Source organism: Drosophila arizonae, chromosome 3, assembly GCF_054131065.1.
Source record: "Drosophila arizonae isolate 15081-1271.41 chromosome 3, UAZ_ARI_1.0, whole genome shotgun sequence".
Classification (NCBI taxonomy): Eukaryota; Metazoa; Arthropoda; class Insecta; order Diptera; family Drosophilidae; genus Drosophila; species Drosophila arizonae.
This window is the reverse complement of record NC_142923.1, coordinates 7,515,141-7,786,252: the sequence shown is the minus strand read 5'-3', so window position 1 is coordinate 7,786,252 and position 271,112 is coordinate 7,515,141. Positions and strand designations below refer to the sequence as shown.

Below are 271,112 nucleotides of genomic sequence, written 5' to 3'. Positions count from 1 at the left end.
TTTTCACTATTTTCAGTATCTTCAAGCTAGAAAAGTTTCTTTCTTTCTTTGCCCTTTTGTTTCGACTTTTCTTGCCTTATGCTCTCCCAAATAGTCCCATGTTTAGGCTCTTCAAGTTCGTTAATTAAATGGTCGTTGCAATTGACAGACTTGGCTTTACGCAATTGCTTGCAAAGCTCACAGCGAATTCGCCTTGTGGCTCTGTCAGTGCCGCATCTTCGGCTGCAGCTGGCATTGGCCCATCAAATTGACAGTTGCAGTTTCTGTTCGATTGGGTGCTAACCGAGGCCGGGCTGCCACAATTAAATGGCAAACGAATTACTTTTTACTATTAATTTGAGTACTTCAATGAAATTAAATTGCTGCCATAAAATATTGCAAAATATTTGCATTGATTTTACACTTCATTGGTCAGGGCAGAGGCCACGAAACATTCGCTTTCCAAATTTTGGGCGAGCCTGCGAGATTTCAGTTTAAACAAGCTGAACGCGCAAATTACCATAAATTTACTGATATAGTGGTAAACGAGTCTGTTTCATTTAATGAGCCAGGGTGCGAGACAGAGAGAGAGAGAGAGAGAGAGAAGGAGAGAGCATAAGAGCTGCCAGATAATTTGAGTATATGATTGCATTTCAGTGCATTTCTGCTCCATCAATTGGAAAACAATTTTCGTAATTATGAAAAAACATAAAAAATTAATAAACAAAAAAAAAAAAAAAGATACTACAAATTATATATAATTAAACGATATATAGTCGTATATGGACTGTTATAAAAAGTGCGAGCCAAACTTAATATGAGGTTTGTACTTTGTTGTATTTTGATACTCATTCAGCAAAGGGAAATGAGTATATTGGATTGTTGCCATTTTGAAATTTTTAACGTTCTCTCGAATTATACGGTGGTACGATCCGCCCACTAGGGGCTCGGCATATCGCAAAAGTTATAGTTGTTGAAGTGTTGAAGCATTGTGGCAAGTCGTCAAAGAGATCTAGCAGCCGTGAATGAGTATTCGGCAGTCGATAATGCCCGACTGCTACAGTCTTACTTATTGTCGTCATTTTTGCTGTTTTGTATTTACATAATACAAATTGCTTTTGTGGATTTATTGTGCGCTTAAGTAGCGAATTTTTAGCCTGATTTCAATTATAAATAATCGGTTTAGTATTTTCCCATTTTTTGTTCTATTTTTTTAATATTTATTGGGTATTTGTTCAGCTAAGCGTTATAAATTGAACTAAATGAAAAATATGTAAAATATTAAATATTTATTTATTTATTTATTAGATTGTTGCCAGCGCCTTGGGCAGTTGCTGCGTGTGCCAAGCCTTGTGCAAATATTTTTAGACTCTTTGTTTAACAGAAGGTTAGTCGACTTGCTTTAAAGGTCTACTACATAAATCTGTTTACAAGTCAAGACTGTCACTCATATACACTGCCAAAAAAAACTACGACTATTATACTATTTAGTTCATAATAATTTATCAACTGTTCTTCCACACTAAAAACCTCATTTGTTTTAATGAGCAGAGTTTTTTTTTTTTGTTTTTGTTTAGAGCATTTTGCATCTAACTCAATTTAATCAACTGCAGCTTGTTGGCTTGACTTGGCTTACACAGCTCCATTTTGCTTGCAGAGTCCGCCGGCAGTTGTCCAGTTGTTATACAAACAAATGCAATTTTCATGCTCCACAGATGCACGTGGAGCACTCGTATTTTGTGCGCATGAGAAGTTTATTTGGTTTCCCGTTTTCGTTGCGTTTGCGTTTTAGTTTTTCTCCCTTTTCATTTTCATTTTCAATTTTTATTTATTTTATTTATTTATTTTGTTGTTGCCAAAGGCAGTAAAGAAAATGCGCATCAAATGTATATTCTCTGTTGTGCGTACCCTGCAGAGATAAGGCAGTGGAGTTGCTTTGACTCTGCAAACAAAATTACTAAAGTAAAATCTGTGGAAGTTTGTGGCCAGTTCATCATGCCATTTGCTGGCTCTGTAGGGTATACGCCTGGGCCGAGCATGCTCTACTTATGCATTTTTATTTGCTTTGTTTCGTGTGGGCTGTGCGCTGTGCATTTTGTGTTTGCTTGGTTGTCTCTGCTGTGGATAAGTGCAGCTAGCCATACATGTGTGTGCACCTATACTTATATATGTACACTGAGAGAAAAAAAAAGAAGAAATATGATTATTTTTATTAATATTTTTATTTAATTCGTGCATCATTTGAACTTTATTTTACTTGATTTAATGAGAATATCTTTCTCGACGTAGACTCCTGCGTATACTTGATGTGCAGCTAACGTATACGTAATATTCGTATACTCAACGTTCGATTTAACAAGAATGTTTTTCTTAAAGTTGACTTCTGCGTATACTTGATTTTCAGCTAACGTATGCGCAATATTCTCGCAGTGCACTTATTCGTATACTCAGCGGTAAACAACTGCAAATTGTTGTCTCCTCTCTGGCCTTCGCCCACTTCAACGAGAATGGAGCTTGTAAATATAACTACATACAAATATTTAATGCGCCATGTATAAAACCCTAATATTGGCCGGATCAGCTAAGGTATGAGATTTTACGCTTTTGCTCATTTTATTCCGGTTCCTATTACTGTTGTTGTTGTTGTTGGTGTTGCAGCTTGTGTGTTGCGGCAGCGATTTGTGGTTTGTTGAAAATGTTTTGTTATCGGTTGGCCGTTTTAATTGATTTTCCATGTGCGCTCGAATATATGTATGTAATTTTTTTTTAATGAGCTGCAATTAATTGCATGTTTATCAAATGCAAATTAGAAATCAACAAATGCGCATTTTAAATGCAAATACAAATATTTTGATTTAAATTAGGCCAAACAGTCCAAACACTACGGACTACGGCCCAATCAACCTAGTGAAGAACAAACACTCATAAAATCTAGGCCAAAGCAGCAGCGGCCCAATAAACCACGTCAAAATCAAGTCAAAGCCTAGACAAACACACTTGTTAGCTTATCATGTTACCCATGTTAAGCGTATTAATGACAGAGACAACTCAGAGGCCCGAGCTGAAACGAGGACGACCACAAGGGCGAGATGCCGTCACACGTCTGCCCAGGCCAACAACAACAATAGCAACAACAACAGCAAAGGGCGTCAAGGCGGCTGGCAGCTAGGCAAACAAAAACACAAGACCCAGAAATATTAATAGCCAGATACTAGAAAAGCAACGGCAAAGCAAAGCATAAAAAAGAACCGTTAAAGCAGGGCAGACAACTACGAAAAGTAAATGCCCTTAAGGCTAGGGGATTTAGGGATGAGAAGATGCTGAGATCAAATGAAGCTATAAGTATTTGTTTATCCAAAAAGTATTTCAAATATTAACTGCATTTTGTTATCGCCTTTAATAGCAGCTATATGGATTATAATGTTAGGCTATATGGATTATAATGTTTTATAACAGAATCATTTCTACGGGATGCACTCTTATATGTTCGGGAGAAATTAGAGATGGATGAACTTCTATTTTTCTTGCAGAGAATTCAATTATTCATTTATTTATTTATTTATCTTTTAATTTTATTTATTTACTTTTTATTCATTATTTTATTGTCATTAAATATAAACGTTTTTACATTGTTCAATTAAGAGTATAGGATACAATAGTCGTTTTCTACTTAAGTATAATCAAATACTCATAGGTACGATGGGAAAAATGGTTAATAATATATTAATATTACATTATTAATATATTATTATAATATATATTATTAAAATTTCTTTTTTGTTATTTTTTTATAATTTTAATTTTTATTTTGTATATGTGTATTATTTTGAATATGCAATATTTATTATTAATAAGCATTGCATCCATGCCACTCAAAGTTGGTATTTAACAAAATAATTGATGAAATTTGATAGATTATTTAAACTATTATAATTGTTGCTGGCAATCAAAAAGGTTGTAATAGGAAAAAAAAAATCAACTATCACTGGGAAACATGTAAATCGTCTAAAGCATTTATTTAAAAGCCTAAAGATTTTAAACATTTTATTTATTTATTTATTTTTTTTTTTTTACAAATAAAAAAGTTTGTTTCTACAATTCCCCAATTTTCCACCTTTTTCTTATTTCAATATGATATATTTCTCCAATCAAATAAATATTCATATGTATTCTGAGAGATAATCTGTATTATATACATAAATGTATTGACAATACAATGCAATACGAATATTCATTCATTCATTCCTCAGTCTCATTTGCAGTAACAAAATCAGAATTCCTTTTGTTAGAGCATAAGAAGAACGAAATGCAAACAACTGATCCAACGGGTTTAAGTGCGACGTGGAAAAGGTTAAAAGCTCTTGGAAAAGTGGATGGGGAGTTACAGCTACAGCTTAGCTGAAACTTGACATTCATCGGGGTGTGGAGTGTGTTTGCATGTATACGGGCATATACATGTGTGTCTCTGTGCATGTGTGTGTGTGTGTGTGTGTGTGTGTGTTTGGTAATATCTGTGCAAGTTAATCTTCACCTCAAAATTGTGTACATCTGTCACACAAGTGGTTCCGCTATATATGTCAATGGCGTGTGGGTGTGACTCTGTGTGAGTTTGTGTGTGTGTGTGTGTGTGTGTTAAGACGATGCTCAGCATTAGCTGAGCGAGTCTGCGGTTGTGTGAGACTTTAAATCTCGACTATGTGGCTGGAGCAGTTGGTAATTATTTATGTGGTGGCATTGTGGGGTAGCGACAGTTATATAACTGTCTTTGGCTCTGGCCAAAGGCAGAATTCAAGCTGCTGTGTCTTACAAATATATTCTATATCCATATCTCCATTTTACAATTCCAGGTCGTCTATTCGCGACGCTAGACGCGAGAAGAGACTCGCCGTCCTTTATGTCTGGCAATTTGTTAAGTTCGTGTTCGAAGCGTTTAACTCATTTGTTTTTTAGGGTCTATCACATGGTTGGCCGCATAAATTCCTGCTACGCATGGGGCGTGGCAATTTGTCATGTTAAGCGCTGAATACAACAAACGGCGTATTGACATATTGCCGGACGTATTTAAATGGATCCTGTTCGGACTCTCGATTGGCCACCAAGTGACCGCGCCATAAAAATAATCAACATAAATTGTGTGGGGCGAAACTAGCTATGCCGTGTGGAGGCGGGGCTGAGGCAGCTGAATGCCTCATTCACAGAAACAATAACCATAAAAATAATAAAGCAAAACAATGACTGAATATTTATGGGCAATGCAAAGCAAAAAGCATAAATAAAAAGTAAAAAATAAGAGATTGTTACGCGCCCAAATGACTGTGAAAAAACAATAACAACAATAGCAGCAGCAACAACAATGCGAAAAGGGACCAGCGTCCCCCTCCCCCCGACAGCTATGTGTGCAGCTGCGTCTGGCAGTGTAAGCAAATCAACAGCCAACAACTGCAAACAGAGCAAAAGCCAAATGCTGTACAGGGAATTGGTATAGGCCGGAAAAACACTCGCACATACATACAAAGGCAGATCACACAGACGGAGCACACCCACTTCAAATTACACACGCATCGTTGCTTTTAACGCCCGCTACCTAGAAAAGTTGTCCCAGTTTCGAGCAGATCTTCAGCCTTGTTCACATTTTGGCGTATTTGTGCCAGCCGTGTTGCCGTACCCTATCATAGCCCTATCTATTGGTTTTTATTAGCCCAATATACCCTACAGGGGAGTGGGTATAGTCGACTGAGCAAAGAGAATAACAAATAAATAAAAAATTATTTGAAAGGCTAAAAACAAAAATAAAAAATAAAATAAAATAATAAAAGCTATGAAAGCAAATGTAAGAGAAATGGGAGAAAATGATCAAAGCAAAGAAATGAAAATTCAAGATATAAATATAATAATATAAAAGAAGAGAAATAACGGAGATCAGAGGAAAAACAAAACAGGAAAGACGAAAAGACAACAGATAAAAAATTTTAAAAAATTTGAAAAAATTAAGGAAATGATAAATAAAATTGAATTCAAGAAAAGATATGAGAGGAAATAAGAAAGGAATAATATAATACAATAAAAAGGGAAAAAATTTAAGGATAAGGCAACAAAAAAGAAGAGAAAATAATAAAAGATAGTTAATGAAAATATATAAATAATAAATTAAAAAAAAAAAAATATATATATATATATATATAGAGTAAAGAAGAGAAAACGAAATAAGAGATAGGAAAAAGTAAAGTTAATAAGAGAAGAAAATAAGCATATAAGAATAGAAGTGGAGAGAATGAAATAAATGAAAATAAGTAATATATAAGAAATAAACAGCAGAAATTAAAGAGAGGATACAAGAAGAGAATAGAAGAAAAGAGACGAGAGAAAAGAGCATTCCACCTCCCGTGTCTTTAAATACACTCAAAATAATATTCCTTAAGTCGCCAAACAACAAAAGTCGATTAGCTGTTGCATACTTTTGGCAGCCACGATTCACTGCGTGTGTGTGTGTGTGTGTTGGAGTGTGCGTAAGTATGTGTGTCTGCGCGTGCACCAAGGAAATTATAGAGCAAGAAAAAAAAGGAAATAAATAAATATGCAAATGTAGTTGTTGCTGTTAATGTTTGTTGTATGCTTGTTGCCTGCTGCGGCTTTAGATTCGGCTGATGCTGAGGCTGAGACTGCTGGGGCGACCCGCCCACTTAAGATATTTCCGTTTGCGGTTTTTATTTTGATTTCATTTTTTTTTATATATATTTATTCTTTCAGCTTTTCTTTTTTTTTTTTTTTGTAAGCCTGCCTAAAAGTTTCTTTATGTAAATAAGAATTTTATTTTTATGTTAGCGCGCGCCTCAAGTTGTAAAATTGTTTGTTGTTGCAGCTACTTCGGCATCATCTTCTCTCGGCTTGTTTTATTACCAAGCGCCTTAATTTAGTAGTTTGCGCCGAAGTGGCCCAGTTGCTGGCAAGTAACTGTACTTCTGGGAGTTGGCCACATAGAGCCCATGGCTCATCGTCTACCTCGTCCGCTTCTCGAGTGTTGTTGCTGCTGTGCTGCTATAACTGCTCTGTTGACTGATGCCACTCCTTTCATATTTTTTCGCTTTTTTTTTCCGCAACTTTTTTTTTATTTGCATTTTTTATGCGAGTGAGCTGTCTTATGGCTGGCGAAATGAATCGAAAATAGAAAGTTTTCATGAATGAAACAGTTAAAATCGTGTAGCGAGTAGCTGAAATCAGCTGAAGGTCTCTGCTTCTTTTGCGAAATAAGTACAAACAGTAAAGAATTAAGAAGACGATTTTTGTTTATGTATTAATTTACTATTTTGAAGTATAAAGACATGATAAAAGTATCTGTTAAGAGAATACTTCGATAAAGTTTTCGAAATGACTCAAGCATTTCAACTTTGCTATGCTTTGTGGCAATAATTCCCATCAGCATGAACGGAAATATCGTGCTCGATTTAGTAATCACTTCGTTCTGTGTCTATTCAATATATTAGGGCGCACATTAAGGCAGATCTACTATTTCGTGACTATGATAAGGCTGTCACGAATGTCTGGCGTATTTATGCAACATTTTCATACCTCAAGTTGCGTTTTATATATTCTATCATTAAATATATTTATTTTTTGCATTATTTCGCTTTCATATGCCATTCACAATGGCCGCCACCCAAATAATTATGGCACCTAATGGCAGCTGATTTCATTCCCATCACACGTAGCTGGCCGTCTCATAGATTTCGATTTACATACGATACGTGTAATTCTCACACGCGAGCGCATAAAATTTTGTTGCCTACGAAGTTTGGGTTGTGCTTGGTAAATCGATACGCAAGGGTACAATTCACAGACACACACGCATGTGTGTGTAGGTGTAATCACGAATGGGATGCAATCAAAGCCAAGTAGTAAGCGGGAAACAGAAACGGCAATTGGCACTTCATCACTTAAGCACCTGAGAAAAGCATTTTTCACTTTCAATTTCAGCGGCGGCGTGCCATAAAATCAAGCAAAATGCTGATGGCACACACAGACAAACAGACACACACGCACACACAAACACGTACACACCCATAGGCAACACCAATTCACTCACTGTTTTCAGTTGTGCCTGTCAATCGAGCAGCTGTTGTGCAATTTACACGCACAGCTTCAAATTGACAGCCGGAAGACAGCAACAACAACAACAGCAACAACAACAAATTTTTGTGCTCCACTTTTTTTTTCATTTTTGCTAGGCTCTGCTTGTACGTGTGCACTTTGAGCGCAATCATAAAAAACAATTGAAATGTAAAATATAACATTCGTTTTGTATAGTATTTTGTTGTTGTTGTTGTTGTGCTTGTCCTGTGTCACCTGCTAGCGGCACGCACATACACAAATACACTCACACTTGTTGTTGTTGTCATGCTTTTAGCAATTGCGCGCTGATTGCGTATACGCCGCGTTATCCAAATGCACACGCAGCAATTTCTATTGTAAATTGTGAGCATTTCTCACAAGTAAAACCAGCACTCACACGTTAAGCCACTTGTGTGTATGTGTGTGTGTGTGCAGTTGCCTTACTCGCTTGGGCCCAAAGGCTCCTGGCAAACAAATTTTCAGAACTTGCCTCGCCATCCTTTCTCGCCGATTTCTTTTCTTTACCATTTTCCTTTTTCCTTTTATTTTTTTTTCTTTTTTTTGGGCAAGGATTTTGTCTGTTTGGCGCCTGAAGCGTCTGTGGAGACGTTGCTGCGACATGTTGTCAATAAATTGACAGCAATTGAAGGTTTATAAAACACTTTTGAGCCCGTGAGCTGCCAGTCTGCAGTTGCGTCTGGACCCAAGTCTCACACAGTCTCTCCTCTCGCTCTCTCTCACTCTCACGCTCTTCGTGTGTGCGGCAAATATTTGAGAAACCCAAAAGCAATAAATTTTATGGTAAAAATGATTTTGTGCACCTTGCCCGGAGTTACCTCCATTTGTTATGCTCTAACTGGCGTTAGGTATTCTAATTTTGCCACGAAGCGTGTAGTGAGGTTGTGGAAGTGTAAGTCTTTAAAGGAAGAGTATTCTAGTGGCCTTCAATGAGATTAGCAGAAGTGAACGGGAACTATATATAGCATATCAATAATATAAAAATAAATATATATTTTAATTTCTTTTTACAGCTTTGTCCGTAAATTGTAAATTATATTTATTTATATAAAAGTTCTGGTACACACATTGTTTCAGCATTTAATTTAAGCTGCATAAGCTAAAGCCCCAAATAAAGAAAAGAATTCTTTTGTGTTTTCAGCTCAATTTCTCACATTTTCTCTTGGGTAAATTCAGGCACATGAGGTGAGAGTTTGTTAAAGTGAAAGTTCATAAAATCTTTATTGTTTTCTTTTCTGTTATATACGTGTAAGACGAGAATATGTAAAACAACGAGTGAACTTTTAAACTTTTTTTTTTTTAAGAAAAAAAACACAAAAGTGAAGAAAAATATAAATTTAAAAATAAAAAATATTCGGAAAATTTTCTAAAGGCATATCCATGTCAAATTTTAGTTTAATGCGAATTTTCATATAATACATTTATTAAGAAACTTGTGAAAAATGCAGTTCATAAACAACAAAAATCTAAGTTCATTCTCTAGAGCATTCAATTTTAGATAAGTTTCCTGCGTTACTTCCTTATTCCTCTTTTTTTTATGACTCCGAAGCCCACTTTATGCGCTGCGATAAACTTAAATTGATGGGCGATGCTGGCAAGCATTTAAAGTCTTTAAGCAAGTGTCGCTTGTGTGATTCAATTTTCTCCTAAAGCGTGCCAATTTCGGGCTTGTCCTGTGGTTCAGTTACCAAATATTGCGAAACTCTTTGTTGTACTTGGTGCTGCCTTGCCTGTGAAACCAATTTCACAAAAATTAGTCTCCTGCTCGAAATTAAAGCGCATTTCTCTGCAGAAATCAAAGCGACACACCCAAGCATCCGCTGTAGCTATAGCCGCTCCCGTCGCTCTCCCTTCTATCCACCATCCACTTGCTGCGCTGCTACTTCCTCTACAGCCAGCCGGCTTCTAATAAGTTCCTACGAAATTAACATGTCACCGCCGAGAGACATTAATGTCGAGCAGCTAGCGTGAAGGCTGTGTGCGTGTGTGTGTCTGTGTATATGTGTGTTTCAGAGGAGGTTTGGTGTGTGGAACACATGTGGATTTCATTGCCTTAACATTCGAGTCGCTGTTAACGAACAGGGGAGTGGAACTGCTGTTGCCCCTGTTAGGGGAACTGCTCGGATCTGTTCTCCTGCCTGAAATTTTCCTGGGGTAAGCGAATGTTATTTGGATCGTGAGAGAGTGGCATGTTAACTAACAGTTCATGCTGACTCCATTAAATAGGAGTGAGCTGCCTTTAAACCAAAAAATTACGTCAGATAAACATTTGATTATTGAGGTATTCATATTCATACATATATTCATATTCATATTCAGTTACATATTCATACATATATTCATATTCATATTCATATTCAGATACATATTCATATTTATATTCATGTTCATATTCAGATACATATTCATATTCATACATATCTTCATATTCATATTCAGTTACATATTCATACATATATTCATATTCATATTCATAGGCAGATACAGAGCAGAGGGAGAGGCAGGGCAGAGGCAGAGACATATGCAGAGGCAGAGGGAGAAAAGAGAGGGAGAGGCAGAGGCAGAAAAGAGAGGGGGAGCAGAGGCAGAGGCAGAGGCACAGGAACACAGGCAGAGGCAGAGGCAGAGCAGAGGAGAGGCAGAGGCAGAGGCAGAGGCAGGGCAGAGGCAGAGGCGAGGCAGAGTCAGAGGCAGATTCAATTCATAGGCAAGGCAGAGCATAGGCAAGGCAGATCATAGGCATATTCAGAGCAGATGTCATAGGCATAGCATATCATATTCTATTCATTATTCATATTCATATTCATTATTTCATATTCATATTCTATCAATTCATATTCATATTCAATATTCATATTCATATTCATATTCCTTTCATTTATATCATTATTCATATCCATATTCCTATTCATATTCTATTTCATATTCATATTCATATTCATATTCATATTCATCAGGCAGAATACCTTTTAACTGATGAAAATATTCTCAAATGATTTCTCAATCCCCTTGCAGGCTCTTGAAGACTTCATTTAATTGCTAAATTTCATCAATGATAATAATGAATTTCTCTTATAAGTTTGAAACGTAAGCCATTAAATATGACTTTATCATTAAGTTAATTGCAAATTTTCGAATCAATCAATCCTGCATTCAGCTATGAGCTACAATATCTGCTTGGCAACAACCACAATATTTGTTCATTGAAATCGTATGCCACACTCATGCACACATCATTAAATCCTCGAAGCCCGGAACTTTCGACAATCGTAATTAATTTTGCATATGCGAAAAAACTTTTGCATCTGCTGTACACTTTTAGGGAGTCACGCAACAACATTACAGACAATTATCGCTCGGCAAACTCCACAAACAAAATAATTAAGATATGTAAGATGTGAACGACTTGAAGATATGCTGTAGAAGTCTGATTGTAGATAATTGTGGGAAATATATTATATTTGTTTTAGTCTTAGCTCTGATTCTTTAAAGTTTTTCTGAAATTGAGATGCTAAAAAATATATATGTATATTTCTCTCTTTTTTTTTATACCCTGAACCCATTTTCAATGGGAAATCAGGGTATAATGGTTTTGTTGAAATGTATGTAACAGGGAGAAGGAGGCGTGGCAGACCCCACAAAGTATATATATTCTTGATCAGGGCGACGAGCTGAGTTGATTTGGCCCTGTCCGTCTGTCTGTCCGTCTGTCCGTCTGTCCGTCCGTCCGTCTGTCCGTCTGTCCGTATGTATGAACGCGTCGATTTCAGAAGATATAAGAGCTAGAGACTTCAAATTTTTTTTAAAATGTCCGTAATTACAGCGCGCATATCAAGTTTATCATTAAAAATCGATAACTCAACCCGACCTTTTTTTATCGATAAAAAACCTTATCGAAACCCAGTTATAAAATTATATATTCTACACCTTTATTGCTAGAGTCTCCAAATTTTTAATGTATGCTTATATGGAATTTATACAATTTCGGTTTTTGTCAAAATTAACCCCCCACCTCTAAATTCACCCCCTCACCCTCACTTTTGTAAAAAGCGTATTTCAAATACTAGAGACATGTGCTTTGGCAATTACATGCATATTCATGTTATAATCATAATCTAAAAGTTTCATGAAGATCGTACGTCCACAAAAAAAGTTATTAAGCAATTAAGTTCTCATAGTAAGCGCACACTACAGCCCATGCGTGTTTATGCGTGGGTGCTTGTGTGTGCATGTGTTTGTGTATGTGTTTGTGTATGTGTGTGTGTATGTGTGTGTGTGTGTATGCGTTTGTGTGTGTATGCGTGTGTGTGTGTATGTGTGTCTGTATGCGTGTGTGTGTATGTGTGCCTGTGTGTGCGTACGTGCCTGTGTGTGTGTGTGTGCGTGTTTCTTCTGTAAGCTGAAAGACGCGAAAAATTATTGAAATATCTATTGCTCTAAGGGTTCAGGGGATCTCGTAGTCGAGCAGTCTCGACTAGAGCTTTCTTACTTGTTTTATTTTATTTTTTTTTAATTAATTCACAAATAGTTTGCTTTCCTTCCCGACTTATATTTTTGGTAATTTAAAACTCAGCGCATTGTTCAATATCTGGCCTATAAACTATGCAAAGCGAATGGGCAACTGGGCCATGTTTGCTTTTGTGCTTAAATAAGGTGTTAATGAACTACTAAATTATGCAATCGTGTGTTGAAATTCGTCTTATATTTGATATAAATGTGGTTGATAAATCTATTCCAAAAAGTTGTTGCCCAGCTCAAATTGGCTTTGGCTAATTCCCTAGAGGCAGCCAACTGTCAAGGCAACAACAATAGCGCCTAATGCATTGCGAACTAATCTTAGCCATTTCAATGCTCTATTTGCATGTCCAACTTGTGTGTGTGCCGTTGTATTTGTGTTTGTGTGTGGGGCATACTCGTATGCTCTATATAGTACATTTATGTTGGTCTACTGCACGACACGCTTTAGTTTGTTATATTTGCTAAATGCTTGCTAACAACACACACACACTTACACATATACAGACGCACACACACATACAAACACAAATTGCAGACTCAGCGTGGTACAATTACAGGCATTTCATGAGTTGTAGGTAGAGCGGGCGTGGCGTGGCGTCTGTGGGGGCATACATTTAAACTGCCACGCCCATGAAAGGCGATTTGCATGAATATTATTGGGCGCCAAAACATCAAGCTAATTGGATGCGTTCAACAAAACGTTTTCAACCTAATTTCGCCAAAACTGAAGTTTGCACATTTCCATAGCATACTTTTCAGCGTTCACTATGAAGCCTTAAAATATTTTTGTATTGGGGACTTTTTGAGCTGTAATTCTATAGAGTTATGATGTACTATAAACATATAGCAATTTAACTGAAATTTATGAAAAGTGGAAAAAGTTAGATTGATATAATTCAAATATTTTATAAATATTTTTATTTTTATTTTTATTTATTTTTATTTTTGAATTTGACTACAGAAAACTTTCGTTTGTATATTCTTGTATAGCAGCTTAAAAAATATTGTTTATATAATTAAATTAACTAAAATTTATATGCTTTTGGCATTTCTTGTTTCGTCTGAGATATGTAGAGCGCTTTAGGCACTTAGAACGGGGCTCTACATTTAGTAGGGGCAGCCCAGGTTTGTAGCTTGTTGGCAAAGCCGAATCAGCGCCAATGTAATGGCAGCGTTTTGGGCCAAATTGCCAAATGGTCTGTGAGTGTGTGTGTATGTGTGTATGTGTGTGGAGGAGTGTATGTCTCTCTCTCACTCTTTATCTCTCCTGCTCCCTTCTCCCCGTACTCCCTCGCTCACTCTCCCTCTCCCTCTTTTTGGCCGCAGTCCTTTGCTGGCGTTACGTGCTTTTTGTTTGTTGTTTTGTTATTTTGTTGTCTGGCTCCACTTGTTTGTCATTTGTTTGCAGATTTCTGTGTAGATTCTGCGGCTGCTTTGGCGCTTGTTTAGTTTATTTATTGTTGGCATTGTCATTTGTTGTTGTCGCAGCGAGGCTGTGTCAAGGTGCGCCACAGGAGAATCATAATTTTTTTTTTTTCGTTCTTCTGCTCCTTTTGCAGGCTCGCCTTTAAGCTTGAGTAATGCTTTTTGCGGCCTTGCAACTGGCAACGGCTCAGCTTATTTTTTATTCTCTCTCTCTCTTTTTTTGTCAACATTGTAAATAATGAAGACTTTAAGCTGTGTGAAATTAGCGCACGTTTTTATGCTCTGTGTGTGCGTGAATGGGCGTGTGTGTGTGTGTGTGTGTGTTTGCGTCTTGTTGGCATAATGAACTTAATTCGGTTAAATAATCTTTGGGAGCAGCTGCGAGTTTCGCTTATTTTGGTAATTCATATAATTTGATTAACATTTGAAGGCTTAAGCAAGCTTAAGAAAAAACACACACACAGACACACACACACACACACAGAAATCTGTGATTATGTTGACACTTTTCTGAAGACATTAATTTTGCATATGTACGTATGTATATACATATATGATTTGGATGCGGATGTAAGTGCTTAATTACATTTCCGACAGATTGTTGGCAAAGTAAATTACATTAAGGTGTGTGCATAATTTTTGTTTGTTTGTGGCATTAACTGTGCAGCTGATGCTTGGCTAACTTTTGTAATTTATTTCTTTATTTTTCGAACACGTACATTATTTTTGTGGCCTTAAATTGGACTTGATTGATGACAGTTCCTGCTTGTATTGGATTTAATATATATATTTTTTTTATAATATGTACATTTATTTCCACACTTAAGCTAGGCAGTTTCATGTTCGCGCGTTGCTTTGAGTAATTGGAGTTGCACTGAGCTGAGTCAAGTTAGCTTTAGTTTTCCTTCAAACTGTCAACCATGATTATAATATCATATAACCTATATTTTATGATAGGTCCAGTCAGTTGATTGATGAGACTCTTATCAGTCTCTTGGGTTCACTCCAGTTGAGCTGGCTCTCTCACTTGTGTACTAAATATATACATTCCACTTGTGGCGTTTCGTTTGTATATTATATATTATTTTTGATGCTATTTTTACCTTTCCTTTATTCAATTTAACCCATTTCCATTTTCTGTATTATCCACTCAGATATGTGACTTTATGAAGCCGTCTGCCCGAGCCACTTGCTCATCTCGTTTGACTGTTTAGGTCAAGATTTTAACCGCAAAACAAAAGCACTTGACCCGATTTGTTGGCAGGCTTGTCGCTTTGAACTTAAACCAGCATAATGACTATTTCAATATTTCTCTCCCTCTCTCTCTCTGTGTGTGTGTGCTGCCCTATCTCTTTCAAGTTTCTGTAGCGCATTCCAAGTGCATTTTTCACACTCAATTGCTGAGCTTTTCCTCTACATTTTCAGTTGCTAATTTTTTTTTAGTATATTTGATTTCTTTGCTTTTTATTTTGATTTCCATTTTAGGTCTTGACACGCGCTGCCTATTACTTCTTGTTGTTGTGGGATTTTGTGAAAAAAATGTAATTTTGTCTGCGCCAGAGTCGTAAACATATTTGAGATTTCGTTGCTGTCGCTGCTCTGCGGTTAGTGTGTAGCCTAGACAGCAACTCTTCTAGCACTACCCCCAATACCGGCCCGCACCCCCCACCCCCCATCCCAGTCAACTTGTCTGCCTGTTATTTCTGGCAAAGTCCTTGGCTGAGGCTGATGTCGTTGTTGTCGCTTTTCCCATGTCGACGTTTATTTATGCAAATTTAATTTCCATACTAAACGCTCAGTGTGTACATGTGCATGTGCGTGTGTGTGTGTATGTGTGAGTGTGTGTGTTGGTGTTGGCTTGTGGTGTGCGTCTGAATGTTACGAAAATTCACTTAGCTGCGCCCAGTTGCCTGGATTTTACTTACTCTTTGTTGCTGCCCCTTCACTGGGTGGCTGTAATTTTTCTCCTTTGCTCTCTTTATTGCTTTTTATCAGACCTGATAAGTGAGTGGCTCATTCCGGCTGCTACTATCTTTGGCCTCATCCACTTTCCTCTCGCAATTCTATTATGCTGCGGCGTTAAAAATGTTTGCCTGCTAATAGAAAATGCTGCCGCTTTTCCTTTTTCCTCCACTCTATTTCTTTTTTGCTCCTCTTCCTTTTCGTTTTGTCTTGTGTCGCGCACTTCATTTGCATGCGTCGGGCATGGGGACCAATGTCCTTAATTAAGTAGCATAAAACAAGGCAGCGCAGGCTCTGGAATTTCGCTCTTAAGCTCCTTGTCATATGTGCTCGACTGAGCCATTCGCATCAGAAGCTAATCTCAAATTTCTGCCGTTTTGCTCATTTCTCTTTCATAATTTTTTGCTGCTCACCCTGCACTATTTCCCATTAGCGATTCCTCTTTTAGCCAGAAATCAGTTTATTTCGTTTTTCGCTGATTTTTTTTTTTTTTTTTTTTTTTTTTTTTTTTTTTATGGAAATGGCACCCTGGGCAGATAAAACATTTTCCCCCACCTCAGTCACTCTCTCCATATATTTTTTCTCTGCTATGCGCCTTGAATTATTGGCAAGCATACAAAAGAGCTTGGCACTCAAACATTTTCCAAAAAATGAAGAAGAAGAAAATAACCCCCACTCGAACAGCCAACCACCTACATACGTATTTCTATTGACCAGGCAAACTTTTCGTGTGGCCCATTTTGTGGTGCGCCCAAATGTTTCGGCATGGTTAGTTCCATCATTTCGAATCGAACTTAAAAAAAAAAAAAAAAAGAAGACTGGAACCAAAACAAATATGTATAAGCTGAAAAAAACCCATCTCAATCGAGTGTGTTTTCAAAAGCTGCTTGTCATCAATTTCAAACACATTTCCCCTTGTTCCTCTCATTTTTTTCTCGCACAACTTTTCGAACGTGTGCATGAAAGTATTCAACGCAACACACAAATGTATAAATTGTTTTCAATATGAGATCTTTCAGTTTTCAGTTTTCAGTTTTGGCTGCGAACATGAACTGTAAGGCTCTTAACATGGATTCTGTTGCAACTCCTTTTGCCCGAAAATAAAGAAAAATGCGCAAATTTAATTTTTGTTAGACATTTTTGGGAATCGAGTTGGTAAGTGTGTCATATGTTTATATGATTGATTCGATGCTGGAAAAACGCGAAATATTTTAATAATATACATATATTTATGAAAAATAAAAATTACATACATCAAATTTTAATAAAACAACTAATTTGTGATACTTGATTAAAGTAGACCTTAAGCAAGGTAGGGATTAATATGAATACAATTTTTACATGCAATACAGTCCGTATTTGTCAAAAAAAAAAAAAAAATTATAATAATAAAATAAAATAAATAAATAAATAAAATAAATAAAAAAAAAAAAATAAAATTAAAAATTATAAGTATAGTTAAATTAATAATATATACATTTTTGTATATAGAAATATTGTTATCGGAAATATATTAACATTTATTTGCTGACTAAATTATTTTAAATTCATATTAATAGGAACTAACATAAATTTTACTTGTCGATTATTATTATAGCATTTATTTTTATATTTTAAGAGAATAATCTAATAATAATAATTTATTTTTATTTATCAAATCTGACTCGTATTGATATAATTTATATATAATTAACAAAGTATAAAATAATAATATAATTGAGTTAACAGATCCGCAAAAAATATTGAGATCAAATTACAGTATTATTTATAGTTAATCAGCTGAGCAGTTTATTAATAAGAATTTTAGAGATGACTTTAAGAAACCTAAAACATCATCAAATGTTTGCCAAGCACATAAATTTATGTGCGCAGCGCCGCAATGGGCTCTGATTACACTGACAAACTTCAGGCACTGTAATAATTCACAAAGACTAATGAGCTCTTGGCCAACAGACGGCAGCCAGCAGACATGTGTGGGACATTGAACTTGGTCCGTTTTTGGACTCGAAGTTCAAGCGACAGTCGCGACACACACACACACACGTACACACAGAGATACATATGAAAGATGTGCTTAGCGTCCTGTTTGTGGGGCGCGCAGCATGGGACTTTAAACACATATCCTGCAACAAATTTGAGAGTTTCGCTTTAAGCTGGCAGGCGGTCCGAATTGGCCAAATAAAAATCAAAATAAAAACGAAAAACGAAACAAACACAAACTATGCTATGGACCAAAAAGAAAAAAGGAAATATATAAATAAAAAAGGGCAAAAATAAATATAATAAAAGAGAGGAGCAACATCTGTGCGAGCATTTAGACAGCGGGTGTCCTTGTGTTCCTGCGTTGGCTCTTGCGAAAAGTTATCAATGCGCCATTTTTGCTGCTTGAATTAATTTTCGAGTGCAGGCGACGGCGGCGGGGACGAAACGGAAGTGATGCCATAGCGCACAGCAAACCGGAAGCAGCCATTGAAGCTCCTGTTTGGCCCGCGTGAAAAGAGCTTGGCTAAAAGGATTCCGCCACAATTTGTTTGATGTTTGCTACGTGTTTTCAAATAATTCCACAGTTTTATGCTGCTTGCTGTTTGCTGCTGCTCCTGCTGCTCCTGCTGTTGCTGTTTGCTGTTTGCTGCTGCTGCTGTTGCTGCTGTTGCTATTGCTGTTGCTGCTTTTTGTGCGCTCTGCCGGGCGACAGTTGGTGGCCAAAGTGTGGCAAGTGCTGTGCACATTTCCAAGGCGAAATTGTTGAATGTTTTTGGCCCTCAAACGCTTCTTTATGCAGGCTGCGTGTGGAGCGAGTGATAAGAAATTGCCAAGGCAGCATGAAGCCTGTCTATGGCAATGGCATCTATTCAGCTAACCATAGCAAACTATATTTTCAAGCATTTCCTTTCGCAATACTAAATCAATCTGGTAACACTTTTGAACCACGGTAAATGTGCTGCCTGAATAAATTATCACAACATTTAGGCTGCTGTTGAAGTGCAGGAAAAAATGTTAAAATATTCAGTAGATAAATAAAAATAAATAGAACGGCCATAGGCAGGCAACGTCTGACTAGCAGATGCCCTGAATGCTTGTTGATTATTCTGAAATTATTATTATCTCATTATGAAATTCGTTTGATGGCAGTGCCAATTCATGGGAAACAAACTGAGAGCTATCCATTTATTATTTATAGTTGACTATGATATGCAAATCAACTCTAATAAAATGTTAAAGCAACTGAATTATTGCATTCTATTTAAGAGATTCGCAGTTGCTCAAAAATTCATTTGAAATTGAAACATCAAACTAGTTGATCAGAGAATAGAAGCTGCAGCTCTATGCAGGCTATACAAGATCTATGCTTCAATAATTCATATTATGCCCATATCATGTATTGTATATAAAATTAATTTATTTATTTATTTAGTCAATCGCTCATCGTAAAAATAAATAAATACATTTAAAATTCAAATCGCTCATCTCATTTTCTTTTAGCTTATCGCATTTCAAATTATCCCCTTTAAGTTTTACGGCAATTTAGCTCTCTTTGAAAATTTGATTAAAATATTAATCAAACTGCAAATTTATGCATGCTTTAAATTTCTATACAATCCGCTCCCGAAGCGCGCGTGCAATTGAAAAACTTTTGCTCAAACACATTTCGACACCTACTTCGGGCCTTAAAGTTTTATTGCATATTTAAATTTGGTTGGCAAACATTTAGCTAAGGCAATTGCAAAGCAAAAATTAAAACTAAACAGACGAGCTGAAAAAAAAAGATGAAGACGAAAAAGTGCGCTGGAGAGAGATAAAGAGCGAAAGAGATAGAGTGAGAGAGAGAGAGAGAGAGAGGGAGGGGGAAAAAAATACATAAAGTATAACTTTGCACAGTTCGCACTTGCGGCTAATAAATGGTGTGAAATTTCCATAAAATGAAAGTAAACGTAAAAAGCAGCTCCCACACACACACACACATACACACATACACATACCAGCTCACATAAACTTCCTGTGTGCGTGTGCGTGTGTGTGTACGCCGGAAATAGGAAGTAGTAAAATCTCTAATAGGAAAAGAAGGCGAGGTACGGGCAGCCACACAAAACTAATTTCCCCAAGGCGCTGCAGCTATAACAACAACAACAACAAGTCTCCTGAGAAGGAGAGACATAAAGATAAACTGAAAAAAAGACAGAGAGGGAGCGACGAAGAGAGAGTGAATACAACTGACCGACAGTCAGACGCACAATAAATTTAGCAGGCAGCATTAGCAACTTGTTACAGAAGGCAGAGGCTGAGCAGGAGGCGGGGGAGGACTCGATAGGGATTTGCTTCCTCTCTCTGTATTTCTTCCCCTCTCTCCCTCTCCCCCTCTCTCTCTCTCTCTCTCTCTGTTCCTCTCTGTTGAAGGACATCACTTTTGAACGTCTATCAGAGCTTTATATATGGGCGTTAACAAGGGCCATTGTAATCAGCCGAGTCCTTTCGAAAGATTTAATAGTTTTTTACTATAAGTGGCACGTGAATTTAGGCTTGGGATGAAGTTTATTGAACTCGTTAAAAATTAATTAATCGTGCCTGCTCTTCTTACAGGAAAGAGACTGAGAGAGAGAGAGAGAGAGAGAGAGAGAGAGAGAGAGAGAGAGAGAGAGAGAGAGAGAGAGAGAGAGAGAAAGAGCTATATATATAGAGGGTGAGGCTTGTAATAGTTGTATAAGAAATTGATGAAATAGTGCGGAATTTAATTTTAACTGGGGGAAGTGGGAAGAGAAAGGGTGTGAGCGAGAGAGAGGGACAGCATGAGGAGAGTGACTGCTCAGTTATTATGTGATAACTTGCTGACATCTGAAATCATTTAAAAAGATAGTTTAGCAGGCAGATGTGCGACATTAATGTCTATACACTGAAAAATTAATTGGCTTACATAATTCCAAAATCGTATAGAAACCAAGATATATATGTCGGAGAATGACTGTAGATATCGATTGGTAATATCGATAGCTATATGCTGTGAGTGGCAATCAGGATTACTAAACTGTCCGATTGCTGAGTGTAGTCCGTGTCACGTAGTGTTATGAGGTGGCAACATATAGTATGGCCAGATTGTTAAGAGATGTCTCGGGGAGATGACTTGTATTTTGAAGATATGAACACACGTACACGGAATTCACGTAGCTCCAGCGTTAATAAGAAATAGTTAACTACGAACATGATAACGAAGACCCGACATCAGAAGTGGGATCGGCACCACCTCCTACGTTCTCGGAGGAGCAGTGGCGTACGAATTTTGGACCTACAAAACCGAAATTTGATGGAATTTGTCAAGGCTACCAATACATACGTGAAGTGAGCAGCAGAAACGTGACGTCATTCTACGAAAATTTAACGCTGACGTGGCAGACGTTGATGCTGAAAATTGATGTCCGACTGTAGCTGAAATATGTGTGGTAGATGAATCGAAGATAAGTATACTGATCCGAGGTGAGAGCTTTCCAATTATCTTTGATTCTGGTGTATTAGTCCTTAGCTAAAGATAGCTTTGCATATGAAACAAGTGACAGTGCTCGGTCGAGACTGCTCGACTGCTTGATGCCCTTGGCTCCTTGGGCTGTTGTTCTGGTTATTCTGCGCATTTTTGTGTACACATACGGTGGCGCATGCACCCGCTCTGCTGGCTGCGCTGCGTTGAGACCGGTGTTGTGGGAGTTTGTTTGTTGGATGGTTTCTCTTGTGGTGAGACTGCCATAGATATGTGTTGCTGAGGCATCAGAGATGAGACTGCCATAGATATGTGTTGCTGAGGCATCAGAGATGAGACTGCCATAAAAATGTGTTGCTGAGGCATCAGAGATGAGACTGCCATAGATATGTGTTGCTGAGGCATCAGAGATGAGACTGCCATAAAAATGTGTTGCTGAGGCATCAGAGATGCGACTGCCAAAAAATTGTGTTGCTGAGGCATCAGAGAGGTGAATGCCAAAAAGTTGGATCTCTAGACTGTTGTGATATGTTGTGTTGGATGGCATGGGACCTGAATGTCTTCAGTAGTAGAATATTGTGAAATAAATTTGTTCTGAGTTAAGATATTTGAAAAGAAAATAACACGAGGACGTGTTGTTGTCAGTATGGCCGTGTCGGAGAATGACTGTAGATATCGATTGGTAATATCGATAGCTATATGCTGTGAGTGGCAATCAGGATTACTAAACTGTCCGATTGCTGAGTGTAGTCCGTGTCACGTAGTGTTATGAGGTGGCAACATATAGTATGGCCAGATTGTTAAGAGATGTCTCGGGGAGATGACTTGTATTTTGAAGATATGAACACACGTACACGGAATTCACGTAGCTCCAGCGTTAATAAGAAATAGTTAACTACGAACATGATAACGAAGACCCGACATATATTTAAAAAAAAAATAAATTAAATTAAATAAATAGAATTTAATTTAACATATTCTACTATAGTTATCATTCAAACTTTACTTAGTTTACAGAGTCATCAAAATAAAACTTCCTTCATGGTTTCATCTCAAAAATGGTATCTTCAATGCCCCAACCGCGCTTCTGATGAAGATTAAGTTCATTATCCCGGTGGTTGGCGCATACGCCAACTGCCATTATAAGTTACATTAATATCTGTTTCGCTAAAATTACTGCGGCGCTTACGCAATAAATCAAACTAATTTGTCAAAAGGAAGGAGGGGGGGGGGGGGGGGGGGGGTAAGAAGATGAAGCGGATCTCTGCCCACGCATCTTCACTAAGATTCACTTAATTTGGCGGGCTGTGTGCTACTTTTTATAAGAAGTTGAATAATTTTTGATATGCCCACAAGGTGTTTATTAGCAACACGGGAATAATGTGCGTATAAGTAATATTATACAGCAGCGAGCTACTTTTGTTGCTGTTGATGTTGTTGTTGTTTTTGTTGTTGTTGTTGCCCGCAGACATAACTCATACGATGCGTTCTGCGGTGGCAGAAACACTCTGAGCCTCTTAAGAGGCCACTAAAAGCCAAAAGTCATAAAAGCAACAAAAATGTAAGAGAAATAAGTGAAAATGCTGCCGAGTGGCAGAGCAGACAAATGAAATAAACTACAGACGGAGCACAGGACGAATGAAAGAAGCAAAGAAAAAAATAAAAATAAATGAAAGAAAAAAAAGTAAAGGAAATGAAATGCGCAAAGGTGCGCTGCAGCTCAAGAGCGTTCGAGCTGAGTGGCAGCCCGCTGAAAGATTGTGTGGAATGAGCCGGCTCTACGTAAAGCAACAATTATGGCTAAGAGGCTGGCAAGGCAACCACCAAGACGTCAATGCAGACAGCCGACAGCCGTCGGCCGACAGCCGACAGACGTCGTCAATGGGCTTTAATAGCCACACTTAGCCGGGCTAAAACGAGCAGCGGCTCGGCGCCACCAGCCTCAGCTTTAACAGCCAAGTGACGAATTCTAGCTAATTTATATACGTATATATTTATATAAGAATAACAGCATACAGACATACATACATGAGGCAGTGTACTTTAACATATATTAATGGCATTCCCTTACGCCTTACATTTTTTTATGCCTTGACATTTGTTTGTTTGTTTTCCTGTGTGTGTGCGAACTTTGCCGTGCGTGAAACAAGTCACGCGACAGAGTCAAAAAATAACACATATAGCAATCACAAACCTTACTCCAAGGGGCATGGTATGTGTATGTGTGTATGTGTATAAATATGTTTGTTTGCATGCCATTGCATTGCTTATTGTGATGTGTTAATTAAGCACAGTGCAAAAGCTATCAAAGGAATTTTTAAGGTCTGATTAGTGCTGAGAGTAATACATACATGTTACATATGTGTGAGTTGATCACCTTCACTTTTAATTAGAAAATTTTTAATTGTGTGCTGTCTGACTCTATTTACAGACATTGGATTCTAGACAGTCCATATTCTGCGTCATATTCTCTTCGTCTACTAAAATTATTGAGGATCTTTCTGCAGAGCTTGTATATGCATCTTACTCTCACTAAGCTCAGCAACAGTTGTTATTGTTATTTCTTCCTCTTTGCTGTACTAAGCAGAGATGAGCAGAGAGCAATTAATATTCAAGCTCTCTCTTGTAGCAGTCTCTCACTACGCTCAGCAACAGTTGTTATTGTCTCTTTCTTCCTCTCTCCTCCAAAGCGGCAATAAGAAGCAAGCACTTAAAATGCAAGCTCACTCACTCTCACCACAAAGGGCAATTACAGCAGCATTGAACTGAGTTAACAGACTGTAAACAGCAATGAGAGAGGATGAGCAATAATGAAAGCATACTCTGCTATTAATTTATCAGTTAATAATTATACAGCTTCATTACAGCTCTCCCAGCTGCAGCCGTGGCAATCACAACAACATTGACCAGATATAGGAAACTGTAAACAACAAAGGGAGCGAGAAAGAGCAACAACTAAAAGTCCTTTCTGTTAGTTTTAAAATATGTTATCATATCACTACACGCATAGGACAAATACATATGCATGTACACTGTGTATACATATATAGTATTTAAATATATTTTTTAAATTTTATGTGGATAATATAAAATAAAATAAATATGTTTTGATTTTTTCTAACTAAAATTAAATAATAAAATAATATTAAAAATGTTTATAACATTATACGTAAGTTTTTCTTTTTCGTCTTTCATATTTACTGCTCATAAAACTTGCTCGAATTTATTTTCTCACAAGACCCAAATTGTACTAAATTAATCAGCATATTTTCGTCCAGCCAACTCAAGAATTCTTAGAGCTTATTTTTATCTATTCACTCACAGAACTCGCCTCTCTGCCCTACTTCCACTCTGTTCAAGTAAATTCCGTAAAACAATTCAAGTTCAGACTCTTTATGATTTGATTAAAGAAAAGAGCAGAGATTTCAGACAGTTTTACAACTAAATAAAATATTCTTTATGCAAAGAATTCTATTAAAAATAAACTGTTCTCGCATAGTCTACAAGCCGTGCTAATTGGGCTGCTCGCACAGAAGACTCTATAATAGTAAATTCATAAAAGTTGTTTGCCTGAAACGTAATTCGAAAGGCTTTTGACCAGGCACACGCATGTTTATTCACAAATACACATAACTGTGTAAAACTTTGCCTTCTATATGTATAAATATAATTTTTTTTTTTTTTTTTTTTTTGTATTTCCTTTTTTTCTCGAATTTGCATAACAAACTTGCTGTGCTGTGCTGTGTGAGTTGAACAAGTTCCATTAGCAGCTCAACGCACTTGAAGTAAACATTTTAATGGTAATTTTCACATCAACAGCCTCGGAGTGAGCCTCAGTTGAATTATCCTGTGAGTTATTATAATACAAAATGGGTATAGCAACAGCAACAGCAACATCAACAGAAGCGACAACAGCAACAACAAAAGCAACAACAACAATGGCCAACTAATCTCGGCTACAACAACAAACACATGTCAGTGGCACAGATTGAACTGATTTCACAACGAGGACCTCAACATAATGCATATAGAGCATATTTACAGAATATCTATATGAACAAGCACACAGGCACACACACACACACATATAGATATGTATGTATGTAAATATGTCTACAAAATACATGTATGCAAAATATTGTTTACAGCTAGTGTTTAGAAAAGAGGGAATATGCCTTTCTATGGTAAGGCTCTCTCAGTGTGCGTGTGTGTTTGTGTGAGTGTGTGCGTTGGCTCGTCACATGTGCACTTGAGCTCTTGAGAAATTAATTTCAAGTGGAAATATTATAACAGATGCAAAAGCAAACAAATAAACAAAATACGTGAGAGATGCCAACAGAAAACAGACGACAGCTGTAAATTTTGATAAGCCCCAGGACAAGCAGCAGAAGCCCTTGACTGACGTGGACCTCAGGCTGATGTCAACGAGTGTGAATTTAAATGTATGCGTATGCGTGTGTGTGTATGTGCATGTGTGTGAATGCAGCATATGCAGGCTAGAGAAAAGCTACAAAGTGAAATATAAAAGCTGCATTGGCTGCTTCAAATTATTCTTGACATCGCTTTTCCAATGCAATTTATTCGATATTTACGAGCGATAAGTCGAGATTTCTTTTCGATTAGTGTTGTTGGGAAACTTAATATATGGATTGATAACAGACTGTATTGTATATATTTCAAATATGCGTGGGAGAACAGAGGAATGATGTGTTGAGTAGGCACAATACGATCGAGAATTGAGTTTATTTATTGGATGTAAATTGTAGAATAAAATTAATAAAATATTGATAAAATATTAAAAAAATTAAAACTATCGGAATTTAATTTACTTTATATATATATATATATATATATATATATATATATATATATATATTTGTTTGTTTTTCTTCTATTTTTCAGTTATATATTTTGTTTAATTTATTTAATTTACTGTTTGTATATTTCTTATAATTTGATTTTTATAATTTATTTGTAGTTCTTAATTATACAATTTTGTATATTTCACTTAATTTTTATTTAATTTATTTATTTTTTTTTTCCATTAAAAATATATATGTATATACTATTTTTATTATTATTATTACAATACATATTTGTTATATAGTAATAATATAGTGTATATACATACACATATACATATGTATATATTATTATTAAACAATATTATTATATAGTAAATAATTAAAATTTATTTTATTTTATTTTTTATGTCTAACAATATTTTATTTGTTTATTTATTTATTTTTTATTTTTTAGAATTTCATATTCTATTTTTTATAATAATTTAAGTTTTAATTAATTTAGGGTATCATCAACAGACCAATAAAAAATATTTTCGATGAGCTGAAATAAAAAATAGTCTTACAGGATTCTTACAAGATTCTATAGAAATGACTCTAACGACTCACTTCGCAATTCTGCTCCATGGAATAAAGTTTTTATGACTTCTTCACGAAAATGTTCTATCACTTTTTCAATTACCATTCCCAATTATATAATTATGCATAGATCTCGCTGCCCCACAGTCTTCACGGCCCAGTGCAAACCATTTTAAAGTCTCGTTTTGTTCAACCAATTAAATGCTCTCCCTTTTAGCCATATTGAATTCAGGAATTGCTTTCAACTAAAGTTCTTTTTAGCGGCGACCGCGTTTCGAAATAATCCGATTGGCGCCATGAAGCCAAATACAATAAAAACCGAAATGAAATGAAAAGACAAGACAAACGCACTTTTCCAACAATGTCAAAGGTCATAGAATTTGCTTAGTCTAATGCGTAAAATTAATGAAATTATTTTTGAACTCACTTTACAAATTGCCGCGGCACAACAACAACAACAGTAACAGCAAAATATTGGCCACAATGTTTTGCCGGGCCAAGTCAAGCAAGACCAAACAGCAAATGCCAACCAAGTATCGAGTATCGCAAAGTATCGAGTAGTGTTGTGTGTGTGTGTGTGCGTGTGTATCTTATGTAACGGGCAGTGAGTATTGAGCAGCCAAGTCGACGGCAATACAATGCTCAGCGAAGCGTTTATATATATTTCATTTACCATGAGGCACTTACGTATTGCTAGCAATTTTTCTGCATCGAGTGAAATTGAAGTTGTTTTTTTTTTTCCTTCTGTTTTGCCTTCCTGCGCTGGGCCGGCGTCTCCACTGCGGGTTATGCCCGCTATCAATATCCTGGAAAGGAAGCGAGAGCCAATCAACAAGAAATACATTTGCTCACTTTCGCCTTTGCGCTTTTTATGAAATCTCGCATGCCTCATTTCATGGGCATAAAAAACAGTGGAGTGTGGCGATGGAAGAGGGGGGAGGGGGTATCGTTGCGGGCGAACTGCTACGCCCACATTTTTGCTCATTTCCCTTTATGCCATGACAATATTCATATTAGCGGCCAAATTTACGCCCACTTTGCTGGGCGTGGCCCGTCGATCCCCTAACAATTGTGATTTGCCTGTCCATTGGGCCATGATGATTTCCAATCTGCATTTGCCAGCTTTTGATGTGAGCCGACTCGCTGTCTGTTTGTCTGTCTGAATGTCTGGCTGTCTCTTTGTCTGTCTGTCTGACTGTTTGTTTATTTCGAGTTGAAGCTTCCGAAATGAATTTGTAATACGGCAATCGCAGTATTATTTATAACGCATTTGTGCTGATGCTTTTTTTTTCTTTTTGTATTTATAGCATTTTGCCGAGATTTATTTTTATTGCCAAGTTATTACGCATATCGATATGGTAATAAATTTTCTCGTCGCCCTCCCCTAGCGCCATCTGCCACAAAATGCTGCAAAGCGCTGGCAAGGCGAGTCTCTAGTGAAAGCAAATCTTAAGCACTGCACTCACTGCCTCACCACACGCTCCTCAGTTCTCGGCTCGACTCTCACTCACACAAGACGCACGGCTCACAGGGCTCACAATTTTTCTTCAAGTGGATTAAATTTTCGGCATCTTTATATATTGTTGCTTGCATTCGAATACCCTGGAATTGATGTGGGTCCGTGTGGTGGGAATTTGGCAAATTTATTTGGTTGTCTTGGAGCGTTAGTTTATCTGGCGATGGGAGCGAGGGTTTTTTGTAGATTAGTAGAGACGTTCCCATAAAAATTCATCAATTATTAGGAAAGTCTGCAAGTCTATTAACGGTCACACATAATATATATTAAATTGCAATATAAGCATATTCAGATAGTTTACTTATTTATTGAGAGTTTCTCAATGTACACAGAACAGTGTTTTTTCCAACATTCTGAGAAAAACACAGAGAGCTACGTCGGTTGCGTATATATAGCGTAAAGAATAAAAAATTATATGTTAAGTTAATTTTTTATATGTAAATTTCTTAATATAATTTTTAGTTATTCTTAATTTAATTTAATCTATTAAAAAAGAAATATCTATATATAAAAAAGAAATATCTATATTTAATTTTATATATTAAATAAATTAAATTATAAATATAAGAATTATATTTAGTTTCAGTTTTACGCAGGTATTTTTTTTCCAGGGTATCACTCCAGTCTAGTTGCCACACCCACTTGTAACATGTTATTTTTGTGATGTTTTATTATTTATATATTCATTTTTCGTTTTGGGCAAAATTTGATTCTTTTGCCAAGTTTTAAGCAATGGCAATGGCAATGCTCTTTGAGCCATTTTGTTGCCAATTCAGCAAGCTCTTGAAGCAAATTTCTGCAATTGGCCATGTTATTGCGTTTGGTTTGTTGCTTGACTTTCGCCTATGTCAAGTCGTTGAACTTCCAGTTGATTTTCTTTGTTTATTTTTGCCTCTTATTTTGCTTTCTTTTGTTTTTGTATTCATAACTTAAATCATATGAAAATCTGTTTCCTTGTTGAGTTTGTGCATTTACTTGACATTTGCTATCGAAATAAATAATTGAAATTTGCATTTGCATTCTTTCTCAGCGGCATCTTGGCTAAAATCTCTGCTCTGCTAAATTAAATAAATAACTAAACAAACGACAAAGGAATTATGGACAATTTCAACATAAATTGCAAATACATGTATTGGTCACTTTAATGGCAATTAATTTCATGAGCTGATGCAATGGTTGACAACTCGTTTAGGCTCAGCTGCCAAAGGCCGGCTGCCAGCTGCCAGCTTTTATTTAATTTACACCATAAATCATGAGCTCTATTACAGCCATCTCTCGCTCTCTATCTATCTCTCTCTCACTCTAACTGTAGTAAGCCGTATGTATATAAATAATAATCATACAAAAGAAGCATGAACAAAGATTATGCGATTAAAATTGAGTGCATTAAATTTAATTCATGGAAAAGGCAAACACAATAACTTTCTGTGATATCAATAACAAGTTTTTGAAATGTTGTTACTTAAATAAATAAATATATATAGCATATCTATTTTTATATTTTAGTTTAGTTTTTAAATACATAAATATTTTGTATTTATTTCCACAAACTTTTTTTATGGATTATACAAACTATGATAAAATATATGAAGCATATACATATATATTTTTATTATTACATAAATATTTTTATTAAACATTTATTTTTTTAGTTCGTATTTATAAAAAAAAAAGTATTTATAAATTTATATACTTATATATTTTTATATATTTAATTTTTTTTTTAATTTTAAATTTGTATTTCCGAAGTAACAAGCTATAATAATTAATATAATATATAATATAATAATTTTTTTACCTTTTTGACAGCTCCTCGATTATTATTGGTAATTTCTAAGAAAAAATGTAATTAATTTGTATCACACATATTAAAATGGCTGATATATTTGATTTATAAATAACTAGCTGGCCCGGCAAACGTTGCATTGCCCTCTATATTATTTCTAGGTAAAAAATTGTTGAAAGCTATGTTGTTCAGGCTGGGATACACTGATAAATTTATTAATCGGATTTTCATTCAAGCACCTTGTTGTAAACGACATTCTTCGTTTTTTGGTCGGGTGCAAGAACAAATAATGCGGATCGTTTGCCAACACGTGAGCATGCCACGTACAATTGACCATGAGAAAAACACGCATTTTCTAGATTGAGGCCACAAATAGTCAAAGATTGGCCCTGTGACTTGTTGATCGTCATGGCGAAGGCAAGACGAAGCGGGAATTGAATTCGTTTAAATTCAAAGGGCATATCTGTTGAGCTCATCGGAACCCTAGGAATAAGAACTTCCTCATCTTTAAATTTTCCTTTGAGTATCAACGCGTGAATCACATTGCTCATCAGTTTTCTTATCACCAAACGCGTTCCATTGCACAGTTTTGGTTGGTTTAAATTTCTAAGCATGCAAATCATGGAGAATTGCTCTTTTCATAGCTGTGTTCATTTCTTGACGCCGGTCAAGTTGTTCTTCCATATTGCCCATGAAGTATATTTGCAAGAATTTTTGCTGTGCATCTTCAATAGGTTGCAATGATCCAATGCGATGGCAAATCTGGCCTTGAATCTTTAAATTCAAAGCCATAGTTATAGTTATATTTACAAACACTATTTACAGAAATCTAACAAACTACATTATTCAAAATTTTTTTTTGGCAGTCATAGAAAATAAAATTTTTAACGTAAATTACCTTAAATATCCGTCTCCAATATTTTCCGCCCCAAATTATGTCATTTGGAAACAGGCATTGTATTTTTGAGTGTTCGCTAGAAAATGTCGTGATTCTAGTGTTTCGCCATAAAGCAGGGAACGCAATGGCTATGGTGAGCGCTAATGGCAATGTCACTTTACCACTAAGGCAGCACAAACCGGGCGTTTCACCAGCAAACTTCAATGCGCCACAATGCTAGCAAACAACGTCCATTGGACCAATGCAAACTAAACGATTCAAGCTGTAATCAATGGTGCAATCATATCGAAACGCTGCTCGATTCAAATCAATCCTTGAACCATTTCTTATTGCCATTTCACGGGCTGCCTCTCTTTGAGAAGCACGAATTAAGGCCCTTCTTCCCTGGGTACTAACGCGGAGCCTTTCTCGGGCGATTTCTCGCTCTTCGTCAGATAATTGACTCGCGCTATTCCGTTGCCTAATTGCATTATGGGTCCGCCGGGAAAGATTAGATCTTCTAGGACGCGGCATTTTTATTAATAGTAATACTGCCCTCGCACAAAACCATATAAAACAATCGAGAAATATAAATATAAATAATTTACACAAATTTATGTTTGAGACAAACAAATACCTGAACTTTCGAGATATTTAGCTTTTGTAAAAGTCCAAAAATACAATTTTTAATAATTAACTTTTTTTTTTAATTTCGAATTTTGAATTTTTTATTTATTTTTGATTGTTAGGTTTTAATCTTTTGATTTTTTTTTTAATTTTTGCAGATTTTTGATTTGAAATATTTATAAAGTTTAAAAGTCCGAAAATATAAAAAGCCAAAAATACACTTTTTAATAATTACCTTTTTTTTTTTTAATTTCGAATTTTTAATTTTTTATTTATTTTTTGAACAGTCAGGTTTTAATCTTTTGATTTTTTGCAGATTTTTGATTTGAAATATTTTTCCTTTTGATTTGAAAATTTTTTTTTTTTTTTTTTTTTTTTTTTTTTTTTTTTTTTTTTTGAATAGTCAGGTCTGCTCGAGGTCAGGAGACCGTAGACTGACTGACTACATTTGTTTATTTACTTCTACACTATTGTCAAAACTGTCACTGTTACCAAGCCTACTGGGTATAAAAAAAATTTGAACATTTGGGGAAAAAAACCGCGTTTTTCAAGTATTCGGCAAATTTTTTCAGTATTTTTAAGACCCTATACTAAACTCGTTGCGGAGACAAATCCAACAAATCAAAAACCATGAAAATTGGTTCAGCCCAAATCAAGTTATAAGCAGTCTTCACTTTTACACAACTTTCTTTTATATATATAGATATATTTTAATTAATTTTTCTTTACGACATCCAAAGCAAAGCAAATCAAAAATATTCCCAGTCGATTGTTTCTCCTTTTGTCGCTTTGCAATAAATTGCCATTAGTGCAAATAGTGACTGAAAGCGCATCAAACGTAAAATTCAATTTGAAATGAGTCTGTTTAATATGTGCACAGGTATTCCGGCTATTGACTTTTTTTTTAGCGCTCTTTTATTACAGCTCTTCGGTTCATAGCAATCTGTGTTTGCTCCCGGGCAAAAATTTCCTATGCACTGAGTGCTTGATGATGATTGATTTCGCTTGATGTTTGCAATTGACTCATAATTAAAATGGCAATCGTGATGGAATAAGTCAACAGTGAAATATCATAGGCTGCCAGAATGTAATTATCAGAAACAGCATCACGTTTGCCTGGTCTGCCAATATTAACAGAATCGAGACTTGGAGGAGCAGGACACTGGCCAGGGCTGTCTAATTAATTTGATTGCAAGCACCTGCGTGGGCAATAATTGGCTCTATTACAATTCCAATGATTGTTGAGGGTGGGCAGCAGCACGCAGGGAGCGCAGCAAACTCTTGACCTTTAGGACAATGGCCGTGGAGCTAAACTAAATTTCAATTAGGCAACTGTGTGGAGCGCAGTGAATATATAGTGTGTCCAATGAATGTCCTGTTCATTGCGGTCATATATTTGAATTAGTTTGCCGCAGAATGAGAATATATGATATTAATGGATAATTATGCTAACAAGTCAATGAGCTAAGCAAAGGTAAAGGCAAAACGCAAACACAAAAGGCGCAACAGTGCAGCTAAATCAGTTTAATTATAAAAGATTAACTGGCTAATAGAGAGAGGCAAAAGAAGAGCAAGCGAGCCACAGAGACCGAGAGAGGCAGAGAGAGGATGTGTCTGTCGGAGGGCTTTGGTATACCATTAATTGAAATTCCACACGAGCTCAATACAAATCCAATAACACGATTGCAACAACAGCAAATGGCAACTTGATTAGAACTAATCCCCAATGATTAACGAAAATGCGCGTGAAAGTGTTGTCGGCTCTCTCGATTTATTCCCACAGCCTAAGGGCATATAATTCAATGCGGCTTAGTTAATGCCAGCTGTTGTTATTGTGTAGGAAGTGTTCTCTTTCGCTGCGTGTGTGTGTGCGTATGTGTGTGTGTGTGTGCGTGCGGAATTCAATAAAAATTCTAATGGCTTTCTGATGATAATCTCATGGCTGCAAAATCAAACAGCAAACGTTGCCCCGGACAATATTTGCACTTCGACTATGCTTAGAGTTTGGGCCTTGGGGCCTTGTTGCCGAGACTCGATTCATTCCTGTTTTTCTGCTGTTTGGCATACACTAATACTTACAGAGAAAGGGTGCTTCAGGTTTGTTGATAAGATGAGATGCTAGGGTGATTCCCTACTTGAAATAAAAGCCTTGCTGGGTATGATTGGAATTCATATAAATCGTATCTGCTGTAAACCATATATACTCTATATATACTTTAATCTATACAAATTTTAAGGCATTTACTTAATCAAGTGTACTTTTTAGCACCTTACCAACTTCATTTTGCTGGAAAAGAATATTTTTAAATTTGGAGCTCTATCAGTTGCAATATATTTGCCCAAAAGAGTATCAAGTCTTCATCATAAATCCGAGCTGGTTTTTTTTTTTTTTTTTTTTTTTTTTTTTTCTTCTCTAAATATTTGCAACGCTCCATGCTGTCAACTAGACAAGGACTTCGATTGAATTCCTTTATCGCTTCGACTTGCTTTGTTGTCAGGCTTGTCTGACTGTTAGTCTCTCAGTCTAACTACCTCTGCCTCTCTCCATCTCTCGCTATCGCGCTATCTCGCTTTCTCTCGATCTCCCTCTCTCAGTCGGACCTTTTGGGCGTGCGTTTTCTTGACTTTTGTGACTTCAACTTCACGCTTCGTTAGCTGTAAATTCCAGGCAAGCAGAACATACGTTCTCTCGCTCGCTCACCTTTAACACCCGAACCCGCAGCCGCTCCTCTCACTCCCCCCATTCGCTCTGTCAGGTCCTACATATTTGTTAATACCTATGTATATGGCTTGGCCGACTGCTAAATTCGATTGGCTTTCATCCTATTTGCCGCATTTGCTGCTTGGTTAGATTTTTTCATTTTCCTTGCAATTCGCTCTCTGTGTGTTTTTTTTTTTGTGATTCTCTTAAGTCTCTCTCTCGCTCTCCGACTGTTTTTTTTTTTTTTTTTTTTTTTTTTTTTTTTTTTTTTTTTTTTTTTGTCTTCGTTCTCTGTGTAATTCGCACATTGACATTTTGATTGGCATTGACAACACACTTTTGCCGGTAGAAATTGACTTTCATATTGGCTTATTCAGCTACTACGACAAAATTTAAATAAACCACGAACAGCTTCTTGCATTGCTCTATTTATTCTAGACCCACGGCGTATGCGCAATTTTAATTCGTCTCTGCGCCTGACTATGCCAGATATAACGAATATGTCCGCTGGTTATAGACGTCTGCTTGGCTCGCCTTTTCGCTTACTTAAATTAAAACTGTTGCCAGTAAGAATCATGAAGTGAGATTAATGGACAGATGGCGTAAATAGAGTGTGATTTTACACTTTAAATATAAAAATATATATATAAATAATATTTAATATACATCAAATATAAAAATATATATATAAATAATATTTAATATACATCAAGTGAAGCGTCTGCTACATCCTGCACCTTGAACAGTCTGTTAAAAATGGGATTTTGTATCCCATTAAATATTTTCCAATATAGAACAAAACTGCAACTTATTTATATATTGTCCATGTTTGGGATTAAAATTTATATAAATTGAAATTGGTATCCAAATATTTTAAAAATTAAAGTTGTGTAAAACTAAAATTTTGATTTGAAACCTTAATCTCCTAAGATATAACAGATATAATTCAATAAGTGAGCATTAGACAGCTTGAATAACCTAAACAAGACTCCCATATTTTCAGTAAAATAAAACAGATAGTCGATTTAAATTATTTATAAATTTAAAAATGATAAGTATTATTGTACATATATGATTTATTCTTTATCTTTAACAACATTCCCTTTCCTAATATCATTTTCACATCTTCTTCTTCAATTAGGTATCTCAGTTCCGCACTTGACCCTTCTAACTTTCGACTCAATCACCGCAGTGTCTTGCCGCAAACAGAACTCTCAGAGCACAGTTAGTGCTAAGCGCTTAGGAAGTCCACCAAAAAGTCGTTAAACTTGAACTTTCAACTACTTTGGGCTGGGCTGGAGATCAACTCTAATGTGTGTCGGCAACAGCATTCAATTTTCATTTTGTGTGAGCAAACAACAAACCAAAAAGACACACACGCACACGCACACACACACATACACATGCGTTGAGTGCAAAACAGCCAAACAAATTAGCGGGAAAACTTTGGCGTGCAATTAAAAAATAGCTAGTAAACGCTTTTGGGCGGAAACTAAAGCCGAAAACTGCGAATCAGCAGCCGGCCGCGACTTAACCATCAGCAGCTGAGCCACTCTCATATTCAATTTGGCGGCTGCGTTTAATTTTAATGAGAGCCAATTAAAAGCAACGCCAGCTATTAGCGCTTACTTCTGCCACGCCTCACGCGCCATGCCCAACGACCAGTGCCACCCCTTGCGAAAATGTGCACACGCATACACAAAATAAATTGTCGTGTGGTTCCCAACAGACACACACACACACACACACACACACGCACACAGCAATCTTAAGCGGTTAGCGGCTGCCGCTTCTCTAATTGCGTTGCGAAACTACAAATTTTCAAATACTTTCAACTCTCCTTTGGCTTGGGAAGAGCGCGGAGCGTTCTGCCCGAATGGGGCGAGATAAAAACGAAAAGAAATTGAAGAACGGGTAGACAGTTGGCTTAAGTCAAAGCACGCCAAAAGCATCAAAGGAAGTGAAGCAAACGAAAACACAGAAAACAGACATGGAGACAGACACAGATGAGTATGTGAGAGACAGACAGAGACAGAGGCGGATACTCTCCCTCTCTCTTTTCTTTTTTAATGTAATAATCTCACCTGCATTGCTCGCAAAATATAAGACAAAAGGAAGTTTTCGTTTGTGGCTTGAAGACCCTTTGCATTATAAATTTTCAGCATATTGCTTGTGGGCTACACTTTAATTTAACAGCCAGTTTAACATGAGTTTTAAATATATTTTGTTGCAGCAATTTTCAGGCAAGTTTTTCAGCTGCTTTTCTAGATTTGATCTAAATCAAGTGCAAAAATTCTATAAACTGTGTTACAGATATTATCTGTTCTAGTTTTTTTTTCTTGTTAGAGCTAACAGTCAGTTTAACTGGAAATCTCTGTAATGAATTTCGCTCTCGTATCAAATTAAATTATTCCTTATGTTAGAGTTGAGTTGATGCAGACAACTTCTATATAAATTTGACTTACTGTTAATACTTGCTGCATCAGATACTTTTGCATGTTAAGTTATGGTTTGTTAACTGTACTGCAATCGAAAAGCTACTTTAACAGGAGCTTTTACAATTTCGATCCGATGTACTGCAATCTAAAAGCTACTTTAACAGGAGCTTTTACAATTTCGATCCGATGTACTGCAGTCTAAAAGCTACTTTAGCAGGAGCTTTTACAATTACGATCCTTAAAGCGATTCTGACTTTATTACTTCGTGCTTATATATGAAATATTTATATATCAAGTGAAAAGCTTTGGTATACCAATCCTACAACTTATCTATTCTAGTCAAAAATGACAGCAACATTAGCTTTTAGTTAAGCTAAGCATTTTTTTAAAAGAAGTATTCTTTTTACTTAATTTTTCTTCAAGAACTTTTCTATTTTAGTTTCTATTGACCTACATATTTTATCTATATATCTTCTAGATATACCTTAAAGTATGGTTCAAGTTGTTCCGCTTATTGTCGTTTGTGAATTTTCTCTTTCACTCAAGTTAATTTTTGCAAGTGCAAGAAAATTGCATTCAAACCACTTCACAGAATGCCAGCTTAAGTTTGGAAATTGTTTGCCTACTTGAGTCTCATATGTGCATGTGGTTAGATTTTGAACTGCAAGTGAGCAAAAAGAAATGTTAATTTCTATACATATATATATATATACATATACAAAGCTATATGTATGTACATTTCGAAGCAGTAAATGCGCTTCTTATGGCTATGAAAATGTTGACTTTATGCCTTCACTTTCGCCTTAAGCCAGAGCAAATGAAAAACTTTATTTATTTATTAAATTTATACAAAAACAGAGAAAACGAATTTTTATTTTGAATTAGAAAGAAATTATTTTATATCAATGAGAAAGGATATAGAAAATATTATATTCAAGTGAAGTCAGTTTTCCATTGCAATGGAGAAGACTCGCTTCACTTGAATTTCTTTGAAGCTCAAATCACCTGTTAAATAGTGAATGCTGCTCTTGGTTTAACATCCCCCTGGCACTTTTGCATATCCAGTCTGGCTGAGCAGCTGCTCTTGCAGCTCTCGCTCCAGGCGTGGCACATTTAAATTTCCGAATCGAAAATGGGAGCAGGCAGCTGGACAGACAGGGCAGACAGAAGGTATCGAGGGTAACCTAACCAAATAGACAGCTGTTACAATATTATTGACTCATATCGCATGCGTGGCACCAACACACACACACACACACTTGCACTCGAGCAGCTGTTTACATTAGCTTCCTCTCGTTTTTTGGCTCCTTTCACTTCCTTTGATTTGGCAGGCTGTTGGCACTTTTTGAATACGTTGAACTTGGCATAAAATTAAGTGCTCCATTTTAATTGAATTCAAGTGGGGTTTCGGTTTCCAGCTGAGCTTCCCTCCTGGCCCACCTCCCCACATCCCCTGACAATCTGATGCCAATAGAAGGTTGGAGTCTGTGCCATATGCTTGCAATGGGGAGCATGGCCTACCTTAGACTCTGTCCTCAGATAGCAACTCAAAGCAATCAGCGTCTGTCATCGGGCACGTTTTCCTTTCGAGTTGCCTTTTCCTCAAGTGACAGCTGCTGCCGATTTCCGAGGCAATTGTGGCACCTGTTCATGCCGAGGGTCGCCTTCTCGCTTCATTTTGAAATTTCTATTAACGCAGGCTTTTGCTCCATGCATTATTCAAAGCTCTCTAAAAAACTTCAAGCTTTTCATTTATCAAGCAACTTCTCCTGAACAAATTGTACCACTAATTGCTATATATTTCACTCAAGTGAAAAACCAAACTCCCAACAAACTTTCGTTCGCATTTTTAGCTGGAAAATTTATTAAAAAGAAAAAAAAAAAGGAGAAAACGGAAAATATTCTCGCCCACAGCTAAATATGTGGAAAATTTTTGTTCAAGTTGGGCGTTCGATGTGCACAGTGCGTGACATGTCGCCGAAAGTTCGGCGAGTTGCCACAAGCCCACCCACCCCAAAAGCCGCACCGCATAACCGTTAACGCCTTGACACTTGTGGGTTGAAGCTCAAACTGTCAGATAACGATGACGTTGCCAATAAAGCCGGGGCTTCTGCTGATGTTTAAAATGCCGTTTACGGCATTTCGTCGTGGGTATGGGTGAAATTGGATTTAAGCGACAATTGACAACAGGCATGAGCAGCATAGGTTCGAGTGCTCAAAACTTGCGAAAGTTGTCAATCAGAGAGCAAGTCTAACAGTCTAAGTCTAACGGCAACAGCAACAGCAACAATGCCGGCGACAGCAACAACATCATAAACATGCGAATACATCCACAGCCACGCCCATTTTGCTGTTGACATTCAAGATAATGATGTCAAGCGTGCTGTACTTAACAAACGCCACTTAAACGTACCACTAGCCGCACCACCCACACCCGCTCACCCACTCACCCGCTCACCCACTCACATCAGCACTCTGTCAGTCATTGAATGTGAATAGCTTCAATGTCAGCCGCAAGTCTTCCTCCTTTTCGCGTTCAGCATTTCTCGCATTTCATTCGCGTCAAAGCAAAATTTGAGCTTTTAATGATGCTGAAAATTTAGCGCTCCAAAGTATTGCCAAAGTTGCGAATCACTGAACGGTAATTAAATGTGACAATCTGATATGATTCACTTATCTATTTCGGGATCAAAAGTAACAGCGATTAAAATTGATGCACAGCGCGTGCTCTGAGTTAGCAAAAATCTAGTTCACTTGGAGATTGCTGAGCGTTTAGCTGAAGAAGATTTATGACATTTATGAGTTCTTGAGTGAATAAAAACTATCGATATTAATAGTAAGTTGTTGTGTTTCGATTATATTAATATCTATTTAGATTATATTTATATTATATGTATTTATTGATAGAGTTGTTAATGAATAGAGTTCTGCTTTCGACTTATATGGCTAATTATAGTTAGACTAATAAGCTATTAATAGTTAATTCACTAAATTTATTTGTTAAGTTATATAAATATCTATCGAACATATATATATTTTTTAGCTATAGCACAATTGTTATTATATATGCACATTTAGCATTATATATAATTCTGATGGCTTTTTTAAATTTATTTAACAAACACAAATTTAAAAAAAAAATATAATAATAATAGTAATAATAATAATAATATAAAATATTTTCTAAAATCTCTGAAAACTGCTTTGGTTAATTATCAATATATATTATTGAGAGGTAACTCGCAATGAGCATTATATATGTATAAATATATAAATATATACACAATAATTTGTTATCAATTATTATGATTTTGAATTTATATATTTTTCGATTCATTAAGTTAACTATCAACAAAATCAATCGATACTTTTATTTTCGGTTTGGGCAGAATGAAACAAAAGTCTGAAATACCACGAAGATTCAGTAGCTAATTCTGGTTTTCAATTAAAATAAAATTTGTATTTCGCTCAGTCCTCTCGGTGCATTCAAACATTTCGTTTCGGGCTTAAATGCCTTGATTTATGCAGCCAAAAATGTTGCCAAAAATTTGCAAATCGGAAACGCAGCAGATTTCTAAAAAATGTTTACACATGCATAAAGTGCTCGGCAAATTGTTGCATTTATATACACACATACACGCATATACTCAAACCCACCGTACAGTAGCACAGATACGTATTGATATCCTTAAAAAGTTTTGACCACAGCAAAAGGTAAGGCATAAAAAAAAATGTACAAATAAAGGGCGTACAGGAAATACAACAAACTGAAATTTCCCGGAAGCTAATTTTTGTGTGGTTAATAATAATTTCGTTGTTGTTGTTGTGCCTGCTATACATACACACACGCGCTTACAAAACAAAAACTGAATTAAGCGCATACAGCGAAAAAAAAAAAAGGAAAAGGAACAAAAACAAAAAATAACAAAATGAATTTTATTAAAAAAGTTTTCGTTGATGTTTTTCCTGTGTTGCAAAATGTGTTTTTATTTGAATGTGAGTGAGTGCCTGTGAGTGTGGGTGTGAGTGTGAGTGAGTGCATGTGTGTGTGTGTGTGTGTGTCTGGATGTCTGCGCTCTGCTCTGGCATTGAGAAATATGTCAAAAAGCAGGCAGGCAATTTGCATTTGTCGTGTATTTTCTCCACATGTCTGTATGTGTGTGTGTGTGTGTGAGTGGGAACAAACTAACACCTGTCCATGTCAACTGTTGACGTTGCGCAATACTGAATTCTAAAATATATTTGGGTATAACATTTTGCATGTGCCTGTGTCAGCACACACACACACTCATCAAATATAATTAAAAATAACAAAAGACTAGAGAGAGAGAGAGAGAGATAGAGAGAGAGAGAGAGAGAGACAGGGAGAGAGATGAAGCTGGAGCAGACACGTTCAATTGTGCCCATTGAAACAGCTGCATGCGAAATTTTGGAGCACAGATTTCTTGCATATTTTGCACAGACATTTTTTGAGGCCCTGCGCCTTGCATGCAATTATTCTAAACGATTATTTTGCAAATGCAAACAATTCACAAAAATAATTGCTTTATTATTGTGGCCCAACTACAAATGCTTAACATTCGGTTTTTCTCCGGCTCCGGCTCCGGCTCCAGCGTAGACCTTGGCTAATTGGCAACATCAGCAGCAGCTGGCAAAACTTAAATTTCAGATGCATTTATGAGTGCAGACAGACCAGTTGAGACTGCAGCTATAGTTCTGTAATGCATTTAAACAGCAGTCAAATGAGGTTTGTACCGTATGAAATAGTGTAGAAAGAGACGAAGCTGCAATTTAATAAAAATATTGGTAGATATCGATTTGACTTTATTATTTTCAAATATATAGTGCAGATTGAGATCATTATAAAGTGTCGATTTATACTTTGCTTCAGCTATCAGAATTAAATATCAAATATGTTTGCAAAAAAATTTTTCTAAAGGGTAAATTTAAGGCTGCGAAAATTTAAAACATGTACGAAATCGAGTAAATCTAAATCTAATATCAAATATTTGTATTGCACGCAATTTAATTACATTTCATATTTTCATTCAGTCTTTAAATTCATCCACAGTTCACAAATAGCTGCTGAACGTTTCTCTATAAATACAGATAAGCATCGATAAACAAGTAAGAAGGCTCCAGTCGAGACTGCCCGACTAGGAGATACCCTGAACCCTCTAAGCTGATATTCTACTCATTTTGCACTTATATGCACACACGCATCCACACGCACGTATATCACGCGCTCTGCTGACTGCGCAGTTAGCAGCGACTGCGCTTGGGCTGCGCTGCAGTCTGGGCAATACTATAAGAATTTAATTGTTTAATAGTTTCTTTTGTAGATGGACTATCTTTATGAAACGTTCAGAACGTGAGCATATAGTTAAAATGTGTGTACATTCCAAAGCCCAAGTCTCTAGTACTAGAAATGCGTTTTTTACAAAATTGATGACAAAGGAGATGTGGTATCCAAAATCTGTAAATTAGAAAATTGTTGTATCCATTAAAAGTGTCCAAAGTAAGCTTAAAAGACAATGCCGATTTTTTGATAATTCTCGATAAAAAAAAAGTTATCGGATGAGTTATCGATAAACGTGTACTGCGTATGATTCACACTAGTATGCATGCCGAATTTCAGCTCTCTAGCTCTTATAACTTCTGAGATCGACGCACTCATACGGACGGATGGGCGGATGGACAGACGGACAGGGCTATATCGACTCAGCTCGTCGTGCTGATTAAGAATATATATACTTTATGGAGTCTGCGATGATTCCCTCTGCTCGCTACATACTTTTTCAGAAAACCATTATACCCTGATTTCTCATTTTCAATGGGTTCAGGGTATAAAAACCAGCCAGCAATGCTTTAGCGAGTTTGATTGTGATTGGAGAGAATTTTATTTTATTTTCTTTTTTCCGCTCTGGATTTTCTCGTATTTTTGGTTGAGTCAAATGAAGCAGTAGGTGTTTTGTGCATGTATTGGTATGTATGCGGGAGAACACATCGAAAGCATACTCGAATTGAGTGTGTGCATGTGTTTGTGTCTGTGAATGTGAATGTGCTTAAGTGTAATTACTGAGTTCTATTATACGCTCGTTCATTATATCTCGCCCGAAATGATGTTCGTTGAAAGAGCGTCAAACCGATAGTTCGACTCAAGGCGATCCACCGCACTCCAAAACGAAAAGAACCGAAGGCTCCTGCTCAGAGCGACAGCGACTGAGTAAGATTTTTTTTTCGGATAGTCTACAGCTGAGCTGAAAGATTAAAACAGTCTATAAATAGTCAAAGTCTGAGCTAGACTTTAGTAAAGTTCCTATATATAAACGTTTTTTTTTTTTTTTTTTTTTTTTTTTTTTTTTTCTTTTTTAAATTAATTTATTTTATTTTATTTTATTTATTTTTTGTGTTCTTTACGATATTGAATTTAATTTTTAAATTATTTCACTTTGACAAATTGTTTTTTTTTTAAGCCTCTTTAATGATCGACTGCGAGACGAAATTCATATTACATATCAACTTTTAACATGCACTGATTGTTTTATTTTTTAAATATCTATATCACTATACTTATTTGACGTAATGGTAAATTTTCTAAAGTCTTCAGTAGCTGTTGAACTGTAAAAATAGGATTTAGTAAAGCTCTTATAGGATATATTAAAATTCGATCTTAGATTAATTCAACTTTTCGCAAGCCAAATCTCAACATTTAATGCATAATTATTTTCCATTCGATATGTTGACTGTAATTCAAGAATCAATATGCTTTTTGAGGGGAATTTCAGGCAACCGCTGGACGACTTTGGCCAGTAGCAGCTGAAGCTGAAGTTGATATGTAGTTTTTTGGCAAAAAATCAAGTATACGCCCCGTAATGCGGTTGAGCTTTATCTGACATGTTCGCCGGCTTTGTTTCATAGCCAGCCAAATATCGAATGACAGTCAACTGCAAAAATTTACGCTTCATTTGAAGCTGAGCCCGTCGTGGTCGTTGTCGTCCGTCTGCACTGTCTGCTCTGTCCGCTTTGTCGTCTGTCAGCCAACCAGAGGCAAGCCAGCAACTGCTGCTGACGCTGACGCTGGCGCTGGTAACATGAGCACACGTAAACGACAGTTGAATGGATCTCATCTCAATGACCCAACTACAAACAGTCACTCACTCATTAGATAACGCCCATCGGAGCAATAGACCCGAGCGAGCAGCTAACCAGACTTTTTGCCCCGACATGGCCTGGCCTGGCCTGGGCCTGGGCTTGGCCTGGGCTTGGCCTGGGTTCGCACTCAGTTTGATTTTCTATTGTGTGTTTTGGGAATTTTCGGCGCTGGCTATTTCGTCACTTAAGAGGCGACCCAGGCGAAATTGTTTTTGCATAAAGGGCCCGAAATTGCTTACCAAAGAGCCGTAAGGCCCTGCTCGCCCGATGGCCAACAAAGGTTAGCCTATTTCGGTAGCCATGTGCGGAGGGGCTATTGTCCCACAGTCTCACGATTATGGGCTGTCATTGTTTAGAATGGGTTTCAAATTGGTTACAGATTAACCCAATTGGCTACCGAATTGCCGTTAAAGCAGTCTTTCCGCTTTAAGCAGCTATGCTGCTCAGTGAAAGTGGCTTAGGGACTTTTCCTAGAATGGGAAGCCCTAGAGAAAATCCGTGGAACTTCAAAGTGCCTCCGAGCCGAAAGGTGAATGACACTCAGGGACAACTACAGCCGTCGGCAGGCAACTCTAAAGATAATTAAATATTTATATGCAAGCAATAAGGTTGTTGAATTACATTTATCAAAGCAGACAGATCAAAGGCTTTTCATATTTCATATTAAGAAATTTGCAAATCTCAATTTAAATCGCACGACTGCTTGGCTCCTGCTCCTGCTGCTGCTGCTGCAGCGTATGGCTCCGCCTCCTGCTGACTGCAGCGTCCGACAATTTGCAGCTACTTGCAGCTGGCCATTGCCTGTGCATCTAATGAGATTATAGAATTATGTATTCATAGAGCAAAAATGATGTCAGACGTTGCTCTAGACATGCGCCTGGGCTGGCGGGCGGACGGGCAGAGGGCCGGCATCGGCTATGGCAAATAATAAGAATAAAGTGAGCAGAAGACAAACGCAAATTGCATACAAATGCAGGAGGAGGCGGCAACGGCGGCGGCAGCAGCAGGGCCAACAACTGCTGCCCGGGCCCAACTTTGAACTGTCCACGTTCAAATCGTGGCATCTTAGCGCAGTGCTTAGTTTAATGTATTTCCCCAGTAGTCTGAGTGACCCCCATGGATAGCGACACGCCCGCATGCTCTATCTCTCTCTCTCTCTCTCTCTCTCTCTCTCTCTCTCTCTCTGTGTCTCCCTCTCTCTCTCTCTCTTTCTCTTCTGCTGTCTAGGTCCGTGGACCAGGTCGTGTTCCTGGTCCTGAGCCAGGTCCATCCTTTGGCAGCTTACTTCCGTCACATCGCAGCCGTTTTATTTGCAAATATTTCGCCATGGCAACGTCTGCCTGCACTTTGTATATCTATTTCCATTCCTATTTGCTTTTTTGTTCCATTTCTCTGCTGCTTCGCTCCCTTTTTCGGGCTACTGATAGTCGCGCAGGCAGCGCAGCCAGCGTCACTCCCGCTGCGTGCTTAACTGTTGCAGCAACAAAGCAATAACGGGGCCAAGCTGATAAATGCAGAGGGCGCACAGTTGATGCCATCACCTTAAAGTACTACAGGAAACTTTCCATAAAATAAGAGATGAAAATATTATTCAAAACAAACCGGAGCGAAAAGTGGATTAAAACGTTTTACCTGATCGAAGTTGATATAAATGTCACCAAATCCCATTTTCAGCACAAGTGAAAATATATATCAAACAATAATATATAGAAAACATAATAAAATGTTTCCTGCTATATTTTTGTTTATTTCTGTTAGTCTTGCAATGATTATATTTTTCTTTAAATTCTATACCCATTGAAATGGGAAAAAGGGTATTCGAATTTCTTAAAATATATGTAAAAAGCATAAGAAATTGTTACAGATCCAGAATATATATTCTTGATCTGGACAATCGTCTTCTATCTCAGATCCTATAAGAGCTTTAAGTATTGTAGATCTCTATAGAGTACGCGTAGAGCAAGTTTGATTCAAGTTATCCATAATTCACCCCGTTTTAATATTATCGAAACAAAAACTTATCGAACTTTCAAGTTTATAGCTACATCTCAAACGACTTTAGACCTTTATTCTCAGTTCTGTTAAGTCCTGAATACCTGATACAAGTTTCACCTAATGCTTCAAATTGCAAGTCAGTTCCAAATATAGAAAATATTTGGATGTATAATAACAGTAATAAAATATTTAGATGATATTCTAAAACTATGGAAAATAATACAAAAGTTATTTAACAAAAGCAAAAGCATATTCAAATCCTGGTATTTTTTCTCCGCATTCATATTATCCCTGAACTCTGTAAACATCAGTTTCATTTTTTTGGTTTCGATGGTATCGCCAAGTCGGTCATACCCGGCATATCCTCCTTATTTTTACGTAAAAATTTCATAATATTTTAAGGTCAATTTCTCTTGGTTTATTTATTATAGCGCAAGTCTGCTGTATGCACCCCGCTGTGGCCTTCAATCAAACTTAATTAAGCCAAGTCTATGCGCGACCTACTTGCGGGCCAACTCTAAGTCATTGGCTTTTAAGATGGATCAATTTTTTCTTACTTTTTGGGCATTCTCTCTCGCAAACTTTTGCCCATAAATTTTAAGTGGCGCGTCGTGAAAATGATTTCAACTCTTTAGTCGAGGCTTTAGTGCCCTTCTCGATGGCCGAGCCATGAATTACGATACTTTGCTCCTTTTTTCAATTTTTTTTTTTTTTTTTTTTTTTTTTTTTTTTTGGCGCAGTCCCTTTAAAGTTGGCGGCATCATAAGTTTTGTGTTAGTTTTCGGCTTTGAACGCGAGACAAAGCGAGCCAAGTTGAGTTTACTTAAAGGCACCTTTTAGCTCTGATTGCCAAACTAGCTGGACTTAGCTCCTATAAGATGCTTAGTTTGATAAACATACAAAGTTTTAATTGAATTTTTCGTTTGCCTTAATTATACTTCTTATATTTCGCTCTATTTTTTGTTTCTTTTTTGGCTCAGCCTAAACAAACTTTTGTAGCGCAATTTCCAAGCCTATATAAATAACAACTCAATCTTGCGCTCTCTCTCTTTTTGTCTCTCACTCCCTTATCCCTCCTTTTGTTTTCTCCCTCACACTTTCACTTGTGAACTATTATTGAACGTTTGCCAGTTAGTAAATTAGAATATTATAAATTTTGGCACGCGGCCGCAGCCCTTACATAATTAAATTATGCGCCCCTCATGAATATTTCATGCAAAAGCTTTTAAACGCCTCTTTATTTATGTATTTGGCGTACAAACATTGCCCCCAAAATTTCGCTTAAATTTGCGCACCCCAAAACAAGAGAAGCGAAAAAATTAATGTTTTGTTATTGAAAGCGCCAAGAAAGTATTCCATTTTAAGTGCCGCCTCCTGCTGCTGCCCCTGCTCCCACTGCTGCTTCCTGCTTCTCTTTCCACTTCTGACACTCCACCCCACTCACTTAACACTTTCAAAGTGTTTCTTCTCGGGCATTTTAATTAAATTTGCCTTCGCGCACCAGAATACGAAAACGAGATAGCAAAAATAAAAAAATAAAACCAATTGAGAAAAGAATCACAAATTCTATGAAATTACATTTTCGCTAATTGGCAGCAGCCAAATTTTCGCAGCAACAATTCAAAGTTGCGTTTGGCTCTGTCATAGATTTTCAATTGCCAACCGAATGGGACGCATTGGGTTTGCGGCCAGCGCCGCCTCCTGCTGCTCTGCTGCTCTGCGGCTCTCGTTTAGATAGCTGCATACAAAATTGATAAACAAACGAACGCTGAGCGGAGTGTGTGCAAACGGCAAACACATATTGTGGGCATGGTTATGTGTTGTTCGTTTCCATCGTGACACGAAACACTCGCATCGCATTATATAATTTTGGCATTATGCATTTGCTAGGGACAAGGACCATTGATAAGATGATTAACAACACAAAATAGCGGCAGACACGGGAATTGTAGGAGTAGAGTTTTAGTCAGTTTTAGGTCAGTTCTTAATGCATGTTTAGTTGAAAGATTTTACAAAGTACATATACTAAATAGAAAACGAAAATGCTAAATATAATTAAAGAGGAGATGGAATCCCGCAAGTCTTAGACAAATTTCCAAATGACTGAAGCACAATTTGTGCTGTGCGACTTATTCAGTCTTCTAAACAAAAGACAAATATGTGACACGTTATGCAACACAATCAAACACAATGCTAAGCACGAGGTAAGCCGAGCTGATAGATTCGAATACAACTTAAAGTGATATAAGGCAATCAAACTCAACGAACGCAGAACCCAACACAGCTCAACACAACTCAACATAAAGTAACATTACTTAATGCCTTTGCATGCAACCCAGGCATGAACTTGTAGGAACATAACCGAACATAACCGAAGCTTCGTAGTTGAGTTAGAACGCTCAGTGTTTGACTTAATAAGTCAGTTGCTATGCCTAATGCCGAATGAGAGAGAGAGAGACAGAGAAAGAGAGAGAGAGAGAGTGAGAGAGAGAGAGAAAGAAAGAGAGAGACAGAGAGAGTGAAAGAGCGAGACCATTCATATCAATTACAAATATTTTATGTGCATTGCTATCGTTCCTCATTCCGTGGGATTAAAATATTGAGAACAACGACTTTCTAATTGTTGATTATTGAGATGTTTATTAATAACTTTAATATAATATGTATGAAATAAATATAATAAATATATAAATATTTCAATTTCAGCTTCAATTCATTTCACTCTTTGTTATAGCTACAGATTTTTGTAAATGGTACAATAATTTAAGAGTTTAGGCTAATAAATAGGCCTTTTCTGCTAAGATATTTATTTACATACATGACATATGGCATATGCGATAACATAATTATATATATATATATATATATATATATATATATATATATAATTATGTTATCGCATATGCCATATGTCACAATAATAATATTTATAATAAAAATGTATTTAAGTACTACATGTTGATTATTGAGTTTTTTACTTATAATCATACCACAGAACAACTTTCACTTCATATAACATTCAACTTTCCGGCAACAATTTAATCTATGCCTCGCATCGACTCATGTCTACTTTAGTTTTCGTGTTTGGCTTTGTGCCTAACACGCTCACATCTCTACACACACACACGTACACACGCACACATACACACAGTCACATGCATATGCATGTACACACTTCCGCTCACACACTCGCACACTCACATCTATTTGCATCTGTTTGTAGCCCGTGTAGGCGCGCTCGTGCTTAAAAAAATGCCCGCAAGCCCATATTGATAGCATTTCCCAGGCGGTAAGTCGGCATCGAGCAGGTTTTTGAGGGGGTACAGCGCCATCTATTGCTCCAATTACAGCAGAGACATGACAGGAAAAAACAAAAAAATAGCAACAACAAAAACTCAAATACTCGCGATATGTGGCCATTTAGGGACATGCAATGCAATGCTCTGGCTAGCTGAAGCTGCTCTGCATACGCGTCTGTCCGGAATTTAAGTTCGGCTTCTGCTCGCCGCTCAAATACACAAAAAGGACATATCCATTGCGTTGCGGTTGTCTCTGGGAGTGTGTATGTGTGTGTGTGTGTGTGTGTCAAGCCTAATAGAATTTGATTCTTAAAGTTTACGAAATGCAGTGAGAAAATTCAAAATATTTAGCTTCTGTATGAAGCGAAATATTCGAATTAAATACTATAAATACTAGAGTAAACCATTTAGTACTCAAAAAAAAAAAAAAAAAAAAAAAAAAAAAAAAAAAAAGAATTGTAGATGATCGAAAAAATATAATCGCTGCTGCTAGAGTAATATACGTATCAAAACTAGCAATTTTCAAGCTAAATGCATTTGATTTTAATTATTTTAGCTGCTTAATTTAGTCTTGATGTACTCTTAGAAGAGTACAAGTTTTCGTGCTCTTATGATTTTATTTTCATTTTATTATTCATATTTTATTGTTTACGTTGCATGTGTACAAAAGAAAAAAGTATATAAAAAATAAATATTTTAAAAGTGGATTGTAGCTGACATAAAAATAAAACCAACAATATAAGCAATCATGGAGATAAGCATCAGATAATGAGCAATGTAAATTTCTTAGATAACAAACAGTTTGGCATGACAGGAAGTAGCTTACGATTCTCATTTTAAGAATTGCAAACTAGAATTTGAAGCAATAAAATAAATTTAATTGTTGGCATCTAATTGTCTTCATAAAATAACTGTGCTATTGGATCATTAAAAGAGGATGGGCCTTGGAGGGTGAGAGCTTTAAACAGTATGTAAGATTTTAATTTATTTATATTTTTTATTTTTTTTTTATTTTATATAAAATAATGAAAATAAATCGTTAAATTTATTGTTTAATTATAAAAAAAATCCAACTCCGGTATTGCCCATCTTAAATAATTTTATTTTATTTTAATATATTATAATCATAATTCACCTTCCATTTCCTATTTATAAATATATATTTTAGCATTAATTTTTAACGAAAGGGATTAGTCAGCTTTATTTTTTTAATATATAAAAACCGAACATAATTTGGCCAATTTCACAACCGCACACAAATTCTGTTTTTTTTTTTTTTTTTTTTTTTTTTTGGTGCCAGCTAGTTTGCGGGCAATCGAAGCGCTTTGGTTAATTACAAAACATAAAGCGCAGAGTTGGGCATTGAGTGCAGCAGACAGGCAAAGAAAAATAAAGCTGCACAAAAACTATTGCCTATTTATTAGGGCGGACAGCGGCACGTGTCTGTATGTGTGTGCGTGTGCTTCAGATTGTGAGTGTGCATGTGGCATTCAAATTTATTCAAAACAATTTTATTCAAATCGCAAAAAACTAATTCGGGGCACGTACGGGCAACAACAACAAAAACCCAAAAACACAAACAACTACAGACGTTTGCTAATAAAAGGCAATCTCCCACACACACACACACAGACATGCACAAACAGAGAGCACACACATGCTATGCTAGTAAATTCATATGTATCTATGTATGTATGAGTATGCCAGTATGTGTATTCTCGCGTGTATTTGCTTTTGCATTTGTATTTGTTGTTAGTTTTTGCCAACGCTTCACAATAGTTTTAGCCCACCATCTCGCACAGTTAACGGGAATATATTTTGTGTACTGCCCAGCAAATTATGCCATTTCGCATATGTATGGCTGTTCCTGTGTGCGCGTGTGTGTGTGTGTGTGTGTGTGTGTGTGTGTGTGTGTGTGTGTGTGTGTGTGCATTGATTGTATTGGGGTTTTGTATGTGCCAGCATAGCGGCAGACTTCTCTTGTAATTATGTCTAATTTTATTGCACAGCCAGCCCCATTCCCCCACAACAGCGTGTGGCTATCAGTGGACGGTCCATGAGTGGCGGTCATTTTATGATTGTGATACCCTGTAGAGATAGAGTGATGAGAAATGATGGTTATGTGATATGATAAACACTTGAAAAACAATCGATTCAAATATACGAATACGAGAAACTATAACTGAATACTTCATAATAGGGAGTAAATGTCTGAAACTATTCAAATATTTCTACCCCCCAGTCAAGTCAGCTGAGGTCATCTATCAGTGCCACATATGTAGGGTATCTTTGGGTCAATCACACGCACATCTTCATTAATGTTGTTGTCGCATTGATTTTTGTTTCTGCTAATTGTTGTTTGCTCATAAACTATATTGATTTTATGCCTCTGTGGTCATTGCTGTAGCTGTTAATTAATTGTTTTAGGGCCTTGAACTATGTACGCAATCTGATGATTGGATTCGATTGCAATATGTTATTCTGTTTTCTGAAATTATATTGTCAAGGTTGGAAATGTTTACTAAGTGAGTTTGCTTCGAAATTGTCTTCTGATGTTGTGCAAAAACTGTAGGAGATTGAGTGGGAGGGAGGGAGAGAAACGCAAAAAAGGGCAGAAAAAATAGAGGAAAAGTGGGAAGGAAAAAGGCATTAAAACATAGCCAAGAAAAAGAAATGGAAGAGAGAGAGACTGAGAAAAATAGATGAAGACCGAGAAAAGCATGATGATATATGTAGGGAGAAAGACAGAAAAAGAGAGAGAGAGAGAGAAAGAGAAAGAGAGAGAGTGAGATGTAAAGGGAAGAAGAGCCAAAGAGAGAGAGAGAGAGAGAGAGAGAGAGAGTCAAAAAGAGATAATTAAAGAAGGAGAGAGAGTAAGAAAGAGAAAAAGAGAAGCACATATATAGATTCATATAGCGATTTATATAGCGAGAGAGATGGCAATATATAATATATATAATAGATAACGAAAAGAAGAAATAGTCAAACCAAAATAAATCATTTTAGTATTATATTCAGTCAATCGACCATTAGTGCTTGTTTCCCTCTCTCTCTCCCTCACTCTCACTCCAGCTACACTGCGCGCTAATAAAGGCAAAGTATTCAAATAATTGAACATTGTTTTCAACAACCTAAACAACGGAGCTACAAAATGTAATTCCGACTAAGTCAGTTGTGAATGTTAAATATTTAGCGAATTCATTTGAAATTTAGACAAGTGTTTTATTGTTTACCTGATTTGCTCCAATTAAACCCTGTCCAATTGCTGGCCTTTATTTCCATATTCGGTGAATGGCTTCAATTACATGTACATTTTTGACATCGATTTAGCATGCTCATAAATTCGGCAATGAACAAAAACAATCAGACTATTTTGGTACCATGTTTGTTTATTTTCATAACAAATTTCAATTAGCTTTTAGTTTTACTTTTGCTGTGTGCTTTTATTATTTTTTAATTAAATTTACCATTGAAATGATTTGACATTCCAGTCCCTTTCATTGGGTATTACCTTTGGCCGGGTCGGAGCATATTGACAATGAGCTAGGAATGTGGAAGGGCATAAAAAGGTGGGAGGGCATAATATCAAGTATACGCATGTGGAAATGCCGAGAGAAAATAAAAGACGGCACAGCACACTCATAAATTGCAATAGTGTGCGAGCGTGTTGGCATTTAGGTGCACGTTAACAAGCCAAGAGCCGTGTATAATATTTTCTAATTTCTCAATTTCCCGCACATTGACATCCGAAACTAATAAAAATAAATCGCACTTTGATATCCGCTTTTGCCACTGCATTTTGCTATATATATTGTTTTGTTCTCTGCACTCTCCCTCTCTCTTTCCTTTTTCAATAATCGCCAAACACACACACACACATATACACATATTAAGACAGCTATAACGGGGCTGTCATAGCCTGCTGCCCGGCCACAATTTTTATATCATTTTTAGTATCTTTTTTTCATGGTTTTTGCCACACTTTTTGGCCTGGCGAGTTAGCGCCAACAATAAATAAATGCGCGCACAATTTCACCGACCTAGCACACACACACACACACACAGTCGTAGGGCATCGGAAATTTATAGATCTGGCCGGATGTGCGTCGCTCTGGTGACATACACAGATACCAGCAATAGAACCAGCCATGAGATACGAACAGCGAACAGAAACTTATAACTGTGTGCGTGTGCGTGTGTGTTGGTGTTGCTGTTGGTGTGTGTGTGCGCGTGTCTATTACAAATACAAATAACAACAAAATGACCAACTAAATAAATAGTTTTTGTTACCACACACACTCACACGTACATTCACACACACACACACACACACAGGCTGAGTTAGAGACAGACAGGAATTGGCCTGCGATGCGAAATTCAGTTTTATGGGCGAGCAAATGGAAAACCCTATACTCAATGGGCTTCAAATGATTGTGTGTGTGTGTGTGTGTAGGGGTGTGTCTGTCTATGTGTATGTGCATCGAAAACTTTGGCCAGCTGACAGCAAAGCTGCTAAACTTTAAGTGAATGAGTGAAAGTCATTTAATTAGAGCGGAAAAACTATTGCTTCAGAGTTTGCGGAAGAAATGTGAAATGCTAAAATAATTATCAAAGCTTATGAATTAGTAAATTAGATTGTGGCTCAACTTTGGGGATACTTTAAGGGAAGCATAAATGAACCGTAAAGTCAAAATAAGAGAGCTAAACTATACTGCCGGAATCGTAAGGTCGAAAATGTAATGCAAAAAATAAATTAAAATGAAAATATTCAAATTAAAAATTAAAAATTTTAAAATTCATAAAGAAATTTTAACTTAAAATTCTAGTTTGTAAATTGAACAAAAAAAACTATACTGAAGAATTGAAAACTAAAGTAAATAAATGTAAAAATTTTCTATAATAAAAGAGCATAAACAAAAGCTTAGATTGAAATTAAAATAAAATAAATTAGAAAATTAAAGCAAACAATTTGCTAAATAAAATAAATTAAATAAATAATATTATAATTATGGAAATATTTAATATGAATATTACAAAATAAAAAAAATTAATTAAAAATTAAATAATATTAAAGAAAATTTAGAAAATTAGAGGTTGATATACTTAGAGTTAAAATGAAATTAAATTAAACTAAATAATTTGATATACAGATTAGTACTTAAACTTACCATTTCATCCATGCACTTCGTTAAAACTAATCGTTCTTTAATTGCTATATAACTCGTAAGCGGAATACCCTAAATGTGACAGTTGTCCAACACCGGTAATGGCCCAGCTTTATGGCTTTGCTAATCAATTATACCTATTGATTTCAAATGACAGAAAACAATTACGGTTTTATTACAGATGCCATTATTGGAATACATAAATACTTGGTAATTAAACACTAAAGACTTTAGCAGTTTTCTACGCTAACAATTTGTTTTATATACCACAATTACTTAGCTAACTGTGGTGACATCTGTGGTCTTAAATTCAGCAAAGATACATACATAGGTTTGTATGTACAATATATATAGATACAGAGGAATGCCTCAACATCTCTTAACGTTTCATTTGTACATGTGATTTATTTCAAGCTACTCATTTTACATACCCTATCAATGGGTATTATAGACTAGATATAAACAGAGTAACGTCAAAGATGCTTTCAATGAATGACAATATTGGCAGTTCAGATAATTTAATTATCTATTTGATTTTTAATTTATCACTTACAGTTTTATGTTATCATAACTTTCCAACTTTTACTTTGACATATTTTCGTCTCTAGTTTTGGAGATTTCAGTAAATACATTCAGGTTGTGAAGCGATGTTTAGAATGTAAAAATACTTTTAAAAAATTTTAATTTGAAAAAAAAATTTTTTTTGTTTTTGTTTTGTTTGTTATTATTATTTCATATATGTTTATATTTTGAAATATTTTTAATTATTCTACATGTTCAGGAAGTCGAATTTGTTATTTGAACAGTTGAAGTTTTTTGAAAGCTGAAAATAGTAATAGCTCGTTGAAGCACACTTCCAATTAATAGATTCTTTGATTTTTATTTAAACAAAAAAAAAAAAAAATAATTAATATCATATATTTTTTTTTCTCTGTAAATATTTAATTTCAAATAAGCTTGATATAAAACTGCAAACATTTCTCCAACAACTGTAAGTGCATTACATTTTCGGCTTCTCATAAAAATAAAATCTTATTTTTCTGCCCTGTTCCTACTCACTTGGCGCTGGCACACTCAGCTGTCCCGCTCTAACCCCTTGGCCTTTACATGCCCACTCGAAATAGAGACAGCGTTGATGCTGCCTCTGCTGCTGCTGCTGTTGCTGTTAGCTGGGTGCATCGTAAATCCTGGCAAAAATATATTTCACATACAATACAATATATACTTATAGAGAAACGTGAAGCACATAGACACACACACACACATAAACTCACACACAGATAAAGAAATGCAAGATGGGTCAAGCAAGCGTATTATTGCTTCAGTTTTTAGGTCGCAGCACAATAAAATAGCTCAACTTGATGATAGAGCAAAACTGTTTTCTGTGTATGTGTGTGTGTGTGTGTGTGTGTGAATGTGTGTGTGTGTGTGTTTATGTGCTGCATTAGATTGAGCTGAGAGAGTAGCTCAGCATCCTTCTACTCATGCAACAAAGCTGCTTATCGTTTAACGCTCAGTGTAATGCGTTTAAACTTGATGATTGATTCAGGAAGCTGATGCTGCCGCCCCCCAAATCCCTACTCAAGACTCCAATGCAACTAAGTGCAGAGTGTTAACTAATGGGTGTGTGTGTGCGTGTCTGTGTGAGTTTGTGTGTTTGTTTCTTGGTCAAAAACTTTAATGGGCACTACTACTACTATTACTATTGTTGCTCCTGCTACTCCTGCTGCTCCTGCTGCTCCTGCTACTTCTGCTGCTAGATCCTGGGCCTGTGGCTATGGCTCGTCGCCATTGTTCGTTCGTTTTATGTTGTTGCCTGCGTTTTATTGACTCCGATGGTGGCAACGATGGCTGCCATTGTGTCCTAAACTAAAACAAAGTACCGTTAGAAGCGTTTTATACCACATACACAAATATATATATATATATATATATATATACATATGTATATGTATGGGTCATACTCTATATACGTGTTAGTGTGCGGGTATGTGGGTTATGGCTCGTTATGTGCGTGCGTGTTACTGCGCAAAGATGGCTCATAAATTTCGCGCATTTTCGCCTTCAATTTTTGTTCCTTTTTTGGGGCATTTTTTATTATTTCTATTTTAGATGCACTGGTAATTTAGCTAGTTAGAGTATATTCGCTTTAACATACACCTGAGTAGCAAGTGAGTAATTTCAGGTTCTTTGGGAATAAACAAAAAAATAAAAATTAAAATAAACAAAAAAACAAAACAAAACAAAACAAAAATTTTAAAAATAAAGGGTAACTATCTGAATTTAATTTTTTTTTAAATGTTTTTATGTGTTTTTTTTTTTTTTTTTTTTTTTAATCTTAATTATTTTTTGTGATTAAATGTAGAATATTTAAAATTCATTAAAATCAAAGAAAATTAACAGAAAAAAAAAAACATACAATGTTCATACTCTGTATTATAGTAATTCTATAGACACAGTACCAGGCAAAGAAGAGTACTTGGCCTTTACTAAAAATATTTTTCTTAGCTCTTAGTTAGTCTACGTACGTACGTATATCCAAAAAAAAAAAAAAAAAGAAAAAATAAAAAATAAAAAAAAAATAAAAAAAATAAAAAAAATCTTGTAAACTCAAAACTCTAATAAATTCCAATTAATATTTATAGCTTTACGCAAAGATTTTCTGTAGGCCAACTCAGCTGAGCTCTGAGCTCCATCTAAATGTTGGTTTATTTTCCATACAAGCAACCAGTTTTCCTTTATACACTCGCCTAACTATCAACACAAAATTGTTCTATTCGTCACAGGCATTTTTTGTTTGTTTTATTTTCATTGGATATATTGCACAATTATTTCTCGACTGCGCAAAAAGTTTTTGTGTTTCGGCATCTTTTTTATTCCCTCTTTTTTTTTTTGCTTCTAAATTTAATGACTTTGCTAGCACTTGGCTAGTAAATCAAATTGTTACAGTCATTTGGTGTGTATTTCTTTTACATGGCTATCGCTTGATTTAATTATATGTGCGCAACTGCCATTTGAAATGTGTAACGGAAGCGATTGCCTTCGAGAGCTAAAAAAAAACAGCGTCGCTCTCAATATTTATGGGTGCTAATTAGACCTGAAAGAGGCAGGCAGGCAGGCGTGCAGGCAGACGGTCTCCACATGAGAGGCACCACAAAATCAAATTGAAAATGCCGCACACCAAGAAGCAACAGAATCAACTTTACGCGATTGCCACAGGAAATCAAAGGAAACGAACTGGAAGACGGTCTGGCAATTCTGGCGGCTGGAAGCTGGGGATGAAGCTAAAGCTGATGCTGCCAGGAAGGCAGAAGTGAGCTTCCGCAGTGCAGGCGAAATGGTAAGCTGAACGCGCTCTGTATTGAACCGCAAGCAAATTTATTTTTATCACAAATGCATATAGACATGCGGCAAGCCAAAAAAGTGTATCTCTGTGCATATGAAGTCTGTGGATGCCAAGTGGAAATGTAGCTGAAATGCATGCAAATACATCTTTTTCTCTCTCTTTCAGATGGTTGTTCTCAATTACATAACCACAAAAAAAAAAAAAAAAAAATAAAATAAAATAAAATAAAAGAATAAGAAAAATCCATGTAGAAGCCAGTGATGAATTGTTGGGGAAAATTAAACTGAATTGGACTATATTTGCTATTAGCTGTATGTAATATATTTTATTTAAAGTAAAGAAATATATTACGTATACGTAATACAGTTTTTGTATGATTGAATACAATTTAAAATATCTTTATTGAAATATCGTAAAACAATATTTTAATTATTCTTATATTATAAATATTTTTTTTTTTTTTACTTTTAATATTTGTATTAGGATTTTTGCAAATTTATAAAATTACATCGTAGTGTAAAAAAGTATTTTCTGATATATTTTCACCCACAAGTGCTAAACAAATGTTATGTATAGAAAATATTTTACAAGAGAAGAATGTTAAAAACATTGTCAAAATATGCTAGAAATATTTTGCAACACGAATTCGTAACTTTTCCATATTTTTATAAAATATTTTGTATTTAACATTTCTTATTTCATATTTTTGCCAGCCATTGATATTGAGCGATATTTGGTGTTGTTTGAGCTTGCGGAATTGTTTTTTAATATGCTCGCATATTCCATCGTATACACTGTATATTTCATGGCATTTTCACAAGGCAAAGAATTCAGGAACGTTTTATTGTATGCAAAGAATTTACGATCCGCACGACAGTTGAACAGTTTTGCATGCACTCAACTTATGCAGCGACTCCAACTGCATTGACCACGGCTGCGTCAACTGCAGATGCAACTGCCACTGCAACTGAATACTGTTATTGCAGATGTAAGGCATGTTTCGCTTTTGCAGCCCTCTCAGCCCATCCATGTGTCAGCCGCCGCACCTTGGTATGCGCTCCCAGTCCTTAAAGCTGACCACAGTGCACACGCGTAGGCTTATCCCGGGCCATGGATGCTGCGCTACGGCTGCACTTCAATTTTCACGTTTTCACATTTTTATAACAGTACTTTTTGTGTTTGCTGCTGCAACCCTTTTTACGTTGGATTTTATTTTATTTGGATTTTACTCAACGTAAAGGGTGCGAATGGTTGGTGCAGGAGGAGGGGCAGGAGCAGAACGAGGTGTGGTTCAGGTGGCCTTAACACTTGTTTAAAAATTTGTTATTGGGTTTCTTTATTCGTGTGGCTTATTTGTTGTTGGAGTCCGGCCATGGTGTACCATGGAGGTCAGCTCCCGGATATGGGGAGCTGTTGTCACTTTGCATTGGCTTTATCGGATTCCACGTAATATCGCTGACAAATTGAATACAATTGCGTTTAAGCTGAAAAGCTCATTAATGAAATTGGATAACGGCATTGTGCCAATCGGAAATTAAGGTCGCAAAATTAATTTCAAGCTGCATATGCAGAATATATTTTCAAAATTATTGCAGCGCCACAATGAGAGATACTCAGTGAAAGTGGGCAGGCAAATGATATTGACATGTGTCGGATAAATAAAGATAAAGATTGAGGTATTTTAAAGCTTCCTTCTTGTAAACGATAACTATCGCTTAGTACGATAGACTACAGAAATCACAAAATTGAAGCTAACAGCTTGAAGAATTTTTATATATTTATTATCAATTACTTTCCTTATTTATATTTCATTTCTATAATTAGCATTATATGCCCAATCTTATTAATTAATGGGTAATATTCTGAATTGGCTGCCTACAAATGCCTAGCGGGCTTCGGCTGATATGTTAAGCTGTTCAGCATTCTATGAGATTAAATAATATCTGTTTATCTTTTCCTTAAATCAGAAATCAGCTTCAACAGCAAAAAAAAAAAAAAAAAAAAAAAAAAAAAAAATATCAATAATGATAATAATCATAATTTTTATGAATATTGCTGAGGAATAAACTGTATAAAATTTACTAAATATATATACTAAAATGTATATGAATAAGTCGAAAAAAGTCTTTCTTCTTATGCCTCGTGAATGCATGAACAGATAATGATAGTGTCCATATTTTCATCTGGTATTTATGTATTTATAATGCAACGTGCTTGACTCTACAATTTTCTAGCTGCCTGAATTAGCTTAGTTAAGCTTTTGCTTGCCAGCTTGGGCGAAGTGCCTCACATGAGCCAAGAGCTGCAGATGAGTTAGAGCAGACACAACAAAAACTTCAACAGCAACTAAATTAAGTTAATTACAAGCAAATGAAATATGAGAAAAGTTTGCATTGAAATGTTGCAAAATGCTTTCAAGCCAAGTTGAACATGGGCCAGGACGACCGCTGAATGCCCCGCGCGCCCGCACCAGATTCCCTTGTTTAGTCTAGCTGTCAACAGTAGACGTTGGCATTGCTGTTGCTGTTGCTGTTGCTGTTGCCGTTTGTGTTGTTGTTGTGGGTGTTGTTGCCCCGCCTGCGGACATGTTGCATAATATTTGCGTATTAAATTGTTGAGAGCCGCACACGTTTTACACTTCAGCAACATTTCCGCCTGTTAAATGTTTGGTCATTACAATGGCATAAAATCATTTTGTTGCTGAATTTTAAATGCCAACAGGGACCGCTGCCGAGCCACCCAAACCCAAACCCACCCAACCAACCAACTAACCAGCAGACCAACGAACCACCCAACATGGACACAGAACAGCTGCGCGTAATTTTAATGAGAATATTCATTGGAGCCACAATTGAGACAACCGAAAGTGGAGTCACGTGGAATATGCCTCCCAACCCACCTCCTTCCCCTCCTACACCTTGCCACGCCCACACTTGTACAGTGGCTGCGCAGAGTTAGTAAAAGATTGGCCACAGCTCTTCCGGCTATCGCAGCATCCAGCGGCAGCAACAGCACTTAATGTAATGTAATTTTATGCTGTCGGTTAATTATTCAGCGAATTTTCCCTGGGACCAATATTGTAGGCGGTTTCGACTGTAATTTGATGTCAAAATGCGTGAGTTCAAATAAAATATTATATACAAATATACATATATGTATATGTAAACATTCATTTATATATTTTATATAGACTTTGAGAATATTTAATATTTAACTTAAGTGGGCATTAAGTGTGAATTAAATGCATTCCATCATGGCTGAAAACAAGCATAAAAATTTATATTGACAATTTCAGAACTCAGAGTATGACTATTTTGTAATGGTATGAGGAAATATATAGGTATTAGAGCCATACGTGTGAGGGATATATCATGAATGTAAAGTGTCTGACGAGACACTTCAGGTGTCCTGAATAAGGACTAAAGTCACGTTGCATAGGAGCTGCTTAGGCGACTTTTTATTCATTTTTTATTTGCACGTGTTGAGCGGGCTAAAAAATAATTGTTATAAATTGATCAAAAATGATAAATACTTTAATAAAATATTTAAATAGAATGAATAAAATATATATAGTCTAATGATAGTTTCATGCCTGGTCTTCCTTCAATATTTCAGTTAATGTGCTGCAAAATAATTTGCAAATTATGATTACTTAAATTATAAATTATTCAACAATCGAGTAATATAAATCATAGAGGTATTAGAACTAGAAAATATGCAAATACTTACTTTATTCAGCTGATATAAAGCAGAAACATACAGCTCGCCATAAAATCACAAAATATATACACACATATGTGTATATGTAAATATATATGTAAATGAAACCATACGGCTATCTAAAACTAATATACAAAAATTTGTGTTTTGTTGATATTAAAACAGATGAACAAAACAAACCAAAAAAAAAAAATAAAAATAAAAATAAAAATAAATAAATAAATAAGGAAACTAAAAAAAAAAGAAAAAAAAAATAACGAATATATATATAATAACTTATATAACAAATAATTTATTAATATAAATATTTTTCCTATATTCATTATATATTGTATATGTATACAAAATGTTTAGATATACATATGTACATATACAATATATAAATTGATTTATATTTAACATATTTGTACATATACATACATGTCACATAGATATACATAAATAAATACTCACAGCTATATATTTATTTATTTATTGAATTTAATTTAAATAATTGCTGCTCGAAATTTTCTGTTTTTGATGTAGCGAAGACATTTGAAGTTTGGCAACATTAAATCCCTAAATTTGGCCAATTTTCCAGAGTCACACTCAGCTCATATTCACAGTCTTTGTGCTTTGATTTCACATTTCAGATTTCCATGTGTGTGTGTGTGTGTGAGCGTGTTTTGTGTGGGTAATTTGATTTCTTATATGCTTCTCATGCTGTGCGGAAATATAAATTCATTTTAAATAAACTCACGCACACAGTCAGACGCACACTCTTGATAACGTGTGCTCTTACAAGTATCATTTCAAATTAAAATTTTGTGATTACGTAAAAATGCAATTATTTTCAATATCTGCTTGTAAAGGTCTGAGTGAGACGTCGAGGTAAGATATTAATTATGCAACATATAAATTGATTTCTGCTTTGTCATTAAACCACACAAAAGAGAGGACAGAGAAAAAAGTCGGGCAATAAAATGCGAACTAAGCCGGCTAGAAACTTTTGTGGAACTGCAGAGCGAACGTTGCTGCTAGGGCCATAATTTAAAGCAGCGCTTGAGCATGGCAGGTGCGTGGACTGCGGGACAGTGGCTGCCACGCCCACACTGCGGCTGGCAGTACTGCTGCTGCTGCTGCTGCTGCCGCTGCTGCTCCTCCTCCTGCTGCTGCAAAATTAAAAGCAAATTTCCGACACTCGAAGAGCGACCTCATCCGCTGCTGCTTGGCTGGCTTGGTTGTCCTGGCAGCTTTACGAGCCGGCTTTAAAATCACGTTAATGATATTTACAGCGGCGGTCGTGAGTACTGAGCTGCAAATTCGAAACTGGAGCAAGTGCCGGAGCTGGTGTGAAACGGCTGCTGCTGCTGCTGCTGCTGCTGGCTGCCTTTGACCAGCGCTTGGCCAAGGTCTCTTTGCCAATGGTGTTAACTGTGTGAATTTTGCGTTGCCAGCGCAAGTCATTTACATAACAAAGTTGCGCCACGCCCACACAGCAGACAGCATACAGCTACCCGGCTACCCAATCCGGCATCTGCTGCTGGTATTTACAACATTTAAATTAGACATTAAATTTGAAAGATGGGCTGCCGAACAACTTTTGCCCCGGCCAGGTAGACTTTGCCTTCTGCCCATTTCCTTTTTTATGAGTGCTTAGCAGACGGTTGTTGTTGTTGTTTTTCGTTCTTCTGTTGTTGCAGATTATTTGGGGCGTATGGAACTGGCCTTGATTTACTTATTTACTTTATTTTTATGGCACTTAAATGCCAGTTGGCATTGTTGTGTGTAATTTGGCTTTGTGTTTGTGACTTTTTTTTTTTTTTTTTGTCGTTGTGCTGCTCGATTAGCAGCTGATAAGCGTAATTGTTCCTGCGCGCCATTTAGTAGGTACTTTTATTTGTTCTAGCTGTTGTTGTTGTTAACGGCCTTGCTGGCCAGTTCATATATTGGCTTATTGACAAACATTATGTGGGTTAAGCTCTGGCTGTTCCTCTGCCATTTGAGCCCATCTGAGCTGAGCTCTGCTTTCAGATTTACGACTATTGCAAGGGCAATAGCTGTTCACATATATTTATTTTTAAATAATGCTTCTTCTTTGGCGGTAATCTTGAAAATTAATAGACATTAACGACGAGTCAAGTTCATTTTCAGCTAAGATTTTAACTGTAGAGTAGAAGAAATGGTTCTCCTTAAAATCTTGAGCTGTTGGGGAGTTTCTCTTCAAACAGAACTATAGCTTGTATATACATATATCTTACTTAGTTAAGCGCACTTATAAATTTTTACCGTTCCCTTCATTATTATGAGCTGAATTTGCAAATCTGGTGACCAAAGTCCAATTCATCAAAATGTAATTAAGCGACATGGTTACACAATAAATTTCGCTAAATAAACTCTAATTAATGCCAAGATATCTGCAAAGGTTCTCTCAACAATGCCCTCAACGACTCGCTCACACTTCATCATTTTACAGAGATATGCTCTCAGCTCAGCTACTACACTCTGGGTCGACTCTCATCATCATTGGATCGATTTGCTTAACATTTGCTTGGGTGCGCAGCACCTGCTGCGCTCTCTTTTGGTTTGCTTAGCCACCTACTGGCAGCTAAATGGCCACCTCAAACAGATTTTGTGGTAGAAAATATGCCTACTTATGGCCATTAGGACTAAAAGCTCAGTCAAATACAACGAGACGAGAGCTCGAAATTAATTTTCATACAAAATGTATAACGCCATGGCTGAGTGCTGACTGGGGAGGGAGAAGGGAAATGTTCAAAGAATGGCCCACACAGTGCCAACGATAAATAAAACAACAACGTGCCACAATATGCCGCAACAACAACAACAACAACAACAACTGACAAAAAACACACAGCATAACAACAATGAAATCAGCACATTTGGTTTTAACGACTATGTGAGGTTGTTTTTTTGCCTTCTCTTCCTCTTTCTCGTTGCCATCTTCCATCTCTACTCACGCTCTTTAAGAAGATGCTACAGTTCCCTTTCCGTTGTTGTTGTTGCTTTTTAATGTGCATTTGGGCTGCCGTTGGCGCCAGCGTCGCCATTTGAACATTTCAACATTACAAACGTCACGCAAACATTGGGAATGAGACAAACTTTTTTTTTTTCAGTATGAGATTTTAATGGAACTGAGTATGAAAAGTTTGATGAATTCTTTGAGAGTTTTGCTAATGTATGGGAAGTCAAGGGAAACTAAATAAATGAAGATGAGTGGGGAAGAGGTAAATATTTTTAAACAATAATTTATATACATGGTATATTTTTATACCCCTCTTCATTTTTGCTTGTTTATTTTTTACCGGCTTTAATATACATATATAAACACAATATCTTAATTGTTGTTGAGTTTTTAACATGCTTTAATATTAATACAATATTTAAAAAATATTAAAAAATAAATAAATAAATAAAATAGTAAAAAAAAAAAACCTTTTACAATTGCCTTTACTTTTCCAACATTTATAGTTATATTAATATTAAAAAATTTTCAACGATTTGTCGCCTCTACTCGATTTACTAAACTTTTTTAATCCAAGAATTGTTTAATATTTGTTTTTAAATATTTTTTATTTAGTATATATTTTGTATCATTTATTGTTTATTATTTATTATTTATATATTTTATATATTTAGTATTTAATATTTTTTATTTAGTATATATTTTCTATTGTTTATTATTTAATCTTTGTTATTTAATATTTCTTATTTTATTTATTCCAGAAATTTCTAAGGCCGCCGCACCTATTCCCGGCTTGATTAGATTCTTGTTTGTCTATGAATTCCAAGAATTCAAGAAGTTTATTGTAAGGCTTCCTAATTAATCAGAGAATGTCTTTGTTTATTATTATTTCTTATTTATTATTTCCACATTCATTTACATTAAATTATAGCGCAGCTACACGTCGCCAATACCCGTTCTGCTGAAATTTCGGTTGCCCTTTTCTGCGTTTTTGTCTGTGAATTTGAGCAGCTGATTTTGTGTCTGCAAACAGATGAGGCCAACATCATTTCATATCCGTTGTGGCAGCCGACAACAGAAGCAACGACAGCTCCAGCTCCTTCCCCTGCCCCAGCTCCAGCCGAAGCCCAACACAAACGCAAGCTCAACGAGCTGAATTGTTATTATGCAAACAAATTACATGGCCGGGAATTATGGGCTGCAGCCTCGTTAACCGTCTTTGCTTCCGCTTTTGTTAGTAGTTTTATGCCAGTTATTATTTGGCAATTTCGACTAGTGTTGAGCACATGCGAAATGTTTCGCCTTGTTTACAGCTACTCGTAATTAAAATATCCAATTAGGCAAAGTCGCTGCTAAGCTGAGGGGGCGGGCTCTGCATATATGTGTGTGTGTGTTGTGTGTGTGGAATGCTGCTTCATCTGCATATGCTGCTGGATTTTTGGGAAATTTTATGATCTGCTCATATAACTAATGACCAGACCACACACAGCAAATGAGAGAGGGAGAGAGAGAGAGAGAGAGAGAGTAGGAGAGCACCATTATGCGCCTTGCAACATAAATTCCCTTTTGGGAAAAATTAATAAAAATGATTGCAGGCCGGACCGCCGTCTCGTTGAGACGAGAGCCACAATGAATGAATGGCGCATGCCAGCTGTTGGCAAAACATGTTTTTGATTGCCAACAACAACAACAACAACAAGTTGGGGAACAAGTAAAACAACAACAACATGCGCCACAATAACAACGCCAAACAGTGTCCAAGCCTTGGGTAGTTACTCCAAACAGAAAAAGAAGAAGCAGCACATATGAAGTTGTCAATAAAATCAGAACGACTTCTAGATACCCTAAGCAAGCGAAGAGGGAGCAGCGAGGAGATTTCAGAAACATTGCTGTATGAGCAGACAGATAAATACTCTAGCAATAATTTTAAATATTTAATGAAAGAAGTTTATCAGGCAGGTACAAGGAAAAACACCACTTTGACCTGCTATATTTCATCTATATTATTAACCCACTCAGCATACCCCTTAGCCCATGCACAGTTAGTACAGGTCATGGTAAATCTAAAAAAAAGAGGAGGAAACAAAATGCCTTTCATCAGCGTGTGCATAACAAGCGAGCGGCTGGGCTGACTGGGTAACTGGAAAACACTTGGGTGCTATACGTCGCTCACTCACAGCTCACAGCTCTTCAGCTCTTCAGCTCCATGGCTCTTCAGCTCTTCAGCTGTTCAGCTGTTCAGCTCATGATGACGATGACGAGATGGCTCCAGTTGTTGGTTCGCTTGCAGCCCATTTGGCTGTGTCCTGCCACGTCCTTCGCTGTCACGCCACAGCAACATGACAAACAGCGCGCAAAATGTGATGGAGAAAAAAAAAACAAGCAGAGAGTAGAAGAAGAAACAAACAAAAAACAAAATGTGAACAGCAAATTGCATTTGTAACTGAGGCAAATGAACATTTTGGAGCTGCCGCCAAATACACAAATGTTTGCTGCACACCGAAATCTGTTAGATTTTAGCGCTGTCTTTCCCCCGCCCCGCTGGCCGTGTCTGCTCTTATAAGCACTTCACATCTAATCAATTATGCTATCTGCACATTTGCCACGGCCTGCCCTCGCTCTCGTAGACGTTTCTTGGGGGCGTTTGGCTGGCAAAAAGCTGCCACACCAATGGCCACATAACATTTAAAAATGCATGAAGGCTTTAAGGGCCAACAAAATGGAGGGCTCGAACGTGGAATATGGCCAGCCGAAATGTAACTGTTACAGATAGCGCTAAGCAACAGCCAAAAATGAAAGAGAAAAGAGGAGAGTAGAGAGAGAAAGAGAAGAGAGCAGAAGGGCGCAGCAACTGCAGCAGCTCTGATTCAGTACCAGTATCAGTCGTTCTGCTTTTTCTTTTCTTGTTGCTGGTGTGCTAATTCCGTTAGCAATTTCGTTAGCCAGCATAAAAGAATAACAAAAACAAGTTCAAGCGCTGACCTTGGGTCTGAGAAACTATGAAATACCCAGCACCATTGTATGAAACAGAAAACTGTCTGGAGTTACTTTGAAATGCCCTGAAGGCATATCAAGAGCTATGAAAGGTTTCAGTTTGACAATTTATGTAGAAAATTCCTGGATATTTACAGAGAAGACAATATAACCTCCCTTTCCTTGAGAGTCACAGCTCTTCACTTTATTTTTATCAATTGTTGTTCTCTTTTATTTTGTTCTAATTTGAATAAATTTGCATTTACTAAGACTTAGGCCGATTTATTAATGTTTTATTTATTTACCTATTACTTGATTTAGTAGTAACTGTTATCGAATTGAATTTTGGCATTTAGCTAAAAGTAATTTTCTTCTTTTTTTTTTTTTTAATTAATAGGCTGATGAAATACAGTTATTATCTTTTTAGTCATTTTCCTTATTGTATAGATTTATATAAAATTTGTATTTTTGTTTACATTGTTATGTATATATTTATTTTCCATAAAACTATCCTATTTGTCAATGAAATAAAGTTGTATGCATGTATTTAGCATTTTTATTAGAAAGAGTATTTAATAAAATAATTATTTTAATTTATCAATCATGTATTCATGCTTCTGCGGGAAATAAGTATATGAATATGAGTAGTAATACACTAAAAAAAAAAAAAACAAAAAAAACAAAAAAAAATTAAATAAAAGGCGACAATGTGAAAAAAAAAAACTTAAAATATAAACAAATAGCAAAAATTAAAAACAATTTCTTGTATTTACTGATTTTTTTTTTTTTTTTTTTTTTTTTTTTTTTTTTTTTTTGATCGGAAATTATTGTAGGTATATAATAAACTTGAATAGCCTGAAAAGTAAAATATAATTTTGCATGTCAATAAAAATTAAGTAAATCAAGTAAATATTTAAATTAAATGAATATTTGTGCCTATGCATAAAAATCGAAAATTGTAATTTAAAAACTCAGGGTTTACTCAGAGAGAACATGTTAGTCATGCTAGTCATACCTAATGATAATGACCTAGAGGCAAGCCTATAAGAAATTGATTATCATAAAAAACTGCGATATATTCATATATATGTATAAATACATAATTTGCCTATTGTTGTACATTCATTATTATGTGCGTCCAACTTAAATTTTTAAAAAAACCTATATGCATAAATGATATTGCCTATGGTAATTTTACATTGATTATTTGCACATACATTCATGACTTTGCCTTCACTTGAATTGCAACACAGCATTTGCAAATCAATGTTCAAATAATAAAATTAGTATTGTGAATATTTACTATTGACATAATGAGAAGAGAAACATAAATAAATAAACGCTAATGTGCTTATCGTGTTACAGTTAAAACATTGTGTTCATATTTGTTTTACGCTACGATTTATTATTGGAATTGAATTTAAAAGCACTGAAAATAAATTGAGTAAATAATATTAAAAAAATATTTAATGCAATTGAATTGAAGTGATTTTTTTGGAACACAGGAAATTGAATGAGACAATGCAGACAGACAAGCTGTCTGATTAGGCATTCATACCCCTTGCTTTGGAGTGAATGGTCTTTAGCCGAATGCCATGCATATAGTAAAGCAAATCTCGTTGGGCAATGAAAAACGAGGCGAAACTGCTTAACGGTTATAGCTGCTGCCAGCAAGAAAGCGAACAAAATGCCCAAAACAAATTATAGTAGTGTGAGTGTGTTGGTTCCTTTCCTTTCCTTTCCTTTCCTCAATTTTTTTGTAATTTTTTTTTTTTTTTTTTTTTTTTTTTTTTTTGGCTTGCGGGTATGCGGGCAGCATGGAGTAGAGTGTGGTACATCGCAACAGATTAACTTGCTTTTGCCGGGCTTAAGTACAGCGCAAACAACGACAGATAAGCTGAGAGACTGCTGTGGCAGAGGCGAGAGCGGGGCTGGGGCGTGGCTGGTGCGACATGTAGAGGCACAAACACTGCGAACTGCCCCAAAAGTGGAGGCCACACACAAAAGCTACGTTAATTGCATTGAGGGTACACACAGCCACCCACACGGTGTCCTGGCGCTACCCCTACCCCCTTCAATACTCGCTTTAAATAAAACAGAAAGCATACGCACTCGTCTCGCTATATGTGGGGATTTTCTTGTATTTATTTACATTAATTGGATTTCAATGTGTTTGCCACACGTTGCAGCCACGTTGGGGCACACTACAGTCCAATATAGCTGGTCAAAAAAGCCCGGAGTGTATAGAAGAAGCGGGGGAGGGGGAGGGGGAGCGAGAGAGAACTGGTTGGCAATTGGAATTTACCCCCAGTTTGCGATGCTGGTAAATGGCAAAGGAACAATTTTGTAATTTAACATTTACATTACGAATGAATTTTCCCGTTTAACAAGCGACTCTTTGAGTTGGAGCACACACACACACACATATATACACACAGTGTGGGACAGCAGCAGCAGCGGCACACAGCGGCCTCGTTTATCAAAGGACCCCATAAATTTATTTAAATTTTACGTTATTTGCATATAGTTTGTTAAGCACTGAAGACATTTTCATTTGTACTGTCAAAAGTTTTCTTGAATGTACACACACACACACACAGGCATATATAAGCATACAGATATATATGTATATTCATTGAATGAATGTATATAGGTATTTATATTATTTACATATAGATACGTATATGCTGATGATGTATGATGTATGTATAAAACTCTCTCTCTCTCTCTCTTGCTCTCTCTCTCTCTCTCTCTCTCTCTCTCTCTCTCTCTCTCTCTCTCTCTCCTGCTCTGCTGCTCTCACTCCATTCTAAGCACTCTGTTGACTAAAAATGCCATAAATTGAGCTGGCATATAGTAATCTGAAAAGGAATTAATTTATATAAGGAATAAATATGTCTTGACAGACTGATTCGTAAGTGAGGCCAACTCAAAAACCAAACATAAATTAAGTTTTCTCTATGCTCTTCAACATTTTAATTCTGTCAAATCTACCTATACATATTATATAAATTTTCGGTACTCTCGCTACATACTTCAGCCATAATAAGCTGAGTATGCGGCAACAAAAGAATATCCCAGTTCGCTACCTCAGAGGTTCTGCCTAACGAGTTAGCACTTGGATAATGACTGAAGACTGAGGAGCCACCAACACTCTGCCTGGCCTCAGAGATAAGCCATTGGCTCTGCTGAACTTTGCTCATACGTCCATCGTCTACGAACTATGATTGCATTATGTCTCATCTAAAAATAAGTGCATATAGTTTAAAAATATAAAATATGTAAAATTTGAAGAATTTGAAAAAATTAAAAAAAAAATCTAAACTAAAACTAGCTCTAAAGGTGTAGGAGATATAATTAAATAACTAGCTTACGATAAGGTTTTTAATCGATAACAAAATATCGGGAGTAGTTATTTAGTAGATATTTAAAGAAAAGCTCGATATGCGCGTGATATACACGGACAAAGGAAAAACATTTCAAGTCTCTAGCTCTTATATCTTCTGAGATCGACGCGTTCAAATATATATATATATGAATCCTTACTGTGTAACATAAACAACAACTAAAGTGATTTATTCCTGCCATCAAAAATTCTACAAAATAAATGAAGTTGCTTTTGTTTGAACTACAACAGCAATGCATTTTACTTAGCATTTTATTATTAACTGAATTTTTTTCAACCACATCAATATGACTTTCCATTTAAAAATAAGTTCTCTCTCTCTCTCTCTCCCTCTCGCTCCCATGGCCAAATTGTAATTGGTCCAGGCGGTTTTCTGGCTCACTGAGTTCTGCATTCAATTAAAGCGTATAAGAAAAGAATATTATTAATTTAAGCTTCAATATGATTACTATAACTGGAATTTTCGAAATTCTAGTAGAAATTTCTATTTAAGGATTTGCTTCTATCGAATTGTTCGCACGGACACAGTAAAAGTTGTTAAATATTTATTTTAGCTTTAGAGTATTTGAAGTCGAACTCCGAGTGCCACAGGTCGAAAGAGGCTTTGTTTATTTTGACTAGCTTTTACTTCTCGACTTTGTCTTCCTCTTCTGCTCTCGACTTTTTTCCCTGGAATATTTTCGTTTAAGCAAGCTGCAAAAACCTGCAGCCAGAGGCCAGAGGACTTATTTAGAGAAAACCATGCACTGTAAATCCAGAAATTGTTAACAAAACAAGCAGCAAATCATTTAAAGCACTTGGAATGTGGGCGGCGCTACACAACAACAACAAAAGGGGCGTGGCAGTGCGAACTATATGGTTGTAGTCAATGGATCGCCCTACACAGCAGGCCCAGCAGGGCCGTAAAAATCGTTTATTTTTCCTGGTATCTTTCGAAAATTGCCCAACACTGAAAATTGCATTTTGAAGGTATGCAATAAAAGGCTATGCATATATTTTGTTCTTTTTTTTCATTTTCTTGCTGCCAGACAATGGGGTTCGCCATTGAGGCACAAAATAAGATTATTAACGTTGTTAAATCGAACGAGAAGCGGAAGCCAAGAAGCAACAGGAGAAGCGAGCAACGAGTGCGAACTCCAGCCTGGCCGATTGGAAGAGTCTGGCCAGGGCTTGCTTTGTGGCGGACCCTGAGCAAATGCGGAAACTGTAAACTAACAGCAAACGAAAAAAAAAGCCAAAAAAAAAAAAAAAAAAAAATGAAATTGTTGCTTAGAGCACCCAAACGGGCAACAATAAGACTAACAACAACACCAAATAACGGCAACAAGAACAACAACATATACGTACTGCAAGCCAAAATGGGAAAATGGCAAGGGGCAAACAATTTAAGAAAACCATTTGTTGACAAAGCCTTGAAGCTGAAAGCCAACAAAAAATAGAAAGGGAGAGAGAGACCGTGAGAGAGAGGGCGAGAGAGAGAGAGAGAGAGGGGATACATGTGTTATGCTTGAACAGGCGAAGATTTGATACGCTTTCAAATAGAGCCTAATGGATTTTTCTATTTCTAGAGTTTTTGTGTATTTGGTTCTTTTAGAGAGAAATGTATTTAGAGAGGACTGGGTATAGTTGAGGATTTTGTACGCTTTCGAATAAAAACTAATGGATTCTATATTTCTAGCGTCTTTGCATTTTCAAGAAATAAAAGTAAAGACAGCAAATAGACTTGAGCTGGCTACTTTGCAACTCTAGGGTTAATTAACTTAATTTCTTATAAAAATCTTAGTATGGTCACGAAACTTAATAAAGTTTATAGATTTGATAGCTGAGCAAAGATACGAAAATATGTTGGAAAATTAAAGTCAATATTGTAATATCAATTGCGTACTTTTATCTATAGAAAGCCCCGTTATATGTATAAAAAAAAAAAAAAAACAAAATAATAATAAACTAAAAAAAACTGTATATAGCTATATATATTATTGAGACTGACAAACTATCTATAAGGACTGCACTGGTTGAAATCATCAAGATTGACCAAAAGCTCTTGCTTGCTGTGAAAATACGGAAAGTATTTGAAATTATATGGGACACACCACAAAATTTGATATATATAACTCATTTTAATACCAAAATCAAAGCTCATCATCTTCACTTTCTGCCATCAGACGCTGAACTTTTTTTTTTTTAATTTAAGAAAATCAATATATTCTAATGTTTGGCTTTCATTATGGCGTCTGCTTTGCTAAACATTCTTTCCAATTCAATGGATATGTCTGCGACACACAAATATTTGTTTACTCAACGAGCAAGACAATTTTGAAAATTTATTGAGTCAACAACTCAATTGGCGAAATATAATATAACAATGAAACTAAAATCATTTATATAAATGAACAAAAAATATGAAATACTAGAAATGATATGTCTGACATAAAAAAGTATCGAAAATTATCTTCAAGCATAAGAGATTTAACTAAGTGAAACATTAAAGAAAAATTGTGTAAAATTTAAATAGAGTCTTTCATCTAATCAGAGATACATCTGGATGGCATGTAAAACTCACAGTCATACAGATCGCAAAATTAAAGCATATGATGAGCCATTGGGAAAGATCTAAGGCTAACAGAGGGACAACTCACTTTTTTGGAGATTCTGTGACCTTATTTTCAGCAGAATTGATATACCCTTAAAGACAGTGTATTTCAAATGAATATGCTCTGTAGGCACTGCAGGAATTGTAGTGAGTGCAGGGACAATAACAACAAACCCAACAACAACAACAACAGCCTTAGGCGAACAACATTTTAAGCCGTCTTCTTGGCCTGGCCAACTGATAACTTCCGGCTGCTAGCAGAGAGATACAAAAGCAGAGAGAGAGAGAGAGAGAGAGAGAGAGAGAGAGAGAGAGAGAGAGAGAGAGAGCAGCAGGAGACAGGCATCATAAACAGCCACTTGGCACAATGGAGTTAAGCTTTGCTGTTTCCCTTGCTAAAAATTTTTTTTTTTGTTTTCTTTTGTTTTTTGTTTTTTTTTTTAATTTTTTAATTTTTTTGTTGTTTTTCTGCTGCTGCGGAACAAGTACTTGACTTGATCTTTCACAAGGGCTGCAGACATGATAGATGAACCCCGCCAACGAGCTGGCTCAACCTGATGATGCCAGCATCCTGCCGCAGCCCTGTCACTGTCTCTCTCTCCCTCGCTATATATTGTCGCCATATATGCGGCATATGTTGTCTTAGCTGAGCCATCATGTAACGCTAAATCTTTAGGTTTTACGCTCAATATGCTGCCCGCTCTACCACACTCCACTCCCCGCTCTCCACCCACCACTCTCCGTCTTCATCTTTCGCTTTATTGTTCGACACTGACAGGGTTCATTTGTTACTGTCCGCCAGTGCAGTTGACTGCGGTCCAGGCTGTGGCCTGCTCCCAAGCTAAGTCGTAGTACAAGAATGTGTCTATATATATATATATGTGTGTGTGTGTGTGTGTGTGTGTGTGTGTGTCTGGATATGTGTAAGCAGCGGATACTCATCATCGGCTTAGCAGATCCCCAGAGAGCTGCATTTTGCTGCATGTTGCGGCTGCTTAATTAAATTTTGCTATTAGTTATAATCTGGATGCTAAGTGGACACATAATGTGCACTGATATGGTGGTCTCAAAACTCTGAAGACTTTAAAGATATTAGATATAAACATACATACATAATAGGATATTCCTTAAACATTCACAAATTTGCAAGACTTAAAATTTTATTATGCTCATAAATGTGGAATAAGTAATGCCAGATAACAAGCGTTTCTCTCTCTTTTCGGGCATTAGCAAAATAAAATAAATAATAGACAATCAGAGAACGTAAACAAAAATCAAATATGAAAAGGATGCTGGGCAGCACTTAAACAAGCGGAAACCAAACAATAACAAAAATGCTGCACAAATCTAATGTCAGCTGAGCAAAAAGGGAACACCTTTAGCCAGCTGATGGCAGCCCGAAACAACAGAAGTGAAAGCCGGAAAAATTAAACACCAAAATGCAGAAAAAAAAAGAAAAGCATGGAAAAAACCGATTACAGGGAATACAAAATAAGCCAAGAATTGTGGATAAGTTCTTGTTGGAAAAGCACGACTTTAAAATACTCTATGAATATTATTGATAACTGAGTAAGATCACATTTTTACTTGAAGCTAAATTCATAAAGTAAAATATTCTGCAAGAAAATAAAAATAAGTAGATTTACATAACTGCTTGGATTCGGAAGATATATCCTTAAAATAGTCCGGAGTTCTCAGTTCTTCATTCATAGTTCTTAATTTTAAGTTGGTTTTAAGTATATATTAAGTCTAATAACTAATAAATAAATAAAATAAAATTGATATAAAATTAAAAATAAATATGCATATTATATTATATATAATAATTCATTAAAAATCCTTTTTATCCAAGCTCTGTCAGCAATAGTAAACAAAATAATTTATAAAATGGCAACTTCTTGAATATTCCCAACTCAGCTCAATTCAACTCAGTCAGCTCAGCTTGATCAAGGGCAAATCGGTTTAGAGCCAACAGTTCTTATGTACAGTACATCATGTCCTGTAGCAACCCATATACCCGCTTCAACTATTTGCGTTGGCTTCCGAGGTATACAAATAGCATTGAGACGGAACAAGCTGAGCGCTGGGCAAGTTGTAAAAAGAAAGCGTGGAATAAATAAATAAAATCAGATTTTGTTTCGGGGGATTTTTGTCGGCCTTTCCCACCCCCCACACACACACCTACCCAGCCAGGCCGTAGCCAGACCCCATTCATGACCCCCGCCACGGCCACACAGGTGCAAATGAAATGCAGCGAAGCGAAACTCAAACAATAAATGGCTTAGATAATGCCCCAAAATATTCAATTAGTTTATGGCCATGTTTTACGTTGGGTTGGAGCCGCCAGCCCAAACTTTGTTGCCCAACCTCGAGAGCAGCAACATAATCATCCGAAATGAGATGAGTTTCGGCACGTTTGCCTTCAGTTATTATTATTTTATTTTATATTTTCTTTTTATTCCAACTCCCTCCCTCTCCCTCCCACTCCCACTCCCACTCTCCCTCTCTCTTTCTTCTTGTTTTTCGTGTGTTTTTCACATTTTTCACGTGCCACCAGCCCTTTTAATGGGCAGCCGGAAGGCAACCGTAAAAAGTGTGCATTAAAATATTTTTATTGCGTGCACAGCAGCAAAGACGAACGAAATTCTAGGACTCTAGGATTAAAGTGCGTAGCTGCAAAAATTGAAAATAGGCATTAGATAATGAAGCCGGGCATCAACATGAGCTTTAACAGCTAATAAAAACGTAGCTTTTAGGTAATGAGGGCAACGCAGGGCCAAATACTAGTTATGTACGCCAGCTGGTAATAAATGCGCCTTTGACATTCAAATTATATGCAGGCAGGATCAGCACAGCCAGCACTATAAATGTAAATGTCACATTAACACTAAGCTGGCATGCATTTACAAGCAAAGTTCATAAAATTAGACTACATTTAACGGTTTGATGCAGATGTGGAGGAGAACAAAAACTGAATTTAATTTCTATGTTGGAAACCTTATTAATTTTGTATAATTTATGTAAAAAATAATTATACGGTGAATAAGAGTTTTATATGAAAAATATGTATATTAATACATAATATTAATAAGTAAATAATAATTGCTTAAAATACTGTCCGAAATCTATTTAACTACCTTAATAAAATTTGATTTATTTTAAAATTCATTTGAATTTGTAGTTGCTTTTTACTGACTTTAATTTGAATTAGTATTCTTTTTTATTAGTATTAGTATTATGTGTTTTATTATTTTATTTTATTTTATTTTTTATATACATTTTTAAAACACTTCCCAAATAATCACCACTAATTCTCAAAGCATTTCAAATAGCCTTAATTCCTTAATTTTGCTCAGCTTCTACTGCTCCCTTTACCTACTCAATCGTAGCTTAGCCTCATATCTCATATATTATTGACTTTTCTGGAGTGGGCACATCAAAAAATAAAATCGCATTAGATCCCGTTAGTCTTAGATTCTGTTTTAGGATGACTCCTTAGGCTGATGAGTGTAAAACATCCATCAGAGGCTGCCAGAGTTTTATTTGTAAACTCTGTTTGATTTATCAATAATTTTTGGTGAGCGTCTTGTAGTCGAGTCCTGTATGTAAAAAGGTCAAGTTCTTAGCCAAACGCTTTAGAAAGATTCATGGCTATATAAACGGAATAGTCAAAAAAATTAAACAAGAAAATTTAAGTTAGAAATTAAATTCAATAAACAAGTCATAAATATATAGAGAAATTCTACATTCCAGATACTGTATGAGCAGACTTATTTAATAGAGAATTCTCAATTCTCTAGCTATACTACATAACTTATATATAGGTATATCCCGCTTAAAACTTTTCAATCAACCTATCTGAAACACGATACCATTATCTATGTATATGCGATGTTCAATGGCATCTGATATGCATCTCACTCGACCCTATCAATTCCACATGGATTCCAACCAAACCCGACAGAACGCCTCGGATTGGCTGCTCGCTCTGAGACGCTCATTATTAACGCATTGCGTTTGCCTTACATACGGGACAAATTGCATTAGGCTCTAAGGACATTTTGGCAAGGCTCTGACAAATTAATGCACATTTGCGACAACATCTTCAATTCAAATCACGTGACATGTCACATTCGATGTTGCTGTTGCTGTTGCTGTTGTTGTTGCTTTTGCTCTTGTAGTTCTTGGAGTGCCATTGAAAATCAAGAAGCAGCTCATTTGCTGCATCCACTGATGCTCTAGTCTTCCATGTGCCAGCACACTCATATGCCCATCATCAACGTCATCATCATCAGCATCAGCATCAGCATCATGCTCATCATCATCGTTCTCAGCATTATTGCTTGTTGTTGTGCTTTGTCTCTCGCCCTGGCCCCCAAATGTCTCGCTGCCAGTCCTGGCTGGCTGGCGATGTCGCAAATGCGCAACAATTCGTTCAAGTGTAAATAAAGCATAGAGCCGAGTCTGAAATCATGTCTGGGAGATAGCGATGAAGATAGACTCTCCAGCTCTTCGCCTCTTTAGCTGTACACCTCTGTCTATGCCTTGGCGTCTGTGGCGCTAAAATGACAAAACACCTGCACCTGGGCGTGGAGACGAAGGGACGTGCCGCTGTCTGTCTGTGTGTGTGCGTGTGTGTGTGTGTGTGTGTGTGTGTGTGTGTGTGTGTGGGGCGGGTTATCTTTTGTCATTTTTTATAGCAAGTGGCAGGTGGCGCCTCACGTCTCCCCCCTCACTCCCCACGCACTGCACCTGGCCGCACCTGCCCGCCCGCAGCTGCATTGTCTTTGCACTGTTTGTCGCGCACGTGCTCTAACTGTAACTGTTAATATATTTGCCATTGGCCCAAGTGGCTACAGTCACGGCGCGACAGCCAAAAAAATATATAAATGCTGCCCGACTTGCCATACTCTGCATAGGAGGTGATAACTATGAATGTACATAAAGGAATAAATATCTAGTATCTCTCTATTGTCTCGCTTTTGCATACTGATTATCTAACCATCTATCTGGTATGGCCTTAAAATTTAAGACTTTATTTGTTTAATTATTTTAAAATTTATTTATAAATTATATAATCATTTTTAATTAAAATAACAAAAAAGTAAAAGAATTATCATTTTTTATTTTTATTTTAAGTTTTATAAGAATAATATGCATATAATTAATACAATGTTTTTACTTTTTTATTATTATTATTTAAAATTTATTAAAATATATATATTCATTTTTTTTTTAATATTTTAAATTATAAAATGACTAAGAAAGTTTATTAATTTAAATTACCCCAATAGTTTAAAAGTTTCTAATAACATGTATCATTTATTGATATTTTATTTGCTTTTAAAACAATCAGCAATGTTTTAACAAAATTTATTAAATATTAATTTAGAAAATAAAACTTAAAAATTAAAAAAAATTTTTAAAATTAAATTTGGTTTATAATTTAAAATGATTAAACTCTAATAATAAAATATTAAAATTTCATTTGAGGTTTACATTATACTACTATATAATATATTAATTATTACAAAGGATATATTATACAATTCAATGCCAGGCCTGAGGGATCATCATGAGATCATCTCAAGTCGCGGTATCCCACAGTCGAGCTTTCCCCTGCAGCAGCTACCGTAACTTGTTTTTGTCTAGCGCTCGTAGTGTGGCGCCAGCATCCAGCGCTGCGTTGTCAACTGCTGTCTGCCTCTCGCATAGTCGGTGGCAGCCTGGGCAGGGTGTAGGCCAACGTGTTGCCACGGCGCTGAGATAATAAGTCTGGCGTAAATTAGTTTGCCATTTTGAGTTATGAATGCGCATTTCAACGGACTTTATGAGTGTGTGCGTGGGCGTTGCTGCAGTGTGCACTGGATCACAATGGATTAAAACTTGGCTGCGTATTACTTACGACCAACTCGCATCGCTGACAAACTTCGAGTGTTACAGATTGCCCGCACCCCGAGGCAGCAGCAGCAACAGCAGCGAAAGCTCTTGGCAATATGTTGAAATTTACGCGTCTGCTGTGGATTTGGTTTGCTCAAATCGGATGTAAGCACGCCTGATGTATACTGCCTGCTTAACACAGTAAGCTACTTAGGCGTTATTGTGAATGCTGAATTAATATAGCAAAGGGACATTAAGTAGAGAGCTCAATGTAGTCGCTATGGGAAATGATCTAAAGTCATATGCCCATATACTTAAATCGTAAATTTCCTAGAAATTTAGATAAGATTACGTTTATACTGGAAGGCAGTATTATATCTATGCTGCATATCTATGCGAATGATATATTGATTCAATTGGGCTCTACATTCCAAGCTAATTTTCAATCAATATATGTTTATATACATCAAATCATGATAGACATCAAAGTCACTGGAGCCAAGTAACCTTTAATTGCACTTAAACAGCTAAAATAAGAGCGTAAAGATATAAAAATATTTTTATACAATAAATAAAACATGCCATAGTACCTTTGTGTTCTGTTTTCGTGAGTGAAATCAGTTAAAAAATCTATAACTCATAATTAAAATAATAAGAAAATCCAATACTACAATATTTATAAAATAAAAATAATGATAATTTAATAAATAATAATTTAAATTAATAGAATAAAAACGAAATAAATATTTTGATTTACTAAAAAATATACATCATATAGCAAGCTTATTTTTCAAGGATATAAATTATTTAAATGCATTTTTATTTACCTCAGAGCTTCATAATTTAAATACACTTTTTGCTTTATAATTTAAAAATGCGGAAACCCCCATGCTATTAAAAACTAAAAATAAAATAAAAACTACTATGTATGTATGTAAACTTTTTAAAACTGCAAAAAGTTAACTGGTTTGAAAAAATTGTATTTTTGGTATATTTATTTATTTTAAGAATTCATCATTTTATTGCACTTTATGCATCCCAACTGAATTATGAAAATATATTTCAATTGCTTTTGAGCATTATAAAAAAGAATTGAATTCGACTAAGATTTATATTTTGCATTTATTTAATTAGTTTCTAAACGCCCCAAACTGCAAGACAAAAGCACATCAAACTAATTAGGTTAATTAAATGTAGCTGAGTGAGCCATAAGATTTTGTTTTATTGATTGCATTCAATTTGCTAAAGATTAATGTGTGCGCAAATCAACATGAATTTATTTAAATGCTTGAACTAAACAGCTTATTTGCTTCAGCAAATTAAACTAGAGCTAAACTAAGGCAAGAGGCAACCACAAAGCTGACCCAGACACACACGAAGACAGAATAATTAAACATATGATTGTTGGACAAGACTAATATGCCCAATCATAAAACTAATCTACATGAAAAAGGCTCATTAAAATAACGCATACGCCTCGTTGGCCGCTGTCAACAAGCCAACCAATGACGATAACAACAGCAAGCAGAAGAATATGCCGAAGTATAGCATATCTGACAAATGTGCATGTGGACTGATAAATGTAGTTGACTCCTAAATGTGTGTTGTGTCGACTGCCAGCTTGAATTAAAGATGAATGGAAAGTCGTGGAGCTGTAAACATGTGGCTTTAATAACGCCACATGAATCATTTATGCTATGCTAAATCCAAATACCAACAGCAGCAGCACCAGCAACGTCGAAGGTGCCAAGCATATTAAGTAATACGCAGCACGCTTCGAAATCCAGCCGCTACTTTAAGGACGAGGCACTAACCTACTACAACAAGCGACGGCTTAATAACAACAACACAACCAAACAAAAAAATGACACAAAAAAGAACGACGAAAAACTGTGTCAGTCGAAATGTCCATACAGAGAGAGAGAGAAAGAGCGCATTCGAGAGAGAGAGAGAGGGAGAGAGTGGATCATGCGCACTACTCAATGGCATCCACAAACAATTCGAACTGCCTAACATTGACCAAGAAATCAAGCAGACGCCATGCAACATGAAACATGCCACAGCCAGAGGACAGCCAGCAGCAGCATCCCGTCTTCAGTTGAACGGCATAGCTGTTACTGTGCACAACACACACACAACCTGGCTCGCGCCCCACGTTCTTTGCCCCAAACACTTTCGTCAGAATACCAAAACGCGTAGATTCTGCATGTGCCCCATACACCGGCTGCACTTTATCGTAATCAAAATCAAAATCAAATCAAATTTTAATGCTCAATCAGGCGCGGCTAATTGCTGATCAAGCAGCATCAAAATCGAAATCGTTGGAATAAGAAAATAAATAGAATTAAATTTGTGTTCGTTGCGGCAGCTTGTGAAGTGGAAATTTAGTCTGGCTCAACAAAAATTTTGCTGGCCGAACTTGTTGCCAGATATATATTCATTTGAGCTGTCAGCAGGTGCAGCCTCCACAACCTAGGACATCAATTAGCACTCGGCTTGTGGCTGAGCAAAAGGCTAAAAAGTATAGGAACCAAAATCTAGGCAACAAATTGCAAAGTGAGAGAAAAATAAAAAAATATATATATATGAAATGATGTAAAGTGAAAAATTAAAGAAAAACATAAAATAAAGCATACAAAAGAAAAAGAAAAATAAATAAAAACTGCAAAATTTTAAAATAAAATTATAAACAATTTTATTGAATTTTATGACAAAATGTAATAAAAAAATAATAATTATAATACAATTTCATTTAAATGACAAAAATGCATTAAATGTATACAAATTTAAATAAAACAATATACTCTATAAATTTAACGTTTAATTAGTTATAAAAAAAAAATAAATAATAAAAACAGCTTCCAATTACAATAAAAAATCAAAATTCATATTTAATGTGCGCTAAAAAATTATCTCAAAGCAAAAATTTGAAAAATTGAAAAAATTCAATTAGAATTGCAAGCAAGTGAAGCAAATTAATCAAATTATAAGCCACATATGCTACATATATATACATATAGCTATTCATATACATGAATACAAATATTAAAAAATATATGCTCTAAAGGACTTGTAACATAATCAAATTATTTGCTTCTCTGACCTAATTGCCAAAAAAAAAAAAACAAAAAGATAATTAAATAAAAATCTTAATAAAATGTAAATACATTTCATATAACAAATTGTACATTCAAATAAATATATATTTATACATGCATGTGTTTTTCATATAAATTTCAAATATTTTCAAATCGATGGCATAAGTGTGTGTTCAAGTGTTGTTAGCTGCACACATCTAACGCATGTGCGCGTGAGTGTGTGTGTGTGTGTGTAAGTGTATTGCCAATAATTGAGCATGCATTTAAATAAAAGTCATATATACAAATAAATGATATATTAACGTAAATATTATGGAAAAAATGCGCTCTTGAATAATTGAAGCTCATAAAACATTTATAGCTGCAACACGTTTCAAAGAGGAATACAACAAATGAAATGTCATATGAAGTTCATGTGTTTCTTTGTGTGTGTGTGTGTGCTGCTAAATGCTTTAATTAAAAGTCAGCCATAACAAAAAAAAAAAAAAAAAAAAAATTAAAATAAAATAAACGGATCATTTGTGGATTATCAGTGGAAAACAGAACTGTAGCTGTGCATCAAATACGGGTAGGTTTATTGCACTTTATTAATATTATTTTTACATTTTTTCAATCAATTTAATATACCAAGAAGAGCTGCCGGCTTTGACAGTGTTGAAGCTTAAAATTATCTCTTTTTATTACGAGTGCAGTGTAAATTTAATAGTAATGAATCATTTTGATTCATTTGATAAATATTTGTATAAATGAACATGGGCAGATGTTCTGAATGCTAATATGTAATTGCTTTACTTATAATAATATATTGAACTTATGCTTGGAAAAGTTACATTACATTTTATGTTCACCTATTTCTTTATCGATAGAGAACCCAAGCGGTTGGGCTCTCGAGTTTTGCAATACATTTGGAACATGGAGATAAAAATTAGCTGATCGCAATGATTTAAATACTTCTCTTTAACAAGTTTGCAATATATTTTAGATTGAAAAAGGAGAAAAAAAAAAAAAAAAACAGCTATTTTATTTTATTTTTTTATTTAAATTCTTGTAATTTCGGTTTACTTTTACTTTTTATAATTATATGCAAAACTAAAGAATTTCAAAATTACTTTTAAAAAAAGCTTTCCGTATTTAATTTGAAATTTTATATGCTGAAGTGCTAAAACTTTTGATTATTGAAATTCAAGCACTTATTATTTTTTTTTTTTTTTTGCAAAATGATGTATATGCATAAATAAATATTTATATTTCTTAATTAAAATAAAGTGTTGTAGGTTTTTGTCTTAGACTCTTTGCTGGAGACCTTAAACCTAACAAGATTCAACTATACCAATACTTTATATACTTATTGGAATTTCATAAGAATAATCTTTGAACAGTTTCGAGCTGTTATTCTATATAAATATTCATATATACTCGTACTCAACAAGTTGAATCTCCGAATCCGAATCTCTTTGCTGCTATGCAAAAAACAATTAATAAATTAATAATTGTGCATAATAATGGACCTGGTTAATAGCAAATGAATTTACGTTTAAACGCATATTAAATTATTCAATAGCAAAATATTTGAACGTTATATTGTGCGTAAGAACTGAAAGAAATGTACGCAGTTTCTGAAAATGTTCAAATGTTAATTAATTGTTTTGCCTGTTTCCTCGAATCTAATTAAGAGTGTTCCCTATGCTCTATGCACAAAGAAAAAGGAGAGAAATAGAGAGAGAGAAAGAGGGAGAGACAGAGAGAGTTTTTCCGCATAAATTATTCATTGTTTGCTTAATGAGTTCGGCGTGTGCTAGACCACGTTGGGGCAGGCCAACAACAGCTAAAAATGCTTTTTATGCTCCTGCTTGAGCACACACACAAGAAAAAAAAAAAAAAAATGAAATTAATTGATTTCTAATAAAAAGCAAAAAACACAAAGTTGCAGAAACTCAGCGAAGCTACATAGAAATAATGTAGGGAAAACATATTTGACAACTTTTTGTTTGACCTCACTTTTTTTTTTTTTTTTTTCGTCTCAGCACTTTGGCCCCCGAAATTTGCTGGCTAGTGTTGATTTTGAGACAATGTCAGCAATGTCTTTGTTGTTATTGCATGTAATTAAATTTGCTGGCGGGAGTTGTCCGGACAACGAGATAGAGCTAAACAGGGCTATAATTAATTTAAATTAAGCATAAACTGTTTTGATATATAATACCAAAAACCCCGACCCCAAAAGCAAAGCAAAGCTAATGCCTTTAGCCGTCGGCTATTTTGTTTTATATTACGTTCCTTTCTCCCATTTTTTGCTCTTTTTTTCATTTTTGTTAGCACCATGCGGCGTATGCGTAATGTGTAATTGCCTGCGCTTGCCCTGAAGCAAATGCTCATTTACATTAATTGCTGTCATGACTGCGTCGAGTAACGGAACCCAAAGGAAAATTCATCACAAACTCTCGTCAACTACTATTTACAAAGTAAGCATCAATGCGATTCGCTGTCCTCCGTGCTGAATCCGAGCAGTTGATAGATCGACTTGGGAGCGACACTGAATTGGATTTGTGCAGTAGCAGGAGCAGCAGCAGCTGCACCAGAATTTCGATTTTATGGACTTGCAAATTATTTGCATAATGCAAATTAAATGCCTCAGCTTTTACGACATGTAGTATATGGAGACATATGCATATATAGTTTAGATATATATATTTATTGATTTCTAGACGTGCGCACTGATTGACATTGATGTATTGCCATGTGATGCATGTGATATATAATATTTATGATTGGCATGCGTACAGATAGCTACTCGAGCCGTGAGAGGCCCACTTTACAGCTCGTGTGCGTTGTGCACAAGTTTCGCCAGCTGGCAAATGTGCTCAGTTGATAAATCATAAAAAAGATTATGATTATTGCCGGGCTACGGGCGCCGTGTGCTGTGCACGCGCTGTTAATGTTCGCTGCTCGCAGTTTTCTCTTATTTTTTACATTTAGCCCAGTTAAATAAATTTGTTGGCCCGGCTTAGACCGATGCTGGCCGCAACGCAAATGCCAACGTGCTCGAGTGCTTGACAAATATGACGAGGCGTGGCTGGGGCATGCCGGAGGTAAGCCATGCAAGAGCAAATCCCACAGACGGCAGCTGCTACGTTCGACTGCCAGCTGCTACGGCAGCCGGGCCATAGCCATTACGTGGGCACCACAGCTATCTGTGGTTGGCTCTCCCTCTATCTCTGTGTGTGTGTGTGGGTGTGGGTGTTTTTGTGCATAGCCTCCGCTGTGTGCATTTGCCTTGGCGTAAGCTGAAACCGAACGACGTAAACAATTTGTAAGTCATGTGTAAACATCATAAGTTACGCGCATTTTCTGTTCAAATTATAAGCACTTAATGTCCCAACAGGGACGCTCAGACCGAGCTCGAGGGTGGTAGCCGTGTTACGCGGCGTATACGCAATGTGCAAATGTTACGCATACGCCACGTAGCCGCGTAGTCGTGCTGTCGTAAAATGAAACAAAGATAGACCAGCTGCTAATGCTGTCTGCCGTCTCTAGTTCATTCTGTTGTCGTTCTGGTTATTGTTGTTGTTGTTGTTGTTGCTCGACTCCGTCTCTGTGGCAGTAGTCGCTGCTTGTTAGTTAAACAGCAGCCAAGTAATTAGATTTTTCCACATGAAGGCAACAGCACAGACTATATACAGAGTGAAGGAGGGAGACAGAGCAGCGGGCGTGCAAATAGTTTCAAGTGTAAACAAAGAGCTGGCTTAACACGCCCCGGCCACACCCACCTGGCAGCCGCTACCAGCTACCGCCCATACAATTCAATTAAAAAGCAAACTCGCTGCGAAAACTTAATGCGTTTCATGCGTGAGGGGCAAGCAAATGGATTAGTGCTGTAGTTGCTGCGACCTGGACACACTTATCCACCCACCCACACACACACACACGCGCATTCGCAGCCACATGCACATCCACTTGCTTTGTCTTGACTGTTCGGACCACTAGTCATAAAGTTAAGCCATATGCCGACTGCCGCCAAACCGGCAAAACGCGCTTTGGGCCATTTTTGTTCGCTCTTTGCGCTGCCAGTCAGGCCGCCTGCCAAAGTTATGGCTTATATGTCCATTGTAGACGCCGAAATGTATGCAACTTTTCTTGTTGCTGTTGTTGTTGCAACGCCCATGTCGCTACAGTTACGTGAGGGCCAAAAGTTGCCAGGTGAAAAATTAATGTCAGCTGGCGGAACCGTGACTAAAAGCAGGTGTATTGGCTTGAGATGATGTGCATATAGAGAGTTGCTCTTATTTACAGTTGAAATGGCTGAAAGAAGATGCAAAGTGGAAAAATTAAAAATCTTTTTATAAATAAATTGATTTAAGTTGCATAATCCTTAGCTTAAGTTTTATATTCCCATAATAATAATAATTTTAACAAATATTTTTTCTAATTCTAACAAATAATAAAATTGCTAAGAAAAATGCATCTATACTTAATAAATTTGTAAAAGGCTTGGACAATCGAAATGATATATAGGAAAAGAGAGACAAGAGCTCATAAGAGAAAAAAGATGAAAATCTTGTATATTAATTAATAATTTATATAATATTAATAAAAAACATTGATTTAAAAAAAAATAATAATAAGTAAATAAAAAAAATAAAAATAAATAAAAATAAAAAAATTAATGAATAAAAATTTGGAAAAATTTAAAGCGTTTAAAATAAGTATATAATGGGAATTTACTTTATTGCTAAATAGAAAATAAAAAAATAAATAAATAAATAGGAATACACGACCTCTTTATTTCTTTTATTTTCTTTGCCTTTTCTTTTTTTTTTATTAATAATATATTATTATTTTTTTTATTTAAAAATAAAGTATATTTCTATTCTCTACTTCTTCGAAACATCTGTAAGTATTATAATAATAATATTAATTTGGCATACAAAAAGAAAGCAAACATATACTAAACTTAAAGATTGTAAAAATTACATGAAATTAAAAAAAAAAAAATTAAATTTATTTTGTATTCATATTAAATTATAAAATGTGAATACAAACTAACATATTATTTGCCTTCGCCTCAAACATATTAATCTTCACATCTGCTTTTATCAGGGCATTACGCCGTTGTTTACTGCCCATTTCTGCCTCATACATATATTTATTCAAGGTTTGTCAGACTTGAGCTACAAAAACGGTTGCGACTTTTGAAACACATTATCATTAGCTGTTGCTGCATGATATCAAAGTTCAACATTCGCAGGCTCAAGTCGAATGAAACAAAATAAATATTTTATGATTCTGCATGCAGAGTAACAACTACTTGTTCATGGAAATTTTCATTTCCATTATATATGTTATAAACATTTTTTTTGGAAATGTTAATATATACATGTGTGCAACATGCGAGTGAAATAGAAAACTGAAATAACCTGAGGCAAGAAATGCAAAAATTTTAAAGTCCACTTTATGCATATTTTAAATAATGTGCACATGCACAAAACTTTTTGCTAACAATGTGTGTGTGTGTGTGTGTGTGCGTGTGTAGGTAGGTAAAGCGATGTCGCCTTTGTGTTTGGCCTGTGGACTGTAGCAGCCCAAACCAAAACCAAAATATGCTGCACTCTACTCCTGGTGCTACTCCAGCTCCTGCTGCAGCTTCTGTTACTGCTTCTGTGTGTGCGCTGAGCAGATAAAACAGCTGCATATAAATCATGTCATAGCCAAGATAAAGAGTGCAAATAGCCAGGCAAAAAAAAAAAAAAGAACACGAAGGAGTAAAAGAAGAAACAGAAGAAGAAGAGGCCAACGAAAATGCAGACTTCCACTTGAAGTGCAATGGCAAAGGCGAGGCTTAACCCAGTCAGAGAGAGGGAGAGAGAGAGAGAGATAGAATGAGGCAGACAGTCTCTCATTGATTTAGTCAGCTTACTTTTGTAATGGATGAGTGCATAAATAAATATAATTGAATTAAATTATAAAATAAATATTAGTTCAGCACTCAAATGTAACTTTAAATAGCTAATAAATCATTCAGCAATAAACTAATACTATAAAGAGCTAATGAATTAAATATAAACTCAGCATTAAAATAATACCATAAATAGCTAATGTAGGAAAATTTGTGCTAGTTTTATTATTGCAAATAAAATTACTTGCAAAGCTCTATCAAAATTCTATAGATTGTCGCAATCAGTTTCCATCTCTCTTTCTCTCTCTCTCTCTCTCTCTCTCTCTCTCCCACTCTCCTTATACATATACATGTATATATAAATCGCACACCCGTGGCATAATTACAAGCTAAGAAGCATTGCTCAACTGTCGAGACTTTTCCTTTTTCATGGGCCCAAAGTTTACACAATCACGGACTTTGCACAATAAGCGACTCTTTGCTCCCAGGGCAACGTGCTCAAGAATTTCACGCTAATCCCCAAGTAATTGTACGCTTTAGTAACTAGACTGTCAATTTATGGACTTGTACGTCTTTCCACACCTGTCACAGTTAGTTGGGAGTATCGTTTGCCCTTCTTATAACCATTACCTTTGATTTTTGCACGATTTCTTATATTTCGCAATCGATAAGCAACCTTTTGCTTATGGCATACCCTGTGCTGTGTCGACGTTGGGCGTGGAAGGCAGCTTAAGAAGAAGATTTCATGCAACGATGTGGCAAATAAAGTAAATCATAAACAGAACAATAAATATAAATTTGTATAAAAAAAAAGTAATAAAAAAAAAAGTTTATAAAAATAATAAAAATTAAAAATAAATCAAATAATTTTTGTGTAAAAAATATATAAAATAAAAAAAAAAAATAATAAGCAAACCAAAAAAAAGTTTATAAAAATTAATAAAATAAAATAAATAAGAAAAATATGAACAAATAAAAATATTAAATAAAATAAATAATCGATATACATATATCGATTTTTGGTAACTTTCTAATATGAAAAATTTTAGGATTTTTGGCTAAGCTCTACAAAAGTTGAGTTAAAATTGCATACTTACTTAAAGACTTTTGTGTCTTTGTCTTTCTTTCTCATTTTGTCTCTTTTCAAAATGCAGGGCACGCTCAGATCGATAACTTCGATTATATTTCGATGCTTCATTCTGCTTACAGCAATTTTAATCTTAGATCTACTTAGATCTGTTTCAAATTCTTGGCTAATTAAAGGCAACTTGATTTATGCTCTCTTTTCTTCTTCATTAAAACAATGAAATAAGTTTTTATTCCCAATCATCCATAGGGTAGCTTCTAGCCCAGCTTCACTCTCACATCTTATCAATCCACTTTACTCTGACTCTTTTTTTTTTTTTTTTTTTTGGCTTCGAAGTTAGCAGGACACGCAGTTGGCACGTCGCAAAACTTTCCCCACTTCAATTTTTATTATGCGATTTTATTTATTTTGATTTTACCCCAGAGAAAGTTCACCGTTAGTCAGCGGCAATGCCAAATGCCAAACACCATTATAGACAGCCATGTCGAATGATGTTAACGGCCAAGGGCTTAAACGTTAAGTACATAAGCTTACGGTCTAATAACTTGGCTCAGTCCGCTGCCGTAGTTGGCAACGCTTTAAGCCAAGCTACGAAACTTTTCCACTGCTGGCCACCTTTTGCACAGCTCAAGCGAAGTCTTTGCAGGTGCTTAATTAATACGTAACTTCGATCTCTTGGCATTATTATGCGCCTGTGGCCGCTGTCCATATGGAATTTTAATTTGTTGCAGCCAAAGCAGAAATAAGGAAAATTCAATTATTTTCTGCTCTTTCACCTACCCGACGATAGCTGACCTGGCTGCCTGGCTACGTGGCTGCCTGGCTGGCCCGACTGGGCACTCTGCTGTAGTCGAATGTCGTGCGCTTCCGGCAGCGCATCGATGGTCATAAATTTTTAAATAACAGAAATTACAATTACTCGGCACCCAATGGCGCCAAATGGGCGAAAAATGCATAATGAAAGCAATCCATATTAAAACATAAATCACGCTCTGCGCCCTGAGTCTGTGTCCTTCTGACACACACACACACTCAGACGATATCTGTGCATGGGAACAATAATAACATGTCCAGCTGTCAGTCAGCACACACCCGCAGCCTGCGTCACGCCAAATAATTAATTGGCTGCATTATGGAGCCTGCAGCGGACACAGGCCCGACTCGGCCCAACTTGGGCCCGCCATCTGGGTAAACATTTTAAGTGCGTCCACCTGTCAATGGCAGCTCAAAAAAAAAAAAAAGAACCTACAAAAGTTCCATTTCCACTTCCACTTCCAGTTTCAGTTTCAGTTTCAGCTGCTCCACTCCACGCCGGTCCATTATGGGTCGCATAATTTTCAGCTTGTTGTGGCCGCCCAATTGACGTTCATTAACAGCGCGTAATTGCGGCCAAGTGGTTTCTGAAGTGCTCGCCGCGTGGTGCCTCTCAAATGGATCGCCCGCAACTGGCGCCCATTCACATGCAGCTCATGTCCGCTTCATCTTTTTCACGGCCCCATTGGGAAGTCAATTTAATTTTCATCAAATACACAGCGCAAAATAAAATCTTATTGATTTTTATGTCAGTCTGTACAAATCATCTAAGTTGCGAAAAATAATGCTAAAAAATATATATAATATATTAATGGTATCTAATGATAATATATTCGAAATCTTTAAACGAAATTAAATTTTTTTTATTTAAGTTTTGAAATCGTTTATCTCTTTATCTCACATATTTGAACAGCGATCTTGAAGTTTTCACTATTTTCTTTATCTGTACAATGAATAGTTAGTTAATAATAACTTCGTTATTGAGTAATTTTTTTTTTCATAACTAGAAATATCCTTAGTTACTTTCGTCTACTCATTTCATTATGGCTATGCAGCAAGCTGTAAATTAACTTTACTTTCTTATTGGCAAAAAGTTTTTATTGAATCTGGCAGGGGCAAAGTTGCCAGAGGCAACTTGGACATAACTCTTGGCCAGAGCAAGAGCTCGGATATTAGCCCTGCAGCAGGAGCACAGATGCTGTCATTGTCGCTGCGCGCTGTTGTCCTTGTTTTTTTATAAGCTACGCTGCATGTTATCAGCTAAGAATATTCATGGACATGACTATGATTTTAACACACACACATAGAGACACAGACACATACAGTCACATAAACAAATACGTCTAAGACCGGCGCCGCCTCACAGCAGGTCCTGGCGCTAGCTGGTAAAAAAACAAAAGCTGCAATGCTATGCAAATCCTGGCGAGCCGAGTATAGCAACATGAAGCTCTCAACACGACAGCAGATGCCTGGTGATGAAAGCACTTGCTAGCGCCGTCATCGACATGCCCCAGCTGGCCAATGTCCTGCGTTGTCCCTACGACTGCACCCTGCAATCGCTATCCCTGCTCCTCTTCCCGCTCCTGCTCCTGCTCCTGCTCCTGCTCCTGCTCCTGCTCCTGCAATGTATGGCCCATGCAGTAGCTATGGATTTAAGCACATAATCAGGCGATTTGCAGGCATTATGACCGGTCAGCTGGATGGCCGCCCAGTTGTCCTTTAGAAGAAACAGTCACTAAGCTGATGTCTATGCTGCATCCTCTCCACTGCCTCCTGCAAGTAGCTTTTCTCAGCAGTGGCTGCAGCTGAGCAACCGAGCAGACAAATAGATGAAGTTTTTAGTTGTTCGCCTCTTTATTTTTTCTTGTCTTGACTGTGAAAGCCAAACAAATTGACGCTGGCGTGGCTCACGCCGCAAACTAACGCTTTGCTTTTGAGTGATATTTTGTCTAGGGCTGAGAGGCATTTAATATCCCGAGTTGGTTTAGGGCTTAGGTGTTTAATGCGGCAAGAGGCTAGCAAATAATCTCAAAACGATGGAGCCCATCATGAATCATACTTGAAGGATCATAGTTGCCACAATGACTGAGGGTATTTCGGTTAAGTGGAAACTAAATTTTTCGGTAGCTATACAAAGTAAAAATGTATAAGCAATCAGCATCGCTTTTAATAATAATAATAATAATAATAATTTTTTTTTTTTTTGAGCCCATAATTACAATCATGAAGATTTTAAATAATTTATAATAATATTAATTAAATACAAAGGAATCAAAAGAATAGCAATATATAAAACTTATAGAAGTTAAACAAAGACTTTGATTGTAGTAAAAAATAATTTCAGCATTAAAATAAGAGATTTAATAATTTAAAACCAAATTTACTTATAATATTTGTTTATTTTTATTTATTTATTTTTTTTTTTTTTTTAAGTCCTTATCAGAGTTTATGAACATTCAAAATAATATGGAAATAATAAATTTTTTTAAATTGTAAAAAAACAAAAAAATTATAAATATATATTTTATAAACTTACTTTTTATTTTTTATTTTAAGAAACGATTAAAGATCTGTAGATCCAATACAATTGTATTGAAATCCAATTCAAGTTAAAGAATTCAGAAAAATATACACGAATAAAAAAATTTGTATTAAAATAATTTTACTTTCATATAAGTATTTCAAAATGTATACATATGTTAATATATATATATGAAAATATAAAGCTTCAAAAGCCTGGCCTGTCAGCACCCCTGAATCTCAGTGTATTTCAGAAGAAAAGTAATTAAACTGCTAAGTAAAGAAGCTTTGCAAACACATTAAGTTTTCGTCCATATAACATAAAATGTACTTTACTCAGCTAAGCTGTCTCACTGTCTTAACTTAATACTTCGTTGGCTATCCGTCTGCGTTTCATTTGGCTGCTTGTCGGTACTGCGAGAGCTACACGCAATCAAGTTGAAGCATTCTTAAGGCTCACACTTGAACAGCTGCTTTGTTCTTAACCGCACAGATTTTGCTGGCCCTAATCTAAGGTGGCCAAAGCAGAGTTGGCAAGAAACTATCATCTATCTTGTTGCCTTATGGAAATCCGTTTCTTTTGCAAAACTGTTTTCAAGCACACGCACACATCAGGCAGGCATTATTTCTGTTCTTTTTTTCAGCTTTTGTCCTCTGTCCCCAAACTATGGAGCAGCCATTCGATGCAGTCCATACACACATACAAAGCTGACAGCTTGCCCAGTTATACTAGTGACAGTTCTCTGTTTTGCAAACCCTCTCTTCTTTTTTCCCCTCTCTCTCTCTCTCTCTTTCACTTTAGCTGTCTCTGTGCTTTTCTGAGTTTTTTATGCGCTTTTCATTACGTCTGGTTGCCATTGCCCTTATTTTCTTGTTACACTTGCTCAAAGAATTATTGCCTTTGCATATACCAGAGATCGTTTTGTATTTTGTTTCTACATTTTTTTATTTTATTTTTTTCTCATTTTTTTTTTCCTTTGCATTCTCCGCACTAAAATGACAGCTGACACTTGCGTTTAACCGCACAGATTTGCTCTGGTCATTGCTATTTCCTATTCACTCTCCCTCCCTTTCTCGCTGCCGCTCACTCTGTCTCTGTCACTCCTTGCCATATGTCCGCTTCATGCTGTTGGCCATCAAATTGCGGTTCGTCTGTTTGTACGTTCATTTGAAGGCAAACTGTAATTGTCGTTTGTATTACCACCGACGAAGTTAAGCGTTGGGTTTGCGGTTTTCCTGCCCAGAACGTGGCCTGCATTGAAAGCATAGCAGCACTATCTCTGTCACTGTCTCACTGTCTCCCTCTTTACTTCTCTGTCTGTTGCCAAACGTGTGAGCCGAAGACAGCTTAAAGTTTATTAAAAAACTACACGATTTTGACTTGACAGATTTATAGCCCACACGGCTTGCAAATTAAAAACGTGTTGGCATCCATTTCCCAGCTTATTTATAAGCTTACTTTTTTTAAATCCATTTTTTTTTTTACTCTACGTATATGCATTTGTATGGGTAGGTTAAATAAGTTACCTTGTATATGTATTTTATTTTATTTTAATTTTAAATTTTTTTTTTTTTAATTTTGTCTTATGGAATTATGTCTCTAGTGAAAAAATGGAAAGCGGTAGTCGACCAAAATGGTGCATATTTGATGCAATAAAGTTTATTATAAATATTAAAAAATTTGTAGTCTCCTTACAAATACGAAAAGACTTTTCCACCTACCCAATATAAAAAAAAAAAAAAAATTATTAGCATTATTTTTTTATGTATCCTTAAAAAAAAATATATTAATTTGTATATACATATTATGTACTCTGAGCCCATAGAAAGCGATAGAGCGGGCTTAACAGAGAGAAGGATGCATGGCAGACACCGATTCTACATATTTATTATGACTATCAATATCAATTATGTGTATTTGCGTATTTGAAAAAATATTAATAAATTAGTAAATAATTTATTATATGCTAAAGTATTTTTTATTAGAGTTTTTTTTTTTTTATATTATGAATATATAATGTGAGCTGTCTAAAAGAATTGTCAAACATTTTTAAATATTTTCAAGAATTCTTCTTCTTCTATAAAGCACTCTTCTCTAAAATTTTCATGAATATATTTTTCTTTAAATATTTTCAGGATTTTTATATTTGTATAAAGTTTAAATTTACCGCTTTTAATCAAATGAAAGTCAGCAGGTTTTCATTTTTGGATGTGTCATATGGAAATCCGGCTCTACTTTCAGTTGGACGTTCTGTTAATATTATTATTGGCTTAAAAGTCAACGAGAAGTGGATTTGTAAATAAAAACCTCGGTGTCAGCTGCTGTGCCAACTGTTGGGTGTTAATGTTGCCGTTGTTGTTGTTGTTGCTAGTGTTATTGTGGCTGTTGTTGTTGTTGTTGCTGTTGCTGTGTGCCCTTGCCTGTTGTGTTATGTGCATACATTTGCATGCAATTTGAGTAACACAAACGGGCTCAACATTTGGGTTTACCACAAGAAAATACCCACACTTCAGGCAGTTGTTTCTGCCTGTTGTTACACGGAGCTGCTTAAATATTTGCTGACTTCGGTTGAAAGGCCATCAGAAATTTGCATGAGAAGCCGTGTTGGCGCAGACCTTTCGCCTTCCATTTATCATCGCCAACTGCCAGAGTGCTGACTGCGTATCACGCTGTGTATACTCGATGTTTGCCCTCTTAGCGCGCCACGAATTGGCTTTTGTTTAATCATTTGAAGCCCTTTCAACTGGCTTTGTTATAAATAATCGATTTTTCGCCAACGGTGAAAATGAATTGAAGTGTGCCGAGTGAATTTTTTTCTATCGATTTTAGTTTTTCTACCTCCATCAAATATGCGGAAAGATTTATGTTGGCTTTGCAAATTTTTGAGTGCTAATGGAAAAATATTTGTTGCTGGTGTGAATAAAAAATGAATCAAAATTAAAGTGCTCTCGTTTTATTACAACAATCGATATATGTATATATATATATCGATATTTAAATTGTTTTGTTATCTTAAATAAAAGTTTTAACACAAGCTCAAGTTGTCTTCATTCTCGCATTTGGCAGTCGGGCCAAGGCAAACTTTGTAATCATCCACTTTGGAATATTGCAAAACAAAGGCAAATAAACATAAAGTCCGAGAACAAATGGCTTAGAAAATGTTCGCTAACAAATTGACATAAATAAGTCGATGGCAAAGCCAATATGAAACAAAATGAAAGCATTATCCAGAGCGGCGGAAAATGCCTCGATGACGACAACGACGACAGCCACAAGAGGCGGACGGACTGACAGAGAGACAACGTCAACTGACAAATATACAAATAAGATTTGGCTCAAAAATTTATTTAATTTCATTTTATTGGCCAGAGTCAAAGACAGCCAAAGCCGAAACCAAAACCAAGACATGCGCTTAGCTTTCCGTGACCCGAGAAAATGTTTTTAACGCCGCGGCGACAATCCGATGAGAAATCATTAATCTTTTTCTGCTGAATCAGCAGCGCCCACCCCTCAATGGAGCTTACGACCAGCTCAACCCTTAGCCCGACATTTGCCTGGTCATTGTCTCAGTCTCTGACAGAGGCTCACATTCGGAACGATTCGCCAAACACGACTTAATGGTTTCGCAGTCATTTAGCCAGCCAGCTGGAATAATAACAGAAATTAAAGATGTCCAGCAAATGCTTAGCGCCGAGATACGTCTTAAGAATATTAGATAAGAGATGGTTTGTAAAATTAAAAACGGGATTTTTGTTTGTAATGTCTTAGATTTTATTTGTTGCTCTATATAGTATACATATATTTTATTTCACAGCTTGAAATGCGTATTCTGTTTTAATAAAAAAGTTTTTCTGATTGAATATTTATTTATATTTACCATACTCTTAAACAAAAATTAAAGTATGACTTGCTTTTCTTCAGCTCCCACACAAAATGACTTTTCTGCTCTGGGTATAATCGCTACTAGCTTCATATACATTAATTCTTTATTCCTGAACTATTTTTACCAGTTTTTCTATAATCTATCCTCTCTGGTCTATAGTCTCGATCTTGTATCTGCTTTCTTCAATCTTTTATCGTCTATATTCATCATCTATAATCTTTTATTTACGATCTATTATCTATCATTTCAATTCTATGATCTATTTTCAATAATTTATCTTCTACTAACCATGATGATCTACTATCTTTCACATTCCATCTTTCATCTGTCATCTACAATCTTCATTATACAGTCATCCATCTTCGATTTTCATTCGTCTACCTTCCCTCTCTTATTTTTCATTATTCAATTTCCAACTCCCATCTCATCACTTCCATCATTCATCATCTCTCTTTCCTCTTCCATCCCACATCTACCTCTCAATTATTCACTTGAAATTGTATTCTGAATACACTGATATACCCCGCCGTACAGGGTATATTCACAACAAATTGGTTTGGCATTTCGTTCGCTTCATTAACGCAAAATGTGTTTTCTCTCTTACTCTCTCGCTCTCTCTCACTCTGTTGTCTCTTATGCTGTTTATTTATTCGCAATTTATATATATATATATATATTTGTGCAGCTCGTTCAATTTGGTTCAATTTATTTATAATTATATTTTTTGGGCAGTTTGCGTCGACAGCTTTCGTATGGAGCGTTTGTTTGTCCAGCACTTGAGTGTCGCTCGGCCGTATGCGAGTGGGCGTGGCACACTTAATTTGCGCCCCACAATTGAAATTAAAAATTTAAGCACAACATGAACCCTCCGGGCCGCAGCAATAAAAATGAGAAATATGCGCCTGTTAACTTGTTCATTACCCTAATGGAGCGTTTGCCATTGGGCCATTGCCATTGCCATTGCCATGCATTGTGCGTGGGGCTCGGATCCATGGACGAGCCGAGCTGCTGCTGGGCTCACTTCAATCCCATTTGCCAGTGAAAGGACTGAGTTGAGTGTTGTCTGCTTTATGTTGGGCCTTCTTATACGTCTGCTGCTCCTGCTGCTTCTTCTTCTTCTTTATCGTTGACTGCCCACTCAAAGTTTTCCCCTCGAGCCGCCCATTGTTGGGACCGTTGTTTATTGTGTGTCCCTTTTATGGGTGTCAGCCATGAGAGGAGCACATTTTTCAGTGCTGCAGCCACGCTGTTATATTTCATTTAAATGACATTTTAATTAATGTCAACATTTTGTTACTGCCGCAACTTTCTCGTCTTATTAGGCGTATGCAGACGCCGTCTGTCTCTCTCTCTCTTTCTCTCTCGCTCTCTTTCACTCTCACTTTCCCTTTTCAATTTGGTTTTGTCGAGCCACGAATTTTAAGTTCATTTACCCTAATACGATTATTTAATTAGGGCATTTTTTTTTTTTTTTTTTTTTTCGTTGTATTTTTGTATGCCTTAATGGGAGTGATGTCTTGTTTTACTTGGCACCTAGGGATGAGACTTCATTTGAATATGCTGAATTTATGTAGAATTAGATAAGATGTTGGTATAAAATATGAGACACTGAAGACTTGTTGCAGCTGAATTGACTCGCTGTTTCTTCAGCTAGACACTTAGCGGTTGTCTTAAACTTTGTCTATGCTTCAAGATACCTTAATCAGGCGTTAGTAGATCTACTTCACGTTTGGAATGAGAATTAATACATACATACATACATACAGCTGTAATGTTTTTAAATTAGCTTTTTTTATTGTGATATGCTTACACGTATAAAATTTATAAAATTCTTTATATTTAGTATCGAAAATAGACAAAAATAAAATCAAGATTTTGTATTTAAGTTTTCCTTGTTAAAAAAAAAAAAAATAAATAAATAAATAAATAAATATATAAAAAATAAAATAAAAATCTTTATAAAAAATAAATATCTCAATTGAAAGTCATATGTAACTTCCGTATAAAAATAAATTAGCAAACTATGCTCAATAAAAAATAATAAATAAAAATACAAAAAATAGAAATAGAAAGTATATTCTTTATTATATATATTTTATATTTTATATTTTATATTTCATATATAAACTATTTTCAATATTAATTTGTAGATATACATATACAATATTGCCATACCAGAGTACAATATATTCGTCTTTCTCCTTCCACATTTTCATTCGCTTCCACAAATAAATATTTAATGAGCTCATTTTTATATCCAGTCGGACTTGAGGGATTTTTTAATATGCGATAAACCACAAGCAGAATTATTGACAGCAGTTGATTTATAGTTAATATTGTGAAATCCATGTGGCAATACAAAGGACTTACCGCAGATTGGCGAACGCGAACCGAAAGGGTTCGCAGTTGGGGCTACAAAAGTCAAAAGCAAGTCAACTACTAATCTTGAGCTTAACGTCAATTTTAATCCCCTTGGCTAAGTCCACATTGACAGTTGAAAGTTTGCCAAAGTAGAATGTCGAACTGGCACACTCCCAGCCACACACACACACAGACACTCACACACACTCAAATGCACAGCAACGCTCTCTAAAAATTGTACACAAGAGAGCAACTAAAAAGAGAACAGAAAAACTTTTAGTTACAATAAATTATATGCAACAGTTAAAAAATCACACACACAAAAAAAAAAAAGGGGAGGAGAGCTTCAAAAAATAAGAATAGTGGAAAAAAGGACAAAACAAGAAGAAAGAAAAGCTCAGAGAAACCAAAAGAGTTAACGACGAGGCGGCCAACTGAAATGTTGGCCAAATAAAGCACTTGAGGGAATTGCACATAAAACGAATGCCATACGCCGGGCTGGGAAAGGCCGGAGCAGAGTTAGGCCGTGTTGGGCTCTGCCCTGGTCTGGTCTAGGCCTAATGTGGGCGTGGCCCATCATTGGCATGTGGCGAAAAAAGAATCCTTTCATCTGGGACCGCACATTGGCATGCGCTGGCATATGTGACTGAATGTATGTGTGTGAGTGTGTGTGCTTCAAATATTTACAGGTAGAAATGGCTAGGCGCAAGCAAATCCCAATGTGCCAGGCACTTTATTGCAATCCCTTTAAATAAGTTTTTTATTATTTGCTACCTGACGCTGGCGCTGGCCCTGGCCAGGCGAAGATCTACGTGCAAATGCGCAAACAAATGTGAATGCTTGGCAGCAGCCACAGTTCTAGCCAGTCCAGGTCCAAGTCGAAGTCCTTTTTGATACCCATTGCAAATGACTGCTCCGGGTGTGATGGTTCTTGTTCAAATCTATATAAAAAGCATCATGATGCGTGGCAGATCTTTGCAAGATATATTTCTGGTATGATGTATAACTTGATCGGGGCGAGGAGCTGAGCAGATATATCCCTGAATTCTATCCTTCCGTCCGTGAATGGCCGTTCGCCTCTATGCCCGCCTGTCCGCCCTTCATTCCATTCGAATATCCGTTGGCTGATCCGCCCTTCCTTCCATCATTCTGTCTGTGTGACTGTTTGTCCGTCCGTCTGTCCGTCCGCCTGTTTGTACGCCCTTCCGTCCATCCATCCATCTGTCCTTCTGTTTGTCTGACTATTTGTCCGTCTAATCGTCTTTTCGTTCGTCAATTTTCCGTCGGTTCGTCTGTCGCTTATATATATTTTATATAGATATCTTATATATTAACTTAAGTTCATTTGAAATAATCTATAACTATCGATGTTATCGATAAAATTAAATTAATAAAATTGTTATTCTGTCATTTAATTAATTAGTTAATTAAATTTTAAATTGTAAATTTAAATGTTTAATTTTTTATAATTATCGATGTTATCGATAATTATTTAGTTTATTAAATTTTTAATTGTAAATTTAAATGTTTTATTTTTATTGTAAACAATTTTCATTTGAGGTATATTTTATTTTTTCATATCAATTCCAGGGGAACCAGAGCGAGCGGGGTATCTTTTAGTCGTTCAGTTCCGACTAGAGTATTCTTTTTTCCCTCGTTTTCTCATTGCTTTGTTCAAATCCATTTTCTTGGCCTTGGCAGCATAGCATACATAGCGCTGTATCTCAACTTGGCCAAAACCAAATAAAATATGGAATTACTTAACGGACAGGGCTGACATTTTGTGTGCGCGTGTGTGCGAGAGTGAGTATAATTGTGTGTGTGTGCGAGTGTGTGTGTGTATATTTGCGTGTGTCTATTTGCTGGCGGTTCGCTAGATCTTTTGTGCTGACTTTAGCTGGGATTTTATTTGCCCCAGATGTGATTTGTTTAGCACTCGCTCCCCCAACTCACAAACACATACGCAATACACACACACACGCCGACATATGTCAGTTTGTCTTTAAATTCGAGTGTGAAAGGTTTACTTTTTCAAGTCAGTCTCAACCTTTTCCCCCATTACTTGGCTTCTGCTGGCACTCTAAGTGCTACATGTGTTTCCAGGGGCTTCCCGACGTAATGTTCTTTGGGCGAAATTGTTTTCGGGACTTAAAGTAAACAGCACATTGAAGCTTGACAGCTGTTGATACGTCGCGTGCCACACGGCGTATGATTGATATTTGCGCTTTAAGCACAAGCAGAGAAAGCGATAGAGAGAGGAAAACTTGTATTATGATGTTTTATCTGATTCGATATTTTAACATTTTATTAGCTCAGCAAATGTCTTATCGCTAACAACATAAATAAATGAATGGAGAAAACTTTTTATTTCAAAACTATAGGGCAAAGATTGTTGCTGGGCTCATTGAAAAGTTTTTTCCTTTTATTTTATTTTATTTTGCTTTTTTTTTTTTTTTTGTGTGTGGAACTCATGAATTTTTCTATTAAAGCAAAAATTTTGCACGCTTCATAAAACCGCGACAAGGGCGAAACTCAAGTGACAGCAGTTGGTTTAAGCGGAAGAATAACGCCTGAAAGGGTTGCAGCTTCTTCTTGCTTAACATATGTATATATGTATGCTATATATATATAATATATACGTATATATCTACGTCAGCGCCTTAGGTACTCATCAGAAATTCAGCGTGCGTGGGCGCATCTTATGAAAACTCAATGCCAATGCTGATGACATTCATTGTTTTGTTTTGACAGCATGCGGCGAGAGAGAGAGAGAGAGATAGAGAGAGAGAGAGGGAAAGAAGGACAGTGAGTGATAGCAAGGGAAGGGGGGAGAAGGAGAGGAAATGCGCTGTTTCATGGCATTCTTTTTTCAGCCACATGCAAGCTTAAATTTCGGGCATAACTCGTCAAGCCCAGCGAAATATTTATGCGGTATATGAAATTTCGCTGGCACTCAAAAGGCCCTCGGTTGCCATCGTTTTGTGGGCCTTTTTTTCAAATTTACTTCTTTATTTATTATATTTTTTCTTTTTTCAGACATTTCCTTCAAGTGCGACGCGTCAAGTTCACATTTCCGCTTTGCTAACAGATGCCGCTCAAGCGCGAAAAAGTTTTCAAATGAAAAATTTTGCTGCTGTCCGTATTTGGATTAGGCGTGTCGTCTTCTCTTAATCACAATGCAGCTAAATGGGATAGCATTGAAGGATGCGAAATTAGCAAATGAATAAATAATTGCTTGTGCTTAAAATTATATTTTTTTGTTTCATTTAAAGTATGAAATGAGAGAGAGAAACAAATTTAAATGAACTTGGGTTGGGCTTTTATTTTTTTTTATTGTATTTATACTTTATAATTTTGTGTTTCATTTATATATTGTGAGTCAGATTATACCATGTCCTTATACTAAGCGAACTTTTTTTTATGGGAAAGCGAAAGTATTTTCAGCTATTTCATTTTTATTGAAAATATTAAACACCTAGATTCTTATATATGAAATAGCATATCAACTAATCATATAGACTGACCTAATTTTTGCTCAGTGTAAAATATCCCATATCATCTCCAACTTTATGTTTGTGACTCCTTTTGAATGGTTCTTAGGAAGATTTTTATTATTTCATACTAATCAGTGTCTGGATATTGACTCTAGCTATAAGAGCACCTCCTCAAACTGCGAGACGTTCTGCCGAAGAACTAAGGCTAATTTAATATATTTCTACACAATATGTAAAATAAGACTAAAATTATAATAAAATATATAAAAAATTATAAAATTTTAATAGCTAAGCTGACATTTATTATATAATTTATTTTCGGTAACTATTTCATAGTTATTTTCGATGGCAAACTAATTGATGTTTAATATTTCGCCACTTCGATGTTATCGATAACTTCAAGAGCTTCATTAATTCTAGCCGAAAAAGTATGAATTTCGTTGAGTCATCTCGTTCACAGCACTTTTAATATTTTATGCTGTTTTAGAGTGCTCTAGACGGCACTGCTCGATTACAAAAAACCTGTAGTTTGCTTACTGCGCATCGTACATAATTTATGGAGTGCTGCAGGCGTGTTTGCTGCACTAGAAGATACCCTGCACTTTACCTACTGCAACAGTTCAAAGTTTTTAGGAGTTTTATTGATGACTTACTTTTACTTAACAGTCCTTTTTTTTGATCAAATATACATACATGAAGATGATAGCACATTAAGGGAAACCATATATGTGCATTTGCTAAAGAAACAGAATTGAAATGAAACAGCATCGAAAGATAAGACTAAAATACTTAGGATCAGAGTATTATGCATATATAATTGAATACTTGGACAGCTCTTGACATGCGCTTAATTAATTCTCTTAAAAACATCCGTCAAAGGCGGCTCTGAGAGCTTAGTTAAGTCTCACGAAATCCCTACGTAAAGTACAGACGACAGACAGACATCGCCTCTAATTATCATGCCGATCAGAAGTGTATATACCTTATAGGGTCCACCATATACAAACTAATATACCCCGACTATAAAATGAGTTCAGGGTATAGCAACTCTAAGCACTTTTACATGTTTCAGTTGATGCAACCAACTGCAACAACAACAACAACAACAACAAAGGCTATATATTTATGCAAGCGTATTATTTTGCCTGCCTTACTCAGATCTTCAATCTTCGGGCCCGAAATAGACTTTGTAACTGAACTGCAATTTCATTAAAGCCTATCTGAGCGCAGACAATTTATTAAGTGTTGAGAGCTCATTGAGTGCTTGGCTCGATGGGCCTCGGTGGGGCGTTGGTGGTGCGAGATGCGGAGCTGCGCCGCAACAGAATGAAGCAATTTTAATTTGCTGGGGGTAGTAAAACATCAACAGCAACAAGCAAAGCAGTCGAGCAGCCAAACCGAAAGTTTTTCCACACCAAATGCAATGGGCAGGAGGCGGTGGAGGCGGCGGGACGCAGGCGGGCGGATGGGCCCAGGGCCAAGTGTTGCATCTCATAAATAAAGCAAGGGAAAGTGCAAGACAGAGACAGTAGCTAAAAGAAAGAGAGGGCGAGAGAGAGAGAGAGCGAGAGGAGGAGCAGGAGCGAGTGGGAGGGGGCGGCAGCTGTAATGGGAGCAGGAAGATGGCAGGACAGTGGCAAACTGTGTTGCGCACTTGGCCAGTGTAAGAGCATATTTTCTGCTTTTAATTGCAATATATTCTTTTTAGACAAAATGACTGATGATGGCCGAGCCGAGCGGAGCTGAGCTGAGCTCGTTTGGCCGGCAAAAATATATTGCCATGAAATTTGCACGAGGCAGGAAACGGAAAGCCAACGCGGAGACAGCGCCGGGCATTGTCCTTCGCAGGCAACTCCGCTTTGACTGCTAAATGAACAAGCCAAGCCAAACTCATGCGCCCCATCCCAGGCGCACGCCCAGCCACGCCCAGCAGCTGGAGGAGCTATTGGTCGCTGCGGTCGGTTGTCCTTGCATCTGGGATACAAATAACTTGGGCCGAGAATACATTGGGGCGCGCTTTGTCTTAGCCAGCGATTTGGCCAACGCCATTTTGATGATGAATAAATGAAGGCCTTTTGTGTTCGGGCAAACGTGGCCAAAACCAAAGGAAAAAAAAAAGGAAGGCAAAAAGAAAATACAAAGCTTACCACTTTCATTCAGTGCTCGCGAAATGAAATAATTAAAATCAACTCAGGGCTTAGACTGCAGCTTCAACTTGTTCCAATTTGTGGGCCATTAGACACACACACACACACAGATGCAAGCTGAGCCACTCATAATGCTCTAATTTATTTAGTAGCAATTCAGCTCAGCTTTGCTCAGCCGAATGAAAAGCCGGCAAATTGACGAAAAATAATTTCATTTTATTAAATTTTTTTCGCAAATTTTATTATTGGCCATGCCAATTGCAGCGACAACAACTGAGCTCAAGATTTTCGCATATTTTTTCTGCTCAGCTTTTAGCAAACTATGCAAAAGTTTGCAGCGCTCAAAACAAAATGATTAATGAAGCTTGGAAAACTCGCGGCGCAAATTTAATCAAGCGCGAAAGCAGATCGAAACAATCGTAAAAAAAAATCGCAAACTTATAATAAGCTTCAAATTTGTACAATATGCTGTGGGTGTGGGAGTGGGAGTGGGAGTGGGCGTGGCAGATATGGGCAGAAACTACGAAAACAAAAGTGCGATGGGGCTTAGAAAATAAATTATGCCATGGTAAGAGAAATTCCGTTATTCTAAGGCCGCTGTGATTTATTACGCGATTTTTGACATGCATTTATTCAGCATTGTTTCGGTATTCCATTCAGCTGGGAGTGAGAGGGACAGAATGTGAGAGAGAGAGAGTGCGAGAGCCCAAGAGTAATGAATTGCTCAGCGAATATATATGTATGTGTGTGCGTGAATAAAAAAAAGGTTATACACTCGCTGTCTCACTCACACTCTCTGAATATATTGGCATTTATATTTATGTGTAATCGAGTCAGGTCTCATAAATTTTAAGCACCCAACATAAACGCTAACTTTTAAATTATTGTAGATATAAATAGATAGATATAAATATATGTATGTATGTATGTATATATATACATATGTATATGTGTATATAGATACAATGATAAGATAATTTATTGTGCATATAAAATAAATACTGCATGCTAGTGCATAAATAAAAAACAATAAAAATAAATATATTACATATAAATATATATAAATATATGCATGTAAATGGTGCAAAATTTGGTTCATGAATCTGCAATCAATTACATATACATATGTACAAAGATAATTTGTTATAGATAAGTACTTGCATTTAATTGGTTAAAATTAATAGTTTAAATGGAGCCACATTTAATTTACATTTATAAAGCTTTAATCCTAGATAACTGCACTTATATTCTCAGCATAAAATTTATAAACATAAATAAAAATATAAAATATGTACATATGTATGCCTATGTATATATGTATGTATATACACACAAATGTAATTTATCATCAAATTCAAACACCCTGCTCTCATACACCAAGAGCTTTTCAATTATGATTCTCTTTGTCCACCAAAACCATAACGGATCCATAAAGAGCTTAAAAAGCCATCTCGCGCCCGCTTAGCATCAGCAGAGACCACTCTCTCTCTCTCTCTCTCTCTCTCTCTCTCTCTCTCTCTCTCTCTCTCTCTCTCTCTCTCTCTCTCTGCCTTTTCCTATCTTTGATACATACGCAAACTCAGTTGGATAATATTTACAACAACTCGATGAAAGCTCTCTACTATTGTAGAGGTAGAAGGCAATCAAAGCTAAGTTGAACACGGCAACTGTAAACTCTCTTTCCCTCTCTCTGATACAAATCAGAATTGAGCAGCCTGCAACGCAAGCTCACTCGCTTAATATTTACAACAGCAGGAGGAGCTGTTTTTGCTCTTCTGTTTCCATCTCACTCTCTCTCTCTCTCTCTCTCTCTCTCTCTCTTTCTTTCCTTCTGCACATTTACAACTCTATGCTCTTAGCCTCTTACACCTACTACAGTAGAAGTGGAAGACAATCAAAACAAAATTGAATAAGTCATTGAGAGAGAGAAAGAGACAGAGAGAGCAATAAGGAAAACAAAGTTTAACTCAGCTATTAATTACGACGTCATAATCGTGATGAGTGCGGCGCGTTGAGTTGATCCGTTCATAAGTGTGTCTGCCCATCGGTTCGTCGGTGATTTAATAAGCTATAAAAACTAAAGACTTGATATTTTCCATGTGAATTGTTGAATGCCGTGAAGAGAATATTATAAAATATATTTTAATTCATAAGGCAAGTACTCGAAACATTAGAAATACCCAAATCTATGTACATACATATGTTATTTGTTATATGTCTGCATGTGCATAGAATATTCAAGTTATGCTTAAAACATTCAAGTTATTTATGGTTGTCGATAGAATGAAAATTATAATTAGTATACACACATATGCAATTCGCATACATACAAAGAGATGTATACATATATGGCAGTGTTCATTTAAATAGCAGTGAGTCTCATCACTAAATATCTGATTAATGATTATCTCCTAGTCCATCATACACCACTGAGACACTTCTTCATATTTGTAACCGAGCCGTCACTCGATAAGGGTCAACAAGAATTTCCAGCAGCTGTTCTCAGTCCTGCACAATCCATTTTCAGACACATTTCCACTTCCGTTCAGGGCTTCCCGGCCGTAGCCACTTCCTCTTGAGCAGCTGCTGTCCATGTCTTATTGAGATGCCAAATCTCACTTTAGACTACATTTATATTGCTCTTAAAGTTTCGGCTCGGCTCGCTCATTTTTTATGCCGGGCTTTATCTGGTGCACGTGCTGCAAGCGAGCACAAAATATTTAAATATGCTCGGAATACAATGGAAGTTTTTGACCAGTTGACGGCAGTCAGAAACATTCATCATGGCTGTCAGTTTTATGTTAAATTTTCATTAAACTTTTGACCGGTGTATAAATAATTCGATTCTATTCAATTGTTGTTGTTGCTGTTGTTTGTGTCCCTCATCAGTGGACATCTCAGCAGCAAGAGGCAAAGTTTTCATATAATCAAGTGTCCGATTCATGCATATTTGTTTTTGACGTATTCATGAGCTGCAAACACCATCAATTTGATAACTGGCACCCGCTGCCTCTGTCGAGCTGCCGGCATGGGGCCAAACGCCTGCTGCTCAAAATTTGACAGACGCTGGCCCCTATTGACAGCTAATGGGGGCGGGGCTTGGGCTGAGACCAGAAGTCGGTCTGGCCAATTATTAACATAAGCCCAAATGAAGATGACGTTGACATCGAGCGGGTGACAAAGTTTTAATGATACTGTTAAGGCTCGGCACGGCACGGCACGGCCACGACTTGCACGGGAGGCAATTAATCACAGTCTTCCACTGCCACGTTCCACTGCCCCTGCTCCAGCCCCTTGCAGCTCTCTCCGCCCACTCAGTTGAGGGTCACTTAGCTTTTATGGCCAGGTCGGTCAGCAGGAGCAGCGCGTCAAACAGCTCACGTTCAATTGTTTTATGCCAGTTGCGGTGCTTCGTTGTACTTGTTCGAGTGAATCGTCTTCTGCTCCTCCCCCTCTCTCTCTCACTCACTCTCGCTCTCTCCACGTCGCTTTATGATGTCCTTGTTGCTTTGGCTTGAGCCATGCTGAGTGCCGTGAAACTTTTGTGAGCCTTGGCGAACGTCAATTTGGCTCCAAAAACTGGAAGCGCACAAATTGTGTGTGTGCAGGGGGGAGGGCGGCGGGGATTTTAATGGCCATTTGAGGCAGTTTATGCAGCTGCAACTTCTCTGTCTCTGTCTCTGTCCCTCTCTTTGTGTATGTGTGTGGGTGTGTGTGCGAAGATGGTCAAGTTGTTTGTTGCTATTATTAAATTAGTTGCGGGCGATTTGCGGTAATTAGAGTAAAGTTTTATGGTCCTTTGAACTTGTTATGGCTGCCAGGCTCGACATTGTCTGCCTTTGACTTCCTGCATATTTTATAAGCACTGGCCATGTTGCATAAATAATAATTTGAGGCAAATTCTCTGGCATATATTGTTCAGCTACATAGACGGCCAATGTAAATGGTCTAGAGATATGTGCGGGTGTGTAGGAGGACATGAGGTATGACGAGGCAGACAGTTCGAGTGGATAGTTTCGTGTAGAGCTTGAGTTGTTTCGTTTAAACTGAAGTTACATGTGATACATGTATGTAGTTGAAGTACAGTCGAGGCTCGATAATTCGAAATAGTAAGAGAACAGAGAGAATTATTGAGAACAAATTTGTTTCAAGCGAATTGAATATTTACCGATTTATCGCGATTGTCTATTATCGAGATTAGACTGTACTTAATTTTTTAACTGCAGGCAAGCTTTAAGTTTAACAAGTTGATGAATGTCATTTCATCTTATTTTTATTATTTTTGAAAAATCTTTCCATCCCTCTTGCACGCATAGCATATTCAAAAATCAGATGACACACTTCATTAAATATTTTTAAAATAATTTCATTTTATTGATATGAACTTCAGCTGAAATATAGCTAGCGAAAATACTAAAAATCTTCTTAGGTATGACCTCCACACACATACATCCATATACTTTCCCATCGCTAATCGATGTTAAATGAAACTTCAAGTCTCTCAACATATCTCATTCGCACAGTTAAGAGTTGAGAGCAGACATGAACGCTTATCTCGGTCATGTCTGTCGTTCATCTTCATAAACTGTGCGCCGTCTCGCCGTCTGTTCGTGCGTGTTGTTGAATCTTAACCGAAGTATCATCATTTATTTATGACACACACAAACACACACACCCACACACACATACACCTTGACAAGCTGCAAGCTGAGTAGCAGAAAGAGACGCAACCTGACAGCGACGACAACACCTGGAAGGAATCGGATGCTGTTGCTCTGACTGCTGCTGGTGCATTTGTGCGGTTGCTGTGTTAATAACACGTCAGCAGCAGAGCATATCAAGCATACGCCACGTTGGGTGCGCAAGGCCAGTTACACAATGTTACTCCACGGAGAGCATGGAGCCCTGGGCTGTGGGTGCACCCAAGTTGAACTGGCTCAGCGGCTGCGGACTAAACGCAGCTGGCAATGAGCCATCGGCACAGTCAGCCTTGCAAATTGCAATTAATTAATTGAAGTACTTAAGCGCCTCACTGCGACGCTGCATGCCACACCATTAATAGCAGCAGCAGCAGCACCACCACCAGCAGCTATCCCGGCTGCATTACCGCAAACTCCGTTTTCAAATGGATGTCACGTGTCTCTCGTGACGGTGTCTCAATGCCTCAATGCCTCAATGCCTCAATGTCGCACCGGCACTGACAAAATCCACTCAGCCCGGCCTTATTGATGTCTCGCCTTATGCGCTGTGGCAGCTATTAGGGCTGCACGATTCCCATTAACATGTCGCTTGCCGCATGCCACATGCCACATGCCACATCCTGCATGCCGCTTGCTGCATTCTTGACTTGTATTCCACCAAATTCCACAGTTTCTTTCTGTTGTGCTCGGCATGCCATTCAGGCAACAGGGCTTTCAACAATTGGCAGATTCATTTATCCTTTCAAGCGGCCAATTATTATAGTCAATACGGTTAATCAAGCCGCGAATGTTGAGCATATAAATATCAGACGTACAGGAGACACACGTGGAGCTGCGGCTGATGAATTTTATTGAAATATTTTATTATACTCTTTAGGGATGTAGTTGATGAACAACCGATGTCTTTTGGCCTCTTTATGTATAGTTAATATATTATTTAGTAAGGAAGAGGAAAAGCTTTTTTTAACAAATGTAAAATATCTTCAGAGTTCAGTCTAAACGACCTCAGATCCCTCATGCAGTAATCTTTGCCAGATACGAAGTACTTTTTCTCGTTGACAATTGCCTCATCTCCGATATGATTATCTCTTGTATGATTATCTCATATATGGTCATCTCTCATATGATCTTCACTGATATGATCATCTCTTATCACTTGATATAAATATGAGGTAATTTTTCATGCCAACGTTTTTCCATTGACATTTGTCCTATCTCCGATATGATTATCTCTAATGTGATCATCTCTGATATGATCATCTCATATATTATCATCTTTGATCAGCTGAGTCAACAAAGTTTTAGACAATCTCCCGATCGCCTTAACTCATATATGATCATCTCTGAGTATCTGATACAGTCTTTCATTCGACGGCTTACCTCTCAGCACTGGGCTCATAATGAGATAAGAGATAGATATGTATAAGACAAATTTGATTCTTTTCCTTTTGCTACTCGTCTCATCCATGATATCATATATGTAATAGCCTTTGATCAGTTCAGATAATCTCACTTGCAGAAGCTTGGGCTATTGGTTTAAAACAAATATAAGATCAAAATATAAGAGAATGTTTTATATCGAAAGTTGTTTCTGTAATCATTGACTCATTTCGGATATCATCATCATCTTCGATTACCTCATGCTGATGTTTTTCTTTTATTCATTCATATATGATCCGAAACCCTTTACAGAGCATTACTCAATTCAGCCACATCTCCAGTTCATTACTCAATCATATGCTGAAAAATAAATGAATCGCATAATTCGAGAAAAAAAAAAAAAAAAAAGAAAAGCTTAAATCAAGGAATAAGAAACGCAATGCAGCTGTCAGCCCACTTTACACACATTAACATATAAATTTGATCGAAGAATTTCATTACGACGTCTCCTGCTTATTAATTTGAATTGATACGGAAATGAAATCTCAATTTGAACACACATATGCCTATATCTCCAATCAGATACAATCGAAGAACGGAGCGACCCTCAAAAACAATATTTATTGTAATTTGTTTGCAGCCGTACGCTGATAAAAATAAATTGCATGAAAATAATAAAAAGCCGAACATGAAAAAGAAATGTAAGAGAGAGAGGGAGAGAGAGAGAGAGAGAGAGAGAGAGAGAGAGAGGAGGAGAGAAAAAATCAACAACAATCATGTTTAAAAGTGTGTTCACATTTAATATTCATTGAAAACGTATATAAATATAAATATATTTATATATATACAAAAATACATATATGTATATATGTATGTAATTGGCAACAACAATAATCATGAGGCAGGCATAGAGGCAATAACAACAACAACAAACACAAACGAGCTACATATATGGACATATATGTATGTATATAAACACATGCGTATATTTGCTTATGTGGCATGACGAGGGTTGACCCAGATGTTGCTCTGGCAATTTACTTTGCCGAATTCGCATTAATACTGATTGCTGAGGCTGCTTTATATGAATCAGCTCATATCGAGCTGTATTTGTAAATTTTGTTAAAGTTCAATTCGTAAATAAAAACTTAACCATAATTTCTTGAATTTTAAAAACTTTTTTCATATCGATTTTTTCAGAATTAAATGACAGATTTCAGTGAGTTTTTCAATATTTCATTCTTATAGTCAACTTTCGCACTCTTATTGCCTTTCTTCCCTAATATATCCATAATAATATTCACTTTTATATTAGAGCATTTCTAAAAACTTTTCAATCTCATCGCGCACCGTCAAAACCAAACAAACAATTCGAAATGGCAAACACGTCGAAAAGGGCAAAAGGTTGGCTGAACGTGAAAGTGTTGGTTAAAGCGGGATCAACTTAATTCCCAATGTAATGTGATGCGAACAAAACATTTTCGCAGCAGCAGCAGGACAAAGGCAGGACAACGACAGTTCATATAAATGAGTATTCGCTTGTTTCTCATCGTGATTGGGATAAATTGTGATTTACAAAAGTAAAAAAAAAAAAAAAAAACACTGAAAACAGAAAACAGAGAGCAGAGAATGGCAAACGCTGACAAGATAATTCACATGTAACTGGAAGACTGTGAAAATTCAAATTACATTGTCAAATTGATTATAAAGAACAGATGTTGAAAAATAAATTTGTTATGTATTAAGGCTTGAAATGAGACAGTAAAGGAAATTCAATTTGGGCTGTAAAATATTTGAAATGAATTAAATATATATATATATATATATACAAACATATTACTTTAAACATCAAATTTTTGCTTACAATATTTAGCTTAGATCCATTTTTTTATATTTCTTTATTCTCATTGAATTAGATATACATGTATATAAAACATATTTTATATTGAATTTGGGCTGTACAATATTTTATAGAAATATATATATGTAAAAAAAAAAAAATTTTATGTATATATATGTATATATTAAAAAGCAAAAACTAAAAAATTAAGATACCTTAAAATTTACATATAATTTAAGGAAAAGAAAGAAAGAATAAATAGTAGAAATATTTGAAAAAAAAAAAAAAATACATATATATATATATATATATATATGTGTATTTTTTTTTTTTTTTTTTTTTTTTTTGTCAAATATTTCTACTATTTATTCTTTGACAAGAAAAAAAATACACACATATATATATATATTTATATATGTATTTTTTTTTCTTTTTTTTTTTTTTTTTTGTCAAATATTTCTACTATTTATTCTTTCTTTCTTTTCCTTAAATTATATGTAAATTTTAAGGTATCTTAATTTTTTAGTTTTTGCTTTTTAAAAATTTTCCAAATTAAATATACATTTTTAAGTATTCTTTTTTATATTTAAAATATTTTAATTTTTTCTTTTTTTCTTTATTTTCTTTAAACTAAATATATATTTTTAAGCAATTTTTTTTTCTTTTTTTTTTTTTTTAGCTGTTGCTGACTTTTATTGTTCATTTATTTTCATTTTTTTTTTCTTTTATATATCTAAGGAGTGTGAAATAGGAAAACAAGCTAGTAAAGAAGAAAGTTAAGAAGAACTTCACACATTAAGCTAGACAAATATGTTGAAATTATGATATATATATACAATATATACTTTTATTGTTGTTTTTGTTTTCATATTTCTTTGGCTGCCGTAAAGATAATAAATATGTGTGGCACATGACTCGCTTAATTTAGCAAGTGAAATTCTTGGCACTCAGCATGATATTTAATATGGCAAGTAAAGCATTTGATTAAATGTCCATTTGAAGCACATGCTAACATGTATATACACACACATATATATATATATATATATATATATATATATATATATATATATATATATATGTATGTATATGTAGTTGAGTACATATATTATTATATACACGCATATATATCAGACATAATGAATTCAATTAATTTACTCTTGCCAAACACCCGACGGATGCTTTTTATGCTTACGACCTTGTCTGGGCATCATTATGATGACTGATTATTGTTGTCAGCAGCATGTGTGTGTGTATTTGTGCTGGTGTGTGTGTGTGTGCTGCTCTCTCTGCGTTTTTGGCTTTGTTTGGCTCACGTTCCTGCGGTTTTATTAATGCGTGCTAAATGTGCCGTCAAAGACGTCGTCTGGCATATATGCGTATATATTGTACATAATAGAAGACTCGACTACGGCTCCACATTCATAATAAACCCACTTGTGCAGCGGCTTTCGCCTCATTTTTATGAACATCATGATCTTGACGAAGCACCAGGCACTCGTTCCATTATCTAATATAAGTTTGATTTGGACCTGGCCAAGGGCAGCTCATGTCGTTCTCTATATATGTATATGGCCCCTATATTCGTTTTATTTCAAGTGCCCAGCAAATTCACATCAGATTTTACACACACTTATACATATATATTTATTTTTGATAGTCACTAAATTGTAATACTTAATTAGTTGCAATTTTGTTGCTATTATTGTTGTTAGTTTTTGCATAGTTGATTTCCGTAAATGTTTCACGCCGCAAGCTTTCATTCAGTTTATTCAGTTTTTCGACCACCGAAATTTGTTGTCTCGCTGCAAATTTACGCAAATTTATGCAATTAAAAGTTTGTTTTTCTATTTTCGGATGGCTGTTCGCTGCTTGGCAACTGATGTGTGTCTAAGCCATGTTGCGGCTAATTGGCACATTTATTTTCTAGCCCACATCAAATGGGAGAATTTCGCAAATTATTATTTTAATCTATCAATTTGAATTGACCGTTTGATCGCCTTTGACGAATCGAAATGAGTTGAAAAGCTAAATTGTTGTAAAATACTTATATACAATTTGTAGTAAATTGTTGCTTATTGTAGGTGTATTTAGAAAACTAAATTGACGGCAGCTCTGTCTATAGTTATATCTACTACAATTATAATTTACAAATTTATTGCTTTTATTTAAAGTTATATATATTATATACATATACTTTGTCATAGGAAATGAATAAACAAATATTTTCATAAATTTTTAAAAATAGTTTCAAATATATTAATGTATGATTATTTATGTTCAAAGCTGAATTTAAATCAAGAAAGTGCAAAAACTAAACGAAATATAAAGAAAAAATACATTAATATCAAGACAAGTCAAGAGCTATTGTTCTTGTACTTTTCTTATCGACTATCGAATCGATATATCGAAGTCGTGCTCTAGTTTTAGTTTAATAAATTGCATATTCATTTTCAAAGCACTGCCAGCGTGTGACCAAAGATCAGAAAAACACAATTTTATGAATAGTTAACGGAATCAGTTTTGGCTTGCAATAATCTGGCCATGTTTGCTTTTGGCAGCGAGCGTGAGACGTGAACATAATGCGTCTATTTGCCACTTAATGAATTTTTCAATAGCTGGCCATAAGTTGGCCATAACTACGGGTGTGACTGGCAAATGGCAAACCTGTGTTCGCTACTCTCTCTGCCTCTCTCTCTCGCTCTCTCTCTCTCTTTCACTCTCAGTCAAACTCTTGCTGGCGTTGCCAACTTGGCAACTTTGCGCAAGTGGCAAATAAAGTAATGCAGTGCAACTTCTTAGTTTCTGCAACTTTTTGCATAGTTCGTGTTGAAAGAAAACAAAAAAAGGAAAAATATGCAAAAAAAAAAAGAAGAAAAGTTGAAGCAAAACAACAACTAAAGATGGTAAACAAAACCCGTTGACTGTCGCAGTGCAAAAATTTCCGGCTTCGGGCTGTGCCAAGTTAAATGTAATTGTAATTTTTAATTTTAAGTGCTTGCCAAAAACAAAGAAGAGAAAAAAAAAGAAGAAGAAGAAACAAAACAAAATGACGAAGTAGAGGCACTCGCTGTATGCAAAAGTATTTTGTGCCAGCAATGCAAATGTTAATTGCGCAACACATAACTCATATACTAGCAGCAGAGCAGCCAAAACGAAGTTGCAGTTGTAGCGTGAGAAGAGAGGGCACATAGAGTGTGTGTGTGCTGCATTGGGGTGGCTCTTGGAGGGGGGCTTAAACCACTTTAATGAGTTCTGGGCCATCATAATTGGTTTTGCTGCAAAGCAAAAGACAGCTACAAAATGTTTCCAGCTGCAGGTTTTCCTGCTGCATAAAGCATCGCCCAGCAAATGGGATTTTCCATATATATTGCCCACTCAACTAGTTCAACTTTATATTTCCTTAAGTTAATTTATTTGACTTTTTTTTTTTTCAATTTATTTTTATATTTTTTATTTAGTAATTTTTTTATTTATTTTTATTGGAAATTTAAAACAGTAAATTTATTGAAAATTTTGTATTAAATAAACCCTTTGGAAAAAATAAAATAAATTAATTAATATAAAAGATTAAACACATAATAAAAGTATTAATATTATTTCAATAACAAAATATATTACATTTTTTTAAACAATTTTTATTTATATTTTAATTTAAAAACAATATAAAAATAATTAAATTAAGAAAGTACGTTAAGAAAGTATGTAATGCACTGAAAAATCAAATAATAAATCAATAAGATCTATATAAAAAAAAAAAAAAAAAAATTAAATAAAATAAAAAAAAATTTAATTTAATTTAACAAAAACAAAATTTTAAATATTTACATATAATTGTTATTACTTTATTTAAACAACATTTATATTTTAAATGTATATGATCTTTTTATTTCTAATTTTTTTTCTTAATAATAAATTTGAGTAAATAAATTTACACAAAATTTTTAATTAATTAAGCGATATAATTTAATCACAATTTTTAAATATATCGTTTTATTTAGCATAAAGCAGCTTGAGCAGCTAGTTTTTATTTATTTACTTTTATAATATATTTGCAAAAAAAAAAATATATAATTTATAACAAAAATAATTTAGTAATAAATCCAGATGCGAGCAATTGCTAAATTAATATAAATGCGCATTGCGCACTCGAAAACTTGTGCGTGGAATCCATTTAACACTCGCCACTGTTGCAGTTGAAACGGGCTAAAATTTATTTGAGTTCTGTTGGGGGAACACTTGGCCCTAAAGCCCCACACGCTCTGGGCAGGTTTCAATTCCTGGCAATCGACAGCAAAAACTGACCCCGGCGTATGTGTGTGTGTGCAATGATATCTGTGTGTGTGTGCTTAGTGTAGACTACGTGTGTGTATTTTTGTGTCGTGCTGTGGCCCTTTGTGCGTTACTTATGTGCGGTATTGTGTCTGATAAATGCGACGCGTTTGCTAGCCGTTTGTGTCTGCCGCCTGCTGCCTCCTGCCAGTGCTGGACTGCTGCCTGGCACCGGGTTTCTATAGCCTGCAGCCTGTAGCCTGCAGCCTGCAGTCGGTACTCGGCAGGACAAAGCATTAATTTGGTCTAGTGGCTGGCGCTGCTCCATTGTCCCGAAGAGTCCTTTTGGCGCCACGCGCAAGAATTGCAATTGTTTTGCTATGCTAGCACATCGATGATATGCTCATGACTTTCTGAGTGTTATCTTGGCCCAGGCAGGAACTTTGGCCCATTGTGTGGCAATTCGTGCTGCTGTTATTGCCAGTTGTTGCTCCGTTTAATTTCCACTCAGTTGCCTCACACGGCAAAATTGTGTGATTTTAATCAGCATGAAATCGTTGATACACTCCTGCTGCTCCTGCTGCTGCTGATTCTCCTCCTGCTATTGCTGCTGTGTCTCCTGTTAGCTCCTGCCGAGAGCTGAGCGTAGAGGACTTACATGGCTTCTCTATCGTTGCAGGCCATCGTCGTTTATTATCAATTTTGTGTTTATTAAACGCTCATAATCAAGTTTTGATCAACACTCGCCATGTGGCGTTAAGTTTCAATGAAAGCAACTAATATTATGACAGCCATAATTAAGAGGAGATGAAAAGTTTGCTGCGGATGAAGAGAACATGAAATGGATATGAGAAATAAAAGCAGAAATAACTGATAGTAAAAAAGGACTTGAGTTCGTTTAATCGAATTTCAAAGTTTTATTAATATTTAAATACTTTTTCAATGCTCGCATCGTTTGCTAAGAAAAAATTATCGGCATTTATTGTTTTATTTTTTGCATAGCTCTTCTCCAATAACCGAAATAGCTGAAGAAAATCGATGATGCACAGCTTAAATAATAACATAAATAACAAAGTTAGCGCAGACCAACTGAATTATCACATTTTATTCAATATTGGTTTATATATATAGAGACCGTTTTTTGCCTGTTCCTTAGTTAACAATGCTTTTAATTGGTCGAAGTTTTTGCAATCATTTTTTTTTAAAGCTGCTAGTGAAAAGGGGAAATCACATTGCTGAGATGCATGCAATATGCAGATGCTGACATGCCAATCCGTGCATATATGCACAGCAATATCAGATGAACCCAAAAAATTCCATAATAATAATTATAATAATGAAATATTTTTTCAAGCTATAGATATATTTTTGATACTTTAAATTTATATTTCTTAATACGCAGTTCAAGTCTAAATTTCTTTATTTTCTTCGATACCTCAGTTTGTTTTCTTTTTATATCAACATATATAACCGACAATCGATTTCGACGTCTAATTATCGATAAGAAACGAGAGCTACATGCCGTAAATGCAATCGATACAAAATAGTTTTGAATTTTAAAAACTTCTCTCTATTCTCCTTCCAAAATACCGTTTCTATTATTATAAAAAAAAAAATAAAATAAAATAAAATACAAAAAATAAATAAATAAATAAATAAATAAAATAAATAAATAAATAAATAAATATATCAAAAAAAAAAACAAAAATAAATAAATAAATACAAAATAAATTACAAAAACATAAAAAGAAAAATAAAATAAAATTAAAATAATAAAGTACGTTTTCAATTAGAACAACAAAACAATTGAAATTAAAACAAGTAAGAAAGCTCCAGTCGAGACTGCTCGACTAGGAGATACCCTGAACCCTCCAAGCTGATATTCTAATCATTCTGCACTTCTTTTATACAAACATACATACACATACATCCACACGCACGCATAAGCCTGCGCTAGCTGCGCAGTAAGCAGCGACTGCGCTTGGGCTGCGCTGCAGTGTGGGCAATATTATGAGAATTTATTTGTCAAATAATTTCTTTTGTAGACGTACGATCTTCATGAAACTTTCAGAGGGTAATCATAATGTTCAAATGTATGTACATTCCAAAGCACAAGTCCCTAGTATTTGAAATGCGTTTTTTACAAATTGGGGGAGAAGGGGGCGTGGTATCCAAAATCTGTAAATTACAAAATCTTTGTATCCATTAACTTCATATACAACGCAAATTTGAAGTCTCCAGGTTTAATAGTATTCTAATGAGGCTGAAAAAACAAAATCAATTTTTCGATTATTCTCGATAAAAAAGTTATCGGATGATTTATCGAAAAAATAAAGCAAACTCGTACTGCGTATGGTACACACGAGTATGCATGCCAAATTTCAGCTCTCTAGCTCTTGTAACTTCTGAGATCGACGCACTCATACGGACGGACGGACGGACGGACGGACGGACAGACGGACAGGGCTATATCGACTCAGCTCATCGCGCTGATCAAGAATATATATACTTTGTGGGGTCTGCCACGCCTCCTTCTGCCCGTTACATACTTTTTCACAAAACCATTATACCCTGATTTCCCATTTTCAATGGGTTCAGGGTATAAAAAGGTACTTAAATATTTGTAACTTTTTATTTAATCAAAGAAACTTACAAATTTAATAGTCCATTTCATTTTATCTACATTAAAATATTAAAATTATTTTGCTTCCAATTTGTTATTTGTTGTAAAGCCTGTTGTGTAAATTGTAGCCACCGAAGTCCGCTGAAAGCATTGAATTTGTAAAACCTGCCACAAATGGATAAATGGTGCATTTAATATTTGAACACTTTGCAACACATGACATGACAGTTACACTCACAACACTATCGATACATTGATAGAGCCGGCAAAGCTCACAAATTTCAAATATTTTGGAGCTATAAAACTGCGATCAATCTAAGCGCAATCCACGAACTCTGGCATTTGCTGCTGAAAGTGCAGGTTATTAATTTTCATTTGACATATAATTTCAGCAAATCGCAGGTCACAATAAACAAATCACGTCACAGCTGCAACGAGTGGGCAAGTGGGCAAACCGAAAAAAAAAAAAATGAAAAAAAAAAAAAAATGAAGCTGCCAAAAACAATTCGATTCAATTCATGTTGAATTTTGTGAATATTTACAGCTGCACGACCTCTTTGTGGCCATGTAGCATTTGGTAGCTGCCTCTAGTTGGCAGTCAGCTGGTTCAGTTGCTGAAAATTGCAGTCGCATATTTTTGGTTAGATAATTATGGACTGACTGGCCAGCGGCTGCCGGATGCGGTTGCCAAACTGCGTTGCTTTGGTTGCCTTCAAAAATTATTCCTCACTGTCGAAAAATTCAATAAACACCAACTGTGTGCGAGCGTGTGCTAGTATATATATGTGTGTGTGTGTTTGTGTGTGTGTGTGTGTGTGTGGGTGTGTGGTGTCCCGTTGGCCTATGCGTGCGCGTATATCCTGCCAGGGCGGCAGCTTGGTCAATTTTTCTGGCTAATGATTTGGTTTCCGCCACAGTTTCACTCGCTCTCCCTCTCCCTCTCTCACTCTGTCTCTATAGACATAGCACTGTGTGGTTAGGTGTGTGTTAAATTTATGGCCTGCCGAGTGGTTGATTGTGAATGCCAATGGCCAACGACTGCCGTTGAATTGTGAATGTGACTGCGGTCACGGCGTAATGCTTATGAGCTGCCAGCCAGCGCAGCCCAGCTCAGCCAAATGGCAACTGGCAGTGGCAATTGAATGGCGAGCGAATGTGTAACAGCAGCATAAATTAGCAAGTCACAGAGATTTCATCGCCAGAGCCGTGCTAAAAATAAATGTGAAGCAGGCCAGGAGCTGGATGATAATTAACAGTTGGTTAAATCTTAATTCGCACTGACGCCCGTTGAATTTTCTCAGTTCTCAATAAAATTAGAGCTGACAACGAATTTGCTGAGCCACATTCCATGCAAGCTGTGGCGCCACCTGCCGACGGTATATGCAACTAGTTATTGGGCTTTAGTTCAATATATTTCAATCAAATTCCAATTTGTCTACATGACATCTTATATGAGTATATCAATCAAATTAGTTGCCCCAAATAACTTTCCAGCAATTTAATTAAATATTGTAAGCTTCATGCTGGAGCGAAACCAAGAGGTGCGAGACCTCTGGCACCCATGCAAACATTTGGTCATTTGCGTGATGATTGGGTATTCCGACAACTTCCCACAGGCAACTATGCTGGTCTCCTGTAAAATACTAACTAATGATCATTCCTATTAAATCCCTAAACTAATTTCAGCAAAGCACAACGGGAGTCGCACGCACAAATCCTTGCACTCAGCCAGCAGCACACACAAGTAGCTGTGTGTGTGGGTATGAGTGTGTGAGTCTCTCTCTCTCTCTCTCTCTCTCTCTCTCTCTCTCTCTCTCTCTCTCTCTCTCTGTGTGTGTGTGTAAGCCCTGTATTGGCAAAGTTTCGTATTTGACTGTTGAGCATTTAGCAAGTGTTGGCTTACATCGACTGCGACGTGCACAGTCGATTGAGTCGATTAAAAGTTGATAAAGTCAACCTAAGTAGCAATGTGAGAGTGTAGGCAGTGACTAGCGAAAGCCCAGTTCATGTTAAAGAGTGTGAAATTGCAAGTGAGTAAGTTGATTGATTTTGTTAAAGTCGAACCCGAGAATGAATATACATATATATTCTCTATTTGCAGCATGAGACATATAGATTAGGTCGGATTCATCTGCTTGTTTAACCTTCTGGGACTAGCAGCATTTGATGAATGATACACTCGCCATTTCAAAGAGCGACATTAAGAGTATTTTACTCTTTCAGACAATCCAGGACAGCTCGATTATAGCTAATATAAAAAGTAGACTTGAAGAGATTTGCTACCCATTTACTTGTTATGGCATATCCCTTATCCCTTATCCCTTATCCTATCATAGCTAAAGTTATATGAAGTAAGATTTGAGCTCGAACTTTATATATATTACTGATTTATCTTAATTTCTCCTAAATCCTTGAAGCCCTTGACATATCTCTGACAGCCCAAGAAAGCCGACATCGGCATGGAAAATCTACACTGCTAGCCCGCCTTTACTATTTACTAGCTACTTTTTACAGATCCAACTTATTTGTTTATTGTTTTTAAATTGAGCTTCATTTATTTTCTATTAAATGCACATTAAATATTTGAGTAAAGTCTTAACAGAGTTTTTATGTGCAATTGCTGGCCTTGGCCAGCTTTATTTGAAAGGTAACACGCCAGCAAGTTGGCCCAAATATTGTGAGCACGCTTTATTGGCCAATTTGCGAAAATGGCAGCGACTGTTGCACTCGCTGTCGATACTGCAAACTTTGCTCGCAATATATAAAGTTCCGACGCACATGACCGACAGTTCGCAACGAAGTTTAAGGAAAAGGCAAAGAAAAACAAGAATGTCTAGCAGAAATTGTATTGTAGGAAAAGACAAAAGTAACAAAAAAAAAAAATCAATTGAATAAAAGGATTGTTGATTATAAATTGAATTTTTTATAGGGCGTTTGCCAGGGCAGGTTAAGGAATAGAAACGAAAATTAAGGTAATAAAAATAACTTAAAGGTAATTAGTTTATTTATGAGTATTTATTACTTAAATGTTAACTTTTGTTTATAAAAAAAAATGTGTATATATAAGTAAGAAATATTCAAAAATAAACAAATTCACTTTTTAGTTACAATATTTTAATTAATTTATATATACATGTATATAAATAACAAACAAATGAATATCCCTTTTGCTATTTATTACTTAACTTTTCACTGTTAAAAAAATAATGTAAATTGATTTATTTTATTTTATTTATTTATTTTTTTTTATTTTATTTTATTTATTTATTTTTATTTTTTTTTTTTTTAGATGTTGCTATATCTATATATAAGAGTTATATAGGGATTTTTTTCTGTTTTTTTTTTTGTTTTTTTTTTTTTTTTTTTTTTTTTTTTTTTTTGTTATTACAACTCAACTTTTCACTTTTAGTATAAAGAAACTTACTTATTCTATTTTTATTTTACCAACCCACAAATTTGTAATCAAATTATGATTATATTATTTTGAGTGTTGAATCACCAAAAAACACTTTGATTTCTTGTTTGGTTTTATTTTTTATATATATATATATTTTTTTTCTTATTTTTTATGAAGAAAATTACACTCAATAAGACTAAATTTGTATGCAAAGTTTTTCTATTTATTTGTATCAAAATAATAGAAAAATACCAAATTTACAGTTTTACTGTAATTCAATTTAATGCGCTCTGAGCTTTTATGTTACTAGCTTAACATATCGCGCACAGCCAGTTAACAGTTTAGATCAAATGTAAACGAGCTACGCTATATTGAATTCAAAAGCTGTAAAGTTCAACTTAATTTGATTTGCGTTGCTATGGAGGAATAACAATTGTGGCTACAGGCCACATTCAATAAAATTTAATGGAATGCATAATGTCAATTTTGATTTAACAACTAGAAAATCTAATGAAATTCAAGACTGACACACACACACACACACACACGCACATAAGAAGTAATTGGCAAGCAATAAAAAAATGCTGAAGTGAACTAAGAGAAGATGGAAAGAAGTGTGAAGCAGTCGTTGTAACTGTCACACACACACACACACACACACATACACAGAGAGAAATATCGAGTCTTGTGTGCTTGTGCGCAATCTATTTGCACTAAGTGTTCGTTAGAAAATGTTTGCATAGCAGCACTCAACGTCATTCAAAACACATGTAAAGGAGCTCGAAGTGAGCTGCTTGAGCAGAGCCACTGTGCACACTGTGACTCTCTCTCTATCTCTGTGTGTGTGTGTGTGTGTGTGTTTGTAAGGAAAATCAAAGAAAATCAATAAAAGCAAATTGTCGTAGGAAAACAGAAATGTGCATCATTTTCACTTTATGCAAATTGCAAAACTTGTGATGAAGTCGACTCGGAAGACGCAAACGCAGACGCAGACGCAGAGTCAGCTACCCAAACATTCGAGTGCTATATGAATGAATGAAAGCCCATGCGAGTGTTCAGTAAATGTGTTCCATTTCTGTAAATGTGTGCGTGTGTGTGTTTGTGTGTGTGTGTTTGCCATGTGTAAATGCATGGCTGACAAAAGGCATTTGCATATTTAATGTTATTACGTTATTTTGCATGCCGCACACAAAAATTTATGATTGCATATGGAACGAGGGGTTACCCAGGGCTCTGCCCTGGCATTCCGAATGTGCATCCATATATGTACATACGTACATATATATTGTCGCACACAAAATTTTACAATAATTCCGTTACAACTTTTTAGGCGCTGCTCCAGTCAGTGTTTCACACGCTCCCAGTTTATATCGTCGTCGTCGTCGTCGTCATCGTCGACGCCATTCACCATAAATAATAAAATTATTTTGCTGTCAGTTTGAATTTTGCACCGCCCACATGGCCACGCCCCAGCTGGCAAGGCAAATATTGAAAAATGCACTGCATAGGAGGGAAGGGCAGAGAGAGAGAAAAAAAATAACTGCCATTAAAAGCTCGTTTCAGTTGCTCCGCTGCAACTGACGTCGACTCAGGGCAGTCGAAGATGCCACAGCGCATTTGCGGTCTACGCAAAGTCCTCGAAAAATTATAAATGCGACAGAGTCGAGTGCGGCTGACAATAACAAGCACCCCTTCAGCTGAATGATTTATTTCCATATTGAAATCAACAATTTACCAGAAAGATTTCAAAATCAACTGAGCAACGAGCTGAGTCTCTCAGAGAAGCACGAGTGGAAAATGATTCTGCTATAAATATGCATTTATTCCATTGATATGATTACTCATGTTAGGAAACCAGTTGAATGGTCGAACAGGTGCAACAATAGCAGGTGAACAACCAACTTCAATGTGCGATTTGGCAGTTAGAAATAAAAGGAAAAATAATAATATTTTAATATAATAAAAATAAACATTATTTGCTTAGCTATCAAATGAAATGTGTGTAGATATGTGCTAGGAATTTATATTAGCATTTTTTTCTAAACAAGATATAGATAAATAGAAGAGTATTCTATCGCTTAAAATATAGATATTCAAAAAAAAAAATAAAATAAAATAAAAAATAAATAAATAAATAAATAAATAAATAAATAAATAAATTTTAATAATAATAATAATAATAAGCTACTTAGCATACAGTTAAGCACTTGAAATCCATGATATATATTATTATATGTACTCTGAATTATATTTTTTAAATAATTAGAAAAATCATAATATTAGGATATAATTATTTTCAAGCTGCTTGGATAATCTTAAAAATATCTAAAGCAACTAATTAAAATTTGCTTTATGAAGAAGAAGCAAAAATAAAATTTTATTGCATGGCTATATTTATTTTATAATATTTTATAATATAAAATATTAATTAGATTTTTTTATTTTTATTATATATATTGGTACTCATGTTCAGGTCTGAATATTTACCGATTGAAAGCTTTGTAATACAGTCGAGTCTCAATAATATGTACCCCGTTAACTCGAATATCGCTATAAACAAAGAGAAATCTTTCCCATTGGAAAAAAAAAAAATTAAAATCATTGTCGATAATTTTTGAAAATTTAAATTTCTGTGTAAATCAAAAGAAAACTGATCGTCTTGCCATTTCGAGGTATCGAGACTCGGCTATAGTCGTTTCTTGATTTTATTAAAATTTAGTAGCTTTTGTTTTATAAACTCTTAAATCCTAATTTTATACTATATTTATTTTAAGTCTATTTTTTACTAATTTAAAAATCTTACAGATTTTTTATCATATTCTGGCAGTCGACAAAATATTTAAAGAACTTTAAAATGCCTAGCTGAAGTATCGAATATGATTTGTGAGCTAGGAAAAATTGCTTTTGATTGCAAAACTTTATGATAAATTGATAATAAATTAAAGATAAATATAATACAAACCTTCAGCTTTTATTTAGAATATTCATTGAATATTTAGCAGAAAAATTGTCGCAATTAAAGCTCTCGGCTAGAAGGCCCTGAAATCCTTTTAAAGCACAAAATTTCAATTTGAGAAAATTAATAATAATGCTGTTAGCATCATGAAGCCTTAAATCCCAGGGTGTTCGAGCTAAAACCACAAATGCCCAAATGGCCCGAGCACAGATTGGCTGGCCGACTGGCTGGGCTGGCTGAATGGGCTAACTCTCTGTTTGGCCAAAAAAAGGCAAACAATGAAATGGCCAGAAGGCAGCAAGTGTGACTTTAGTCACTTGCAATTGCCGGAAACCAGAGGGCAAAAGCCTTGCTAACTGTGTATGTATGTGTAGCTCTATTGTATTGAAAGCGATGCGGAAGTGTTGAACACATAGGCACAGAAACACACATGCACACACATAGATGTACCGACAATAATGGCAACCGCAAATCATCATAGATATTTCGAAAATTTCATTACTGAGTTTTTGCTGCTTTCGGTTGCCCTAGGTAGATGAGCTGAATGTTATCTACAATGCTGAATGTTGTCAATGAATGGCTAGATGAGGTGTGCGTCTCTATGTGAAGTAATCCTACACACACACACACACACACGCTCAACAGCTACGCAGTTAATGTTGGCGCTGCCTGGGTTTGCCTGGCAGTCAGCAGTCAACTTATATGTGCGAGGCTGCGACTGGCTTAGCTCGGCTTGGCTTGTTGTTATTCTTCTTCTTCTTCTGTTTTTATTTATTTTTTATTTTACCCTGTTCGTGTCACATTGTGCTCATTGTTGTTGTGATTGCTGTTGTTGCTGTTCTTGTTGTGGTGGTTGTTGTCTATTGTCTCATTGTCTGTGGTAGCATGTATGATTTTTTATTATAAATAAGCTTCTAGGCATGTGTCGACCGCCTGAACATGCCAACTAAACTACAGCCGTAATCTGAAATGGCAAGCAACAACAACAACAACAGCAACAATAAACTCAGACAATCATGTTGCTCTGGCATTCTCGACATTTTATTTTGTTGCTGCTATTCAACTTTAAGATTTCCAGAAAGCATTCAATGCAATCACAAGTGAAATCAGTTTATTTAATTGATATATATTTTATATGATTAAATATGCATTTTATGTGAATTTATATTAAACGAAACTGTCTTTTATATTGCAGATTTGACTCAATGCGCCACTTGTCCGGGTAAGTTAATTAATATGCTTGAGTCTTAGTGTTTACTGTCTATAAAATATATACAAATTATGTTTATATCAATCCATTCATCTTTAAGCGAAATGTTTGTATAAAATGTAATGAATATGTTCACACTTATATGATTGGTAAATGCAAGACTTAATTTATTGATTTAACATCATAGACGAACTGCCTATGAAGCAGTGTTCCATCGCACAAAGGGAAGTCAGCAAGGTTAATGACATGTGTTTCAATAGAAATTCAAATATATTTACTACACACAGACTTGAGCTTAAATATTAATTAGACATTAATACAAGTTCATATTCTACAGCTAATATCTCTGTCTTGTTACACAACTCAAAGAACTCAAGGCTAAATTGACTTAGCTTCTCATCTTGATGAACAGTATATATACTTTATGGTATCTGGTACCATACCATACCACACCGATTTTCTATTTTCAATGGGCTCACTGTATGAATATACAAAATCTATGCAAAAAGGAAAAATATGCTCAAGTGCTGCAGGCATTCAATTCCAATTAAACTCGATTCAAGCAAACGTAGAATGCGTAATACCTTAATATGGGCAAATCCAGTCAATTTAATCAAGTCTAAGCACACACACACCCACACACACCCACACACACCCACACACTTGCAGCTTACTGTTTATAGCAAACATGTTCTAGTGAAGCCAATTCTGGCTTGGCTTATACATTTTGAAAAACAACATTCCGACTCTCACCCAATTTGTTTACTAAATCGCAAACAAATCGAAACCAATTTTTGGTGCCACCACAAGAAAAACCTCGATAAGGAATGAGTATGAAATGTTGAGAGCTCTGGCTGCCGGCGGCTATTTGTCGGCTGTGCAATGCAACACTCGGCTCAATCCCAGGTTTAAATGAATAATGGCAAATGCCCGCAGTCAATGTATGTGCCAGCCACACACACACACACAGTCAACACAATGTGGCTGAGAGTGAGGAGGCTGGCTGTGGCAGAGGTCGATGCTGAGTCTGAGGCTGTGTCAATTCTATCAGTTGATTGCCATTATGTTGTTAAGGTGAAAAGCGCAGTGGCCTTGTTAAGAAATAGACTGAGATAGCGTGAGAGTGAGCGAGACGGCGTAGACACTGAAAGACAGCCAACAAGGCACAATGAATTGCAGCTTGTTACAGCTTCAGTTGTCTGCTGTTGTGCGTGCAAAATGAGTTTACACTTAGGTAAAACATTTGCCTTTTTTGCATTGACAAATCGAAGTGGGCTATCGAGCAACGATTGGCGCAAAACCAAAGCTCATATAATTGCAAACTTGTCACGTAACACATTGCGTATACGCAACGTTGCGCCATTACGTATACGCAACGTGCAACTGATGCATTGTCAATACCCAAGGAAAGTTGTGAGCGAGAAGGAAAGTGTGAACATTTTTGGGAGATATATATCTAAGTAAAATATATTATATATAATACATATAATATAATATTTTAATATATTTTATTTTACAGTCGAGTCTCGATAATTCCAAATGGCAAGGGCATCAGTTTTTATCTGATTTACACAGAAATTCAAATTATGAGAGCTATCGAGAATGACTTTCTTTCAAAGGGATAAAATTATTTTCGATCCATCGCGATTTTCGTTTAGGCTGGGGCAAAAACTATGGAGACTCGACTATATGGATTACCTTTATTCCCTATCAAAATCTGTCAGCTCTGAGAGCAGTTTTAAATTTATTATTTGCCTCAACTGCAATTGGGCTCGTCAGTGAGCATCAGAGCGTCGAGCATGCTCGCTCAGCTCACGCTGGCTTGTTATTTTGCCTGCTGGCTGGCGTCTGTTGCTGACCCTTGTGACGTGGCAAAAACAAAATTTGATTTTAAATTGGCAGCTCTCTGTGACCGGCACCCACTCGAACCCCTTACAGCCATACACAGCCAGCCAATTTGCTGGCTAATTTAATATGCAAGCGACAAAAAGCCCATGAATTGAAGTCGACGCATGTCATAAGGCATGGTTCGACGTAATTGGATTTGAAAGTTATTGTCTAAGCTTGATTTTCTTTTGCACATTTTTGCCCATTTGAAATATCGAAAAAGTTTTGCACTGAACTTGCTTAGTTTGTTGCTTGGCAGTTTGCTTTTTGTTGTTCTCTCTCCCTCCCTCTCGCTCTGGGCCCGTTGACAAGGGGTTAAGATTAGTTTCCCAAGAATATCGCTGTGGACTCGCCTCGCATGCATCTTAAGCCATGCCTGACCATGCGTGTTAAGCTAAAACTTTCAAATGAATTTTGCCTACTGCGACGCAGACATTTCTATTTGCACTTGACTTTTATTCGGGGCTGTTGTTCATTTATGCTGGGCGCTGATGCCATGCAGGCCAAGAGCAACAACTTTTCAGTTGCCTCAAGTTGAGTTTAATTAAAATAAAAAAAAAATTGTTGCTGCTGCTGCTGCTGCTACCGCTATTGCTGCTTCTTCTTCTTCGACTTTTTTTGTGGCAAGTTTTGCATGAATTTTGAGAGTTGTCGACAAAACTATTTCAATTTATGTAAAATTGCAGCGTTTGACTTGAAGTTTTTGCTAGCGCGCATTCCAAGGAGCTCAGCATGTGACATGCATATGTGTGCGTGTGTGTGTGTGTGTGTGTGTGTGTGTGTGTGTGTGTGTGTGTATTACTAACAAGTTTTTATCAACTATTAAATTCATAACTCTATTTGCACTCGCCAATTATGAAGTTTTCTTCTCGTTTTGATTTCAAAATGCTATGTAAATGTTTTAGGCTAACGAAATATTGAAATATTTTGTATAGATTTTTATTTTCATATATAAAGAGTAGTCACTTAATCTATGTTGAGCTCAGTTGCAGCTGCTAGAGCACTTTCTCCTGCCCTGCGTAGCTTGAAGGGTCTCAATAGTGTCAAAGAACCAGCTGATATTTGTGGTATCAGAAAACCTATGCAGCAGATCTGTTCATGATATTTACCTTAAATTAGTTCGTAACATACAATGTCTACTATCATGGTTTTCCATAGGGGCACAGGTGTTTCGTGTTTCCATTCCTTGGGGACTTGGGGCTGGTGGTAAATTCCATGCTCTGGCTGCAATAAGCTAAAACTATCATTCATAAGGTAATACTCTATCTACAAGACTACGTTAAATAAGCCTTATCTCTGTCTTTCTCTACTTTTCTCTCTCTCTCTCTCTCTCTCATTTTCTCTCTAAATTGGCAAAACATTTACAAAATTTTCCTAAATTATTTGCACTTTAAATGTTTATCACAACGAGAATCAGTTGAAATCAAAATGATTCTTTTCAAAGTAATTACACATCCCATTTAATATACATTAAAGTGTTTAAAAAGTTATCAGCAGACGAAAACTGGTGCATATTTCATATGCTGAGAAAAAAAAGCTAAAAGCTAATTTCGTTCCACAACTTTTTGCACACAAACACACACGCATGCTCGAAAAACTTGGCTTGTTTCATGCGTGGCACAACTTGTCATCTGCAGAAAATGACTTGGGACAAACAGAAAAAAAAGCCAAAAAAATGGCTGCAAAAAATAAAAAACAAAATCAAAATAAACAACAACAAAAACATACAAAACGCCAACGTGACGACGTCCTTTTTTATTTTGGCTCAAAAGTTTAGAAACTTTTATTTGCCTGGGGCACAGACACACCCACATATGTGTATAAATACACCCACACACATATGCAGCTGCATGGCCTTCTCTCTTTTATACAAACACAGCAATTCGAGCTCACCTCCCATTGCCATTTGGCCACCTGTTATTGCTCGAAACTGTCTACCTTTCATTACGCATTTTCCACTTACGTGCTACAACAGATGTCTGCAACTTTTTCGTCTTGACAAAGTGATTCGTTTTACTCCCTATTGATTAACTGTCGTTAGCAGCCTTTTTTTTTTTTTTTTTTTGTCATAGAAAATGTATTTTAAGAAATTCTGCGTACTCTCCTCCGCTGGCTACATTAATGTATATTGTTAAATTATAATGTCTTTAAGAGTAAATCATAATGTGAATTACATAATTATAAAGAATAAGAAAGAAAAAACAAATATATTAATATAAAAAAATATATTAATGTACAGCATTCCCCTATCCACGATTTCTTCTAAAAATAACTCGTCTATTGCTATGACGTCCTAGGGCTCTGTGCATAGACTAGAATTAAAGGAATACTCGACTAGTTTGTCTCTTAGGGATGGGCGTTATTTGCTCAGTGCTCCCACGCAGTCCACTTGTGGGCGTCAATACACTTCATAATGAGTCTCAAATGAAGGGTACGTCATTATAATGTTTTTGCTTGAATATAATAATTATTGCGAATAAATAACCTAAGCAGTTAAGTTGGAGTCGAATAAAGTCAAATCAAACTGTGTTTGTTTTTTTTTCTTTTAACTTATACCAAGGAAATTAAGAGATTACTAACATTATGTAAATTACAGTTATTGTTAGCTAACAGCTAATTTTATTGTTGAGTAAAAGTAGTTCGCTAGGAAATTATAAATAGTTTCTGTAAAATTTCTTTAAATTAAATTTTATATATATGTATATGTATATAATATTATTGCTTTTGTCTATTTAGAGCTTTATAAACTCTAAAATTATTATTCATATAAAATTAACATAAATACCATTTGCCTCTACTTTGCATATTCTGCTTGCTTAGCATACTCATGCCACGCCCAATCCCTCACATCACCCTCTGCTAGCCACGCCCTTGTACTCTCGAAAGATGCTTAAAGTATTCATATAAATATGTGTGTGTGGTATGAGAGATTTTGTTAGAGCATTTTGTGACTGTAACAAGTCGTTAGGTTTAATTAAGCATTAACAGCTAAACAGTGTTGTAAAATGTTGAAAAGTGCATAGTTCTACTTTGCCATGAAGTATGACAGTTATTTTTGTTTTGCTCACAAATGCTTTACATAATATTTATTCGCCACGAGCTGCATAAATGTAGACGCACAGTTTCCGGATGCCAGCAAGAAGGCAGCCACAAAAAGGCTGTCATTTTTGCTCAGACCAAGAGATAGAAAGAGAGAGGGCGTGTAATAGAGAGAGAGAGAGAGAGGGGGGGGGGGGGGGGAGAGCACCCACTTGGTTGTAATGAAAATGTGTGCAGCACCGGCATAAGTTGCAAGTTTTTAGCAAAGCTGTCCGCTGTCCGCTGTTATCTATTGCATGTGTGCTTTGAACCTGCCACCTTCCGCTGTAATTCAGAACAGTTTGTTGCCAGTTTGATAATTATATATCTGAACGAGTATGTGTGTGGGTGTGTGTGTGCGTGAGTCTGTTATCAGCTGTTTCCTGTTGTTAAGTTTTGCTGGCTAAAAACTTTGTGCGAAAGAGAGCATGAGGCAAGTCGATGCTAAATTTAATGCCACATTACACAAAATGTTGCATGAAAACCAAAAGCAATTCAATTTCTGAAATAACACATAATCAGCGAGAGAACGAGAGAGAAAGGGAGAGAGAGAGAGAGGGAGAGAGTGGACTCCCACATAATGCTTATTGCCCGCACTGAGTGCTTTGCATTTGACTGTTGCAACAATTGCGAGTGATAATAAAAATCAAATGTTATTGAAGGACCCCGGACGGGAACGGGCGAGATATGCAAAGCATGTGGCATGTGGCATGTGGAGGCAGCATGCTGCCAATGTGCCACACAACGTGCAGCTGGCAGCTGCAAAAAGTCAATGTGCCGCACAGCCCTGCATTACTCAAGTAGGTAAAATCTGCTCGAGCTGTGCATGAAAATGCCAAATGGTCTAACAAACCGACTTGCTTGTGGCAACGGCACAAACAAGAAAAGTTACATGCGCTCGACTGCAGGATACCCTGGTGTCACTGAATATTTGTATATATTTATTTTATTTTATTATTATTATTATTATTATTATTTTTTTTATACCCTGAACCCATTGAAAATGGGAAATCAGGGTATAATGGTTTTGTTAAAAGTATGTAACAGGCAGAAGGAGGCGTGGCAGACCCCACAAAGTATATATATTCTTGATCAGGGCGACGAGCTGAGTTGATTTGGCCCTGTCCGTCTGTCTGTCCGTCCGTCCGTCCGTCCGTCCGTCCGTCCGTCCGTCCGTCCGTCCGTCCGTCCGTATGTATGAACGCGTCGATTTCAGAAGATATAAGAGATAGAGACTTCAAATTTTTTTAAAAATGTCCGTAATTACAGCGCGCATATCAAGTTTATCATTAAAAATCGATAACTCATCCCGATCTTTTTTTATCGATAAAAAACCTTATCGAAAACCAGTTATAAAATTATATCTTCTACACCCTTATTGCTAGAGTCTCCAAATTTTTAATGTATGCTTATATGCAATTTATACAATTTCGGTTTTTGTTAAAATTTACCCCCCACCCTTAAATTCACCCCCTCACCCTCACTTTTGTAAAAAGCGTATTTCAAATACTAGAGACTTGGGCTTTGGAATATACACACATATTCACCATATGATTACGCTCTAAAAGTTTCATTAAGATCGTATGTCTACAAAAGAAATTATTTAACAAATAAAGTCTCATAATATTGCCCACACTGCAGCGCAGCCCAAGCGCAGTCGCTGCTTACTGCGCAGTTAGCAGAGCGCAGGCTTATGCGTGCGTGTGGATGCATGTGTATGTATGTGTGCAGAATGATTAGAATATCAGCTTGGAGGGTTCAGGGTATCTCCTAGTCGAGCAGTCTCGACTGGAGCTTTCTTACTTGTTTTTTTTTTTTTTTTTAGTCTCCGACCCGCTGAAAGCATCAACAACACAATTGTTGTACCGATAGTATCGTCGAATATAAATTTTGCGATAGTTAGAGGAATTTTCTCTAAGTATATAGCTGAAACAATGCTTGAATGAAACAATGAATATTAACATCATATAATAATACATATTAATCAATTAATATTTTTAGTCTTATTAGAAAAAATATATATATAAATATGTAATATATAAATATATTCTTTCTGAGTATCTTTTTTGATAATTCAATATTTGTTAAAATTTTGGAAATATTTTTATATATTTAAATTTCTATATATTATAAATAGATTTATACAAATAAATTTAAATTTCTCGCTTTAAAATTTTCATCAATAAATTCTAAACAAATTTATCAGTTTAAGTTTAATAATTACTTAATTATTTTTACAGTACTTAAAATATGATTTATTTATTTATTTATTTATTTTTATTTATTTTGTTTTATTATTATTTTTTTTTTTTTGGCAATGGCAATATATTTTGGAAAATATATTTTCATATACGTTGAATAATTTTAGAAAATGCAAATAGTTTCATAGAATGTAACAACGACAGCACCGATATTTGAGAATATGGGGCTAACGGATTAATAAAACGGAATAAACTATCGAGTGAAGTCACTATCAATGCTATTGCTGCTCAGCTGCACAGGGTATATAAAGCTTTCAGCTTTCAGCTTTTTATTCTGGCAATAACATCTTCTAGAGTTCTGCCAGCTCTCGCTGTTGGCTTGCTCTATTGTTGTTAATCGGCTGCAAAAAGCAATGTACTCAAGTGGCAAAAGTTCAGGCAGCCAACTGGAAAGGCAAACAGATTCAGTTTCTGATTCTGAATGTGGCTTTCGTTCCCACTGAGTGGAATTGCATTGCTGTTCTAACTGTCTAACAGGTTCAAAAACTAAGCTTAACTTCAGCTACAACAACAACAACAACAAGTGCTTCTGACATAGTTTAGCAATGCAGCCAGAGTATGGATGAAGCTCAACTTAATCTACACAAAAATATGAATATGAAGTCGAGTTAGCTGGAAGACATGCCATTGTTGTTTTCTAGCCCCAACTTGGCCAAGTTAGCAATTCATTAGGGCTGGGCATTAATTTCGAATTGATTCATTTTGCTCCAGCTTCATTTGATTTATAGGACATATTTCTATTAAAGCGAATTTCATTCAAGCTGAAGTTGATGGAACTGCGCGGCGTATACTTAATATGCATTGATGTCAGACGATGTGAAAAGACGTGTATATATATATAAATGGTTATATATGTATATCTTTGATGCTGGTGATAGTCAATGCTCATCAATATCAAAGCGGAGCCCACCTTTACAGCAACACGAGATATGCGTGTCCGGTTGTTGTTTGAAGTTGATTCCAATGAATTCGAAATGTGTATTCATTGTGCTTGTTGTTGCCAGTGAAATAAATGAATGAAATGCTATTAGGACTTGTCGTACGTTCAACAGTTTATTGGCTGCTTAGCCCAGTTGCCAGCTGCTGCCAGAGTGCAGCCAAATATTTTCCCAAAGTTAATTGAAAATGCACTTGAGCGGCTCTCAGCGCTCGACGCCCGACGCCCAGTGCCCAGCACCCAGTGCCCAGCGCTCAGTTCGTTGTTCGACTCGAGTCAAGCATTTCTAATGAGCACTTAACAATTACGTATTTTACCTTCTGCTCAACGAATTTCATTGGAATTTCTCTGTTCGCTCTATTTCTGGATTTCCCCATTTCTCTACACTTTTTACTTTCCAGACAAAAGTATATCAGAGACACACACTCACACACACCTAGCGAGCTCTGCTCTACTTTAATCAAAGCCAGCTTGTCCAGCTGTATAGACACAGCTGCACTCAATGTGCAGAGTGAAGTGTGCCTTGGTTGTGCCACGCCTCTTGCATTCATTCAATTGATTCAACTCGGATGCTGTGTAAATGTTTAGCTCTTGAGCTAATTTAAGCTAACTGAGGTGGGGCCACAGCATAATTACATGACAGCATGGCATGGGCTTTATGAGTGGCTCGCATCATGATTTCGGCCAGCTAAGTGGACGGCTTCCTTACGATCTCACTTAACAAGTGCTGCTTCGTCGCATGTCCCAGTCGAATTATTAAACCACAAACATGGCGCATCGCACCAGCACTTAGGCTGGACTATTCCCTCATCGTGGAAACACGCGCGCTTCTACCTTCGGCCTCGGCATAAAAACAAACTGTGATTTTTTTGCTTGTTAGTTGTCCATAAGCTGTACAGGTGGGGCATATTGGCTGTGCAATTTGCAGGAGCTTAGCCTTGAAAGTTTTCGTAGATATTTTCTTAGTTTCTTTCACCTATAAAAAAAAAAAAAAAAAAAAAAACATGCTGAATCCTTAAAGAGTTTAGTTAAAAATTTTCTCAAATTTGTTGACTATATATAGGGTATTGCTGACGATATAATTGCTGGCATCTTCAGTAAATATACTTATTATAATTTCATTCAACTTTCTAACTGATAAAACTGTCATGTTATACACAGATCTTCAATAAGTAATATTATAATATAACCGAAAAGCACCGTTCATTGAAACATCGATAAATTATGAAGTTAGCCTTAACACAAGAGTTTGTGCAAATCTTTTTATACTCTTTTTGCCTTCAGATTTATGGTGTTGTTAAATATAATAGCTCATTCGACAGTCAAATCTTATCGGCCTTTAGTCTATTAGAATAAAAACCTTTACTAATACTATTTCTCTACCCTGCAGAGCTCTGTTATAAGTTTGGCTTCAGATGCAATTTGCCTCCTAGAAGGTTGCAGTCAATTTTTTTAATTGGCAATAAATTTGGTGTCTTTTGAAATATTTTGCCTATGTTGTACTTTACTGGCATAACAAATCATAGGGTATATTATAGTCACATATTTTTTGTGGACTTTTTGCGAAACACATATACATATATATATATTTATCTACGCTCTTCATAAATTTGTCCTTACCCTATTATATTTGAGGAAATTAAGGATTATAGTTCATATTCTCTAATATGGGGCAGGTATTCTCCTACTCAATTGGTTCTGTCTTTAATGCTTTTAAAGCAATTTTTTATACTTTCTTGTCTACTCCTACTTAAAAGCCTCAACAAATCTCATAGTTTATCATATTTATCCTTCGCTGTTGTGTACTATTGCTTCAATATCTTCTCTTTAATATGCTCTCTTTAATATCTTTGTTTAGCAATTTGAATTTTAATCACCTGATTTTTATAAACTTATCTTTGTTGCTTGCTCCATACTCTCCATACTCTTTTTGAAGCTATTTCTTCAACATCTTCAATATTTGTAGGGTAACTTGTAGTCGAAAGTGTTTGCCAAAAGCTGATTTGGCCAGCCTTTTTTTTTGTGGCTTACTACGACGAATTTATGTGGCTGGCACATTAATGATATGACCATGTGCACCTCGCTCTTAGTGTGCGTGTGTGTGAGGCTGCGTGTGTGTGTGTGTAGGACGAGAGCAAAGAGCTTTTTGTTAATTATGCACGTGTGCTACAGAGCTACTTACATTATGTATCTGCATGCGTATGTGTGCGTGTCTGCGTGTATTTGTGTGTGTAATAATGAGCAGCAAAACAATTAATCGTATAAGGAGCTCGCAAATGCGATAAAGGCAAATGAACTGTGCGCGTTAGTCCACTGAAAAGGTTGAGTGCAAATGGAAAAAAAGGAATAAGCGAACAGAAAAATAAAAAAAAAAAAAATGATTCGGAAAATGCGCAGACATTAGCAGAACGAGTGCTCAGCTGTTAGCATAAATAGCCAGCCATTAACAATACAGTCAGACACAGAAGTATGCGCACACACACATGCATAGGTGGCGTGGACTCTTTGTGTGGCCATTGCGATTATTGCACTCGAACAGAAGCTGCTGTTGCTGTTGTTGTTGTTGCAACAATTACAATAATTGCCACGCCCACACACAAACAAAAGAGGCGGCAAGTGTAAAAGTGGCACTTAATTTTTAATAACAAGCATTTAAATGAAAGGCGTCGGGTCATTAAGAAACCTTTCGCTCTCTCTTTCGCTCACTCTTTTTCTCTCTCTCTCTCTTTCTCTCTCTCTCGCACTTACACGCGGTGTGCTTGGGCGTGGCTATTGAATTTACACTCCATTCACATGTCATTTACTCGACTCAACATGCAATCAATCAGATATATTACGAAACAATTGCACATGAAAGCAAAATAATTGGCATTTCATTAATATATTGGAGAAGGGTGGAAAGTTATTATATTACAGTTTTTTAAATTGCTTACATTTTTCTTTGAGTGTTGCGTTTTATTTTTATATTTATTAGTTTATTTATTTATTTACTTATTAATTAATTTATTTGTTTATTATCTATATTTATATTTATAAATAAAGTGTAAAAAATCCTGATTAAAATCGATGGCTAATTAAGGTATTAAATAAGAAGTTATCGGTAATCGCAAACTAAATTTTTATGATTATAGTATTTATAAAATTATTTTCTAGTTATACATATTTATAAATAAACATATATGTCAATATTCGCCTTTGCTCTGGGTACTCTTCGAGACATCATCCAACAAGATTTTATATAATACACTTATTTAAGATCACTATAAATCAACAGATCTTAAAGTTATCGATAACGTAATGAAGCAAGTGCACCGACAGTGCAAGTTCTAAAACAATATTTCGTCCATTAAGTTAATCCATAAGTGCCATAAAGATTTTGCAAGCGAGAGGGAATATCCTTCGATAGGTTTAATACTGTTCGGAAAGTTATCGATATGGCATCCATTTAAAATTGACGATTGTAAAGCTAAAATTTGTGGAATCAGCCATTCCACAAATTCGAATATAGAATGACCCAATAAGAACGTTACTGCTGATCAACTATTTTATAGGATTGTTTTAAACCATCAATCAGTTATCGACAAAGAAGGCAAAATAAGCTGTGCAAAATAGAAGTTAGCCATTTCGATGACCCTAAAGCAGAAATTAACCTTTGCACTCAAATTGATAAACAATTAAACTTGGAAACCAATTACAGTGGCCTAAATTACTTTAAATACTTGTCGATTTTTTTTCACATAGTTATGACAAGTTCGAAGAAGAAAAATATGAAAACATTGGATCACGTTTCGTTTGGCCAATTGATTGTGAAATGTGTTGAGTTGGCAACGTCACTTGCCTCAGTATTTTTCTCAATTGGCGCTGAGTGATTTCGTAATTAACAGAAAATGCTGGAGTGCCTGGGTCTCGGGTGGCTGGGGTCAAAATGCCCAGTCGAGGACATGGCACATTCACATTCACATTCTCATTCACTCACATACACACATATATAATGGCTACGAGCACGTAAGCATAAAAAGCTGTCACACGCATCAGACGCTGTGGAGCGGGACTTGAACCTAGAGAGCCAGGCCCGAACATTCATGTGGGTCCAACACACAAAACTTTGTCATCCCACCGAGCAGAGGGGTCCGAAGGGCGAAGGGGCCCGTGATGGTTGGAGGATGGTGTGTAATTTCGGGTTGGTGCGCACAGTTTGCTGTTACCCGTTGATGGCACGCACCGAGCGCTGTCGACGTGACAATAATGCGCCGAACCGTTAAACTATTGTGTACCATAAGGATTAATGACATTTACATAATTTGCTCATGTGCCAGCGGACTGTGGGTTTGCTCGGGCCGCGGGTGTATAGGGATAGGGATAGGCTGGGGGGGGATAGCTTTTGCCTCCACTGCTTGTCGCATAAAACCAACAAAACAACAACCGGAACACACACATTGGCGTTGGCCACTCGCACGAACAGCTGCTGCAACATGATTGAGCTTTCAATTTGTTAGCCATTCTCAATGGACGCTAACCCCAGCCGCCAGCCGTCAGCAGCCAGCCATCAGCCCCCAGCTCCAATCTCAATCCCTATGCTTAAACCCTATTTCGCCACCCAATCTCATCAAGCATCAAACTGCAAGCGTGGAAGTAACCAACAATTTCTGTACATTGCCACGTGGTTGTGCCCACGCCCACTCTTTCTCTTTACCCCTTCCCCCCTGGGCTTTCTCTCTCTCTCTGACACATGTTCCCTGTGCCACACTAAGCCGCTGACAATGAGTTTGGCTTAGGGCACAAGGACGGCAAGGATCATTGGCTGAGCTCTGTTATTTCCAACAGCAAAACAAAAAACTACGCAAATTAAGTGTGGCGAAACGAGCTTTGACATTTCATTAATATTGCCTGACCAAATGTCTAGAGAATCGAATTCTGAACTGAATTGAATTCAAATGAAATATGCAAACAAAATTTGTCTATGGTAATCAGTCTTCTATTTACTTTTTAACTCTCAGTGCATTGAGCTTGGTTTCAAGTAATTTAAATTAAGAATTCTTTATTGCTTATTTCAAGATGTGTAGAATATTCATATAGTCAACATTATCGTAGTAGCTGATACGAAGCTGATGAATTTATTTATTGCATATGATTCAAGCAAACTCTCTGACAAAATATTATTAATATATCCTGACCAAAGATTTCTAAAAATTTCTTTTGTAATTTTGAAGCTTTATTGAATTGAAGTTACTATCAAATATTTCTACAAATATGAAGCTTACATAATAGTTTAATGTGTAGTTAATATTTAAAAAGTATATATGTATTCCATATAGATATTATGGACATTCTTCGGATTATCAACTTTTCTATGAGATTCAAGTTTACTATGACATTTCATTAATATTGTAAGGCTAAAGATATCTCACGATATTTTGGGAGTTATTTAAACTTTATATAAAACTTAAAAACACACTATACTCCTTCCTGGCATTTAATACAGTGTATACGTCATTGAAAAATGAAATATATCCTAGACAATTACAATATTGTCGTCTGTGTAAATAAAATCTATAGCTTTTAGCTAATATAATATATATAGACTCGACTCTAGTTCACACTGCCATTTATCTCTGTTGAGATATTTACTACTCGGATACTTAGATTCTCGTGTTTTGTTCAATATTTTTCTGATCTGAATGTAGCTTTGCTATTAAAGTTCAGCTTCGGTACACAATTTTCCGATATCCTTTGCTTCACTACCAAAGCAATTCTCTTCTTTATATACAACATCATTCAAGTCAAGCCAATAAAGAGAAAGACTCTGATACTCCGGTCAGCATTTTATTCATAACTTGCATTTCGTAGCTGTCTAGTTGCATAATAATCGACTGCCTCGACACATGTTTCATGTGTGCGTGTGTGTGTGTGTGTGTGTGTGTGTGTGTGTGTGTGTGTGTGTGAGTATGCGTGTGGCTGAGTCCCGAACATTTTTGACAATTACAGTGGCAACCGCAGGGTATTCGCACACGCAGTCGCATGCAAAAATAGCTGGGGACTTGTCAACAGCAACAACAACAACTACAATGCCGAAAAATTCGAGTGGAAAAAGAAATGCATGCTGTTAAACCACAATGGAGTCACTTGCTCCGCTCGTGGATCACTCTCACGCGCGTGGTGGCTTTGACTTGGCTATGACTATTGCTGGCGGCAATGTTGGCCCAGCCCAAACCGTGTGGGCGCCGCCCCTCCCTCCCAACGCCCAGCAGCCCAGCCGCGCTGCCAATCTATCCGAACTGACAGTGGTGTGCACACATATCTGAGCAGCGACAATTGCATTGAAAATTGGATTAACCCATCATGCAGCGCGGATACCAATGACAGATGCCCGTAAAATGGCGACTTTCAGCTGGCGCGACTCTGCGCTGAGCTAACTGCGAGTGTGGCGCTTTAAGGCAATGGCAGTTGAAGGCAATGTGGAGTAGACTAGAAATAGACTGTGCAGATGAATGTAACGAATTCAGTTTAATATTCGAAAAATTTTGTATGACATTAAATACATACATATATTAACTAGCTAGACTAGCTCAAAGTCTGATTAAAAATCTATATCTATTGATATTATAAAAGTCATATACAGTATATAAGCTCCATCTGACGATTAGTATCTACTACTCATATTAAAGCAGCTAACATTTTTTGTAGACATTATAAATATGTGATATAAATGCTGCAGTACGAGTATTATCAGCCTCTGCGGCTTTTGTGTCAGGTATTTTTTTTTTTAATTCCTGAAAAATATATAAAAGTTCATCGATATTTATCGATACTTTGAATGAGCTAGAAATCGAGAAAAAATTATCTTTTATCAAGAACTCATTCCTAAATTGACAAAAGGCCTATTTAGCCTGATGATATTATCGTTCCGTTGTGATATTATGCAATTGGGTTGAAAATGTCATATAAATAGTGACTTATCAAAAAGGATAAACATTTAAAAAAGTCTTTGGCTTATACGACTTTTGTATATAGTACTTTCATTTCGTTTCAAAGTTTCTTAAAAATATGAGGTTTTATCGATACTTATCGATAATATAAGATAAAATTTATAAGCTTTACCTTGTATTGCTATTATATCTACTACTCATTTACTTTACCTTGTACTGCTTATATCTACTACTCATTTGAAGGTTGCTCAAAAATCATCAATCAATAAAAATCAGATTTAAAGTCGATATATGTATATATTTTATAAAAAATATGTACAGATGAAAAATGGTCAGTTTTTTTTTTTTTTTGGATAATAATAATCAATAATCAACGACACAAAGACATCTATTGCAAAATCAATTCAGCTTGTGAGCCCGATTAACCTCAGTTCATGCTCTGAGTTTATATAGATTTCTTTACATATATGTACATACATATATGTATTATATACAATGCCAACAATTTGCCGCAGCTTTGCGTTGCTCATATTTAATATAAGAAATTAAGTTTGACGTCAGCCGTTCATCAATTGCTCAGTCTGTTTGGCTGTAGCGCACATTGAAGACGATTTGACATGTGCAACTATTTCACTTCACTAGCTGCGCGACTGCAGGCAGTCGCTGAGAAACGATGCTAGATGCATGGCCATAGCGTTTTATGCGATATAATAGTGGGATGTCGTCACAACGCGTCATATTTCATGGCCTGTGCAGGCTGGCTGGCAGCTTCATAGTCTCTGTGCTCGTACGAGCTGTACACATATTTGAGTTTGGCGTTTCGTTGACGCGACGTGATGTGGCAAGGCTCTTGCCTCGTTGAGCATGACAATGCCAAAAAAAAGGATAGCTAAAAACTATCATGGGCAATGTCTAGTCAAGTTTTTTCCAATTTTTCTCCTTTTTTTCAATCTGGCAACTGGTATATAATATATATATACATAGATAGATTACACGTGTCAATAGAAATGTCAATTGTTTGAATGAGTTGGCTTTTAATGTAGAGCATCAGCGACTCACTGCTACTACTACATCTATAATGTCTCATCGATTGGGCTCCAGTGCGTGGCCATTAGGCAAACAAACTGTGGCAACGCCAGCTAAACCACAGAATTAATTTGCCCGAACTATTAACTGGAAAACTATTAGCGCGACCCCGCACGTTCTGTGTCCGCTCGGATCACACGACGACAATCATCATCGTCGTCGTGATTAACATAATCGTATCAGCATATCATCAGCTTAATTATCATAAGCCACATGCTGATTAAGCCCCAGCCCGCATAATCATAATCAAAAAGTTGTCGCGCCCATTCGCTCCCGCGGTCGGCAGCAGCGGCAGCGGCAGCGGCATTAGTTGGTAATGAAAGCGAGCGCTAGATGGCGCCAGTTAATAATTTCTGCATTTCATTTTACCCCACTCAGCCGCAGCCGAAGCCGCAGCCACAGCCACAACCATCGCCTCAGACAAATGCTAATTCTCTAATTTTTTTTCGCGTCTCTCTCTCTCTCTCTCTCTCTCTCTCTCTCTCTCTCTCTCTCGCTGTCGATAGATGAGAAAGCGTTTAATGTGCTGAAACGAAGCGTAAATTTCGGTCAAACTAATTTGGCAGCAATCAATGGGTGAATGGAGGGGGAAACAGCCTGTGGAGGCGGGGCAAGGAGTGGTTGGAACTGACTGACAAAATACTCTTGCCCTGATGATAGCAGCTAAACGGGCTCGGAGTGAAATCGAGTATAACAGGAAGCACGTTGCGCGTTTAATAACTTTTGATTTATAGAGAAGGTTTAACCCACGCTCACGCCACGCCCACTCTCTCGTGCGCCTCAACACACATCTGCTGCAAACAGAAAAAAAAAATATTGTCAAATTGCGAGTAGCTGAGCAAAAACTTTGCTCTAACACTCTCTGAGTGTGTGTGTGTGTGTGTGTGTGTGTGTGCTGAAAACTTTTTGCATAATTGGTGCAATTTAATGCCCGAAATGTGTCATTGCGAGTGAACTTATGCAGGTGGCCCGATAAATGGCTTAGATAGAAAGAGACGTGCAAGAACCTAGGTTCAATAAAAAAGACTCAAGTATTATTGATAGCAATGGGTAAATAATATACAATAAATATCTGGTTAGCCACTCCCTGCAGGGAAAATTACATATGCTAAAATTTGTTAAAAATAAAATATAATAAAAATAAATAAAAGTAAATTGTGTTTTCAATTATTGAATAAATAAATAAATAAAAATAAAAATGAGAATTCTTAATAATAAATGAACAAAAATTATTTAGTATTAAAAATTGTATTATTGATAGCAATGGGTAAATAATATGCAATAACTATATGGTTAGCCAATCCCTGCAATATGATTTACGTATGCTAAAGTTGAATTAAAAAAAAAAAAAAAAAAAAAAAAAAAAAAAAAAAAAAACAAAAATTGTGTAAAAAAATTTTCTAAAGACCAAAAAGTATTTATTATTATGAATTATCATTTTTATTTTTATTTACTATTATTATTATAAAATTTTTTTTTTTTTTTTTTTCATCGAAAAAAATTTTTTTCTGAGCCCTTCATCGTAATCCCCATCTGATGTTGGGCATTTGAAATATTTGTTACAATTCTTAAAGCACTTCAAAAAATGACTTTTCCATTGTGTTCAGCTCTGCGTGCCCAATCATAGCGTAATATTTCCGTTTCATGAGCCTCTTCAGTTTCGAGAGCAACAAGAGGTCACAGGCTCAAGCAAAACATTAGCTGTTGCATCATAATTAAATTGTTTTCGGCTAAAAATTTGATGGAGATGGTTTAAGGACTTTGTGGAATACGCTAAAATCAAAGCTAAAACAGCTTTCGAAATTGAACTGAGGATGTAATAAAATAAAACATATTCAAATAATTCAATTCAATTCAATTTAATTAAAATAATCTACGGAATATTTAAATATGATTGTGAACAGATTTTTATTAAATTTAAAAGTATTTTGTAGTCTAGTCGAGTCGATAATGGAATAATCCTTGATATATATTTCTTGCTTTATTTGCAACTTTTTTCGGCTTACGAATATATATGGAAACATGTAAAATATATTTCTATATTTCTCTTTTTACATTAGTCACATAATTCTCACAAAATAAAATGCTTTTATTTAAATCCAACTAGAGCCAAATTCCCATTTCACTTGGCTGTAGAAAGCAATAGCGAAACTTTTTGGTTTCTAAGCCACTTAAATGTTTTTTTTTTTTTTTTCTGTTTTGTTTCATTGCTAAAATATTAAAGTCATGGTTTTTAGTCATTGCCAACTGGTTGGGTATATAACATAATGTATATATGTATGTATGTGAAAGTACTTAGCGTATGAGGCTTACATATACCGAATAGAGGCGAGTACAATGCAAAAGTCGTCTGACTGATTTCTAAACTGTCCTTTGTTGGGCAGAAACAAAAATGCATTAACTATATGATAACCATTCCCACTAAAATACCGCACACCCCCTTGATCCACGGGCTGCCCCTTTTAGGAAACGACTTGCCCTCGCCTGGCGTTTTACCAGTGTTGGGCAACGCTGCAACTTTTGCCACAATGCACAATTTTTACGCGCTCTACTTCATAAATTAAATAGCAGCCGAGTGACATGGGACTGTCTATATATATGTGTGTGTGTGTGTCTGAGTAAGTGTGTGTGCGTGTATTGCGTAATTTTCTTCACACAGACATATACACAGAGCATGCCATTGTCTTTTGCGGTTGTTAGCAAACAAAACGTCAAGAAAAGTAATTCAGTGCACAAAAGCGACGGCTCGGCATTTGGGAAGCACAGAAATGCGCCGAGACAAGGCGACACAGGACGAGACTAGAGCAGACGAGTCGAGGCGAGATGAGTTGAATTGAGATGAGATGAGATTCCACATTGTAATGTTCCGGATTTTACAAAAGCCAAATGGCTGCATACCAATGCCAGTTCCCACCGTCAGCCGATCGAAATTGACGGCTGCTTCTGGTTTAAGCCTTAAAGCGAGGTAGGCCAGGCAACCAGGCGGCCCGGCAACCTTTCGACAATTTAATCGCAATTCCCAGCATATTTTTTCTATCGATATTTCAATTGCGAATTTCAGGAATTTGCTGATTGTCAGCCTAGTCGCTCGACTCGAGCGGCTTCGTTATAATATCTACAATTTTGTGCCAAGGCGAGAGCTTAACACTCTCTCGGTGTTCATCATAATTTTTTTAATTTTTATTTTTTTTATTTTACAATTTCAATTCACTTTGACTTTAACCAGCTATGCAAATGACTTTATTAATTATAAAATATTTTGCTCACACAGTTATTAATTTTTCTTTGTTTTTGCTATTCATTTTTCATTGCAGAAAAATGTGCGCAAATTTGTAGGACAACTTTTTTATTATTTTTAATTTTGTTAAATATTTCTTTTGGTATTTATCGAACTTAATATTTCAGTTTGACGCCGTTTATTGTTGTTGTTGTTGCTGTTGCTGTTGCTGTCGCCTGGTGGTGTGCATAAAAAATTTACATTAATTATTTTCGCTCTGTAGCAATATTTATTGTGACAATATTTGATAGGGCATTCTGGATCAGCAATAATCATCCAGTGCGTCAGAGCTGCCTTTGTGTGTGGAGCACGCATAATTAACCAATAGACACACATAAATAAAAACAAAGTGACATAAATTAAATCACTCGTATTATGTTTGCAATACAATACGGATGATTCTATGATTGGATGAAGCTGTTGCAACTTTATTTGGTTAGGGTATTCGGATTCGCAAATGTTATTCAGATGAAGTATGAATGGACTCCATTCTTACTTGTTGCATAATATTACTTCATTCCATCATAGCCATAAGAGCTGCATAGTTTACCAAGGCTTCTTCCAAAGAAATTTCTATAAATGCAAAGATTTTCAATTTTCCACAATATATTTCTATGTATTTAGATATGTTCACAAACATATATACATATACTTATATATATAATTGTCTCACATAAATGTCTGAAATGAATCCATTTTCATGACATCTGTCTACAAGAGTATTTAAGCTTCGACATGTCGAGTTTACTTGGCTTTTATTACACTTAGTATTTTTTTTATGGCAACACAAATTTTTATTGAGCATTTAAATGATGTAAAAAATGTGTCGCCGTAAGGACTTAAAGTATGAAATATACTTTAAAAGCTATAAATGATATTTTGTTGGTTTAATGAAAGTTTCGGGATGAAGCTGTCAATCGACTGAGCTGCTCTGAGTTTATATGGTCAATAGCTATCGATTGTGGGCACTTAAAATGCTTGACAGAGGGGGGCGAGGCAGAGATGCGAATAAATACAGAGATATTTGTGCAATGATGTGGAAATGAATATGGATTTGTTGGAGCAAAAGGAAATATGTTGATGAAAAAAAAAAAAAAATAAATAAATAAATAAATTAATAAATAATAATAAACAAGTAAGAAGGCTCTAGTCGAGACTGCTCGACTAGGAGATACCCTGAACCCTCCAAGCTGATATTCTAATCATTCTGCACTTCTTCTATGTGCTATGCACTTATAAGCACGCGCTCTGCTAACTGCGCAGTAAGCAGCGGCTGCGCTTGGGCTGCGCTGCAATGTGGGCAATATTATGACAATTTATTTGTTGAATAATTTCTTTTGTAGACATACAATGAAACTTTTAGAGCATAATCATATGTTTAAAATGTGTGTACATTCCAAAGCACAAGTCTCTAGTACTTGAAATGCGTTTTTTACAAATTGGGGGCGAATGGGGCGTGGTATCCAAAATCTGTAAATCACACAATCTTTATATACATCAACCTTATATACAACGCAAATTTGAAGTCTCCAGGTCTAAAAGTGTTCAAATTAGGCTGAAAAAACAATGTCGATTTTTCGATTATTCCCGATAAAAAAGTTATCAGATGAGTTATCGAAAAAATAAAGCAAACTCGTACTGCCTATGGTATACACGAGTATGCATGCCAAATCTCAGCTCTCTAGCTCTTATATCTTCTGAGATCCTTTTGCTCATACGGACGGACGGACGGACGGACGGACAGACGGACAGGGCTATATCGACTCAGCTCGTCGTTCTGATCAAGAATATATATACTTTATGGGGTCTGCGATGATTCCTTCTGCCTGTTACATACTTTTCACAAAACCATTATACCCTGATTTCCCATTTTCAATGGGTTCAGGGTATAAAAATAAAAAGATTTATATGTATATATATTTATATTTATATGTATATATATTTATTTATTTATTTATATATTTATAATTATTATTGTACATTTTTTTTATATATGTTTTATTATTATTATTATTATTATTATTTTATTTTATTTTTTTTATTTTTTTTTTTTTTTTTTGGCAAATTGTCGAGAGCTTTCATTCATTTAAATTTGTAGGGAATTTGAGAACATTGAAGGGGAGATACTTGTTCATTATAATAATTGCTTGATTTGACTTGGATTATGTCTGTATTTTATTTGATTTGTAGGTGTTATATGCTGTGCTCATTTGGGGCCTAATGGTCTTCTCCTTTTATTCAAATTAATTTGCGAAATTCTGTGAATTTACATTTGTGATTGTTTATGTATCTGGAAGCAGTCAGATAAATGAAGCTCTCTTACTGGTTAAATTGTACAGACAAATATGCATGAATTCCCTTGTAATATTTATAGCAAACTGTATCTGCTAGTACTAATGTATATTTCTTCACCATCTCATTGCAGCTCCTTAATGAGTTAGATTGGAACGAGCGCACCCACTACAAACCCATTAGCTGCAGAAATTAGAGGCAAACCGAAAGGATAAAAAATAAAGGAATATTGAAAGAAATTCGAAAATTTAAAGACATAGCAGATAAATGAAGGCACTTTGATTGCAACATAAAATTGCCACAGAAAATTGCATAAAATTGCAAAACAGAAAAGTGAGAGAAAGAGAGAAAGTGTGGGTGAGCGAGACAGACGAAAAAAAAAAAAAAACAAAGATAGTGACATCTAAACGGGGTCAGTAATTTGCTGCACGATTGCCAGCCGAGGCAAGCAGCCAACCAGCCAACGAACTGGAAGTTTAATTGCCACAGCTCTCATTGTTAGTGTTGCTGTTGCCGTCTGAAGCGAATGCAACAATAAAAGCCAAAAACTTTTTGGACAAAATGCTGCTGCCAACGCCCTGGCCCCAACTAGCTGAACAAATCCATTGGCAACAACATTTGTGCAGGGCATAAGGAGCAAACAAAAACAAAAACCAGCTAAGAACACGCACAGCACAGCAACACTCCAACTGAGAGCGAGCGAGATAGAGAGAGAAAGAGAGAGTATCTTAAGGAGCAGCAGCTGGAGGAGGCGTGGCAGCAGAAGCAAAGCTTCAAAATTGTCTGCTTCTAATTTGAATGGACTCAACAGCATTCGACATACAAATGCATATTTGGAAACTTTTGTTAATTGGTAAGTGGCAATTCTCCGACTTTTTTTTACGCTCCAATGAAAGGGAAATCTTGACCCAGTCACCAGGCCAGTTAGCCAGTTAGCCAGAAGTTGGCTCCGTTTTGTCAACAATGTGCCAAGGCACCAAATAAGAATGCTAATTTTCAACTTTCAATGTGCTGCATTCGTTAAAGAAAAAAAAAAAAAAAAAAAAAACAAAAACAAAAACAAAAAATACAAATAAAAAAAAAAAAAAAGCAATACAAGTTGAAAAAGTTGAAAAATTCAAAGGATTTTTGGTTTGTGAAAGATTTAATACCCTAGCCAAGAAATCTGTGATTTAACAAAAGGCATTTCCAATGCTTTGTTTGATTTAAAAGAAAGACACTTTAATAATATATTTAAAAAAAAATATATTTTATGAATTATTTGATTTTAGGTAGGTATTAAAAGATAGCGTCTTTTGCATTAACAACTTAATTACATTTAAAAAATAATTCTATTGATATACAGTCGCGCTCTTAAGTAGGCTTGATAGATCTTGTAATTTTCGATCAAAGTTCAAGACAAAATATGGGAGATTGACTCAATATAACTTAAAATGCAGACATTATTACTAGAGAGAGATAGACTTAGTTTAGTTAGAGAGAAATTAATTGATTTAATTAGTCAAAGCTATTTTTTATTTATATTAATTTCATATTTTTATTATTAGTTCTGCATTTACTGCCTCTGGAAATTTATATCATTAGGATATCCTTTCAATCACTGCCATTTGCTGCAACGCACTTTTTAAGCCAATCTATAGGGTATGAAAAGCCAGTTGAATAAAATAAAAATAAAGCAAGGACAACTTTGAGAAAAGGGTTGCGTGTTGCTGGCTACCTATCTCTCTGTAGCATCCTTTTGCGCTCTTCATATTTAACTTGGCCTCCAGGCAGCTTGACTTCCGCTCCAGCTCCAGCTGCTGTTGCTGTTGCCGTTGCTGCCTAGAGAATTCAGCATATTTTATTCTTAAATTATTTTTTTCGCTGTTGTTTTAAATAGTACTTGTACTTTTGCCTACTCGACTCGACTCGGGCAAGTTTCAGTTGCGTTCCTTGCGTCGAGTGTAAAGTGTCGAGTACGCCTCGGGAGCCTCTCTCTCCCCCCCCCCCCCTTCCCTTCCCCTTCTGACACTGCTGCTGCTGTTGCTGCCTCAGCCTGGGCGAGGCATCCTTTTCCTCTTTGAGGTGTTTAATTATGGAAGCCGCACAAGCTGCAAGTTGTGGCCGCTTAGTTAATTTGTTTTAAAGTTATAATGCCGACTTTATAAAGCCCAACTTCTGCTGAAACGCAATTTTCAAGCGTTGCGAGCGAAAATTAACTGCATTAAAACTAACGCAACTCGCAGCATATGCTGTGAAAATACCACAGGAATAAATAAAGGAACATACAAAATATGTAGAAAATTTCATGTCTGGAGTAAAAATTCATTTTCTTCCAGACTTAGGATTCAAATTGATTTTTGTTTACATATGACTTTCATATGTATTAAATTTATAAAAATTATTGATGTTTGAAATTCTAAACAACATTATTACTATTAAAGCTTTAAAGGAAGTCTATAAAATATAAATATAAATTTTTTTTTAAATTATTTTAGTATTATTTCTTTGTTTTTTATTTATTTATATATTTAAATTTATATTAATTTTTTTTTAATTTTTATTCACGATTTTATATATTATTTTAACATATTTTAAATTATTATTGTGTTCAGATAAATTCAAATATATATATAGGACTTTTAACAGGCTTCCAATTAATATAATATTAAATATGCTCTCTGTTTATAAATACTTACTATATTTCTATCACATCCTGCGTTTGGCCAGGCCTTGAGCACATCACTGACAACATAGCCCAAAGAATTCTTTATTCTTTAAGACTGATTTTGCCTCAGATTATAGTCCTCAGTTTCACTTATCGATCGTTTGCCAATACCCACACACACATACCGAAGCGTCGTCCAAATGCTGCACAGTTGAGCAGTTATTTTCAGGCTTCCCTCAGTTCAACTCATTGTTGCACTCCGAGCAAACCAGAGCAAACCACTATGCAGAAAGCCTGAGTGAGAGAGAAGCGAGAAGCATGAATGTGAGGCACAGAGGAAATGAACTAAATGGAAAATGCTATTCAAAACTCTCAAAAAGAGAGAAACATCCACTCATAAACAAAACATTCTAGAATCAAGTTTCAATAAAATCTCTTCTCGTTGCTCTACATTCGATACACTCAAATACCTATGACCACATGCCCTCATGTAATAGTGATAAACGCTCATTTCTGTTTGATTTTTCCTGTCGCAAAACCATTTGAAATGTAGTTTTTCAAAGTGTTTGAACGAGTGCCGTTTGGCTCTCCGATAACATTGGAAATTTGCTGCTTGATATTAACAAAAGTCAATTGGAAACATATTGATAACAGGCACTAGAAAGGCTTTCAATTCGATTGCATTTAAGCTCAATTTCAATTACGATTTCATGTCCTGTGCAGCTACTGCACAGTATGTATGTATGTGCGTGTGTGTGTGTGTGTGTGTATGTGTCTTTGCTTCCTTTATTTCTATGTTATTTCGATTTTTTTTTTTTTCCTTATGAAAGAATAAAGTTTGTGAAAAGACATCCTGGCAGGAGATGCTGTGCACTTAATAAAGTTCGCTAGTATTTGAAGTCTTTGCTGCTCAGACAGCAACTGTGAAGCTGAGGTCAAGCATGTCACAGTCGCACACACACAAACACACGTACAGACACACACTCAGAGACAATCTCAGTTGATTGATGACATCGATAAGTTTTTATATATTGCACACATGTCCTGTGCCATGGAGAGATACCTGCAGCAGCAGTAAATTACGCACAAATTTGCATTCTCTGGCCACGGCATGGCTCATGCTCAAGCTCAGCTCTGCTACATTTTTTGCGGCATTAGCCAACACTGAATAATTATGCTTGCAGCACAGACTCAATGCAAAAAAATAAGGAAAAGCCAACTGCACTTAAGTCTTGGGCTTAGTGGCTAGCCGCTAAAGAGAAAGAGACAGACAGACAGAGGGGCAGAGTGAGAGAGAGAGAGAGAGAGAAGGAACTTTTGCAGACTTGAACTGCTCTCGCGCTTAATGAGTGCCTGGCACAGCAGTCGCATACAAGTACTTTTGCCCATAAGCGAGTGTTTTGGTCTTAACAAAAGCCAAAGCAAAAGTCAGAGGGAACAAAAAAATAAATAAAACTGCAAAAAAAAAAACTCAAACAATTAAACTTTGACTGAGTTTTTGCGACTGCCAGACCAAAGCATAGTTTATAGACCTGCTCAGTTATGCTAAACAAAATGACTGTAAATGGCCAAGTGCATAACGGCCTATATATGTATGTATATATTTATATATAGTTGAGCATAGTGCGTTTGACACTCTACAGCAGAAATGCGAATGTTTTGGATTTGCTTTTTAGGCAAAAGTTCAAAGTTCCTTTTTAGCTGCCTTCAGTATGGCGAACGAAGGGCGAGAATGCTACTTAAAATAGTTCAAAAGTTGCCAAAAGTTCCGAGTTTGCTGAAAATTTATGAACTTTAGAAAATTCTTTTGCCAATAGTTAAAGTAAAAATTTCATAAATTTAATTTGAGAATACTTGACATCATTTCATGAACTAGTTATGTTTAAATTTTAAAGACTTATATGTTGTCTTATACAAGAATTCACCAACATCAACAGCCAACTCTACACTGAAAGCTCAAATGTTAACTTAACGAAATAAATTTTCATATACTCGCGAAAAGCTCTCTGTTTTGCTGCTCCTATAGAAGACTGTATAACAAAGCTTTTGCTATAAAATAAAATTGTAGCATAATGTAAACGCATTCACTGTTAGTATATTGTATAAGTATGCGAGTCAACGAGCTTTTGCAAAACGTATAAAATATAACTTGTATGTAGGGCTTTTACAAATAGTATAAAATATAAGACAAGCTGCACCGGCAAACACAGCTGGGAATTATGAGACTTACAGAGGTGAGAGCTTTGAACGTATATTAATAATATTTTTGTACAATTTTAGCATACAAAATCACAAGTATAATAATACGGGGAAATATAAGAGCTCTTGTTGCAACCAACTAGTAGAAATAGCGATACTTCGAATTTATGTTAGACATAACTTATACAGTATAAGACTGCGAGGGAATATGAGAACTTTTGGGAAATACTTCATATATTCAACTACCGTCGAAATAGCCGACTCTTTAAAAGTGTGTAAGAGCTTACTTATACTGTATACATATACGACTTCGAGGAAATGTGTGAAGCATTAAGTAGAAGGCTATGCAAAAATTAAGACGACTTCACATATACACGATACATATAAGACTATGATTAAATTTGATAGCATTTCCATAACATTTACTATATGGAAAGCAGAAGACTCTTAAAAAATGAATGTTTTTGTACCATAGACCTTAAAAAACGAATTTATGCTCTCGATTTCCCAATATCAAATTTAAATCGAATATCCATAGGTTGTCCGAATTTTTATAAGTAGTGCCTATCAGGTAAAGTTGCTAAGTAATTTAGGCAATTTTTTTTTTGTTCCCAGAATCTAAAAAGTATCTAAAAAAGCTTTACCGAAATTGCTGCGAATCCCGACCTTACTGTTTTAGATCAAAAAAGTCTCAAACTTTTACTGAAGCCTCAACTTGGGAAATACAAATTATTTCCCAATGTTAAGCTTTTAACATCTGCCATAAACATTAAATATAACAAAGCCAGAACTGTTATACCACATTTTAAGAGCGAATTTCAAATTGTCTGTGCATATAAACACTTTAAAGTAGGCTAACATAAATGGTAAATAAAAAGTCAAATAAATAAATTACATTGTCGATTCATGACTAATATATCGTACATCATTATAAAATCTAATTTGCGCTGCTATTGGTTTGGCTTTGTGGCTTTCAGTCGACTCGCATTTGCAACTATTTATAAATTTATTCCATTAATATAAAAGTGCTTCATATTGTCAACCACAAACGCTGTCCATAATAATGATGAATTCCACTGTTGTGGTGCAGCATAATATAAGCAAATTACAAAATGGCCAGAGTGACAAACAAACCAGATAACCACCGACTGAAAGCCCCTCCCACCCCTCTGGACCAAACACTTTACAGCAGTTGACCGACTGAGCCCACAGCATGTTAACAAGACAACGATAACAGCAGCAGCCGAGTGGTTGGCGGCAGAAGCCAAAGGGGCTTAATGTTGGCTAAAAAACTATAATTTCTGTTTTTGGGGGACAGCAACAGTCGACCAGGGTGTAGCCACACACACACATACGCACACACATGCACACACTGGGGTCTCAGCTTTTATTATTGTGGCTTCATTTGCCATGTAAAAACAGACCCAAAGAGTTAGAGTTAGAGGGATGAGCGGATGAGTGGAGGCAACTCAGCGCTCGCATCTGAAATGAAGCATCTACAACACTCTGCCTGATATATGTATGTATAAACTTATATCTTAGTTTATATGTATATATGCCGCATTTATGGCTATACATAGACAAAAAATATTAGACGAAAACAACAAATAAAAATAAATAAAATAAAACCGGATGCGTATTGCTCGAGAGTGTGAACAACACTTGTGGGTTTGAGGTCAGACGCAGACAAAAAATACATTGAGAGAAAATTAGATATGGAAATTTATGATTTGGATTGATTAGCTTGTTAGAATTCCAGTCAAAAGGCAGCAATAGAAAATTCTCAGTTTCCAGAAATCTTTTTAATAGTCTGACCTGAATACATGTGATCTCAATTAAAAATGTTCAAGAGCACATTTTATTTATTTATTTATTGAATTTTACTTATTTCATTTAATAATTTTTTTTTGTCGCTAGAATTGTATTTTCTTATTTAAGATTACAGTATTTACAAAATATATTTATTACAAACAAATAAATAAATAATCGTTATCAAAGACTACTTTAAAGCTAATTATTACATCTGCTGTTAAAGCCTTATGAAAGTTGATGGGCTAGAACAATAAAAATATAAAATACAATTTAAAAATTACAATTCATTAATTTCATCTTTTGGTGATTTATAAAACATTTTTTTTTTTTTTTTTTTTTTTTAATTATCTAACTTTTTTTTTTTTTTGCACCTGAGAGGTTTATTTCTAGAACGGAGAAAATGAGAAGAAAGTTATATGAACAAATTTAACAAAAATATCCTAAGAAAGATAATAAATTAAGACTTTTTCAAATATAATTTGAATGACTCTTCATTGAATAGATTTATTCTTTATCTATATAATAAACTTATACTGATATAATTTGTATTTAACCTAGCTCTTTTTGGCAGTTACTCTTTTAATTTTACTATCGACCGTATGTGGGATTAATCTCGCGATTAACTTGCACTTTTCACCAAGTGTCAGTGAAACTCGTTTTCTCTCACAAGCAGTTTGTGGGAATTTATTTTTATTGCGGCCTTTGTTTGCAGGCAGTGTAACGCGCGTGGGTGGCGAAATGGCCACAGATACAATTTGTGTTGCCCCCAAGTAAATGTTGACACTTGACATAGACAAATACACCAAAGAGAGAAAGAGAAAGAGAGAGAGAGAGAGAGAGAAAGAGGGAGAAGGAAAGGCAGACAGAGAAAGTGCGAGGGCGAGGGTACTTGGCAGCTAACCCGTTTGGAGTTTGTTTTATGCTTCCGCACACTTGACATTACGTTGCCATTGCACTTCCTTTCGCCTTCTCTCTCTCTCTCTCTCTCTCTCATTCTCCCTCTCTCTTTTCTTTTGGCTTATTTTACTAGTTGTGGTTTATTTGTTTATTTGTGGGCGCAGGCCGTTTCGTGCCTCTATTCAATTTCACGTTGACTCCGAAAACAGCATGTAAGTAGTTGAGCACGAATCCGGGAACGGGTCGCTCCTCCCTTGGGCTTATTGGTGACACTCTGATAGCAAATTATTACAGTCTGATGAGTTGCTCTGGCTGATGAATGTTGGTTTGCCAATAAATTATGCTTTGGGCGCTGATAAACCAAACCAAAAGAAAGGAAAATCAAATTTTTGGCTCCAAACATTGGCCAACTTCCTCTCTCTCTCTCTCTCGCTCATGCTCTCGCTCTCTATCTTTCCTGCTCAGTGGCTGTGGCACATAAATTTGTTTGCTTTATTTAAGTTTTGTGAAGAAAAGGGAAACTTGTTTGCATGCGTTTTAGTGGCCTTGCCACGTGCCTCATTGATGTGCTTTCCTTTTCTATCCATTTTTCGATCTGGGCCGAAACTCTCAAACGGCATTTTAAGCAGAAACTTAATTAAACTGCGTTTTAATCACACCAAATGGCAGCAAATGTGCCAAGTCGAAAGCCAAATTAACCGCGTGCATAACTCAAATTGCTGCCGTGGCCAGGGACAATGCGAGGATAATGCCAGAAACCGCAAATGTGCGCAATGCCAATGCCCAAAAATATTTTTCCAAGAAATTAATTACACAGAACGAGCTAAGCTGAGCTGAGGTGAGCTGAGGCAGGAGAAGGGCTGCCGCAGAGCCGCTTCCAGAGATTCCACTTCGCTCTGCTTCGTTTGTTGTGCACATGTGCATGCGTGTGTGTGTGTGTGTGTGTATTTTATGGATGCCGCAGCATCAGGCCAAAGATATGGGCGCTTGTTACATATACCTGTGTTTCCTTATTGGCCATATAATGCGCCTCGGCAACAGCTGCTGCTGCTGCCTCTGCAACTGTTTCTCCTGCTGCATTCCATTCCTTGGCAGCAAACCGCAATCCTTGCAATATAAACTACTTTGCGGTTCAAAGTTGATGTCTGAAACTTTTGCTGAATGCTGTGCGTCTGCAAGTTAATTAAAGTGCTTTATAACCGGCTTACCTGCTCAGCCCCCATCACCACACTGCCCTGCCCTTTGTCACACTCAGAGTGCGCGGCTTAGCTTGTTCCGCTAAAGCAATCACAACAGCTCGCAGTTTATCTCAAGTTTGTTGACTTTTCGCGGCTCTCCAAAGATCTCTCTCTAGCGAAACACTAAAAGCTCTCTGCATCTGCTTAAGCTCGCAGGATACTTAATGATGCTACCCATCTTTAATCGTATTACGAACTACTAGGTGAGTGAATGAGTAACTTTAGTATAAAACCCGATTTTACTGACTATTTTTTTTTTCTTTTTTTTTTTTAAACGTTGTTTTATAAATCGGAAGCGGAAAAGTAAAGCTCTTCAATCTTTAATGCAAATCTCATAGCGCCCTGAAAAGTATGCTATGATTTTTAATGAAGCTAGTCTAGCTTCTAATCGGATCAGTAATATGTATTACTTTTTAAGACATGGATCGGAACGAGTTTACTTTATAGAAAACAAAAGTTTGAGTTGAATTATATTTTAATATAAATTTCTTAAGCTACTGTATTTTTATAGTTTCAAATTCATCATAAATATATTATTTATCAATATACGATATGATCATATACTTCACATTATATATTTTTCCGAAATTTTATATAAATTAATAAAAGTTTTAGATTTGCAATGAATTTAGTAAGATTGTTTTAGTAATTGAGCCACTTTATATATCAACAAAAATAGAGTTTGATTTATATATACATACATAAATATAATTTATAAATATATAATTAAAAAAAAAAAAAATTAAATATTCCAAGCACTTTAATCCTCTTAAAAATACTGTAATATTCGTTAAAAACAAAAAATAAATAAATAAAAAAAAAAACAAATAAAAATTAAATAAGTAAGTATTAAAATAAAAAACATATAAATACAAAAATATTAAATAATTTAATTTCGTAAAATATTTTACGCTTTCAATTCCTTTAATATATATAATTTTTTACCATTTTATTACCATAATTGATTCTTAAAAATGAATAAATTGTCAAATATCAGCAAAACTTGGCTTCAGTTTCACGCTCACCCATTAAAAATATTTTATGAACTGCAAACTAACTTAACTTTTCGTTCAACATTTCATAAGCTATAATTCACAAGCTGTGGGTGCTGGGTTAGGGGGCGAAGGGCGTGGTTATTTGGTAGTTAATCAACAAGCTGTTGGCCACAGCATTTTATTCAATTATGCAAACGAAATGAACACGAACTGGGCGACGAGACCCCAGGATGGCCAAGCCAGTAAATTGAACGTAACTTACAAAAGCCACGACTCGTGTCAAAGGAAGCTGCCAGCAGCAACAGCAACAGCAACAGCAACAATTGCTGAAACCCATAACAAGAGGAGCAGCAATGTTGCTGTTATGTCTAGAACTAAGCAAACTTAGCTTCCGTTCACAACAACTTGCGCAGCGTTGGCTGCTGAACAAAAAAAAAAAAAAGAATCTAAACCAAACGACTTATTTACCTTTTATTTTTCGTAAATTGAAAATAAAGTAAGCTGGCGTACATATATCGATTTTGGGCATATGTATGTAATGAAGTTAAGATGGGGCTTGCACAAATATTAATGAAATGAGAGTCAAATTTATGGTGTGCATAAAAGAATTTTTTAGATATTGTGTCAAGGCTTTAATGGCTTTTATATCTAAAATCAATTTAAATTGATCTCTCGATTTCGTTATCCAGCTATATTTACTTGTTAATTATAATTTACATACTAATGGAAAAAGTTTAAAAAATTCAGACAAAACCAAACTAAAATTAAAAAAAAATTTTTTTTAAATTGTGTTACAAATTTCAGCTCGAGCTGAGAAGAAAAATTAAGTTTATTTACCAAAAATAAGCGACATTGCTGATATCAGCCAATATCAGCTTACGCAGCTTTAGCATTTCGCGCTTAGTCAAATTGTGTTAGATTTTTGTATGCATTTAACTCTAACAACTTATCATACATATGTTGGCTTTATCATTTTAATTGGCATAGTTTTGCATAGCATATGTGAATATGTATGTACATGTATCTCCGCCTGACTTCACTTCAATACAAAAGTGCAAAAGCTTTAAAAATCAACTCAGCTCCGGGTTCAGGGTATTTTGCAAGTCAGATGCATGCGAGAAGCAAACAAAAGTCCCGCTTGTTCACATTTTCACAGGAGCAGCAGCAGCAACAACAACAACAACAACATCGTGAACTGGAGGAGCAGGAGCAGGAAGCTAACATGAAAATTAAATAAGTAGCAGCTTAAATAACTTGAGGGTCAACAACAAAGCAGCAGCGTGCGCTGCAAGCTCAATGCGAGCAGTGGAAGTAGAGACTTGGTTTATAAAAAAAGAAAAATGTGAAAAATAAAAAAGAATAAGAAAAATCAAATAATAAAGCATGAATAAGTAAGGACACCGCAGCACAAAAGGTCAGCCGGGCCAGCCAAAGGTGCGAAGTCAATGCGGCGCGGGAGGGGAAGTCGTGTCTCAGTGACAACTTGAAGCAGATCAAAAGGAGGCACAGCAGGAGCCACGTACAAGGACTACTCCATGAGTATCTCTCTATAAGTGTGTGTGTGTGTGTGTGTATGTCAGGTGTGGTCCTTTGGCAGGCACGTGCTCTGTTGTTAGTCCTTAACAGTTGGTAGCTTATCTAAACGGCCACAAGAATGTCGGCTATTCAAAACTTTTGATTTTAACAGTTGCCATCTGGCAGTTACTGTTGTTGTTGCTGTTGTGACAGCTGCTCTGCATTTTGATTTGGGTCTAGAAGCAGCAAAAATATTTATTTAATTTTAACGCTCAATATGAAGTCAAACAGCCGTATATAATTTACCTATTTACTGTCACAACAAAACCAACTGCTGCTGCTGTTGCTGTCCAACTATCAGTTAATCGGCATACGACAAACATTTGCACGTTTCCCATCAGCTCTGGCCAGCTCTATTTGACAATCGGCCATCAGTTCAATAAGTCAGTTCGTAAGCTAAGTTTGAAAAAAAAAACAAAAAAACTATCGAACACAATTCGCCTGTCGCCAGTCGCCCATTTGTCACACTTGCACTGCTCCAGCTACGGCTCCGGCTCTGACTGCGGCTCCTTGGGCAGTCGCATAATCATTTACTCGTTCCAATATCGGAATGGAACAAAATCTATTTCAATCTCTCTAACCCAATTGCGTTTCCGCCCAGACCAAGACAGCAACAACATGCTTTTCATTCGACAGCGTCAGCAATTTGCTTCGCAAGTTTGCTTGCTTCCTTCTTATTTTAACTGATACCCTGTAAGAAGTGAGAAGTGCTTGCAGGGGAGTACACTCAGCAAGTTGCTGTTGATTTGGGTAGGGTATGTATACAGATTTTGCTAGAGGTATTTAAAACATATTAAATGATATATTAAGTTTACGCGTTTTATAGAAACCAATATTGACCCAATGAACCCAATTGATTTCGAGTTCTGTGTGAATTTTGAAGAGCTGAAAGATATTGACCATGTATTTCAATAATTAAAAATTTAAATTAATTATAATAAAAAATAAAAATAATTTATTTTTTCTAATTAGTTCTTTAGCTCTTTTTCATTTTGCAAACTGAAATATTAAATCAGTATATAAACAGGCAGCAATCGATAAGCTTTGCAAACTCTTCTTCTAGCTGACGTCTTACTAATCATTTTTAATGCCATATAAACATTTATGAAGCGAATAAAATGTTAATTTTTGTTAAATTCGTGTAATTTGTAATTACGAAGCCCAAAATTGTGAAAGGCTTGATTTAAATATTCCCCTGAGGGGAGCAGGAGCTCTGCTTGGCGTCTCATCATAAATTGTCAGAATGTTCTTCCCCTGCTGCTAATGATAGTATCGATAGACTTAATATTTAAATATCGATAGTTAATTTTTGCTCTTATTGGCTCACTATAACACTTGAAACTTAATTTCAAATATAAATTTCACTTCTGCAATTTCTTTAAGTATGCTGAATATGCAATATTTTAATTAGCAATTTACTTTCAGAATAAATCTCACGATTTTCCTTATATAAGAGATTTATTTATTATAATTTCTTATATAAGATATTTATATATATATTTATTATAATTTATTTATTCACTTATTTATTTTATTAATTATTAATTTTTTTAATAATTTATTTATTTCTTCATTTTTTTTTTTTTTTGTTACCTATTATTTATTTACTTACTTACTTATTTATTTATTTATTTGATTCCTTTTAGCTATTTTCAAATTTTATATCTTTAAATTTTTTGTTATAGAGCATCTCTGCTGTCAGCACTATGCAATGAAACATTCGATTTATTTTATTTTATTTTTTCTCTCTCTCTCTTTCTCTAGTTGGTTTCACAGCTGTGGATTGTGGTGCCGTTTGGGTGGTGCATTTGTGCTGTTACCACTTTATTTGCTTACCAGGCGGCCCGCAACCAGCTGCAAATTGTCGCATTAAAGTATTGTGCATTTGTGTGTGTGTGTATGTGTGTGTGTGTGTGTGTGTGTGTGTGTGTGATGGCAGATAGCAGTGCATTGTGTTTGGTTGGCTGACAGCAATTGACACAAATGAGCAGAGGCAAATTGTTACCTTTGGCCAACAATATTTATTAATTGTGTGCTGCGGCTTTTGCGTTATGTTAATTAACGTTGTTATATCGATTCATCTGAAATCAAAGATGCAATACACTGTAAAAATCACATCTGTGTGCAAGGACACGCACTCCTGAATATGACAGGATCACAACTGGAATGTGAATTGCATGTGTGTGTGTGTGTGTGTGTGTGTGTGTATGTGGAGGAGGTTAGATGGGGCAATGTTATGACTACAATAGCCACAACATGACCAACTGCTAAAAAGAATCGATGGCCACAACGACAGCAGGTAACGGCAGCAGGAGCAGGAGCAGCAGGAGCAGCAATGCATTAATGCATGTCGTGTGGCCATCGCTAGCTCTCAAATTGCATTTGAAGCTGGCCAACTGCAACGGGTTGTATTTGTGGGGGCGGGGGTGGGGGTCACATGCAGTCGTGCTCCAAACAATGGGCCAAATACAAAATAGCAAATAACAAAAGGCGGCCACACAAATAACTCACGACAATGCAACTTGAAATGAAGATAGATGCCATTGCTCCCGCCCCCCCCCCCCCCCCAGTCCGTTCTTGCCCACTTTGGCACTCATATGCGTATGAATGATGAACAGAGACGAACTGGCCGAGAGATAGAGAGAGAGCGAGAGAGAGTTTGAGAGAGGGAGGGGGGAAATGTGCAGCACATTTCAGCTATGTGACACACTAACTGCATGAGTGAGTGCATTGCCTGAATGCCTGACAGCCCGACTGGCTACCGACTTGCCTCCGTCTCTTGTCTGTCCCCCCCCGGCCGGGGCTGCCGATGTGAGTTAAGTTATTGTGCGTCACATCAAATGAATTGTTGTTTATATGTCTCGTTTTGTCTGTCCGTCACACGCACGCACACATTGACAAATAGCTGACGTTATATTTAAAGCCATTTAACTGCCGCCGCGCTTTATGCAACACTAAATTGAAATAAAAGACAAACTGTAATGCGAAGCCCTGCACAGTGCATTGAACCCTGCGCACAGTTGACTGCATAGTTATGCATAATTGTCTCATTGATTACACAAAACAATTAATTAACAAGAGTGGAAGCCACTTCAGAGAAATGGCTCCAGTCTAGCCACAAGTCAAGGCTGCGCAAGGCAAACCAAGTCCAAGGACTCTCGTCGTGGTCCTAGCAGAGCGCCGAGCGAATCGCAGTGCTGCTGTTACGTGACAATAGCGAATTTTATACGATTTCTTGCATAATGAGGCAACTGAGCAAAAGTTGACATAAATTGCAAAAGTCAAATTGAAAATCCTAGTGCATAAAGCCTTTAAAACGCGGCGTACGTCAATTTAAACAAGCTTTGAAAATTTAATCAATGGGCTTGAAGGATTAGCGTATAACTATTAGAGTGGGGAATACCCTTTCTGATATAGTTGGAGTTATATCACACATATTAATTTAAACACATTTAATATGCAGTGATTAAAGATTGCCTGAGGCCAGAAAAGTCATTTATCAAGTTATGCGACAATTATGGGATCGATAATAACTTTTAATCGTCTTATTTCTTAGCAGAGATTAACCGAAGAAATCATATTAATTGGCTATCGCCCTGAGAGCCTGCAAGAGCTTTCGGCTCCTGTGGGTTGGGTCTTAGGCTAAGCGCCTCGTTTGAGAGAAATGCTTTTAGGGAGCGCTATGATTGTAGTTCAGTAAGTGAGCAAGAACTCGAAAAGTCAATACAAACGGTCTTCCCATATTTCATACACATACACACACTCAAGCACGCGTACGCTATTGATGTGTTTAGCGCCTCTCTCGGAGAGTGACTCTATTCTCTACCTCTAGAATCGACTTTATCAAGTAGAGGTTCTTCATACTGGAACTGCCACCATATAGAGTAGACTCTCTTTCCCCTTGAAGACCAGCAGGGGAGAGGATTGTGGTCTATATATATATTTATATGTATATAGATTTAAAAAAAAAAAAAAAAAAAAAAAAAAAAACAAGAAAATGCAAAGAACAAATCCAGAGATCTTCCATAAGCCACTCTAAACTTGAATCTAAAAGCTGTTCAGTAAATGAATCAGTTTATTCATTGCCTTGTTTACCCGTTTTGTGGCGATAGCTTTCTTGGCTTGATAACTTACCTTTAATCCAAATATAGCTATACATATCCGCATTCTTATTTCTTATTTTGTTTTAAGATTTAGTCTAATCCAAGCAAATGTCACAAGCATGATTATATGCCTCAACTACAGGGTATTCAACAGCCAAATGGGGCAACTGAAATGTGCCTCTTACAAACTGCTCGCGCAGCTATGCAAATGCGATTTCTCGTAGATTTTCGCTGTCAAGAATTTTTGAAAATAATTTTTGGGAAAATAATTTAACATGAACCGGACAAGCGTCATGTAAATATGTGATGGGTACCAGGCGAAATGCAAATGTTGCAGCACACAAAGCAAGTATGTGTGCTCGTATGTGTGTGTGTTTGTGTGTGTTTGCTGCATTTGCGCTCAGGCATATCAAAATGCATTCACAAAATATTTATGCTAATATTTTCGCCAGTCAAAAACTGTAAGCGGGGAAATTTACTCGACGCTTTTGTTGTGCATATTAGCTGTTTACACAAAATCTCACTTTTTCGACCTGGCTAATTTGGACCGTTAGGGCGCTTTAATTAGCCAACTCATAACAAGAGTTTGCTGGTAACTGCAAATATTTATGGAGCTGAAAATAGGAAATTCAAATTTGCTGTACAAGCTTAGGGTTCTGCTTTATATATTTTGTTGTCTATCATCATAAAATAATAATTAAATTAGCTAAATAATAATTAAAAAATAAGTTTTTGAAGTGCAATATAATTTTGTTTAAAATATAAATGAAAAATTTTGTTAAATTATTATTTTATTTACTTAGATTTTATATGAAAAATAAATTTTCTTGTTTTCCTCTTTATCTTGTTAAATTATTGGAAAATACTCACAAAATAATTTGTTTGCCTCCAAATTTCAAAACAGTATTTTTTTATATTTTAAGTAATATAAAAATAAAAATTTATATTATTATTTGCTGTCTATAATCATAAAATAATAATTAAATTAGCTAAATTATAATTAAAAATAAGTGCAATATTATTTTGTATAAAATATAAATGAAAAATTTTGTTAAATTATTATTTTATTTACTTAGATTTTATATGAAAAATAAATGTTTTTGTTATCCTCTTTATCTTGTTAAATTATTGGAAAATGTTCACAAAATAATTTGTTTGCCTCTTAATTTCAAAACTTTATTTTTTTTTCAATTTTTAAATTAATATAAAAATACAAATTTAGCTGTAAGGTAGAAAATTTCCATGAAAAATAAATGATATTTATAAAATTTAGAAGTATATATTTTATTTATTTTTTTGTTATTTAATATGGAATATAGCAAACAATTAGAATCTGATTTAAAAGTTATTTATGGACACGATATGTCATCAAAAGATAAAACCAAAACTAAATCTAAACGAGTTCAAATTTTGACTTGCAGTTCCCGGCTAATCTATGTTTATTATATAATTTATTATAATTTAATTCAGTCAAGTCTATGCTCTAGACAGCATGCCAAAGCATGCTGTGTGCATTGCTCAAATATTTATACGAGGCACTCCCCAGTGGCAACATTGGGCAACTATTTTGATTCATCTTCATTAATCTTGCCGCAACAGTGATAGCCTTTTCGGCCAGCCGGTTTCTGGCTAAATTTCTCGCTGAATGGAACTGCATTAAGCCTCGAATGTGACCCAATACACTCAGTCTCTCTCTCTCTCTCTTCCTCTCGCTCTACCCATGTCTTTCTCTTTCTCCCCCTCTTTCTTTCACACTCCTTAGGGAAATGCCAGCGTGTCCGGCGACCAAACACGTCGCATGCATAAATGCAATTTTTGCCCCGCACACGAATGCAGCTTTGTGGTTGTTGTTGCTGCTGATGTTGCTGCTGTTGCTGCTGTTGCTGATGTTGGCAATGCAGCTGAAGTTACTGTCATGTCAGCGCTTGCCGAGCAGAACGATATTTTAGCTTCATGTATACACGGTCGACGACAACAACAACTACAGCAGCAGCAGCAGCAGAGGCAGCAGCAGCAGCATCGAGAGCTGCACTTTGTTGTGTAGTCGTATAATTTCAACAGCCTGTGCCAGGCATGTGTTTGCACATGTTTGTTGCCATTGTTGTTGTTGTTGTTGTTGTTGTTGTTGTTGTCGCTGTTGTTGTCAACATGTTGTCCACCAAACTGGACACTCTTGACTGCCGTCCGACACATACAGCGCCAGCATGCTGGCCAGCCCGATCACTTAGCGCACAACCACAGCACCGATTACTGGCTGCATAAAACACATTAAACATGCCATAAACTCCAATCCAGCCAACCATTAGACACAGCCGGCAATGAAGATGGCTGCACACGGCTGAGAGTCGAAAGGATAATGCCAGGCTAAATATTATATGGTTAGACTTTGCACTAACAGGACAGTGATACATGTATGTATGTATATACATGCTTAAAGACATGGAAAGAGAGTGAAAGTGTAGAATGAGGGAGATGGAGAGAGCGAGAGAGGAAATAGGTTTCTCTGCTAATTTATTACTCACTACTTAGTTTGCCTAATGTGAAAGGGTTTCGTTTCTGTTTAGAGAACTCTTCTAATATGCTAATTTGCTAGATCTGGTGTTAAATTTCTGAGATAGAGGGATTCCTATAAACGAATATCCATTGTTTAAAGACGTGTTTAGATAAGCGCATTGAAGTGTATACGGTTGAATAGACAGGCTTGCATAGGGTCTACATGGACAAATAAACACTTTATAACTTCAGTAACGACTTCTACTGACAAATATAATTATTTATTTTTATTTATTTTTATTTTATTTTATTTATTTTATAAAGATGGTTTGAGAAAAGTAGAGTTAATTATTAAGTAAAAAAAAAATAAATAAATAAATAAATAAAATACAAAATAAATAAATATATGCATAAATTTAAAATGCGACATATATAGAGTATATATCATAGAAAGATCAAGTCCTTGACTCTAGCTAATAATATATTATTTTCTTATTTATATACATATATATACATATATTTATTCTATTTTATTTTATTTTTTTTTTATTTTTTTTTTGTAATCTATTTTGTTCTTCTCCATATCTCCATTTACATTTTTTCTATCCGCCTGTCACACATGTTTCCCTTATTTTGAATATTTTAGTCTAGACATTACTATGACTCATCTTCTCACGCTGCTTTAAATCCCATTATTTGCAAATCAATTTCCATAATAAAAGGTAACTCTCTCTCTCTTTGTACTCACTCATTCACATGTCTCTTTCAATATTTGCTTGACTAGTCGCTTGTAAGAATCAAAATTAAAAATACCATTTGCATTTGCTTCATCTCTCTCTCTCTCTGTCTCTCTTTTTTCTCCTCTGTCTTCCATGCATGAACTCTGCTTACTCACTGTCTCCCCACCTGTCTGCCCACCTATCTATTCACCTGCAGCTGCATATCTACTAATCCTACATTATATTTCACTGCTTCGCCACTTGATGCATCATCAGAACTTATATCGAGCACTGGGATAATATTTTCCATGACTATATACTACATATAGATACACGTGTGTGTGTGTGTAATTTACATGGAGGTCGTTGGGCTGTCAGTAAAAAAAAAAAAAAGAGAAAAGAGAAAAGAAAAGGAAAAATGTTTTGCAGTTTCGCATGTTAAAATGCATAGAAAAGTTTCATGGCAGGCAGGCAGTTGGTATGAAATGAAGCGTGCAGCGGGAGGGGCAGCGGGAGGGGCAGCATAACCTTCAATACAGTAGCATGTATTTTTCAATTTTGTCGGTGCAGAAGGAAACGCGTTGATGCTGCCACGCCTTGTTGTGGCAGCTCTCGCTTTGGCTGCACAAAATTTCACCGCATGACATTCATCACAGCGAAACCAAAATGCAGATCCCTTTTGCCCTAAGCCTCGCCTCTGTTGGCAGCTGGGCGTGGCTTGTGGGGGTGTCACTGGTTTTTTGTTTGCTTTAGATATTTGGGTTTGTTTTGCCAGCGTTACAGCTGAACATGTGCGTGTGTGTGCGTGTGTGTGTGTGTGTGTGCGAGTATGTGTGTGCGCGTGTGCGTGTGTGTGTAGCCAAAACAAACATTGCAAAATTTATGTCGTCTCATAAATTTGTAGCATAATTCTGACGATGCTGCAGCCGCCACTTGAAAATGTTTGGCTGCAATTTTGCTTTTTGGCCAAGCGAACGACCCGGCCAAAACCCCACAAAAAAGAACCTCAGAGCATACCCCGCTCCCCAACTCGCCTCATCCACAAGCTCAGTAGCCCAAATGGGCAGACTAAGTTGTCTGTGCCAGCTCGTTTGGCCTTTGAGCTCTTGCCCCAGAGAGGTCGCTAACTCTCTCTCTCTCCTTCTCTCTCTCCCTCTGTCTCTCGCTCGTTATGTTGGTTGGTCTAACGAACCGCGTGAATGCAATTTCTTGGATTTTTGGATGTTTTTTTTTAAGGGTTTTTGGCCTTTGGCTGCAAAACTTCAAATATTTGGGCTTGCATAATGTTTAAACTCGACTTTGTAGTTGTTATTTTATTTTTTATTTTTATTTTTATTTTTTTTGACTCAAACATTTGCATAAGCCACTTAGACCGATGCTTGTGGTAATGGGCGAACACTCGAATATAAAGGTACTGCAATTGTATGACAATAAAATTCCAAATAAATATATGTAAATATATATTTCATCTGCAAATTTTGACTGCTAGCTTACCAATAATAACTATAATAAATTACTTCAAAAAATGATATACAAATTATTATAGTCTACGAGAAAAATAAAAATTGTATTGTATTACATTGTATATATACGTTTAAATAGAAACGCAAAAAAAAAAAATTAATTAAATTAAGTGTATAATAATAATTTTTTTTTCCTATAAGCAATTTTTTTTAATTGTGTATTATTTCAAATTAGCAATATATAAAAAAAAAATAAAATAAAAATAAATGCAAAACAGGAATAAAAAATAAATAAAAAAGAAAAAAGAAAATCATATAATTTAATTTAATTAATTTTTATGTTATATATTTTTCCATTTTTATAAAAATTCGTCTATTTTATTTTTTTATTTTATTTATTTTTATTGAATTTTTTTTAAAATATTTATATAAATTTATATATATATAATTTTTTTTTTTTTTTCTTAAAAAGTCTTTAGTCTATTATATATATATATATATCAATTGGGTAAAATAAAATAGTATTCTTTGTTTTGTTATATCTTCACTCTCACCTGACATTAGACGCGCTAAGACTTAAAAAAAAACTCCTTAAAGTCATACGTAACACACACACATACATACTAAGCTCTCAACTAGCTCAATTCTGTTTGAGCATATACTTATTATTGCGCAATCCCCTTACGACTTGAGCTTTAAGTTTATTTTACCTCAAATGCTGCCCGGCTTCAACTGTATCTTCATCATCAGCTAAGCCATAAAAGAAATGAGAAAAAAGAGCACCACTGCTCGAATCTCGTTGCTGTCAGTTGCATTAGGCTCTCCGTTGTGGTACCCTGTGGCTGCTTGCGGCTCTGCTTTGGCCTCATGCATATGCATAAGCGAGCAGAGCATTTGAGTGGCAGCAAAGTCGAAGTCGCACACGAGTCACAGCTGCTGCAGCTGGGCGCAAGCAGCAGACGCTGCACACGCTGCGTATGCGCAATGTTTGAGCTTTGGGCATTCGGGCTTACCCTAATGCCCACTAAGCGCATTACAGCTCTGAGTCGTCCTGACTTTTCCCGCGACATCTCATCCAAAATCTTGGCTCATGCCCATTGCATTGCTAATTTGAACTAATTGATTTATTAGACGCCCGCCCAGTGACTCAAATCCCAGCAAATAACGCGGCAATTCCCCGGCTAAAGATTATGCACAGTTGAGCCGCCTCCGCCCCCTCCCTTCCATTTAACTGCTGAATAATTGATGATGGTCATGTGCGTGGCAATAGCGCGCGAATTGTTATGGATTAGTTTCTGCTTGATTTTGTCATCGAAACGCTGCTGCTGCTGCTGTTCTTGCTGCTGCTGCTCCTCCTGCCCCTGCTGCTGCTCCTGACCCTGCTGCTGCTGACAGCAATCTATTAATATTCAAAAAGTTTGAGCTTCTATTAGCTGACAGCAATTGGGGAATGCCTGCACACAAAGTTTCGGCTTTCGCTGCTCTTTTCGTACGTCAACTAATCCGATATGCATAATTGTGGTAAAGTTACAATTGGCATTTGACTTTTGCCTGCTGAATTCTGTCAATTGCAGCGAGTCAGCCAAAAAAAAATAAAAAAATAAACCAAATAAAATAAAAGAATTCCAATTAAAATGACAAATTGCCAAATACTTCATGAATTTACAGCGCTCCAAAAATACCTAGTGGATATAGGTATTTTATGATATAGTATATGTATATGCTGTATACTAAATAAATAAAACAAATTTGAATGCTATAATATTACAAATAAAAATTTTAATTTGCAGAGACTAAAAGAACTATTAATATTATTTCTCACGACTACAGTTTCATAGTTATTAAAATTTACAAGATTTTCTTTTTTTGTAAATATTTTTTAAAGCGTAAAAATAAAGATCTCTGAAAATATTACATTTGACTGAAATTCCGGCTCATGAATTTCGTCGTCAGGCTGGTTGTCAACATAGCTTTAATACGTGGGTAATTTTCCGGCCATCAAAAACCCACGAAAAGATAGAAAATCCCGGAATGAACAGCACACAGGAAAGGCAGCTCAGCTAAATATTTAAGCTAAAAGTTAGAACAGCTAAATTAAAAAAATAAAATGAGATACTCATAGTCGCTGCCTAAATGAAATCTCAGTTTCATTTGGCATTTAACAAAAAACGACTAATTTCAACTAGCTAATGCTCAACAACGATTTCCGGCTGAAAAGTGAGTCAAGGCTGAGCCAAGCCAACGCCGACAATAGCAGCTTTTGACCTGAGACCAATTAACTAAAAGGGGCATAGAGCAATGTGAAGAATGGATGATAGCACTGGCAATTGTTCTTGTGGTCTGGCAGAGGGAGAGGAAGTGGCTCTAAGGCTCCGATGCTCCGATGCTCCGAGCAGGTTGAGCTGCCGGCCACGCATAACACGCAGTTTAGCCATAAAAGTGAAAGTCTAATGCCGCTGAGGGGCTAGGGCAGACACAATAAGCAGCATCTAGTCTAGTTGACTTGCAAAATAGTTGAAATTCGAGCATGGCCGAGACACTTGAAGACAAAGCAGCGACAAAACCAAGCGTGCGTATACTTGATATGCAGACCGGCACGCTATTTGACCTACATGCATGCGAAATGTTGTTTTGTAAGCCCAACACATAAAAGGTAAATGGGGAGAGGGAGTGGAGGAGTGGAAGATCATAAGGAGTGGGCGAATTATAATGATTCACTGCATACATTAAATATTCACAAGCTAAACAGAAAAACAGGAAAAAAAATTAAAGAAAAATATTTTTCATGCTTGTCGCTAGCTTCATTTTTTGTCGAAATTTACTCATTTCTTTCTTTTATTTTTATTGAATTTACATTTTGCCATTAATTCGCAGCTTAAAAATGTTTTGCTATACGAGGCGGTTTGCGGTCGCTTAAGCTTTATCATTAATTTAGATTTGGGCAAGCGCTGCGCGGTCAGCAGATTTTTCTGTTTATTTAATTTTTTTTGCCAGCCCGATGCAAGGAAATGGCTTTAAATCCATTTTATGGGCGTGCCATTAAAAATCATAAAATCATGCAGCATGTGTGTCATGCTAGAAGCAACACGAAGCGTACACACACACGCACACGCGTACACACATATGATTTCCATGATATTGCGCATACGCCACGTGTGTCACTTGGAGCATTTCGATGATGGCCTCGAGGTGCGCTGCCTAACTATGTTAGCGTGACGCCCTCACAAAATATAGAGAAAAATCTGGCATTCAGCTAGCTAAACTGCAGTAAAACACACATTTCGACACTGAAAACTTTGCTCATTTATATGCTTATTAAACATATGCCGGGTTGAGGCCAACGAAAGAAAGTTTTTTTGGCCTGCCTTAAGGTCGACAAGGCGGCGTAGACCACATCATGATCAACAGTTAGATATTTCTTAGTTTGCTGCATGATAATGGGCATGGAAATATATGTAAATAATCTATAAAGTAGGCTTATATGAGTGGAAGCAATGAAGATTGATTGGTCTGTTCTCTTAATATTCTGAACAAGTTCTCGCATTACAAAATCTCTTAAATTATTCAAGGCGCATATGTTTTACTATGATGTGCCATAAGTATGTATTTTGATGCCATATATTTGTAGCCAACCTCAAGATTTAATGATAATATCAAGGGTATATTTGATGGATGTAAATTTGTAATTTATATGTGAAATTTATACACTTTAGGCATAACTTTTAAAAATATTCAATTCAATATTGTATATTATAAGATATTTTATTAGGTATCAGCACACTAAGCTACAATAATTTTAAAGCAAATAAAAAATAAAATAAAATAAATAAAAGTAAAAAAATATAATAATAATAATAATAATAATAATAATAATAATAATAATAATAATAATAATAATAATAATAATAATAATAATAATAATAATAATAATAATAATAATAAGAATAATAATAATAATAATAATTAAAATAATAATAATTATTATTATTATTATTATAATAATATTAAATAAATATATTAAATAAATTTTTAGTTGCATTTACAAAGCAATAGCCAGTAATAGAGCTGATGTAGCTGCTGGCAATTTTTTTCATAATTAGCTCAGCCTCCTCTCTATCTACCACCCTTCACCTTTTCATAAACTAAATATTCAATACGCCCATAAAATCTTGCTTGCAGGAAATGACCTTCGCTTACACTGCTTGGGTAAAAAACATCAAAATAGAAATTGTTGATTTTTCGTCTCGTTGCGCATACTAACGAGCTCAACAAAAAAAAAAAAAAAAAAAAAAAAACAAGTAAGAAGGCTCCAGTCGAGACTGCTCGACTAGGAGATACCCTGAACCCTCCAAGCTGATATTCTAATCAGTCTGGACTTCTTTTATGCACACATACATACACATGCACTTATAAGCACGCGCTCTGCTGACTGCGCAGTTAGCAGCGACTGCGCTTGGGCTGCGCTGCAATGTGGGCAATATTATACGAATTTATTTGTTGAATAATTTCTTTTGTAGACATACGATCTTAATGAAACTTTCATAACGTAATCATATGGTTAAAATATGTGTACATTCCAAAGCACAAGTCTCTAGTACTTGAAATGCGTTTTTTACAAATTGGGGGAGAAGGGGGCGTGGTATCCAAAATCTGTAAATTACAAAATCTTTGTATCCATTAACTTTATATGCAACCCAAATTTGAAATCTCCAGGTCTAAAAGTGTTAAAATTAGGCTGAAAAAACCAAGTCGATTTTTCGATTATTCTCGATAAAAAAGTTATCGGACGAGTTATCGAAAAAATAAAGCAAACTTGTACTGCCTATGGTATACACGAGTATGCATGCCAAATTTCAGCTCTCTAGCTCTTATATCTTCTGAGATTCTTTTGCTCATACGGACGGACGGACGGACGGACGGACGGACGGACGGACAGACGGACAGGGCTATATCGACTCAGCTCGTCGTGCTGATCAAGAATATATATACTTTATGGGGTCTGCGATGATTCCTTCTGCCTGTTACATACTTTTCACAAAACCATTATACCCTGATTTCCCATTTTCAATGGGTTCAGGGTATAAAAAGAGAAAAGTCTTTAACCCAGCTTAACTCACCTACACACATACATTTTGCGGCTCTGGCAGTTCTCACACATTAATGTGGCAAAAAAGAACGAATCCGTGACACATTTTGCCAGCACTTTCGATTTCATTTTGCATTTTGCAGAACTCGTTGCTTGTTGCCCTTTTTTTTTATTTCTTTTTTTTTTTTTTTTTTTTTTTTTTGTTGTCACCAACTGGCGGCACTTGTAATTTCCGCTGTGTATGTGTGTGTGCTTTTTCAGCTTCTTCCACTCTTTTTTTGTTGTAACGCAAAAAATAAAGGCTTTTTTTATGTTTTCCCTTTTCATTTGAAACCGAACAGCCATTAAACCCTTTTTGTTGCCAGTGCTGCTGCTGCTGCTGCCGATGTTGACTGCCTGCTAAACTGCTAAATGTCGCATAATTATCGTATTTTACTTGACATTTTTTGGAGTTTCGGCCTTGCCATCATAGCATGTCTCATTATGCCGCATTGTCTGCCAGCAGCGCCAAGGGATCTCTCCCTCTCTCTCTCTCTCCCTCGCTCGCTCTGGCAGCATTAAATGAAATGGTTTTTTATTAATTTCCACCATGTTTCATACTTTTATGTGTGCGTGAGTGTAGTTCGCATTTATGAGCGACCCAGCCAAGCAGCGTGGCTAATTTGAATGCCTCGCCCGAGTGTGCTCAATGCCTTTGAATAGATTAACCGTGGAATATGTGCATATACATATATACCTAATGGCCATTGTCTGCTTCTGCTCCTTCCACCACTTCTGCTGCTAATATTATAAGTTAGCTGGAATTTTTGGAGCATGCCAAATGTAAAGACAATGTGAATGAGTTTGAATAGAAACGTTATGGAAAAGTAAAACTAATGGAATTTTAAATTTGTTGTTTCAATACGAGGGCTACATTTATAATTCTATACATGTAAAGAATAGTAATTAATATATAATTATTAAGTTTTTAAATATATTTCAGACTATTTGCCCACTCAGAAATGCATTGCTTCAGAGCCAGCTTCTTCTTTAGGTTTTGATCTCAAATTTGTATTTTAATGCTGGGTAACAAAATGCAATTATTAGCTGCCAAATCAGGGCGATAAAGCGAATTCGATTTCAGCAACTCTTTTATATGAGTATGAGTATGACAATGCTTGACTGCTTAAGTAGTTATATGTTAAGTTAACTCCAACAAATACCAAACTTAAAAAAAAAAAAAAAAAAATACCAAGGTGCACGAAGTCTTACGTGAAAGGCAGCCCTCGCCTTCGTAATTACTTCTGTGAACTGAAGTAGTTCACATGTTGACATTTCATTTCATATCAACTCTTCAAATATTTGTTCATTATTATTTTTAGCTATTTTGTGTAAATATGCTTTTAATTAACGCAATTCAAGCTGCTTGAGCTGTGAGCAAATTTACACTAAGTTTATTATTTTGGAATATTTCATGTTAATTTTCATTTAATTAACCAAAATGAAACGGCTTGAAGTATAGCAACGGTGGCAAGCTTTTGACTGATGGCAGACTAAATCTTATATCAATTAGAGCCAGGCCAAGCAACAATGGCCCAGCTGCAGCTGCTCGTTAACAAGGGGAAACGGCCAAAAAGTTTTGTAGGCGGCGGCCAGACTAAAGTGCAATTAAAGCGCACAATAACAATTAAAATCATTTAAGCCGTTTCAAACGGACTACACATGCGTATAGCTGTCCATGTGTGTGTGCGTGGGTGTGAGTGTGTGTGGTGTGCATGCAATAACCATAAACTATTTGCACAAACTTGGCCGATGCGACAACGTAAAGTGTAGAAACTGAAGACCGCAAAAACTTTGCAAAGTTCCAGCACTAATCGTAGGACAACGAAGCAAAGAGAGAGAGAGAGAGAGAGAGAGAGAGAGAGAGAGGGAGAGATGGAGGCAGTAAACGAAAGCTTACAGTGTGACCAGAGTAAACTTTTTTAGCTGTTGAGCAACTAGAAAAACGGTTAAAAAAAAAAAATAAAACTTCTGTTACCTCTGCTACAATTTTGTTTGGTTTTATTTATTTTTTTTTTGATTTCGTATTTTGTTGTTTTTTTTTTTTTTTTTTTTTTTTTTTTTTTTTTTTTTGGCGCCAGCCTTGAGACAGATGCCAATAGAATCCCTTACCAGCAAAGTTGTGTTCACTTTTTACGAGCCAAAGCAACATTTTTATATATTATTTTGCTACATTTTATTTCCGCTTTAAAGTTTTTTATGGCCCAGACCCGCAGAGCCTAAATGGCTGCTGTCTATGCGCTGCTGTTTTGCTCTTTGGATTTGCAAATTATTGTTTCTTGGCCTCGTTTCGGCTGGCTGCTTGGCATTTGCCGCCTGTGGTGGCAGTTTCTAAACGTTTTATCGTTTCATAAATACTTAATATGTGCTATAATTACTTTTAAGGATCTTATCATCGTGCCTCTACCGCCCTCTCTATCTCTCCCTCTCTCCCTCTCTCTCTCTGTCTTTCACTGTGTCTTGTGGTTGTCGTCGCCTGCTTTAATTGCCTTTGCCTTCTCCACTTAAACCATGTGAACAATTGTGAGATGGGTCCGTAGCTTTGTGGTTAAACACCAAATGTGCCCTCCCTCTGCACTCCGTTTGACCCAGAAGCAAATAATACGAAAACAAAAAAGAAAAGAAACCATATGCTGAGCCCGTTTTGCTGGTGACCAAATATAGCCTCAGACAGGACAAAGGATTTGCTGTAGCAGTCGAGTGTGAATTTAATTGCAATTTAACTGGTGAGAATTTGTGGTAGTCCCATCCGAGAGCTTGCGGCTGCTCTAAATGGCATACAACAGGTCAACAATAGATTTTTATCAATGTAGAGTAAGTTCTTGATGGTATGTTTTATAAAAATATATTCTAGATTGCTGTTCTTAAGAGAATTTCACTACACGGACTCAGCTCAAGTGAAGTTGCAGGGTATTTGCTGGTCAAAGCTGCCCTGGTAAAGTTGTTTTCTGTTAATTAATATATATAGTATGGCATCCAATAACTATATATAGGGAGAGAGAGAGAGGAGAGGGAGAGCAAATAAATACAAAATTAAGAGAAACCAAATAGAGTAAGCTCTCAGTATCAACAATTTAGTAAGCAAAGGAAAACACAGCATGGCAATAATTTGAGCTAGCTCGATAGATACTCAATCCTGCCTCCGCACCGCACCGCTCTGCAATCCTTCACTTGCACAGTTTGCGAAGCCATTGGCAACAATTGTCAGAATGAATTATGAGCCACTACAGCAGCCAGAGCAGGAGACAGAGCAGGAGTAGCCAAAACCCAATAAAAGTCAACATAATAACGAGCAAGTGTAAAGCATTGCAATGTCCACATTCTAATCCACAAAAAAGACGAAGAAGAAGCAACTAGATATATATAAATATAGTATGTATATATATATATATATATATATATATATATATATATATATATATATATATATATATATATATATATATATATGTATGTATGTACAGTGCAACAAAAGCCACGTTACATTGGGTGCAGAGTGCAATAAATGTGTGCAATAAGCTAACAATATACAAAAGGCGACAAATGCCAAACGAAAGGAAGCAGCAACAGCAGCCGTAAGAGTTGCAGCAGGAGTTGCAGTAGGAGTCGGAGAGGGAGAGGGAGAGGGAGAGGGAGAGGGAGAGGGAGAGGGAGAGGGAGAGGGAGAGGAAGTCGCAGACTCAAACATGTCCCACGTAGCAATATGAATTGTAAAAGTGGCCAAATAAAACCCATAAATCGACAGACAATGCGCCACACACACACACACATACACGCATGAAGTAATGCCAGATGGTGAATGTGTTTGTGTGCGTGTGTGTGAATGCGTGTGGCTGTGGAATATAATATAAATACAAGTCAGTGCAATGGCAATTGCATGTCGAAAACGAAATGGCCAAACTACTGATCCTGCTGCCGGGACTCTGCTCTGCCGGGACTCTGCTCTGCCGGGAGTCGCCAATCCACATAGAGATGAACCAGAGTCAAAGGGAAGCTGCTGAAATTTAAAAGGAAAACATAAAATACAAATGTGACCTACACATATATATATGTATATATATATAGGTTATTTTGGTATTTTTTAAGCATCTTAAAGTCAGTTAGAAATGGGCAAGAATCAACAGAAAAAAATAGGGAAGAATCAAGAGAAAAACTATTAAGAAAAAGCTAATATTTATACATATACAATAAAATACCAAATATTTTATTAGTATTATTAAAGTATTCAGAGTCCCAATTATATGGAGAAAATATCAAGTGGTATACTATAAAGAAAAGGCGAATTCTTACATATATAATATGCTCAACTCTAAAAAGACCAACTATCTTTACGATAGTAGATGCGAAAAAATACTGGAAAAGAAATACTAGATTACAAATTCTGTTAGTGCATTATATACATATATATATATAAATTAAAAAAAAAAAAAAAAAAAAAAAAAAAAAAAATGCCTTAAATTCACTAAATGAAATTTATAGAAATTATATATATTATTTTATTTAATTTTTATATTGAATAGATAATTATTTATAAAACATTTTGAATCATCCAAAATAAATTATTATACTATTCGAATTCGCCATTTAAAATCATAAATATCACCTGTCCAATGGGCATTTCGAAAACAAACTCCAATTGATCTATAATTCCCATAAGCACTTGATTATCGTGTCACGCGCACATCACTGCAGGCCCTAAAAAAAAGAAGAAAGAAGAAGAGGAGAGAAGATAAACTACGCGTTAAGTTGCATTGTTGCATTTGAACTTGTGAGTTGAGTGAAGAGCAGCGCCCTTGCCACCCTGCTGGCAGTGACAGGACAGAATTATACACTTACTTGGCAATCCAATGGACACTTTTTCGAGTCGGGATGAGTCGGTGCTGTGCTATGCTGTGTAGTGTAGAGCCATTCATCTCGGTTTTTTAATAAAATTGCGCTCAGCGACTCAAGTTGAGTCGAGCAAGTCCAGAGCTAAGCGCACTCGACTGTGTATGCCAATGTGGGCGTGGCAGCCAAGGTCCACTGCCCACATGCCAATAACGGCAACAGCAACAGCAGCAGCAACAAAACGGTGCCTGAGGAGGATGAGCTAACAGCACTTGACCACATTTAAAAAGAGTTATGAATATTGCAGCAAAGTCTATACAGAGAAAGGTCTTTGCATGTGTGTGTGTGTGTGTGTGTGTGTGTGAGTGATTGTGTGTGTGCTATTGAAATTGTTATTTTTCTTATTTATTTCAATTTATGAGATTTTTATATGCGCACTTTTGTAGCTGTCTTCCAAGTCGAAAGACAGAAAGAGAGAGAGAGACAGAGAGAGAGAGAGAGAGAGAGAGAAAGAGAGAGAGAGAGAGACGATGTTTGTGTATGTGTGCTGGTCTGTGTTTATTTATATATTGCTTTCTAAACGAAATTTATTATATATTATATCCTTGAGCAATTTTAATATAATTGTTTTGCATAAACTAAAAATGTCTGAATAGCTTTATTCAATTTAAATACATTTAAATATGCTTTGAATATGAATATAAAATTATTTGTATTTATATTCAATTTTAATGAATAAAATAAATATTTCCGAATAGCCATATCCATTTCAAACATATTTAAATTAAATTTAAATATAAATATACAAATATTTTTATTTGTTTTTTAATATTAGTGAAATGTTGTTTAAAAAAATTATTATTAATCTATTATTATTATTTATTTATTTGCTTTATTATATTATAGAAAATTATGACATTTTATTTTAAACTATAAAAGCTTACTTTCTCAATTTTTTAATGCAATATATTTCATATAATTGTTAATTAATATATATTAAATGATTTTTAGCCATTTTTTAAATTAAAACAATTTTTCTGTTTAATAAAAGAGGGGCCTAAACAGATTTATGATTCCATCAAATCATAAATATAAGTATATAAAATATTTTTAAAATGTAGTAAAATATAATCATATTAAAATATATATGAAAATATTTTTTTAGAATCCTTTTTCTTTTTTCAATTATAAAACTTCTTTAGCTTTTCATAAGTTCAGCTCCTTGTAAATGCGTTTAAAAATGAATTTTACTTCAAAAAAAAAAAAAAAAAAAAAAAAAAAAAAAAAAAACCAAAAGAAATAGCGAGTAAAGCAATATATGATTATATAACGCTTAAAAGGCGCTCAAAACCCCTTTGAAATTATCGCGCTACTGCGAAAGGTGGCTGAGATCCACTTCCAGATTGGCAAAGCAACTGCCAATGTCACTAATTCAATTTCGCAGACCACGATACCCACACACAAAAAAAGAAAGAAGAGAGGTGTAAGAATATATAAAATGAAATGCGAGAAAAACAGCAGAGCAAAAAAAAAAAAAAAATGAGGAAAAGGAACTTAAAGTGAGTGCAACTCGGTCACGAACTGCCATAAAAAGCGCAAAGAAGAATCAAGGCGCAAAAAAAAGTGGAAATAAATGAAAGCGAATGTGGACGAATGTTGCTTGCTGTTTGTGTCTGTGTGTGTGTGTGAGTGTGCGTGAGAGTGTGTTAGTGTGTGAGTGTATGTATTGGAGTTGATATTTGCGCATCAGTGCGCACATTGAACTGTCAATGGCAGGCGACAGTCGACTCGCTGGCGGCAGGACGAGGCGAGAGGGAAAGAGAGAGAGAGTAGGAGTAGAGCGAGAATGCGAAGGGTATTGCCAATTTATCAATTGCAGTGCTGCATTCGGGCTGGGGGGAGTGCGCTGCTAATGCAGCCATTGCTTTTGACCTGGCACTTATTCGTTTGGTATGTAGAGGCGAGCCGCTCGTCATGTGCGTGTTGAAAAAGTAATTACATCGCTGACTGGCCCTATAAATAACTTGACTTGAATTTTATTGCAACTTTAAAGTGTCATTTGGGGCATAAATTCACGGGCGGCACGGCTCTTGGCTGAATACCCTGTAATGGATGCGCTATGAGGTGGATGATTTGGCGGATTAAACAACTTAAAAACGTATGAAATAGCGCTTGTTTTAGCATGTGCATGTCAATTTTGACAGTCAGAGTTAAGCTGTATTGTATTTGTTAGGTCGCTTTCCAGGCGCTTTCCAGGCCATGTTAAATAATCTTAGCTACTAAGCCTGACAGAAGTCACAAAAAAGGGATGGATATTCCATGGACTGTCAAGTGCATCATATTATGTAGAATTTTGACACTCAGATCTGACAGCAACTTTTAAAAGGAGTTGTGCAGAGTATATATTATTCAATATATAGATTTTCTAGTTGGCAAGCTAACCTAAACTATCAAATTGACATAAACCCTACCTAGAAAGCTTATTAGATATGTCTGGGACTTCAATTTGAGAATAATTACATTTGACAACAACTACTAACAGAATTTGTGAAAAGTAGAAATAAGATTTTTTTTTTTTTTTTTTTTTTTAATAAATTTGTGTTTTATTTCAACAAGAAATCCCAATAGAAGTTGATTTAAAACTTTATCGGTTGAGTTAAACTGAATAATCGAAAAGAACAAAAGCTTAAAAATTGATCTGTTGAGTCCCAGAGTTAATTATGTAGCAGCAGAATTTGACTGCAGTTATTAAGAGCAACTGTTAACAGTATTAGTTAATTAGTATTAGTATTAGTTGTTTGTGAAATAAATATTAAAATGTATAAAAAAATATATACATAAATTAAATATATACATATATATAAATTATCTCTAAATGTAGATGAAATGTAAATCAGTTGAGAAACATAAAGGTGAATCATCAAAGTTATTTTCTCCAGCATTTGACATTGACTGTTAAAGGTAGAACTAAAGAATATGCAGGTATACAACTCTATCTATCTATATAATCCTAATATAACATATAACAACTCCCTCTTACTTGCTAATGATCTAGTTTAAGGCAATTTCTCATTACACAGCATCTGCTGGTCGGGTAAACTCGATGTGAGCAAACGTCTATGTATTATTCTTAGTCTATTTTCATCTACTTGCTGTTCGCCGGCATAAATCAAGGCAAATGAATGCTATTTAGTTGATGGCTCAGGCCAGGAAATGCGCCGCTTAGCCAAACACACACACACATATGAGCGTACACTTTACTGTTGGAAAAGTTAGATGTAGCTGCCGCCTGTACAGTTACAAATGCAGTTGGTTTGGCATTTTCCACATGCATTTCTCAAAAGGCAGCGGAAACCACGCCAAAAGCAGGCAAAACTCTGGCAGCATCAACAAGCGACGTTGGCCCATCTTAAGATGTATTGCATTAGTCTGTGACCTGCAGCCAACGCACACACACTCACACACACACACACGCACACAGACTGGCATGCCAACTGTATGTATGTGTGTGGCACTTCCGTTTGATATTAGCCCCGCACTTGGATGCGTTTAGTCAACAGCTACAAACATGGCGCAAAACTTGAATAGCTGCACATTTTGGATACGTAATGCATTTCTGCGGTTGCTGCTGCTGCTGCTGCTACTGCTGCTGCTGCCAGAGGCCAACAACCGAAACGAGAGACGAAAACTAAACTAGTCGAGATGAGACCAGACGAGACGAGATGTGACGCGACGAGCCGATTAGACTGCCAGCCTTTTCTTTGTTGCTTCAAGATGCGCCTGCTGAGTGGGCTGAAGCTGGAGGGCAGGAGCTGTAGCTGTAGCTGGGGCCATCGACATTGCGGAGCTGTGGCTGCCACAGCCTTTCATATTTTGCATATTTGTGGCACTGCTCATAAATTCAGCCAGCAAATGTATCGCAGCAGCAGCAGCAGGAGTAGCAGGAGCGGCAGGGGTAGCAGCAGCAGCAGCAGCAGCAGCAGGAGCAGAAGTATCAGGAGCAGCAGGAGCAGCAGCAGCATCAGCAGCAGCAGCAGCAGCAGCAGCAGCAGCAGCAGCAGCAGCAGCAGGAGCAGGAGCAGCAGCAGGAGCAGAAGTAGCAGGAGCAGCAGCAGGAGTAGCAATTGCTTTAGTCCGCCTCTCAAATATTTCGGACTGCATTTGGTAGTTCTGCTGCAGCTGCTGCGACTCCTGCTCTGGCTTGATAAAGCCAAACGCCAGGCCAAATGATTTGTGCACTTGCTTCTTCTAATGGCAACGCTTATGGCTTATCTCTGGCCAAGTCTGGGACTCAGTGGCATTGCTTATGCAATAAGCCATCAACTGGCTAGAGCTCTCAATTGCCGAATCCCAAAAATTAGTCTACAAATTGCGGCATTTTGTAGTTTAAGTAAACATTTCAATTAGATGCTGTCAATCAGATTCGTGATTGATAATTGCCCGAACTGAGCTAATGCTATGCGCAGAGCTATGTTTCAAAAGCTTTAGGAACTATCCATGAGCGAAATTCTCTTCAAATAATTAATAGGACTTGCCATTAATTTAGAAATTGTCTTATGTGCATGAAAATTTTAGAAATATGTCTGCGATAGTCAGCCTCAAAATGCCAGCCAAATTAACTATGATTTGGGTAGATTTATAGATAAGTATATATCAGCGGCTATTTTAGCTGTCCATATCAGGTAGTCTTTAAAATACAGTCGAGGTCCGATAACTCGAAATTGCAAGTGATGAGTTTTATTATTATTATTATTATTATTATTATTTTTTTTTTTTTTTTTTTTTTTTTTTATAGATAGAAATTCAAATTATTGAGAATTATAAAGAATGAATTTTTTTAAAAGCGATCGAATTTTTTTCGATTTAATGCGATTTTCGATTTACCGTGGTACAAATTATCCAGTGTGAAATGTATTTAATTGTTTTATTATTATTATATTATTATTTTTTTTTAGATAGAAATTCAAATTATTGAGAATTATCAAGAATGAATTTTTTTCAAAGCGATCGATTTTTTTTTCGATTTATCGCGATTTACTGGGGTACAAATTATCGAGTCTGAAATGTATTTAATAAGACTTGTGGATTATTTTCTAAATTGCTTCTGAATGGATTTAATTGAAAGCCAGTAAATTCGAAATTCAGTCTGCTGCAATTCTGTTTAATCAAGCATCAATTATCAATTAGGCTCTTCAATCATGGGAATTGACACGTTGGCCAATTCCAGCCGAGAGCCACGTCAAGCACTCGGCTTAGACTAACACGCGCACCACTCGGAGACTGCTTGCGGTCAACATTCGAGATGCTAATGCCACACATATGATGGAATCGAGTTAACCGATAACTGGCAGCGAAGCTGTGGCGGCCATTGAATGAATGACTTGGCGTTTACACAATGCCTTCGATATAGGGTGCCAAAGGAAAACAAATTTGTAATTCACTCTTTTAGTAGGCCAATGAGAGCATAGAGTACGGATGCAAATAAATGAACTGTAGGTTGTACACATAGATGGTTTGAACTATTGGTTGTGACAATGATCTCACTATCGATAGTTCTGCCTTCCTAATGTAGGGGAAATAGCATTATGATTAACTATCAATATATCTTAGTAGGGTTTATTTAGTTAATTAATTATATTATATTCACAGCTCTGCTTCTGAGCTTCTTCTTCTTCTGCTTAAGCTATTCTTGATCATCGCACTCACGCTCTATCGGCATCCCCTTAGCCATCGATATCGATAGTTCACCATAGAACTGTTCCCTCTTATCTCTTATTGGCCTACAATATATGATTATTGATGATCGAGAATAGTTAAGCAGAAGAAGAAGAGGGAATTTCGAAGTGTAAGCGAAAGAGATTTAGAAGTATAGCTGAGGCAGTAGAACTCTCCTTACTCTTACAATCAATTTTTGCTTTATAGCAATTGATTTGTTTATTGCTCCAATTTTAATGTTCATTTGATATACAAAGTATACAAACTAATACAAAAATATTTATAATTTCAGCAAATTAAATAAATAATAAAAAAAAAACAAGTAAGAAAGCTCTAGTCGAGACTGCTCGACTACGAGATCCCCTGAACCCTTGGAGCAATAGATATTTCAATAATTTTTCGCGTCTTTCAGCTTACACAAGAAACACGCACACACACACGCACGTACGCACACATAGGCATACATACACACACACGCATACAGACACACATACACACACACACACGCATACACACACACGCATACACACACAAACGCATACACACACACACATACACACACACATACACACACATACACAAACATTTACATACATATACACACACAAGCATAAACACGCATGGGCGGCAGTGAGCGCTTACTATGAGAACTTAATTGCTTAATAACTTTTTTTGTGAACGTACGATCTTCATGAAACTTTCAGATTATAATTATAATATAGATATGCATGTAATTGCCAAAGCACAAGTCTCTAGCATTTGAAATACGCTTTTTACAAAAGTGAGGGTGAGGGGGTGAATTTAAAGGTGGGGGTAAATTTTAATAAAAACCGAAATTGTATAAATTGCATATAAGCATACATTAAAAATTTGAAGACTCTAGCACTCTACGGACAGACGGACAGACGGACAGACGGACAGACGGACGGACGGACAGACGGACAGACGGACAGACGGACAGACAGACGGACAGGGGCAAATCAACTCAGCTCGTCGCCCTGATCAAGAATATATATACTTTGTGGGGTCTGCCACGCCTCCTTCTGCCTGTTACATACATTTCAACAAAACCATTATACCCTGATTTCCCATTGAAAATGGGTTCAGGGTATAAAAAATAAATAAATAAATAAATACGAAAATCAGTAAAAAACAAGTAAGAAAGCTCTAGTCGAGACTGCTCGACTACGACATCCCCTGAACCCTTGGAGCAATAGATATTTCAATAATTTTTCGCGTCTTTCAGCTTACACAAGAAACACGCACACACACACACACGCACGTACGCACACACAGGCATACATACACACGCACGCATACAGACACAAACGCATACACACACTCACATACACACACACATACACATACACAAACACATACACACATAAGCACCCACGCATAAACACACATGGACTGCAGTGTGCGCTTACTATGAGAACTTAATTGTTTAATAACTTTTTTTATGGACGTACGATCTTCATGAAACTTTCAGATTATGATTATAAAATGAATATGCATGTAATTGCCAAAGCACAAGTCTCTAGTATTTGAAAGACGCTTTTTACAAAAGTGAGGGTGAGGGGGTGAATTTTGAGGTGGGGGGTACATTTTAACAAAAACCGAAATTGTATAAATTGCATATAAGCATACATTAAAAATAAGCAATAAAGGTGTAGAAGATATAATTTTATAACTGGTTTTCGATAAGGTTTTTTATCGATAAAAAAAGATCGGGATGAGTTATCGATTTTTAATGATAAACTTGATATGCGCGCTGTAATAACGGACATTTTAAAAAAAATTTGAAGTCTCTAGCTCTTATATCTTCTGAAATCGACGCGTTCATACATACGGACAGACGGACAGACGGACAGACGGACAGACGGACAGACAGACGGACAGGGCCAAATCAACTCAGCTCGTCGCCCTGATCAAGAATATATATACTTTGTGGGGTCTGCCACGCCTCCTTCTGCCTGTTACATACATTTCAACAAAACCATTATACCCTGATTTCCCATTGAAAATGGGTTCAGGGTATAAAAACAAGTAAGAAAGCTCTAGTCGAGACTGCTCGACTACGAGATCCCCTGAACCCTTGGAGTGTTAGCTATTTCAATAATTTTTCGCGTCTTTCACAAACACGTACGCACACACAGGCATACATACACACACACGCATACAGACACAAACGCATACACACACTCACATACACACACACATACACAAACACATACACACACATACACAAACACATACACACACAAGCACCCACGCATAAACACGCATGGGCTGCAGTGTGCGCTTACTATGAGAACTTAATTGTTTAATAACTTTTTTTGTGGACGTACGATCTTCATGAAACTTTCAGATTATTATTATAACATGAATATGCATGTAATTGCCAAAGCACAAGTCTCTAGTATTTGAAATACGCTTTTTACAAAAGTGAGGGTGAGGGGGTGAATTTTGAGGTGGGGGGTACATTTTAACAAAAACCGAAATTGTGTAAATTGCATGTAAGTATACATTAAAAATTTGGAGGCTCTAGCAATAAAGGTGTAGAAGATATAATTTTATAACTGGTTTTCGATAAGGTTTTTTATCGATAAAAAAAGATTGGGATGAGTTATCAATTTTTAATGATAAACTCGATATCCGCGCTGTAATTACGAACATTTTACAAAAAATTTGAAGTCTCTAGCTCTTATATCTTCGGAAATCGACGCGTTCAAACATACGGACAGACGGACAGACGGACGGACGGACAGACGGACAGACGGACAGACGGACAGACAGACAGACGGACAGGGCCAAATCAACTCAGCTCGTCACCCTGATCAAGAATATATATACTTTGTGGGGTCTGCCACGCCTCCTTCTGCCTGTTACATACATTTCAACAAAACCATTATACCCTGATTTCCCATTGAAAATGGGTTCAGGGTATAAAAAATAAAATAAAATAAATAAATCGAATTATCACATTGAATATAAAAAACTCACTCCACATGCAATAATAATATTTATGAAATTTACATGTTATTAGATTTGTTTGCCTTTGCATCTCCCTCACACTCTAATGCTCTCTCTTCTCCCTCTTTTTCCAGGTAAGTGTCAGATTGACTTGTTGGCCGAGCTGTAAGTAACAACATTTATTTAACATTTATTTGCACAATTTGCCCATAAGTAAATAACGGTAAACGCATTCAACGGAAAGGAAAAGAGTAAAAATAAAAAATTCACATATATGTGTTAAGTAAATACATGGGTTTTTTTTTAGCAACAAAAAACCTTGTGTATTTAAATTTTTCGAAGTAAGTAAATTGAATATTATTTATAAATAATAATATAAAAGGAAAATTCGCTTTAAAATCCTGTCAATTCAATTGATGTAAAAATTTTGCCTCGTCTACTGCTGAGTGCGTGGAAAAAAGCATTAAAAATTATATTTAAAGTGTGTCCGCGTATGTGTGTGTGAGTGTACGTGGGTGATCATTTGTGTGTGTGGGTGTGCGAAAGCTTTCAACTTTCAACAAGCTAGCGAAGGCATGCATAATATTTTTACTGTGTGCTTCTTGCTGCCACGTTGCAGCAGATCCTTTGGCCAGGACATGCCACACACAAACACATAAACAGATATATGCATATATATTGTATACGTATGTAAGTGAGGGTGTGTGTTCATACCTTTGACAACGCAGCAATTCGTGGAGACATTGACAACATTGTTTTATTAAATACAAAATATAAAGAGCAAAGGGCTTAAATAATTTGCGCAAAAAGTTATTAATATTTATGTCTGAGCATGGCATGCCCCCAACGAGGGTATGCCATGGCTTAAATACCCTAGCAAAAATATAAATTATACAACAAAAATTAAATTTAATTACTTAAGTATGCTCTTGATAATGAAATATCTATGAGATGAAGTTGCAAATTAAAGTATATGATGAAAAATTTATATTATATATATATGTATATATATAGATATGTGAAGTCCTTAAAATACTAAAAATTTATTAAACTACATATCAACCTCTCATCAATAATGGTTTATTTTCCTAATTAAATCAAAGTCTTTGGGGCTATTGATTTCCATATAAATAAAACAAACACATCCACAAATAAGGCAAACATATGTGTTTAGCATGCTAAAAATAATATGTTAAGCTATTTAACAGCCTTACCGAAGACATATTTTAATCTCCTTTGAATAATGAGAGGCTGCTGCATTAATAGAAATTCAGAGACAGTTTATAAGACAACTCAATGATTTGTGGGCCACACTGAAATTTATGACAAATAATTTTATAAAACTTGTGACGGGGTTAGTTCGGGGTGCCATGTTACAGCTAAGCTGACTTGATGAATGGAAATATAAGTTAACACTTAGTAGTCAAAGAGAGCGCAGCAATAAGAGAGTTAACAGAGCTCAATGTTAACAGCGTGGAAAATGGTAAAGAGAAGCGAGCAGCAAAACAATGTAACTCGAGGTTAAGTTTTTAAGAGTGCGAAATGGGAAATGTTAAAAGTGCTTAAGCTGTTAAAATACATTGTCAGACAAGCTGTGATTAGTTAAAGAGCTAACAACAATAAAGTATGCGAAGTGGAAAGTTATGTGAAGTTAGTTAAAAAGCAAACGGAAGTTAAAAAATTTTGCCCACTTTTCAGCGCTACAAATTACAGAAAATTATTTAATCTGTATTAAATTATTTAATCTGTAAACTGAAATAAAAGTCGATTCATTAAATTTTATTTAAAAATACCGTTATAATTTTGCATAATAGTATCGTTTATATTTTTGAAACTCAGCCAATAATTTACTTGTTGAGCAGTCAGTGTTAGCTTTACACTTTCTCTGCATGTTAACAGCAGCCGGCTCATTGTGTAACTAAGAGCGAATTTCCCTCTTTTAAGGCCGGCATGAATGGCACTGGTGCTGGCAGTGGGTCAACCTACTAACCTAGTGAGCGAATTTAACAGTACCCCAACTATACACAAATTAAGAGCAGTCAGCCAATGTTGTAGTCCGCTCGCTTATCAACCATTACCCAGTACCACGGCATGAGCCGGTCTAACAGCTACAGCTGCTGTTAAAGCTGTTATGACTGTTAGCATAGCATCTTACAGCCGTACAGCATCCCGGTGGCTGGGGCAGCTGTTCGGCTACGGTTAGTACATTTTTAGCTGTTGACGGCGGAGCGCGCGTTTTCGGCTGCTGTGTGGATGTCAAATAGACCGTTACGTTTAACAGTATTTTCCATGCGATTAGAGTTCGTGGCGTGTGCTGGGCGCATGAAAGATTACACCCGAATGTAAAATTCAATGTAAAGTTGTCGGAGGCAATAAATGGTTTGTGTTTTGCTGTCTGTGCGTGGAGTGTGTGTTGGCGTTTGGAGTGCAGCGAAATGCGAGAAGATAAATTATATTAATGTGATATGATAGCCGAAAATTTATGGGCACTCGCACTTGATGCGACCTGATAACACAATGTTCAAACGAATCAAAATGCCAACATGAATAATGAAATGAATTAAATTAAAAATGAAAATAATACGAATGCCTACACTATATATCATTCAGTGTGCGTGCGGGTGCGTGAGTGTGTATGAATGTGAATGTGTGTGTGTGAGTGTTTGAGTGTGTGTAACAAATGGCGTGCGAAGCTGTTGGCCATTTAAATGCCAGTTAATCATAATCAAAGCGCGCGTGTAAACAGTTTAATTAATCCGCACCCTATGCGATTATCAAGATAATTATGATTAAACTGCATTGATTACCTGACCATCGAGAGTATATTTACAATGGAGCGCTCCATTGAGCTCGGCACGTGTGAAAAGCTATTAAAAGCTATTAAAAGTATAAAACGATGTGAGAACAGCATAACGGGCTTTAAGCAGCTTATAGTTCATATTTAATCGTAATATATACCAAATAGAAATACGATTAAGATTTGACTTCAAGCCAAGCACAAAGTGAATTCACGTGTAGTAACATATAATTTTGGCAATAATATTTTAAGGAAATAAACAAAAAAACAATTTATAATTGTAAATTAAAATAAAAAATTGATAATTAAATTTTATATAAATTAATAGTAAATAAAAAAACAAACAATTTACAATTGTAAATTTAAAAAAAAAAAAATTTGATAATAAAATTTTATTTAATTTTTTAATAAGACTAAAATAGTTGTTGAAATTATATAATAATTATCTTATGAAAACTAATTTAATGGATTGCAAAAACGATTTTATAAAATTCCATAGGAATTAATTACAAAAAAAAAAAAAATAAATAAATAAAATAAAATAAAATAAATAAATAAGTAAATAAATTTGAATCTGTAGTTTAATATACAATGAAATAAAATAAAATAATAAAAATAAATACACGACAGCCATATATCGAATTGTTAGTATTAATAAATAAACCAATAAAATATAATATATAAATAAATCAAACTTTTATCAAAACTATATCAAAACTAAATATAAAACAAAAAGTTAAATACAAATAAAAAACAAAGGGAAAAAATCATACAAAAAGGATATTTCTTAGTAAAAACTATTGAAAGTTACGCTTATATAACACATATTAGAATAAAAATAGTTTTAAAATAAAAATATCATCATAAAATAAATTAATGGGAACACATATGTATAAACGATTTCATGCATTATAAAATTATGAATAATAAAATATATTTTCAAATGAAAAGCAGAAACTTTTTGTGTCTTACCCACAAAATAGTTTGTCATAAATTCTTAAATATATGAAAAATCGCATTTAAAAATAATTAAATATTTATTAAGATAAATAATAAAACAAATAATTCGAATGGAAAAATCAATCATGAAAAATAAAGTGTTGGACGTCAGTTCTTAAAAATTCGAGCCCTAATGAAAAAAAAATTGACAGCGAGTGAGAAAAAACTAAAGCTAAACAAAATATACCAACCTATATTAAAAAATATATATATAAAAAATGAAAATAAAAAAGTGTTAAGCCAACACAACGATTTATTGTATATTAAAAAAAAAAAAAACTGAAATGGTTTTTAAATAATTCATAAATTATGTGCATTTACTTTAAATGAAACATAAAAGCAACAACAACTATGCCAATCAAACCGAAGCCAACTCAATTGCCTGATTTTACACACACATAAATACATTAATGTTTATATGTGTGATATTGATGTGTTAAGAGTTAGTGGGCGTGGTGGTAAGTGGCGTGGCTTGGCGCATATAAAAGGGCAACGCTTGCTAAGCCGCTTAAGTGCTATCGTGTTGTATACAACGTCAATCCAGAACCAGAAAAAAGGCCAACCGAAACATGATTAATCTCAATTTATGACAACGCCAGCAACAAAAGCAACAGAGAGAGAGAGAGAGAGAGAGAGAGAGAGAGAGAGACCCAGAGAGGGAGAGGGAAGTGTAGTCAACGGCACGCTGTGGGCGTCAGCTGGCCAAACGTTAACGATCACGTCAACCAACCATCAATCAATCAATCAATTTATCAATCAGCGCTAACTGCAGCAGCCAAGTCAACTGGGAAAAATTATGAAAGTCCAAACGAAGCTCGGCCTGACTCCACTCTTACGAACTTTCCCCTCTCACCGCTCTCGATTAGGGCGTAATTGGGCGTGTTTGTGTGGAACTTAATTACACTGAGCCCAAGTTGTTGAGCCAGAGCTTATGATTTATGCAAAAGCTCAAATTCGAGCGAGGCTGGGGTCTAACAGCAGCTATCAATTTACGGAGGTCTGGCTCATCAATGCGCCAAACGCACTAATAAAATAATAATAATTATTGCGGACCAGATCTGTGCTGAGTGTCATGTGTGTGTGTGAATGGGTGTGTGTGTGTGGAGTTACCTGCACCTTAATTATGATGCTTTGCTAATTAGTTGCATAAATCAAGCTATAAAACCGGATGGACATGTAGTCCAGTAGCTTGCCCTCTCCCTCTCCCTCTCTCTATCTCTCTCTCTCTCTCTCCATATGTGTCTCTCTCTTTCTCTCTCTGTCTGTTAATTGGTTTCAAATGTTTTCCTGTGCCGCAAATTGATATTAAGCCAGAGCTTACATACATGAGTTTTGCATTTGTATTTTAGCCAGCCTGCTGCATAATTAAAACGACTTATACATGAAACATAAAAGTGCCCCACACACATACATACATTATTATTATACATACATATATGTGTGTGTATGTGTGAGTGTGTGTGCGTATATACCACCTGCTCATAAAAGTCTCGTTTACTTTTGCACCTCACGACTTTTTGGCTTTCATCTCTCGAGTCCAACTGCAAGTGAGGCGCTGCTCCTCCACTCGCATAATTTATTATTTCCGCTTCATTTATATGAATGTATGTGTGTGTGTGTTTGTGTGTGGCTATTACACTTTGTGGCACTCTGGTTGGGCATATCAACTTCACATGTGGCGCCATTAAAAGCATGCAACATTATTATTACGATTATGCGATATATGTGTCAGGGTTGTGTCTTTCTGTCTGTCTCCCGAGACTGGCTGAACTTGAATTTTGATTGGGTAGCAAAAATCAAAAGACCTAATTTATGATTCTGCACTGAAGTGTTAAGGCGTGCTTTGAACTTAATATCCCAATGGGCATGGCAGAGGAATCAGCTTAAAATTATCGTTAATTAATGCTTAAGAATTTAGTCATTTTTGATGATTACTAAAATATGTGTAACATAAACTCAGACTTGAAATTTGAAGCATTATGAAGACTTAGTTAAAGCTGAGTTTAAGGCTTAAAGAAAGTTTTTACCTGAAGGTTGGGTGTTGGGGTCTTTATCACTTACTCTGACTAAAAAAAAAAAAAAAAAAAAAAAAAAAAAAATAATAATAATAATAATAATAATAAAAAAATAAAATTAAAAAAATAAATAAAAATAAACTCAATATGATTTGGAAGTGTCATAAATGTTTTAAATGCTAAAAACATATGAAGTCATTGCTTTTTCTTATAAAAATAAATCTTTTTCGTATTCGAGTCATATTTTATTCAAATAAGCTAGCTTAATTTCATATTTTCATCTTAGGACAGGTAACAGCTAAGCGGATATGAAACTGCAACTCCAGCAGTTCAGCTCGCTGAAAAGTATGCTACATTTTTTGTTAATTCAGTAATATATTTTCTGTATAGCTTCCCATTTGATGTGCGTACCAGCGCTTCTTTTTTTTTTTTTTTTTTTTTTTTTTTGTTGCTCTATTATCCCTCTAATCTGCTTAAGTCGCTTAATGCCAAAAATATATTAAGGGGTATTGAGCCTTGTGTCATATGGAGTTACGGCAATTGCAATCAATCTGCAAACAAGGCCCAAAAAATCTGTTGCCAATTACGTGAATCAAGCGCGAGTGCCACGGGCGCCGTGCCAAGATTTCAGGCGTGTCAATAAGCCTGATATATATATGAGTGTATGTGTGTATATATATGTGTGTAGATATAGATGTGTCCCTATGTATACACACACATTTATAGGGCAGCTAACTATTTGAGCAGACAGGGCGCACGCTTGGCTGGCTGCACAAAGCGCGGGCTCAGTCATGTGAGCATTATTCGAGCCTACAGCCAGCAGGCGAGTGAACAATCCTGGCTATCTCAGTCAGCCTGTGGCCAACCCGCACACAGAGTGAGTGAGTGAGAGAGAGAGAGCGAGAGGAGATAAACGGCTGTGATTATTGCATCTAATTGCTCACAAGCTGTAGTGAGGCGGTGTGCGGAGACTGGAGCACGTGCTCCAATAACTTTTGGCTTTCACACCTCAGCAGATTTCGCGAGCACTGCAAATGGGCCAACAAAACGCCGCAGCTCGCGGGCCTCTACCGAAACACCGCAGTTATTGACGACGAGCATTTGCGGTTTACAGTGGCCGCCAATCAATTTGCGCCGGGTCAGGCTGAGCATAACGGACGGTTTCATTAAAACCAATTTCAATTCACGACGTGGCCAAAACTTTGCGGGTGTTATGTGTGCCAGTGGGTGTGTTGTGTGTGGGGTGTATATGTGTTTGTCAAACTATCACGGCAGGTGGCGCTGCCAGCACTTTCGACCAGCTGAACTAAGCAATTTGGTTTACATAACTTAGAAACGAACACAAAATAAATCAAACTATCTATCTGATCAGCTCAAAAATTTCACTTGAAAAGTCAGGCATTTAATTTGAGAGAAATTTTACCGGGAACGACCATTGAATAAATATTTGAATAATTGCGGAAACCTTGAATGCCATAAAACATTTCCTTTTTTTTTTTTATTAATTTTTTTAATTTATGCTTTTTTTTGAAAGTATATAACTTTAATGCTTTGCACGACTGCAAAAACTAAAAAAAAAAAAAATAAAATAAAAATAAAATAAAATGAGAATTGATATGAAAAAAAATGGTTAAAAATTAATAATATATAAATTTACTAACTAATAAATAAAAAATTGTATAAATAATAAAAAAATAACTTAATACAATTATTAAAATAAAATTAAACTAAAATAGAAAAAAACAAAAAAAAAAAAAAAAACAAACAACAAAATAAAAGAAATAAATAGAAAAAAAAAGAAAAACATATAAAAAAATATCATAATTAAATCAAATTATAGATATATAAAAACGATTAATAATCTTTCCATATAAATGAGTTTTTTCCCCAAAAAAAAGGTTTTGTATAAAACAAAAAGGATTCCAAATTAATAAATATAATATTAGATAAACAATTAATCAGGTAAAATTCTCTTTTATAAAAAATGAAATATACTAAAATATTAAGAATTCAAAAAAAAAAAAATACCATAAAGTAATAATAATAAATATATATGGAAACATATATACATCATAAAGTAACAATATTAACGATATATAAATAAATGTCATCTGGTCTCTACAAAATCCATTTAATAGCTAATATCAATAATTGTAAACACTGCAATTAGTAGCAAAAACTTATTTAACATCAAGTCTTGAAACTGAAAACTTTCAAACTTCCAGAACTCACAAAATATGTTTTTTTGGACACTTCTGAAATGGTGATATCTATATCAAAAGGGGTGTGCCATACAATTTAATAATATATGAAACTTCTAATTAAATGCCAAGAGAGAGGAGCGAAAGGAAAGCGCTGGAGAATACCAGTGGCCTTTGAGTTGAGGAATACTTTCAGCCAGCAGAGAGAGTCTTAAAAAGAACTTAAATTGTATGTATGCATGCATGCGGCAATCAAAAAAGTGAAGGGCCCGAGTTATGTGGGAGGCGTGGCAGCTGTGGCAATGCACCAAAAAAAGAGAGAAGCCTGAAAAGGCATTTGGTCGAAACTGAAAACAAGTGCGAGTTGGCAAGTTGGGCATATCAAATGTGCATATGCATGTGAGTGTCTCTCTCTCTCTCTCTGTCTGTGTGTGTGTGCAGCAGAAACAGGACACGCCAAACCCAAAAAAAAAAGAGGGCAAAGTCAAGTTTTTTTTGGAGACAGGTGTCAGGGCCTGAGTGGAGTGGAGATGTCCAGCGCCCAAGTTTATGCACAACTTCAACTTTATGTAAAGTTGAGGGCAAACAAAACTTTTTGCTCAGCCAGCAGAAAGTTTGGCAAAAAATTTGTTGTCTATATGCAAAATGCATATGAAAAAAGAAAATATTGAAATAAAAAACTAGATTTATTTATAAATAAATTTGTGTGTTTTCTAGTTGCTTGTGCTGACTGGTCTTCATTTAATTTGATATGCCACAAATCTTGTTGCAGCCATCAGAAGTTGAAGCTGCACATTTTATGTGCTTTATATGTATGAGTGTGCGTATGTATCTGTGTGTGTCGTCTACCTTTCGTCTTCCTCAGGCGAAAATTTTCCAATTGGCAAGCGCCCAGACAACTTGAGTTAATTTCATGTTTTATATATTATTCTACTTTTTTTTTTTTTTTTTGCTTGCTTTGCTTTGCTTTGTTTACTTAATAAAGTTGCTGCCATTCGTGGCACGCCCCCTCAACCATCAACCATCAACCGGCGCTGAACACTTGTGCATGTGTATGCATGCAAACAATTTGAACAGCTGCCGAGAGCTGCGAGCCACTTGAGTGGTGCCTTATTTACTTTCCATTTGCTGCAAGCCAATTAATTTTTATTTATTTTAATGCCGCGCCTCCCACGGACTGCAGCGACTGCTTTCAGCCAGTTTACGCCGCGTTTCCGCGCTTCACTTGCATTCAATTCGGCTCCAGTTTCAGTTGGTGTTTCCGCTTGCAGCATCCAAAATTTATGCATTACTTGCAAATTTATTGACCCACTTTTGCAACAAAGATGAAAATGTTAAAATTCAGTTTTTGCATACCCCGTAAGAGTCCATTGCAACTGAGGTAGATTCGTTCAGTTGGCCTTTGGTAACTGATAAAATTCCTTGCTTACCTTGCTTGCTTACAGGTGAATATACAGGGTATTTATTATTTATACTATTTTATCTCACTTCTTTCCTGCCAGCAACCGGAATACAAAGTAACCAATTTTTTGTTTGGACTTTTGGTGCTTACAATATTTTCCAGCATGCACAAAGTTGCCATTTTTACAACAACAACAACAACACTTTGATGCTCAGCGTGAGAAAAAGCTCAGCTAAATAAATATATTTCAAGTAGGCCACATTAGGCAGTCGAGTTGTTGCTGCTGCGTTAACTAGAATTCGTTAAAGTTCAATTCTAACAAAAAAACAGATTCGCGGAAAAATGTCATCTATATATGTATGTATGCACCTGACAAGGCCTGATGGACAGGCATAGTAGGGGTACTCCCTCACTCTAACGCGCACAAATGGACTCCTAAGCTAATTACACTGATTTCAGCTGAGAGCGAGTGGAAGAAAGAGAGTGAGAGAGAAGGGGGAGAGCAATAGCTTGTGAACAGCGGAACTGCTGGGAATTAGACAGCTTAAGCCCGATGATTAGCATGAAATGGCAAGGCATATACGCACCCACTATGCACGCCCAACCGCCTCGAACACATTCAAATTGGGCAACATCAACAGGCGAAATTCATTGTGAATGGTAGCCACGCCCCCGTGCGCCTCCCTTGCAATGGCTGCGGGCGGTTTGCGTTCGCTGCTCGTTTTCACTCTCAATTTCGTGTCCGTATTTTCTTCAGTTTTTATTTTCAAGTAGCAAAAAAAAAAAAAAAAAGCTGACAAAAAAAAAAAAAAAAACTCAAACAAGTTGCAAGTTGTTGGCGACGTTGCGAAGTGTGTTTGGGGGCGTGGCAAGCGGAAATTTAATTAAGTTGCCGTTGTTGTTGCCGCGGTTCGTTGTTGTAGATTTGATTAAATTGTTTGGATGCCACAGCATCTATCTGTTATTTGTAAGATTTCCGCATAAATTAACTTTCAAGTGTGTGAGTGTGTTTGTGTGTGTGTGTGTGTACCTCTGGGCGTGGCACGCTCAGCACCCCAAATCGTCAGCCAAGGAGAATGAGCCAAAGCTATTTGGTTACTTGGTTTCTGGCTAATGAAGTACAGCGTGCATATAATTCACTTAATTACAATTAAATTTAGAATTAATTCAGTTAAATTACGCGTCAATTTTTTTTCTGTCGAATATCTAGCAGGGGAAAAGAAGAGGGAGTCCTGGATATCAAAAGGTCTTGAGGGTTTTTTCTTTGAATAGGCAGTTCATATAGCAACCAAAGTGAAAAGCCCATTAAGGAAGTTTGACTTCATGTTGGGCTTTTGGGCTCTGACGCAACTTCAGCCCTTTTCCGCTCCTTTAAACTCATTAGCTGTTCGACTTTAAAGTAACCGTTAGCAACTCCGACGCTGCTCCATTTACCTTTGCCGTTGCTGAGAAACTGTAAATGAATACTGTGATTAATTAATTGGCATTTGTTAATTTAATTATGTGTGTAAGAGGATCAATCGAGCTGTATTTACTTCATTTCGTAGCTAAACAACGAGACTAGATCAAGAGGAGTCAACTCAAGTCAAAGTATTGAAAGGCTTAAGCGGATATTCAGAATCTTTAATTTTGTAAAACCAGAGAGCGCAGCAGAATTTAATATTCATCCGCTCAAAGCTCCCTGAGGGGAGAGAGATCATATATCTAATACAAAGTTGTCTTAATTAGTGCATGAATCTCGTAAAATCATTCTGCTATATAACAACGTCGATCCATACATTTTATCAGCAATTATAGAGACTATGCAGCTGCTTTTGCCGTATGACATTTAAACTGCAAAATGTGTTGCATACTTTTATGGGCAGCGGAGGAAAACCGCAAGCCAAACCATTTTCTAGCACAGCCCTTCTTATGCTTTTTTTTTTTTTTTTTAGCATTTTTATATATATATATTTTATTTAAAATTTTTTAATGATAATATATTATTCTATTCAATCATTCATTAATTTTTATTCTACATACAAACTCTTCTTCGATTAAATATTTATTTTTATTTTTATTTTTTTTTTACTTTATTTTATTTTATTTTATTATTAGTTTATTTAAACAGGCTTTTTAACGCCAATTTGACAGCTTAAAAAGTTGAACATAACTTCTTATGGCATTTATTTATTTTTATATACTATATTTATATATTTTACATATATTATTTATGTAAAATTTGATTGAAGTAAGTTTCTTCACTAATTAAAAAAATCTAAATATATATTAAATAAATATAAAAATTTATACAAATAAAGTTCTTAAAAATATATAATAAATAAATAAAGATAAATAAATAAACATAAAATAATTAAAATTAAATGCGAATTAACTTTAAAAAAGATCGGCATTTGCAGAACTTTATGCCTAATATACATTTAAGCAGCTAAAGGCCCACTCAAAACATATTTTGTATCACACAAGCAACACGCAAAGAAACTATTTAAGGCCATATTTTAAGCACATGGCAAGCCAATGAGGGCAGCTTAGCGCATCTTAAATTTCGCAGCTCATGAGTGCTAGTAAATTTTGCGCATATTGCTGGCAACTATCTGGCAACGCTCTGGCAGCGTAGCCACCTGCTTTGCCGGCATAAAATTGCACTAAAATGCGCACAATTCATCAAATGATTTTATGTTAACTGCAGCCGACGGGTGCAACGGCAAAGGCAACGGCAACGGCAACGGCAAAGGAAAGGCAAAGGCAACGGCAGCATCCGCCGTGCCTCATGCATATGCAACAAACAGTTGCAGCTCATAATTTTTCACATTTTTGTTGTTGCTGTATTTCTTTGCATTTTCTTTTTTTAGAGCCAGTTGAAGACTTGGCTAAATGGGTCACACGGCTGAGCGCATTTTCGGGCGCGTCAAAGACGTCGATGTGTAAACAGCAGCTGGCTAAGAGGCAAAGGAGTTCAGCTCTGCATATATAGCCCGCATTTGCTCGCTCCCTCTCCCTCACTCTCAGCCTCCCTCACTACTGCTCTTTCTCAGCATCTGCATCTGCATCGCCTTTAGCTGCTCCTGCAGTGTAATGCGTTGTCTACTTACTTGACAGGCAATAGGCAAAATGTGTCACTGCGCCAATTCCTAAGCAACGTCTTCGCCCCTCCACAAGCATCCCCCCTGTGCTAGTGGTGCTTTCTTTTTGTTGTTTGCCTATGAAATATGCTAATGATCAACTTGAGACACGTTCAAATTATTGTCAAGCAGCTGCGCTGCGTCCAACAAGTTAAACATTTAAGGCGAGCTGCCGCCTTCAAACTGCAATTTCTGCTGCACGAAAGTTTTTCATGACTTTGGGCCAACTTTTCGCTGGCTTGAGCGAATGATGATGAGCTGTGGATGGTGGATAGAGGGTTGTTGCAGGGGACGGAGCTGCTATGATAACTTGAAAGCGCACAGAGCAGTGTTTTAATTTTCCTTCTTTTTTTTTTTTTAATATATAGATACCCAAACGCAGCAGCAGTGACGCCTGCTAATTAAGTCAGTTCAGTTTATTGCAATCTTCACATTTTTGTTTTTCTCATTTTTTTTTTTTTTTATTTTTTTTATTTGCTATTTCATATTTTGTTCTCTTGTTGAGTTTCTTTTCGCTACATTTCTTTGCCATTGCCGCTGGCAAGAGAATCTTACAAATTGTCTCGGCGCGCCTCGCAAATTAATTTTTATAAATTTAATTAGCGTTTCGTATTATCAACAGAGCTGGCGGCAATTTTTCCAGAGACGCGGACAAACGAGCTGGATGACAATGAGCGTGGGCGTGGGCGTGGGTGAGGGCGAGCGCGAGGGTAGGTCGAATACATTGTGTTAGGTGTGTGAGAGAGAGAGAGAGAGAGAACCTCTTTAAATTGCAGAAGATTTTTTCATGTTTTTTTTTTTTTTTTCTTTTTTTTTTTTTTTTGTTATTTTTTTTTTATTTTATTTTATTTATTTTTTACTTTGTTTGTTAACATAAGAACGAAAGCGAATACGACTTAAATTGAAAATATATATAAATAAAGGAATAGAAGTTACTGCAGGTCGAGTACATTGTGTTAGGTGTGTGGGAGAGAGAGAGAGAGAGAAATACCTCTTTAAATTGCAGAAGATTTTTTCATGTTTTTTTTATTTTTCTTTTTTTTTTATTTTTTATTTTATTTTATTTATTTTTTTCTTTGTTTGTTAACATAAGAATGAAAGCGAATATGACTTAAATTGAAAATATATATAAATAAAGGAATAGAAGTTACTGCTTTAGCTAGCATTATCTCACTATGCCATATTATATTCACCATGTGAATAAGCTTAACTTTATTTAAAATTAACTATTTCTGCAATGCTGCGAATGGGGCTGAGCACATTCATTTAATTAGCAGCTAAGCCAATCAATAAAAAACCGAAGTTCGCACTGTCACATATCGCGCACACTAATTAAAAAGAGTAAATGAAATTCGGAATCGGCGAGGGTTGCTTGGTAAGTAGTAGTTTGACGCTGAGCATTAACTGGGATTAATTAGACATAGTTGTGGGATTGATAAAATCTCTTTAGACAGCCCCCATTTCCCCTCCGCTCCCCCACACACTCCACTGCAAGTTGTCAGCGTACATTTGTCGCATGCATTCGTGAGTTACTTCTGCGACATGACAATAAGCTTAGCGAGATACTGCTGCTGCTTCCTCTAAGCTCTCTCCCTCTCACTCTCTCTCTCACTCTCTCTCTCTCTCTCTTTCTCTCATTCTCTCTCTAGACTACAATGCAGTGCCTCCTGCTTCTCCACTCGCTTTAATTGCAATGCTGTTGCACATTTCATACGTGTGCGTCGGTTGCATTTTTTTTTATCTCCCTCTCCCTGTCTCCCTCTTTTTCTCTATTTTTTCGCTGTTATTTTGCTTTGCCATCAGCTAACTAAGGCGCGACGACTGAATGGACCTGCTAACTCCTCCCACACATGCACAGCAAACCGACAGCACACACCCACACACACACACACACACACACAAGCAAGCGCTGGATGTGATTGTAGCGCATGCAAGGACGAATGCACAGTATCCCGCATTAGTTCACGCACGGTTCAGTGCGCCAAACTTAATCCTTGCTCTGTGGCGCCTCCACTTGCCACGCCCCACTTCGAGTACGTGTGGGTGGGTGTATGTGTGTGTGTGTGTGTGTGGCTGTGTGCGTGCTTTGGTAGATCGTTAGTTTATAATTTTAAACTTGGATTAAGCCAGCCAAGCAGCGACGTGCACACAAGTGGTAGTGGCAGGTGGCGGTGTGGAGAGGCGGGGCGTGGCGTGGCGTGGCGTGGCGAAGGACGCGTAAAGAATGTGCTCGCAAAATCAGGTCAAATGTATGTGTCACTTTTACAGCTTATTATAGCGAGCGCAGGATAACCGAGCGAACCCTCTGACACTCTGACCCCCCCTCTCCTGGTTCACGACTCTCGACTCCTGAGCCCCGACCCCCGACCCCCGACCCTCATTCCGAGGTCTGCTGCTGCCGCATCGCGTTTTAGTTTATCCTTTATGCTACTGCAGCCTTTATGGGCAACATTATCGCATAATGTAATCATTGGCCCAATGATGGCATGTCCTCAAGACAAATTCTTTGTCACAGTATCTGTGCCTGGCATGCCGCAGCACGTTTCACTCCAGCCCTTGTTTCGCCCCGCTCTGTCCCATCGCCCCATCACCCATAAAAAGAATCCAATAAAATAATAAAAGTTTCGTTTAGTTAAAGGCAATAAACTGACAACACCTCGCATCATTTTCGTTATCCCATAATCGAGCAGAGGACAATGGGTATTTGTGCTGCGGGCATGTGCCATTAGTGTGCGCTCTCTCAATCTCTTTCATTGCTCGGCTACAGTAAAAACTGCTGTCCGATAACAACTCGAATGGACCCCATTCAAGTGGACAACAGCACGCAAAATGTAAAAATTGTCAATCAGTGCAATTTGCTTTGACACAACTTCGTGCCCGACAAGACTCACAAAAGAACTTCAGAAGTTCAGGAACTGCCTGGACTGAGTTTCGATGGAAATTATTTGTGTTTCGTGTAGCAAAGTGTTATGCTTTTAATATAATTAGTTTATTAAAGAGAGCAGACGGAAGACGATAAAGAACTGAAAATATATTTCCATATAATATATGTTCATATATTTAAAAGTCATATTTATAATAATTATACTTTAAAATTGTAAGTAATACAATTAATATCTTTATATAATATTTGAAGAAAATTTGTTTAATGATAAATTTTTATTTAACATTTTATTTTTATTATTTTGTTATTATTTTTATTTGAAAATATGATATGATATTTTTCTTAATATATATATATATATATATATATATATTTTTTTTTTTTTTTTTTTTTTTTTTTTTTTTTTTTCTATGAAATATATTTTAGAATAATAAGTTTTTATCTTAATCTTTAATTTATTTATTTATTTTTTTTTTTTTTTTAATAAAGCAACTTAAGCTCTAATCATTGGAAAATGCCACGAATATTTCTCAATATTAAAAAAAAAAGCTTTCATGTTCCGTATCGGGTTACCGTATATTTGCAAATATTTCTTATAGATATTAAAGATTTTATGTGTTGCTTATAGTTTTAAAATGTTTCTTATTATTTGCACATATATTTTTTTTTTATCAATATTTATAAATTATAAAAAATCTAATAAATTTTTATTTATTTATTTATTTATTCTACTTTTTTTTCTGTGTAGTTATTCTGATCAACTAAAGCTTGCACTTTAATTTTAAAACATCAAGAGTCCAATTTAAAATAGCTTCTTTAATAATATTTGCACCATTTATTTATCAAACGCGTGTTGTTGCCTTGGTAAATCATGTCAATAAAAAATTCGTTTATAAAAATACACTAAAATTTTTAACTACATAAATTATATTATATGCATAAAACACAAAGCTACAGAACTAGTCAAGAGAACAGGCATAGCAATATAATTGTATTGTTAAAAGTTCATGTTGCTCATGACTTTTGTCATAGGACATAGTTCAGAGGGCTTGTGCCATCAGATAGGCCTCGAAACACTTGACAAGTTTTTCATTTATGTTTGCTTGGCACAAAAACAGATTCCCGCCAAGTTATTACAAAGTTTTTGCGGCGCTGGCAAATGCTGCCTAATAAGGTTGTTCGTCACACAGGAAAGTTCATTATGGGAAAGTTCATTGTAGACAAGTTTGACTGTGCCAAAGTTTTTGGTGTTCAGCATCTTATTGCGTACGCATTGGATTTGTCGCAAGGCAGCAGGAGAAGCAGGAGCAGCCGCAGCTGAAGCAGCTGCAGCAAAAAGTTGCATGCGAACGCGAATGCTCGAAACTAATGAGTTTTCCGCAAAGGATTTGCACTGGCTTCAACTTTAAGTGATTTGCGGCCTGCTCCAAGTTTCCAGCTGCCAGGTTGGATGACCACTTGTTCGGTTCCTTAACTGCAGCTGCACGATTTGTCGTTTAATGCACTTTTATGAGCTGCCTCTCGATGCAATGCAGGAGCGACCCTTTTGCTATTTGCTGTCTGGCAACAAATTTGCATATTTATTGCACAGTTTTGTAGAGCGAAAATAAATCTATGAGAAAGTCAACTGTAAAGGGCCATAAAAAACAAGAGAGGACGAAGCAGAGTCGCTGTTGCTTATCTAGCATATTGATCTCTGTTTAGTGAAGAGTTTTTTGCCTTTACAAAAAATTATGTGTTTACACTGAGTCAGCAATTTGATGTATGGCCGAGATACTGGCAATGGAGATAACAGCGAATTTATTGTGTTTTGCTTAAGATACAAACAAGCACACACGCACGCACACATACACTCACACACACTCTCAGCATTGATAGCATAAGAAAATCAAATTCCTTTGTGTCTAAAACTTTTTAATGCGCCGACTGACAAACAACAACACCAATTTGTCAGCCTACAACTGTGTGTGTGTGTGTGTTTGTGTATCTCTGTCTCATTCAGTTGCCAGTCGACGATAATTGATTTACTTTCTGCTCATTGTCGTCAATCAATTGCGATTGCCATTGCCATTGCCATTGCCAACACTCATACGCCACGTGCACTAAACAACGGCAGAGCCAAAGACTTCGTCAACCTAACGAGCAGCTCGCATGCTGGCAAATGCCGTTACACTCAACGCTCGAGTGCTGATAACACTTGATGGGCGGTGCTGGCGCTGCTCTGCGGGGCGTGCCAAACGCACATTGATTGATGTCACTTTGTCAGCGGCCGTGCCCATGACAGCGCCACTGCGCCCCATCAGGGGGCAATCAACTTTGCTCCGTGACGCTAAAGGATTACGTTCCGCCTGCGCGCTATCTATTCTGCTAGCGAGTGTAGCCTAAATATTTGTGAGCGTATATATATATATATATATATTTATTTATATCAGCTATGATTTATGTTTAATCTTTGGAGATATTTTGATGTAAGCTAGGTAAATTGACAAGTCAAAACAAAGAAAGAGGATGTACTTAATAGAGACCAGGGCTACGCTTCTTAGCATGCCACATTTATTTATAGGAATCACTAAAACTCTAGCAATGAATAGATTTATTTATATATTTAATATATTTAATTTTTTTTTTTTGTTTTTTTTTTTGCGAAATTTAAAATAGTATTTTATATAACCTTTGCCACTTCTCTAAATTTCAATGAATTAAAGCAAGTCTAGATAAGTCTAGGAATAAATTTATTAATCCCAAATAATTATTTTGTTTTATTTTTATTTTTATTTTTTATTTTATTTATTTATTTTTTTATTTTATTTATTTTATTTTTTTTATTTATTATTATTATTATTTTTTTTTTATTAACACAGGAATTAAAATTATCGAGAATTATTAAGAACAAATGTCATTCAAGGAGATAGATTTTTTTTTTTATTTCTCGCAATTTTCAATTTAGCGAAGTACGAACTATCGAGACTCGACTGTATATAATATATTCACTTATATAAGTACAATAATTTATATGAATCATTCAAATAGTAAATAGTGATATTAGAGTCTTGGCAGACAATCTTAACTATTAAATTATCTACGATTTAGTCTACGCCTACGCATTTCTATTCTTGCAGAAGCAATCGTACAAAGCCTATGCCTATTTATAGATTTATATTGATAATTGAGCATTTCTTATATAGAAACTATGGCCATGTTATTTTCTTCTTTTGGTATCTATGAGGGTTGCTGTGTCTCGGCTTATTGGCACGCAGCCAGCTTTCTGCAGCTTTCGTACTCAAAGCGTAATTTCATGTGTGCGAAACACAATTGCGCCATTTAGATGAGATTGAGCGTGGCATTCCATTTGCGCCTGTGTGTGTGTGTGTGATGGCAAAAGTTTGGCACGTGACTAAAGCCTCGCACTACTGCATGCTTTAGGGGGCAGAGCTGGAGAGCGAAGTGAAAGACTGCGGCGCTAAGTCGCGATGCTGGCCGCAAAATGGCGAACAGAAATAATGACGCTTATATTTATGAAATTTATGCGTGACACCCACTTGAATACGACTTCGCATGTCACTTAGCTGGTGTGTGTGTGCTTGTGTGTGTGTGTGTGTGTGTGTGTGTGTGTGTGTGTGTGTGTGTATGTGTGCTGGCTGTGCTTATCAGCAGGCCGCCAAAAATGTCTACAGCGCTGCGGGCTGCTGCTGCTGCTGCTCCTCCTCCTCCTTCTACTCCTCCTGCTGCCACAGCAGAGGCCAAGCTGCGTTTCGCTCATTTTTAATCTTAATAAGAGAAAAGTTTTGCGCCCAAAAATGGCAGTCGAGGCGTTTTTATTACGCCAGCTCAAGCCAAATGGGAGCATGTTAAGGCCATGACATTACGGCGGGACGGAGGCTAAACTAGTGCGTGTGTCTCATGTATGACAAAATGGCATCTCATATAAATAGTAGTGCGAGTTGTTGTCGTATCCGTGCAAAAACTTTTGCCCTTTTCGCACTTCGCACTTTGCTGAAATGAAATAAAATCAAAATATCATAAACACTTGAAGGCAACAGACAGAGGCTTAGGCTCGACGGAGCTGATGTCGGGGCGTGCGCCAGTCGAGATATATACATATTTGTATGCCCAATGGCGCAGTCATTAGATAAATAATAACAAAATAAAGTTATTCTCTCTCTCTCTCTCACTCTCTCTGTCTCTTTCACTCACTCACTCGCCTTCGATACATTTTCTTTGATTTCTGTTTGCGCTGTGCCCAAAGAGATTGCAATAATTTATTTCATTTTTACTTTAGGTGTGTCCGTTGAAGTCCTTCAGACGCTTCGGCGCTGAATCAACAAACAGCCAAACAAAGCCAATAATAATGGCTGGGAAATTGATGCTTTTTCTGGTGAATTTCGCTATTGACCCTTCAAAAGTATCCATGAAATGCCTTGAGGTAGTCCGTTTTATTGCATGTCTAGACCTGCGGGGAATATTTCAAAATTTATGTCGATATGTACACAAGTTGGCTGTGATAGCAGACAACTTTAACTTTGATGAGTTTTCAAGTCTCAAAAATATTGGTGATGTATGATTAAAAACTTGTGGCGTAATTAAAAATATTTTCAGTTTACATTTTGTATTTGAAGAAATATTTGTGAGCAGCACATAAAAAAATCATAATCAAAAAGTGTAATCACTTTACTAGGCAACTTAAGCTAAGCAGAAATTAATTAAACATAATTTTAACGAGTAAGAAAGATTACAGATACAGAATGCATAGCTGGGTAAGCTAGAGTTATGAAACGATAGCGTTAAAGGCGATATTTAAAAGACTTTAAACCACGACTCAGTTAAGGTGGCTCTCAAAATGGAAGTCGGTGTCTGAGTCATCTGCTTCTAATACCCAATAACTGCAGTACCTAGGCAGCTCACTAACTATTTAGGCGTAAGTCTAAATAAATAAACTATATATGCAATTATGACCTCTTAATGATGTGCTATCATGTGCTGAATATTGTTCTCAGTATCACATATATAAAGCAATGTATATGCTGATAAGTGAATTTTGGTAGAGCATTTATATGCCCGTCACGGATTGACTAACAGTGACTGCAGCTTGAGTTCCCTTTCCATTAGACTTGACTCAATACAGCAGCCTTTGGCATCTCAGTCCATACAGCTTAGAGCTTAGAGCTCTTACAAAATGAGGAGCTACCAAGCCAATTGCCAAAGAAAATAATTGATGATTTTCGAGCTCTTCTCGGTAACACTTGTGAGGAGCTGACTGCGCAGCTGTAGCACATGAATTGCCGTTGAAGTAATTTTTTAAAAATTTTTTCCAAATAAATTTCAACTGTTAATTATATGATTTCTGTCCCGAGTTTCCGTAAGCTAATAAATTGTCTGTCGATCAATTATCGTAATCTTACAAATATGTCCTAGCATAGAAAACCCTATACTTGGGCTGTGAAATTGCATAACTTAGCATTTTTTTTTTATATACTGAATACGCTATATTCAGCTATTTAGATATATCAAAACTGTGCTCTGATAGAAAACGCTCTCCTCCATTGAGTGTCACATAAAGATAGATGCTCACTCAGTTGGGCTATGACAGAAAAATCTTTTTTTTTTTCCCTTCTCTCCCAGACCACTCTAGCCGTTCCTTAAATATTCTTCAATTTTCGTTTATGTGTGTTCTATTCTGTCTTTCTTCTTCTTCTTCTTGTCCAGCTCCGACTAGACGTTGGTGTGTGGGCAGCAGCTGATGGACACTTTGCTTTGCAGCAATAATTCTTTTTCTTGACTGCTTATAAAATATGTATTTACTTGGCGTTGTGGAAATTGTTGTTCGGTTTGCTCTGGGCCTCTGTTGTTTTTATTATTTTGTTTTCTAATCAACTTAAATATATTGAAATATTTATGCAGTCGACTCCTTGGGGCATTTGTTTTGTTTTTGCTGGCAGTTGTGCTTTTAAATGTTGGAAAATTCATATTTTGAGTTGCGCGAATCGCGTTTCTCCGTTTTGTGCTTATTTGTTTAAATGCCCGGCAGCTGCCATTCAGAATGCATTTTTCAAATTCAACCAACTGTACGAAGAGCGGCAAAAAGTAAAAAATATGGCGACTTTTATTGAGCGTTGCGATAGATAAAAAAAAAAGATACAATCAACGCAAATCAAATAAATTTCGAGGCATATTGAACGCGACTTACACACACACACATAGAGATAGAGAGGGTGACAAATGAAAAGAGGCGTGGCTAAACGAAAGAAAAAAAAGCAGTAAACGCTGAAAATCAAATAAATCAAATGCTCGTAAATAAATCATTTGAATTTATTTTCGTATGGCCTAGCAAAATAAAAGCACGATAAATACTCCAAATGGCAAGCAGCAAAAACAGCAGCAACTACAACTACAACAGCAACAACGACGAGTGGAATAGGCGACAGCAACAAGGACATGTCGACTCGACACGTTGCATAAGGACCTTCAGCAAATAGTACAAAAATCCAAATCGAAAGCAAGACACGCGCAACAGACACTGAGTGACAACAAAACGGGACAGTCAAAGCCGAGTCCCCCCCTTCTCTCTCTCTCTGTGTGTGTGTTACCACATTCCTCTCTCTGTCTCTGTGTACGTGTGTGTGTGTGTGCTGAGCACTTGTGGTTAGTTATTCGGTCGCCTGCCTGATCTTTTCTGAAGTGTTTGACGAATGGCGACAATTTCGCTGCCTCCTTCCGGTTTGTTTCACTTTGTCAAAGCATTCCATTATATTATTTTACGTTTACGTTCCTTCCATTTTCATTTCTTATGTATTTTATAGTAGTTGTGGATGTGGGAGGGATGGGGAGGAGGCGTGGCAACTTCAGCTTCGTATTCAGCCAAAGTAATGCGATTTTATCAGAGTTGATATGGCAACTGCTAGTTAAAAGTTTGACTTCCGTATCATTTTATTTATTTCAGTTAAGAATCATATGGTTCGAATCTCTTTGATGGGCATTTAATTTTCAATTTAAGTTGTAAATATTCAATTCATGGAAATTGAAGACCTAATGCTGCGGTTTGCCATTAAATCGAATTCCAGCTAAATATATCAGCAACTGTATCAATGTATGTAGCTTTGCTAGTTGCGTAAATGTAATTATTTACGTTTAGTATAATGCTATAGCAGTTAATCTGTAGCGAAAATATTTATACAAATTTTTGAATTAATTTTATACATTTTCGAAAATAAAATATTTGCAATAAAATTAATACAAAGTTTAATTCGTAAAAAAATAATATCATAAATATAAAGCTACAGTTATTAAAATTGTGAAAATTTAATAATTATTATAATTGACAAAAAAAAAAAATAAAAATAAATAAATAAAATAAAATAAAAGAAAATAAATAAAGTAAAAAAAAAATAATTAAATATATATAGTAGGAATATTTACTAAACCTATACATGGTTTATTACATCACATAAAAATATTAAATAAAGACAATAAAGTTGGCACCTATCACATGATTATGGAGCCTCTGATCGATCCGCTCTTGTCCCTGATCTGACTGCACTTTAAACATCAATCACTCAACGTGCTCGCCCTATATGGCGCCCTGTGGCTGCTATCTATACGGAAAATTGCATTTGGTCGTAAAAGGAAAACATGTTGCGTCCAAAATGCTTGTGCCGACATTCTGAAACATGTTCGGGTCAGTGACCTCAGACACTCTTTCGCAAAACTTTCACATCGGAGAGTTGCAATTTTGAATGAATTAACTCGAATTTATCTGAGCAAGTTTGTTGTTTCTATTTTAGCTCAGTCTCGTTTATTTCGGAATGCACCTTAAAGTCTCTTATTTGGTTTTAGCCTAACTTTCGCAGCAATACCTCAACCAAACTTCAAAAAAGTTTTTCAACAACAAATCTCATTACTAATCTTCTTCATATACTTTTTATGCCATTTGTTTTATGCAACTGCTTGAGCATAAATATTTCTGAGCAAAATTTCACTTTGAGAAACCAAAAAAGAAAAAAAAAAAAAAAAAACAACTTCTTAACTACGCAAACAAAATTTGCATTTGCTTCTTCCGTCAAATCTTTTAAGCTGTTGCGTTTTGTTGTTGTGGCTGTTGTTGTTGTTGTGGTTGCTGTTGCTGTTATCTGAAGAGCTGAGATAGACTTTTCAACAACTGCTGCTATCTACCTGTGTTTGCAGCCTGCAGCAAAAATTAATGCAAGACGACATAAGTTCAGCAACAGCAACAGCAACAGCAGCAGCAGCAACAGCAGCAACAGCTACAGCAGCAGCAGCAGCAACAGCAGCAGCAGCAACAGGAACAGCAGCAGCAGCATTGTTTGTTAACTGGTCTTCAACTTGAATTGGCCGGCGGCTTGAGAAGTTGGCTTTCTAGTATTTCGGCAAAATAATTAAATTGAATTCTCTGCAAGTTGGTGCGTAGTTGTTGCGGGGCGGGGCGGAGCGATTGATTAGTTTGTTGTTTAGCCAAAGTTGGCGGACAATTTACAAGTTGGCCGCTGTTGCCTGTGGCACGTGCTGCACGGCAGCCACGTCAGCGATGTCATGGCGCTTATTGAATTGTTAAACGCACTTAATGCAATTTCCAGCTAAGCTTTAACTTCATTTTGCAAACGTGCCGCGCTGCAGCCACTTGAGCGCCTCTTATCACTTATGTCTAATTGCTTTGGCAAAAATCCGCAACGGCAAAAATAACTTTGTTTTAGCTTCAACATGAGGAACATATGTTCAAGCGGCTTTTAGCTAACATTTTTGCTGAACTCTTTGGCATATTCAAAGCTAACGCATCTCGTTATTGCTGTTGTAGTAGTAGTTGTTGTTGTTGTTGTTGTTGCTGCTGCCATTGGTATGTAGGTCACTTCTCTGAGCTGTTAACGCATTCGAATTGCACGTCAACCGTACGAAAAACAAAGCCAGCAACTTTTGTCATTTGCTCAACAACGACAACGCCGACAGCAACAACAACAACAGCAACAACAAAGCAAACAAACAAACAAGAAAGCAAAGAACTCTGGCAACGAGTGCTCGTTGGACCTGGCTCGCTCTTTGTACAACTTTGTCGTTTAAAGCCGCTTACAGATTGTTTACGCATAAAATCTGCTATTTGTTTAGTATTTTCTTTTCCAAGTTTTCTCGCAAGGCTGTTAAAGTGATTTGGTTTTTCTTTCCCATCTGGTAAACTAGTATTTGGTTTACTTTAAAATCTTATAATTGTTGTTGACTGACATTTAAGAGAAGCCACATAATGAGACAATCAATAAAGTTCTAAAGTTCTTTGAAATTTTTTTTCCTCCTTTTTTTTTACTTGTGAGTTTTCGCACAGCTTAAATAGTTTACATCTGGGAAATTTGCCTTTAAATTAATTTTCTTTACAGCCGATTATATAGTTTTTACTCATTCATTTTCATCTAGATATTTTTTTTCATTTCTCTGCAGGCATTTTCTAAGCCAACTTTCATATTCATATATCCTCTTTAGCCTTTATAGAACGTATGTCTATATATCTTTGTTTATAAATTTTATTTCTCTTATTTTGTGGCCGTTTGCACTACCAAATATCTATGGAATATACAGCAGGTTTCTTCTTTCAAACCTACAAAACAAGGCAAATCTCATTTTGTCTAGAACAAAATAGAGTATTCTTGGTGTTGGATATACAAGAGGACATTTGGATATTCATGTACAGTTTTATTTAGTTATTTAGTAATTAATTAATATATTTATTTTATTATTCTTTGTTTATTTATTTTATTATTTATATTATTTACTTATTTATTCTTTATTTTTTATTTATTTTTTTGATATATTTTAATTTATTTCTCTTTTACTTAAAATTTATTATGTCTTTTTAGTTATTTACCTAAGCCCAACTAAATTCTTATTTAATTGTAAGAAATCCCCCTTGCCTTCGAGCTATGCTGTTAGCCAAGCCCTTTCATCTTCTCAGTAGCTCGTTTCTTCCACTTGCTCTGAGTTGTTTCATTTTATTATTATTATAATTTATACAACTACAATAAACCTTTCGTCCATTTGTGCGGCTTTTACGCTGACCTTCATTGCCATAAACGTAAATTGCGCTTTTGGCCTTAGAACCAGCCACACCCACACACACATACAAACAGAATGTAAGCCACAAAAGTTGGGCAGGCCAAACCAAAAAGAATGTTCTGCTCGTGATTTAAAGTAAACAGAAAACTTACTTTGTCTCTAGCTGTGGCCTTGGCCAATGCATTGCCATTCACTACTGCTGCTGCTGCTGGGCCAAAGTTGTAATTAATATTTCGCTGTAGGAAATCAGTGAAGTTGAATAATATTCCACTTCCATTCGAAATATTGCATTTGCTCTTTTCAGCGAGCGACAGGCTCTCGACTAATTTACTTGGCGTATTTCCTTTGCTTTCGCTTCTTTTCTTTTCAGGCTTTCTCTGTGTTTTTTTCTTCTTCTTTATTTCTGTTAGCGGGATCAGCTAGCAAGTTTCTGTCCATTAAACTTCCGCCATATTTTGTGATTTTCTACTTTATTTTTTATTTCATTTTTTTTTTTTTTTTTTTTTTTTTTTTTTGACGCTGTCGTTGCGGTTTGCTGGCTGGCCGGAAAGTTTATGCTTTTGTATTTCCGGCCAAAAAACTAGCGCAAGGGCTCGCCAAAGCAAGAGTTCTGGACTCTTGCAATGGCGTAAGCGTGGACGTGGGCGTGGCCGTGGACGGAAGCGTGCAATTTCAAAATTTGTGCAGCATCGGAGGTGCCGCCTGGTGAGCGAGTCTTTTATGTTCGGCTTCCATTCATCGAGCTGTGCCTAAAAAATGAACAAGTCCAACTTTCTGGACAACGAAGACATGACTTGAAAATCTTTAAGCTGACCCCGATGGGCGAAATGCCACGCTGATGGGCATCAATTTGCATAAGCCCGAAATGGGAGCGCAGCTGTGCTTAAGCCAGCTAAAAATTGACGCTAATATTGTTGACCTCAATTGCAATGCGTTTCGGTTCAATTTTTTCGCTTTCTATTTCGTTTTTTTTTTTTTTTTTTTTTTTTTTTTATTCAGTTCGCCTTTTATAATCATTGCGCGTCGCTTGGCTGTCATATTGCCAATTGATTTGACCAAAATGCTTGCTTTTTTCGCACAATTACGTTTACCATTTAGCTATGCATAATTTATGAAGCTCCGGCCGGCTCTGGCAAGCTGGCGTCCACCCAACGGGACCCAAGCAAAACCACCAATAACGGAAGCCATTTGTATGCAGCACCACTCCACCACCACGCGCTGTAGCTGAAAAGCAATTGAGTTACTAATTACTTTGCGTTAGCTTTAATCGCCTGGCCTCCGCCCCATGGAGCTTAGCTTAGCCATGCTAAGCCAGCGCTTTCGCGAGCTCTCTCTCTCTCTCTCTCTCTCTCACACTTTTTTCTCTTTCTCACTTTCTGCGTGTGTTGGCTGTCCATTAAAAGTGCCTCAAAAGCGAGCCAAATGGCTGAAGCACGCTTTGGCGATGGCATAAACAATTAAATATTTACAGACAGCAGCAGCTGTTGCCAACCTCTCTCTCTCTCTCTCTCTTTCTCTATTGCTCTCTCTCTCTCTCTCTCTCTCTATCCCTTTCAATCGCCTGCAGATAAAGGTCAAGGCTTTGAGGCAAAGGATAGACCGTGTAGCGTTTTCCTTAGTACTTGTTCGCTCTTAGCCCTGGGGCCCATTTGCTTAAGCCTTAGCTGCGTTAATTGGCGCCTTTTGTTTGGCCCCAAGTTCGCTAATGGCCATAAACTGTTGTTACAGCCAACCCGAGCATGCGACGGTATGCGTGTGTGTGTGTGTGTGTTTGAAGTGCGATTGAGAATTTGTGAGCAAGACGGCTTCGAGGCATCCCTCCAACCGGCACGAGTAATTGCAAACTCTGGCAATGCAAACACCTTGCCCCAGGCCAAACGAAATTCTTCTCTGACCGAACCTTGACAACTATTTGGATTGTTTAGTCCTAATGTGACACAGTTGCCCGGGATGTGAGCATGTGAATGCCCATAAGCCTCATCTTACTCTCCATTTATCTGAGGATAAAAAGCTTTGCAAATGTTTCCAAAAATTTATTTTGTTGTCTACTGAGATTTAAATAATTTAGATAAAATAGGACAAATTTATGGACAATATTTATCTCTATATACTTCAATCAATATTGTTTATTTCATATTTTTCCTAATATTTGTTTCTCTATTTTGTTTGTTACTAAATGCTATTTATCTTACTTTCACACTCTGCCATTCTCAAGTTCTCTCTCTTTCTCTCTCTCTCTCTCTCTCTCTCTCTCTCTCTCTCTCTTCTGTTGTTTTATAAATATGGCAATGAATATTAGCAAATATCTTAAATGTTTTTTAGATAGCTGCCCCAAACAGTCTTCCGCTCAGTATTATAATTAATTTTAATCTCCAGCTCACTATTATATACTCCTCCACTTTCTCTAAGCAAGTCTGCTTAACAAATTTCAGGCTGCAATAATCTGTATCAATATCATCTTTTTTCTTTCTCTCTGTGTCTCTCTCTTGCTCTCTCTCTCTCTCTCCCTCACTTGTTTTCTCTCTCTTTCGCGCGCTCCATTTGTCTCCTTCACTCTCTCTCTCTTTTTCTCTTTGGCTAGTCTGTGCCTCAATCCGAACTTTTATCTTCTTCTTCCTTCTGTTTATCCGACTAACTCTCTGTCCCTCAGATTATTCCCGTTTCTCTTTAATTTTCTCTAATCGCTATTTTTATTTTCCCTCTCTCTTTGACAAGTCTATAAATTCTTTTAAGTGCTTTTCTCACACTTTCATTCTCTCCGCTTACTCTCATCTGCTCTCTACTTTGCCTCTTTGTTCCACGGCCGAATCTCTGATGCTTCTCTTTCTCTCAGTCAATCTACGTCTTTATTATCTCTGCCTCTCTTTCCGATGCTCTCAATTTTATTTACGACAATCTTTCCCTCGATTTCAAGTCAATAAAACTTATTAGTAATAATTCCGCTTTATCGACCATTCGTCTCATTCTGTCTCATAATCTAACGTATTGTGCGCTAGTTCTCTCTCTATCTATCACTCTTCCTTTCTGTCAATTTTTAATGTCTGAAATTTTTCGCTCTAGTATTTATAGTTATCCCTTTTATTATTCAAGTTTATGGCCTCTAACTACATATGTATACAAAGTCTGCCAAACTACACTCGCTCATTGATAACTCATAATGTATTGCCTACTTTTATGCCCCATCAAAAGTTTTCCCCTTTTCCAATTCACATATGGGTCAGAGATATAATTTAAAAATAATTACACAGCATCCATTAGTAAATATTAGCTTCAACTTATTTGATGTCATAAAACGCAATTGAAAACCCAAAAATGAAAATGACAACAAAAATTTTCTTTCTGCACAACAAATTCAAACAGAAAGAGTGCGACGGGTGGATAGAGAGAGGGGGAGAGCAAAATGCACAAACTGGTTAAAAGTTTATGACAATGTCATAAGTTTTTAATAGCTTGAGATAATGAAGAGCAGAACCATAATGATGTTACTCTTTCAAGGGTTTGTCGGTTGGGTGGTTCAGTGGTTGGGCGGTTGGATTGGGTGGTTTCGTTTGAGTGGCGAATGGCTGCGACATTGTTGCTTGTCGTTGACATATAAACTACGATTGTAAATAAACCGCAAACATTTAATTGCAGTGCACAGCTAGAATAAGTAAAAGCAACAATTGCGAATATGCGAAACACTTCAATTATAACACCCATCGCCATTCGCAGTTAATTAAAATGTGAATTTGAGCAATGCAATTTAAAACAAATTAACGCTTAGTACTATGAAAAATGCGCAAATTTTCGATTTATGTAAACGCCATAAAAGTGCACAACGCAAATTGCAAAAATACCTCAAAGGCAAGAGCAACGACCACTACAGCAGCAGCGGCACCAACAACAACAACAGCAGCAACAGCAACAGCGACCGCAATTGCAGTATTCGCGCTTTGCTCATTAAATATAGTGCGAATCAACAAACGGAAAGGCAAGCCAACCAAGAGCAGCAGGAGCAGCAGCAGCAGCAGCAGCAGCAGCAGCAGCAGGAACAGCAGCAGGTGGATCAACAGCAGCAACTGAGAAGGCAAAGTCGCGTTTATCATTTAGTCATTCACAGCAACAGCAACAAAGCAAAATTGCAAAGCCTCGCACCATAGCAACAGCAACAATACCCACAACAACAGCAACAGCAACGGCAGCAACAGCAGCAACAAATTAATTGCTAGCAGTTATACAAAGCTTGACAGTAAACAACTGTTGACTAGCAAGGAGGAGCGATTTGCTGTTTATCAAGGTGTTGCAGGCGTGCAGCAAGTGCAATAATCATAGCAACAGCAACAGCAACAGCAGCAACAACAACAGCAGCAGCAGCAACAACAACTTGAAGTCTTCTTTGCTATTGCCCGTTTGCCTGCGTAGTTATGGTCGATCCATTAAAAATCTTTTGGGTTTTGACAAATAGCACCTATTTAGGTAAGTGTGTAAAGCAATTTGTGTGCATGTGTGTGTCAAGGTGTGTATGTAGCAAATCAAGCTAAGTAACTCGCTGCGTGTTTATGATTACATACAGCTGCAAGCAACTGCTGTCTATTAAAATTTCATGATGTGTTATTTAAAGAAATCATTTATGTGTGAAGAAGTCTGTGTGTGTGAGCAGGTGTGTGTGTGTGCTGCCTGCGAATATGACAAACTAATGATACCCTTGTGCTTATGCCAGGCTTTTTATATATGCATTAATATTTTCGCAAGTGCCTGCTCGAGTCTGGGCTGGGCTTTTTAAACATTTTAATGGATGCATTTAGATTAGGGCCTACCGCAAACTTTGAGAAGACGAGGAGATGCCGGCTCTAGTTGATGAGTGTAATCAGTTTCTTAGGCATTTGGCGCTGAGGCAAGGGCTGTAGCCGTAGCTGTAATTTCAGTGACAAATTATCATTGAGTTTTTGTTTTAAGCGGCTAAAGCGGCTCACATTACAAATTTATGGCTTTGGAGCACTTTTTACTGGTCGTTCGTGGAGTGAACGAGTTGTATGGGTTGAGGGTAATGCCCGTCTGAGTGTTTGTCTGTTTTACATGATTGCATAGCATTGGAGACTCGGAGCATTTACCCATTATAAAGAGCTATTAAAATATGGGCACTGTTATTTGAGAAACTGTGGCAATTATGGAATTGGAATTAGGCTATATATACTCTAGAATCAGCTAAAAATATACAGGATAATCGGACGACTATAAGATACTTGCTTTGATTCCGTGTGACTCATTAGGCACTCTGCTTTATTGAGATAAAATTTTTTAAATTATTTTTTAATTATACATTCAATCAAATGCCAGTTTTTTTATTTTTTATTTTTTTTTTTTATGAAAATACAAATTAAATATCTCCATCTATTTAATTTGTTAAAAAAAAATAAATAAATAAATAAATTATATAAATCAATCTTCTATACAGATTTATGGATCAACAGCAGCAAATAAATTTTTTATTTAGTGCACTAGTAAAAACTTCTCTAAAGCCAAAATGCTTTACGTAACTTTTTATACTACACTTATAATAAATTATTTAAGATATAATTCATTTTTTCTTTTTTATTTAATATATTATTTTATTTATTTATTTTATTTTAATATTTTTTTTTTTATTGAACATAATTATTATTAGTAGTATATGTATATTATTTTTTACGTCAATCATATGCATTTTGTGTTATGAATATTAAGAGGGAACATTATAAAAACTTGAACATGGATTTGTTGCATAAAGTAATAGATCAAATATCATAGCAATGGACTAGTTGGAGGCTGTCTTTGCGCCACAATCAAATTCTATTTGCATAAAAGCTGACTTTGTGTGAGTGTGTGTTTGCGGCAGGCAAATAAAATACAAACATTTTCTAAATGCTTTTAATTTACTAATTAGTTTTGTGACACAAAAACAAATAAATAAATAACAGTAAACCAAACACGCGCACACACACAAACTCATAGAAAACTTCTTTTTTTTTTATTACTTTCGTTGTCAGCGTAAAAATTTTAATCCTCAAGGCGGTTAACGTTGCGCCCACGACCATGCCCATGCATAAAGCGACAAACATTGTGTAATAAATTAGCCAAGTTTATGATAATCTCCACATTGTGTTTACACATGTATTTCGGATTTAGTTTTATGACAATTCTTTTCCTGTACTGTGCGATAACAGCTCACTCTAATGGGGAATATGTGTTGGATGAGCAAGCACAGCAGAGGAATGAAATGATGAGAGAATAAAAGGTTTAATGGCAGAATATTAAAATGGAAGATAAAGCCTTTTGCTTGAAGAAGGCAGAAGGCTAATAAGTGCTATGAATTCATACACTATTCAGAAATACATATATATACATTTTGTATTAATTAACTAAATACTGAATTATTCTTTCACAATGCTTCATTTTAATAATCCAGCAATGTTTTTTTTTTTTTTTTTAGATCAGAATTCGTAATTCATATATCAGACATAACGTATTTTGTACTTTGCCGATTTAAATATTTAAATAAAGATGAGAAAAAAATTAAAAATAAAACAACGCATAAATAATCAGCATTTGCTTAATTGAACAGAAAAATATTCCATTGATTAAAATCCCACGAAATGATGTTTTAAGTGCTTCAAGGCTGGATAAAATATGCTAGCACAAGTAAATAATAACTGATGGGGATTATTCTAAAAGGCAGAAAAATACATTTATGAATTATGAATAAGCTTTTGGTACAGAAGTCATAATGTATAATAGATGCACTGCAATAAAATATGACCAAATCGAATGTATACGCATTTATAATTAGCTATTGATTGCCTTCGTCTACATTTATATCCCAAATTTAAAATATTTTTAATAAATTGAAAAGTGAGCAATTGATGCATGCAATAGATTAAGTCAACATTCGTGCACATATACAAAAATATATGAAAATTATTAAGAAATTTAGTTAGAAGTTAAAGTTAATATAAAATGAAAACTAACTTAAAGCTAGGCACTGGCTTATAAATGATTAACATTACAGCTAAACACAGGGTATATCATAGTTAAGCCCACCAGCTACACATAAATATTGTTTGCCAGCCCAATAGAAAAGAGTTGCGAGCAAATATGGAGAGAGAGTCTGTATTTGCATTGGCTTTTGTATTTCATTTTCATTTATTTGCGGCTGTGTGCGTGACTTTTATAAATAGTATTAGACTAATATGTAATAGGGAAAGCAGGCAAAGCAAAATCAGAGCGCGTGGGCTGAGGCGGCAACGAGGTGAATGGGTTAATTGGGTGGCTTTTGTGGCAGACGCAGCGTATGCGTGATATGTCAATGCCAAAGGCAAACACTTTGACATGGGCAACCATAAAATGTTGATCTATTTAAAAGTCAAAGGGTTTGCAATAAATGTAGCTAATTTCGCCTGAGGCCAACAGCAAGTGACGTGATTGTGTTACTTTTAATTAGTTTTTAGCTGAATTAATTGCTTTATCCAAAATCATATCCGCATGACTTTTGGATTTCTATATCTGTTGATTTGCTTTGTCGCTTCGCGGGGTAATTTATGTGAGAGCGTGTCGTTATGCATTAAAAAGTTGCTGGGCCGCGAATTCGGCGGGCGCAAAAGTTTTTAATTGCGGCTGACCCTCAGCGGACACAGGTCGTAATTAACATGCTGTCGAATGACCAGGCTGTGTGCCCCTAGTCCAATGCCTCAGCTGTCCTTCACTTTTGTTTTGTTGTTAATGAACAGCGGATCGCGTCGTGCGACATGCGGCATTCGACATGCGACATGCGGCTACAAATGCCAAACGAGAGCCTCGCAGCGGCAGCACGGCCAATGCGAATGCCAACTCATTATGGCTGACAAAATATTTGTCAACTCATCAGGAGCTGCCCCTATCGCCATGCTCCCCCCTCGCTGTATCTTTTATAAAAATGTAGCGTGCGCCATCTTGGCTTCTGGTTGGATTTCATTTATATTTTCAGCTTTTGTTTTTTATTTTATTTTTTTCTTGCCTTGTTTTTGTGTTTTTTTGCCTTTTGTCTTTGGCGCGTTTTGTTTACTCGCTTGTCATGGCGTTCGCGTTTCTCATTTGTATACCCTGAAATCAGTTAATGGCGAACAAGAAACATGCTGCACGCAGTAGATAATATTTTCATAAATATTACATTCTTTTTTTTTTTTTTTAGTCTGTTTGCAACTGATTTGATTGTGATAAAAACAGGGATTATGCAGCAGGATTTTGGTTCAAAGACATTTTTTATTCTTTGGTTGATTTGACAATGAGATATATTATATATTATGTATAAACTTCTATTAATTGGCAAATTGCTGAAGCCATTTGTTTATTATTTTACATATGTGTAAGAGTCAATGGATGAGCACTATGCACTACATAATAAAATGGAAATCACTTTATATATATGTATATGTGTAAATATATATTGTATACAGTCATATTACGATATCAAAGAGAAGTAGAAGCCATTTGTTGCTTCCTTGGTTGCTAGGACTTAATATTTAAAATAGTAAATAGGTATGTAAACATATCACAGTTATAAGAGCTTACCATATGTTTGTTTTTATTTCTTTAAAAATAACAGCTGAGCATTTCTTGATGTCTTCATATACATGTCCTTCACTCAGACTCTCTTGGTTCTTCAACGAGTTCGTTTTTGATCGTGCAGAAATATTCGTTTTTTCACTCTGGCTTTTCTTCTCCTACCTCCATCGTTTGGTTGAGTTAAATGAAACACAGGTCTTTTGTTTAGGTATTGGTATGTATGCGAAGGCTATGCTCGCCAATCACATCAACAGCGTACGTGTGTTGAATGATTTGTATGTGTATGTGAATGGGAGGATCGTTTGTATAGAGGTTTTAAGCATTTGCTCAATGATTGAGTCTCATTATGCGATCATCAATCGAATCTCTCCTGATGTTCGTTAATAGAGAGGCGAAACGAAAACAACAGAACAGAACAGAGTATATACATATGTATGTATATCATATGTATGTATATCATTTGCAGTAATGTTAGGAAATTTTAAATATTCATATTTCTATTTATGGCACATTCCGCCTGCATAATTACATAGATATTTTCAACATCTTTATCCATTCTATTTAATTATCTGGGCTTCAGTTTTACTTCAGCGTAAATTCATAATTATAGCAAACTTAAAGGCCATGAGCTTGTCATCTATCAGCAACAGGGTATCCTGTCTCACAACAGTCGCTGTCAAACTTCCCTTTCAGCTTGTTCCCTATTTGATGTTTACATACTTTTTAATTAGTCAAGTCAGCCGCTAAGCAAAATAAAATATAAAAGCAAAAATAAAAAAAAAAATAAAATAAAATAAAATAAAAAACTGACCAGCATTTGATGATTACAGAGCATCCGCCGCGGCAAGTTTAATTATAAATTTGTAGCTCGAGCTGCAGCTGTCGGGTTGAAGTGCAGGTGAATTACTTCCGGGCATTAGCAGCTCACGACGTGCCTGTTGATGTCTAATGAATACAAATTTCAATTAAAATAACATATATACATATATAAAGCATATTCGCGGGTCTCTCGATGCGCTTGGATTCGCTGCCTAATTGAAATATTTTTTTTTTTTTTTCTGTTTTTTGGTCAGGCGTTTTCCTCAAACTCAGACTTTGCCATGCTCGATGCCTACAAAGTTAATGAGCTGCCAGCGGCCCAAGGGCGCTTTTCGGATTTCATTGGGGTTCAACGAGTTTATTAAATGGATTCAATTGTGTTTTTACTTTGTGCGTAAATTAAGGTTTCTCTTCGTGTTGCAAGCTTTTTCCACTTTGTGGCTTTGCTGCTGATTCGCAAAATCCAGAAATCCGTAATCGAGTAGGTGTGTGAGTGCGAGTGTGTGTGTGGGCGGACTCTGCCTGTGTACGTGTGCGCTCTGTGTTCTGTGTGTGCACATAAATCATGCAATACGGCTTAATAAATTCCTGAGCACATTTCGCAAGGGTCTAATTGGTGATTAAAGCCAAACAAGTAATGAGTGCATGAGGAGTAGCCGGTTACAGACGTAATGCTGGCAGGCATATTCAGATTAAATGTAAATTTTATATTGTTCTTATATAAAGTATTTTCATTTTTTTTTTTTTTTATTAATCATATCGCAGCAGCTGTTGAAGCTATAGAAAAGTTTTTTGTCATATGATTATGATTTGTCATTTATCTTATGACTGATTAAGTTGCATAAATTAATTTACACAAATTTCATGCATTTATTCTCGCTTTGAGAGAAAATTGATTCTATAAAGTGATGAAGCCATAGAGATACTATTGAAGTTAATAGTATTTCCACAGCTAATAAATTTATGAAAAAAAAAAAATCCCTAATTTTAGAAAAAAATATATATATATATATTTATATATATGATAAACTATTGAATAATCTTACAATTGATAAAATTGCACAAGTATATCATTTTATTTTATAACATTTTCTGACATAAATCAATTTAAGTAATATTTAAATATTAAATAAAACTGAAAATTATTTTAAATCCTTAATTTTTTAATTTCACTCCAATTTCTTTTTCTAATACAATGAGTGCATCAAATTAAATTGTGCTTCCCATTAAAAAAAAAATTATTTCTACATTAAATAATTGTCAAATATATTAACGTACCTATCAAAGTATATACAAAACTTTAATTTTATATTTACTCAACAGGATTAAATTTATTTATAGCTACATTAGCTCTACTCCCCTTCTGCCACATTATGATGTTGAACTTTTCCTTTTGACTGACGCTGCATGACTGCACATCAACATCATCATCTCCAACATCATCCCCATCATCAGGAACATCAAAAACCCCAAAAATAACCAGTCAACTAGCAAATTCAGCAGCACTTGCCCCTCCACTCTACCGAGCACCCTTCCCTCATATTTTGTTTAGTCCCAAACCTGCTGTCACTTAAAATGTGATGCGGTTTGTTGCCTTTGGGTTAACAAAAAATAAATAAAAAAAAAAAGTGAAAAAATAACTCCCCAAACTTCCGACTGTGTAAACTACTTCTCTTTCTCTGATATTTGACGCCACTTTAGCAGCACCGTTTTATATGTATTATATATATACGAAATTATGAAAGAAAAAAACTACTGTGTTGAAAAGCAGCTAACAAAATGATGAAATGTCTTTCTCGTTCTCTCTCTCTCTCTCTCTCTCTCTCTCTCGCTCTCTCTCTCTCTCTCTTTCTTTGTGTGTGTGTGTGTGTTGATATTTACAGAAGCTACCGTTGCTGTTGGCAGCTATTCATAGACTGACGTCTGACATATGCTGCGGACGTCGCTGGGCGTGGCACTTGCTGTGCCAGTTGTGCGACCATAAATAGTTGACTCGCTGCTGTGGCACCTGTCTCTCGGCTGCACGTTAATAGTTGAAAATGAGTCCCTTTCCCTGCCAATCTCTGCTCACTTTGTTGCTCAATTTAACACCAACAAAAGAGCCACTTTAATATGCAGCCAGCAAATGACTGTTTGTATACTCTTTGGCGGAGGCCTTTAAGCTAAGTCATGCCGAGTGCAGAGGGAGAGAAGAGATCTGACCATGTCCATTCGTTTTGCTGCCTGTAGTTCTGTTAGGTAATAATTCAACTTTATGATGAAATTTGTTCGAATAATCCACATTTTGTGGTCTCTATTGCTAACATCGAGTTTCGCACAGCAATTCACATCTGTAGGACATTTGGGGCAATATCAATAAATTTATGGCCATGAAGCATTTAATAGATATTGTCAAATTTGTTCATGGTCATCTGAAATTAAATATTAAATAATAAATATTGAAAATTTATATGTGTATAAAAAATGATTTTTGAGTCTTTATGATAATATTTATATCTGAGATGGTATTTTAACTTAACTTTACTCAGATTTCTCAGATTATTATTCATTTCTAATCAGCCATATATTTCTAGTTAGCATATCTACTCATATAAAAAACATTTATAAAAAAAAAAAAAAAAAAAAAAAAAAAAAAAAAAAAAATTAAATAAACATTTATTTTAAATTTACTTCATAATGAATATATTTTACTTAGCAAGAAGCTCTAAAGCTTAAATATCAATAATAAATATATTATAATATTTATTTAATAAATGCTTTTAATTATAAATTAATAAAAAATTTGAAGCAAACGATATTCATACTTTTAATATTAATTATAAATTATTGATCAACATGAATTTCCAAGCAAATGCAAATGGCATACTAAAGAGGAACTAATTTAATTTTATACTAATACAGAAGCCAAGTACATCTAAAAGAGTTTTAAATTAACATATGCATATTTTCAATAGGAATAATCTTAATAAAAACTTGTACAATATTTAAAGTATTTTCAAATGATCTATTTTCAAAGGGTATTTAATATTGACTATCCTTCCTTAAGTCTGTGAAGGTCTTTCCCTTTGTTATATTTGTTCTTGGTTTATTTTTTACCGTCGATTGCCAGAAATTAAGTCAAGATAGCGGCAAGCACGCCTGTCCGAAAAAAGGGGAAAAACGAAAATTCAATTTCAAGTGCTGCCGTGTTTGCTCAGCGTGAGTGTAGTGGGTGTGTGTGTCTGAGTGTATGGCTGTGTGTTTGAGCATGCGTGTGTGTGTGCCTGCTTATAGCTGTTGTATTTATTTAGTATATTGTAGCTACACATACTTGCGTACCTGCTGCTATTACCGCTGCTCTATCTTGCTCTTCCACTCTCTCGCCATCTTTCTCTCTCGCCTTGGTGTTTCGCCTCTGCTGCTTTTTTGTTTTTTTCATGATTATTATTTTCACCCTATTTACACAAGCTGGACGCTTGAGCTGTTGCCTCCAAAAAGAGTTGAGTTCAGTTGGTTCGCCTGCGTGTGTATTTACTTTTGCTCATTTCTCATTTTCCTTCGCTTTCCGGTTGGCGAGCATTACGTGCCTCCGACTGCCCGCTCCCAAACCAAATAAGGCTAAGCTAAGTCCAAATTAGATTTCGTTTGTTATACCACATAAAACAAAGCAAAAAAAAAAAAAAAAAAAAAAAAAAATCAACTGAGAAAGAAGCGAAACATTTTACGACCTGATTACTTTTAATTTAGTTAACTAAATGAAAAATAGAGGACTTAAAAGTGCGCACAACTTCTCAGAAAAATTATTACAATTATTTTTCGCTTTTATTTGAAATATTTTTCATGTTTTCAAATATTTATGAAAATAAAAAGCAACCAAATAGAACAAATAAATGAAATGTTAGAATTTTACTCCAGAATTGCGCAACTACATTAAGAATGCATTAAATATATAATCCTGTTTATGCTTCAATAACTAAAATAAATATAGCTTAAAAATGCAAAGTCTGTTCAATTTTTACTCATATAAATAAATGTTCGAGTCGTCAAGTTATACATAACAAAATATTGAACTTTGAACCAACAATTTCTATTTGCTAAGTGATGCGAAATGTTGTTCACAACATGCTAAAAACTTTGCATTTCACTTAACACCAACACATAAAAAATAAATAAATATACTGAATGCATAAAAATGTATTATTTATATATAAAATTAAACGGCCTCTATAGAAATCAACCCAAATAAAATAAGTTCCATTGAGAGCTCTTCAACTTCGACCTTTTGCAAATGCTTTCAATAGACATTCGAACTCGTTGTATTCGCTGTGCCCTGAAAATGTTATGTCAGAGATTAAAATGCATTTTGTGGCGGGAGGAAATGCGTTTAATAAAACTCTTCGTCTTATGCATTCTGTGCACACTGCTCTGCTCTTCTCTGCTCTGCACGCCTGCCAAAAGGAACCAACTGTCGTCCTTTCAATATTACGTATACGCAACGAGCGACTGCCTGCTGGCAATATTAATTTTCCTACCAACTTTATGACGTGTGTCCAAGTGTGAGTGTATGTGCCGTCTCTCTCTCTCTTTCTCTCACACACACACACTTTCAATCTCTATCTCTCTCTCTCTCTCTCCCTCTTACAGTTTACCATCCATTTAAAGCATTTATTTTTGGAAAATGTATATATTTTGTATTATTTATTTATATTTATACAAGTTTTTCAGAGCTCGAACCTTTTGTGTTTACACACAGACGCACACAAACACGAACATGCAATTTGCAGTTGCTATAAAATTCTAACAGGAAAAGCAGATTATTGCTTCCGCATGTATGAAAATTTTACCAGAAGCATAAACTTTTCTAGCAGCCAACGTGCCAGAGCAGCCTTTGATGCCAAAACTTGCCTTGCCTTGCCTTGGCTTGCCTTGCGCTGATGTTAAGAGTGCACTTTAAAAAATCAGTTTGCCAGAGCTTTCCGTAGCTAGAGCCACAGTAAACCAATTATGTTCAGGTATAACTTAATGCAACACCTCAAATTTAAATGCATTCGAAATATATTTTCATTTAAATGACAGAAGAAATAAACCAACTCTTGGTAAATTTATTACAAAAATGGAAAATAGAGCTATCACTTATTCAATTGGAGTTTGAATTTGAAAAAATTAAATTAAATCAAAGTAAAAATTTGCAGCTAGTTCAAAGTTTGGCCGCAACGAAATGAAATCCCTCAGCATATCAGAGCAAACGAAAGCCGATTCCTTTGAAGTGTTCGGAAAACCCAAGGGAAAACCAAATCTAATATCTTATATAAATTTGCCTAAACAAACTATGTGCAAACTAAAAAAAAAAAAAAACTTTATAAAAGGAGCTTGAAGTGGGTCTTTCTTGAAATGGGGATGGAAAATGGAAACTCATTAACGCTCTTTTGGGCTTGAGCCCGCAAAAAAAAAAACTGTTCAACAACTTGGTTAAACAAGAAATTAGCAGCAAATAAGCAAAAACAAGAAGTTGAGGAAGTTAAAGTGCTTTCCCCGGGGCTACACAACTCAATGATACCGTAAACGCGAGTGTTGTTGCCAAAGCACAAGTCTCTAATATTTGAAATGTGCTTAAAATTATATAAGAGGTAGGAAGGATACGTAATCCAATAACTCCAAAATCTTTGTATGCATTTTCGGCGTAATTCCGAACTTTTTAGCTCATACGATACTCATGTAATGCCTAACTAGCCAAAAGTTAATTTATCGATTTTTATCGACAGTAACGTTGATTAAGCTATCGAAAAAATCATTACTGCATAAGGCATACTAGAATAGCTGTTGAATATTTCAAGTCTCTAATAAGAGCAAAAGCTCATATGGATAAACAGAGTGATGGATTGAAGACGTCTATACGGACAGATGGACAGACACGCAAACTAATTTAGCTAGATCAATTCTACCTATCATCCTGATTATGAATACACCTATTTAAAAGAGATCTACTGCCTTTTAGTTACAAACATCTTCTCAAAACCAATATACCCTATATAAGATATACAATGGTCTCTGAGACTAAAACTGGTAGTATTTAACAAAAAAAGTCCAATAATTTTTTTTTTTTTTTTTTTTTTTGTGGTTGCATACAGATCTTTTTGGGATGCCGGTGCAAACTGGAAAAGTTTTACGCTTTGAGCGAAATGTTTCTCCACCCACATACACACACACACACCGCACACACAGAGTAAACTGCGGCTCCAAGTGACATTCCCGAGAGCTGTTGGCGGTTTTAATATTAATTCGTTGACGCTCTCAACGCACAGTCAACTCATTCGACAATTTAATTATGCTCATTTGCTCAGTTTTTGGGCGAGATGCGTGTCGCAATTTAATGCATGCCACGTTTCGTGCATAAACCGAGCAATTTACGACTTTCGGTTGACGCCGAGGCACGCGCACAATTTGTCAATCGATAAATTTTGGCCATAATTAATGCGGCTTATAGGCACTTCGTTGACTTAACACAGTCCAATCAATATAAATGCATATATATCTGTATATGGATCTCTTTAAGCATTTGTCGCTTTTCGGTTTGCCATTTCTAATTTGTCTCCATTTTATTTCTATTTTCATTTGCAGTTACAAAATTTGTACGCATTGGTATTGCCGACAAAAACGATTCGCCGCCATATTTCGATAGATTTCTGTACGAGACTGAAATCGATGAGAATGCCGATTTGCAGAGCACAGTGCTCACTGTCAACGCCAAGGATCACAATGACTGTGAGTACAAAATGCTAATTTCATTTTATATCAAAATATATAAATATACTAAATACATAAGCTTTATATATAATCATCTAAGACAATTGAGAAAGTTGAGTGTAAATAAATTTGATTTGATTGCGCTTTAAGCAGGCTCAGACAACATTTTGCTGCATAAATTAGGCATTGATTTAATCAGCTTTTGCTTTTAATTGCAAGTATGAGCTGGTGCTTCAATCTGCATGAAAATATACTTGAATGCGAAATCTCTGTTTGAGCAAATTAACTTGATGGACATCAGGCAGAAGTACAGAAGGGCTTCTGCCCTTAGCAAAGGGGCTTTGTTGAGTTGAGCCAGCCAGGCTGTAGCTCACGGTTACGTTGAAATCTTATTATCGAATTATATACGCATGTGCTAAGTATTTAACGAAGTCTTCAAGGCTCTCATCACAATTTATAAGACATACTTTGCTCTTGTTGCTTTAATTCATTTAAATACATGAATTTGAGTGAGTGAAGTAACTCAGTAGAATTAAGAAAATTGTTGCTGAAAGCTATACAATATAAAATATAAAATTATATTCTAAAAGTCAGTATTAAAATTAAGCATTTTAGCCAAATAATAGATGAATCGTGAATAGACAAAATATGAATATTAAATGATACTAACAGATGCAAAAACGGCTTTAAAACATATGTAAATTTATATTAAATATATTTCACTTTTATGCACCTTACAAATATTTAAGTTAAATAACATAGCTAAAAGACCATAAAATATCATTTAATGTGAAAAAACTAATTGGAGCAGATTAGCTGTAGGCAATTACCTTTTTTTTTTTTTTTTGCATAAAGCAAGGCAATTTGTCAATTTCATAAACTGATATAAGTCAAGCCTAAGCATGACTCTTAAAAAAAATATATAAGTAATTTGTCAGCAGCAAAAAAAAAAAAAAAAAAAGAAAAAACTTTAGATACATCTCAATCTAATGTCATATATAAAATAAAATCAGCTCTAATAATATTTTGTTGGCAACTAAAATAAATCCCAGAGGATGACTTGCAACGGACATTAGACGTTTTTGGGGTAACTTTCGTGAACGTTTAAAGACAATAATCATAATGTCATCAGTAGCAAAAGTCTTTTTATGTTATTCTGTCCAATCATTGTGAGGCCTGACTTCTTGCCTCGTCCCGTTTTGAATGTCCTGCTTTGAGGCGTACATAAAAATATAAACAAATATATACATAAACATAAATAAATGATGATATAAACATTACCAAAATACCAATTTGCCGATTTCCTATATGGGTTTGCCTCTGACTGCTCTGACCCTGACTGCTCTGACTCTGGCTCTGACTGCTCTGGCTCTGCTCTCGCTGCTGCATAAATATTAAAAGATGGCTTTGAATATTTTTCACATTCGAGGGCACAAAATATTTGACGTTGGCCCGTAATAAACATTTGTTTATTTTAATACGCTGTCTGACTGCGCGTATGTGTGTGCTCATATGTGAGTGTGTGCGTGTGTGCGTTGGCATTGCGAAAATATTATTGCTCATACGCCATGTACGCCAAATATTTACCAAATATTAACAAATAAAGGCTCATTGAAGATACACAATAAGAGATACTGAACTTTCGCTCGCCATGAATAAATCCATAAAATACAAAGACAAACATGGCCAGTCGAATGATTCTATTTGGATATTGATGCCTCATGCGAAAACTATCATTGTAAATATTATGGCAGGCAGAGCGGAAGGGCGGAGCGAGTGAAAAAGATTTGCAGCATCGCAACATTCAAAATCTCATTGAGAACGTTTAACAACTTTGATAGCGAACTAAAACAGGAGTGAACCACAACACATACACACACGCTGACACACACATGCACACACACGTTTAGTCACACATCCTGTGGGACATGTCGGATTTCGAGCAGCGAACGAGCCACGGAGCCAAGTCTTAGTCTCTCTGCCCTTCGTGCTCGTCAACGTCGCGACGTCGTGACGACTGCGAAAAAAGCATTAACCCGAATTGGAAAAAAAATTGCCAAAAAAGAAATAGAAAGAGAAAGAGCAAAGTGGATGCAAAGGGAGAGAGAGAGAGAGAGAGAGAGAGAGAGAGAGAGAGGGAAAGTAAAACAGCAACAGCAGTTCAAATTGAAGTGTGAGTGTGTGTGTGTGTGTGTCTAGGGCAGAGAAAACAATAATACGAATAGGAGTATTTGCCAAAGTTGAGCAACAGAGAACGAACTAAGCAAGCCGGAAGTAAACGAATGGTAGATACTCTTGTTAACTTGGCCGGAAACGAAGCTCAGATATGTAAAAGTGCAGAAAACAATGTGTGAATTTAATAGTGAATATAAGTTAAGTAAACAGGTGTAATCAAAGCGTGAATGCAATTCGCGATAAATACCTTCGATAGAATTAATTTTCTGCACAGGTATGCTATTTGTGATCTTCATTGAAAAAATAGCAAAAATTAAATAAAACCCAATCGATATTTATCGATTCAAACAAACAATAATTGCCAACAACTTAGCCACCTTTGTCTTCATCAACTCAAATACTTTCTCAGACAAATGCAGTAAAAGAATATTCATTAACATACCCCTTTTGGCTACTTTCAACAATTACAGGGTATACAATTTGTTAGCTAGCCAACTGCTGTCTACAGAGTGAAATCCATATCGCATATCCTACAAGCAGCTCACACAAATAATATATGAATGGTCCTGTAGCATGCATGGGGCACACAAACATATATACTTGTATATGTATGTATGTATATATAAATATATAGATAGATATAGGTGGTATATTTGTGTGACAATCTTTTATGTGATTTCTTTTGCCTATTTTCCTAGTGCAAATGGCATGGAATGGTATGCAGAAAAACGAAGCTGTAAAAACTTGGGCAATTCCCCCCATGCGAATGCCCGTTCGCCGTCCAGCGCGCAAATACAGCATTCGAAATTTATGAGCCCAAAAATTATTTATTATGCAAGTATGTGAGACTTTGAAACTGTTTTCAACATGCTGGCAACTTCTGTGTGTTAGACGGCGAACATGTGAGCCACATGACTCTTAAATATTTAAGCGCGTTGCCAATGCACAAAAATATTTCAGTTTCTCGCTCGCTCTCCCTCTCTCTCCATCTATCTATCTATTTTTTCTGTGTTTTGTTTTAGCGCTTTCTATTATGTATGTAGCCATAGATTTTCATCAAGCATATGAATCTGTATATATGTATTCATAGCCAAAACTTTTTCTCGTCAATATTGATTGAAGTCTCTGCATTTACTTTTATATTTTGTTTACCTCGATTTGTTTTCAGCTCTTTGAGATCAGGTTGTTATCGAGCTGGGATTTTTCCACTTCTTTATTCTTGACTTTACAGTTTGTAAAATTCATTTCATTCTAAATGAAGCGCATAAGCGACGTTTCTCGTATTTGTCTTTGGATGTTGTTAAATCTGGGGTACTAAAAATGTAGTCATAAAATAGACAGAATAAATCTCAAGAAAACAAGAATTGTTTCAGCCTCCATTTGGACTTTTATTTATTTCTCTAATTTCGGCATTCATTTAATATAGTTGCTTGCGGACGAACCTTAGAGTTAAGTGTGTTAAGTAATCCTTTCTTGGCGTTTTTGTGCTGGACTTGCATTGGCTAGCTGCGGCCATTAAATGGCTTTCCATTATCATCTCAAGTTCTGGCCCGTCATAAAGCATTTTACCGCCAAAAATACAGTTTAACAATAGACCGGGTCAAAATTGAAAGCGTTCTCCTTAGCCGGAGGGCAGTCATAAAAACACTTTGCCTCGACCTACTCAAATAATGTAGGGTCAATGGAATGGGGGGAGGGATGCGGGGGCAATGGGCGCCAAGCAACAATAAGAAATGTCGAGGGATAAGTAACGTCTTTTTATTTCAGTATGTTTAACATTTTAAACTGACTTTTCATGCTAAATAAGTATGGCATAAAAAGAGAAGAACAATAACATGGAAACAGGGGAACGCCACAGCTGTGGCTCTGCGCACCCGTGTGTGCGTGTGTGTGTATGTGTGTATGTGTGCTTTCGCCTAGCTGTCTGTGTATATTAATTTATTATCATTATCAGTGATTTAAAAATGGCGTCGTGACATCGTAAATTATAAATGGCGCTGCCTAAGACTGAGTCTAAAATTCGGGTACTACTTAACGCCTGCCAAAAAATATACACTTGCCTGCGCTGCTCGCTGCTCTGCTCACTCCTCAGCTTGCTTGTTGTTTTTTTTCAGTGTAATTTGTAGCCACAACAAGAGGGCGACATGTGTGCTCAAAGTGTTTCCTGTGCATAAATTTTAGATGCTAGCCAAGAGAAATGGTGTACATTACGCAAATAGCTGTAATTATGTTACAACAGTTGGGAATTGAAAAACTTTTCAATTTTCTTAAATAAATTTATTTTTTATAATTTATTTATAATTCCTATTTATTTACAACTTATATATATTTATTTTTATTATTTCATATTTTTGTAGCTCTCTGCTTCTCGTTGATTTGTCACTATATGGCAATATACCAAAAGAGAAAACTCTCAGAAAGTCAGCAAGGCTGCTTAGCAAGAGTAAGAAGGATCACTTAGGCGATATCAAAGTCCCCTAATGTATGAAGTCGAGGGTTTATGAAGCACAGAAGCTCTGCTTAGTTTTCGGCTGTTTTTAGCTTGATCTATTATTTGGTAAAGTCTTAATATTAGTAAAATCATTCTGCAATTAAATTTTATTAAATTATTTATTAATTTAGAAAAAAATTGTGTATTTGTAAATCACAGTATAAATCATAAATCAAATAATTTATATTTAAAATTAAATAATTATAATTATATTATTAATTAGAATCTCTATAATGCTCTTACAAATTATTTGAAGCAAGTGCAATTCTAATTAAATGTAAGCTAATATCCGTTCATGTATTGAGTCTTGTATTATGTCCTGCCCATAGGACTTTACTTTCATAATTATAATTTGCAACTACATAATAGTTACTTGTTGTAACTTAATATCAATTAAATTATTCATTAATAGAAACATTTTGATATGTTATACATACATGCATATATGCAACTAATTAGAAATTCAACAGTTATCTGCTACATGTTAAATCATTTGATAGACTCAGTTATTATAATCAATTATATTTAATGAGAGCGACAGTTTGATTTGTAAGAGCCGAAATGTTGGTCTACCAGCGCTTGCTTCCCTAACTCGATTTGACTTTGTTCAGTCTGTATAATGCGTAATAAAGCCATTGTTAAACTTAAACACATTGCATTGACAAGTGGCATAGTTAGTCTGGTATATATATATTTGAATGTCTATAAAACTATATCTCTTCATTAAATACTCTATATTGAATAAAATCAATTAATAAAGAACAACAAAAATCAGTTATAACGATGATAAATTTGAGATCTATAAATTTACCTTTATTATAGATTTAATTATTATTTCATAAGCATCTTAAGTAATTCAGAATTATGTGTCTAATTTCCCTTTAATTTAGCTTCCACACCAGTGAGCATTTGATCAGTTCATTTCTAAGTAATCTATAATTACTATATATACATACATATAAATACTATATATACAGTCCAGTCCCAATAGTTCAAAATGGCAAGGGGGAAAGAATTTTTTTTTTTTTTTTCGAATTATCGAGAACGAATTTTATTCAAAGGGATAGAATGGTTTCGATTTATCGCGATTTTCGACTTATCGGGGTAAACGTTATCGAGACTCGACTGTTTACATATGTATATAGGCGTTGATCAATTTAAGTCTGTTTAGCTTATAATCAAGTAGAGTTAATCAAAGTTAAATAAATCAAAATCAAAGTAATCTTCAGCTCAACCTCAACCAATGCAGCTCAACTCATAAAACTAATTTACACTCTGTAAGCAACACGAATTCCATAGCAAGACTCGCATTTCCTGTACACAAAAGAAGGACTCTGCTCATGCTTCTCTTCTATTTACAAGCCGCTAATTCCCCAGAGTCACCTACAACTGCGATAGAGCTCTAAACTCCTTATTCAGCTTACACACACACACACACCCATAATTCGCTTAACTCCAACTCCAGCTCCCGCTCCCACTCCCCCCACTCTCTGCAAGCTGCCTTATCAGCTGCTTAAGCATGTCGAGACATTTGCTTGTCTTCATTTCAAGTGTTTATGTTAATACGCTCTTGCTCACATGCTCGCTCGCTGGCTTTAATTGAGCAGAAAGCTGTAAAGTTAACGCACGCCGCCTGTGCTCCGGCATTAGAGCCAAAAGTCAGTCGGCAGCGTCTCTAGCCTTTTGGGCTAAACGATTTACGCGTCGCTAATTTCCGCTAATGTTTTGTCACTTTATATACATACATACATATACGTATGGATAAATTTTTGCATAAATGAGCTGGCAGCAGCTACTGCCTCAGCTTGTCTTGGCGCACATGCGTGAACTTTTCTTGCTTCTCTTATGCGCAGCTCCCGCTGTTTAATTATTTAATAAGTGAATTATGCGCCAGGTTGAGCGCTCACTCTTTAAAATTGTTTGCCGCCCCAGAGCGGAGTCTTGGCTTGAAAATGCTTTTTTATGAACCTAATTGATTTACTCACTGCTCACTTTGATCCCTTGAGACGAGCATTTGAGCAAGTAGAAAAATAAAATTTTTTTTAAAGTTGTTTGAGTTAATATTGTGAAATTTTATTTACACTGACCGTAGCCGATGAAAATTTCAATTCAAATATGTTTCATTTTTAGAAAGCCAAGATATTTCCAATCAACTTGAGATTCAATTTTCGAAAATGTTTGTTTTAAAAATACAAAAGCCTAAGCAACGTAACTGGGATGAAAATAGTGTGTGTGTGCAAAAGTGTGTGTATGTGTGTGTGCTTGTGTATGCGTCTGTGAGCGTGTATTTCGTTTCTCTTAACCTCTTTAACATCTTCATGAAATTGAGCAATGCACCACAACCACACAGCCACAGCTCGCCAGCAGGTACGCACCCACACTCGCCCTCTCTCCCTCTCTCACACGCACACACACGCCCACAAAATAAATTAAATTCTGTGTGAGCATAAAAGAAGTGAGCCGCCCCCATGTTGTTTTAATTATGCACATGCCAGCAGCATTGCACTGCCTGTCTTTTTGTATTACGCATACGCCACGTGTGACATGTCGAAACCTGTTTAACTTTTTAATGACACAGAAAATAATCTATGAAATGTAATTGACAATCCATAAAGGAAACTTACAATAAAAATATATAAAAAAAAAAAAAGTAAATGAAATTATATTTCTTTCTAACTCTCTTTCTCTCTTTGCAGCAACGAATATTCGATACCAGATCACAGGCGGTAACATAGGCAATGCCTTTGGCGTGCAGAATACGACGGGTGTCATCTACGTGGCCAGTCCGCTAGACTATGAAACGCGGCCAAGGGTAAGTAGTTAGTGTCTAAAAGGAATCTCGACTCGCACGACCCTCGTCACAACACACACTCGGCTCTCGGCTCGCTGACAGCGTCTATTCACGAGTCTAGGCTCAACTTGGAGCTGTTGCTATTTCCGTGTGGAAAGCATTTTTCTACTTTTGTTTTTACTTTTATTTTTATTGTTTTCTTTTTTTTATATATATTTTTTATATTTTTTTTTATATACATATTTTTTTTTTTTTTTTTTTTTTTTTTTTTTTGTATGCTCAACTTTTAGTTGTGCATGCATAATTTATTTATTTTTTTATTGTGAGACAAAAAGAAAAATAGAAAAAGAAAGGAATATGCAAAACTATGCAAAAGTTTCAGGCGAACAACTTTTGCGACGTTCAGGCTCTGACGCAGAAACAAAAAATTTTTTGTAATATGCGCACATGTGTGTGTGTGTGTCCATGTCAAAATTACAGCAAAAACAACACAGCGCAACTGAATTCGTCTCCTCTCGCTTCGTGTCGTCTGGAGCTGTACATCTCCAGCTGTTGGCACATTTCCCAGAGCAAATTTTTAACGTGATTGCACGCACACAAATATTTATATGTAGCAGCTACTCCCAGACGCTCCCTCAGCGAACACAGCAGCCGCCACCTCATCGGGAATCCGTGTAGCTGTCAATGCGTTGTCATGCAACAAGCGGCTGAGGCGCCAACAATGCCGCAAAACATGTGTTGCTCACGCTCTTGTTTACGCTCTTCTCTTTTTTGGTTGCTTTTGTTGTTGTTTTTGTTTGCGCGAAAGTTTGACAATCATTTTCTGTTCTTTTTTTTTTTTTTTTTTTTTTTTTTTTTTTTTGGGCATTTGTCATGCGTAAAAACTTTGCAAATATCGAGCTCGCATAAAATTTTTTTTATGTGCATTATTTTATTAAAGTCTTACAAAAATTCGATTTTCATTTAATTGTAGTATGAACTGCGCCTGGAGGCAACACGCAATCGTAAAAACAACTATACCACCGTTGTCATCAATGTACGCGATGTTAACGATAATCCACCTGTATTCGATCGTCAAACATATCGGACGCAAATCACTGAGGAAGATGATCGCAATTTGCCCAAACGCATTTTACAGGTGAGTGTGAAGGAATACGAAAAAATACATATATATAAATATAAATATACATAAATGTATATTAACATACATAATTTTGTTATAGATTTACTAGCTAACTCTAACACCCTTCCTATGCAGAAGGCGAAGGTCCGCTTTACTCTGAGCACATAAATCAAGCAGTGCAAGCAGTGCAAGCGTCGTAAGCAGTTCAAGTTTACACAAAAAACTATTGCCTACTTTTGTGCGCACCCTTTTTATTACTCGCATCATATTTCACTTAGTTCTTTTCGCTGTTTGCATTTAAATCATAAAGGTAACCCGCGTGTAAATCTGCTCTGTTGCATCTCTCAGCCATAAATCCTGTTGTCCTCCTTCGGGCTTAAAACAATATTTTTCGCAATTGCTGCAACAGCTACTTATGGGCGTTAAGGCGCCTATCATTATTTTCCCATTCCCCATTTACAATCGCTTGCTGCTTGCTCTTACGCAATTTAAATATTGACAACAGAAACAACAACGGCCCAGCATACAATACATGCAATTTGCATAAAAATCGAATGCTCGAAAAACTATAGCAGCGAAAACAAGAAGCAGTCCAGAACAGAACAGAGCAGAAGCTGAGCTGCGTCCTGGGCGCTGGACACTGCGCACTGGCCCCAACCGGCTCTAGCCACAGATCTGGGAAACGGACACCACTGCTCGTTGCTGGCATATTAAGTGCCAGGGCGATTCAGCAAGCCGCACAATTCGGCCGTAAATACAAAATAAATACTCATTCATTAATAATAACGTGATAGTTGCCCAATGGCCTTGCATCAAATATACATACACACGCACACTGTATCCATTTTACATATATGTTTGTGCGTGCGAGTGTGAGAAGTGCCTGAGTCTGTGGCAGCGACTTTTATTTAAGCCATAATTTACAACAATCAGCAACATGAACGAGAGAAAGAATGAGAGAAATTAAAATCCTTGCGCTTCACTGAGTGTTAAATGCTCTACTTTTATATTGTCCCAATAAATGCTTGAAACTTTTACTTAAGATTGAAAATTAAAAAATATATATGAAAAATGGAAAATTGGCAAACTATATTGCAGAGAATTGTTTAGGCAGAAATCTTATCGATATTACAAATAAGCATAAAACATAATTAATAACATAAAATATATCATGTATTAAATAACGGTCATAATAATGGAAAATATATGACGCATAAATTAATATAAAACCTTCCACTCCATTTCCTTGCATACTCATGCACATTTTTCCCATGACTCAGCAAGCTTCACCTTTAACTTATAATCGAGCATCAATTTGCTTTTGTACTCTCTGAAAGGGTTCTTTGGTATTTTACGCACCCAATGGATGAATGAAGAATATCTAACAATCAATCAATCTTAATTTAATAATAGTTTCCTCTGTGTAATCCAACTGAATTTTATGCAATTGATTCACTACTATCTTCAAGTACTATTTCAGATATGAATACTTTCGCAACTAATACCGTCCTATTACTATTAGTAATGCTACTACTTCTATTGCCTACCACAACTGATAATCGCCGTACTATTATTTTCTATGCTCATACAAAATCTTTTCCTATATCTAGTACTCCACTACCACTACTAGTTCTACTTCTACAATTAAAGCTACTACTACTACTTCGACTACTACTACTACTACTACTACAGCTACTACTATTTATACTTTTACAATTAGAACTACTATTACTACTTCGACTACTACTACTACTACAGCTACTACTATTAATACTTTTACAATTAAAAGTACTATTACTACTTCGATTACTACTAATTCGACTACTACTACAGCTACTACTATTAATACTTTTACAATTAAAACTACTATTACTACCTCGATTACTACTAATTCGACTAATACTACTACTACAGCTACTACTATTTATACTTTTACAATTAAAACTACTATTACTACTTCGACTCTACTAATTCAACTACTACTACTACAGCTACTACTATTTATACTTTTACAATTAAAACTACTACTACTACTTCGACTACTACTCCTACTACAGCTACTACTACTTTTACTTCTACGATTAAAGCTGCTACTACATCAACTATTATTTCTAGTAATAACACTTAGGCATACAAAAGTTAAAGCTACTGCTACTATTACTATTGTTCTGTCCTTTTTACAACTTTATATACTCGGTGTACTTCTACTTGTACAATTGAAATAATTGCAACTAAAACTACTACTACTACCACTACTTTTTGCTTACATTTTTAGCGTTCAAAAATACCCATATATTTTATGTTTCAATACTTTTTTTTTTTACACCATTGATCACTCTTCACACTTTCCCATAAAACTATTTTTTTTTTTTTAATACGATAAGTTTAAAAAGCAATATTTCGATACATCAAGCATATAATAAAGTGTTAGGAGCGTTTAAGCAAAATTGGCGTTTCCCATAAAAAAATGAAGTTTTCATCAGAGAGCTTCGTGTTGACCTAAATATGCTTCAAAAGGGCATTCAAGTGTGGTGACACCCCGCTGCTCCGATAAATGTTCTCGCTTGTAAAATATAAATTTAAATGACACGGCCCAGCGCTGACTGCAATGGTGACAATACCAACAGCAACAACAACAACAACAACAGCAACAGCGACAATGGCCACACGCATTTTTAATTACGTATTTATGCTTAAGTAAAAAATTGAAGTGGCGCCAAGTCGATGGGCCGACCGAACCGCATACCAAACATAATCGAATGTATATATATGTACACATGTATATACTATACAATATACATAATATGTATATATGTACATATATATATACAGAGCATCGACTGCCGTCTGCGACACCTTTTGGCCAAATTGATTTTTGTGGGTGGCACAAAATGAAATGCAAATATTTCTTTTTGCCTTTGCACGCGAGTCATTTGGTGCTGCCACGCCCCTGCCCCAGCAGACAGCCAGGGGGCGGCAAGGGACTTTAAATTATGCATGCCAATGGTGGGCATACAGCACACGCGCTCATTCTTTATGGGTGTGTGTGCATGTATGTGTGTGAGTGTGTGTGCTCTGTTGAGAGGACAATGGCATGCAGAGCTCACATCGCGTCACGCGGCCAATAATAATGGCACGTAGACAACTCTTTTGTCATATCAAATTGTGCGGAACATTTAACGTAAATTGTCGCATTGTCAACCAGCAAATTGTGGGCGGGTTGCCAGGCAAGCAGTGGGCGTGGCTGGCAGCGTTTTGTTGGCACTTAACACGTGGCAGCTGCCTTTGAGTGCCCCCGCTCGCTCTATCTCTCTCTTTCTTTCTCTCTCTCTCTCTTTCTCTCTTCCACCCACCCTTTAACATAAATGGAGATATTTAAATATTGAGCCATTGTTTGGCCTCAATGGGTTTCCTTTTACATTGGTTAGGTGCGATAGCCACAAAAGTTGTCACATTGTTAACAGCTGTCCAATAATTGCTCTAATTGGCTTGCCAAGTGCTTGATAGCTGGCTTCTGCTTCAACAGAATGTGGTCGATGCTGGAATTCAAATGGATGCAGTTAAAAATAATAAATATGCCAGACTTCATTGAATGAGTTACTTTGTTACTTTGACTTTGTTTTTGTGAGGATAATTGCAGCTCCTTCAAATTGACTACAGACTACAGACTACAGACTACAGACTACAGACTACAGACTACAGACTACAGACTACAGACTACAGACTACAGACTACAGACTACAGACTACAGACTACAGACTACAGACTACAGACTACAGACTACAGACTACAGACTACAGACTACAGACTACAGACTACAGACTACAGACTACAGACTACAGACTACAGACTACAGACTACAGACTACAGACTACAGACTACAGACTACAGACTACAGACTACAGACTACAGACTACAGACTACAGACTACAGACTACAGACTACAGACTACAGACTACAGACTACAGACTACAGACTACAGACTACAGACTACAGACTACAGACTACAGACTACAGACTACAGACTACAGACTACAGACTACAGACTACAGACTACAGACTACAGACTACAGACTACAGACTACAGACTACAGACTACAGACTACAGACTACAGACTACAGACTACAGACTACAGACTACAGACTACAGACTACAGACTACAGACTACAGACTACAGACTACAGACTACAGACTACAGACTACAGACTACAGACTACAGACTACAGACTACAGACTACAGACTACAGACTACAGACTAGACTACAGACTACAGACTACAGACTACAGACTACAGATTACAGACTACAGACTACAGACTACAGACTACAGACTACAGACTACATATTTGACTGCCAAATAATGTATCTGTCATATTAATTTTCTTGCCCAAGTCTCTTCATTTTTCCCTCACATTTGGCTTTCTATTTACGACTCAGCCTTAAGTTGGAGCACTTAACTGCTACTTTAAGCTGCCATCAAAGAGGCTTTAATCTCCTGCTTAAGCATTCGCATCCATTCATTGAACCTCTTGTAAGTCATTTGGGCTAACAGCCCGTAGATGCTTATCTAAGTAATAACTGAGTAAAAAGTACCAAACAATTTGCTAGCATGTAGTTTCTACATTAATAAGAATAATAATGCGCCATAAAATATTCCAGACGCACAACAACAAAATGGGCCTAAATACAGATTTCATTTAGTAGGAAAAAAAAGAAAGAAAAAGAGAGGAAAACATTTCGCAATAGAAAACCAACAAAATACCGCAAGCCGATTGAATAATTACATAAATCTTGGTCACATTAGCATTTTTCACAGACAGCATTGCAATGCAATATAAAAAAAAAAAAAAATACTAAAAAAAAAAAGAAGAAGAATACAATAAAATAAAATGTAATACAAAATCGAAGCATAAATTTACAAGCAATCTGGCATGCAAAAAGCCCAGCCCAGCATTTCTCTTATTTTCAAAGACGTGGGTTTGCTTTTGATTTTGCTCTTTATTTGGCATTTAAAGGTTTTTTGCGCATTTGCATATTTGATTTATAGACTGAATATTGTAAGTAAGGTCCGGCAACGGCTTAACAGTCAACCAAGACCCAGACTCAACCTCCCCCAGCAGGAGCAGCAGCAACAACAACAACTCATTCTAATGCAGTTTTTATACCTCACTCACTCTACTCTCCCTCTCTCTCTCTCTCACAGGTTACGGCTACCGATGGCGATGTAGATAGACCAATAAATATTGTATATTTCCTAACCGGCCAGGGCATCGACCCGGATAATACAGCGAATAGTAAATTTGATATAAATCGCACAACTGGCGATATTTTTGTACTCAAGGTAAGTGGCACTCACAAAGCTTAAGCGAATTTTTTACCTGCCAGTTGCCAACGATACGCCGTAAAGCCCAGCCGTAATGAATGCCCGTTAAATTCCCTAACCAACAATGAAGTCTACCTCAAAAACCAGAACCCCAGTTACCATGCCTCCCTCTCTCTGTGTCTCCTTCTCTCATCCCATCCCTCTCCCTCTCAGTCGACATCCCTCACACCCGCTGGGCTGAGCGTGCAAATGGCGCGCCATAACTTTTTTTTTTTTTTTCCCACCTTCAGCGACTATGATTGAGGGGCGGCTGGGCAGGTGGCAGGGGGTGGAAGGGAGGTGTGCGTGAGGACAGCTGTTGGCAGTTTACAATTGGGCCAACAGTTTATATACACAATGCGCAGTTTATATTGTGTGTGACGAGCTAACAGTTAAAAATATACAACAACAAAAAACACTGAAAGGCAGCAGTTAAGCATGACGGAATACACTGAACAAAAGTAAAAATGAAAAACAAAGACAAAAACAGAAACACGAAGCAGCATCAGAATTGAAATTTTAAAAATTTATATAATGGTCTATTGGCAGCCTTACAAAAAAGTTGGCTAGAAATACGTACATATTCATGTGTTCACATTCAATAAAATGATTTGCCAGTCTGAGAGCTTAGAGCTAAAAAATGCAGTGAAAATATAGAGAGAGTATAGAAAATAAATATTTAAAAAAAATTAAAAAAAAAAAAATATAAAAATATATTTCATTACACTAATTTAGCTATAGAAAATGTCAAAATGTCAAAGGATTTTAGGTAGCCGAGCAAAAAGTTTGGCTAACTAAATTATCATTGAATATAGCTGGCCGGACTGCCAAATAAAATAACCCCATCGGGCTTACCTAGCTTGAGCTACGCTTTCTAAATATATCTTTAAATAAATAAATATAGATAGATAATATTCAGGCTCTTTGAAAAGCTGTCATAGAAGAGCAATCGAAACTTAATTAAATTAAATTAGCAAGCCACAGTAAAAAATTAAATGCATACGAAAATCTTCCAAATCTTCATTAAGAAATTTAGAGTTTTTTTTTTATTATTATTTTTAACAGTATAATAATAGACCTATTTGTGATACCAAGATCACAAAGGGGAAACACAAATACATTTAAAGCGAAAAATTTATTTTTATTTAGATTTCTTATTAAAACCTGCAATTATTTCTTTTGTCTGTTGAGAATATCATGCTATAATGCATGAATATACAATAAATATCAGCTGATCTAGCCATACTCGTCCGATATATATTTATATATAAAAACACTTTTTGTAAATCTATTTAATGTAATTAACATTGCGATTGTAGTTAAAAATAAATTTAACTAGCATATCTATGGCAAAGCTAAAAATAATTTTCTTGCCCCATTTTCATCGCTTCCGACTCGTCATTTATGACTGTTTGTTGCATTCATCAACATTTTGCATTAAGAAAAATAAAATTTAGTTGTTTTTCCACTAAATGAGTCATCTTGAAATTTCATTTCTAAGCGAATGCGTCTTCAAATAAAAACTGCTTCAATTCTTTCACGACATTTTGAAAGCGCAAAGCTGTCAAAGTTTCCACTGCCATTTTTATGTCGGTGGGCAGTAATCAAACTCTCTCGCACATTGTAAATTATAAAATTTGACTGCAGTGCGAACAAGTCGCTGTAAACACTTTGCATGTGGCTCAAAATAAATGATTCAGCCCGTCATATTGACTGTGGAAGCACACTACCAAATTTGTCAGCTGATGCAGCTGTTAAATTTATTCATGCACACACGCACACGCACACACGTATATAAAATAAATATAAATTTGCCTTGCTCGAAAATACTTAAAATTGCTGTGCGATTTTATTTGTTAACAACAGTCGCCAGTGAATTGTAAAGCTTTCGCGGCAGAGCGGCTCGCTGGCGTATGATTAATTTAAAACTGTGTCAAACCGCACAATCTCTCTCTCACACACATACGCACACACATGCATGCAGATGGGCAAAACCAACAGCAGAAACAACAAAAACAAAAAAAAGGAGAATGACATTTGTGAGCATAAAAACTGCAAGCATTTGATGCCAACTACATGAACTCCAATTAATTTCAGACAAAGTCCATAAAAACAAACCAGTCAAATGGCAGTGCCAACGAGCAATGCCACGCCCACTGCGCCCATTTACTGAATCAAATGCTCAAATGTTGCTGGTGTTGCTGCTGATGTTGCTGTTGCTGTTGCTGTTGCTGCTAGCGGCATGCTTTATTTGTTTTATTGTTTTAGGAGCTCAGGCTGTGTGGGTTGTTGTTGTTGTTGTTGGTGTGGTGTAGTGTGGTGTGGTGCTGTGGTGGGTTGATGCGGTGTGGTGGGCAAAAGGGTTTTCGCGTTGGCATTGGTTGCCAGCGACAGCATGTGGCATTTGTGGTTTTGACGCTCTACAAGCAACCACATGTAAATGACATTCGTCGTTCGTTATTGGTGCGTGGCTGCCGCGCATAAAATTCTATTTAAAATGCTGGGTGGCTTTTGGGTGGCTTTTGGGTGGCTCTTCTGGCGGAATAGCTTGGGCTCCACTGAAGTTTAGCGTCGACCATTCGACAGCTGCAGCGCGGTATTTAATTTGTAATTGCTATTGCAATGCGTGTCACATGCCACCGATATATGCCCTGCTAGTGTGTGTGTGTGTCTGTGTGTGTGTGTTTGTGTGCGTGTGTGACACTTTGCCAGCTTTAATTGAGCGAATGCCATTTGCAAAGAATTTAAGTCCCAACCCATTCACAATTTTGATTTGATGATGGCAAAGTGCTATTGAGCACGATTTTTTTTTTTTTTTATACCCTGAACCCCTTTTCAATGGAAAATCAGGGTATAATGGTTTTGTTAAAAGTATGTAACAGGCAGAAGGAGGCGTGCCAGACCCCACAAAGTATATATATTCTTGATCAGTTTGACGAGCTGAATCGACTTAGCCCTGTCCGTCTGTCTGTCCATCCATCCGTCCGTATGTATGAACGCGTCGATCTTAGAAGATATAAGAGCTAAGATATAAGACTTGTAATTGTTTCCTAGGTCCATGTATGTCACGCGCATATCTAGTTTTTCTCAAAAAATCGATAACTATTCCCGGTATTTTAGTATCGATTAAAAGCATAATCGAAAATTGGTTATTTTATAATATCTCCGACACCTTTAGAGCTAGAGCTTCCAAATTTAATAATGACTCACATGCATTAAATTCTATAAATTTTTGTTGTAATTTACCTCCATTCCTTCCCTATCCTAGCCCCTCCATCGCCCACCCCTCCCTTAGCCTTCTCCGCAAGCTCAATTCCATTCTACCCCTCTTCCTTCCTGACAATTAATATCCTATCCCTCTCTCATCCCATCCCACTCTCATCCTATGCCTCTATCATCTTATCCATCACCCCCTCAAGGTCACCACCCCCTCAAGCTACTTTGCCCACACTTTTCCCATCTCTGTGCCCCTCTCATTTCCCCTTTACTTGTTTTAGTATGTGCCATAATATTACTCGAAACGCAGAGATAGAGAGAGAGAGAGAGAGAGAGAGAGAGAGCTAGAGAAGGAGATAGATAGAGAAATGAATTTAAATCGTGAACTAATTGGTGTATATTTACTATGCACAGGTGAGCTGTTAGTGAAGCTTAGTTTCGTGGAGCAGCAATGAATGATTTCCACTTTTGTTTTCTGTCTGTAGTTTTCTCATATTAAGCTACTTAGGGAGTCTGTTTTATTGTATGAAAAGAGAGACATATGGACGTCCAATTTATCATGCATAAATAACAGATTTTCATATACCATATTCAATAGACTGAAAAATAATGAGGAATACTTGATGAAAGAGAGAGCGGAAGCGGGAGGGAGCGATAGGTATAGATATACCAAATGGTATACCAGCTACTATTTAAATAGGTATCTCGAAATTGAGAGAGTGCGAAAGTAAGATAGTATGCGTATCAATGCGCTAGTTTCAACTTCCATTCGTTCCATTTGTTTCTACGTAACACACACACACACACACACACACAGACACAATATAATGAATTATAATGCCCATCGAGCCAGCTAAATGCAAAGTCGATTTTAATTTGCATTCCAATCCACAATGCGCAATCTAAAGCAAAATTGTAATTGAAACGAAGCCTAATCCACCTGGGCGAAAAACAAATTCCAAATGAGCCGAGTAAGCAATATTTAAGGATAATTTAAATGGGATTCGGGGCGAGAGACCGAGCTGACACAATTCCCATTCAGATTGAACACATTTCATTTGATTTGATGGCATTTGCTTAGCCCGCTCGCCCGGCCAGACGACAGGTGGGGTCAGGCGATTTCATGGGTATAACTCATTTAATGAGAGAAATCTAATATGAGCCTGGGCAAATATATATATTGAGCTGGGGCTAAAGACAACCACAAAGAAGTACACACAATATGCAGACAAACACAGACAGGCGAACACACAGACGAAGAGACGGACATCATCGCCTGAGTCAGCAGTAGTTTCGAGGACCTGTAACTGACAATGAGACTTGTCAACCATAAGTCCTGCTCCTGTTGCTGGCTGTGTGCTGTCTCAGTTGCAGCTTCCTGCCGTTGGCATAAAATAATTTGCAAACAAACAAGCCAAACAGCTGGCAAATCAAATGGATAGCCAGCTCACTTTATTTGCTTCATCTGCCTCGCTCACACACACACTCACACGTTCTCTCTCTCTCTCTATCTCTCTCTCTTCTTGTTACAGCCCTTGGACCGGGATCAGCCCAATGGGCGGCCGCAATGGCGTTTCACCGTATTTGCCCAGGACGAGGGCGGCGAGGGCCTGGTCGGCTATGCGGACATTCAAGTTAATCTAAAGGACATCAATGACAATGCGCCGCAGTTTCCGCAGGGCGTCTACTTTGGCAATGTCACAGAGAATGGCACCGCCGGCAGCCCCGTGATGACAATGTCTGCCATTGACTATGACGATCCCAACGAGAGCACCAATGCCAAGCTAATCTACTCAATCGAGAAGAACGTCATCGAAGAGGAAACGGGCGCACCCATCTTCGAAATTGAACCCGAAACGGGCCTCATCAAAACGGCTGTCTGCTGTCTCGACAGGGAACGCACACCGGACTACTCCATCCAGGTGGTGGCCATGGATGGCGGCGGTCTGAAGGGTGAGTACCGTTGCTTCAAAATACTAGGCATGGCACTGACAAAGAACACTCATTATGCATACACACACACACACTATACTATGGGGTATATTGGTTATGCCAGGAGAGTTGCAATAGAGTCTTGCGTTTGAGTAGAAAAATTAAATAAAGAATTAATTCAATCTGATCAAATATTAATTATTATTTTATATGAATAATAATATAACAAATTAAATTACAACAATTTGTCAATGCAGAGAATTACGCAGTTGTCTAAGCCCCATTTGATTTCTGTTCATCTACTCCTCTTACACAGGCACTGGCACCGCCTCCATACGTGTTAAGGACCTGAACGATATGCCGCCGCAGTTTACCAAAGACGAATGGTTCACTGAGGTGGACGAGACGAACGGCACCTATATACCCGAGACGCCCATTCTGACGGTCACCGTGCAGGATGAGGACGAGACGAACAGCTTTCAGTACAAGGTGGTGCCGAACAGCGGCTTCGGTGCGGACAAATTTGCGATGGTGCGCAATGCGGATGGCACTGGCTCGCTGAAAATCATCCAGCCGCTGGACTACGAGGATCCGTTGCAGAGCAGCGGCTTCCGCTTTCGCATACAGGTGAACGACAAGGGCGAGGACGGTGCGGACAAATATCATGTGGCCTACTCGTGGGTCGTGGTCAAGCTGCGCGACATCAATGACAATGTGCCGCGCTTCGAGCGCGATCACATCGAGGTCTCCATCTACGAGGACACCAAGGTGGGCACCGTACTGGAGCAGTTTCGCGCCAGCGATGCGGACCAGGGCGGCCATTCGCGCGTCAGCTACAAAATCGTGCGCGCCAGCAATCGACGCAGGCAATTCGCCATCAGCGACAAGGGCGCCATCAGCATACAGCGACCGCTCGATCGTGAGTCGGCGGATCGTCATCATGTGCAGATCTTGGCCAGCGACGATGGCAATCCGCCGCGCACGGCCACGGCCACGCTGACCGTGATTGTCAAGGACGTGAACGACAATGCGCCCACGCTGGCCCAGGACTACAGGCCGACGCTGCCGGAGAATGTCTCGCCACGCAAGATCATCGAGGTGGCCGCCAAGGATGCGGACGATCGACAGCGCGGCAATGGCGGACCCTTCAGCTTTCGCCTGGATCCACTGGCCAGCGATGAGATACGAGCGGGCTTTAAGGTCGAATACGATCGCAGTAAGTGACAAGAGAGCTATAATGATAATTATGTATAAATTTTCACATACAGTCGACTCCTGATAACTCGAAATGACAAGCGAATCAATTTCAAATTATCGAGAATTATCGAGAACGAATTTTTCCGATTTATTGCGATTTTCGATTTAGCGGGATACAAATTATCGAGACTCAACTGTTTTATATAAGCTCTCATATAGATGAAAAAATATTCATATACATACAACCTATCCATATGAATATTTATGCATCAGAACCCTCATTTTTATTGAAATTTAGTATTGATCAATATCTAGATTGCAATTCATTTGAAAGTTCTTTGAGAGAGGGGTTTCAAATTATCATTATTATAAAAAAAAAAAATCATTTGAATTTGATATTGAAAGATTTGAATTGAGATTTGATAAATTTCGGATATTACTAAATATAATATATTTTCCCTAAGCTAGCATATTCCCAAATTATTTTTAAGGAAAAAAAAAACTTTTTATTTTATTTAAGTTAAACAAACACTCAAATTCAATTTTATTTCAAACCAAACATGTAAATTTATCAAACGAACAACTTCGTATTCAGCCCATATTCTATAAACAACTGACCTCCTTCATTGATTACTAGCTAAACTCAACTTTTACTTAAGTTACTATATATCGACTACTAGTTAAATTAAACTTTATTTTAAGTTACTATATTTCGCAATATTCAACTTCAACTTCTCCTGCAACAATTTTGCATCGCAGCCGAAACTTTCAGTGCGCAACATCCCACTCAGATTCTTGTTTGGCCACAAGTCAATTTGCCTTTATAATCAATGCCAATTCTTTGCACAGGCTTTTGCGCTACAAGCCACCAGCTCGTCTCTGGCTTGCAACTAATCTATACAACTGCAACAGCAAAAGCTATTCCCAAAAAAGATAGAAAGAAAAAAATAAAAGTAAAGGGAAATTGCAAACTGACAACACGAACAGCCTGGATGCAGCACTTGGAACTCGCCCAGTTGAGTTGCGTTCGAGTTGGGTTTAGTTCACATTCACAATCAAAATCAAACGCTAAAACCAAAGTGTGTTTGCATAGTAATGGTGATTGAATTATGCCACAGACAATCAGCATCATCAGCATTGTTTGTGCACTGAGTTAGTTACCCAAAAAGCCAAAAAACCCACAAAAATAAAAGAGAAAAGAAAACACGCTGGAGAATGCGCTACCCTGTACACAGTTGTGAAAGACAGGGGGGTACTCGAATAAAATACTAAATTAGAAATTCAATAGCATGAAACTGAAAAAAATACTATATTAAAATGAAAGTTTCAAAGCCTTACAATATTGATGTAAAGGTTAAATGAATAAAAAAAAAAAGTTGTATATGACAGTAAATCTTTCAATTTCAATTAAGTCTAATAAATAAAAAAATAAAATAAAAATAAAAATAAAAAAATAAATTAATCAATTCCTTAAAGATAATTATCTTTTTGTATAAAAATCACTTTAAATAAAATTCTACATTTAAGAAAGATTATAAAAAATAAATAACATGAAATCAATCAAATCAAATAACATACAATGAATATCTATATAAATAAAAATAAATAACATAAAGTAAATAAATAAATAAAATACAAATATAAAAATTATGTAATCATAAAATTCTCTAGGTATCATCATGAGTAAATCTTTTTCTTAATATAGATATTTAAAATAAAATCTAAATCCTTTTTATACGAATAAAAGAATTTTATATTCAAGACTCTATATTTATCATTAGCTTCGTGGTTGCTTTTCGAATATGAATCTTTGATCTTTAAAATTTGTTTAAAATTACATACAAGCTATTTTTAATACAAGACAGTTATTTATATAAATTATGGAATTTGTGCTCTTCAATATTTTAAATTTAAAATTCTAGCTTGAGTTTAACAATCTCAGATAGTATTCCAAAATCAATGATCAATTACCAAATCAACTGCGCTTTCAATATGCCCCTCGCATCACGCAATTTACAGCGTATTCAAATTGGGCGATGCTGTAACCTCCGGGCCAGTTTGGACGGCACAGCAACGGCTCAAACGTTTCAAACGTTGGCTTTGATTTTGACCCATTTGTTTTCTCTTGGGCGCATCTAAAATTGGTCTTCACTTTCGTTACCATTGTACGTAAACGGAGTCATTAAAAAGGCTGCGAACGAAACAAAACAAGCCTAAATAAAGCAAAGCCAAAATAAAAAAATAAATAAATGAAAATAAATAAATAAAAAAATTAGAATGAAAGAAATAAAGAAATTTGAGGTGTCACTCGAACACACGCGTCCGTTTCTGGACCTGCCCCTTGTAATCAATTTTCAGCAGTCCTGAACCCGGACCTGGGCCAGACCCAGTCGCACTCTGACACGTTTCGCTTTGAGGCCCGATTCTATTTAGTTGCTTTTGGTACGTTCCGCTTTTTATGGGCCGATGCGTGCTTAGATTTCACAGCGTTTCGGGACTGAATGAATAATTGATTCGCAAAGCCGATTAAATTCATTGCCATCAACAAATATGCGTAGAAAAAAAAATAGAGTAGAGCTTTAAACCGAATCATTGCGGCTGGGCACAAAATTCTATTTATTTGCATGGCTAATTATCTAAATGAGTTGTGTAATTAGTGAGCAGAAAGAATGAGAAGGAGAGAGCGAAACAGAAAAAAAAAAAACAGGTAGCAGTTAGCTATCATTACGGGCGTAAATTGTTAATCAAGCTAATGCATTTTGTAAAATAATTCGCAAATGCGTTTCCATTACACATGCCATGTGCCAGCTTGCATATGTTCGATTTCAGTTCGATTTGCTCCCAATTAATTATGCGCAATCCAAATATTCTAGAATATTAATTGAACCCATAAAACCAGCAATATATGGTTTATATTGGATTGAACTGTTTGTTGTGGGGCCAGTGCACAGCGATTCGGTTCACACACATATTTATAGCCGCATAGAAATTGGATAATCAAAAGTAAAATATCATCAATATTGCAATTATTGTGTAAATCCATAAATTTACAATTCTATTTTTGATTTGATTATCATTATTATTTGCTCACCCTGTAGCAATTGGCTATGGTTATTTAGGGTGTTATGGTTTCTTTGAATGTGTGTGATGCCATGGAGTATTTATATATATTACTTAGCAGGATGAGGTAGCAATACTTTTATATCTATGTCAGCACCTATGGGAGCTCATAAAAAAAAAATAAAAATAAAAAAAAATAAAAATAGAAATAAAAATAAAAAATTAAATAGTTATGTCAGTTTTTCAATAGCTTAAAGTCGATAAATTTTTTTTGAAATGCAAGCAATCGATTTTATTCTCAAATCGAAGATCAGCCATTTCAAGATAATAAAGTGCCGGGGATATAGCAGAAAATACGGTAGAGTCCTGGAGATTAATTCATATTTTAAATATAAATTATTTTAAAATTTTGTATTTAAATAATAAGTAATCTTAATCTCATCACGCGCCTCTTGGCAATAGCTTTCGCATTCGACAAAGCAAACGCAGCGTTCTTCATTTTTAGCTTATTGAAATGAAAAATTCCTTTCATTTAAATGCCATTTGCTAACTTTAATAATGCTCGGAGCCATTCTTGAATTTCGCATTGCTTACTCAACATTTTCGCATTTTCTCTTCTTCTCTCTTTACATTTTCTTGCTGCCTATGGCTTTGCCTGCAACAACAACAACAACATCAAATGAAATTCATCGGAACACTTGGCCCACCAATCGAACAACATTTGAAACCCGACAAAAAAAAACCCCTTCATCTACCCACACACTCAAAGGGGGTGACAATGGCAACGGGGTGGCCATAATATCATCGCTGCGTCCCTTCGACCGTGAGGTGCAAAAGTCCTATGACATACCCATCGAGATAAAGGACAACGGAGCGCCGGCAATGACGGGCACCAGCACACTGACTGTGACCATTGGCGATGTCAACGACAACAAAATGCAACCGGGCAGCAAATCGGTGCTGGTCTACAACTACCAGGGCCAGTCGCAGGACACACCAATCGGCCGGGTGTACGTCAACGATCCCGACGATTGGGATGTGCCCGACAAGAAATACTATTGGGAGGCGCAGGAGCATCAGCGCTTCAAGCTCGATACAGACACCGGCATCCTGACGATGCGGGCAGGCACACGACGTGGCCGCTACCAGCTGCGCTTTAAGGTAGGTCGCCTTGGGGAGCTTGTGAACTAGCTAAGCTTCGAGCAATACGCTTAGACGCCTTTGTATCGTCCAACTCTAATTTAAGCATCTACTTTTGGTTCTCTGTATTCCACTTTTATGCTATGTAACCTGTTTAATTGTTGGTTGCCTATTATTTACGTATTTCTTCTTTATTGGGCCTATCTTCTATCTTTTAATCTCAAATACCAATTTTATTGCTTACCTCTATCCTCTCTATCTATCTATCTATATATATTTCTATCTATCTATCTATCTGTCTATCTATCTATCTATCTATCTATCATCTATCTATCTATCTATCTATCATCTATCTATATATCTATCTTTCTATCTATCTATCTATCTATCTATCTATCTATCTATTTTTCTGTCTATCTATCTATATATCTATTTATCTATCTATCTATCTGTCTATCTGTCTATCTATCTATCTATTTATCTTACCATTCTATTACTCATATATCGCACACTGATTGCCTATATACCGCCTATATATTTTTTTACTAGACTGATCTATTGCCCATCTATCCTTCTTCTATAAATCTCCTATCGAATATCGATCACCTATCTATCGCACTTCGATCACCTATCGATCATCTATCGCCAATCTGTCGTCTATATATCCCCTATCCATTGTCCCTACACTGTCAATCTAACGCCGATCTATTACTCATCAATTGCCTATCTATCGACTTCTATATGTTTTCTAACTAGGCTTGATCTATTACATATCTCCTCTCATCATTCTATAAATCATTTACTATCATATAGATAGTAGCTAGCTATCATCTACCTATCGCCAATCAACCAATATATCGCACATCTATCGGCCATCTATATATGTCGAGCTATGTATAGCTCATCAATTATGTATCTATCCCCTATCAACTATCTTTCGTCCCTATATTTATCACCTATATAAGTAGATCGCTATTGCACTTCAATTTCCCATCTATCGCTTAACTATCGGCCGAGTAGAGCACCTGTAATAACTACACATTCAATTTTCTGCTTTCAGGTCTACGATCGTGAGCACGGTCAGGAGGATATCCCAGCGAATCTGAGCGTCACAGTGCGCGACATTACCGCAGAGGCGGTGCAGCAGGCGGGCTCCATGCGCTTGGCCCACATAACCGACGAGGACTTTGTGCGCACCTGGAATCCGCTGAAGCAGCAGGTGGAGCCATCGAAGCTGGAACGATTTCGCAACAAGCTGGCCGAGCTGCTCTACACAGATCGCGACAACGTGGACGTCTTCAGCGTCCAGCTGCGCGCCCAGTCGCCATATCCGCTAACCGATGTCCACTTCGCCGCCCGCTCAGCCACACAGCAGCCGTACTTCAAGGCGGTGCGTCTCAATGGTGTGGTGCAAATGCATCGCGAGGAGATCGAACAGGAGGTGGGCCTCAACATCACCATGGTGCACATCGACGAGTGCTTGCACGAGGGGCGTGGCAAGTGTCCCACTGGCTCCTGCAGCTCACGCACCGAGCTGGGCAAGCGCCCCTACACGGTCAGCGTGAATCGCACGGCTCTGGTCGGCGTCCGGCTGGAGTTGAGTGCACAGTGCGTGTGCCGTGCCAGAAATTTCAGTGGCCAGGATCATAACTGTCGTTCGCATCACTGCTTCAACGGTGGACGCTGCGTGGAGACGCGCAACGGGCCGCGCTGCGTTGCCTGCCCCGTGGGCTATGGCGGTCCGCGCTGCCAGCAGTCGACGCGCAGCTTTCGGGGCAACGGCTGGGCCTGGTATCCGCCGCTGGAGCTGTGCGGCGAGTCGCATCTGAGCCTTGAGTTTATAACACGCGAGCCGAACGGCCTCATCCTCTACAATGGGCCCATTGTGCCGCCCAAGCCGGGCGAGAGCGTAATCAGTGACTTCATAGCCATTGAACTGGAACAGGGCTATCCGCGTCTGCTCATCGACTTTGGCTCCGGCACCCTGGAGCTGCGTGTGAAGAGCAAAAAGACGCTGGACGATGGCATTTGGCATCGCTTGGACATCTTTTGGGATGCGGAAAACGTGCGCATGGTGGTGGACTTTTGTCGCACCGCCCTAGTCTCGGAGCTGGAGGATGGCAGCGCACCCGAGTTCGATGACAATGCGTGCCAGGCACGCGGTCAGATACCACCATTTGCCGAGACCCTGAATCTGAACCAACCTTTGCAGCTGGGCGGCCTCTACAGGCAACACTTCGATCAGACGCTGTACAATTGGCAATATGCCTTCAGCTCGAAGGGCTTCGATGGCTGCATACGCAACGTGGTGCACAATTCGGAGCACTACGATCTCGCCTTTCCGGCGCTCGCACGCAACAGTTTTCCCGCCTGCCCGCAAACGGACGAGGTCTGCCTGAAGACGGAGCACACGGCCCGCTGCTGGGACCACGGCAACTGTGTGGCCAGCCTGGTGCAGGCGAAATGCCACTGCAAGCCCGGCTGGATGGGGCCGGGCTGTAATGTGCCCACCGTGCCGACCACCTTCAAGCCGCAGAGCTATGTCAAGTTCGCGCTGAGCTTCGAGCCGGATCGGTTTAGCACCCAGCTGCAGTTGAGATTTCGCACCCGGGAGCAGGTCGGCGAGCTGTTCCGTGTCAGCGATCAGCATCAGCGGGAGTATGCGATACTGGAGCTGCGCCGCGGACAGCTGCAGTTCCGCTACAATCTCAACTCGTTGCGCAACGAGGAGCAGCTGCTGGCGCTGACAGCGATTGCCGTCAACGATGGCCAGTGGCATGTGGTGCGCATCAGTCGGTATGGCTCGGCGGCCATCATGGAGCTGGACGGCGGCGAGTCGCGGCGCTACAATGAATCCTTTCACTACCAGGGCCATCAGTGGCTCAGCATTGACAAGCAGGAGGGCGTCTATGCGGGCGGCAAGGCTGAGTATACGGGCGTGAAAACGTTTGAGGTGCAATCGGACTTCCAAAGGAGCTGCCTGGACGACATCAGGTAGCAATCAACAAAGGACTACGACTACGACTAGAACTACCACTGGTCGCACTCGTAGCTCCAGCTAGTTCAACTGTTTGCTAATTATGCACATTTTCATTTCTTTTGTGGCGCACGAACTCTCAAATAGGCTGGATGGCAAACATTTGCCGCTGCCACCGGCCATGAATGGCACCCAATGGGGCCAGGCGACAATGGCACGGAATGTGGAGCGCAACTGCCCATCGAATCGGCCCTGCTCCAATGTTATCTGCCCGGATCCCTTTGATTGCGTCGATTTGTGGAATGAATACGAATGCACGTAAGTACATGCTCACACATTGCCCAGGTTGGGCATTCTCTCCACTACACGCATTTTCTGTATGTGTGTGTGCGTGTGTGAGTGTGCGTGTGTAATGGTAATTGTGTTTTACCCTAACTACACTAATTGCTCGGCCCAGCTGCAGCTGTTGCACCTGCTCGCCCATCACTCAACCATAAATCGAGCTATGTTCTTCAATCAACTCGGCGTTTTTGGTTTCAAGTCTCTAATTGGCAGCCGAAACGCTAAAATTAAATTTCATTCAACTGCTGGGATTCTCATCTTTGGCATTATGCCAGCATTTCAATGATGGACTATGTATGATAAAGGCTTTAGGTCGCTAATATTTATGTTGCTTTAAAATTTAGGTAATGCGCTTAACTCTTTACTTATATATTTGACTTTAATTTAAAATGGCTTTTTATTGAATTCTTTAAAAACTTAATATAAAATTTGTTTATTTAAGATATATATATATATATTTTTTTAATTTTTTTTAATGTAATTTTTTTTTTTTTATTTTATTTTATTTCTTTATTACGTATATGTATTTATTAATCACGAACGTTAAATGAGTATATTGATTTTTTTTATTCTTATTTATTCATTTATTAATTTATTTATTTCTTTACAAATTTAATGCTAATTTTGTAATTATTTACGGTTTATAATTTTTTTATTCATTATTATTTTTATTTAATTTTTAAGATTAGATTATAAATTTTTATATATTTATTTATTTACAGCATTAAATTATATTACTATTTTGTGTTCGATTTTATATTAAGGTAATTTTCATTTTTATTTTTAATTTATTTTTTTTTTTTACTTTTTAATACACTCTTACTTAGTGAATTCTTTGTTTAGTTTTAATGTGCCATTTTTCTTTTGAATTAATTTTTTAATGCTTAATTTTTACCTTTTAATTTATATTTTTTATATATGGCCAATTTTAAACTACGCGATCTCGACTATTTTTTGTTCTTTTTAGAAATTGTCAAGAAACTTAAAAGTAAAATTTGTATTATTTTTACTTCTATTTCCAAGGCGTCAAGAGTAATATTGAATGTGAGTCGAAATTGCATATGGAATATAGTGAAAATAAATATTTTATTTAATTAGTTTTGTATTTTAGTTTTTCAGTTTTATTCAGCTGAGAGCCATTTAAATTTACCATAACGCATTCTTGATCAATTTACGCGATTACGAAATTAAAATGCCTTTAAAATTTATAGAAACATTTGCTAGGAATTTAAGCATAGAGAAAATATTGAAATAATCTAAATGTCGGTTATTCCAATCCATTTAAAGCCGACATTACTTTTAACAGACAGCCAAATAATAAAAAAACAACAAACAGGCAGCCACAGAAGGGGCTGAGCCCAACTGAGCGTAATGCATGTGAAACACATCATTTCTCCATTAACTGTGGCATCAACTTTTCAACGCATTCCCACAGCCATATTCAAGCGCACCTGCTGCCTGATGGCAGGGCAAACATATCGCAAGGCGAGCGCACAACAAACAATATCAATTGTCATCAGCGTGTACTGACAGAGAAACGCCCAACTTCATCTTGTTGCACCCCAAGCACTGACAGTCGACGACACCGCAGAAAATATATCTATATATATGTATATGTGTATATATGTATATATAGCTAAATATAAAATGTATTTGCATTCGCTTTCGACTTTCGATGGGGCTTCGGTCTGTCCTTTTCATCGACTGCAGCCCATGGCAGCTGCCATTTGCAACACCAAACAGCAGACGAGCAACTCCGGGCGGCGAAGCGAGCACATTTTCCACATCATTAGTTTTGCCGAGTGACTCCATTTGAGACACACTGAGCACAAACAGACGCCAGACCTGAGCCCCTTGGCTCTACCTGGTCGTCCCTTCACTCCACCCCCCACTTTGCTTCCCTTTCCATGCAGCACTGCATCATGACACTTTTGCCAAGCTGCTATCGCCAACAGCTTCGTGCTCCATTTACTTTTGCCATTATATCAGTGGAGCTAAAAGCTGCTTTGCTCCCATTTGTAAGACGAATTGAGGAGTTCGCACTTTAAGCAAATTTAAATAGCGCCCCACTGAGCCAAGGCCCCGTGCATACAGCATACACCTGTCCGCATCTGGACCGTCGTCCACGATGTGCCATAAATTATGCCTGCTTTTTAGCCTCAATTCGAATTTCATTGTGCACTCGCTGGCTGCTGGAATCGTGTCAGCTGCTGAAAAATAATGTTGGACTTGCACTTGCCATCTCACTCGCTCTCACTCAGCCTTTGCCTTTCGCTCTCTCTCTCGCTCTCTCTCAACACTTACTTTTTAATATGTTGAATTGACCCAAATTGCAATTGTGCGTGTGTTTGTATGCAAAAGGGAAAGCGCACAGGAAGTTAAAAGTATTTAAAACTGAGCAATTCATAAGTATTTCAATTAATGTCAAGTGTTAAGAGGCTTTAAAGAGAAATGGTTGGATGGAAGGAAACATTAAATGTTCTTTTTTTTGTGATTTATTTTCATTGTCTTAATTGTGAAGCGTAGCAAAGTTTAAATGCAGAAATATTTGTGAAATTTTAAGTGAGCAAACAAAATGAAGCGTTTTAAAAGTAAAATTTAGAGAATGGATATAAAAATAGAGATAAATGGAATGGAAGTGAAGAGATTTATGAATAAACTAGTGATGTTTAAAAAATAATAATATAGTATATATAGATATAATACATAATATTGTTGGTATATGAAAGATAATTAGGGCATGGAATATAGCATGCTCCAGTCGAGACTGCAGCGGCAGCGCTAGAGTTGTGCTTTGGAATGTACACACATTCTAACCATATGATCACGCTTTGAAAGTTTCATATAGATAGACAGTCCTACTACAAGAGAAAATTTGTAAATTACGAAATCTTCGTAGCCATCAACTGTATATACACAGTGAATCTGAAGTCTCCAGGTCAGGTCAGTGTTCAAATTAGGCTGAAAAAACAAAATCAATTTTTCGATTATTCTCGATAAAAAGGTTACCGGACGACTTATCGAAAAAATACGATAAACTTCTGCTGAGTATGGTATACATGAGTCTACATGCAAAATGCAGTAGACAGTTGTGGAAATATTAAGTGTGAAGAAATAGCAAATTAAATGAACGAGTGAAAGGAATAAGCGAAATAACAAAGAGCAAATGGCAGAATTAAATGGAACGGGAAAAGTATAAGAGGTTAAATGAAGAGGTAAGAGAAGCATGGCAGAGAAGCATTGGGAATGTGGAAGAATAATGAGAAAGGTAGAAAATGTCGAATAGGAATCTACCCAACTTGCAATGAGAAAAGCTGAAATGAAAAATGGGCTTTAGCAGGTGAAAGGAGCAATTGACTTCTCCAAGTCAAGAGAAAATTGATATAGGGAAAAAATTAACGAAAGAGTCAATGAAATGAACAAGTGAAACAAGCAAGAAAAGTGAGCTGCAGAGAGTGGAGTGATAAAAAAAGAACCAAAAAGGAGGCACAAATAAGTGGGCAAAGCAAGTCTAGGACTTACCGAAATGAACTAATGAAAAGCTAGGCAAATGGAAAGCCAAAGGAAAAAGAACTAATGGAAAAAAATTAAATTGGAAGAGGAATGATTGATTAAATTTGAATCAAAATGAAAAAGTAAAAGAAAAGTATTGACGGTTAATAAAATAAATAAATAAAAAATAAATAAAATTCGTCAAATTTTGAAAAATTATTCTTTTATTACAAAAACAAAAAAAAAAAAAAAACAAAAAAAAAAGAAATCTAATCAAATATGTTAGATATATAAAATATATATTTTAATCAAATATGTTAGATATATAAAAAATATATTTTAATCTCTATAAAATGCTGAAAATGTAGGAAAGCTGAGACTCGAATATTAAAAATGTAAAAGAAATTCAGATAAAATTAAATTTGGCAAAAAAAAAAAAAATTGTCACAGATTAAATTATGACCAAGAGCTTGAAAATATATATATACATTTTCTTTGATTTTTAAAGCTTTAATAAAATCGTTAAAAATTAAATTTTAATTATTTATTAAAATAATGTATATATTTTAGTATTTTGACTTAAGAAAAATGAAAAATGTATTACAGAATGTCTATATGAAAGATATATATGTATGTATGTATATATTTCATTTTTTAATTACGAAAAACTAAATCTCATCAGCATGAGGCTTAAGCTTGCGTTCTAAATGTTTAAATAATTTAATATAAATTTCAAAAGCACTGTGATTACCCTGAGAAACTATAAACTAATCCCTCATAGAGTACGCTGGCCAGGGAGACTTAGAGCAACGGAACTAACACGTTTAATGCGCAGCGAAAGGTCGCGCATCGTGGTCCAGGCAACTGGGAAATTCCACCACACCAGCAACTGGCCAAATATTATTTCTCTCTTTGCTGTTGGTTGGAAACAAAAAGTTGCGAGCTTTTAAAAAGTTATGCACAACATGAATTTTACAAACGACACGCTAGAACTTAACTTCCTCTCTCTCTCTCTCTCTCTCTCTCTCTCACACACTCTATTTCTGTTTCTGTTTCTGACTGCATTCGTTGCTCTGTCATTGCAGGTGCAGCGAGGGACGCATTATGTCAGCGGATACCAAGGGCTGTGTCGATCGCAACGAATGCCTGGACATGCCCTGCCTGAACGGGGGCACGTGCATCAATTTGGAGCCACGTCTGCGATATCGCTGCATTTGCCCCGAGGGCTATTGGGGCGAGAACTGTGAACTGGTGCAGGAGGGACAGCGTCTGAAGCTGAGCATGGGCGCCTTGGGCGCCATATTCGTTTGCCTGATTATCATATTGAGTAAGTACTGTAACGGGACAGCCACAGCCAGGCAACCAACCAGCCAACCACGCCAGCCAGCTGGGTCCTCTCTCTCTCTCTCGCTAAGCTCCTGCAATTTGGCATGCATGTGTGTCAGTTTAAGCGGCTTAAGCCGTATCCGCAGTGCCCTCTACATAACCTAGACTCCCTCTCCCTCTCTCTCTCTCTCTCCCTCTCTCTCTCTTTCTTTCTCTCGCTCGGGCTTTCAGCTGTCTGTTTTTACATGTAAATGCAATTTTCAGTAGGTTGGACGCGCTGCACTTAAATCCCAGCAGGCAAAAAAAAAATAATACATATAACCGGCCCCCCCCCCCCCCCCCCCCCCCACACCCTAACGACGCCAAATCAACGAATGTTTGCATTTGCCGGGCTGAAGGCGCACAGAGTGCCACATTTCTTGCTTACTTTTGAACGCCCCCTCCTCTCCTCTGCCACTGCCTCTCACTGCACAAGCAGAATGCGTTGTTAGCCAAATGGAAATGCCAGCGTGGCTAATTAACAAGTGCACAACAAAATGTAATAAAATGAAAATCAGAAAAACATTTTGCCAAAATATTTGAAAAGGCTGAGCATTTACGTTCCATTTATTTTCGCATTGTTTTATTGGCGTTTTAATTGAAAACATTGTGAACATCTGGTTTAAGCCGAGCTCTGTTCGATAGCCCCGCCACCCAAACAGGTGCTAGACCTTTTGGATGCAAAGCTTACTAGATGCTTTGCAGCTCGCATTTACAATTTTTTTCAACTATTCCTTTTTTTTTTTTTTTAATAGAATACGTTTGCAGCTTTAGAGCGCTGAAATTAAAAAAAAAAAAAAATACCAAAATGGATCTAAATCCGTCGAGATTTGCTTATTTTTCAGAATTTGCTATTCATTTATTGTATATTTCAAAAGTTTATGAAACAAAGTTTATTTTTACAAATAATAAAAATATTTGTATTATAACTTTTCAAGTACTTTCAAGTACTTTTCTTTTATTTTTATGTACACAATTTTCTAGTTAATTTTCAGTACTTTTAAAATGCTTGAAAATTCGATTTCAATTTAATTTTACATTGCTAAAATATTAAATTTATTTAAATATATTTGGTCCCATTTTATTGTTCCTTAAATGAACTTGAAACTTGAAAATAAAATAGACTTTGATAAAAATATAGATTTATGTTCGCATATACCTTTATAATTATTATTATATATATTTAATAGAAATTCATATATACATACATATATTTTATATAAATATTTTCTCCATTCTCAATTCGAAAATTTCTATTTTCTACTTAAATTCGCATTCGAAGCACATTATGTAGCAACTGCTACTGTTACTGTTACTGCTGCTACTGTCCAAGTCTAAATGGCATTTGGCCATTTTGTTGGATTTGGTTTTTACTTTAGACCAAGATTTCATTTGATTTCAATTGAAGCTATACTCTATGTGCTCTTGCGAGCGCACTGGCACTTAATGGACTTTGCAGCGGGCGTAAATTGGATTTGGTCATTTGCAAAATGTTCAGCGGGAACAAAAAAACAGAGTGAAAGAGCGTGTGCGATAGGGAGACAAACGAATGTGAATGGTACGCGCTGGCGTATACGCAATATACGACAGTTTATTTTTGTTTGCGCGCTGCTCGACTCATTTTACGATTCCAAAAAGGATTTTCAATTAGCTGAGCTCTCTTTTTGCTGGTGTCTGAAACCAGCGCAGAGATTTTGCTCACTCTGCCTCTCTCACTCTCCTTCTCTGTCTTACTGCCCGTAGGCAATTTATTTAAAAGCCATATTTAAGAGGAAGGCTGTGCCACGCACATAATCGGAGGAGGGCTAGTTTTAATGAGCGAAAGGCGTGCGGTTTCTAGTTGCAGCAACAACAATGGTAAATAGCAACAACAGCAACACCAATAACAACCTTAAGCTAATTAGTCAGCTTCGGGCCAGCTAATTACACAGTTGGGCCGGCTGGACACACAGTGCGCATACGCCGCGTTGGCCATAAAACCGCTAAACCGCAAAATAGGCGCAATAAATAAACGCAAACGAATGTTCTGCCGCACAGCCGAAGCAGCTCGTCGCGCGCACACACACACACACACGCACACACACACACACACACACACACACACACACAGGCACCGCGTTTATGAAGTGAAAATTTCAAGAAACTGACAACAAGTTTCACTGTAGGCACTTCGCTTTTTGTTTGTTATTTGTTGTTGTTGTTGCTGTTGTTATTGTTGTTGCATTTAAGTGGCGTAAAGACAAAAACAAACTAAATAATTATCTAACATTATTTACAGTCAACGCTTTTTGTGCTTTCCCATTCGTTTCGCAGTGCTCGCTTCTCTGTAATCTCAGAATCGCTGAACTGTATTTTGGCATAAAATTTGAGAAGGGAACAGACTCGGCTGCAGGCATAAAAGCAAAAAAAAAAAAAAAAAAAAAAAAAAAAAAAAAAAAAAAACTACAAATAAATGCTCAAAAAACCCAAAAACAAAATGAGAGAAGCAAGAGGAAGAAAAAAGGAATACAAAGTAAAACATCGCTGCCTCTTACTGATGAGCTTTTGTGCCATGCCGCGCAACTGACCCGACCTGGTCATGAGAAGTTTTTTTCTGTCAGCTGGAAAAAGGAAAACTAAGCCCCAGCTATATGTCTGGGTGTGTGTGGGGGTTTGTGTTTATGTTTGTGTTCACTGTAGCCAAGTGTAAACAAAGAAGCCCAAGGAACAGGACACGCTTTGTTGTTTTACAAGTGTACTAGTTTTGTACTTCCTCCTTGCCTCCGCTCGCTTCCTTGCACTTCTTGTTTATTCTTGGATATAGTCGCTAACTCGTAGAGTCCATTGTGCCCTGGTGGGTGGGCCGTATGTATGCCTGACCCGGCATTGACCCCAATGGTCTAATAACACAAACAATTGGGGAAAATGAGAAAACGTTGGCTCAACTTAGCTTTGGCCATTTCTGTGCCGATGGGCCATATCCTTTTGAGGACATAAAGGAAACATTCGGACATCCTTTTGATATTATACATACTCAAGGATGCAACATTGTTATAATTGATAAATAAGATGTAGAAATATAAAATTAAGAATACAAAACGACAGAAAATATCTGTTTTTATTTTACTTTATTTTTCTAAATTATAAATTTACTTTTGTACTTATTTTTATATCGTAAATTTCGATTTTTTTACTTTTTAAATTTTTATATAATTTATTTATATGTTTTTTCACTATATCATCTGGGTTAAACTATAATTTTTTCCGAATTTTTAAAGTTTGTCATTTAAACATTCAACTCCATTTTGCATGGCATTTAAATCTCAATACAAAAATCTTAATACTTAAAGCCTCGATGCTTAAAATCCAAATATCAATGGAAGCCCAAACCCCTTTGTAAGTGCTTTTAAAAACTTTTCGCTTACAATTTCTGGCATTGATTAGCTTCTGTTGCTGTAGCACAGCCATTTTTCTGCACAACTAACCCCAAGTACAAAATTCTAAATTGAAATGCGGCGCTCGCCGTTAACGGCTTGGAACGATTCTCAGAGTTTTCGCGTGCCTGCCAACCAGTCTATCTATCTGTCTGTCTAAGCGCCGGTAGGGCAAAAATGTGAAATAAATACCAAAAGGTAAAAGTCGACTGTCGACTGTCGAAATGTCAGTGGTGTTGGTGGTGTTCCTGGTGTCGGTGGCGTTGGTGGTGGCTGTGGCCATAACAACAACTCCATTTACGTTTAATGATGCTAATTAAATCTAGAGAAAAATGTTCAAAGTTTTGCGCCGCAGCGAAAGGGCAATCGAAAAGGTAGCATGAATCAGTTTGACGTTTCAGCAGACAGGCTTGATACATACTCCTTGTTTATTGGATATGTATGTGTTGGCTGATAAACGATACTAATTTGTTTTTGAAGGCAGAGTATAAAGTATGTGAGTTCAAGTCTTCAGTTTGTGTCCTGGGACCTATACATGAGAATTAATTCTTGGTCCCATATGCCCACTAATATAAGAAATTAATAAAGAGGCAATACAGGCCTTGAAATCGATAAGTATCGATATTTTTCTAAATGCGTTTTAATGTTTTAATCGTTTAGTAAGCTAAGCTGATACTGAACATGCATCTAGTTGTTTTAATCACTTACAAATGCCTTTTATTATTTTCAGAATTGAATTTCAAATTGATAAATATTGAAGCACAAGATACCGCTGAGCTTGAGAGCCTAGGTACAATTTTGATTGAAATCGGTTTTTATCGAAGCAGTAATCCAATTTTGCAAAAAAGCTCCTTCTTAAATTAATGACTATGCTAGCACCATGTGCTGTTAAAATACTTTTAAAATCGATATTTATCGATAAACAATATGTGCAATATACGAAAATGTGTTAACGTAACTGACTTGAAACCTCAAGTCAAGAAGAAACCATTTTAAATCGATATTTGTCAAGAAGAAACCATTTTAAATCGATATTTGTCGATTTATAAATAGAAAATCTTTTTTATCGAGGCGCAAGAAAAAAAAAAATTATATTTAAATTTTTACCATGTATTCTGTATTTTTTCCTAACCATAATAATTTGATAAATTTTATATATTCCGAAAATCAATCAAAACATAATAAAACCATTTTAATCGATATTTAGCAAAATAAAACATATGAAGTGAGCCTGTGCTGTGATCACCAGATTATAATAGATTCATAGAAAATTCATAGAAAATCATTTGGTCTCTAGATTCAGAATAATATGATAATTGTCTGATCAATTCCCTAAGTTTAATCAAGCCATATCTCCAAAAAATTACTGGGTATACGTGAAAAGGCAAACGGCAACTAAATACCATAATACACGCTCGCTAATGATAATGGATGTTCAGAGTATTAGTTTAATAGAATACTCCTGTTTCTAATAGCGTTCTGCGGATAATAACTGTAATGATAACTAGGATGCGCTATGATGGGGAGTGTTGGATTTTGAAGTGCTGAAATGTAAAAACTCTAGGCTATTATTAATGAACTTTTTTGGGCCAAGTTTCGGCTTGGCGCTGCCTTGTCGACCAGCTGCCAGTTATTGTGGCCCAACTAATGAATCCGCTTAACCAAAAGTGTAGAGAAAGGCAGCAAGAAAGGAGAGCTAACCCGCATTCTGACTGTCAGCCAGCCAGCCAGCTGCTCAGAGTTTTAATTATTTTTACTTGACTGTCATGTTTGCTGAACCTCCCCAAACAGCCAAGTTAATATTGCTGTCAACCGAAGCGCAAATGATAAAATGCACTTGCAATCGCCCAAGCTACGCCCCCTCCCATTCCGTTGCTTGTTTATAGCAGCAGCGAAAATAAATATAAAGAGTACAGTAAATGTTGCCAAAGGAATCGCCAAGCATGAGACTTATTAATAACTTTATGCTGCTTAAGCAAACTGTAACCAAAAAGCCAAAGAGCCGGCAAAAACGAAAGAACTTAACAACTTTCTCTGTACAGGCGAAATGCTCGTTGTTTTTCTTCATCTGGTAATCCGACTAGCTGGCAATACTCACAGCCATGGAATGTCGCATATGTGTACGCCGTCTCTTTCATCTCTCTACATATTTCTTTCAGTCTCTTTTCTTTTTTGTGTGTTCCCTATTGACTGTGCGCCAAGTTTTAGTCTCGCAATTATCAAGCATTGCGAGTTGCCCCCAACTGAAACTAGTTCATTATCTGATTCCGTTACAGAGCGCAAAGTATCTCTCGAACTTCTAATTTATTTAACCATTAAGTTTTAGTATTAATGGATAAAGGAATTTGCCACCATATAATTGGCAACTAATAGAAGATAGTTTTGCGGCATGCTCGTTATCTTATTTTGATTATAAAGTTTTATAAACTTTGGCGGAGAAAAAATTAAAACACCATAAATCCATTTGGTAACCAAAATTAAAAAAATAAATATAAGAGTTGAACTAAGTATTCTATTAAAAAAATCAATTTATTTTGTTTAATAATAGTAGAAATAGTAGAAATACTTTTTCAAGGTTTAATTCATTGATAGCTGAGACTTTTTGACTGACTAAATACAAAAATCATGTAGATTAGCAAACAAATCCTAGCAGACAAATCCTTTCCAGATCGTATAATCCAAATATAGGAATCTGTTCTTCAAATTCATAAAATATTATTTAAAATATCAATATTAATCTAAAAAATATTATTTAAAATGCCTGCATAAAATCTTCAAAAATGCCAAAGTCTTCAGAGAGAAGCAACATTGAAGCCAGCTCAAAACTCTAGCAATGCTTTAATAAAATTTTCCGATTCACTTGCAGTACTCGCATTGATATTCGTGCTATACAATCGCAAACGTAAAACCACCAAGAAGAAGAAACGCTCCGGAACGGAAAAGGATGTGCGCGAAACGGTGATTAGCTACGAGGACGAGGGCGGCGGCGAGGATGATATGACGGCATTCGATATAACCCCACTACAAATACCAATCAGTGCGCAGAGCGGCACAATGCCACCGGACATAGCCGCCTGCAAGATGCCCATTATATGTGAGTAAACAGAGTGAGAGAGAGAGAGAGAGAGAGAGAGATTTGAAACCTTTCTCTGCTTTTAGATCCTGTGATGACACTACTGCCGCCTGGGCAGGAATTGAATGTGGCCTATTTGATGGAGGAGCGCAAGCAGCGCATCGACAAGGATCCCAATGCGCCGCCCTTCGACGACCTGCGCAATTTCACGTTCGAGGGCAGCGGCAGCATTGCCGAATCGCTCAGCTCGTTGGCATCAGGTAAGCATAGAGCTGAGCAACAAAGAAGCACAATGAATACCTTGACACTGAAATAAAACCACTCATGCCCATTGCAGGCACCGACGATGAGAATCAAGACTTTAACTATTTACAAAATTGGGGTCCACGTTTCAATGCCCTTGCCGCGATGTACGTGCATGATAAAGCGAAAGCCAAACAGCAGCAACAGCAGCAGCAACAGCAGCAGCCATCGCCTTCTCAAGTGGGCGTGGACAATGCGTTGGCCGTGGTTGCAACGGGCAGCGGTGCTGGACCGGGCGGTGGCAGTGGTGCAGCTCTGCCAATTCAAGCCAACACGACGGAAGTCGGCAAAGTTGTATTATAAAAATAAATAGTTAAGTTGTAGCTAAAAATGATGTTTCAGCTGTAAGCGTAATGCCAGGATATGGAAACGGATGTGGATGTGGATTGTGCAGCAATTTAAGCTCAACTAACAAAACTTAAGTATTCCATTTATACATCTGTATATGTGTCTGTCTGACTGTCTGTGTGTCTGTGTGTCTGAGTGTCAGTGCGTGTGTGCATGTTAGCCTAAGTTAGTTCGTAAGCCAGAAATACGAATTAAACTAAAGCAGAGCCTTTACGTGTACTACTACTACTACTACAACTTCTCCATAGATATTCACAAATAGCAAATAATACATATAAATAGCTATCGAAAATACATATACAAATAAAAGTCAAAATGAAATGAAAGTATTTCTCTAAGCCTTTAAGCTTCTGAAACTTTTCAACTGTACTGAACTTTTCTCAATTTAAATAATTTCATGAGAAAAAAACTTCTATTTCCTTCTACTTCGACTTTAGTATAAAAACTAATTTTATAATTTATAGTGATGGATTGTAAATTTTTATTTATTTTTATTTTTTATTTTATTTTATTTTATTTTATTTTTTTTTTTTTGCAATAAAAATTTTACTGAATTTTAATTTTTATGTACTTTGGTTTATTTGTATTTATTTTTTTGTTCTTGAAAATCTCTTGTAAATTGTATTAATTTGTTTATATATTTTCCATTTTCAAAATATTAAAGTCTGACTTTTTTACCAAACAAATTTAATATTTCTGTTCTATTTTAATAAAATATAATAAAATTATAAATTTAAGTTAGCTTTATCTGTACAGAAAAAAAAAAAACTTAAAACCGTTGGAATTTAAATCAAAAATAGACTGGAAAACGAAACCATTTTACTCTAAGTAAATAAAATTAAAAACCTGAAAAAAAATCAAACTAAGAAAATAGAATTAAATTACTTTTGTTTTTAAATGATGTATAAGAGCTCAATAATTTCAAAATAAATGTCATAGTCCTATTTCAAAGTCAGCATTAAGCCAAGTTAGCTATATATATAAGATATAGTGCTAATGTGTACTAATCAATATGTTGATATTGAACTTTCTCTACTTTACTTCACTTTTCTTTAATCATCATACAGAGTCTACCAAATTCCTTTTCCTTTCTTAAAATCTGACCCAACACTGATAAATTGATAAAAATTGAATAAGAAGATTAAAAATTAACTTAAATTAAGCGAACTATGGATATACTACTATTTAAAAGAGTTTATAAAACTTGATAAATATAGTCAAAAACACATACACACATACCCACACCCTGTATAATAAATGGCATCAGATTTAGCACGTAAGTCCACCTGCCAGACATTTGCCGGAGAACAACACAATCCGAACTCCGGCTGTTCCAACTCCGGACAACGGGGCCGAGGCACGTGTCCGATTGCGAAACAATTTTGCACCTGGCCGTCGCTGCTTGGCTGGTCACGTGGCCACAAAAGTTTATGTTGGCGAGGCAACAAACTTTTTGGTGAAACTTAAAACTAAAAAAAAAAATTCTATAAAAATTAAACTGTAAAATAATTTTGTATATAATAATTTATGTGTAATTTTAATATTAAATTATGAGCCATGAGGCAAAGTTACAAGTAGTAAGCGACAGAGAATGAGAACGAGAACGAGAAAGAGAAACACAAACCAACTACTAGACTAAATGACTACAATTAAATTTAAATGAAACCAAGTTGAATAACTAAAAAAAAATAAAAATAATAATAAAATAAATTCATATTTCTGCATTTACTAGCAAATACACATGGTAAACCCCCCCCCCCCCCCCCCAAAAAAAAAAAAAAAAAAAAAACAAACAAACAAACAACAAAAATATAAGTAAAATTAAATTAATTAAAGAAATATATATATAAATTATATATAATTATATATATATAAAATTAAAAGTAAATCAAAACAAAACAAAAATCTGCAAAAAACTATAATAATCTTGTAACATGTATTAAAATGAAATTTCTGAAGAAAAAAACAAAAACAAATCGAATACCAAATGTTAATTAAATTTACGTTAGTTAATGGACAATTTGTTAGTAGTTAGCGTATAAGCATAATTTTTTAAAAATCAATAAACCCCCAACAACAAAACTAATAAAAGCCAATAAAGCATACAAACTGAACTATGTTAAACATTTCGTTTTACTCCAGTCAATTCTGATGCGAAACTATGCCACCCTGAGGGTGCCTAACGATCCCTGAATCTCAGGAATCTGGCTAACATATACGTTAGACTCGGCAGCTACTTTAATATGGCGTCA

The 271,112-nt window shown here is 36.3% G+C and overlaps 1 protein-coding gene and 2 long non-coding RNA genes across 6 annotated transcripts; 1 reads left to right on the top strand and 2 right to left on the bottom strand.

Annotated features, from left to right (window-relative positions):
* Window positions 1-30,335: 30,335 nt before the first annotated feature.
* Window positions 30,336-32,363, bottom strand: LOC149269629 (uncharacterized). 2 transcript variants are annotated; one of them, XR_016269288.1, is made up of 3 exons: window positions 31,670-32,363; window positions 31,054-31,583; window positions 30,336-30,992 (listed from the first exon to the last, which is right to left on the bottom strand). It is a non-coding gene; the product is annotated as an uncharacterized LOC149269629 (long non-coding RNA). The 2 variants fall into 2 exon arrangements; XR_016269287.1 differs by having other exon boundaries at window positions 30,336-30,929.
* A 49,006-nt stretch (window positions 32,364-81,369) lies between these two features.
* On the top strand, window positions 81,370-270,609 carry CadN2 (Cadherin-N2). Of its 3 annotated transcripts, XM_089465749.1 has the most exons (16): window positions 81,370-82,961; window positions 126,953-126,979; window positions 148,845-149,564; window positions 228,935-229,078; window positions 236,423-236,538; window positions 237,491-237,655; window positions 242,844-242,981; window positions 247,751-248,171; window positions 248,467-249,366; window positions 253,177-253,568; window positions 254,608-256,541; window positions 256,672-256,842; window positions 261,444-261,685; window positions 268,003-268,230; window positions 268,296-268,469; window positions 268,547-270,609. In XM_089465749.1, the coding sequence occupies exons 3-16, from the start codon at window positions 149,510-149,512 to the stop codon at window positions 268,813-268,815; spliced, it is 5,349 nt and encodes a 1,782-aa protein (XP_089321875.1). In that variant the 5' UTR covers window positions 81,370-82,961; window positions 126,953-126,979; window positions 148,845-149,509; the 3' UTR covers window positions 268,816-270,609. The 3 variants fall into 3 exon arrangements, with proteins under 3 accessions (XP_089321875.1, XP_089321876.1, XP_089321877.1); XM_089465750.1 differs by lacking the exons at window positions 81,370-82,961; window positions 126,953-126,979; window positions 148,845-149,564 and adding an exon at window positions 217,104-217,417; XM_089465751.1 differs by lacking the exons at window positions 81,370-82,961; window positions 126,953-126,979; window positions 148,845-149,564; window positions 228,935-229,078 and adding an exon at window positions 235,775-236,093.
* LOC149269628 (uncharacterized) lies at window positions 229,746-230,415 on the bottom strand. The gene is made up of 2 exons (XR_016269488.1): window positions 230,342-230,415; window positions 229,746-230,268 (listed from the first exon to the last, which is right to left on the bottom strand). It is a non-coding gene; the product is annotated as an uncharacterized LOC149269628 (long non-coding RNA).
* Window positions 270,610-271,112: the final 503 nt, after the last annotated feature.

Bases quoted from the DNA above. Each gene is read 5' to 3' on its own strand.
- CadN2 (XM_089465749.1), top strand. From the start codon at position 149,510: ATGGACTCAACAGCATTCGACATACAAATGCATATTTGGAAACTTTTG. The intron at 149,565-228,934 runs GTAAGTGGCAAT...TTTCATTTGCAG, and splicing joins TTGGAAACTTTTGTTAATTG to TTACAAAATTTGTACGCATT. The intron at 261,686-268,002 runs GTAAGTACTGTA...ATTCACTTGCAG, and splicing joins TTGCCTGATTATCATATTGA to TACTCGCATTGATATTCGTG.